Source organism: Schistocerca serialis, chromosome 11 (assembly GCF_023864345.2).
Source record: "Schistocerca serialis cubense isolate TAMUIC-IGC-003099 chromosome 11, iqSchSeri2.2, whole genome shotgun sequence".
Taxonomy (NCBI): Eukaryota; Metazoa; Arthropoda; class Insecta; order Orthoptera; family Acrididae; genus Schistocerca; species Schistocerca serialis.
This window is the reverse complement of record NC_064648.1, coordinates 42,022,103-42,299,602: the sequence shown is the minus strand read 5'-3', so window position 1 is coordinate 42,299,602 and position 277,500 is coordinate 42,022,103. Positions and strand designations below refer to the sequence as shown.

At 42.7% G+C, this 277,500-nt stretch overlaps 2 protein-coding genes across 9 annotated transcripts in view; one reads left to right on the top strand and one right to left on the bottom strand.

Annotated features, from left to right (window-relative positions):
- The window catches only part of LOC126427283 (zinc finger protein 492-like), a 95,772-nt gene extending 43,416 nt beyond the window's left edge, over nucleotides 1–52,356 (bottom strand). The window contains exons 1-4 of the mRNA XM_050089559.1: nucleotides 52,282–52,356; nucleotides 50,609–50,697; nucleotides 39,195–39,257; nucleotides 15,680–15,772 (exon numbers count right to left, since the gene is read on the bottom strand). Coding sequence (XP_049945516.1) covers nucleotides 15,680–15,772; nucleotides 39,195–39,257; nucleotides 50,609–50,680 — 228 coding nt within the window. The 5' untranslated portion in view covers nucleotides 50,681–50,697; nucleotides 52,282–52,356. The remainder of the gene's footprint in view (nucleotides 1–15,679; nucleotides 15,773–39,194; nucleotides 39,258–50,608; nucleotides 50,698–52,281) is intronic.
- Nucleotides 52,357–100,053: 47,697 nt separating this feature from the next.
- On the top strand, nucleotides 100,054–233,651 carry LOC126427281 (zinc finger protein 492-like). Of its 8 annotated transcripts, none has more exons than XM_050089551.1 (7): nucleotides 100,054–100,138; nucleotides 101,318–101,406; nucleotides 109,310–109,372; nucleotides 113,807–113,899; nucleotides 127,149–127,241; nucleotides 200,615–200,652; nucleotides 231,559–233,651. In XM_050089551.1, exons 2-7 carry the CDS (start codon nucleotides 101,335–101,337, stop codon nucleotides 233,057–233,059), a joined length of 1,860 nt encoding a protein of 619 aa, XP_049945508.1. In that variant the 5' UTR covers nucleotides 100,054–100,138; nucleotides 101,318–101,334; the 3' UTR covers nucleotides 233,060–233,651. The 8 variants fall into 8 exon arrangements, with proteins under 8 accessions (XP_049945508.1, XP_049945513.1, XP_049945509.1 ...); XM_050089556.1 differs by lacking the exon at nucleotides 231,559–233,651 and adding an exon at nucleotides 214,456–214,931; XM_050089552.1 differs by lacking the exon at nucleotides 109,310–109,372.
- Nucleotides 233,652–277,500: the final 43,849 nt, after the last annotated feature.

The following is a 277,500-nucleotide window of genomic DNA, read 5'->3' as shown; positions in this document are numbered from 1 at the left end:
AACTCTTACCAGATGAAGTAACTAATAATTCCAACAGCTAGGTAAGTTCCTTGTACTTTTGAGGGCATGTATTGTCAGTACCAGAGATTTCACCTCCCAAAGTTAAGCAAAGGCCAGCCATTTTGTTTTGCAGTTTTGAGCCATTCCAATATGTAAACAAGAGAGTAAAATATAATTTTCTGAACCTTATCTTTGTTTTTGCATCATGGTTTAGCTGTAGTATCTATTTTCCTGTCTGAGGAGGAAAAATGTAAATCATTTCCCACGTCTATCTTTTGAAAGTTACAAGTAGAGGTTACAACAATATGAAGACTGTCTTAACATTACATACCTAATGTACTTATCAGTATGACACTTCCTGTGTGCTGATTTCAACTGCATAGACCATGTTACAAAATACATTGTGTTTGGCTAGAGTGTTAGAGGCATTTTATTTTTAAATTCATCATGTATGGTGCCAGATATGGAACTGAAAATACTGATTAAGCTGTGATATCCAAAGAAGAATTTATCTTCAAGGATTCTTAGTACACAGAAAGTATGTTAGGAAGAAAATTTATATTTTTTGTTAGCTAACTTTAACCTAAACATTTTTTCAAAAAAATATGCTGTAAAGCAAAGAATTTATGGGGAATTATTTTGTGGATGAAACAATAAAAGTTTCATTTCGTGAATAACTTACATAGTAATACATCTGTATATGAATTTGTTTATTGTCTGTTGATTTGTTTAGGGCACTCAACTACTAAGGTCATTAGCACCCAGTCACAAATGTTGGTGCACTAATAGCATATAAAAATGCAAGGGGCAGCAACAGAAAGTACGTACAAAGACACAGATAAACAAAATAAAAATTAGATCTTTTTGGACAAGTCCGTCAATGTAATAAAACTAAGGACACGAGCAGCTGCTCGAGCGTCATCAGCTAGAAGTTCCTGTAAGATAGACGGCAGACCCAGGACAACACGAAAGTAAATAAAACGGGAACAGGACAATAAAATATGGTGCACCATCAATGAATGACCACAGGGGCACTGCGGGGCGGGTTCACCGGACAACAGGTAGCGGTGCCTAAAACGGCAATGCCCAATCCGCAACCTGGCCAAACTGACCACCTCTCGCAGGGAAGGGCTTGAGGAGGTCGTCCAAGCCGTCGGGATCAGTTTGATGGCCCTGAGCTTATTTTCATAGAGAGAGGACCAAGCCTCATGCCACAATGATGAAACGTGCTGACAAAGAACCCCGCTAACATCAGTTTGTGGGACACAAAAGAACACTGTTAGAGGCAAGAGGACAGCAGCCTTGGCTGCAGCATCAGCAGCTTCAGTCCTACGCACACCAATATGGCCAGGAATCTGGAAAAAAAAAGAGACACGAGCGCTGGTATCAGCTAGCAACTGGAGGGACCGTTTAATTCGTTGCACGAGATGGTGGTCCGAATATGGGCCATGGAGACACTGAATGGCACTCAAAGAATCAGAGCAGATGGCATAGGGAGAATGACGATGGCGGCGGATATACTGAACAGCCTGATAGAGAGCAAAAAGCTCATCTGTAAAGCTTGAACACTGGTCAAGGAGCCAGTATTGATAGGTATCACCACCAATGACAAACGCACATTCGATGCCCGCAGTAGTCTTGGAGCCATCTGTGTAAATGACATTAGCGAGCCTCGAACGAAGTTGAACAAACCTCAAGCGGTATATTGAATCCGCAGTCCTTCTCCTTTGGAAGCGAGCTGAGTTCAAGGTGAATGCGAACCTGAGCCTGGAGCAAAGGTGGCGTTGGGCTCTCACCCACTCTAAAAGTTGTAGGGAGGGTAAAATGAAGTTGCTGAAGCAGGCGATGAAAGCTAACTCCAGGAGGTAATATGGCTGACACATATAGCCCTTATTGGCGGTTGAGAGAGCCTTCTAAGAAGAAGAAATATGTCGGGTGGTTGGCCATAAACATCAGTTGGCAGGCATACTGACAAAGCAACATATAGCGCCAGTAGTTTAGCAGTAATTCGGCAGCTTCAGCATACAGCCTCTCAACAGGGCTGGTGTAGAATGCTCCAGTCGCCAGACATAGCCCCTGATGGTGGATAGAGTTTAGACGGCATGAGGTGGACGGCTGGGCAGAAGAGTAGACAAAGCTCCCGTAATCCAGCTTTGATCGGACAATGGACCAATGTAAGCAAAGCAAGACCATTCGATCTGCTCCCCATGACGTACCGCTGAGAACACTGAGGACATTTAGGGAACGGGTACAATGAGCAACCAAGTAAGAAACCTGGAGATCAGCAAAGTTTCCTGTGAAATGCAAGCCTTAAAAATTTTGTTGTCTCAAAGAATGGGAGAGCAACTGGACCGAGATGTATGGATGGTGGAAGAAACTGTAACACCAGAAGTTCATACAGACTGTTTTCTCACCAGAAAAACGGAAACCGTTAGCGACACTCCATGAATATAGACGGTCTAGACAACGCTGAAGACAGCGCTCATGAGACCTGTTCTCTGAGTGCTGCAGTAGATCGTAAAGTCGTCCATGAGAAGGGAGCCTGAAATGTCAGCTGGAAGGCAATTCATTATTGGATTGATCGCTATGGCAAAAAGGGCCACGCTCAAAACAGAACCCTGGGGCACCCCATTCTTCTAGCGAAAGGCATCTGACAAAACAGAACCCACATGTACCCTGAACATTCAATCCATTAAATATGGATTAATAAAAAGAGGGAGGCGACCACGAAGGCCCCAAGTGTGCATGGTGCGGAGAATGCCCGCCCTCCAACAGGTGTCTTAAGCCTTCTCCAAATTGAAGAACACAGACACCATCTGGTGCTTACGCAAAAAGTTGTTCATAATGAAGGTAAACAAAGTAACTAGGTGGTCACAAGCAGAGCGGTGCCTACGAAAGCCACATTAGAATTTGGTAACGAGGCATCGAGATTCAAGGAGCCAAACCAATTGAGAATTTACCATGTGCTCAATCATCTTGCAGACACAGCTGGTAAGGGAGATGGGGCAATAACTGGAAGGAAGGTGTTTGTCCTTTCCTGGTTTGGGTACGGGGACAACAATTGCTTCACGCCAGTGTGTGGGAACATGACCTTCAGTCCAGATGCAATTATAGGCGCGAAGAAGAAAGCCTTTACCTGTAGGAGAAAGGCTCTTCAGCATCCGAATATGGATACCATCAGGCCCCGGAGCAGAGGATTGGTACCAGACGAGTGCACTTTCGAGTTCCCGCACAGTGAAGGTGGCATTGTAACTTTCACGATTCAAAGACTAGAAAGAAGGTGGCCGTGCCTCCTCTGCTTGTTTTCGGGGGAGGAAGGCAGGGTGGTAATGGGCAGAGCTCGAAACCTCTGCGAAAAAGCGGCCGAAGACATTTGAGACATCCTCAGGATCCACAAGGACTTCATTCGCTACAGTCAGGGCAGAAATCGGGGAGTGGACCTTGGTGCCAGATAGCCTGCGCAGGCCACCCCAAACAACCGAAGGAGTAAAACTGTTGAAAACTTTTGAATGAGCTGGTGAAAGCCACCTAGCAAGCCTTTTTGCTTTCTTTGATAACACAACGACATTGTGCACGGAGTTGTTTGTAACTGATACAGTTCACCATTGCAGGGTGGCGTTGGAAGGTGTGTAAAGCACGTCGCCAAGCACAAATAGTGTCGTTGAATGCTGTAGTCCACCAGGGGACTGGTACTCGACATGGAGAAGAGGAAGTACGAGGGATGGAATGTTCAGCAGCAATGATAGTAACGTCCGTGAGGTATGCGACCTGACTATCGCAGCTGGATAAGTTTTGATGATGGAAGATTGCCAGGAATGTAAAAAGCCCCAGTCGGCTTTGGAGGTGTTCCAGCTAGTGGAACATGGAGAAGGAGTGTGATGCAGGAGATGGATTACGCAGGGGAAAAGGTCGCTCGAGTATGGGTCAGAAAGAGCATACCAGTCGAACTGACATGCAAGTTCGATAGTGGATATTGAGAGATTCAAGTGGGAATAGGTATGTGTTGCACCCGAAAGGAAGGTAGATGCACCGGTATTTAAGCAGATTAGATTGAGGTGGTTGAAAAGGTCTGCCAAGAGGCAGCCTCTTGGGCAGTATGCTGGAGAGCCCCAAGGGGGATGGTGGACATTAAAGTCTCCAATCAACAAAAATGGTGTACGAAGTGGAGCAATCAGTTGTATAATGTCTACCCTAGTAAAGGCAGACGATGATTGAGTGTAAACAGTACAAATGGAAAATGTGAAAGTGGGGAGAGTAATTCGGATGGCAACTGCCTGCAGATCGGTGTGCAATGTGATTGGATCATAGTAGACACCATACCGAACCAGCAATATGACCCCTCCATGAGCCGGAATACCTGCCACAGGGGGTAGGTCAAAACACGGAGATATAGTGTGCCAGATCAATACGATCACATGGGCATAACTTCGTTTCTTGGAGACCTACGACAAGCGGGCAGTGCATTCGAAGGAGCAATTTTAGTTCCTCTTGGTTGGACCGAATGCTGTGAATATTCCATTGAAAAAATGCCATCATGAAAACGAAAAGAAAAAAAAGAAACAAGAAAAGGTCACCTCGATGGCTGCTGAGGGCCTAGCTTCGAGGGAGCACTGCTGCTGCAATCGATAGGTGGTGAGTCATGGGCCATCAACTCAACAGTTGCATCTGCCACCTTCCTGAGCTGGTCAGGAGGGGCAGCTGCCTCCGCCAGTGAAAGGCCAGATGATCGGCTACCAGCAGTGCAGCCTGGTGAACCTGAAGACGGCCAGCGACGGCAACCGCTGGGTGGCGCAGTAGAAGAAATGCGCCTCGGCAGAGATGGAGAACTTTTTTCTATGAGCCATCTTTGAAGAATTACGTTTTGTCAAAAGAACGGTTGAGGCTGTGAAGTTTGTATACGCAAGAAAGGTCCGAGCATCTAATTTAGAGGTCCTTGTCTTAGCAGTAGCAGATGATGATGTTTGAGCCTTATGGTTGGCGGAAGGAAGAGGAGATGTAGATTGGGCGATCTTAGCAGTGGCCGATCTGACGACCGAATCGCTAAATGTTAGATCGCGTGTGTGTAGCTACCTCCCCGGTAGGCCGAGGAGAGGTGCGAACAGTACTGTATTTACCTGCCAGAAGCATAGTGGGCTTTCTGCCATTGAATAAGTTGTGAGCAGCCGAGGTTGACAACTCTTTCACTCGAATTTCCTCTATACTTTTCTCATCTTTGTAGACAGTGCAGTCGCAAGAGGAGGCAGCATCGTCGCCCATACAGTTAATGCAATGAGGGGATGGAGGTGGACAGTCACCCTCATGGGCAACCCTGCCACAGGTAACGCATTTAGCCACACTTTAAGAAGACTGTCGTGTATGGTTAAACCACTGACATTGGTAACACCTTGTAGGGCTGGGTACATACGGCCGAACAGAAATGATCTCATAACTCACTTTAATTCATGAAGGCAATTGCACATTGTCGAATGTCACGAATATGGTTCGGGTCGGTATGAGGTCCTTGTCGACCCTTTTCACGACCTGATGGACGGCCGTCACTCCCTGATCAGAGAGGAAAGACAGAATCTCCTCATCAGTTAGTCCGTCAAGTGACCTGGTATACACCACACCACGCGACAAATTCAAGGTGCGACGGGCCTCCACCTGTACAGGAAATGTGTGTAAGAGAGTGGCTCAAAGTAATTTTTGGGCCTGGAAGGCGCTCTCTGACTCCAACAGCAAGGTACTGTTGCACAACCGAGTAAAAGATTTCACTGGTCCTGCAATTGCATCTACATTCTTCTGAATGATGAAAGGGTTGACTGTTGAGAAATTGTGACAGATCTTGTGACAACAAGAAACTTCGGTGCTGGTGGTAGGATTTTCGGAACAGGAGTTTCATCTAGCTTTCTTTTTTGGGCAGAAGACAGGGAGGAGGAAGAAGAAGAAGAAGAAGAAGAAGAAGAAGAGAAATTCATTGCACATGAATCCCCCATGATTGCCAGCATCTCCGATGGTGCGCTCCTTCCCTGTGGGGGCCCTCTAAAAGAGGGCACTCCTGCCTTAGGTGATTGTTCATACCTCAGGTCACACCTCCCGAGAAACGGAAAGAGGGACCAATTGGCACGTTCGGAAGGTAACAGCTAAGGCTATCAACCCTCCCTGGGCCTGGCCTTTACAGAGGGTACGTGTGCGCCTGACGTGTCTGCCCAGGGCGGGGAATTACGCGTTACCCCATCACCGGCTACGTGTGCAAACGCTTGGGTCGGCCTTCAGACACGCACAGGGTGGAAAGAGAGAGGGATAGATGGATAGAAGAAAGAATCTCAAATGCCGAAGTGGAGAATATGACACTGAAAAGAAGACAAGGAGAATAGGGCAAGGAGAAAGAGGCAGAGAGAGAAGTAAGGGCATGAAAGCGAGGAGAAGAGTGAACACAGGGAAAGACCAATAGAGCAAGAAAGCGTGAGGATGGAGAAACAGAAAGGAAACAGGATCCTGGAGTTTTCAAACGTCCGTCTCTGGGCGAAGGCTCGATACATTACTCCCAAGAAGAGGGAATGTGAAGGGGAGGATACGGGGAGGGAAGGATTGGGGACGAGGAGGGATGAGGAAGGGGGGTAGGGCAGCCCAGAAAGGAAGGAGAACTGCACTAGCTTGGAGCCCCATGCTTGCCATGCACGTATCCACAAAAGAGTTGTGGGCCCCCTGTGGGATCTGTATATGAAGACTGGTGCATTGTTACACACTATTAATACTAGATTTCTGTTAAAGATAATGGATAGTAAATTTGAGAGAGTGAAAGGGTAGCTACATCCAGACAGCCCAACTCAGAAATACGCAGTAACTAACAAATTAATTGTTCCAGTGCAACAACTTCCATAATGTTTAAGCAAACATTAACACCACAAACTGAATAACAAGGTTTCATAAAAAGAGAAGCAAACAGTTGAATTTTTTTACAACAGATATGACAATCTGTTAAGCAGGTGACACATAGGGTACTAATTATCTAAAGATCCTGAAACTAAAATGCACAGAGTTTTTCAAAAACACAACATAGTATTTTCGGCTCAGGGAGCTTATAAGCAATTTTAGGCAGACACAGAACTGGAGCAAATAAAAATTACTTCCGTTCGTTACAAATTTGTTCGTTTTGAATACACCTGTATTTATGTATGTATGTAGGTATCATGCCAACTCTATCTGGTGAATGCTCCGAAAAGAGCATTTTTTCTTGAGGTAAGGAGTTACTGGAACATATGGTCTACTGTTAATTGATGTGTACTACGAACTCATGTATAAAGTGTAAAAACTGTAACTTCTAAACTTCACTCCACATTAAATAATGAAGTTGACTGACAAAGAAGTAAAATGGAAAAATGGATTTATGTTGACAGGCAACTAAAATATACAGACATTAATGGTACCATTGCTGATGTAAGGGTCAGAAATTGGTAAGCAAATTTTATATTTACTATTGCCCTGCTTCATTAAACACTCACAATCTGCTGAATTGGGGATATGTGCAAAATGGATCTCTCAAATCTGGAGATCTACAAACCGACTTCGTAGAAAATTTTTCTCTGTTTAATGAAGACAAAAGTGTTCATTCATCACATGAACAAGTACAGGCTTTGCCTGGATGCTGCAGAAACATTTTATCATGCCATCATGGCTAATGAGATCTAACACATGAAACAGTGTGTTACTGTGTTCTTATACAAATTAAAGGTGATGTAAAGAAGAAAATGTCATCTCTCAAAAAAGTTGACAATTTGTTGAGATGGCTATACTTTATTAGAAAACAAGTACATTATCCAATTTCTGTTTGAAAGTATTTGAAGTGGAAATGGATTGTTATTCTTTGCTGCATGACGTGGTAAAGTTGTCATGGATGCTATTGGTGGTACAATGAGAGGGGTGTGGAAGCAGATGAAACACAGAAAATGGTATACTGGCTGAGATACAGATTTTTATAAATGTGCACAAACTCAGATTCAAGTGAAAACCATGTTTTATGGTGCTGGAAGATGGTTTATGGACAAATGAGTGAGCACAACTTACATTCATGTCAAACTTTTTGCTCATATTCGAAACTACTATTATTTTTTACCATAAGGTATCATAATATTGTTGTCACAACAACCCTGAAGCTTGAAAAAAACCAAAAATCTTCTCGTAACTAAGGATGCAACACATCAAAGATGTGCTGGGTATTCAGAGGTGTAAAATAATTCTTGTAGGGATCAAATGCTGCAGATGAAGACCATTGCAACAGATGCTGGCAAGGGTGTGCATGTTTATCTGATAAATCCTGGATTGTCTGGCACTACAGAAATTTTAAATGAGAAAGGTATAAAACAATTTCTATGGCATCTCTGAAAATGCAGAAGCTATGGTAATGTTTTTGAAACCCATTCCAAAGGCTACAATTTATTCACACAATACAAAAGGGACAGCACTTTTTGTTAGAACTGAACAAATTTGAACATTAATAAATTAACCAAAGATTATTTTAAAAGCAACAGATTTTACTTATGTCTTTAGAATTGGGACCTACAACTGTGTTGCAAGATTCATCTTGCTTTTTTTATACGAAAATGTAACGTAACGAAAAATTGAGACCTATGTATTTAAATCTTATGATATACGTATAGTTTTACTTTGTTGGAGTATCAAAAACTGCATTATGAATGACACTATTTTTTGTGAGTTTTGTATAGAATCTGTGGTGTCCCAAATGCAATTAGTTTTTGACTTATCTTCAAGATTTCAAGTTTTTGATACAATTATTGGACGCCTAATATAACACAGTCCTTATGTATTTGTATCTGGCAGGAAGGGTGCAACTCAAATAATTTCTGATTTAAACACAATTTTAAAAAATTGTTTCAGGTGCTATCTTTAATTGCACACAGCCAACTGTGTTAACGCATTATCGATCATTTTGAAAAGGAAATGTTACTATAAAAATTAATGGAACTCACTTTTCATACGTGTGATTGCCCAAGAGGAAACTTGGATTCACTCTTTCCTCAGCTGAATTGTATTTTTGATTCAACTGACCTTTAATGAGTAAGTATACTGTTGTATTCCATTAAAAAATAATTTTATCTCTGTCCATTACAACTACCAGGCCTACTGATCATGCAACAAATTCAAATTATTTCCAATATCAATTGTTGGATATTTAGTGCTTCACTCATTTCTACAATGAAGTAAACAAATTTATTAACTAATTTACAGGTTCTGTCACTTCTTCATTGCATTTTCTTCATACGGAATTACTTTTAGAAGCTATGCTCATTTTTTGATAATATTTCAATGCACCCTTTGGGTTATTCATTAAAATTACTTAAACCGATACCTCAGAACAAGAGTAATTAGCTTTAATGTTGGATAACTGTCGCAACGCAGCTGAACCACACAGTACTCCAACATTCTGAGAAACAATGGTGCACAGATTGCATTAACCTCTCAACAGAGTCACATTTTAAGACAAGAAATTAAGAATGTTCTGACATTTACTCAGCCATAACCTCAATTGGGGATCAGAATTATTTTGAGAAAATATTAAATTTCTTATGAACTAGACAACTAAAGACAATGTAATTAATCACTGAAGACTCAGCACACATTCACCAAGTTAACTGTGTTGTAAACGGTATGTACAATACCAATCTGTGATAGCAACATCTGAACTCAGACATTGGGCTTAACAGACCAAGTATTATTTTGAACATTTTACATACTGGTGAGACAGAAATGAAAGAAAAAACAGTTTACCAGTAAAAGGAAAAAAAACGTTAGGCATATGTACCCATCTGCAGCAGGTATTTGTTTGGTATATGGTTCATGGCATTTTTCTAGAAGTTTAAGTGGATAACAGATACAAATAAGAGATAATCAATGAAATGTTCTCCTTCACTATTTACAGCAGTCTCCCAGCTGGGATGACTCATTCTGTAACTGTAGAAGTCACGTGGTTTTAAGGCAAAGAACTCAGTGAGCAAGGTTCAGAGGGCATTTTCATCTGAAAAGAGAGTTCTTTGAAGGTTGTTCAATAGATCACAGAAAAGGAGAAAATCTGAGGGTGCAGGATCGGTTGAATAAGGTGAGTGTGAAATTACTTCAAAACCCAACTCCTATGTACCATTTTTTGGTCAGCCTAACAGATGGCGGGCAGGTGTTATCCTGGAATAGTCTTCCTGGTTGTTGTTCATGTACTGCATCTGCAACACATCTCAGTTGTTGACAGTAAATGTCAGCAGTAATCAGTGGTTACATCTCAAGGACGCAATTCATAGTAAACCACACAGGTTGTACAACACTATCTTTTGTGGATGCTTTTTGTTGTTGCTTTCTTTGGGCTCAACCATTCCTTTCTTTTCCTTATTTTAGTACAAAGCCACCACTTCTGATCACCATAATGATATATGGCAAGAATGATTAGTGTTGTTCACAAGCAACTGATGGCAGGCAACCAAGGATGCACATATGGCCATCCATTTTTGTGATTTTGGTTTAGTGCATGTAGTATCTGTACACCCTATTTTTGAGCCTTCTCCACTGCACGTGAATGTCAGAAGGTCCTGAAATGATGACAGTTCATCGAATTTGCCAGTTCTCAAGAACAATAACAATGATCATTGTGAATTAATATATTTAAATGATCATCAAACTGTGAAGGTAAGTCACTAATGGCATAAAAAAAATCCCCTTAGAATGAAAAAACCATTTTCTTGCCAAGCTCTGTCCAGTGGCATTAAACATGAACAGGGCACAAATGCTTCTGGCTGCCTACAGTTTTGTTACCTCTCTATAGTGCCCAAACAGATGAATATATAAACAGTGCTATTTCTCCACTTGGCAATCCACTTTCTAGTGACCACAGTTCCACTCAGTATCTCCAAATGACAAAATGACAATATGTAAACTCAAACAGCAACAGTGAACTACAAATAAAAAATTGCAAATGATAAATAAACCCTCAGCAACTGAAATACCAACATGCAAAACGAAAGTGCTAAAAACTTATGCACCAGCCTAATATTTAGAAAAACTGAAAAAATATCAGGCCATGAAAACAATTTCTTAACAGCAGCCAAAAACACTAGGTAGAAAAAGTGACCATTGAAATTAGATCCATCAGACTCAGTCAGGAAGTGTATACTTCATCAGACATCAGTTTCATCAGATGAATGGTCAAATCCCAAGAATCATTTAGTGACAGAAGCAGGAAATCATCTTGTGATGATTGTAGCAACCTAATAACTAAAATACTGTGCTGACTTCACAACATGACAAATATGCAGTACGAGTGGAGAAAACTTACTGGCATCACACTGAAACCTTCATCTCCCTTTACTCAGTAAACAACACTGTTATGGTGTTAAAAGAATTACAGTTACAAGAACTGAATCTTAGCTTAGCAACAAAAAACTGTGTCCTAGTAACAAATGATACCTTGGGAGTAAAACTGATTACAAAATGGGGAAACAATTAATACGATGTCCCACAGGGTTCATCATTTGATGTATACTGAACTACATGAATGTTGTGCTAAAACCATTGGACGTGCCTCCAAAATCTGCAATGCTTGCTGATGACACGAGTACACTGATAACTGGCAAACACATCCATAATAGAAACAGCCAGGAGAATAATGGAACATGCTTGCAACTGGTGTACAGCAACAGAACCAAAATTCAAACTTTATACTTTCATAAACACACATCGTGCAGTTCCAAACAGATCCAAATGACACAGATACAAGGGACAGACACTGGATGAGGATCCATGCGTTAAGTTCTTGGGCATTCGAATCGGTAATAGATTAAGGAGGCACCAGCATGAGAATAAGTCAACCAAATAGCTCGTACTTTTCTGCCTTGCCATTAATGAATGTTCGTCCAGAGTGTCAACTTGCAGAAATGCTTCCTAGCATGCTTTCACTCAGTACTATCCAATGGGATAATCTTATAGGGCATGGCAGCTATGAACAAATTAGTATTTATCCAACACAATCTTGTAGTAGGAATGTGATATGAACACCTTGCATAAACCTCTTCACTGACCTAGGGAATCTTGCACCTTCATGTCACTACATAACTCTTGGTTTTTACATTAAGTAACTAATATTTTATTTATTTCTAGTTGGCTGTGCCAGAAGATAATTCAAAAAAGTGAAAAATCCAAAAGAAGCCATCGTAATTGCCTCTAGGTGAGTAACGCTGAGGGAATCGACAAGTTTACCAATTTGTTGACCCCATTTCAATATGAAATCCAAGCAGACACCAAGGAACTGTATGCAGTATGTTTCACTCGGAGTATGGCCAATAATGTCTAGTAATTCCAGTAGCAGGTCATTTCTGATTACTTTACATCTTATAAAATGAGTCTTCAAGTGATAAGACTTTAACTGGTAGCTGCGACATTAATAAGGGTAATGTGCTGTGCAATATGGGACAAGAAGTTTGTTGGTAGTGATCACGATTTATTATTCAACTTATGTAATGTGATTAACAGTTTAGTGATACCATCACTGAATTGAATCTGAGGAAAAGGGAGTTCTCTAACAAACAGAAGTAAGTTGACATTATAAGAAAACACACGAATGGACCCAAAACAGCAGAGATGGAAATTTATCGGAAACAATTTTTCATATGGTGCACCACTGCACATTGGAACCTGCACGAAAGAGCACTTCTTAACAGTAATCTGCCTGAGGTATTGATCAGCTATAATGGTCTGCCGACCTAACCTTGAAATTTGCTTCATCTCACAGTATGATATCTTTTTTTATTGGTGGGAGTTTGTGGAAGGCTCCACCTATGTGCTTCCTCTTCCAACAACTTTGAACTATGATGCTACATGGCAATAGCAGTGAGTTTCCTAAACTGACATGCTTGTAAATGCATGGGTCAAGTCTGAAGAAGTTGAAAAGAATTGATATTTGTGATCAGTAAATGATGAATCTGATCCTAAACACAGCTGTGAGAAGCACATTAATGTTGTATGTGCAGACACAAATTGTACACAATGGGAAAATCTTATAGTTCCTTTGTAAATAAAGGCTTTTCAGGAATGTATAGAAGTAAAAATCTGACCCCAATTCTATATCTTTATTTATGACAAAGTTATAGTCCTGTGAAATCTGATGATTTTGATCACCCTGAGGAACTGATCATACAGGTATAACTTCTTTCAGTAAAATATGATAACCTTAATTTGTCTTGATGGGTTGCATTTATTATTGAATGTTCCAGAATTTTTGTCATTAAATTTGCTTTCAACACTGTACCTCTGCTGGGGCTAGAGATGGGGTGTTAATCATATCCATTTGTTCACACTTCGATTTACACATTGCATTCTATAAATGATGTGGATGGATGTGGGATGAGCCAGGGTGCAGATCTGAAGGCAGAAGCTCCCACAGGAATACTGACAACTAGCTGCTAGTGACTAGTGCTAATCTACTCACACTGCTAATTATGGGAACTGCTAATAGATTATTTTGTATGTATTTATGTATGTATGTGTGTACGAACATGTACATTTACTACTAAAATATCACTGTTACTCCTACTACATTAGTCAGCTACTTACTTTACCTAGTATCTACATATACATCGATACACCGCTATCCACCGAATGGCGCGTGGCAAAGGGTACCCCATAACCCTGATGGTCATTTCCTTTCCCATTCCACTTGCAAATACGAGGGAAAAAGACTGTATGTGCCTCCATATCAGCCCTGATTTCACGAATTTTATCTTTATAGTCTTTATGTGCAATGTATGTTGGAAACAACAAAATCGATCAGCAGTCAGCTTCAAATGGCAGTTCTCTAAATTTTCTGAATAGCATTCCTCGAAAGAACGTCACCCCTCTGTCTGGGAATTCTCATTTGAGTTTCTGATGCATCTCTGTAACACTTGTGTGTTGTTTGAACCTACCAGTAACAGATGCAGCAGCCTGCCATTGAATTGCTTCTCCAACAAAGTATTACATTGCTATCTTGCTAGCTTGCTCTTGCTAACACAGAATCTTGTTGGCCAGCATCATTATTAAGCCCTAGCATTTTATGCTACTGAGACCACAAAGACTGCATGTCACTCTTGCTGACAGAGCTAATATGTTCACTGCACAGCTGCATGTGCTACTCAGGATCACTGTTATAGTCACACATCCCATTCATAGACTTGCTCATGTGTCCACCACTATTTAAGCGGAGTTACGTATTTGCAAAGTAACAAGTGGGGTACACATCAGTGATTTCAGTGCCAACCACATGACATGGATTTCCAGAACACACAACCAGCAACACACTGTTCTGCACACTTGCTGTGGGAGCAGCACTCCATGCAGTGGACATTATCCCTGAACCTCTGGCCCTTGTGCCATGGAGGCATCTTGTTTGACCTGTGATCTCTTGGGCTACATGCGGAGGCCTTTTGTATCTTTATGATTAGTGGTCACTAACTACAATCCAGCCACTTTTCCAACTACAGCTATGCTCTAGAACACCCTACAGTTTGTTCTTTTAGCCAAACTCCCCATATGCACATCCCTGACTTCTATGCATGACATTCTCATTTCTATGAAACCCTTCTTGTGGAACAACACTACTACTGTTTCACTTACTGTACTGTCTACTTGTGATGCAAATGCATCCCTTTAATTAGTTTAAAATGGCATAATATGAGGCTCTGTGACATTAAGTCTTTGCCTGTTAGCTGTGAATCAGCTACACTCCTTTACATACTCCCCAACTTGTCCATAGCATGATAGTTTGGTTCCTTGACCTGTATGTTTGTTTGAAGAAATCAACATTTCAGTGCATGAAGAATCCTTTGTAACTGCGGAAGTTTATGAACAATGAGATCAAGAATGAGCCAGTACCAAAATTTCTGCAATTGTGTGTTGAATACTCCCAGTCTGTCCAATTTCATTCCTGTGACATGTTTATCAATGTGAACATCTCTTTCCCTTAGCAAGGTCATAAAGCATATTTCAAAAAATTAGTATTTCTTCTTTAGATCTGTCAGGACTCAAATGGTGAGGCCACACATGGCTTCATCTATGTACAATCATTCACCAAAGCCATACACAGAGTTTTTCTACTATTGAAAATTTTGTAACTAATACAACAGGTACCACAGAAGCTGCCACAATATGTACAGGTTGTGGCCAAACTATTAGGGCTGATCTACAACACACCAATTTTATCTCTTTTTCAAAACACAAAAAAAACACAAAAAAAAAGAGTAACTATGATTCACATAAGAGATAAGAACAGCCAATGTTCTTTTGAATTGTATTTATCAGGAGTTACTGAAAGGAGGAATATTACTCTAATGACCTAGACTACTACAACTTACACTTCATCTAAATGTTAATGTTGTGACCATCACACACAGCCATTATACAGTATAGTTGATATCAACATGAGCTATGGAAAACAGGATTATACTCACCACCAGTCCCTTTCCACTTCTATTTAAAGCAGTCAGCATTTAACAGGTGATATGAAAGTCAAGTGCAAGAGTATAAGAACACTCTACAATTACGAACAGCAACAAGTTCCAGAAAACTGACAATCTGTGACAATTCCACTGAATGCATCTTTTACTCTACACACTTAAAAGACTTATTACTTAACTACAAACAATACATCTGAGATGTGAATACTTACAATATTCTCAGTTACATTCATTTCCAAATTTAATTCGGGATCCTCCTTGATAAAATCAGTGGGCCAAGATATTCCCAACGGATCTTTAACAGTCTGAAAGAAGAAAACAATCTGAATTATATCTGCTTGCTAACTTCTGTGTGTATGACACAGCTCTCAATATTCCTTTCTTATGACTATCATCCAACTTTGCAGTGATTTTTATCAATTGGGAAGAGTGAGTGTCTCAATGCATCCAAATCAGTTCTTATTGCACTGATTTTGTTATCAGCGATTGTGTAGTATTTATTTGGCATACTTTCACTTTCTATTCCTGTCACATAATCTACTCTGAAATCAGAGGCCCTATGGCCTGCTCTATAGAGTGGTCATACTCCCATATACAAACTTGATATGTGTGTGTGGCAACAATTAAAAAAACTCAGATAATATAGAGATGAAAATAATCTAGCTGTAAACCCATAAACAGCACTTTTTGGTCATTTATCAAATGAATATGGCATTCCACACATTATCATCAAAATTAACCAAATTTAATGCTATTTACACAGCTTCTTTCTCTGTCACCATGTATTTTCAGTGCCTGCTCTTTAGGAAACAATGCAAATTTATCTCATGTGTACTGGAGGAAAATCATAATGAATTACATACACCCAATGCAGGGTTTCAGTAATGATGTAAATACTACAGTGAATAGTGACTGGGAACTCTACAATATACCCATCACGTATCATAGTTCCCCATCATCTGTTACAGCACTGTGACACAGAGACATGTAACAAGATTAACAATTACTTCCAAGAGGAAGTCTTCCTTGCTCTGTTGACACCAAATACATACTTAAGGCATTCATTACATAGAACCATAATAAAAAAAGTTAATGCAAGGGTAATGGTTCATAAAGATTTGCTTGTAACAAGTGCTGTTAAAATACTATTGGTAATAACCTACAAATGACACATCTAACTAGAGTCAACTGGACAATCACAAACATTCTTGAAAATAGCTGGTACCATAGGTTACAATTTTACACTATCCATGATAATTTAGCTCTAATGCCCCATATTTGTGTCATGACATTCTTACAACACTTCCTCCACAATACAGTGCTTGTGTGAAAACTTACATTATGCTCAGACCCATCAGCATGTTGTTTCAGTTCGGGATCTTGCTTTACCCAAACACTAGGCCCTTCAGTCTTTTCCGTCTTTAATGTGTCTTAGAGAGAGAGAGAGAGAGAGACTTTTAAACAGATCTTGTGTAGAAGCTGTTATGGCCATAACAATTATATATATATATATATATATATATATATATATATATATATATATATATAATAGAGGGAAACATTCCACGTGGGAAAAATATATCTAAAAAGAAAGATGATCTGATACTACAGTGAATAGTGCGCGCGCACACACACACACACACACACACACACACACACACACACACACACACACACACAGACATATTTAAATATGTCTGCTTGTGTCTGTATATGTGTGGATGGATATGTGTGTGTGTGGGCGCGAGTGTATACCCGTCCTGTTTTCCCCAGAAGGTAAGTCTTTCCGCTCCCAGGATTGGAATGACTCCTTACCCTCTCCCTTAAAACCCACATCCTTTCGTCTTTCCCTCTCCTTCCCTCTTTCCTGATGAGGCAACAGTTTGTTGCGAAAGCTTGAATTTTGTGTGTATGTTTGTGTGTCTATCGACCTGCCAGCACTTTCATTTGGTAAGTCACATCATCTTTGTTTTTATATATATATATATATATATATATATATATATATATATATATATATATAATTAATTATTAGTGTTATGGCCATAACAGCTTCTACACAAGATCTGTTTAAAAGTCTCTCTCTCTCTCTCTCTCTCTCTCTCTCTCTCTCTCTCTCTCTCTCTCTCTAAGACACATTAAAGACGGAAAAGACTGAAGGGCCTAGTGAACTCCGCCAAAGCTGGTCCCAAGCCCAGTTGGAAAAGGAGGAGGGGGAGGAGTAACACCTCGTTAAAAAACCTTGGTTCACCTGGCCCGGGTGATAGTACCTCGTGAGGGTCCCTAGCCAGGGAAATGGTGAAGACCTCAACGGCAGTGAAGGCGGCGATGAAGATCATCAGAACAGCGGAACTGGCGGAAGAGTCAGGCTTTTATATAAAAGCACCAGACTGTAGCGTCTGTTCCCACAGTGGGCGGCTGCAAAAGGCGTCTGTCCCACATGTTAGTGGCGGCCTCACTTATAATTCTAAGCTAAATGCTTGAATTTTTATCATCGAAAGGATCAACTACCTTTCCCCAAACCAAACTTTAACCTAAGACATGATGGTAAATTTCAAAATGGAAACTACTCCAGGAAGTAACCAATCTTCCATCGCTATTCATGGCGGTGCAACTAGGCCTTTGGATTCTGGAGAGCCTAGAACATCACGTAAGGAAGAGTCGGAGCTTCCGAGTAATTCTTCAAAGATAAGACCCAAGAAAAAACATCTACTGGGGACTCTGAATATCAACACACTTATGAAAGTTGGAAAACAAACACCTAACGGACGCTCTCAATCAACGCAACATACTTATATTAGCTCTTCAAGAAACAAGGTATCTGGACGAAAATGCATTTGAATCAGGTGGATACAGGATCTACAAAGGAAAACCAGCCATTAAAAATTCCAATAATACGACTATATTAGGGACCGCATTTATGGTCAAACAGCAACTTACGGAATCAATAACTAATTTTAGCTTCCCATCAGAACGAATTTCATTACTGACGTTCAAGTCAGGCAATAAACGCTACACTATTATAAATGCACATGCACCTATTAACCAACATAACAGAACAAATGTTGACAAAGTGGAAGATTTCTGGGAAATGCTTGAACACGAAACATCCATATTACCAAAAGAACATATAAAAATTTTAGTGCGAGACTTTAATGCACAAGTTGGCAAAGAAATAAAATTTAAATCAGTAGTTGGAGATTATCCAGCACATGCAAGAACCAACAGAAATGGGGAAAGACATAGATTTTTGTAGACAGTTTAATCTAAAATTAATGTCGACATGTTTCAGGAAACTTGCAAGAAAGAAAAAGACGTGGGTATCACCTAATCCAAATCAAGGTGAATATCAGTTGGACCATGTGGCAATAATGACTCGCAACTACAAGGAAATCTTGGATGTCAGAGTGAGGAAGGGCCTAAACATAGACTCAGATCATTATCTGACAGAAATAAAGACCATGTTCCAACCAAACAAACCTAAACCAAAACCAAGAAGATTTCCAAGAGTAAACACTAAATTTCTCCTGCAAAAGCAGGACAAATTCTGTCTATACTAAACACAAGAAAAATGGATATAATTGGGAAGAAATTAAAGAAACAATGATAGAGTCAGTTAAAGAAATGGGACAGCCACGAAGAATACCAAAACACAGATGGTGAAATGAGCTGTGTGATGAAGCAATTGACAATCGACTAAAGGCGTGGAAAAAATGGAACAGCAATAAGAAACACGAATACTGGGAAGAGTTTAAGGAAGAAAGGAAAAAGACAGCAAAAATCTTCAGATCAATGAAAAGAAAATATGACAAAGACAGATTAGAAGAAATGGATTCTGATTTCAAAAGGAACAACACTAGAGACTTCTATAAGACTTTCAGAGAAGTTTTAACAGGATTCCAGTCACCAAGTTTACATTTTAAAGATAAAAATGGAAAAATGGTTTTAAGCAATAAAGAGAACTGCCAAATCTTAGCTGAATACTTTGAAAATCTATTAAATTGTGAGGAGCCTAATGACAGGTTACAATTTCAAAAACCACAACATGAAAATCCACCATCGGAACCACCTACAGTAGAAGAAATAGAAAAGATTATCAAAGCATTGAAGAATAACAAAGCACCAGGTGAGGATGGGATAGTGGCAGAAATGTGGAAACTAGGGGGCTTATCCAAATGTCAGAAAATTCACAAAGTAATTAAAGACATTTGGACAAAAGGAATCATACCCAGTGACTGGAAACAAGCATTGATCCGCCCTCTCCATAAAAAAGGAGATAAAACAGACACCAACAACTACAGGGGCATATCCTTGTTACCAGTGACATACAAAATACTTTCTAAAGCACTTTTAAATAGAATAGAGGAACAAGCAGGACCTAATATAGGAGATTATCAAGCAGGATTTAGAAAAGGTAGATCATGTGCAGAACAGATTCTTAATTTAAAAACAATTTTGAGAGTGAGAGCTATACAAAATAAAAATACAGTAGTTACTTTCGTAGGAAGGCCTACGACTCAGTTGACAGACAAACACTATTCCAGATACTTTATAAATCAGGGATAGATGAAAACACCAGAAGATTTGTTGAACAAACGCTCACAGATACAACATCAAGAATTAAGTTTCAAGGCGAAATTTCTGAACCATTCAAAATCAAAACAGGAGTTCGACAAGGTGACGGACTGTCCCCAATTCTCTTTAACTTGGTTTTAGATAAAGTAGTAAAAACATGGGAAAACACATTAAAAAACAGAGGCACAAAGGGTATAAGCATGGGCCAAGGAAAGAACAAATTTGAAGTAAAATGTTTAGCCTTTGCGGATGATATGGCATTGATAACTGAAAACCGAACAGACGCAACAGTTATGCTTGATATGTTACATGAGATTGCTGAAAAGACTGGGCTAAAAATATCCTACGAAAAAACCAAGTATATAGAACACAAACATAATACAGAAAAGTTTATGAAAACAAAGTATGGAAAAATTAAAAGAGTTGATAGATTCAAATACCTGGGGGAGTGGATCCAAGCCAATGGACTGGATAACACGACAAATAAAGAAAGAATAAAAAAGTTGGAATCTGCATATAAATTAACACAAAACTACTACAATAAGAAATCAATATCCATACAAGCAAAGATTAAACATTATAATTCAGTTATTAGGACACAAGCAACATATGGATCAGAGTGCCTAACATTGAATAAGAAAGGCGAATTAAGAGAACTAGAAAAAAAGAGAGAGAGAAATATTAAGAAAAATTTTAGGTCCTGAGAAAAACAAGGAAAACAGGTGGATTAAAAGGAGAAATGAAGACCTATACAAAAATACAGAAAAGATCACAGATACAATGAGGAAGAGACGGCTAAAATTTTATGGACATTTAAAAAGAATGGAAGAAACACGAATTACAAAGAAAATTTTTAATTACGTTAGTAAGCTGAAAAACACCGTAGGATGGATAGAAGCAGTAAAGAAAGACGCCAACAAAATAGGTGCTACAGAAGAAATAATACGTGACAGTAATAACTTTAGGCTACTTATAGAAAACGCAAACTATGAAGAAGATGCGCCAAAACCTCGACCCAAGAGAGTGTGGACAGATGAACAGAGACGAGCAGTTGGCGAGAAAATGAAGAAGTACTGGGAAGAATGGAAGAAAAAGAAACACAATAAGTCTTAAGTTGTATGTGGTCCATAGCTGGCCACATTCATAATTATATATATATATAATAGAGGGAAACATTCCACGTGCAAAAAATACATCTAAAAACAAAGGTGATGTGACTTATCAAACGAAAACGCTGGCAGGTCGATATACACACAAACTAACACAAACAAACACACAAAATTCAAGCTTTCGCAACAAACTGTTGCCTCGTCAGGAAAGAGGGAAGGAGAGGGAAAGACGAAAGGATGTGGGTTTTAAGGGAGAGGGTAAGGAGTCATTCCAATCCCGGGAGCAGAAAGACTTACCTTAGGGGGAAAAAAGGACGGGTATACACTCGCGCGCGCACACACACACATATCCATCCACACATATACAGACACACGCAGACATATTTAAAGACCACTTTAAATATGTCTGCTTTGTGTGTGTGTGTGTGTGTGTGTGTGTGTGTGTGTGTGTGTGTGTGTGTGTGTGTGTGTGTGTGTGTGTGTGTGTGTGTGTGTGCGCACGCGCGCGCGAGTGTATACCCGTCCTTTTTTCCCCCTAAGGTAAGTCTTTCCACTCCCGGGATTGGAATGACTCCTTACCCTCTCCCTTAAAACCCACATCCTTTCGTCTTTCCCTCTCCTTCCCTCTTTCCTGATGAGGCAACAGTTTGTTGCGAAAGCTTGAATTTTGTGTGTTTGTTTGTATTAGTTTGTGTGTCTATCGACCTGCCAGCACTTCGTTTGGTAAGTTACATCATCTTTGTTTTTATATATATATATATATATATATATATATATATATATATATATATATATATATATATATATATAAAAAGAAAGATGATGAAACTTACCAAAAGCGCTGGCAGGTCGATAGACACACAAACAAACACAAACATACACACAAAATTCTAGCTTTCGCAACCAATGGTTGCCTCGTCAGGAAAGAGGGAAGGAGAAGGAAAGACAAAAGGATATGGGTTTTAAGGGAGAGGGTAAGGAGTCATTCCAATCCCGGGAGCGGAAAGACTTACCTTAGGGGGAAAAAAGGACAGGTATACACTCGCACACACACACATATCCATCCACACATACACAGACACAAGCAGACATTTGTAAAGGCAAAGAGTTTGGGCAGAGATGTCAGTCGGGGCGGATGTACAGAGGCAAAGATGAAGTTGAAAGACAGGTGGGGTATGAGCGGCGGCAAATTGAAATTAGAAATTAGCGGAGATTGAGGCCTGGCGGATAGCGAGAAGAAAGGATATGCTGAAGGGCAAGTTCCCATCTCCGGAGTTCTGACAGGTTGGTGTTAGTGGGAAGTATCCAGATAACCCGGACGGTGTAACACTGTGCCAAGATGTGCTGGCCGTGCACCAAGGCATGTTTAGCCACAGGGTGATCCTCATTACCAACAAACACTGTCTGCCTGTGTCCATTCATGCGAATGGACAGTTTGTTGCTGGTCATTCCCACATAGAACGCTTCACAGTGTAGGCAGGTCAGTTGGTAAATCACGTGGGTGCTTTCACACGTGGCTCTGCCTTTGATCGTGTACACCTTCCGGGTTACAGGACTGGAATAGGTGGTGGTGGGAGGGTGCATGGGACAGGTTTTACACCGGGGGCGGTTACAGGGGTAGGAGCCAGAGGGTAGGGAAAGTGGTTTGGGGATTTCATAGGGATGAACTAAGAGGTTGCGAAGGTTAGGTGGACGGCGGAAAGACACTCTTGGTGGAGTGGGGAGGATTTCATGAAGGATGGATCTCATTTCAGGGCAGGATTTGAGGAAGTCGTATCCCTGCTGGAGAGCCACATTCAGAATCTGATCCAGTCCCGGAAAGTATCCTGTCACAAGTGGGGCACTTTTGGGGTTCTTCTGTGGAAGGTTCCGGGTTTGAGGAGATGAGGATGTGGCTCTGGTTATTTGCTTCTGTACCAGGTCGGGAGGGTAGTTACGGGATGCAAAAGCTGTTTTTAGGTTGTTGGTGTAATGGTTCAAGGATTCCGGACTGGAGCAGATTCGTTTGCCACGAAGACCTAGGCTGTAGGGAAGGGACCGTTTGATGTGGAATGGGTGGCAGCTGTCATAATGGAGGTACTGTTGCTTGTTGGTGGGTTTAATGTGGACGGACGTGTGAAGCTGGCCATTGGACAGGTGGAGGTCAACGTCAAGGAAAGTGGCATGGGATTTGGAGTAGGACCAGGTGAATCTGATGGAACCAAAGGAGTTGAGGTTGGAGAGGAAATTCTGGAGTTCTTCTTCACTGTGAGTCCAGATCACGAAAATGTCATCAATAAATCTGTACCAAACTTCGGGTTGGCAGGCCTGGGTAACCAGGAAGGCTTCCTCTAAGCGACCCATGAATAGGTTGGCATACGAGGGGGCCATCCTGGTACCCATGGCTGTTCCCTTTAATTGTTGGTATGTCTGGCCTTCAAAAGTGAAGAAGTTGTGGGTCAGGATGAAGCTGGCTAAGGTAATGAGGAAAGAGGTTTTAGGTAGGGCGGCAGGTGATCGGCGTGAAAGGAAGTGCTCCATCGCAGCGAGGCCCTGGATATGCGGAATATTTGTGTATAAGGAAGTGGCATCAATGGTTACTAGGATGGTTTCCGGGGGTAACAGACTGGGTAGGGATTCCAGGCGTTTGAGAAAGTGGTTGGTGTCTTTGATGAAGGATGGGAGACTGCATGTAATGGGTTGAAGGTGTTGATCTACGTAGGCAGAGATGCGTTCGGTGGGGGCTTGGTAACCAGCTACAATGGGACGGCCGGGATGATTGGGTTTGTGAATTTTGGGAAGAAGGTAGAAGGTAGGGGTGCGGGGTGTTGGTGGGGTCAGGAGGTTGATGGAGTCGGGTGAAAGGTTTTGTAGGGGGCCTAAGGTTCTGAGGATTCCTTGAAGCTCCGCCTGGACATCCGGAATGGGATTGCCTTGGCAAACTTTGTACGTAGTGTTGTCTGAAAGCTGACGCAGTCCCTCAGCCACATCCTCCCGGCGATCAAGTACCACAGTTGTGGAACCCTTGTCCGCCGGAAGAATGACGATGGATCGGTCAGCCTTCAGATCACGGATAGCCTGGGCTTCAGCAGTGGTGATGTTGGGAGTAGGATTAAGGTTTTTTAAGAATGATTGAGAGGCAAGGCTGGAAGTCAGAAATTCCTGGAAGGTTAGGAGAGGGTGATTTTGAGGAAGAGGAGGTGGGTCCCGCTGTGACGGAGGACGGAACTGTTCCAGGCATGGTTCAATTTGTATAGTGTCTTGGGGAGTTGGATCATTAGGAGTAGGATTAGGATCATTTTTCTTCGTGGCAAAGTGATATTTCCAGCAGAGAGTACGGGTGTAGGACAGTAAATCTTTGACGAGGGCTGTTTGGTTAAATCTGGGAGTGGGGCTGAAGGTGAGGCCTTTGGATAGGACAGAGGTTTCGGATTGGGAGAGAGGTTTGGAGGAAAGGTTAACAACTGAATTGGGGTGTTGTGGTTCCAGATTGCGTTGATTGGAATTTTGAGGTTTTGGAGGGAGTGGAGCTGGAAGTGGGAGATTGAGTAGATGGGAGAGACTGGGTTTGTGTGCAATGAGAGGAGGTTGAGGTTTGCTGGAAAGGTTGTGAAGGGTGAGTGAGTTGCCTTTCCGGAGGTGGGAAACCAGGAGATTGGATAGTTTTTTAAGGTGGAGGGTGGCATGCTGCTCTAATTTGCGGTTGGCCTGTAGGAGGATGCTCTGAACAACAGGTGTGGATGTGGGAGAGGAAAGATTGAGGATTTTTATAAAGGATAGGAGTTGATGGGCGTGTTGATTGGCTGAGTGGATGTGTAGGTGCGATGGAGCACTTCCTTTCACGCCGATCACCTGCCGCCCTACCTAAAACCTCTTTCCTCATTACCTTAGCCAGCTTCATCCTGACCCACAACTTCTTCACTTTTGAAGGCCAGACATACCAACAATTAAAGGGAACAGCCATGGGTACCAGGATGGCCCCCTCGTATGCCAACCTATTCATGGGTCGCTTAGAGGAAGCCTTCCTGGTTACCCAGGCCTGCCAACCCGAAGTTTGGTACAGATTTATTGATGACATTTTCGTGATCTGGACTCACAGTGAAGAAGAACTCCAGAATTTCCTCTCCAACCTCAACTCCTTTGGTTCCATCAGATTCACCTGGTCCTACTCCAAATCCCATGCCACTTTCCTTGACGTTGACCTCCACCTGTCCAATGGCCAGCTTCACACGTCCGTCCACATTAAACCCACCAACAAGCAACAGTACCTCCATTATGACAGCTGCCACCCATTCCACATCAAACGGTCCCTTCCCTACAGCCTAGGTCTTCGTGGCAAACGAATCTGCTCCAGTCCGGAATCCTTGAACCATTACACCAACAACCTAAAAACAGCTTTTGCATCCCGTAACTACCCTCCCGACCTGGTACAGAAGCAAATAACCAGAGCCACATCCTCATCTCCTCAAACCCGGAACCTTCCACAGAAGAACCCCAAAAGTGCCCCACTTGTGACAGGATACTTTCCGGGACTGGATCAGATTCTGAATGTGGCTCTCCAGCAGGGATACGACTTCCTCAAATCCTGCCCTGAAATGAGATCCATCCTTCATGAAATCCTCCCCACTCCACCAAGAGTGTCTTTCCGCCGTCCACCTAACCTTCGCAACCTCTTAGTTCATCCCTATGAAATCCCCAAACCACTTTCCCTACCCTCTGGCTCCTACCCCTGTAACCGCCCCCGGTGTAAAACCTGTCCCATGCACCCTCCCACCACCACCTATTCCAGTCCTGTAACCCGGAAGGTGTACACGATCAAAGGCAGAGCCACGTGTGAAAGCACCCACGTGATTTACCAACTGACCTGCCTACACTGTGAAGCGTTCTATGTGGGAATGACCAGCAACAAACTGTCCATTCGCATGAATGGACACAGGCAGACAGTGTTTGTTGGTAATGAGGATCACCCTGTGGCTAAACATGCCTTGGTGCACGGCCAGCACATCTTGGCACAGTGTTACACCGTCCGGGTTATCTGGATACTTCCCACTAACACCAACCTGTCAGAACTCCGGAGATGGGAACTTGCCCTTCAGCATATCCTTTCTTCTCGCTATCCGCCAGGCCTCAATCTCCGCTAATTTCTAATTTCAATTTGCCGCCGCTCATACCCCACCTGTCTTTCAACTTCATCTTTGCCTCTGTACATCCGCCCCGACTGACATCTCTGCCCAAACTCTTTGCCTTTACAAATGTCTGCTTGTGTCTGTGTATGTGTGGATGGATATGTGTGTGTGTGCGAGTGTATACCTGTCCTTTTTTCCCCCTAAGGTAAGTCTTTCCGCTCCCAGGATTGGAATGACTCCTTACCCTCTCCCTTAAAACCCATATCCTTTTGTCTTTCCTTCTCCTTCCCTCTTTCCTGACGAGGCAACCATTGGTTGCGAAAGCTAGAATTTTGTGTGTATGTTTGTGTTTGTTTGTGTGTCTATCGACCTGCCAGCGCTTTTGTTTGGTAAGTTTCATATATATATATATATATATATATATATATATATATATATATATATAGAAACAGGCAGTGAGAAAATGTGGTGCCACAATTCATATATTTGAAACCAAAGCTTTGTTTATTCTTGAAGGCAAGCACAACAGTGTGTGACTGACCCCAAAATATCAATCAAAATTATTTCTTACATACCAAGCAGCAACCAGCATAAGCTGTAACCATACATATTACAGAAGTGGATGTGTTTTCCGTCACGTCTTAACCACTGGTTCGACTTCAATGAAGCCAGGTACACATATTACTATCTAAACTAAAATACTAAGAAAGTAAGAACCAGCAACCTCCTATGGAGGTGGGCAGGATGATGTGACAAGAGGAAGGGAAGAACAACAGACAGAGAGGGAGATGGCAGGAACAGATGGACAGAGAAGCTAGCAGATGGACAGAGGCAGTCGGCTGATTGAAGGCACCAAACTACTAGATCTCTCCATCCCTACTTCCTCAAACAGGCAGGCAGGTCTACATGACTGTTGGTATTAGACAGCCTACCACAAACAATCCAGAGGAAGAAAACCCAAATGTCTATGAAAGGTCACAAACCAATATAAGGAACAAAAAGAAAAAAGGGAAACAGAGCACTAAAGGTAGGCAAGGTGCCCCATTTCGGGAGCAGCAAGAAGCACCACAGAGCAGGAGCAGAATGCAATGAGGGGACATACATCCCCAGGCCCGCCATTTACCAGAGGTACTTCACTCAGAAACTGCCTCGGAATGACTATCAATACGGACAGGGCAAGAGAAGTACAGAGACGAAAGATTAATGTGAGAGGAGGGAAGAAAACTAAAAGAGCAGGTAGGCTGAGAACCAGGCTGGTCCACCAAGCCCAGATAGCAGCAGCCTGGTCTCAGCAGAAGAGGCAACAGAGTGTTCTGGTTCTGCCAACCCCTCAATGAGCTGATAAGGTTCAGTTGCCCTCCCTTAAAGAGAGCGACATAAGCCTTCTTCATGAAATAAATGTAGAACTAAGTCAGCCACTGAGGCATCATCTCTTAACACCAGGGGTAGTGAGTTAAGGAGTTTAAGATTCTGCCACAGGGTGGCTAGGTTGAACAGCACAGCAAAATGTAGACCACTGTTGAACGAGATTGATGACAGTGAGGTGGCACTGGAGGAGGTGGCCATGAGTCAACCAGATACAGCTGATGTGGAGCCACCAAACGATGGTTGAATGCTTGTGAGACGCTTGCTTGGAGGACCTCCATAGATTCGTAGTCTCCTTATCACTGGTTGTCTGAATTCACAGTGATTAATTCTGTAATTCAGGTTCCTAAAACTTGGGTGTAATGCCGACCAGAGGTTGTTTCCAGAATACTAATTACCAGAGCCAGTTTACTGGTAGCCCATATGGGCAAGCTGTCAGCAAGTTCATTCTCAGAGATCCCAACATGACCCAGAGTCCAAACAAATATCACTAAGCATCCACATTGCTCAAGGGAATACTGGTTAGCAATGACTAAGGGATGCTGAGGGTAATACTGGTTGAAAGCTTTCAAACTGGTCAAGAGGCTGCTGCAGATGAAGGACCCACCAGTGGAGGGAAGAATATGCTCAAGAGCACAAGAGATGGCTACCAACACTACAGCTTCCAGCAAGGAAGGCAGTTCAGTATGACCCATGACAGTGTAAGCAAGCCCGTGATCAGCAACCATCAAGCAATCAGTATAGACTACTGCTGATCTCCGGGATGTACCAAGGATGGACAAAAATGGGTGGCAGAGGGCCTCAGGAGGGACCGTGTCTCTCAGACCTCATGATGGGTCAAGACAAAGCTGTGACCAATGGGTTCCCCACAGAGGTGTATGTGAGTGGGCCTAGAGGAGAGGTGGAGGAAGAAATAACTGGAGTTCGGAGGGGAGGGACAGTGTGTGGACTGCGATCAAAATCCCTGACCCGGGTCACCATTGTGGAAGATGGGTTTCCGTGTTTGGAAAGAGGGAACGATAGTTTCGATACTGAGGAGAGTTGCAAACATAGGTAGCATAAGTGAGAAGCTGTTGTTGGCACCTGATACACAATGAATGGACCCCAGCCTCCATGTGTTATCTGTCTACAGGACTACTTCAAAAGGCTCTTGTTGCAAATCAAACCCCACAGTGGTGAATCAGATCCTGTATCCACAATGATGACGATGATGATGCTGTGCCATATGCCAGACTCCCATAACAAAGACAGGGTTTTATTATGGATTTGTAAGGCTGCAGAAGCGTAGTGCACTCTGCACCCCTGCTGGTGTTACTCAGGTGACAAAGCGTACTGAGGTGCAGCAAGCACTTTCACCTACACTGCAAAAGATTCGGAATTCATGTCAACTAAGAATCAAAGACCAGTCCTAAAAAGCAGTAAGTTCCTGCCACATTGAGTAGTTTGTCATCAACATAAAGTTCTGGTTGTGGACGAACCATACAATGTTGACAGAAAAATGTAACCTGGGTCTTGGAAGCTGAATACCAAAAGCCACGGGTGAGTGCCCATGGCCACGTCTTTCGTATGGCGCCTTACAGTCTATATTCAGCCACATCCACACTAGAGGAGCAATAGTAAGAGGCAGAAATAGTCAGCATACAAGGAGGGTGATACTGATGACCTCACAGCTGGAAGTGACCATTGATGGCTTGTAGAAAGACAAGGACACTCAGTACAGGGCTCTGTAGAACTCCATTCTCTTGTATATGGAAAGTGTTGTGGGAAGCACCATCTAGAACCCAGAACATACACTGTGACAGGAGGTTCTAGATGAAAATTGGGAGTGGATTCAACACACCCCACCTGTGTAAGGTAGCAAGGATATGGTGTCACTGCCTTGTGTCATACAGCTTTTGCAGGTTGAAGAAGACAGCTGTAATGAACTGACACTGGGTACAAGCTGGTAGGCTGTCAGATTGCAGGCAAAACAGATTGTCAGTAGTGGAACAGCTTTGGCGAAAATCACATGGGTATGCAGCCAGACAACCCTGAGACTCAGGGAGCCACACAGCCACCAGCTCACTGTGCATTCAAGCAATTTATGGAAAACGTTGGTCAAACTTACTGGGAGATAACTGCCAATCTCTAGAGGTGCTAACCCAGTCTCAGCACTGTTACAATAATGCTTTTAATGGCTGTGATGGGAACTGGTCCTCGTTCCAGACCCAGTTACATATGGCAAGGATATGATGCTGACAATCCACTGATAGGTGCTTGATCATTTGGTTGTGGATGTGACCTCGCTCTGGAGCTGTATCAGGCCGGAGGGCTAGGACACTGATTAATTCCCATTCATTCAATGAATGGAGCTTCATACAGCTCCAGGTGGCATGTAGTAAAAGGTAATTGCCTTTGCTCCACCCATTGCTTGAGAACATGAGAGACAGGTTGATAATTCTCAGATGCTGAGACTCGAGCATATGAAGAGCAACATGTTCAGCCATGGTGTCTGGGTCAGTGAAGACAGATCAATTTCAAGGTAATGGCAGATACACCTACTAGTGTCTAGTACATGTAGGCATGTCTCATCTTAGGTCAAACCTGCAAAGGAAAGGTATGTGGTCCGATGACTGAAACATGCAGCTCCCAGCGTTCTTGTTTACATCATTTCATCAGGGGGCAGACCCAGGCATGAAGCCACTTGAAGTAAATAAGATGCTCCATCGATTTGTGTCACTTACGGTGCTGGAGAGCCTGCCTACTATTGCTAATGGCCTCTGCAATCTCTGATGACTGCCAAGGTACTCTTGTCAGAACAGGCCCAAGGAACAGGGGATTGCTAAATCACCTGTCAAATGAATGGCTGGAATTATATTCTGGACTGCCTTGTTGATGTCTCCAAGCAGCAGGGAGTCAAGGCCACATGAAAGGCAAAAGCACTCCAGTCAGCAATGTTGAGAGCCCATCTGGGCATGCATCCATGCTGAGGAAGGGACAGGAGGATTGTGGAATGGTTGATACCACACAGGTCAGTATGAACTCCCCAGTGGATGGATGGGAGAAGCCAAAAGCTGCAAATGGAAAGGTCAATGACAGAGAAAACTGTGTGCCATGCTGAAGTGTGTGGGGTATCAGTATTTAACAGGCAAAGTTAAAGTTGTGCCAGTAACTTTCAGAGGCCCTTACAACAACCAGTGATCATGGTTAAAACCCACATAGGGTTGTGTGTATCGAAATTGCCCAAGATTAGGAAAGATTGGGGGGGGGGGAGGGAGGGAGGGAGATAAACCAATGCAAATAGTATGTCATGAGATGCTTTATCATCAGGAGTGAGGTAAACACTGCAGACAGTACTGTACTGAAATGCACTTACCCGAACAGTCACAGCCTCCAAAGCTGTATCAAGGGGCTAAAGTTTGCTATACAGTGTATCCAGACCATATGTGCAAACTCTATTCAGAGTTCCATTGTGTGGAGCAAACTGGGGCCTCAGGGGTTGCTGGTATCTCTGCCTTGGCCACAGGAGTTGAACAGGTGGGATCTACTAGTGTGGGGGTTCACTGGAAGGTCCTCCTCCTCTAAGCACTTATCTTCTCCTTAGAGAATTTTGATGATGCCAAGGGCTTCTCTGAATCAGTTTCAGGTAAAGATGATGATCATAAAGCAGTGTGGCCAACAGCCTGTGTGTCCTTCAGCCACCTGTTGGTGTTCAGTCGTAGACCAGTGCAAACCAGGGACAGAAGTGTCCCCGAGGACCCCTTCCTGGTAAGAGAAGCCAGAAGCTCATTTGTCTCCGGGCTGGGAGGTGGGGACATATGTCCCTGGTGGACGGGAAGCTATCGACCCCAAAGCAGGTGTGGAGAAAGCAGCAAAAGGGGAGCCCCCAAACCATCAGGGGGGCAGTGATGGTTGAGTGGCCCTGAGGACCCACTACAGAAACAGTAACAGGAAGAAGTACCATTGGCAAAGGGGAAATGTTTTTGTAGTTGTAGCATATGACATTTAGTACATGCTGGGGGCAACTGCTTGCACATCCTTTTGGCATCTCTGACAGTAGGCTTGTCCTGAGTCCTGTATTCTTGTTCTTTCTTCACTCTCTAGAAAACAGTGTAATCTGGCGAGCTTTCTACAATGGACACAGATGGGGAGAGGCACGCGAGGCATTTGCAAGCGATACTCATCCACAGTCTCTACGGATGGAGTTAGTGCTGCAATGCAAAAGATGTGCCCAAACTCCAGACGTTTTAAGCACAACAAAGGGGGGAAGGGTAGGGGTGGGGGGTGAGAGACCTACCATTTCACATCCCATCTGAATACTGTCACCTTGACCTTTTCAGCCAATGAATCACCCTAAAAGACCCTTCTGCTTCTCTCCAGTGTCACAGTCACAGTACTGAAGTGGTGAATTATGGATCCTATGTAAGTGACAAATTTAATTATTTTACAATTGACTGTAATTGTGAATTTGTCTTTAGCCCATACAAATAAAAATAAATATAATTGTTTTGCTTGTACCACTAGCAATCCTGTAGAAGTCACAGAAAACAACTCACATATATGCCATATGGACATCCATGGTCGTTGTCCTAGGAACCTGAAACTAGAGAGAAATTATCAGTGTTAATGAACAGGCACAAGGAATGGCCTTTGATGTAAAAAGCAGTGACCACTTGTTTCATGTGCAGTAGAGTACAAATCCACAGCTGGTTTACTCTTCTTCACTTTTCCGAGTCAAATAGTGTAATGATGCAGTCACACTCTTGGTAGAATTATAGCTGTCAGTGAATATCTATGCACGCCACTCAAGTTAAGTTTACAGCAATTTCCCTCTTTTTACATCCATATTTGTTCTTCCACGATTTTCCTGATATCTCTTACTTGATGGGTGGACTTTCTCTGCATCCACCATGTCTAATATCACAAATTTATCCCTACAAAAGAATTACATAAAAAATGTAATTTTTGGACCACTCAACTGAAAGATTATCGTGGCATTTGTTGTAAAGGAAAAAAAGCTAATTGAGTGGTGCAATGTGTGTGGAACAAATACAGCACTTCTGCAGTAGCAATATTAGCAGGTGCATAAATATATTTGTGCTAATAATTTTCTTTTACTGTGCCTTTCTGTGTGGAAACCAATACTGTAAGCTTTTCTCTATCTGTATTTAGCTTTTGCTTGTTTGTGGGAATGTGAGAGCCCTTGTCCACATTTACTAATTTTGTCATTCATCTTGACCCTGCTGTAGCCACCACTGCCATATTATTTAGACAAGCACCTGTTGAAAACTTAGCTCAGGGGGGGAGGGGGTGGGGGACATCACCAGTGCGACTTATAAGTGGCCGAAAGGTCATTTGACATTCTGGCAGTGAATGTTCTCAAAACAACTGAGCCACATATATATGTGAGAAGCAGAGTTGCTGCCAGCTAGTCAGTTTGAAAGTTACAATCTTCGCAATAACTTGGAAGTGATAAAGTGAACAACTGCACTTTTGGCTATTACCACAGACATCAGTCAGTGTTGTGCTTAGTGATAGAAATATGGGGAGTGTGGCCGAGTGTGTTTTAGTGCTAAATGTACCCGTGTTGAATTTTTCAGTGCAAATGAAGTGTGTATTCAAGAATGACTGGTATCTAATTTTACCTACATCTTAACAATCTAATAAAATGGATCGGTATGTAATAAAGAAAAAAGTACAAACATCTGGTGATTCCAGTCACCATTCAGCTGCAAAAACACTGCCAGATGTAAAGGCAGTGCCAGCACTTCGTCAAAACTTCCACAACAAAGTTCATCGACCGATTTCTTTAATCCCATGGATATTGTCAATTATTTGGATATATTAGCATCAGGAAAAATTAGTGATGATATTAAACACAAGCTTCTCGCAGCTTCAAGGAAACCTGGAAAAGGATATATCTTTCCTACTTCTGAGCACAACAAGAGAGAGCAAGTTGAATGTAGACAAGTGCATGATAATCATTTTGAACAGTATCCTCGGCTGGTGTTCTCACAAGTTAGAAAAGGATTTCTTTGCATTAATTGTACAATTTTTGTGAATAATAAAATGGCTGGAGGAAAGAAATCTATTATCGCCAAGAAACTTGTGACTGAACCACTAACAAAGTTTGCGAAACTTACTGGTAAAGATGGTGACCTTAAGACACACTCAGCTTAAGTACCATGTTGAAGCATCAACATTTGCAAAATTATTTTTGGCAACACGAGGAACGCAAATTTGATGTCATAAATCAATTGTCAAGACAGAATGGAAAGCATTAGGGAAAACAGAGACCATCTTGTACCTATAATAAAAACAATCATATCTCATGGAAAGCAAAATATTCCCCTGTGGGGACAGAGATCGTGAGAGTCTATTATAAAATGATAATGATTGTGAAATTATAGTAAGTAACACGGGAAACTTTAGAGCTTTTCTAAGATTTAGAATTTACACTGGAGCGTTGCAACTAAAATATCACCTTGAGACCACTAAAACGAATGTCACTCACATACGTAAAACAACATGTAACGAACTTATTTCATGCTGTGAAACAGTGATGTTATCGGGATAACTGGAGGAAATCAAATATTATTGTTATTACAGCATAATCTTCGATGAGACTATAGACATAGCACACATCACCCAACTGAGTTTAGCTGCAAGATATGTTGATGGTGACGGCAAATTACATGAAAGATTTTTGAGTTTCATTGACATCAGTAAAGACAAGGATTTCAGTGGAAACATTGACGATGAACCTCAAGAGTGTCAAGATGAATGTAGTGTTATTGGTGAATTATTAGGTACTACAATTTTAAGAGGAATGGAAAGCCTTTCTCAGTCCCTGGAGAACCATGTGTGTATAGACTGTGATGGATGCTCAGTTAATATGTCAGAATTGAAAGGAGCTGTGGCTACAATAAAAAAGAAAGCTATCAACGTGCAAGTAGCACCGTTGTTGAAGTCATCAGCTCCACCTTGCTGTCTCCTGCAGTTATGAAGTTACAAGTGTGAGAAACTCACTTGGTACTATTGAAGAAGTAGTATCGGTCTTTACAGTGTCTAGCAAACGGTTCACAACCTTGAGGAGACACAACACTCACTCCAATCACATTGTCAAATGAGATACGTTGAGCAACATGATGCTGTTATTCAATTCGCAGCTAATCTCCAAACAGTTTGCGAAGTTCAAGAAATACAGTGTTGGAGGGATAGAACTACAGCTACCAAAACCAATATTTTCCTTTGAGCTCTTTCTAATTGCGAGTTTCTTATCACTCTGTTTACACTGCATGACATTATGCATATAACACATCCAGTCAGCAAAATCTTACAAGACCCTATCTTGGACGTCGCAATGGCAAAAGCAAAATTATATTCGACGTTCAAGGATTATGATGGCATGAGAGTTAATGCTGATAGCCACTTTGCTCGTACTGTTAAAGAGGTAAAGGCAGTTATGGAACAGTTACATGTGGAGATGAGTGTTCCTTGTCTTACAGGCAGACAAAGACACAGGCAAAACTGTGATCATAATGATGATGCTATGACATATTGGAAAAAAAACTTTTTATTACAACACTGGACCATGTTACGACTGACATGGAGAACGTTTTGATGAAGAAAATATTTATCATTTAGAATTCAACATACTTTTGCCTTCACAACTACTGAAACATGATGGTAATGATCTGGCACAGAAACTGAATCAGTGCTTAACTGAACTACCATTCTCTGAAGAAGAATCACACTGTTTAAAAAGAGACTAACGGGACAGATTCTTCAATGCAAGCAAACGAGCATAAATGCCCTTTATGACTGTGATTCTGTTATGCAAGCATTGTCTCTCTGTCCTAGATCTATCCTACTTTGCACACACTGTACAAAATATTTGCTTGTCTACCTGCATCTATCGCTACAGTAGAAAGAAGTTTTTCAACATGGCAGAGGTCGACAGTGATGAAGGATTGACTTAATGACTTATCTATGTTGGACACTCAGCCTCACACCGATTGTCCTACTGACAATGTAATTAACCAATTCGCTAGGAAGAATAGTTGCATAGAATTCGTCATTTAAGGATGAGAAACACAATTGCAACTTTTTTGTATCATAAGATGCCATTGTCTTGTATATGTGTATAATCAGTTTAAATAAGACTTTCTAAAACTTTTCATGTGACTTCGCAAAAAATAATCACAGTGAAAGTAAAGGTAGCTCAAGATATATTTAGTGCCCCCTCCTTGAGGTTTTTCTGTATCCACCACTGTTTCATGCGAGATCTGGTGTAAGTTCTATTGGCCAGCTCCAAACTATGGCTCATGTACAACAACAAAATCTATTGATTGGACTCAGAGGACATCCTAGGCTCACTTTTTGCTGTTGGCTGAAGAAGCAATGAACATTTCTTAGAGGTAAGCTATTACCTAATTTGGAGCAAAGTTTAAGACTCAGATCAGGCCTTTTATTAGTTTTGTAATCTCCACTACATATTCTGTGGAAAATGGTAGGGTCCTATGCAGCAGCAAGGAGTCTGTTTCGGAGATGTAATCTTATATAAAATTGTAATGTGTAGATTTGTGCAGTCTATTGAACAGTCTTCTTTTGTTTGTTTTGAATGGCCAGCAACTGCTTGTCTAAGAAGTTCAAACTGCAGTATGTGGCACCAGCAGAACACTGTAAGGGATGCACAATTACCTACTGAAACATAAGTATATTTTATTCACACCAGTAGAAGAAACGAGGTATTGGTATTGTCACTTAATGCTCCCAGTATGCATTGTTGCTGCCTTCAGATGCAGTGATGCTGCTGCACAATGAGTGAGTGTTGACTGAAATGGCACAATGAGAGGAGGAATATCACACTGGCTGAATGTTTGTCCCCATTTTTGTGGTTGACCCCAGGAAGCAGAATTATACCACCTCATAACAATTGGTTTTACCAAGAAATGATCATAAATATGGAATACCGGTATTACACATTTATGTCCACAATGCTGGCCAAAGGAGTGCAGTAAGGAAAACATGTTCGGATTGTTGGAACAGGATGTGATAATACATTGATATGTCCAAAAGAACGGACACCACATACATAATTAAGGTGATGTCAGTCAATGATCCTTTCAGTGTAGATGTACACCACAAACTCTTCGAGGGACCAGTGAGACACCATGTGTAATGAGGATCAGGAGCATGAGCACTGCATCAGTGATGAGTGAATAAGTTGAGAATTTGGGTCTGAGAGGAAGCATGCTAGAGTAATCCATGCGTATGTGATGACCACTGTATCTAGATGGCATAGTCGTCAGTGCATCTGCCTTGTCAGCATGATACTCTGGTTCAAATTCTGGTCCAGCACAAATTTTTAACCCTCCCCATTGATGTAAATTAATGCCCATAGACAACTAATGTCTCTACTTCCTTTGTCCCCTGAGTAATTGTGGCTGCAGGATCAAAATACTGTTTGTCCCCTTGGACATGTCCAAAAGAATACACAGCACATGCATATTTTATGTGTAATGATCAGATATGAATAAAAATTTATTTTCCATTGATAGTGACTCCTATCACTTTGCAATGTTATGCCTAAACATTGTACTGACCACATTGTCAATCTGTACAGTACCAATATTGTATTCTAACATTATGAATTTTTTTCCTACTCATCTACATTCAATTTAATATTTCTACAATTGCCATTCATCACACCCTGTTACTTGAGAGGTCTTTGTGCAATTCACATATCAGGGAACCTATTCCATATGCTCATACCTCCATTAACAATATGCAGTGGGGTACCGTGTCAAATGCTTTCTGGAAATGTAGGAATGTAGAATCCAGGTTGTTGCCCGTCATCCATGGTTCACAGTATATAATTTTACAAAAGACAAAGACGAGTATTGCACAAAATCCACGCTGATTTGTGAACAGAAACTTTTCTGTCTCAAAGAAATTAATTATATTCGAACTGAGGATACCTTCAGTAACTCTGGTGCAAATAAGTGTTATGATATTTGTCTGTAATTCTGCAGGTACATTCTTTTACTATTCTTATATACAGAAGCCACCTGAACTTTTCCCCAGCTGCCTGGGTCTTTGCACTAGGTGAGTGATTTGCAATAACTGCAAGCTAAGTAAGAGACCAATGCTGTACAGTATTCTCTGGACAAATGATTTGTAATTCCATGTGGACATGGCAACTATTTTGTTTCCAACTCTTCCAGTTGCTGCTCTATTCCAGGGATCCTATTACTATGTCCCCAGCACAGGAGTCTGTGTGACAGTCAAACAACCGTATGTTTTATGATCCTCCTGCACAAACTTTAAAATTCAGTATAGAGAGGGGTTCATAATTAGCTGCTTTCCTCCAAAGCCACACCACACTTGTCAATGACTGCCTGGATAGAAGTCTGACTCAGTGATTTTACATAGGATCAGAAATGTCTCGTGTTATCTGTAAAATCTGTTGCTCATGCATGATGGTGGTAGTTGTATGCTTCATGCATAGATCTTTTTACAGATGCACAAATTTCCATTAACTCTTGCCTGTCACCACTGTGCATAGATTTTGAACTGAGTGTACAACAGTCTGCTTCTGCAGCATTTTCAAATTTTGTTATTAAACCACAGTGAGTCTTTCCTGTCTGTAATCCAGTTACTCACCACATGCTTATTCAGTGTGTGATTTACAGTCCATTTAATGTTTGCCCATATTCCTCTATGTAAATCATGTTGGAAGTAAATGACATTCACTCATTGTCTACATGGGATGCTAACAACTACTTACCTGCTCTTTCTAGCAAATCTATTCTACTAGCCTTCTTGAAGGATTCATTAACTTCATTTAGCATTGTTGCTGCCCTGGTATGATCAATAACCCCTCTCAGCACTTGTACCATCTATAAGGACATGACTGTTCGTAGTTACAAGGTCTGAAGTACTTCAATTTTGTGTGGGCCGTTACACTAGCAGCTTATAACAGTTTTCAGAAAACTGTTGAAAAGTACTTCACAAGACTGCCTGTCCATACCACTTGCAATGTATGCACGGACATCTTTCTCTCTACTCAATAGGTTAGGGTCACCTGCTTTTTCTGCACTACTTTGTGTAGATTTTCCTTGAATGATTGTGTAAATGCCACAGCAGTATCATGTGGCGAATAAAAACATCCATTGCTGGGGTTCACATACATTGAACCATTAAGGGAACTACTCGTTAAAACAGAAAATCATAGCTTGACTCTTGGGACTTGGTACCAATTTTCATATAACTTTATCAATGCAATCTCATGCAATTTTTATTTGTGTTTATAATGTAAAGAAGCAATTCTACAAACTCACAAGCTAAACTACTTCACCTGCTCAAAGACGTTTAAATCCATTTGGGGTAGTGTGTAACAAAATATTCTGTTTTACCTGTTTCCTCATTTCCTACCTGGGGCATACTATAATACTGTAAGTGTTGTCATCTTTACCCTACAGTAAAAACAGGACTGCTAAAGTGAACACACACACAATTGATAACCATCTCATTTTCACCACAACTCAACAATGATTAATTCCACACAGTCACATAAATTCTAAGATTACCTCTTTATTCGCACTCTCCTCCAACTCTTCTTTCACATTCATGCTGAATGGGTAAACTGGGGCCTGTGGTAAAAATAAACAAACTGTAATGAGTACATTTAAGCAGTTACAGTCCTCCCACATTATATAAAATGTATCACATATATGAAGCCCAACTGCCATATTAATTAATAACTAAATAGTAGTTCTGGTTAAGTATTCTCTTTTGAGTTCGAAATTCTGGATGACGAGTTCACTATGGTATATTTCAATGGGAGGCAGCAAAAAATTTTAAGACTGATTAATGACAATGCCTTTGAAAATTCATTATGATCTTCAACTTCAGCCTTCTCTCTATGCTGTTTTCAATTACATTTTCTAAATTCATTATCTTCATATGTATATAACGATAGTGCAATCAAAAAAAAAAAAAAAAAAACACAGCTACTACCAGAAACAATAAAATGAATGTTGTTCATATCAAATGACAATACAGTGTACACCAATTGTGTGGGGGAGCAGGAACTGGACTGTCAAGTGCAACATCACTCATTACTTTTACAGTCAGAATAATAAAATGTCTAGAACAGTTTTGTTTCACTTAACACTCATTTGTGACAAAATTATTTTTAAAAAATGTGCACACATGCACACGCGCTACCTTGGCACACTACTTACTACTATTCTAACTTCATGAATTCCTTTTGGTGGGGCAACCACATTCCTAACAGTGCAAAAAAGAGAGCATAGGCTACAGGCTAAACCAGTCCCATTCAATGCATCTAAACTATGGGTTTTACTTGCTGATCTCAAAAGAAGACAAAGTTCTGGAAACATTGATGGAACAGCACCAACATATCAAGACTGAAAATCATTAAACTGATATCATTTGTTGATAATGTTAGATAATTAGCAACCAAAGAACAGTTTTTGATTGGAAATTACCTTACTGATAGAAACACAGTAGACCACTCTACTTTGAGAGAGTGTATCGATGAAATAATGAAGCAACATGGTGTATGCAAAGAGGGTACCTTGAAGAGATATGCTGGGCAGAAGATAGATAGAATACAGCCATGGCAGGGTACCTCTTTGCATTCCCACCCCACACCTGGTGTATGTCACTTCTTTTGGTTGGAGCTTGTGGCATCATGGGGCATGGTAGAGCTGCACTGGGTATGTAGACAGTATTTGCCATTCAGCCAAACATGACAGATTGGAGTGACTGGTAGCCCTTAAAAGTTGTTTCAGGTTAATAGCTGCAGGCACAGGAGTTACCAAAAGACAGAACATTGGTGTGGTCTTGGCTATCTGTATTTGCTGTTGGTTCTTCTCACTGGAAGACACATTATGCAAGGAGCTTTCTCATCTGAAAAACTGCCCGAATTGGGTTGTGTTGCACGACATTATACCTTGTGGCGTTGCCTTGGAAGGGGTTAGAGTAATGTCTAGCAACCAAACAAGTTTGTTATTTCTATTCAATTCCCCATGTTCAGCAGTGGATTCGATGATTTGGTAATCCTGAACACTGAAGTGTGACCATGTTAAGCCTTAGACCAAGTTTTTGATGAGAATCATCTGATGAATACATTGATCTGCATAAATACTGTGGTCATGTGATTGTATTAAGTGAGAATAACAGTAAAATTTAGATGCTCCCTAATCTGCCGCAGTTTTCTACTGCTGTGGCACACTGTTTTGGACCTGGACTCACGGTGTGTTCATCATACTGTGGCTGCTAACGTTGGTTGGTTGGTTGGTTTAAAACACAGAGAAAGGGACCAAACTACAAGATCATTGGTCCTAATAAAACAATGCCACAAGTGCAAGAATAAACTAGATGAGACATAACACAAAACAGAAAGAAAGAGAACACAACAAGAATGAAGGAAAGGCAATGAACACTAAAAGGAGCAAAAGAGGACAAGAGAACAACAGAGATGCTAGAAACAGAAGAGAGTAAAACATGAAAGCAGATTACAGTGGCTGGCCGACCACAAAAATAAAAAGGAAAAGCCTGCCACCCTGCAACACATTAAAACCTTCACCCTAAAAGCACTAGGGTGGAGGACACAGAGGGACAAAGGACAGGCACTAAAACTCAGATAGAATGATAAAACTCGCCCTCACAGATGAAACATAAACCCAAATCAGCCGATGAGGCACTGTCTGGCAACAAAAGATGAAATCACAGGGCAGCCAAAGAAGGACACAATAGAAGAATATGGGCCACTGTCAACCGGGCACCACACTGACACTGTGGCAGGTCTTCACGGCACAGGAGGGAGCCGTGGGTCACCCATGCATGGCCAATGCGGAGCCTGCAAGAGAACCAGAGTCCCTGCGGGATGCCCTCATCAAGGACTTCCACACTTTCTTGGTTCCATTAATGGCTCACAGTTTGTTGTGTGTACTGAGATTTTGCCATTCCATCTCCCAAAGCTGAGAAACCCTGCGGCGTAATAACGAACACAGGTCAGTTGCGGGGATGCCTGTCTCCAGAAAAGGTTTCCGTGTAGCCTGTTTGGCCAGTCTGTCAGCAAGTTCATTTCCTGGGATTCTGACGTGTCCAGGGGTACAGGCAAACACCACTGAACGACTGGACCATTCCAGGGCATAGACGGACTTCTGGATGGTAGCTACCAAAGAATGATGAGGGTAGCACTTGATGATAGCTTGTAGGCTGCTCAAGGAGTCAGTACATAAAAGAAAACTCCCCAGGGCATGAATGGAGATACTGAACTGCAAGAGAAATGGCCACCAGCTCTGCAGTGAATACACTGAAGACCTCAGGTAAGAAATCTGTTCAATATGGCCGCTGTGCACGTATGCAAAGCCAAAAGCGACCATCAGCCATCGAGTTGGCAGTCTAAACCACTTCAGAGCCCTGGAATACGTCAAGAATCGAGAGGAAGTGACAGCAGAGAGCCGCAAGGTTAATGGAGTCCGTAGGTCCATGTGAAAGGTCCAGGCGAAGCTGCAGCCAAGGCGTACACCATGGAGGCGTATGTGAATGGACCTGAAGTAGAAGTGGTAAAGGGAAGGACTCCAGTTTGGAGCAAAGGGTCCGCACATGAACTGCAATCATTAGCCCAGATCTGGGCCGCCTATGCGGGAGATGGACTGCCGTAGGTGGAACAAGGAGACGGTAATTCTGATGCTCAGGGTAACTACCAATTTGTGCTGCGTAACTGGCGAGCAGTTGTGCTCATCTGATCTGGAATGGAGGGACACCAGCCTCCATCAGTACGCTGGTCACCGGACTCATCCTAAAAATTCCTGTCACTAGTTGAACCCACAGTGGTGCACAGGGTCCTGAGGCAAATATAAATTGCTCTGTCTTCCAGGATAGCTATTCAGTTTTAACCTATGAGTTGAGTTATGCTTCTGTGTTGTCTTTAAGAGCCATCTGTTTCCAAATAATTATTTGTTCATTTATTAAAACATTTTCTGAGTTTTAGTTTGCGAAGGTGGAAAGTTTGAATCTAAAACCTATCAACTGGTGTGTATGTTGCACTAGCTGACTGAGCTCTGGCCATGACAACCTTGTGTCAGAATGTAGAATGTTTATGAAGTAGTCAGCCCCTCCATAAGCAAATACATACAATTCAGGTGCAATTGATCCATTGGGATCACTTGTGGGGTATTCCACAATGTAATCTCTATTCTGAGCAGGCTACATTAGTTCTGCAGTCACAGGGGCAGGTGCATGACTTGCAAAGTGGGGTCAGCCACCTTGATTTAGACAAATTAGGAGCAATAGGTGGTGAACAAGATTCTCCCACCAACAGATAACTGCTGGAAGTAGTAGTAGTAATGCTCCAGACACCTTTATGGACCAGAGGGGAATTCATTTGGGAAATTATCTTACCAAATAATGTTACTGCTTGAAACTATAATGGAACTTTCAATGTAGAATTTAAAGACAGGTGATATCCTGTGGATCATGGTCAAATCTATGTTTCATGCCGACACTTTGGCCATCTCCAATAATGTTGTTGTCCAGGCACTGTACCTCATGTTAAGCCGTGTTTTCAGTCTAATTTTACATGAAGTGCAACATCGAGGAAGTTGTGGAAATCAATTATCGGGCTGACATTGCAACCTGTTATTAAAAGGCTGCTCAAGCATAAACATTTATGGTTAGTGCAGTTTCCTCGTGAACCTTTACCTATGTACATGGATGAACGCATATGACCATTCCATCCTTGGAATTGCTAGCCACAGAGATACAAATACTCAACAATACATTAGAGAAAATGCAGCCACAGGACCATTCATGCATTACCTTCACTAATAAATGCACATCTTACTGAATTAGAGGCTTTGGTGTCCGCTATTGAAGCCAGAGTTTTGCAAGCCAGCAGTGATGTGGATTTGAGTGTCATTATCAGAATGGGGATTGAGATTCCAGGTAATTTAAAAGGGGACAACATGTAAGGAAGAAGCATAGGATGTGGATTGGATTGTTTGGGGAAGGAGACAGACAGCGAGGTCATTGGTCTTATCGGATTAGGAAATGATGGGGAAGGAAGTCTGCCATGCCCTTTCAAAGGAACCATCCCGGCACTGGCCTGGAGTGATATAGGGGAATCACCAAAAATCTACATCAGGATGGCCAGATGCAGGATTGAACCGTCGTCCTCCCAAATGCGAGTCCAGCATAGGATGTGTTTCCGGTGTAACATAGAGGGGCATTTCGCATCGCTATGTCCAGTTCCGTGGAAGGGGAGTCAAACAGCTGGCATCACAAGGAATGGAAGAGGCATGGCAGTGTTCTACTGCCAAAGTGCTCTCTCTGTGCCAAGTCCAAAACAGGGGAAGCCCTGCCTTACCTTTGGGTACAACTTAACCAGGAACCAGTGTGCACTCCCCTCAACTCTGGTAGTTCAGTTTCCTTTTTGAATTATCTGTGGTATTTGGAGTTCCACCATACCTGTGAATTGCCTTGTTTGCATCCGTCCTCCCAATGTTGAGCTCTCACTGGGCAGATGTTGCCTATGGTTGGCAAAACTGAGTATTTGAAAATTTTCTTGGCCTGTGAAGTGGACAGTAACTAAAAATCTTTCAGTGAACTTAATTTTGCAGTGTGTTTTTGTAAGTGGTAGTGGGTTGGTGTTAGACTGTCAAGCCAGGGTTGTTTATTTTAAATTTAAGCCAGCTGAAAAAGTTCACGTTGTGCTGCTGTCAGGTTGCCAAAGGAATTCATAGTGTGTTACCACAATGTTCACAATTTGAGCTCAGTCACCTTGGTCCAGTAGAGGTGAAGCTGGTACTGGAAGTTCTTGATTGTTTACCACAGATATTAACTAACAGATTGGATGTCACCAATGTAATCCAGTACAAGATTCACCTTAGAAATGACATTTCAGAGAGGCAAGATCTTTAGAGGCTTTCTCCATCAAAGATGAAATGTGTATGTGCTTTGATTAATAATATGTTGTTCAATGGGGTCATCAGGCCCTCAACCTATGCTTCTCCCATATTCTCAGTATCTATGGGCAGCAGCGGGGTGTTTCATACAGTTGTAGGTTATGTGGTTAATGAGAAGGTAGTTTTGGAATCTCTGCCACTTCTCAATCTGCATAATTCTTTTACTTGGTTTAGTCAGGCTCAGTATTTTACTGTCCTGCATCTCAATCTCACATATCAGACCATGTTAACAGATGATTCCAAGCATATTACTGCCTTCTGCACAGACTGGAACCTCTAAGATTTTAACAGGGTGCACTTTGGTTTGTCAATGGGGGTTGCCCATATGACTTGCCTTCTAGATTGTGTTATGGATGATTTCATGTTGAAGTGTGCCTATAATTACCTAGATGGCATGGTTATTTACAGTTCTAATCTGTCTGAACATCAACATCTTGAGGCAGTCCTGGTTTACCACAGGGAGGTGAGACACTGTGAAACCATCTCAAATCAAACTGGCACATACATTTCATTCTTGGAACATCCTAGTTCCACTGATTGCATTAGAATTGACAGGAGCATACTAGTGATTTGTGAAAACTTGCAGCTCCTAGAAATAAGAAAGTTGTGGCATGGTTCATGGGCATGACAATTTTTCGAAAGTTTGTACCCAATTTTACTAAATTAGTGAGATGCCTTAATGATTTAAGAAATTTCAAATGGGATGGAAGTCATCCGGAATCTTATGAAGCCATTAAGGTGGCACTTAGTAAACCACCAGTATCAGCCATACCCAATTTTGAGCTACTGTTCTCTCAGAGACACCCCTAATTCTTCTGGAGTAGAAAGTGGCAGCTGTCATCCCGCAGGGGCAGAATGGGAAGGGGTGTGTGGCAGGTTGATGCCCAATAGCCTATGGACCTTAAAACTTTCACCTGTGGAGATGAAATATTCTGTGTATGAATGGGAAGTCTTGGCGGTTCTGTTTGCCCTCGAGAAATTCACATTTTATTTTGAACATTGGGAATTTAGTTTACATACTGACAAGCTCTTAGTCAGGTCCTGGCTCATTCAAACTCTGAAAGGTGGCAGCCATCAAATACAGAGAGCGAAATTATATTTAAAATTTGTACAGAAACCAGATAGCAGTTATAAAAGTCGAGGGGTATGAAACAGAAACAGTGGTTGGGACCGGAGTGAGACAGGGTTTTAGCCTATACCTGGTGTTGTTCAATCTGTATATTGAGCAAGCAATAAAGGAAACAAAAGAAAAATTCTGAGTAGGAATTAAAATCCAGGGAGAAGAAATAAAAACTGACGATTACTGACAACATTGTAATTCAGTCAGAGACAGCCAAGGATCTGGAAGGGCAGTTTACCAGAATGGACAGTGCCTTCACAGCGGGATACAAGATGAACGTCAACAGAGGCAAAACAATGATAGTGTAATGCAGTCTAATTAAATCAGGCAATGACGACAGAATTAGATTAGAAAATAAGACACTTAAGGTAATAGATGAGATTTGCCATTTGGGGAGCAAAATAACTGGTGATGGTCGAAGTAGAGAGGATATAAAATGTAGACTGGCAATGGCAAGGAAAGTATTTCTGAAGAGACATTTGTTAACATCAAGTATGCAGTTAAGTGTCAGGAAATCTTTTCTGAAAGTATTTGAATGGAGTATATCCACGTATGGAAATGAAACATGGATGATAATTAGTTTAGACGAGAAGATAAAAGAAGCTTTTGAAACAAGGTGCTATTGAAGAATGCTGAAGATTAGATGGGTAATCATGTAACTAATGAGGAGACACTGAATAGAACTGGGGAGAAGATGGATTTGTGGCAGAACTTGACTAGAAGAAGGGATTGTTTCGTAGGCCACGTTCTGAGGCATCAAGAGATCATCGATTTAGTATTGGAGGGAAGGGTGGAAGGTAAAAATCGTTGAGAGATCAAGGCACAACTACACTAAACAGATTCAGGAGGATGTGGATTGCAGTAGTTACCCTGAGATGAAGAATCTTGCACAGGATAGGGCAGCACTGAGAGCTGCATCAATCCAGTCTCAGGACTGGAGATTGCAACAACAACAGAACGGGTGGATGTGCTTTGCAACCTGTTTACAATACTCCTTTTCTGACATTGTGCCTTGCACGAGCTCCACTAGAACCATGGGTGCCCACATGGACATTTCCCAGAGTATAATGCAGGCCCCACCAGTACAGGAGTCAAGGGCCTGCTCCCCTTGTGGGTGATGGAAATACACCCCACAAATACATGATGAAGGTATCAGTATTCATCAGACCATGCAGTACTCTGCCATTGTGCCAACATCCAGCACCAATAGTTACATGCCTGTTTCAGTTGTAGTTTTCGATGTGATGGTGTTAACACTGGCTCATTTGTGGATTATCAGCTGCAAAGTCTCATCATTAGGAGTGTTTGGAGCATTGTGCATTCAGCCACAGTTGTACTCTGCCCAGCATTAATGTCTGATGTTAGTTATGCCACAGTTTGCTTCATGTGTTGTTTTATCAGTCTTCCCAGTCTATGATGTCTACCATCTGTCACTAGGGGTACTTGCCCAACCACAATGTCTGGACATGGTTTCACCTTTGTTTTGCCATGTGTTGGATACAACTGCCACAGCACTCCTCAGACACCCAACAAGCTGTGCAGCTTTCAAAATTCTCATCCCAAGCCTTCAGGCCATCAAAATCTGCTGTTGGTCAAACTCTGATAGACCGAGTGCATTCCCTATTTTACTCCCAGACAGCATGCTCACTGATACTCCATGTACTGTGCATGTGTGACTAGGAGACAAGGTGAGGTGCTATTGCCTGGATGCGTTTACATTGATAGCAGATCAGTGGTCATAATGTTTTGGCTGATGTGTATATGGATTTAGTATTGTTACTTCCAAATGAGAGCTGGGCAATGTCAAGGGAACCATTCCACAACATTCGAGGCAACTGTCAAATGCATCAATTTATTACAAGGGCGTACCAGAAAAGGTCTGCAAAATTTTGATTCTGTTCTTAATATCAGTTGTCATGCATATTACTCTGTTGATGTTACCACTTTGCTGACAATATGCAGCACCCTCCTGCTGGAGAGTTCTGAACTGCAGTGTGTAACATGGGTCTGTGTTATTTAACCGTGTCAGCACGTGAGAAAAACCTCAGAACACAGAGCACAAATTAAAATAATTCATCCACACGTGGAGCACCCTCTCCTTCAGCACAACAATGCCAGACCATACACAATTTCTTTTGCACCAGCAACAGTCTGACACCTTTGATTTGTTATTATTGATCATCCTCCATAGTGAACCGATTTGAGGCAATGAATTTTCAACTGTTTCCAAAACCTAAAGAACACCTTCAAGGACTTCACTTTGATAGTGATGAATTGGTGTGAGCAGAGGTGAGAATGTGGGTCTGCCAACAAAGTCAAACATTCTACAGTGACGACACCAACAACCTGGTGTCTTATTGGGAGAAAGGTGTTCAGTGACACGGTGACTGTTTGAAATAAATATATAAACATGAAGAATAGAGATGTAAAATGTTTATAAAGTTTGTTTTAATTAAAATGCTTCGATAACTTTCAAATAAAAAATTTGAGCCATTACTTTCCAGCATGTCCTCATGCCCAAAATATACACCAACCAAAAATTAAGTTTTAATTAATTTGGCAAAGAAGGTGACTTTCATCTGATATGTCTACATGCATCGCTCAAAGTCATAGGGAAGTTCAGTCAAACTAACACTGCACACAATGTAAGAGAACACTTCTTGTATGTAAAAGTTACATTCTGGGCACCGTTTGGGTTTTTTGATAAACATTAGGCTGTGCTACTGGTTAATTTGTTACCACATCCTTTACTTGGCTTTCACATTTCTAGGCTTTGTCAGCTCACAGCCACACTGCCACCTTGCAACCTAGGCTAGGCCTTGAGCTGCACTATGGATCAGTCTCTCACCACAACCAATATTCCAAGGAAGAGGGGGTCTAGCACCACATTTTAACCTTGTAGCCTTTGAATAGTTATCAGGTTCAGGTCCAAGGCCAATGACTCTTCAAATTGCTTTTCATTCACATGATGTGTGTTGTGCATCCATATTCTGTATGCAAAACCATCACTACGTCAGGCGTCAAAGCCAAAGCTTGAACTATGTTGGGTCTAACCTCTCTTTTTGCAATTAATAAAGTTTAGTGTATTTACTTTCCTATCATTTCCTCATAGTGATGGTTTAGGATTACTGTTGTGATACTGCTTGTCAGATGAATTGCAAGCTGATCACATAGTTCGTAGAAACTATCACGAAGCACTCACATATTCAAATGCAAATGTTGCATTAATGTTATCACAGTACTTCTGCAGTTGCACCCAAGAGAGATGTTGAATCAGACGTTCAGCACAGACTGTACAAAGTTGTTTGCGTGATTGTATCAGGACCCTCATTTCTAGTTGGCAGAATAAAATTACTAGTGGCACCACGTGAATTTGTTTGCCTGCTGATAACTGAATACCCTACAAATGGCTGCGCTGCATCAGATTTTAAGTGACATGTATATGTAAGATTATTTACACCACTAATTGTAACATTCTGGCAGTTTCATAAACAAAACATGCAACAACTTGCAGCAAATGCAGAAAGTGGTTATGAACAAACCTGTCAATATTTAATGTGTAACCCCATGGCTTCATCAAAACTTTGCTGCCGACATACAAATTTGTTCTGCACCTACAAGCTGTGTAAATGTATGCTTCCATGTGATATTTGTCTGAAATTTAACATTACTGCTGACAGTCCTACTTACACGTTGTTCACATATTCAAAGTCAACACCTAATGTTAATAGTACTGCAAGTGTACTTCTCAGATTTGTGACCATGCGAATGTCACTTCAAAATTATTTACAAATAATTTTATATCATCAATAAAAAAATTACAATTCTCATTCCGTTCCATGGTACGCTGCAATAATGCGTTAACTGCACCCATACCATTTATAAATTTAATGGCACTGCTAACATTCACAATAGTCATAGTTATTTGTGAGTTGCACATTAACATTCTGATTTAAAAGAAGTGTATCAGAGCAGAATATACCCACTTTATGGCAACCAGTTTATCAGTATAGTTGGGTTGTGCATTAAAAAAGTTTTCCATGTTTACTGAACATTAAATAGAAAATCTTGCTCAATTCTATGTGAGGTTTAATATAAGGACTATGGGTCGACAGAAGCATCCGATCCAACGCGTCGGCTTTGACCCGTGACGTAAGGGTGTTGTCGTGTGTGACGTCATGACGGCGCGGAGTTCTGTTTGAGTGTGGCTGTCTCCAGTTCTGTTTTATCTTATCTTATTTACTTTTCTGATCTGTTCATTCTATCTCATGAGATTTTTTTTAAAATTTAAAAACACTTATTACTTATTTTAACTATCTGTTTCCTCGAATTTCTGTTTTAGTTTATTATATTTATCTTTCTGATCTGTTCGTTCTATCCCATGAGATATTTTTTTTTAAAAAAAGACAAAAAACACTAATCAGCTACTGAAGCATCTTTATCTTCTATGGGTTGCAGGGGTTACGACCCCTGGGGAGGTGGGTGGGTATTCATGCATGGCTGTCTTCACTTACACGTTGTAGCTACGCAAGGCGTCTAAATTTGTTTATATTTAGTTTGCCCCCCACCCAAAACACCCCATTTCCCGTGCTTGTCCCGTTAGTGTCATTAGGCTTCTTGTGGAAAGTGTGTGTGTTTGTTTTTGTTTCCGCCATATTTGTGACGTCATGGGTCAAAGCAGACGGGTGGGATCGGACACTTCCGTATTTCCAAGGACTATTTCAATGCACTGCGCAAAATGTAATTTCAGACAAAGTTCATCAGTTTTTTAGTAAACAATTACTCATGTTTACAGCAGTATGACATCAATTGTATGTATTCACACACCATACTGCACACAGAAGTTAATGAAACACTTATGAAATAAAAATAAGCCACTTACCATGAAACATAACTCAGCTTTTATTTCATCTGTTCCCTCTTTTTTTATCCACATTGTTGGCTCCTGGTCCATGACTTCAGTTCTACAGTCTGAAAAAGGAAAGTAATCATATAAGAACAGTTGTACTTGTTTTCTGTTGTTACCATGAAGTATAGCTCAATGGCAGTATTTTCACTCATCTATTGGATGCAGCAAATGGGTGACTACATGCAAATGGGTGACTACATAGGAAACAGATTTGAAGTAGCTGAAGAAAAGTGTGTTTAGTGATATAAACTAGCTTCCATTTCTCAGGTCATGAAGAGAAAAAAACAATCAATGTAACACGTACTGGAAACTGAGTATTTACAATTCCTACTGCTCCTTTGTAACACTGGCTTATGGACACTGCCCTATTGTAACAATTATGGAAGACGTATTTTTTGTGCATGCACTAACTTCAGCATTAAGAACAATCAAAGCAGTCAATAGATTCAATCAAAATTACTTAATAACACCAAATATTTCTTTATACATTTTGTTTGTTGCGTTAATTTCAGTCTTATGGGGACATGATGAAAATCTGGACATACTGATTGTTTATCAGTGAATATGCCTTTTCAACATAGATGTTACCTTGAAACTTTCTTCATCTGTATTTATTCACGAATGTATAATCCATTTACAGTAAATATCGTTTTAGCATCTTTACCTGCTATTAAAGAAAACCATATGCATGTACCATAGATTGCACACTGCAGTGTGAATGTTCTCATTCTTGATTACCATGAAGATTAAACATTGGTTAGTATTTTCTTACACAACTGATTTACTGAAACGACTTCTTACTAACTGTAATCTATTAAATTCTGATGACATGTAATGCTTTATGTTAGGCGAATTACAGTTAATTTGTATATCGTATTTCGCCAGTTCCAAAATAATGTTACAGTATTCTTATACAGAACTCCATTAAAACCCACACACTACAACAAATTGGTACTTACATACGATTAGACGAATACTAGAAACACGAATAATAAGTGAAAACTAACAAAGTGCCACAGAATTACAGCATTTCCTTTCATGCGAACATAATCAAACCATGAAATAATGTAACTGTGGAAACTCGAAACAAAAAATGCTTACGTTAGCCCTACAATCTGGAGCCGCTATATGTCTACATCACATCACAGTAAATTATCATCACAATCATTACTACAGCTAAGTAAGTCAACATAACCGTACTAACATTGCGAATGTTTGAACTTCCACGTTGTTTCGTCAGTCACAGACAAAATATTACTGGCAACACGTCACAATCTCAGCCGTTTCTTTTACGAAGGTACACGTAGCGATTTTACTGGACAGGCCAAAAACAACAAGCCTAATAACTCAGGTATTTGGCTGTTATGAACATAATCTGAAAAAGTACAACATTCACACACCGTCACCAAGCACGCTATAGGTGATGTGACCACAATTAAATACAGAATAAAATCTCATCCTGATGTACCCACTAAAAAATTGAAGACAGCTGCCTCAAACATAGCTGCCACAGCGTCATCACAAGATATTCGCGAACTATTATACTCCTCAAACTCAACGGTTATTGTGATAGAAATGAAGTACCGTGTTAACCTAGTTCCAAAACAATTCTCTTCATTTATTCTTGTTTGCAGTTCACAAATTACCTGGAGAATAGCACACAAATATTTCAGCAAAACCACGGGCACAAGGTTGCAGCTGACTACACAATACGCCACTGAAACCAGCTGAACCAAAGAGCTTGCAGGAAGACAAATCACTTTGCCGTGAGCTATGAGATAAGCAGTATGGAAAAGCTGGAAAGATAAAATGCGAAAATTAAATTCCATAGGATATTCTATCTCTTTAGTAAATCCTTATCACTATTTTAGTGCAACAACTAGATAACTTAAAATAGCTGTTATTGAAGAAATGCGTCTGGAAATTTCTTGGAATTTTACATCTTCACTGTACCGTATGCGAAGCACTGATCTGAACAGGGACATCAAATCGTTCTAATTTTCCTTTGTTACAGGCAGGACGGGCATGTACAAGGCGCTTGACAGTGAGATCTTGTTGATGTTTCTGTTTTCTTGTTACAGTTATGAGCCCTAAACTCTTTGTTAAAGTTTTCTTTAAATCGCATAACAAATGGACGCTGTTTTATGACATTCCAATCCGAAGTAGGAAGGAAGATTAGTTTTAGCGTCCCATCGACACCAAGGTCATTGAAACAGTGCACAAGCTCGGATTGTGTTAAGGATGGGAAGGAAATTGGCTGTGCCGTTTCAAATGAAACATCCCGGCTTTTGCTTGGAGCGATTTAGGGAAGTCACGGAAAACCTGAATCTCTGTTGTCAGATACTGGTTTGAACCATCGTTCTCCCAATTGCTAGCCCAGTGTGTTAACCACTACACAACCTCACTCGGTCTTAACCATCTGACTGGTTTCCTGTTCACATCTTCTTTTGTAACTGCAATGTAACAAATCACATGATACTGTCAGTTGATAATATTCTCACGGGTTGTTTCACGAACAATATAAGGTTTGTCACCCCCTTCTTCTTGCATTTTCAGCAATAGTATTTCAGTCAGCAGGCCAGTCCACTTTTACCAACTTCTTTAAAATTCTGTAGTGACTGCCAGATGCAATGAGGTACATTCCATTTCACCATGATGAATAAACATGAATTTAAATCAATGAATTCTAGGTTAGATTTTCCAGTGATGGGTTAATTCTAGGTTAGATATTTCCTGAATAGCAGACGAGAACATTGCAGCAACAAATTTGTTTAGATTCTGTCCTCCACAACAATCGTTGAAATGAGTTTTACCATTGCAGGTAGAGACTTCAACATCCATATAAACAGATTGCTATCTCACATCTTCCTCGTTTTCCCTGTATTTCCGAGTACATGAAACACTCTTCTTGTTTTGACTTGATGTCATTGTCTGAAAAATTTCAAAAAATTCAGTCGCTGCTTATAAAACAAACCATTGTTGATGGGATCAGTTGTTGTCAACAAAACGTGCTGGAAACAGAAGTTGCAGCTTACAGAAGTCCTATATAAGTTTTGGGCTCACTCCATGTCTTGTTTCTTCTCCTCTCGAGCCATGTATTTTTATAAAAGGTGAGCTTCATAATTAGTTGTAAGTACATCGTTATGGACCATAGCAGTACTCTAGGCCATGTATAGGCATCACTGATCTTTCTTTGGGATGACGAAAACAAAGACTACAATCCTCTGAAACTCTCTTTCTGTAAATATGGTATGTATGCACAGATTTGTACAGGGAGCAAATGAGTGTGATGTTAAGTGAGAATCTAAGGAATGTTTTTCCAGAGTGAAGGTACCAATACTGAGCCACTGAAAAATTTTCAGCTTGATTCCTCAAACCATCCCAAATTTTTGGTGAACTAAATTTCCTCAGATGATCGTTCTTCTGCCTTCCTCATTTGTGTTTTTGAATGCTCCTTTCTTCATCGCTGTAATCACAACACCTTAACAGATTCCAAGTTTATTCAGAAACATGGTCTTGCAGACTTGGATTCGTTCTGTTCCTCATAGCAACAGTTAAGTTCCTTTTTGAGTTCAATCATGGGCTAGCTTGCCTGAATTACTGCAAATAAAGCCTCTATTTCTCTCATACATCTCTAATTTGTAATATCTTTAAAAAATGTTCAGCCTTTCTGCATGGACAAACTTCTTATGACATTTACTTCTGCAGTTGTCTCAACATGAATCTTTCATGTAAGCTCCTGGAACATCGAGTTCCCTGGATGAAATGTAGCATTTTAGCAGTGGTACCCGATTTTGAAAACATTTATATCCCTATGTTATCAATGTTCATATATTTTTTATGGCGTTGCTTGTCCTTGAAAGTCACCTTCATTGGCTGTCTACAGTAGCTCTGAACTTTGTTACCCTCAGTTGGCTTTAATGGCTTCATATTAACATTTGCTCATTTTTGTGGCTCTTCATGTGATTCAACACCAGATGCTAGTTGATATTCCAAAATAGAAGGAGAGATGTCTGATGGGGAATATGAATCGTGATTGTTGTCATTGGCGAGGAAAGTGGCTGATATGAGTGGTTTCACACTCAGGAAACACAAAGAATCAAGGCTACTTACAGAAGAACACAAACATAATCTAGTATATTGAGTATTCTATATTTCAAACTTTCCCTACTCTTCAGCTTGAGAAAAAATTTAAAAAAATGTTTCCACTTTGCGTCTGTAGAAAATGAAGAAAACAGGAAAGAGAAATAAAGTGTTGAAATTTGATTTGAAAGCAACAGTATTTCAGAAGGATGTTGTTATACATACAAGCAAGAGACTGCAATTCTATAGAAGAAATACCATAATAATTTCCCTCTGGAACTCATAACTAACAAATTACTACTACCAGAGAGCTCTGAAACCAAACAAACGCACCTGATTTCTTTACTCTTTATGGCATAAACAGGACAAAACCATCAAAAATTGGGAAAATACTCACCAAACGTTGTTGCCAACATGAACAGTTTTACCATCACACACAGACAACATAAATATATCCCTGTTTGAAGTTTAGGTATTACAATAGCGTAATTCACGATACCTGCCTCCATCATGACAGTTATCGTATCATTTGCAGTCGCTGTTTGCAGCGTTACACTCCTGGGCAATTCAAAACAGTTAACTGTAGCAGAGAGATGCTCACTGATATAATATTTACATCATTATTGAAGTGAGTATTGTGATCTAACAGTAAATCCCGAGAGAGACGTAGCTGTAGCAGAGGGAAGACTAGTAGTGACGATTCAAAGGTGCAAAAGATCGAGACCTAGTTATTGTACTAATGTGATGATATTTTTAGCAGTAGTGAAGATTGGTTGAAATACTATGAATAACTGTACAGCAGCTAAAGACACTATGACCACACAAGTAAAAATAACCTTATTCAAAGCAGCCAGCAATATTTGAAAATCTCAATAGAAAAATATTTTAAAAAATAAGCGCAGTGGTGCATCGGAACCTGCTACTGCACTCCCATGAAAGTTCCAAGCAAAGAACTGTTTGCAGCGTTACACTCCTGGACAGAAGTCAGCACGGTCCCTGTTGTATTCAAGCCCATGCGATTTCAATGTTTCGTCGTCAATGTGATATTCCAAGCGTTACAGTAAACGTGCAGTAGTGCATCGGAAGAAAACACGTCACTACTAGAAAAGGTTGCAAGCAGAGACCGTTGGCAGCGTTACGCGTCTGGAGAGAAATCGACATGTTACCTGTTGTATTCAATCCCGATGCATTTTCAGTGTTTCATCGTCAATGTGGTGGTCCAATGGTTACGGTAAACGTGCAGTGGTGCAACGGAAACAATTACTGCACTCAAAGGAAAGGTTCCAACCAGCGACCGTTTGCAGTGTTACTCCTCTGGACAGAAGCCGACATGGTGGCTGTTGTATTCAATCCCGATGCAATTTTAGTGTTTCATCGTCAATGTGATATTCCAAGCGTTACGGTAAACGTGCAGTGGTGCGTCGGAAGAAAATATGACACTCCTCGGAAAGGTTCCAAGCAAAGGACGTTAGCACCGTTACTCGCCTGACAGAAGTCGGTATGGTGCATGTTGTATTCAATGCCGATGCAATAACTGTGCTTCACCGTCAATGTGATGGTCCAAGGGTTACAGTAAACCTGAAGTGGTGCAACGGAAACAACTACTGCGCTCTCAGGATAGAAAGTCTACCGTATCTTCCTTCGTCGTCGGCGTTGTCGTTGTTGCCGTGAGGCACCGTTATACCAAGTGGAAAGGCGCGTCGATCTGAGAGCATGAGCTATGGTAACCATAAGTCATTGACAACACACAACGGTCACGGTAGCACCTGATTCCAGAATAGCTACAGTAGTTAAGATCTACGAACTACCCCCTCTTGACCAGGTCCCCAAAACTTAACTCGTAACGAGATCCCTTCGAAGCAAATTGTTATAACGATCGTCTATAAAGGCTTCGTACAACGATAATAAATGTTACAGTTCATGGAATAACAACAGATACGACCAACTTGTCTTGTTTCTTCTGTTTTATTTAACGTAACTTTGTTCACAGTTTTATTTCGCATTCACCACTCATTCACACTCTGATGTGGAGTATATGCGAGTGCCTGAACGCTAACCCCCAAGTTCCATCGAAACCCTTTGATGAATAGTTTAGGTTGCTCGACACCAACAGTCAATAATAATGATACAGTTTTTCTCCTTATCATAAATTGGAGCCCACTCTCCGCGATATAATAATAATAATAATGTCTCAATACTGCGTCCCTCGTGGGATGCGTATAGATTTATCCCGGAATTGACCACACTTCGCTACCCGCGATTTCGTGCAACTAAATGTCCTTTTGTTACTCTGATCGTATACCGTAGTTATTTAAAACTCGCCCCTATATTTTTTCACAACGCACAATTAGCACTTCTTTACTTGTTTATTTCTAAGAGTAAACGAAAAAAATGACGCTGTATCATCGGCTTCGTCGATATAAAGCAAAACACCTTAATATGCCCAATTTTAGGATCGGCAACCTGACTCACTGATTTACTACATATTATTTCCAATAACGGTAAACAGGTATCGCCGTTATACTTTAATTGTATTCAAAAGCATGTTATTATTATTATGACCGACCAAATCGTAACAAATCGCGTGGCGTGCATTTTTAACGATAGCTTTACACTCGCCCAGCCTTTATTCATGCAATATTATATGTAAATATACAGACAGGACGGAAAGATCGATCTCTCTACCGTAACCAATACAGGCAAATACGCTATTCAAGTTCCGTTGCATCTATCTTGACTCGTATTGTTACAAAAAATTCCAAAGAGCGACCGATTGCAGCGTTGCTCACATAGAAGTCGGCATGGTGGCTGTTGTATTCAATCCCGATGCAATTTCTGTGTTTCATCGTCAATGTGATACTCCACGTGTCACGGTAAACTTGGAGTGGTGCAACGGAAGAAAATACGTCACTCCCACGAAAAGTTGCAAATCAGAGACCGTTGACAGGGTTACTCGCCTGGACAGAAGACTGCATGGTGCCTGTTGTAATCAATCCTGATTCACTTACAGTGTTTCATCGTCAATGTGAAGAACCAAGGGTGACAGAAAAGGTGCAGTGGTGCATCGGAAACTGTTGTTGCACTCACAGGAAAGGTTCCAAGCAGAGATCGTTTGCAAAGTTACTCGTCTGGACAGAACTCGGCATGGTGCCTGTTGTATTCAGTCCCGACGCACTTTCAGTGTTTCATCGTCAATGTGATATTCGAAGTGTTACGCTTAACGTGCAGTGGTGCAACGAAAGAAAGTACGTCACTCCTTCGAAAGGTTGCAATCAGAGACCGTTGACAGGGTTACTCGCCTGGACAGAAATCGACATGGTGCCTGTTGTAATCAATCCCGATGAAATTTCTGTATTTCATCGTCAATGTGCGGTTCCGAGGGTTACGGTAAAAGTGCAGTGGTGCATCGGAAGCTACCAATGCACTCCCAGGAAAGTTCCAATCAAAGAACGGTTTGCAGCGTTACTCACCTGGAATGAAGTCCTCATAGTGCCTGTTTTATTCAATCCCCATGCAATTTCTGTGTTTCGTCGTCAATATGAGGTTCAGTGGGTTACGCTAAACATGCAGTGGGGCATCGGAAACATCAACTGCACTCCCAGAAAAGTTCCACGCAAAAAACCGCTTCCATCTTAACACTCCTGGACAGAAGTCGACATGGTGCCTGTTGTATTCAATCCCGATGCAATTTCAATGTTTCGTCATCAATGTGATTTCGAAATGTTACGGTAAACGTGCAGTGGTGCATCGGAAGAAAATACATCACTCGTTCGAAAGGATGCAATCAGAGACCGTTGACAGGGTTACTCGCCTGGACAGAAATTGGCATGGTGCCTGTTGTATTCAATCCAGATGCAATTTCTGTGTTTCATCGTCAACGTAAGGTGTAAGGGCTACAGCAAACGTGCAGAAGTGCATCCCAATCATCTACTGGACTCCCAGCAAAAGTTCCAAGCGGAGACCGTTTGCACCGTTATTTGCCTGGACAGTAGTCGCAATGGAGCTTGTAGTTTTCAGTCCCAATCCAATTTCTGTGTTTCATCGTCACTGTGAATCTCCAAGGGTTACTATAAACACAGACTGTTTGCAGCCTTACTCGCCCTGACAGAAGTCGGCATGCTGCCTGATGTATTCAATACCGATGTAATTTCTGTACTTCATCGTCAATGTGATGGTCCAAGGGTAACAGTAACCCTGCAGTGGTGCAATGGAATTAACTAATGCACTCATAGGAGAGGGTCCAAGCAGCGACAGTTTGCAGCATTTCTTGCTTGGAGAGAAGTCGGCATGGTGCCAGTAGTATTCAATCCCGTTGCAATTTCAGTGTTTCATCGTCAATGTGACAGTATAATAGTTACTGTAAACGTGCAGTCCTGCATCGGAAGATACTACGTCTCTCCTAGCAAAGGTTCCAAGCAGAGTCGGCCTAACAGAGGTCGACATGGTACCTGTTATATTCAGTCCCGATGTAATTTCTGTGTGTCGTCGTCAATGTGAAGGTCCAAGGGTTACAGTACACGTGCAGTGATGCAATGGAAGCAACTACTGCACTCCCATTAAATGTTCTACGCAAAGTCTGTTTGCAACGATACTTGCCTGGACACAAGTTGTCACGTTGCTTAATGTTTACAATTCCGATGAACTTCCTGAGTTTCATCGCCAATGTGAAAGTCCAAGGGTTACATTATATGCGCAGTTGTAAATCGGAAACAGTTGTTTGACTCGCAGGAAAGGTGCCAAGCATTGATAATTTGCAGTGTTACTCTTGTGGATTGAATTCAGCATGCTGTTGAATTCAATCACGTTGCAATTTCAGTGTTTCATCGTCAGTGTGATAGTCCAAGTGTAAGTGTAAATGTGCAGTGGTGCATCGGAAGAAAATACGTCACTCCTAGGAAAGGTTCCAAGCAGACAACGCTGGCACCGTTACTCGCCCTGACAGAAGTCGGCATGGTACCTGTTGTATTCAACCCCGATGTAATTTCTGTGTTTCGTCGTCAATGTGAAGGTCCAAGGGTTACAGTATACACGCAGTGGTGTAATGGAAGCAACTACTGCGCTCCCTTTAAAGGTTCTAAGCAGAGTCCGTTTGCAACGTTACTCGCTTGAACTCAAATCATCACGGTGCCTGATGCTGACGAACGTCCTGAGTTTCATCGTCAATGTGAAGGTCCTAGGATTACAGTATACGTGCAGTGGTGCATCGGAAACAGTTGCTTGACTCCCAGGAAAGGTGTCAAGCATTGATCGTTTGCAGCATTACTCCCATGGATTCAATTCGGCATGCTGTTGTATTCAGTGGTTAACGATATGTTTCACCTGTTCCAGTCCAGAAAACTTGTTTGTGTACTATATTGGGGGAACTTTGCTGCCTGCAAAGGTCTTTGTGCGCTCTTCAGCATACAGGGCAAGGTGGAAGGGATGGCAGCTGTTGAAATACAGGTACTGTTGGTGTGGCTAGTGAGTTTGATGTTCACTGTGGTGTGGATGGAGACGTCAGAGAGGTGGAGGTCAACTTCGTGGAAGATGGCATATTGTGTAGAGGAGGACCAGGTGAAGCAGATAGAGGAAAGGGTGTTGCGGTTCTGAAGGAATGTGGATAGGTTGCGTTGGTCCTGGGTCCAGATCACGAAGATGCATCGTCAATGAAGCTTAACCAGACTAGGGGTTGGGCGATGGGTCATTGAATATTTGTGGAATGACTCCATAACTGTAATGTTCTAACAATTTGTATTCTAAGCATTTTTATAGTCATTGTATCTCAGTCTGGGAGTCATTCATTGACTTTCTGCAGTAAATTATAGGGTGACATTTGGGATTTCTCTGAAGAACCTAGAAAATTGCATACTTCTTGCAAAGCAGCATCAAACTTGATACCAAGAGAGTGGCCCCAGTTTCAAACAGAGGAGGGGTTTGACACTAATTTAGCATAGCAGTCTCGATGATAACAGCCTTTTGCAGCTGTTGAACACAAAACATTGGTAATATTTTCTGCAACTTTTCTACAAAAATCATAATCACATTTCTCTGCCTTCTCAGGCACTGTGTGTTTCAGAGTTAATTGTATCATTGCCAGCGATATCTTAGTGAAACTCTAACACCAGCCAGATGCATGTCCAAAGATGTTGCGAAGGAATCCCATCACAGCACTCCGTAGCAAGAGAGACATCAGGCACACATTGAAATCTTGTGGTAGCATCATGTTTACTGCAACAAATAAACTACAGTGGTGCTATATTTTTCTTTGGTCATCAGCCTACACAGTTATAGATATGAAATGACAGGGGAAACTTTTACATGAGATCCCCTTCCACCTACTCCCCCCCAAGCAAAATCACCTCCCAAAAGTCTAGAAATGGCACTCATCAGCCATACACCATGAAGTGAACTGTCAATAACATAATTTTTAGCATTTTTATGCAGCGACAGCAACTGATATTGTTAATATAAGAACATACAGCCTACAGTTGCTGGTTAACTTTAGCGTTTACGTAAGTTTCAACTTTAGTAATAACGTCTTCCTCAGAACAAAAATTTTTATTTAAATGTTTGCCTAAAACAAGCCATGCCCTAAGTCAACTTTATAAAACTTGATTCATAACCATAAGGTTTTGTCACTTCAATTAAACAAGCTGTAGCAAATTCACTTTAAGCCCATTGTATGGGCCTCGTCATGTGACTAGAGCCTCATCGTGTGACTAGAGCCCATACAATGGGCTTAAAGTGAATTTGCTACAGCTTGTTTATTAGAAGTGACAAAACCTTTTGGTTATGCATCAAGTTTCATAAAGTTGACTTAGGAGATGGCTTGCTTTAGGCAAACATTTAAATAATAATTTATGTTCTGAAGAAGACATTATTACTAATGTTGAAACCTAGGTAAACGATAAAGTTAACCTGCAACTGTAGGCTGTATATTCTTATATAACTGTCAATAACCATCTCTCAACCACATCATTTACATTTACAACAGCTATGGCTTAAGTTACACAATCGAGTCAGTGCCCCCAACTAGACATTTCCATTTCAATCACATAAATTTTGTCATTAATATTGTCTTGTTAAAAACACAGAAGCAGAGTCTCTATTAAAAAGATATTTTTCCCAAACATGTTTGCAGAAATAAGTAAATTATTGTTGATGGCCTCTCATAAAGAATTTACATCATTGTACTATGCACCTGATAAACAAACGAATTCACAGTCTAAGCCACAACCCATTTCATTTTCTGTATCTCTTTCATTGTAACATTACTGGAAACTTATTACCTATAGATATACTCTCACTGAAGAAGCAAATACAACTTAATTGACTTTGCTTTTGCCTAAATGTGCACAGGCACAGATAATTGTTGTGTGGAGAGCAGTTCTTGTACCAAGACATCAGATGACGGAAATTGGACTGATCTCTTCAATAACATATTGTTTCTCACTAGGAAGTGGCGCATCAACATGGAGATCTGTCTTGACAGTGATTCACACAGGGTGTATATGCAGAGGAGGATAAATTCCAGGATTATTCCCAAAGCTCCCAGTCAAAAACGCACTTTTTCCAGCATGAAAATACACTTTTTCCAAGGTTAAATTACACTTTTTCCATGATAAGCGACAGTGTAGCTTCCTTCAGAGCAGTAAAAACATCAATTCTTTGAATGGTAAAGGCTTTATACACCAGCATCGAACTTTCCTTCCCGAAACTTTAGGGGAATAAATAAAAAAAAAAGAAACGCGTTTTGAAAAGAGCTTTGATGTGCTGCACATACGCTGCATATTTTCGTATTACGAAAGTATAAATTCGAATTCCAGCAAACACAGCACATTAATTTCCGAAGCATTGAAATAGTAATCGCAGTGCGCTTTCGTAAGCCAATCATAGCTCATGTCACGTCATTTCGGCAGCCAATGACAGCAACCAGAGCATTGGATGCGTAATGTAGTCAGCCAATAGCAACATCACTGTTAAGTAGTGTAAATAACCAAATAGGAAAAGTTAATAGTTTAAATTAATGTACATCGTGTAGCTAGAAGAAAAGCTGAGCTTTCATGAATAATATTGATCTAGAAGAATAATAACCTACAAGAAAAGCTAAGCTTTCACATATAACATTGGTCTTTTTAGCGTTGTTACACTTTAAGATGTTGTTGTTGTTGTGGTCTTCAGTCCTGAGACTGGTTTGATGCAGCTCTCCATGCTACTCTATCCTGCGCAAGCTTCTTCATCTCCCAGTACCTACTGCAACCTACATCCTTCTGAATCAGCTTAGTGTATACATCTCTTGGTCTCCCTCTATGATTTTTACCCTCCACGCTGCCCTCCAATGCTAAATTTGTGATCCCTTGATGCCTCAAAACATGTCCTACCAACCGATCCCTTCTTCTAGTCAAGTTGTGCCACAAACTTCTCTTCTCCCCAATCCTATTCAATACCTCCTCATTAGTTACGTGATCTACCCACCTTATCTTCAGCATTCTTCTGTAGCACCACATTTCGAAAGCTTCTATTCTCTTCTTGTCCAAACTAGTTATCGTCCATGTTTCACTTCCATACATGGCTACACTCCATACAAATATTTTCAGAAACGACTTCCTGACACTTAAATCGATACTCGATGTTAACAAATTTCTCTTCTTCAGAAACGCTTTCCTTGCCATTGCCAGTCTACATTTTATATCCTCTCTACTTCGACCATCATCAGTTATTTTACTCCCTAAATAGCAAAATTCCTTTACTACTTTAAGTGTCTCATTTCCTAATCTAATTCCCTCAGCATCACCCGATTTAATTTACTACATTCCATTATCCTTGTTTTGCTTTTGTTGATGTTCATCTTATATCCTCCTTTCAAGACACTGTCCATTCCATTCAACTGCTCTCCCAAGTCCTTTGCTGTCTCTGACAGAATTACAATGTCATCGGCGAACCTCAAAATTTATGCTTCTTCTCCATGAATTTTAATACCTACTCCGAGTTTTTCTTTTGTTTCCTTTACTGCTTGCTCAATATACAGATTGAATAACATCGGGGACAGGCTGCAACCCTGTCTCACTCCTTTCCCAACCACTGCTTCCCTTTCATGCCCCTCGACTCTTACAACTGCCATCTGGTTTCTGTACAAATTGTAAATAGGCTTTCGCTCCCTGTATTTTACCCCTGCCACCTTCAGAATTTGAAAGAGAGTATTCCAGTCAACATTGTCAAAAGCTTTCTCTAAGTCTACAAATGTTAGAAACGTAGGTTTGCCTTTTCTTAATCTTTCTTCTAAGATAAGTCGTAAGGTTAGTATTGCCTCACGTGTTCCAACATTTCTACGGAATCCAAACTGATCTTCCCCGAGGTCCGCTTCTACCAGTTTTTTCATTCGTCTGTAAAGAATTCGCATTAGTATTTTGCAGCTGTGACTTATTAAACTGATAGTTCGGTAATTTTCACATCTGTCAACACCTGCTTTCTTTGGGATTGGAATTATTATATTCTTCTTGAAGTCTGTGGGTATTTCGCCTGTCTCATACATCTTGCTCACCAGATGGTAGAGTTTTGTCATGACTGGCTCTCCCAAGGCCATCAGTAGTTCTAATGGAATGTTGTCTATTCCCGGGGCCTTGTTTTGACTCAGGTCTTTCAGTGCTCTGTCAAATTCTTCACGCAGTATCTTATCTCCCATTTCGTCTTCATCTACATTCTCTTCCATTTCCATAATATTGTCCTCAAGTACATCGCCCTTGTATAAACCCTCTATATACTCCTTCCACCTTTGTGCCTTCCCTTCTTTGCTTAGAACTGGGTTGCCTTCTGAGCTCTTGATATTCATAAAAGTGGTTCTCTTCTCTCCAATGGCCTCTTTAATTTTCCTGTAGGCAGTATCTATCTTACCCCTAGTGAGACAAGCCTCTACATCCTTACATTTGTCCTCTAGCCATCCCTGCTTAGCCATTTTGCACTTCCTGTCGATGTCATTTTTGAGACGTTTGTATTCCTTTTTGCCTGCTTCATTTATTGCATTTTTATATTTTCTCCTTTCATCAATTAAATTCAATATTTCTTCTGTTACCCAAGGATTTCTATTAGCCCTCGTCTTTTTACCTACTTGATCGTCTGCTGCCTTCACTACTTCATCCCTCAGAGCTACCCATTCTTCTTCTACTGTATTTCTTTCCCCCATTCCTGTCAATTGTTCCCTTATGCTCTCCCTCAAACTCTCTACAACCTCTGGTTCTTTCAGTTTATCCAGATCCCATCTCCTTAAATTCCCAGCTTTTTGCAGTTTCTTCAGTTTCAATCTGCAGTTCATAACCAATAGATTGTGGTCAGAGTCCACATCTGCCCCTGGAAATGTCTTACAATTTAAAACCTGGTTCCTAAATCTCTGTCTTACCATTATATAATCTATCTGATACCTTTTAGTATCTCCAGGAATCTTCCAGGTATACAACCTTCTTTTATGATTCTTGAACCAAGTGTTAGCTATGATTATGTTATGCTCTGTGCAAAATTCTACAAGGCGGCTTCCTCTTTCATTTCGTCCCCCCAATCCATATTCACCTACTATGTTTCCTTCTCTCCTTTTTCCTACTGACGAATTCCAGTCACCGATGACTATTAAATTTTCGTCTCCCTTCACTACCTGAATAATTTCTTTTATCTCGTCATACATTTCATCAATTTCTTCATCATCTGCAGAGCTAGTTGGCATATAAACTTGTACTACTGTAGTAGGCATGGGCTTTGTGTCTATCTTGGCCACAATAATGCGTTCACTATGCTGTTTGTAGTAGCTTACTCGCACTCCTATTTTTTTATTCATTATTAAACCTACTCCTGCATTACCCCTATTTGATTTTGTATTTATTTTTTGCGTAAAAGGAAATTTCCGTGGAAAATAATACTTTTCAAAGAATCATTCGCAATATTTCGCCTCGACCTCTTCGACATGAGTTCGTTTCACCAGCTGCCAGAGACCGCTAGAAAACAGGCGTTACTGCAGGTGGGCAGCTACGATATCTTAGGAAGCCCATAGACAAATATGGCATTAAGAATTCTTACATGACGTCATAAGGAAAATAGGACATCGGAGGATACCTCAAGATCATGGGAATTTCGTAAACCGTACTAAAATGCGTAATTCGGCTTAAAGGACACATTCACTTGTCCAGATGTACAATGAAATGGGCCACAACCTGATATTAAGCTTTTCAGTGAACTTTTCAGGTTGCAATTTTTCTTGGAGTACCGACACCATACTGTCTCATGTTTGGTTCTTTATTATGGCATAATGCCGTATGTGACAGAAGATGAAAATGCGCACTTGAAATTCAGTGAGCAGTGATACTAACCAATAGTGTGGAATGACACATTTCGTTTCTCATAAATATACTGCAGCTGTGGAAAATATTAATAAAAGTCACATTTATTTAGAAAATCGACAAAAATAACTTTGTTGTTGTGTGAGGCCACTAATGCTTGACAGTAAAAAATGTGGAAATCAAATAAATTCAGAAAACTGAAACTAATAACATATTTTAACCTTCCATAATTATGTGAATGTATTTTAATTCAATTGATAGCTCCCAGCCTCAGAAATCTGTTTTGTCTTCATTTGACATAATAGCTTCAAACGAAGATAAAGTAGCAAAATCACTAAACGTAAACAAGGGTCACTATCCCCGTACCCATAATAACCCAAACTGCTCCGCACATGGGCGAATCTGTCCGCTTATGCGGGCAAAAACAATTTTTCTGGGTAGCATGACTGCTTTTTGCTACTGCTGCAGCCACACTTCCAGTAGCCAGAAGCGGAAGGTACTGCTCATATGAAACTCAACTGCCCATGCGCGAGAGCCCGCTGGCAACTGCTCAAAACGAACTTAATGAAACAGTTATGACGTCACACTCATTGGAAGTAGTTGGTTGTTACGAAATATTCTATTATGTTCGTCCTAAAGCCTTTGACACATTTTGCTTTAGGCAGGAACTTGTGTGTGCACTGTGTTTTGTTTTTGTAAATGGCGCATTTCCTTTGCAACTTAACTTTTATTTTGGTTTTATTCTGTCGTTTACGTTTTATTGCTGCTGTATTATTCTGAAGTAGTGGAATACATTAAAATTCTTTGTGAGAGAATCAGTTCTTACCCGTCATAATTACAAAAATTTAACTCAAGACTAAAACAATGAAAAATTCCCAGAATTCCAAAAAATTCCAGGGTTTTTCCAGGTTTTCTCCTGGATAAAAGAATTCCCAGGATTCTCCCGAATTTCCCGATTATCCTGGAGTGTATACACCATGTTCACAGTGCCAGCCGCTCCACCAACTGTTTATCTTCTGCAAGTCTTTCTGCACTTTGCTGCAGTCCTCCAGCTTCTCAGCCACCATACAAATAGTTTCAAATAGCTAATGAAGCTCCAGTTACACAGTATTTCATTCTTTTGCAGTTGCACGGAATTACCATTTTTTTACCTTGTTTGACATTTTTTCCCACCTTCACTTGCATTGTAAGGAAATAAAAAATCCTTCATTTTGGCAGAAACAGCTGTGTCACACATGCCAGCTGAATAAAATGAGGAAAGGAAATCAAATAAATTGAAATAAATAATAGCCATGAAATCAAACTTACTGTACTTCAATTGCCGTTAAAAAAATTTTTACATGAATTTTTAATTTGGGAATAATTCTCAAACATACTGATGAACAGAGACTCATGAATTTCAATTAGAAAGAAAAGTTGTACTAGGAAAATATTTTGTGTAGTGTAAGTCAACTTTTGGCAAATGAATCTGTCAATTTAATATGAGTTTCAAATTCATGCCCTGAACAGATTTCCTCTGAGTTATTTTCTTTACTAATCGCTCATTCAGTTTGAGGCAACATTAAGTTGGCAGCTACTCAGCCACAGATCTAATGGGAAAAGGCTCGAGCAATACTCTGTCCATCTTGATCGAGACCACATAGTAAGAGATAAGCTCCACTCTCAGCAAGTTATCCATTGCATGTACTGTCTGTTGGAAGAAACCTGATCGTCTGTCCTTATTTCTGGGGTCAATGGGACAAACATCTTCGCACAATGGAAAATCCATTACGTAATAATGACAATATTTTGAAAAGAGTAGTTGCTCCTCACCACATAGCGGACATGCTGGATGTATGTTGTCTAATGGTGACGAAGGCTTGTTTGGCTGAAAGCTTTGTTTAGCAATCTTTTTGCTGTGCCTAACTGTGATTCAGCATCTCCACTATATTATGACTAGCAACTATTGTTTCATAATATTGTCACACATTAATCTTCCTTTTTTATTGCTGTGAGATGACAAAGCAATCCAGGTACTGTTACGGGTACCACTGTTTTAAACCAAACCACTGCTTTTATTGTTATAACCAGTGCTTGATTTGTAATGGTATACCGTACCGATACCTCTGATATAAAACCATTAAAGTAATGTTTCAAGACATTAATTAAAAAAAGACTCCCTAGTAGGACACAGGTCTTCATTTTGATAAATCAAGCACTGGTCATAACAGTTGCTACTTTTGCTTGTTCTATTTTTCAAGATAATGTCATATCCAAAAGGTGAAAATTGAACATATCTAGAACAAATCGTTGTAAATTAGTGATCATTTTCATAGTCCATCATGTACTCTCACAGACTAATCAATCTGAAGTTACAGCCAGAGGATGGGTGATGTGGGGACAAGATCAAAGAAAAAAGTGAGCAAATGACAAATAAGAAGTTGTGTGTCATTGGCTGAATGTGTTACATCTCGCTCACTATACCACACTCTAAACAGATATACAGTGAACCTTTGATGAGGTTTCTAGGACAAGTGAATATTCAGTTTTTCTTCATCCCATTCACATTCAGATTGCTGGAAGCTATGCAGTCAACAGACTGCTTCAGTAACATCTGACTGCAAACCCAGAATTTCATGGAATATTTCCTCGCAATAAGAGAGAGATGGATGTCCAAGTCCCAGTTTTGCAGAAATTTACACATGTCACTAATAGGTATTACATGAATTTTATCGCTTACAGAATCAGCAGACACAGGCATTACTGGATGCCCTTGGACAGCTCGTCCAGGGTCAATGCGCAATGAAAAACGATGCGGCAGCCGCCTCTCCACCTCTAATGCAGCCACAACATGCAGTTGCACTGACCTTCAGATCTTTTGATGCTGGACTGGAAAGCTGGACGGAGTGGTCACGCCAATTTGGATTCCATCTCGCCGCCTACAGAATTCAAGGTAACGAGCGGCAGCCGTTTCTTTTGTCGTCCGTCGGAGTGCAAACCTACCATGTGATAGTCAAATTATTTCCCCAACGTGACGTAGCAACTCTGTCCTACGAAGAAATTTTGTCTGCATTAGATGCATATTTCAAACAATCAGTCAATGTAGTTGCGAAACGGTATACCTTCTTTCCTACAAAACGTATGGCTGGTCAGACTAATCGGGAGTGGGTTGCAACCTTGCAAGGCCTTAGTAGAGAGTGTGCTTTTGAGTGTCAGTGTGGACTCCCGTATTCAGATACTATGGTACGCGATGCAATTGCACAGAACGTTTCTGATGTTCGTATAAAGGAACAGATTTCGAAACTAGTGAATCCCTCACTTCAAAAAAGTGATGGATATATTGGATCGGCAGGACACACTTGACTTTGCTCAGGAATCATTTGACACTTCGCCAGCCGTGTGTCAGGTTAACTGGCCCGCCGGTCGAGCTGCATGGAGCAGTAAACAGCCCTCGCGGCCGGCCGCGCTACTGCCGCCAGGCTCTCAGTCACGTGTGCCGCGCAGGCAAGCAAATGCAGTGCTCAAATCATGCCCGCGGTGCGCTACTAAACATTCGCATGAGAATTGCCCGTCACGCCAAACCATTTGCTTTTACTGTAATAAAAAAGGACATGTTCAGAGTGTTTATCAGAAAAAGTTCAGATCGGAAACTCAAAACCAATTCAGGCCCTTCGCTTCGCGCCGGAACCGGAATCGAACCAAGGATACTCAGGTTCGCGAAACTTCGCCCATGGAAATTCATGTCGTTCATTCCACGCCACCCAGTGCCACTCTCTCTCACAGTGACTGTGTTCATCCCACAAATAGTGTGCGTCGACATCGCCGGAACTCCCCCCAAGTCGCAAGTGATTTTGTACCAGTGTCAGTTCACGTTGTGCGAGACTGTCGCTCGTGTCGTCAGCAGGACAATAAACTTTTTGTAGACTTGGACATTAACGGCAAAGTGATACCATTCCAGCTCCATACCGGAGCTGCACTTTCACTGATCAATTGAGACACTTACAAACTGCTGGGCACACCTCCATTGCATGCCGCAAATGTTAACTAGCTATTCAGGTCAAGAGATCCTTGTGTTAGGACAGTGCAACCTTCTTGCGACACACAAAGGACAAACAAAACTTGTGTCATTATATGTCCTTTGTTCTTCTTTTGCAGTGAACTTGTTTGGTTTCGATTCATTTCAGTTGTTTAACTTGTCTATAGTAAATCAGGTCCTATCAGTGAACCAGACTGTGCCTTCAGACAGTGTTTCTCGTCTATGTGAAGAATTTGCAGACCGCGGTTGCGCTAAGAACTATAAAGCATATTTAGAACTGAAAGTAAAAGCGCAACCGAAATTTTTCAGAGCACGCAATGTTCCCCACGCATTGCGTGATGAGGTCACAAAAACATTACACGATTTGGAATCACACCATGTAATTGAAAGTGTGCAGGCTTCTCTCTGGGTATCACCCTTAGTAATTTTGCCAAAACCTTAGGGACTGAGACTTTGTGTGGACTTCAAGGCAACTGTGAATCCACAACTAGTGATTGTAACTTTTCCTTTACTCTGCCTGGAAGATCTTTTTGACAAACTGTGCCGGGGCACATATTTTTCGACGTTGGACCTAGCAGATGCGTACTTGCAAATACCGGTGGACGAAGAATCCTAGCGCGTTTTGGTGGTTAACATGCATTTTGGTTTGTATCAATTCAAACAACTGCCATTCGGGTGTGCATCCGCCACTGCATTGTTTCAGCAATATCTACAAACTGTGTGTCGGTCCCTACTGCAGCAAACTATCTGGACGATATTGTGATCTCCAGAAAGACGGAAGAAGAACATTTAGCCAATCTCAGAACATTATTTCAGGTCTTGCGACAAAATGGTCTTCACTTACGGAAGGACAAATGTGTGTTTTTTGCTAGTGACTTGCCATACCTGGGACATGTACTCAATGCCCAAGGCATACATCCCAGTCCAACGCACCTCTGTGCCATACAAGACTTGCTTTAGCTGCAGAATTTGAAGCAGCTACAGAGTGTGCTGGGAAAAATCAACTCTTATCACCGATATGGGCCGCATGCCTCTTCCATTTCAGCTCCGCTTCATCACTTTCGCCATAAAGGCGTTCTGTTCGTCTGGACGATGGGATGCGAACACGCCTTTCTCCGGTGGAAATCGGTGTTGCTTTCCAATACTTGCCTTACGCCATTCGATCCCCGGAAGCCCCTTTTGTTGATGGTGGATGCATCGGATTTCGGGATCGGTGCTGTGCTTGCACACAAAGATGGCTCGCACGGTCGCCCTATTGCCTTTGCGTCCAAATTGCTCTCGTCTACGCAAAGAAAATATTCACAGATCGAGAAACAAGCATTGGCTCTCGTATTTGGTTTTACAAAGTTTCATTACTTCTTGTATGGTCGTCACTTTACCATAATCACAGACCACAAACCTTAGACATAGCTTTTTCATCCGAACAAGCCTTTACCTCCACGTACAGCGCAGAAATTCATTCGCTGGTCTATTTCCCTCTCACAGTACCGCTACGGTATCTTGTATCAGTCCACTGCTAAGCACGGAAACGCCGATTCGTTGTCCCGTTTGCATGTTGCTGAGGATACGGCATTCGATTTTTCCGAACTTGCTTGCATGTTCATTGATTCGGAAACCGATGACGTGGTCGAATCGTTTCCGATTGATTTTCGTCGTGTAGCCACAGCCACAATTGCCGACCCCGTCCTTGCTACCGTCCTGCATTTTGTTGCTATGCAATGGCCCTTGTCAAAGTCACCGATCAGGGACCCGTTGGTTCGCCGATTTTTTGCTCACAAGGAGAGACTTTTTGTTCGACGTGGTGTTTTGGTGTCGTGTTCTGATAATGATCAGTCCAGGGTCGTGGTCCCACGTTCGTTACAGTCCTCTGTCTTAAAGCTTCTCCACCAAGGACATCGGGGTATAGTGAGAACGAAACAACTTGCTGGTCAGCACGGTACTTGGTTCGGAATCAGTGCCGCGATTACGACCATGTGCTCTTCTTGCATGGTGTGTGCCGAACAACAATCAGCACCACCGCGGAAATTCTTAGCATGGCCAAAAGCCACTTTCCCTTGGCAACGCTTACACATCGATTTTTCTGGTCCATTCTGGAATGCTCGATGGTTGGTTGTGATAGATTCATTCAGTAATTTTCCTTTTGTTGTCCGGCTGCCTTCCACGACCTCATCTGCCATCATCCAAGCGATATCTGCTATCTTTTGCATTGAAGGTCTTCCACAGATAATTGTTTCCGACAATGGCCCACAATTCATGTCCACAGAATTTCAGTCATTCTGCAAGGCCAATGGTATTCAACATCTGACGTCCGCACCGTTTTCGCCACAGTCAAACGGTGCTGCTGAACGATTGGTCAGGACTTTCAAGTCACAGATATTGAAGTTGAAAGAGTCACATTCCCCTTGGTCCGAATGGCAGTGTGCGGGTGGCACAGCCTCGCCTGTTGTTAGGCTCCACACCTCGTCGCATACATCAACATGGGGTCCTCCCCACGGCGGGCGGAGGCCTTATGCCACAACCCTACGCTGATTTGCAGAGGAGGGATGTGGTGTCACCGCTGGACACCATACTTGCTAGGTGGTAGCTTTTAAATTGGCTGTGGTCCGTTAGTATATATCGGATTCGCGTGTCGCCACTATCAGTGATAGCAGACTGAGCGCCGCCACACCGCAGGTCTAGTCTAGAGAGACTCCCTAGCACTCGCCCCAGTTGTACAGCCGACTTTGTAGCGATGGTTCACTCTCTATATATGCTCTCATTTGCAGAGACGACAGTTTAGCATAGGCTTCAGCTATGTCATTTGCTACGACCTAGCAAGCCGTCATATTCAGTTACTATAAGTACTATCTTCAAGAATGTGTTCTGAACAGATAATATTGTGACTCATGTACCGTCAAGAGCAATGTTCATCATTAATGGATTAAAGCTAAGTATCAAACTAATTATGTCCACTTTCTGAATTCTCATTCCTTGTCATGTTCCAGACCTCATGTCAGTATAGTTCTTCCCTCCTCACGCCAGCCTGCGTGAGCTAAACCGCGTGCATTTCGGCCTCCACTCGTAATGCGGTGTTGGCAGTTCTGCTAACACAAAAAGTAACATGAATTTTTTATGTGGAGTACACAACTCTGTCGTCAATGAGGTGCTAATCAACCTCAAATAAAGTATCTAAGAGTAAAAACTTCTGCACTTGAACAAATATTAACTTGTCAAATGGTGAAGCATATAATCAGCTAATCCGATCACATATTGCATCAAATTTTAATTGGACAGCTGGAGATAGTTACACTACTGTTTAACGACAGTCGTTTTGTACGTGCATCTTCAAGGAATTTAGTATTATAACAGGACCTTCACAATATATACATCTACTAATGTGACTTGAACTATCACAATTTCCAAATACACTCCTGGAAATGGAAAAAAGAACACATTGACACCGGTGTGTCAGACCCACCATACTTGCTCCGGACACTGCGAGAGGGCTGTACAAGCAATGATCACACGCACGGCACAGCGGACACACCAGGAAACGCGGTGTTGGCCGTCGAATGGCGCTAGCTGCGCAGCATTTGTGCACCGCCGCCGTCAGTGTCAGCCAGTTTGCCGTGGCATACGGAGCTCCATCGCAGTCTTTAACACTGGTAGCATGCCGCGACAGCGTGGACGTGAACCGTATGTGCAGTTGACGGACTTTGAGCGAAGGCGTATAGTGGGCATGCGTGAGGCCGGGTGGACGTACCGCCGAATTGCTCAACACGTGGGGCGTGAGGTCTCCACAGTACATCGATGTTGTCGCCAGTGGTCGGCGGAAGGTGCACGTGCCCGTCGACCTGGGACCGGACCGCAGCGACGAACGGATGCACGCCAAGACCGTAGGATCCTACGCAGTGCCGTAGGGGACCGCACCGCCACTTCCCAGCAAATTAGGGACACTGTTGCTCCTGGGGTATCGGCGAGGACCATTCGCAACCGTCTCCATGAAGCTGGGCTACGGTCCCGCACACCGTTAGGCCGTCTTCCGCTCACGCCCCAACATCGTGCAGCCCGCCTCCAGTGGTGTCGCGACAGGCGTGAATGGAGGGACGAATGGAGACGTGTCGTCTTCAGCGATGAGAGTCGCTTCTGCCTTGGTGCCAATGATGGTCGTATGCGTGTTTGGCGCCGTGCAGGTGAGCGCCACAATCAGGACTGCATACGACCGAGGCACACAGGGCCAACACCCGGCATCATGGTGTGGGGAGCGATCTCCTACACTGGCCGTACACCACTGGTGATCGTCGAGGGGACACTGAATAGTGCACGGTACATCCAAACCATCATCGAACCCATCGTTCTACCATTCCTAGACCGGCAAGGGAACTTGCTGTTCCAACAGGACAATGCACGTCCGCATGTATCCTGTGCCACCCAACGTGCTCTAGAAGGTGTACGTCAACTACCCTGGCCAGCAAGATCTCCGGATCTGTCCCCCATTGAGCATGTTTGGGACTGGATGAAGCGTCGTCTCACGCGGTCTGCACGTCCAGCACGAACGCTGGTCCAACTGAAGCGCCAGGTGGAAATGGCATGGCAAGCCATTCCACAGGACTACATCCAGCATCTCTACGATCGTCTCCATGGGAGAATAGCAGCCTGCATTGCTGCGAAAGGTGGATATACACTGTACTAGTGCCGACATTGTGCATGCTCTGTTGCCTGTGTCTATGTGCCTGTGGTTCTGTCAGTGTGATCATGTGATGTATCTGACCCCAGGAATGTGTCAATAAAGTTTCCCCTTCCTGAGACAATGAGTTCACGGTGTTCTTATTTCAATTTCCAGGAGTGTAATAGTGATTTCTTGCATTCACTGGCAAAGATGACATCACTGCAAAACAAATATTCACCCAAAGTAAACCGCACAAAATCTTCAAATTTTAACACAAAAACTTACAAAACTTAAAACTATTTGTGTTGTAAATTTCGTGTGACCCGTATATCTTAAATGAGGACCACAAAACCAGTAACCCATACACAGCGCAAACTGAACACAATTTTCACTTGACCTACATAGCTACAACAGAGCCCTCAATATCAGGAACCCTTCATACAACTCTAAATCATGGTGTTGTAAATTTCACTTCACCCATGTAGCTCAAGCAAAGCCCTACATACCGCACTTTCACTTACTCTATCTAAAGCAAAGTCCACAGTACAACAAACCAAACCATGCTCACATGACTAATATCAGAAATGTATTCTAAGCAACGATGGTATATCTATACCCATGATACCTACCATTAACAATCCAACACAATTACCAAACACTAACAAGGAAATTCCGGAAACTCACGAAAACTTGATCATTACCAATTTCAGTAGACAAAACAACTTTTCTCATTGCAACAAGCTACTCATAAATATCTGCATCTTCTTCATAACTGAAGAAGAAAAATAATATTAAATCTCTAACCACAAGAAACACATGGCACTAATATTTCCAAACATAAAAATAACTCCATCAGCCACAATATACAGATTCGAAGTAACTTACCAGAAAGCCAGCAGAAATTCTCCTATAGCAATCTGAAACATTCACTTCATGTCAAACAACTCACTAACAAACATCCAGCGCCACCAAATAAGACAACACACAATCTACAAACAAAGAGACTCGAAAACAACAAGGCTCACCATGACATCACATATCACATCACAGTTACATCCTGGATCAGAGCGGATGGGTGTAGCATCAGCACCTGGCCTTGTGTGAATAACCTCACATTAGCATCAGTTAGTAAGTGGTGATGAGGCAATGACTGCCGACTGGCAAAAAACAGGACTAAGTTATCTAGAATGAAACGTAATTGCTGTTGGAACATTTGTTCAGAGTGTGTGTCTTTTTGGTACAGTCCAGAAAGGTCAGTACTGCCTGCTTTGCACTTAGAAATCTTTCTCACTGTACTGGTCCACAAACAGGACTGACAGCATACTTTTATTCTATCTTTCCTACAGCTTTTTCCTTTTAAGCAACGCAGTTAATATATAAGAATTGTCTCTTCTAACACAAATTCTAATACTTACATCCTAAACCATTTACTCCCTAATAGTACATACGATTAATAATAAGGAGTAAATAATATTATTTACGAATTTTCTGAATGTCAGCCGAGATATTCATATAAATCATTACCTGCTATTTCGGCATCTTGTTTTGCAAATGCAAATTTCCCGCAGTATCCCCAGTTTCGTGCATGCCTCTTCCCGTTTTTAGCGAGTTTCAACATTATGTACCTCAGTCACAAAAAAAAAAAAAAAAAAAAAATTAAACAACTCTAGTACTTAACAAGTCAACATGTTTAAACGAGACTTAACTCTGAATCAGCCTTCCTACAGTCATTTCAACAGTACCAAGTTTCATACAACACAGCTATGTACCTTTTCATGAGGTATGCAGCTATGAAACTAAATCGGCAGTTTATAAGGTTCATCAGTACAACACTACACTTGCAGCTTGAGTACATACGTCACAGTATTAAATAAATTCTATACATTTGTATTCTACCAGATAAATACGATATTCTAACCATAATCAGTTTAACCAACCAACTTACTTTACTCCTAGAATGTGAATGTATATTACGTTTCCTATTCTCCCTCCAACAATTTTGCATTCCTCCTTTCGTCCCCTAGAAAACAGAATAGCACAAAACCTATTGCTTAGTTACTATGAAAGTTCAGTGCAGGATCTACCGCCTGGACGAAGACAATAACAAATACAGATCTTTCTGTCCACTAAAAATTTCGTCTTCAAAGAAAATACTCACCACGCCTTCAACTAGATGTGGTAACTTCTGTGAACTTCGCCACTTCTCGTGTTTTGCTGTCGCTAAAGTGTTGTCTCGGAAGATGCAGTAGTTGGCGCAGTCCTTATATCCTTCCTAACAGTTATTTACTTGTAGTTCGGCAGGAGGCTGGTCCCCCGTACTTTACTGATAATCAACTGGCCAACTATCAATCACATCTTCATAGTTTCGCCATCTGTTCCTGCCAAATTTTCACCCACAATGTCACAATTTCGATTGGCTTCCGGTGGTGTAGTTGTGAGCTGGACAGTCAGCCCCCACACATCAAGCTGAACATACACAAAGAATTTCCCACTAATTTTTCAACCATGACTTCGCGATCACGTGACTGGATGTGGTGTTGCCAGGTCATGCTTTCCGCACTGTGATGGCGGTACTGTCGACTAGGTCAGTTTATCTCCAATGGCAAGGTGAACACACTTACAAGAAAAAATTTAGGAAGCATTTTTACCAGGACAACACCCTCAATGTATAAACTAAAGAAAAATCACCCTATGTCCTTCCACACCAACTCAGCACAGACTAAGTGTTTCCATCCATTTTTCCAGGTAAGGTAATAGCGGGGATATGATGGGTGTGTGGGGGTGAGACCGGAGAGGGAGAGGGGTGAAAAACCAGTGAAATCACTAATGATGTCATCAGGTGACCTTATCAGTTCGATATTGCCATATCTATGGTCGCCATTTCAAATAAATTTGGCAACAATGGAAAAATGGCTTTGTGTCCGTTTTGTTCCACTGATTACTTATACGTCTTCCTTGGGTTTCATGCTGAACAGTAGTGCCAATAGCAACAATGAAAAATTCTTTATGGGGCCAATACTGGAGGAGCTATCATTTGACAAGTTGTATGGAAGGATTTGCTGACTTCTGTCCATTTTTAACCACTTGAATCTCATTTCCCAAACCGATTAAGGTGCTGCATTGGTTAGCACACTAAATTCGCATTTGGGAGGATGACAGTTCAAAAGCATGTCCAGCCATCCTAATTTAGGTCTTCCTTGATTCCCCTAAATCACTTCGTGCAAATGCTGGGATGGTTCCTTTGAAGGGACATGGCCAACTTCCTTCCGCATCTTTCACTAATCCAATGAGACTGGTGACCTAGCTGTTTGGTTCCCTCCCACAAATCAACCAAACAATCATTTTGCAAATTGTTTATAAGAGCTTGAAATTGTGTGGTTCACTCAGATTGCATTCTACCATACTGATTATGTACTCCAACAAAATCACTCCAGTACAGAAAATGTTTTGAAAATCATTGTAGCCAATTTAAAAAGCGTAACCTGAAATCTCACGCTGGATGACGCCTTGTTGCCATATGATGTCCATGATGGTGCCGCTGCTTCTGATTCACCATGGAGATATGGCAGGAATTCGTAATTTTAGGACGTCACACATCGCTCAATTTCCTTGGGATGCAGTATTCCCATAATTGATCACCATGTTGACACCATTTCCATAAGTCAGTTACAGCTTTTATGTCTTCAACTGATGGTTTTCTTTGATATTTGTTATGATTATACAGTTATTGGGCCCATGAGGAACAGAAATACACGAAAACCGAGTTGTTAACCACCACTACCTTATTTTCATAAGAACGATAGCAACAACGCGCTCGCTACGCCGACCAATCATAACTGTGTGTGACAGCTTACCATAACTAAATATAGATTCATCAAGACTCCATTGTGAGCCAATAAAGGCATAAATTCGACGTCAGACCACACAGGTTGAGAACAGTTCTGCCTGAGTCAGCAACCAGAGACATGACACGGATACTGTGGGTGTGGAGGAACTCTGCACCCGACACATACTGCAACCGCAGTTTGTCAGCATTCTGAGGTAGCACCAAACATTAGTTATTTAGTTATTTAAAGACAGAGGATCATATTGCCTCATTAATGATTGATGCACATCAAACCATTGAATTATAAGGCAAGTAATGTTCTAAAGACATTTAATGGAGACACTACAGCTACCTATTTATAAAGTTTTCATTATTGAGAGCCTTTTGACTTGATTTAAAGGACTTGTACACAATCTGTCTGTAAACACTCTTCACGCATATCATCCTTTCAATTATGTTGAAAATGTTACAATCGACTTGCATAATATTGATTTTTAAGTGGTTTGTGTTGTGAGTGGAACAACTCCATATAGAGAATGTATGGCATATTCCTCAACACCGCCAAAAAGAGTACTGTTTAATCCCATCCTTTAGACTTTTTCGGCATTATTTTTTATCATTGATAGCATGTAGATGTTGAAAAGCACTCGGAAGAATTGGATAAAAGAGAAAAATTTTCATCTGGTCTTCACATATCCTAATTTTGTAAACACAGGCTAAAATTTGCCACTAAAAGTCGTTGCATTTTCTACCTTCTTTCCATGCCTTGGAAAGTAAACTGATCATAAAATACTCCTATAACTTGTGTGTTTAATCCATCTATCCAACAAAATTTGAAAGGCGGAATGTAATATAAGGTATAAATATGTTCAGTCCATATGTTGTACAGGCCTTCTTGGTTTAGATGAGGAACACAGTCTGTGAGAATATCAGAGTAGTGCAGATTTAATTACTTTAATGAAAAGTGGTAGTCAGTGGTGAATGTTAAAACAAAATATAAACGTGAACGTCAGGAAGATTCGCGTAAGCATCCACTGCCAGTGATAGGAAATGACGATAATTTCTTGTGTCTGAATAAGTTTTTCACCTAGCGAGTGAAAAACATCGCATGCGTCTACACAGTAAAATTTCCCTGTACTAACATCGTAACTACACTTACGATATTTGTTCCGCTACCCCAGGAAAAACATCGTAACATAACTAGCGATCATTATCATTGGTGAAAGAGCCCCTTAGCTGACTTACGATATTCTGAAGATTGCTATTGCTATTTAATTTTCGGCGCTAGGGATACGATAATTATACAGAGGAAAAGTACAGAGGCAACAATTCTGCCGAGCATCGTAACTCATTTTAGCCATTTTTGGACTTACGATGTTAATACTTGGAGCCGTCGCTATTGTCCTATAGTTGTAGGATTCAAATATTCGAAGCAAATCCGAATTTTTTCTTCTAGCTGTGAAGTATGGGAGTTGAGGAAGGGTAGTTGCCACATATCGAGCTCTAGACAACAGCTCAATCCAGTTTTGTGAATAACTGCATTTTGTAGAGAAGATATTTTCGCTGTTAACCTAGCACTAAAGAGGTGCTCCAGCCATTGTAGCCAACAGAACTATATGGATATGGTGGGTAACAATGACAGGATGGCAACCTATCACAGTAGCCTCCTGCCGATCTACAACCTAATAGCTAGAATGAGATTTTCACTCTGCAGCGGAGTGTGCGCTGATATGAAACTTCCCGGCAGATTAAAACTGTGTGCCGGACCGAGACTCGAACTCGGGACCTTTGCCTATCGCGGGCAAGTTCTCTACCAACTGAGTTACCCAAGCACGACTCACGCCCCGTCTTCACAGCTTTACTTCTGCCAGTACCTCGTCTCCTAACTTCCAAACTTTACAGAAGCTCACCTGGAAAACTTGCAGAACTAGCACTCGTGAAAGAAAGGATATTGCGGAGACATGGCTTAGTCACAGCCTGGGGGATGTTTCCAAAATGAGATTTTCGCTCTGCAGCGGAGTGTGCGCTGATATGAAACTTCCTGGCAGATTAAAAATGTGTGCCGGACCGAGACTCGAACTCGAACCTTTGCAAAGGTCCCGAGTTCGAGTCTCTGTCCGGAACAAAGTTTCAATCTGCCAGGAAGTTTCAATCGAATAGCTGCCGGGAGGAACGTGAGGAGGGGAAATAATTTTATAACAACATCATATTAGAAAAGCGATCCACAGTCCCAGTAAGCCTATAAATCGCTACCCGTATATAAAGGACTCCTGTAGCGACATCATTGGGGAAGGAAACATACTTATTATATTTACGAGTCGCAAGTCTTATTTTAGCTAACAGAAACATGGGAATTACATCGTACAAAATTTTTTATAAATGTAGTGCTCATTATCTTACTTGACCACAACATCTCAAGACTAGAAAGAAAACTGACAAATCACTTCAAGTGCAGTCCAGCGCTATCTGCCGAGCATATTGTGTAAATGAATAATTGGCCACTTGGGATAGCCTAAAGCCACGACTTCCTGTCTCTGATCTCTCTTGACCATTGCTGCCACTGGCTGTGACACAAGGCAAGACAAGCATGTGTGACATGGACTAACTGACATAGACTCCTTAATTTAAAAAATCCACTTTAATCAGTTTGAAATGGTTATATTGTTTTGTGAATACACTTTGAATTTCTCACGTGAATTGCAATAGAAACTGGACCATACATGTGTTTTCACATCGCTGAAGTATCGTTATTTGTTGTCAAAATCCTGTACAACACTATGGTATAGGTTACATTTCCTCTAAGCGTTTTGTAATCAGGAAGAAATATATGTTATCAGCTTAATATCTTGCATGTCCACCACCACAGGACTAGAACATTAAGTTCACTGTTGGTTCATGACAGAGTGATAAGAACATGCTCCACCTCTGTCACAGAACGCCTCCCCACTTTCGAACTATCTTAAAGTAAGCAAATGACTGTGTTACCTTTGAAGTCTTTCAAGACAGCAGCACAGAGGAGCTGTAAATATCAAATTTATACTACTATCACTTTATAAATTCGGTAATATAGCTGATTTTCATCTGATGAGCATCTCTCCCTGTGTAGGTGGGATATGGAAATCCCTTTAAAAGGTCTCACTGCAACACAAAAAACTCCTCATTAATCTCCGACTCTCGAATGACGTCTGTGGTACTCTTCCCTAGCTTTCATCAGTCTGGCAGCAGTCATTGATATCAAAATGGTTGTCTAACTCATTAAAATTCATTAAAATAATGATGAGAGAGCCTTTGCATGATGAGTAATTTCTTTTTCTTGCTGTCGGGGAACCGTTACAGACGCTTCTGTGACGTCTCTTGAGGCTCCTCACAGCCTAGGTAGTCATTTCCATGGATACCGAAATGGGTGCTAGCCGCTGCAGAGTAGCTGAAGACATGCAACGCTAACGCTTTCTGACTCTCAATTGCCTCGTCACGCTTGTGGAATTAAATCACATAGAATTATGTTATACTGCTTCCTAACTAATCCTGCGGAGACCTGAGGAGAGTAGGATGTTTCACTCTCTTCTCCACTTCATTGTCGCCTCCCCCTCCCCGCCCCTGCCCTGCCACTGGGTGGCATGTGAACAGCTGCCAATGCCACCACCAGGTCGCGAACCTCCGCCCTCATGTTAGGGCTCTAGCGCTCCCATCCAGCAACCACCACTCGCCATGCCAGGCAGCTGTCAATGATTCCACTCCTCAAACGTTTTCCTATCTTTCTCAGAAGGAGTGGTCGCTGGAATGTCTCTGGGGTAAATACCAGGATGCCGAACAGTATGCTCCCCTTCATCCCTTTTGCAAATCGAAACGTTCTGAGAAGTGTTTTCGATATATCCCTCAAAGGCTGACCCAGTGAACAGTAGTAAAATACCTGTCTATTGACCACAACATCCCAAATGTGTACAAGTCTGCAGATCTAAGTTTCCCTCAGAATACAGTCCTATAGAAGTGTTCGTATTGGTTCCTGCCAAATTAGTGGACAGATGCTCGAACAATTCAAATTGGAATCATTGGATGGAATATGATGTTCTTCTCAAGGAAACTATTGAGAATCAACATTTGAAGCTGACTGCAGAAGGATTCTACTCCTGATAAACTTTGTGTACTGACTACAAAGAGAAAGTATGAGAAATTAGCGCCCATACAGAGACATATAGATAGTCTTTTTCTCCCTCACTCTGTTTGTGGGTGGAATACGAAAGGAAATGACTAGTAGTGGTAGAGGGTTATTCACTGTGCAATGGCTTGTACGGTATGCGTAGAAATATAGATGTAAATTTAGTCTACCTATTAAGATGTCAGTTCATGCCTTTATAGGCACACAAAACTCAAGGGAGAATCTTATCTCTTACTTAGAGCGAAAACAAAGGATGAAATTTCCGCTGCTTATTGTCTCTCTGTAGAAACCTTCATATTAGCCCCCGATTTTCGCACTGAAATCACTTCACGATATGTATGTGAGAGATTATAATATGTTTGGCCACAATACTTAGAAGAAAACGTGTAGACCTTTCGGCTCTCCTTCCATCACAATATCGGTTACCCTTCCATATTCTCAGGAATCCTCCAGTCTTCGACTTATAGCATCTGAATCCACCTGATTTCGAGAGTAAGAGATTTCCCCCTCCAAGTTACAGACCCCTAATAATTGCCTCGAAATCTCAACAAGTTCCAATAGCACTGTTCCATTAGTTAGAAGTCTGTCTAGTCCTCCATCTGTCGCTGAGTTGGTAGAGAGCTATCAGAGTGAGAAAAATAGCACACTAACGTACAGGAAGAAATTCACAAGCATGCAGTGTGTACATGGACTTATAATGTCCCCAACTTTTACACGAAATTTACCGAAGTAATGTAAATACGCCTGACACCTCTGCATAATATAGCGATAATCATACAAAGATCATAATGTGTAATTACTATAAGTAGTTGTCAAACAAGCGCACCACTCTCTTTTATTTTTTGCTCTGCTCATTTGCTCTTTTCTTTTCGACATTGTATGTGCACTCTCGATTAGCTTGAATCGCGTTAAGCAATTAATTCTGCGGAATCGATGAACTGGTTGTAGCAAATCTTTCTTAGACTGTTACTTAATGATTTGCAACTAGAACTATTATTAGAAATCAGAATACAAATGGGTGCATTTAAATATCGCACATTTCAGTTAGAGGATCTTTTGTTTTAGATATTAGGCTGTGTCGGATAGTGTAAGTTGACTTTTATTTTCTTAAAATATACTGTTAAAGTTTAACCATATTTCATTTATAAACCTATCCTTCCCTTACAGATTCACAATTTTGTGTATTTTCTTAAATATGGAAGCTTTTCTTTTGGTTATTGTATTTCATGTGCCTTATTCTTTTGTTTGTGTAATGCGATAGATCCTACAATTATTTTAATATTACAAAGTCTGATAATCAGTTTAATACTAATTTCTGCAAGGATACTTATTTCAATTTACAGTTAGTAACAAATTTTACAAAAAGATTCGTTCTCCAAGCCAGAGTCATTGCTACTTTCGAAAATATTGCATTAACTTTTGAAAAAGTTCTGAATTAAGTTAGTCATTTAATGAAAGAGGCCCCAGTTTCTGTTAACATTGCCGCCACAGTTTTTCATTTTAATATAAAAATAGTTCACAACCTGAAATTGTCTTTCATATTGTGTACATAATTGTTACAGTTTCATGTTTGGAATTGTATGTATTGTCTATTCCATGTATGAAATACATATTTAAAGTCTGCAGTTGAGAAGCATCAGGAGAGTGAACCAAGAAAAGGAATAATAAAAGCAATAACACCATAAGAAGTCGTAACTGTAAGGTATGGAGAAACAGTGTTTATCAGGCTAGAAACACGACATTGTAATGTTGACAGCACAGTGTCTCCCTCTGCCGTTCTCTCTCTCTCTCTCTCTCTCTCTCTCTCTCTCTTTCTCTCTCTATTCCTCCTTATTTTTGTAATATTCAGCGGAGTAAGACTACGAACTATAAAAACTACATGAACGTAACCTGGTAGAGAACTCATCGACATTTTACTACATCTCTTTCTCCCGATATATCGGAAACAAATAGCATCAGCATTTAACATCGACCATATGTGGTGATCTCATTAAATATATATGTATTGGTCCACTGTAGCAGGCGACCAGTGATTGAAGTCGTTCCCATGCACCTGTGTACACAACTCATCTCCTTGCTGTAGCTCACTACAAGTTGCAGTGGGAATAGAGTCAGCATGCATAACTGTTTCCAGACTTTTGAGTTTCTGTCAACTGCCGCACTACACGAGTCTGCAGACACATTCTATGATGTATCGGTGTCAGACATTGAAATGTTTCCAGACTTCGAGTTTTCACTATATCCTTCACATGCTGCACTCATAGAGTCTCAAATAGTTACAAAACGACTATTACTATATTTTCAGCTATGTAGTTCGATTAAATTCATGCTCATCCCATCGGAAATGGATGCATGTAGGTCACTGGAAAGAGGGAAATTAGTATAATTTTTTTTGTAGATTGATGTATATTACATGTATAAAATCAAACCACAGCTGGTTATGTTAGCAATATGAGCATATGGCTATAGAAGAAATGTGGAGAAAATGACATAAAAACGGTAAAAAAGTAGGAAAATTGAGGGAAAGCACATGTAAACTCAGGGGGGATACGACAAAATGCGGGAAAATTGGGGGAAAAATGAGAGAGTACTTACATGGCTGTCAACTGCTGGCAAGTTCTTGTTCATGGGAATGAGTGTGTGACAGCAAAAGAGATATGAGAAAGAAATTGGAATGGAAGCATTGTGACACAGAGAAACAGTAGAATGTTTAATATGGATGACATAGAAATGTACAGTAACAGATTTATGTATGTCAGATCACAAGCCCTGGTGTGACCACAAACTTATCTGTAACCACCTATCTTATAGATTCTTATAAAATGTCTGGACATGTGTCTACGAAAATCTTTTACATGCTCTTTAGGTAATGAGTATTGTACTACCAGGTTTGGGGCTGCAATATTCAACTACTGAATGGATTGCATGTTTGACTCTGTGCAATACTGCTTAAGTGTTTTAAACTCTAACTAGCAGTATTTACAACGTGCTTATCTGTGTTTTCTACCAATCAGAACGTTATGAGGTTGGTAACATTTACCAGTACCTTATAGAACAGTTGCTGCATGGTTTTTTCAACGACATTATGCAGTATGTCTACTGAAGTGGTAGGAGTACCTACAAGTTGGCTTCTATCATGAATGATTTTCTATACAATTGTTCAGGGTGTGAGTTACAGTGCTACCTGCAATCGTTAACAGCAAACCTCTCCATACCACAGGCAAGAGAGAACTTCCAACGCATGTGTGACGAATCATGTCCACCAAAAAGATGGAAAACCTATTTCAGAATCCTCTTTTAGATGAACGAAGATGCACATTAAGTCTGCAATTAGCTGGTTCAATTTTGGACACGAATCAAGTCGCTGTTTCATTATTACTATGATTGTGAGTCACTGACAGTTTTTTTTTTTAGGCACTGCAGTCCCTGTGTACACATTTGCTTCACAGTTGTGTGTGTGTGTGTGTGTGTGTGTGTGTGTGTGTGTGTGTGTGTGTGTGTGTGTTTGTGTGTCTTAATATTTGTCAGAAGAGATAGTATTCTGTACATGGAGTTAGTGCAGCATGTCCACTAAACCGATGGAAAACCTATTTTGGATCTCTCCTTCAGATGAATGAAGATGCGTATGAAGTACATCATTTTCCAGTCACATTTTGGACATGAATCAAGTCATCAGTTTCATAACTACTTTGATTCTAAGTCACTGACATAGCTTTGTGAGATACTGCTCATCCTGTGTGCCCATTTGCATGTCAGTTGTCCTGTTCACAGAGTTAGAGCATCTTGGTGCATAATTTCACATGTCAGATACCGTTGCTATGCATTTGTCTATTTCCTTATACGATAGATTGTCCATTGCTGGCGATCATTTTATAGGGCTCATGTGAGAATAGTATACTTTCTTAACTGTAATCGGTTGTGAACAGTGGACGCTGTACACTCTGGAAAGCTATAGTGCGCACGTATCACAGAAATCTATGTTTTTATTTGCTGTATAAGGAAGTAGTTTTATCATCTTAATGTCTGTCAACATAGAAAGTGGAAGAGAAAACTTGCACGGTGGATGTATGTCTGATGTTGGACATATATGTCCTGCAGTAAAACATGGAGAGCATTGCATTCTGCACAAATAATATTTCAGAAAACCATATGGCCTTAACATTATAGCATGTTTAAGTGCAGAACTTTATAGCCTTATGAGTGTCTGTGTTTATGTTCTACAGACATTTTTCTCTTGCCAGTACCATCGTGATACTGTCTCCAAGCACTAGAAAAATAGGCCAGAATTTATATCACAACTGATTTACGTAAAATGTTTCAAACTCCATTCATCTGGAGCTCCATAATTCATAAACCACACATTTCTTGTTAACCGCCTGTTACATCAACATAGCACTCTCATATCTACTATACACCGATAGGAGGTGCTCAGCTCTTCGACATGCACACATCTGGAGAGATCTTGTGCTCTTGGATGGGTGCTGAGAGTAGGATTGATGTGGAACACTCTTCGTTGAGCAGCAGTTACATACTCAGCTCGAGTTGGCTGTGATCCTTCATGAGATGTGGGATGTACTGGATATAATACCCTCCTACTTGTGGTCAATTGTAAATTCAATCGGCGACTGTGTTGCAGAGATGATTGGTCAAAGTCAATGCAGGGAGCTCTTTCAATTTCCGACTTTGTCCTACAAATGCGAGAATACTTCGTGATTCCCATCCACATAGAGTAATATGGCAAATCGTAATTAAATCTTACCCAATTTGTGAAGTGTTTTGCCTAAGGAACGTAGTTTTCGCACCTTCTCTCCGCTGATGGTTATTTCCTACGCTAAGAAACAGTATTTGTGGCATGTGATGTAGGCAGTGTAAAAGGGTTCATGATATATCCATATTTACACGGCCCTCGCAGAGTAATGTTGGGGGTGGTTTTGCAATGATACAGAAATTGAGAGCCATGCTGCAAAGTCATTGGCTGACAACATAGCGGCAATGACGTGATGAGACATTTTGTTGGTTTCTACAACTCGTCAAGGGTGGTGGTTTGGACCCTACATAACTGGATAAAATGTGTTAAAATTGCGGAAAATGTGGTACAGTTGCGAAATTGATGGAGAATACGTAATCACTGTAGAAGATGAGACTAAATGTAGAGGTCGTCACATTTAGACAGCTATTTGGAAACATTGCACAACACCACAAACTCTTCCAGTTTCCATATATTGTAGTACCTTCCACATTTTTGTCAGTAAGAATCACCAACTCTGTCTCTTATTCCAACCACCCCATTTATTGTGGTAGCAGCATAATTTACATCATGCGATGTCTAGTTTTTTGTGTGAGAGCCAATGGATTAAAAACGTGTTAGTGTTGGATAAAACCTGACGTGGACCTCGAAGTTACGGTAGAAAAAGAACATGTATAGTTGTGTACAAAGCTTTAGTCATACATTGCTTCAATGTCTTACAGCAAAAAACAATGTATCAATTTGCATATGAAACAACAACACAAGAACCTTCTCGTTATGATTAGTAGTCTGTGGGCTCTGGCTTCCTCCAGTACAGACGACAAAACTTTATTCGGATCCGTGGAAACGAGTTCGATCGCTGGCCACCTGGTCCAGTGGACCAATACATGTATATTTAATGGGGTCACCACAAATGGTCGATGTCAACAAGCATATCGTATTTGTTTCTGATATGACAGGAGAGAGAGATACGGTAAAATGTTATCGAGTTCTCTACCAGGTGACGATCATGAAATAGTTTGTAGGTTTACTCCAATGAATCTTACACAAATAACGAGGACAGAGAAGGGGAGAGAGAGAGAGAGATAGATACACTGTGCCATCAAAACAAAAATCCAAACACCATTACACTGTCGTATATTTGATGTCATAATCATTAGAATACGATAAAGGAATTACTACATGTACGAGGAGATATGTGTAGACTGTTGAATTTCTTTGTGTGGTCCATGCATACACCACTTGGTTGTGAATTTCCTCCTGTACATTAGTGTGCAATCTTTTTCGTTGTGGTAGCTCACTGTCTAGTCAGTGATGGGTGCAGGGCTAGACAGCCTTCTAACAAAGGGGCATAGAGCTCTTGGAATATGATGAGATTACGAGACAAACAGCAGGTGTCTGTAACTTGGCGGAGGACATTTCTTATTTTCGAAATCAGGTGTATCCAAATCCTGTTACTGAAGACTGGGGGATTCGTGAGAATATGACAGGTATCTCGAGAAGTGGCTGCAATGAGAAAATTAGGGGCTAATACAAACATTTCCACAGAGAGACAATCAGGAGCACAAGTTCTGTCTTTGTTTTCTCGATAAATTAGAGACGACATTGTCTTTAATTTTTTTGTGTGTCTGTAAATGGATGAACTGACATCTTAATATGTATATTAAAATTACATACACATCTATATTCATACATCACAAACCATTGTACGGTGAGTGGCTAAGGATACCCTATACTGTTACTGCTCATTTCCTTACCTACTCCACTCACAAACAGAGTGAGGGAGAAAAACGTTGTCTACACGCCTCCATATGAGCGACTATTTTTTTGTCTTAGCTAATTGGTCTTTATGCAGAATGTATGTTGAAAGCAGTAGAATCCTTCTGCAGTCAGTTTCAGATGATTCTCAATAGTTTTTATTGGAAAGAACATCACATGCTCTCCATGGATTACCATTTCGAAAACACATAATCACATCTCAGAACGTTTTGGTTTGCAGAAGAGGAGAGGGAGAGCATATTGTTGATCATCCTGGTGTTTATACCAGTGACATTTAAGCTCCCGCTCCTTATGAGAAAGATAGGACAAATTTTTCAGGTGTATAGTCAGCTGCCTGGGTTGTTGGACAGGAGCAGTTGACTCCTGTTACAAAGGCAGGGTTTCACAACACAGTGGTGGGAGTGACAGCTGTTCACATGAAACCCAGTGGTGGTGATGGGGGTGGAGGCGATGTGGCGGTGGTGAGGGGAGTGAAACATTCTGCTGCACCCATACATTCACAGATCTCAGCAGGACTGGTTTGGGAGTGGCATACCAGAATTCTGAATGACTTACTTCCACCAGCGTCGAGAGACAGGCAATCGAGAGACAGACCATAGTTAGAGTTGGACATCTTCAACTATTTACTACGAAATATCCTACACATAGCATTTGCAACTTCCAAATATTCTCAATACTGCATTTAGTTTCAAATTGACATATATTTAAATTCTGGGTGAAAATTTTTTTGAACGAGAATATTGCCAAAATGGGGTCAAGCTTGCTCTACTTGAATTTCTTTAAAATCTGATAGATGCTTCCTGATAAAATGTTAAGCTGGAATAGCATACCTTAATGCACATTAAACTATGCAGGGGCTATGTCCTCTATTTTGTTCACAATATATTTTGTAACTTAGTAATTTTTGTAATATTTTTTCTATTGACATTTTCAAATACTGCTGGCTGCTTTGCATAAGGTCATTTTTACCAGTGTGGTGATTGTGTCTGTAGCTGCCGTACAGCTATTCATAGTATTTCAAGCAATCTTTGCAACTGCTAAAAAATATCAGCTAAGTATCTCTCACGATTTACTGTTAGATCACAATAATCACTTTAATAAATATGGAAAGTTTATATCAGTGAACATTTCTCTGCTAAAAATAGCTACAAATAGCTATCTTGAATTGCCCAGGTGTTCCTTAATAAGAACTGCAAATGATATGAGAATAGTAATGCCGGAGGCAGATACCTTGATCTACACAACTGTAGTACCTAAACTTCATACTGGGAAATACTAATGTTGTTGTGTGTGATGGTAACACTGTTTACATTGGCAACACTGTTTGGTGAGTATTTTTTCACAATTCTTTATGGTTTTGTCCTGTTTATGCCATGTTGTTGTTGTTGTTGTTGTTGTGGTATTCAGTCCTGAGACTGGTTTGATGCAGCTCTCCATGCTACTCTATCCTGTGCAAGCTTCTTCATCTCCCAGTATCTACTGCAACCTACATCCTTCTGAATCTGCTTAGTGTATTCATCTCTTGGTCTCCCTCTACGATTTTTACCCTCCACGCTGCCCTCCAATACTAAATTGGTGATCCCTTGATGCCTCAGAACATGTCCTACCAACCGATCCCTTCTTCTGGTCAAGTTGTGCCACAAACTTCTCTTCTCCCCAATCCTATTCAATACTTCCTCATTAGTTATGTGATCTACCCATCTAATTCTTCTGTAGCACCACATTTCGAAAGCTTCTATTCTCTTCTTGTGCAAACTATTTATCGTCCATGTTTCACTTCCATACATGGCTACACTCCATACAAATACTTTCAGAAATGACTTCCTGACACTTAAATCTATACTCGATGTTAACAAATTTCTCTTCTTCAGAAACGCTTCCCTTGCCATTGCCAGTCTACATTTTATATCCTCTCTACTTCGACATCATCAGTTATTTTGCTCCCCAAATAGCAAAACTCCTTTACTACTTTAAGTGTCTCATTTCCTAATCTAATTCCCTCAACATCACCCGACTTAATTAGACTACATTCCATTATTCTTGTTTTGCTCTTGTTGATGTTCATCTTATATCCTCCTTTCAAGACACTGTCCATTCCATTCAATTGCTCTTCCAAGTCCTTTGCTGTCTCTGACAGAATTACAATGTCATCGGCGAACCTCAAAGTTTTTATTTCTTCTCCATGAATTTTAATACCTACTCCGAACTTTTCTTTTGTTTCCTTTACTGCTTGCTCAATATACAGATTGAACAACATCGGGGAGAGGCTACAACCCTGTCTTACTCCCTTCCCAACCCCTGCTTCCCTTTCATGTCCCTCGACTCTTATAACTGCCATCTGGTCTGGTTTCTGTACAAATTGTAAATAGCCTTTCACTCCCTGTATTTTACCCCTGCCACCTTTAGAATTTGAAAAAGAGTATTCCAGTCAAAATTGTCTAAAGCTTTCTCTAAGTCTACAAATGCTAGAAACGTAGGTTTGCCTTTCCTTAATCTTTCTTCTAAGATAAGTTGTAAGGTCAGTATTGCCTCACGTGTTCCAGTGTTTCTAAGGAATCCAAACTGATCTTCCCCGAGGTTGGCTTCTACTAGTTTTTCCATTCGTCTGTAAATAATTCGTGTTAGTGTTTTGCTGCTGTGACTTATTAAACTGATAGTTCGGTAATTTTCACATCTGTCAATACCTGCTTTCTTTGGGATTGAAATTATTTTATTCTTCTTGAAGTCTGAGGGTATTTCGCCTGTTTCATACATCTTGCTCACCAGATGGTATAGTTTTGTCAGGACTGCCTCTCCCAAGGCCGTCAGTAGTTCCAATGGAATGTTGTCTAATCCGGGGGCCTTGTTCCGACTGAGGTCTTTCAGTGCTCTGTCAAACTCTTCACGCAGTATCGTATCTCCCATTTCATCTTCATCTACATCCTCTTCCATTTCCATAATATTGTCCTCAAGTACATCGCCCTTGTATAGACCCTCTATATACTCCTTCCACCTTTGTGCCTTCCCTTCTTTGCTTAGAACTGGGTTTCCGTCTGAGCTCTTTATATTCGTACAAGTGGCTCTCTTATCTCCAAAGGTCTCTTTAATTTTCCTGTAGGCAGTATCGATCTTACCCCTAGTGAGATAGGCCTCTACATCCTTACATTTCTCCTCTAGCCATCCCTGCTTAGCCATTTTGCACTTCCTGTCGATGTCATTTTTGAGACGTTTGTATTCCTTTTTGCCTCCTTCATTTACTGCATTTTTATATTTTCTCCTTTCATCAATTAAATTCAATATTTCTTCTGTTACCCAAGGATTTCTACTAGCCCTCGTCTTTTTACCTACTTGATCCTCTGCTGCCTTCGATACTTCATCCCTCAAAGCTGCCCATTCTTCTTCTACTGTATTTCTTTCCCCCATTCCTGTCAGTTGTTCCCTTATGCTCTCCCTGAAATTGTATACAACCTCTGGTTCTTTCAGTTTATCCAGATCCCATCACCTTAAATTCCCACCTTTTTGCAGTTTCTTCAGTTTTAATCTACAGGTCATAACCAGTAGATTGTGGTCACAGACCACATCTGCCTCTGGAAATGACTTACAATTTAAAACCTGGTTCCTAAATCTCTGTCTTACCATTATACACTCCTGGAAATGGAAAAAAGAACACATGACACCAGTGTGTCAGACCCACCATACTTGCTCCGGACACTGCGAGAGGTCTGTACAAGCAATGATCACACGCACGGCACAGCGGACACACCAGGAACCGCGGTGTTGGCCGTCGAATGGCGCTAGCTGCGCAGCATTTGTGCACCGCCGCCGTCAGTGTCAGCTCCATCGCAGTCTTTAACACTGGTAGCATGCCGCGACAGCGTGGACGTGAACCGTATGTGCAGTTGACGGACTTTGAGCGAGGGCGTATAGTGGGCACGCGGAAGGCCGGGTGGACGTACCGCCGAATTGCTCGACACGTGGGGCGTGAGGTCTCCACAGTACATCGATGTTGTCGCCAGTGGTCGGCGGAAGGTGCACGTGCCCGTCGACCTGGGACCGGACCGCAGCGACGCACGGATGCACGCCAAGACTGTAGGATCCTACGCAGTGGCGTAGGGGACCGCACCGCCACTTCCCAGCAAATTAGGGACACTGTTGCTCCTGGGGTATCGGCGAGGACCATTCGCAACCGTCTCCATGAAGCTGGGCTACGGTCCCGCACACCGTTAGGCCGTCTTCCGCTCACGCCCCAACATCGTGCAGCCTGCCTCCAGTGGTGTCGCGACAGGCGTGAATGGAGGGACGAATGGAGACGTGTCGTCTTCAGCGATGAGAGTCGCTTCTGCCTTGGTGCCAATGATGGTCGTATGCGTGTTTGGCGCCGTGCAGGTGAGCGCCACAATCAGGACTGCATACGACCGAGGCACACAGGGCCAACACCCGGCATCATGGTGTGGGGAGCGATCTCCTACACTGGCCGTACACCACTGGTGATCGTCGAGGGGACACTGAATAGTGCACGGTACATCCAAACCGTCATCGAACCCATCGTTCTACCATTCCTAGACCGGCATGGGAACTTGCTGTTCCAACAGGACAATGCACGTCCGCATGTATCCCGTGCCACCCAACGTGCTCTAGAAGGTGTAAGTCAACTACCCTGGCCAGCAAGATCTCCGGATCTGTCTCCCATTGAGCATGTTTGGGACTGGATGAAGCGTCGTCTCACGCGGTCTGCACGTCCAGCACGAACGCTGGTCCAACTGAGGCGCCAGGTGGAAATGGCATGGCAAGCCGTTCCACAGGACTACATCCAGCATCTCTACGATCGTCTCCATGGGAGAATAGCAGCCTGCATTGCTGCGAAAGGTGGATATACACTGTACTAGTACCGACATTGTGCATGCTCTGTTGCCTGTGTCTATGTGCCTGTGGTTCTGTCAGTGTGATCATGTGATGTATCTGACCCCAGGAATGTGTCAATAAAAGTTTCCCCTTCCTGGGACAATGAATTCACGGTGTTCTTATTTCAATTTCCAGGAGTGTATAATCTATCTGATATCTTTTAGTATATCCAGGGTTCTTCCATGTATACAACCTTCGTTCATGATTCTTAAACCAAGTGTTAGCTATGATTATGTTGTGCTCTGTGCAAAATTCTACCAGGCGGCTTCCTCTATCATTTCTTAGCCCCAATCCATATTCACCTACTATGTTTCCTTCTCTCCCTTTTCCTACACTCGAATTCCAGTCACCCATTATTATTAAATTTTCGTCTCCCTTCACAATCTGAATAATTTCTTTTATTTCATCATACATTTCTTCAATTTCTTCGTCATCTGCAGAGCTAGTTGGCATATAAACTTGTACTACTGTAGTAGGTGTGGGCTTCGTATCTATCTTGGCCACAATAATGCGTTCACTATGCTGTTTGTAGTAGCTTACCCGCATTCCTATTTTCCTATTCATTATTAAACGTACTCCTGCATTATCCCTATTTGATTTTGTGTTTATAACCCTGTAGTCACCTGACCAGAAGTCTTGTTCCTCCTGCCACCGAACTTCACTAATTCCCACTATATCTAACTTCAACCTATCCATTTCCCTTTTTAAATTTTGTAACCTACCTGCCCGATTGAGGGATCTGACATTCCACACTCCGATCTGTAGAACGCCAGTTTTCTTTCTCCTGATAATGACATCCTCTTGAGTAGAGTTTTCTCTTGAGTAGAGTTTTCTTTCTCCTGATAATGACATCCTCTTGAGTAGTCCCCGCCCGGAGATCCGAATGGGGGACTATTTTACCTCCGGAATATTTTACCCAAGAGGACGCCATCATCATTAACCATACAGTAAAGCTGAATCCCTCAGGAAAAATTACGGCTGTAGTTTCCCCTTGCTGTCAGCCGTTCGCAGTACCAGCACAGCAAGGCCGTTTTGGTTATTGTTACAAGGCCAGATCAGTCAATCATCCAGACTGTTGCCCTTGCAACTACTGAAAAGGCTGCTGCCCCTCTTCAGGAACCACACGTTTGTCTGGCCTCTCAACAGATACCCCTCCGTTGTGGTTGCACCTACGGTACGGCTATCTGTATCGCTGAGGCATGCAAGCCTCCCCACCAATGGCAAGGTTCATGGTTCATGGGGGGGGGGGGTTTATGCCATAAAGAGTGTAAAAACAGGGGCGTTTATTTGGTTTCAGAGCTCTCTTGTAGTCTTAATTTATTAGTTATGAGTTCCAGAGGGAAAATATGATGGGATTTGTTATATAGAATTTGCAATCTCTTGCTTGTATGTATGAGTGTCACTCCAAAATAAATGCACACTATTTTTTTAAAAATCCATCTTTTATTCTACATGTTTGAAAGTTTTAGGAACAATAATTTCATTTCTCCACATAATTTCCATCCCTCTCAACTGCCTTATGCCATCTTGGAACCAGCACCTGTATACCCGCACGGTAAAATTCTGGACCAACCTGTCGGAGCCACTGTTTGGCAGTGTGCACAAGGGAGTCATCATCTTCAAACCTTGTTCCACGAATAGAGTCTTTCAGTTTCCCAAAGAGATGATAGTCACATGGAGCCAGGTCAGGACTGTAAGCCGGGTGTTTCAGTGTTGTCCATTCGAGTTTTGTGATGGTTTCCCTGGTTTTTTGACTGACATGTGGTCGTGCATTGTCGTACAACAGCAAAACATCCTGCTATGGCCGATGTGGTTGAACACAACTCAGTCGAGCTTGAAGTTTCTTCAGTGTCATAACATATGCATCAGAATTTATGGTGGTTCCACTTGACATGATGTCCACAAGCAAGAGTACTTCGGGATCGAAAAACACCATAGCCATATTTTTTCCAGCAGAAGGTGTGGTTTTGAATTTTTTTTCTTCGGTGAATTTGCCTGATGCCACCCAATTGATTGCCTCTTCGTCTCTGGTGAAAAATGATGAATCCATGTTTCATCACCTGTCACAATTCTTCCAAGAAATTCATCTCCACCGTTCTCGTACTATTCCAAAAGTTCGCTGCATACCGTTTTTCTTCTTTCTTTGTGAGCCACGGTCAGCATCCTGGGAACACACCTGGCAGAAATCTTTTTTAACGCCAACACTTCCAGTATTCTGCAAACATCTCCTTCCCCTATCTTGACGTAGCGTTACAATTCGTTCACTGCGATGGGTTTGTCAGAAGTCACCAATTCGATAACTCTCTGCACATTGTCTGTAGTGTGTGCAGTACGAGGCCTGCCACTGCAAGGACAATCCTCAATACTGCCATGCCCGGTTTCATCACGTAACCTGCTTGCCCACCGACTAACTATACTGCGATCGACAGCAGCATCTTCTTACAACATTTTCAACCTTTTGTGGATGTTTCCCACTGTTTCGTGTTCACAGCACAGGAATTCTATGACAGCACGTTGCTTCTGACGAACGTCTAGTGTAGCAGCTATCTTGAAGATATGCTGTGACAGCGCCACTCATGGGAACAGGTTGAAGTAAATTTGAAAACAAGCGGGAAGGATGTATCCACACACTGTAAAACTTTCACTCAAGGAGAATGAAAACTGTATTTTTACAAAAATAGTGTGCATTTCTTTTGGAGTGATCCTTGTAAAACAATATTCTTCTGAAATAACGTAGCTTTGAAATCAAATTTCAACACTTTATTTCTCTTTCCTGTTTCACTTTATTTTTTATGGACGCAGAGTGGAAATATTTTTTTCAATTTTTGTCCAACTGAAGAGTAAGGAAAGTTTGAAATACAGAATACACGATATACTTCTATAAGTAGCCTTGATTCTTCATTTTTCCTGAGTGAGAAACCACTCATATGAGTCGCTTTATGTATACCTTCCTCACCAGTGACAACAATCATGATTCATGTTTGACATTGAATATCTCTCCTTCTAGATTAGATTAGATTAGATTAATACTTTTTCCATAGATCATGAATACGACACTTCGTAATGATGTGGAACATGTCAGGTTAATGAAAGATGTCTGTACAAGATATTACATTACACAAAATTTTGAATGACACTAATGTTTAAGTTGTTTTTTTCCCCCCCCTTAATTAATATCTAAAACTTCAGCCAATGAGTAGAAGGAGTTGTCATCTAGAAATTCTTTTAATTTATTTTTAAATGTTGGTTGGCTATCTGTCTGGCTTTTGATGCTGTTTGGTAGGTGACCAAAGACTTTTGTGACAGCATAATGTACCCCTTTCCATGCCAAAGTCAGATTTAACCCTGCGTAGCGAAGATCATCCTTTCTCATGGTGTTATAGCTATGCACACTGCTATTACTTTTGAACTGTGTTGGATTATTAACAACAAATTTCATAAGTGAATATATATACTGTGAGGTTACTGTGAGGATCCCTAGATCCTTAAATAGATATCTGCAGGATGACCGTGGGTGGGCTCCAGCAATTATTCTGATTACACGTTTTTGAGCAGTGAATACTTTTCTACTCAATGATGAATTACCCCAGAATATGATGCCATGCGAAAGCAGTGAATGGAAGTAGGCATAGTAAGCTAATTTACTATTTTGGAATATTAACAAACATCTGGTGATGGATCAGATGAAGAGCCACAAAAATGAGCAAATGTTAATTTGAAACTAATAAAGCCAACTGATGGTAACAAAGTTCAGAGCTATTGTAGACAGCCAATGAAGGTGACGTTACTGATGTGCGACCCCTTAAAGAACAGAATTTAGAGACATAGGAGAAACACTTTCAAGGACAAGCAATGCCATAAAAAAATATAAACATTGATAACACAGGGATATAAATGTTTTCAAAATCAGATACCAGTGCAAAGACTCCTACATTTCATCCTGGGAACTCCATGTTCCAGGAGCTTACATGAAAGATCCATGTTGAGGAGACAACTGCAGAAGTAAATGTCATAAGAAGTTTGTCCGTGCAGAAAGGCTGAACATTATTTAAAGATATTACAAATTAGAGATGTATGCGAGGAAAAAGGCTTTATTTCTAGTAATTCAGGCAATATCTTAAAAAAAAGTCTAACACAGGAGTGAACTGAAAAAGGAACTTCACTGTTACGTTCTACTTGCTGTGAAGAACAGAATGAATCGAAGTCTGCAAGGCCATGTTTCTGAATAAACTTGGAATCTGTTAAGGTGTTGTGGTTACAGTGATGAAGTAAAGAGCACTCGAAAACACAAGTAAAGAAAGCAGAAGAACCATCATCTAAGAAAATTTAGTTCTCCAGAAATTTGGAATGGGGTGAGGAATCAAGCTGAAAATTTTTCAGTGGCTCAGTCTTGCTACTTTCGCTCTACAAAAAAAAAATCCTTAGATTGTCACTTAACATCACACTCATGTGCTCCCTGTACAAATCTGTGCATACAGACCGTATTTACAGAAAAACAGTCTCAGAGGATTATAGTCTCTGTTTTCGTCATCCCAAAGAAAGATCAGTGATGCCTATACATGGCCTAGAGTACTGCTATGGTCAATAACGATGCACTTACAACTAATTATAAAGCTCACCTTTTATAAAAATACAGGGCTCGAGAGGAGAAGAAACAAGAGATGGAGTGAGCCCAAAACTTATATAGGACTTTTGTAAGCTGCAACTTCTGTCTCCAGCAAGTTTTGTTGACAACAACTGATTCCATCAACAATGGTTTGTTTTATAAGCAGCTACTGAATTTTTTAAAATTTTACAGACAATGACACAAAGTCAAAACAAGAAGAGAGTTTCTGTGCTCGGAAATACAGAGGAAATGAGGAAGATGTGAGATAGCAATCTGTTTGTATGGATGTTGAAGTCTCTACCTGCAATGGTAAAACTCATTTCAACGATTGTTGTGGAGGACAGAATCTAAACAAATTTGTTGCTGCAATGTTCTCGCCTGCTATTCAGGAAATATCTAACCTAGAATTAACCCATCACTGGAAAATCTAACCTAGAATTCATTGATTTAAATTCATGTTTATTCATCACGGTGAAATGGAATGTATCTCATTGCATCTGGCAGTCACTACAGAATTTTAAAGAAGTTGGTAAAAGTGGACTGGCCTGCTGACTGAAATACTATTGCTGAAAATGCAAGAAGAAGGTGGTGACAAACCTTATATTGTTCGTGAAACAACCCGTGAGAATATTATCAACTGACAGTATCATGTGATTTGCTACATTGCAGTTACAAAAGAAGATGTGAACAGGAAACCAGTCAGATGGTTAAGACCGAGTGAGGTAGTGTAGTGGTTAACACACTGGGCTAGCAATTGGGAGAACGATGGTTCAAACCAGTATCTGACAACAGAGATTCAGGTTTTCCGTGACTTCCCTAAATCGCTCCAAGCAAAAGCCGGGATGTTTCATTTGAAACGGCACGGCCAATTTCCTTCCCATCCTTAACACAATCCGAGCTTGTGCACTGTTTCAATGACCTTGGTGTCGATGGGACGCTAAAACTAATCTTCCTTCCTACTTCGGATTGGAATGTCATAAAACAGCGTCCATTTGTTATGCGATTTAAAGAAAACTTTAACAAAGAGTTTAGGGCTCATAACTGTAACAAGAAAACAGAAACATCAACAAGATCTCACTGTCAAGCGCCTTGTACATGCCCGTCCTGCCTGCAACAAAGGAAAATTAGAACGACTTGATGTCCCTGTTCAGATCAGTGCTTCGCATACGGTACAGTGAAGATGTAAAATTCCAAGAAATTTTCAAACGCATTTATCCAATAACACCTATTTTAAGTTATCTAGTTGTTGTCCTAAAATAGCGATAAGGGTTTACCAAAGGGATAGAATATCTTATGGAATTTAATTTACGCATTAAATCTTTCCAATTTTCTTATATTTCTTATCTCACAGCCCACGGCACAGTGCTTTGTCTTGGAGCAAGATCTTTGGTTTAGCTGGTTTCAGTGTGTAGTCAGCTGCAACTTTGTGGATTTGCGGAAATTTGTGTGTGACACTCTCCAGGTAATTTATAAGCGTTTATAAACTGTAAGCAGGAATAACTGAAGGAATGTGTTTCGGAAGTAGATTAACGTTGAACTTCATTTCCATCACAATAAGAGTTGCGTTTGATGAGTGAGTGTAATATTTCGCGAATGTCTTGTGACGATGCTGTGGTTGCTATGTTTGAGGCTGCTGTCTTTTTCTTTTAAAAATTTTAATGCTTACAGGAGGATGAGATTTTATTCTGTATTTAATTGTGTTCACATTACCTATAGTGTGCTTGGTAACTGTGTGTGAATTGTAATTTTTCATGTTATGTTCATAACAACCAAATACCTGAGTTGTTAGTGCTTGTTGTTTTGGGCCTGTCAGGAAAAATCGCTACCTGTATCTTCGTAAAAGAAACGGCTGAGATTGTGACGTGTTGTCAGGAGCAGTTTGTCTATACAGTGATCTCCGTCATGTACTTCGTGACTGACGAGAAAAGGCCGACAGTGAAGTTCAAGCATTCGCTATGTTACTACGGTTATGTTGACCTACTTAACTGTAATAATGATTGTGATGATAATTTGCTGTGATTTGATGTAGACGTAAAGCGGTTCCATATTTTAGAGCTAACGTAAGCATTTTTTCAAGTGCCCACAGTTTCATCATTTCGTAGTTTATGTTCACATGAAAGGAAATGCTGTAATTCTGTTGCATTTTGTTAGTGCCGTGCTTTGATGACTCGTGTCATTAGTATTCGCCTAATCATGTGTAAATAAGTTTGTTATAGTGTGTGGTTTTTAATGGTGTTCTGCATAAGAATAGTGTAACATTGTTTAGGAACTGGCGAAATATGAGGTACAGATTAACTATTATTTGTCTAACATAAAGCATTAGGTCCTACATGTTATCAGAACTTAATAGCTCATTCACCATAGCTACAGTTACTAGCAAGTCGTTCCAGTAAATCAGTTTTGTAAGAAAAAACTAACCAATGTTACATTATGATTGTTTTTTCTCTTCATGCCCTGAGAAATGGAAATGAGTTTATATCACTAAACACACTTTTCCTCAGCTACCTTGAATCTGTTTCCTGCGTAATCACCCATTAGATGCGTCCAATAGATGAATGAAAATACTGCCTTTGAGCTATACTTCATGGTAACAACGGAAAATGAGTACAACTGTTCTTATCCGATTGCTTTTCTTTTTCAGACTGTAGAACTGAAGTCATGGACCAGGAGCCAACTATGTGGATAAAAAATGAGGTAATGGATGAAGTACAAACTGAGTTACACTACATGGTAAGGGGCTTACTTGTATTTCTTGACAGTGTTTCATTAATTTCTGTGTGCAGCAGTATGGTGTGTAAGTACATGCAATTGATGCCATACTACTGGAAACATGAGTAATTCAATTTACTAAAAAACTGTTAATCTTTGTCTTAAATATGGCATTTTGCACAGTGCTTCGAAATAAGCCTTGTATTAAGCCTCACATAGAATTAAGAGTTTCAATTTAATGTTCAGTAAACATGGAAAACATATTTAATGCACAACACAATTATATGGATCAAGTGGTTGCCATTGAGTGAGTATATGCTGCTCTGGTAAGTTTCTTTAAAATGACAGTCTTAATGTGCGACTTAAGAATAATGATGACTATAGTGAATGTTAGTGCTGCCATTAAATTTAGAACTGGTATTGGTGCAGTTAATGCATTATTGTAGTGTATTGTGGTATGGAATGACAACTGTAATTTATTTATTGATGATGTAAAATAAGTTAACTGTAAACAATTTTGAAGTGACATTTTTTTGTTACTAATCTGAGAAGTACGTTTTGTAGTACTATTAAGATTAAAAGTTGACTTTAAATACGTGAACAAAGTGTAAGTAGAACTGCCAGCAGTAAAGTTAAATTACAAATATCACATGGAAGCATAAATTGTTACACAGCCTGTAGATGCAGAATAAATTTGTATGTTGGCAGCAAAGTTTTGATGAAGCCATGGAGTTACATATTAAATGCCCGGGTTCGATTCCCGGCGGGGTCGGGGATTTTCTCTGCCTCGTGATGGCTGGGTGTTGTGTGCTGTCCTTAGGTTAGTTAGGATTAAGTAGTTCTAAGTTCTAGGGGACTGATGACCATAGATATTAAGTCCCATAGTGCTCAGAGCCATTTGAACATATTAAATATTGACAGGTTTGTACATAACCACTTTCTCCATTTGCTGCACATTGTTACACATATTGTTTGTGAAACTGCCAGAATGTTAGTTACTGGTGTAAACAATCATATATATGTCACATAAATTCTGGTGCAGTGCAACCATTTGTAAGGTATTCAGCTATAAGCAGGCAACTAAATTCACTTGGTGCCACTAGTGTTTTTGTTCTGCCAACCAGAATTGTGAGTCCTGCTACAGTCAGGCAAACTACTTGTGTACTGTCTGTGCTAAACTATTCTGCTTCAACATCCATCTTGAGTACAACTACAGAAGTACTATGATAGCATTAATGCAGCATTTGCATTTGAATATATGTGAGTGCTTCATTATAGTTTGTACAAAATATGCCAACAGCTTGCAGTTCATTTGACAAGCTGTATCACAACAATAATCCTAAACTGTCTCTGTGAGGGAACTGTAGGAAAGTAAATACACTAAATTTTATTAAATACAGTAAAAGAGTGGTTAGACCCAACATAGTTCAGGCTTTGGCTTTGACACCTGATGTAATAATGGTTTGGCACACAGTATATGTATGCACAACACACATCATGTGAATGAAAATAAATTTGCGGAGTCATTGACCTTGGACCTGAACCTGAGAACTATTCAAAGGCTAAAAGGTTAAAATGTGGTGCTAGACTCCCCCCCCCCCCCTCCCCCCCTTGAAAAATTGGATGTGATGAGACTAATCCATAGTGCAGCTCAAGGCATAGCCTGGGTTGAAAGGTGGCAGTGCGGCTGTGAGCTGACAAAGACAAGAAATGTGAAAGCCAAGTAAAAGATGTGGTAACAGATTGACCAGTAGCACAGCCTAATGTTTACCAAAAAATCCAAATGGTGCCCAGAATGTATCTTTTATCCACAAGAAGTCTTGTCTTACATTGTGTGCTGTGTTAGTTGATGGACAGAACTTCCCTTTGACCTTTAAGGGATGCATGTAGACATACCAGTTGAAAGCCACCTTCTTTGCCAAAGTAATTAAAGCTTAAATTTTAATTGGTGAACATTTTGGCATGCGCGCATGTTGGAAAGTAATGGCACAAAATTTTCAGTTGAAAATAATTGCTGCATCAAAATTAAAACAAACTTTATTAACATTCTACAGTCACCAGGGCACTCAACACCTTTGTCCCAATGAGACACAAGGTTCTTGGTGTTGTCAGTGTAGAGTGTTTGACTTCGTTGGCAGACCCACAACCTCACCTCTGCTCACACCAATTCACCACTATCAAAGTGAAGGCCTTGAAGGTGTTCTTTAGGTTTTGGAAATTGTTGAAAATTCATTGGGTCAAACCGGGACACTATGGAGGATAATCAGTAATAATGAATCAAAGGTGTCATACCGTTGCAAGTGCAAAAAAGTTATGTATGGTCTGGCATTGTCATGATGTAGGAGAGGGTGTCCACACATAGCTGAAGTATTTGAGCTCTGTGTTCTGAGGGTTTTGTCACGTGCTTGTAAGGTTAAACAACACACACCCATGTTACACACTGCATTTCAGAACTCTCCAGCAGAAGGGTGCTGCATATTGCAACAGCAAAATGGCAACATCAACAGAGTAATATGCATGACAACTGATATTAAGAACAGAATCAAAATTTTGGAGACATCATTTTCTGGTTCACCCTTGTAATAAATTGATGCATTTGACAGTTGCCTTGAATGTTGCGGAATGGTTCCCTTGGCATTGCGCAGCACCCATTTGGAAGTCAAAATACTAACTCCATATACACATAAGCCAAAACATTATTAAACTTATATTTTGGTAATTTTCACACCTGTCGATACTTGTTTTCTTTTGGGATTGCAATTATTATATTCTTCTTGAAGTCTGAGGGTATTTCGCCTGTCCCGTACATCGTGCTCACCAGATAGCAAAGTTTTGTCAAGGCTGGCTCTCCCAAGGCTATCAGTAGTTTTAATGGATGTTGTCTACTCCCAGGGCCTTGATACAGCTTAGGTATTTCAGCACTCTGTCAAACTCTTCACACAGTATCATATCTCCCATTTCATCCTCATCTACGTTCTCTTCAATTTTCATAATTACGTCACCCTTATATAGACCCTCCATATACTTCTTTCACCTTTTTGCCTTCCCTTCCTGTGGTAATGCACTATGAATTCCTGTGACAACTTGATAGGAGCAAAACGTGAATTTTTCAGCTGGGTTGCATTTAAGATAAACAACCCTGCCTTGACAATCCAACACCAATCCACCACCACTTACAAAAACACACTCCAAAATTAAGTTCACTGAAAGATTTTTAATTACCATCCACTTCACAAACCAAGAAAATTTTCCAGCACTCAGTTTTGACTATCAGAGGCAACATGTGCCCCATGAGAGTTCAACATCGGGAGGACGGATGCAAACGAGGCAGTTCATAGGTATGGTGGAACACCAAATACCACAGATAATTGAAACGAGAAACTGAACTACCATAGTTGAGGAGGGTGCACAGTGGTTCCTGGTTAAGTTGTACCCAAAGGTAAGGCATGGGTTCCCCTACCTCAGACTTTGCACAGAGACAGCACATTGGCAGAAGAAAAGTACCATGCCTCTTCCATTCCTTGTGATGTCAGCCATTTGACTCCCCTTCCATGGAACCAGGCATTGCTATACAAAATGCCCACTTCCAGTACACCAGAAACACAACCTACAGTTGTTCCTTATGGGTGGTCCCCTTTTAAATTGCTTGGAATCTCAATCCCCATCCTGATAATGACACTTAAACCCCATCACTGCTGGTCTGCGAAACTCGGACTTCAATAGCGGACACCAAAGCTTCTAATTCAGTAAAAGATGTGCATTTACTAGCGAAGGTAATCCATGAACAGTCCTGTGGCTCCATTTTCTCTAATATATTGTTGAGTATTTGTATCTCTGTGGCTTTCAATTCCAAGGATGGAATGGAATGAAGAATCTGCACTAGCCAAAAATGTTGATGCTTGAGCAGCGTCTTAATATGAGGTGACAATGTGAGCCCAACAATTGATTTCCACAACTGCCTCGATGTTGCACTTCTGTGTAAAATTTGACTTAAAACACAGCTTAACACAGGGGGTACAAGGCCTGAACAACATTATTGGATATTGCCAACGCATTGATTTGAAACACAAATTTGACCATGATCCACAGGATGGATCTCACCTGTCTTTAAATTCTAAATGAAAGTTCCAATATAGCTTGAAGCAGTAAAATTATTTGGTAAGGTAATTTCCCAAATGAATTCCCCTCTTGACCTCAAAGGTGTCTATAGAATTCCTACTACTTCCAGCAGTTATCTGTTGGTGGGAGAATCTTGTTCACCACATATTGCTCCTCGTTTGTCTACATCAAGGCAGCTGGCACCACTCGGCAAGTCAGTCATCTGCCCCTGTAACTGCAGAGGTAATCTAACCTGCTCAGAATAGACTCTTCACTGTGGAATACCCAACAAGTGATTATCCCAATGGATAAACTGTGCCTGAATTGTATGTATTTGCTTATGGTGGGGCTGACTACTGTCTAAAAACTCTACATTCTGAAACTTCCTGGCAGATTAAAACTGTGTGCCCGACCGAGACTCGAACTCGGGACCTACATTCTGACACAAGGTTGCCATGGCCGGAGCTCAGTCAGCTAGTGCAACATATACCTCCCCAGTGCAGTTGGTACTAATCACCAAGGGGTTGTCCACACTGGCATGCAGAAAGTTCGGCAGCACTGCCCTGACATGGAAGCTGACACACTTTTAATTCGTAGGTTAACTGTTGCTTCTTTAATAAGGACAAACCGGGACAGTCATGGGACACCATGATCAGCAGTGGATACCTACGCGTGCACGCACACAGGCGCGCGCCCACACCCACACACCCACCCACACACACCTCATGGTAAATGACAGTATGAGGACCCCTTTCCCCTTTACTTCCTGGAAAATAATGATCCTCTGTTACCAACCAAACACGCAGCAGGAAAAGAGGAAATTAAGTGGAAGGACTGGAAAGATTGGGGTTCACATGAGTCACAATTGTTTATTAAGACATATTTATTTAAGGAAAATAACCAAAATCAGATACATTAGCAGGATTACAAAAACTCTGAACTTTCAAATTTAAGACATTACATACTGTAGTTTAGTGACAATGTAAATGAGGCAAGAATTAAAGACAAAAGCTGTGTCTGACACCAGTTCTTCGATTTTAGATTCAAATTTCCATCTTCACAAACTGCAACTCAGAAAATGCTTCAACAAATGAACAACTAATTATTTGGAAACAGATGGCTCTTTAAGACGACACAGAAGGATAACTCATCTCAAAAGCTAAAAATGAATAGCTATACTGGAAGGCAGAGGAATTTACAGCTGCCTCAGGACCACTAGAGAAAGGAAATTCTTAAAATACACCTCCTTGTGCATCTAGGTAATTGAATGAAGTAAACAGGTGCAATGATTTCTAGAACTCCGTCAGGCAGACAGAGCAAGTCTCTTTAAATCTTGCACCAATGAACAGTTAATTAACAAGAGAATGAGTGTGCACAGATTGATATAACTGGCTTCAGACACAGTCAAAATTATATTAAGGTATACTGTAGAAAATGCGTAAGTGATTCAGTAAATGACTGCATGCAGGGCAGCTCAAGAACGCCATTTAAAAAGAAAAACCAATGATTAGTACTCAGAACTAACTTGTAACAATAAATAAATAAAAGGTGAGAAAAGGTCACCCCATGACAACTTTGAAATAACAAACAGTTGGACAATTAAATCTAGTAAGCAGTAACTTGCCTGATATGAAATAAATTTCTTTCACTCTCCATCTCACAGATGGCCAGTGAATGAACTCACCAAAAACATTCAGAGCTCAGTAACACTTGACGGTTTAACACACTTTTTGCTTCTTCCAGCCCGTGAGCCTCAAATGTCTGGATGGCATCTGAATGACATGTGTGATACACGTAGAGCCGATAAGCATGTGGCCATTCTAACAGTGCTCGACGGCATGTAAAAGAAGGGCACTTGACCCAACAAACCCCCAAACATCAAAATGTACAAAATTTTAGTACAAATTTCAAACAGTAATTTACATAACTTAAGTGAAGGCAGCCCATGAGTAGCTGGATGTGGTGCATTCCATGAGGCTGACATACAGAGTCAATGTTAACAGCCACAGTATGGTGAGCATGCCCTGAGTCCAGGTCCAAAAGTGTGTGCTACAACATTAGAACACTGGAGCAGACTAAGGAGCATCTAAATTCCACTGTCATTCTCACTTAATGCAACCACATGACCACAGTAGTTGTGCAGATCAGTGGATTCATCAGATGATTCTCATAAAAAAAACTTGGTCTAGGGCTAAACATGGTCACACTTAAAACAGTGTTTGGGGTTGCCAAATCATCGAATCCACTGCTGAATGTGGGGAATTGGATAGCAATAACAAGCTTGCCTGGTTGCTAGACATTACCCTAACCCCTTCCAAGGCAACGCCACAAGGTATTAAGTCATGCAACACAACCCAATTCAGGCAGTTTTTCAGATGAGAAAGTTCCTTGCATAATGTGACTTCCACAGAGAACAGCAAACACAGATAGCCAATACCACACCAATGTACTGTCTTTCATTAACACCTGTGCCTGCAACTATTAACTCGACAGAACTTTTAAAGGGCTACCAGACACTCCATTCTGTCAATTTTGGCTGAATGCCAAATACTGTCTACGTACCCTGCATGGCTCTACCGTGCCCTATGGTGCCACAAGCTCCAAGCAAAAGAAGTGGCAAACACCAGGTGCGGGTTGGGAATTCAAAGCAGCAGCCCCCCATGGCTAAGATAGTAATAATATCATTATTTGCGCTAGTATATTAGTATTATTTTAGGCAGTTAATTAATACAAAGATCAATTAATAACATGATGTTGCTGTATTCTTTCTATCTTCTGCCCAGCATCTCTCTTCAAGGCATACTTTTTGCATACACCATGTTGCTTCATTATTTTGTCGATATGCTCTTTCTTAAAGTTAAGTGGTCTACTATGTTTTTATCAGTAAGGTGATTTCCAATCAAAAATTAATCTTTGGCTGCTAATTATCTAACATCCTCAACAGATACCAATATCAGTTTAATGATTTTCTTCCTATGCTATTATTGTTTCATTTGTTCTCATTCCAGCACTTACTTACATTACTGGTTTTTCTGTCAGGATATGCTGGTGCTGCTCCATGAATAATCTTTCCCGACTTTGTTTTCTTTTGAGACCAGCAAGTAAAACCCATAATTCGGATCCATAGAATAAGACTGGTTCAGCCTGTAGCCTACGCTCTTTTTTTGTACTGTCAGAAACATGCTAGTTCCACCAAAAGGAATTGATGAAATTAGAATAGTAGTAAGTAGTGTGCCAAGGTAGTGTGTGTGTATTTTTTTATAATTTTATCATAAATAAGCATTCAGTGCATCAAAGTTTTGATGATGTAACTGTTCTAGATATTTTAGGATTCTGATCATAAAAGTAGTATGAGTGATGTGGCACTTGATAGTCTAGTTTCTGCTCCCCCATACGCTTTGTGTAAACTGTATTGTCATTTGATATGAACAACATTGATTTTATGAACAAGTGATTTCATTGTTTCAGGTGGTAGCTGTGTTATTTTATTTGATTACACTACCATTATATGCATATGAAGATAAGAGCTAGAAAATATGATTGAAAACAATAGCATAGGGAGAAGGCTGAAGTTGAAGATCATAATGAATTTTCAAAGGCATTGTCATTAATCAGTCTTACAATTTTTAGCTGTCTCCCATTGAAATATACCATAGTGTGAACTCGTCACACAGACATTCGAACACAAAAGAACAATACTTAACCAGAACTTCTATTTAGTTATTAAGTAGTATGACAGTTGGGCTTTATGTTTCTGATACATTTATATAATATGGGAGGACTCTGACTGCTTAAATGTACTTATTATAGTTTATTTTTACCACAGGCCCAAGTTTACCCATGCATCATGAATGTAAAAGATGAGTTGGAGGAGAATGTGAATAAAGAGGTAATTTTAAAATTTATATGGCTGCATGGAATTAATCATTGCCGAGTTGTGGTGAAAACAAAGATAGTTATCAATTGTGTGTGTAGTCACTTCAGCAGTCCTGTTTTTACTTTAGGGTAAGGATGACAGTGTTACAATATTACAGTATGCTCCAGGTTGGAAACGAGGAAAGAGGTAAAAAGAATATTTTGTTACACTTTGCCCATATGGATTTAAACATTATCTTTAAGCAGATGAACTAGTTTAGCTTGTGAATTGGTAGAATTGCTTCTTTATATTATAAGCGCAAATAAGAATTAAATGAGATTGCATTGACAAAGTTATATGGTAATTGGTATCAAGATTGAAGCCATGATTTCCTGTTTTAATGGGCAGTTCCCTTAATAGTTCCTTGTATGTGTACTCCAGCACTGGGTGTTTTTATTTGCCAGGTGATACTGCTGCCACAGTCACAGAATGATTCAAAGGAAGTCTACACAAAGTAATGCAGAAAAAGCAGGCGATCGTAACGTACTGAGTAGAGACTAAGATGTCTGTGCATACATTGCAGCTGGTATGGACAGGCAATCCTGTGAAGTACTTCTGAACAGTTTTCTGAAAGCTGTCATAAGCTGCTAGTTTAACAGCCCACACAAAATTGAAATATTCTAGACCTTGTAACTATAAACAGGCTTGTCCTTACAGATGGTATCAGGACAGAGATGGGTTAGTGATCAACAATGGTAAATGAAGTTAATTAATCCTTCTAGAAGGCTAGAAGAATAGATTTGCTAGAAAGAACAGGTAAGTTATTGTTAGCATCCCATTTAGACAATGAGTGAATGTCATTTATTTCCAATATCGTTTACGTAGAGGAATATGGGCAAACATTAAATGGACTGAATAAGTATGTGGTGAGTAACTGGATTACAGACAGAAAAGACCCACTGTGGTTTAATAACAAAATTTGAAAATGCTGAGGAGGCAGACTGTTGTACAGTCAGTTCAAAAAAGTATTCACAGTGGGGACAGGCAAGAGTTAATGGAAATTCAAGTGTATGTAAAAAAATCTGTGTGTGAAGCATTCAACTACCACCATCATACATGAGCAACACATTTTACAGAGAACACTAAACATTTCTGGTTCTACATAAAATCACTGAGTCAGACCTCTATCCAGGCAGTCATTGACCAGTCGGTGGCTTTGGAGGAAAGCAGATGAGGATCACTAACCCCTCTCTGTACTGGGTTGTAAAGTCTGTGCAGGAAGATCATACAAACATGTTGTTTCACTGCCACACAGACTCCTGTATTGGACACACAGTAATAGAGTAGAGAAGCAACTTGAAGAATTGAAAACAAAATAGTTGGCATATCCAAATGGAGTCACAAATCATTTGTCCAGAGATTACTCTACAGCATTGACCTCTTACTTAGCTTGCATTTATTGCTAGTGTCTCGCCTAGTGCAAAGACCGAGGCAGCTGGGAAAAAGTTCAGGTGGCTTCTGTATATAAGAATGGTAAAAGAACGTACCTGGAGAATTACAGACCAATGTCATAAAGCTTATTGGCTCCAGAGCTCGTGAACAAATCCTCAGTTCAGATATATTTAATTTCTTGGTGACAGATCAGTTTCTATGCACAAATCAGCATGGATTTTGTGCAGTAATTATCTTGGTCTTCTGTCAAATTATATACTGTGAACCATGGATGACGAGCTGCAGGCTAGATTCCACATTCCTGCATTTCCGGAAAGCGTTTGACACACTGCCCCACTGCATTCTATTAATGGAGCTATGAGCATATGGAATAGGTTCTGCAATACGTGAAAGGTGCAAAGACCTCTCAAGTAACAGAGGCCAGTACTTTGACCTCAACAGAGAGTGTTTCTCAGAGACAAGAGTATCATCAATAGTGCCACAGGGATGTTTTATAAGATACATGTGAAATGATCTGATGAGCAGCATTCTGTGTTTGTCTGCTGATGGCATTATGTGTGGGAAAGGGTCATCACTGAGTGGCAAGGATACAACATGACTTCGACAAAGTTTTTATTTGGTGTGATGAATGGCAGGAATAGAAATATTCAAGTGAATGCAGATGAGTAGGAAAAACAATCCCATAATGTTAGAATACTATGTTGGTACTGTACAGATTGACAGTCTGCTCAATAAAATGTTTAGGCATAACATTGCAAAGTGATAAGAAATGGAACAAGCACATAAGGATATTAGGATGGTGAATGATCAGCTTCTTTTGTATTGGGAAAACCTGTGGTTCATGGTGTTGTTGTACAAGGTGCCATCCACCATTCACTGCAGACGTAGATGCACAGCAGCCAGAAAGAAGCTAATAGAGTTGCACATTCCATGTTGTTGTTGTGGTCTTCAGTCCTGAGACTGGTTTGATGCAGCTCTCCATGCTACTCTATCCTGTGCAAGCTTCTTCATCTCCCAGTACCTACTGCAACCTACATCCTTCTGAATCTGCTTAGTGTATTGATTTCTTGGTCTCCCTCTACGATTTTTACCCTCCACGCTGCCCTCCAATGCTAAATTTGTGATCCCTTGATGCATACATTCCATATGGAATACATTCTCATGCCTTTTAAGTTTGGAAAGCCCCTTTGTAAGGCAAATAAACTGTTGACTGGAGAATGTGACCAAGCCAAGGTTCGGTCATCTGCTTGTGACATGAAACGAGTATATGACAGGCAAGTAAACATAAATTTAAACTAGAGGTAAAGCTGTCATCAAAAAACAATTGAGTTCTCTACCACACTCAGTCCTGACTACCATATGCTGTTGCCCTCATTCCACCTCCGAACTGGTTTACTCAAATACTTACAACCTACTTACTGTTCACCCGCAAACTCACTGACCACCCCCCACCAGCACTCTCGCTGACCCCCCCCACCCGCACTCTCGCTGACCCCCCCCCGACCCGCACTCTCGCTGACCCCCCCCCGACCCGCACTCTCGCTGACCCCCCCCCGACCCGCACTCTCGCTGACCCCCCCCCACCCGCACTCTCGCTGACCCCCCCCCCCACCCGCACTCTCGCTGACCCCCCCCCCCACCCGCACTCTCGCTGACCCCCCCCCCACCCGCACTCTCGCTGACCCCCCCCCCCACCCGCACTCTCGCTGATCCCCCCCACCCGCACTCTCGCTGATCCCCCCCCACCCGCACTCTCGCTGATCCCCCCCCACCCGCACTCTCGCTGATCCCCCCCCACCCGCACTCTCGCTGACCCCCCCCACCCGCACTCTCGCTGACCCCCCCCACCCGCACTCTCGCTGACCCCCCCCCCACCCGCACTCTCGCTGACCCCCCCCACCCGCACTCTCGCTGACCCCCCCCACCCGCACTCTCGCTGACCCCCCCCACCCGCACTCTCGCTGACCCCCCCCACCCGCACTCTCGCTGACCCCCCCCACCCGCACTCTCGCTGACCCCCCCCACCCGCACTCTCGCTGACCCCCCCCACCCGCACTCTCGCTGACCCCCCCCACCCGCACTCTCGCTGACCCCCCCCACCCGCACTCTCGCTGACCCCCCCCACCCGCACTCTCGCTGACCCCCCCCACCCGCACTCTCGCTGACCCCCCCCACCCGCACTCTCGCTGACCCCCCCCCACCCGCACTCTCGCTGACCCCCCCCCACCCGCACTCTCGCTGACCCCCCCCCACCCGCACTCTCGCTGACCCCCCCCCCACCCGCACTCTCGCTGACCCCCCCCCACCCGCACTCTCGCTGACCCCCCCCACCCGCACTCTCGCTGACCCCCCCCACCCGCACTCTCGCTGACCCCCCCCACCCGCACTCTCGCTGACCCCCCCCACCCGCACTCTCGCTGACCCCCCCCACCCGCACTCTCGCTGACCCCCCCCACCCGCACTCTCGCTGACCCCCCCCACCCGCACTCTCGCTGACCCCCCCCACCCGCACTCTCGCTGACCCCCCCCACCCGCACTCTCGCTGACCCCCCCCACCCGCACTCTCGCTGACCCCCCCCACCCGCACTCTCGCTGACCCCCCCCACCCGCACTCTCGCTGACCCCCCCCCCCACCCGCACTCTCGCTGACCCCCCCCCACCCGCACTCTCGCTGACCCCCCCCCCACACACCCGCACTCTCGCTGACCCCCCCCCCACACACCCGCACTCTCGCTGACCCCCCCCCCCCCACCCGCACTCTCGCTGACCCCCCCCCCCCACCCGCACTCTCGCTGACCCCCCCCCCCCCCCCCCACCCGCACTCTCGCTGACCCCCCCCCCCACCCGCACTCTCGCTGACCCCCCCGCCCCCCTCACCCGCACGCTCGCCGGCACCCGCCCCCTCGCTGGCACCCCCACTCACTGTATTCCTGCTTCTGTACTCTTCTGTATGAGATATCTATGTAGGAACAAGACACAGAGGCCTTGACTTGATTACTTCATGCTTTTTTTCAGTTTCTTGAAGACCCATTAAAGGCCGACGGCCATAGTGTTTGGGTAAAGCAAGATCCCGAAATGAAACAACATGCTGATGGATCAGAGCATAATGTAAGTTTTCACACAAGCACGCTACTGTGCAGGTAGTGTAGTAAGTATGTCATGACACAAATATGAGGCATTCAATCTAAATTATCAAAGATGGTGTAAATCTGTAACCTATGGTACCAGCTACTTTCAAGAATGTATGTTGTCTTCCGGTTGACTCTAGCTAGATGTGTTAATTGTAGGTTATTACCAATAGTATTTTAACTGCACTTGTAATAAGCATATCTTTACAAACCATTATCCTTGCATTAATTTTTATTATGATTCTATGTAATGAATGCCTAAAGTGCACATTTAGTGTCAACGGAGCAAGGAAGACTTCCTCCTGGAAGTATTGCTTAATCTTGTTACATGTGTCTGTGTCACAGTGCTGTAACAGATGATGTGGAACTATATGTGGTGGGTATATATTCTAGAGTTCCCAGTCACTATTGACTGTAGTATTTACATCATTACTGAAATCCTGCATTGGCTGTATGTAATTCCTTATGATTTTCCTCAAGTACACATGAAATAAATTTGCATTTTTTACTAATGAGCAGGCACTGAAAATACATGGTGACAGAGAAAGAATCTGTGTAAATAGCATTAAATGTGGTTAACTTTGATAATGTGTGGAATGCCATAGTCATTTGATTAATCTCCAAAAAGTCCTCTTGTTTATGGGTTTACAGCAGGAAGATTATTTGCGTCCCTATATTATCCGAGTTGAATTTTGAAATGTTTCCATACACATGTATAAAGTTTGTATATGGGAGTACGACCACCCGATAGTGCCAGCGCACACGGGTCCCTGAGCTATTGCAGCTTCCTTTCCCTTCCTTTGAAGGCTGCATTACTATCCCTGTTCCTCTTCCTAATCCCCTTGCTCCTTTGTCCCTACCCCCTCTTTTTCCTCTTAGTGGACTTGTTTATGTCGACTTAGCTGTCCTCCTGGCTGTGTTTTGGTCTGTGCTATTGTTTAGTTTGCTGTTTCTGTCTCCTTTTTGGCGTTTTTGGTCCCCTTGAGGTTTGACCTCCATTTCCAAAATTTGTCCGTTCAGTGTGAGGCATTTGGGGATGAACTCACTACCTAGCTTCCATGGTGCAGGTTCCTCTTGAAATATGGCATCCCGGCTAAGACACAAGTGAAAATATGATCACTATTTTTTATTTACTTAAATTTGCCATATTTCGTGACAGTGTATATATATATATATATATATATATATAAAAACAAAGATGAGGTGACTTACCGAACAAAAGTGCTGGCAGGTCGATAGATACACAAACATACACACAAAATTCAAGCTTTCGCAACAAACTGTTGCCTCATCAGGAAAGAGGGAAGGAGAGGGGAAGACGAAAGGAAGTGGGTTTTAAGGGAGAGGGTAAGGAGTCATTCCAGTCCTGGGAGCGGAAAGACTTACCTTAGGGGGAAAAAAGGACAGGTATACACTAGCACACACGCACATATCCATCCACACATACAGACACAAGCAGACATATATATTTTACTATGATTTTTTTTATTTTGTTTTTTTTCCTTATGATATTCTTCTTTTAGTACAGCTAAAGATACATCAGTATTATCTAAATTTTTGGTTTTGAAACTTATACCTTTGCATGCATGCCTTCACCCACAGGGAAGACTTAGCTTCCAAAAATTAGAAAAATTCAGAAATGCTCACTATGAAGACTTTTTTTGTAAAAAAAGTAAAAAAAATCTCTCTCTCATTCTTTGTTACATCAGTGTTTGTTTATCAGTTTCAATTAACATCTGCAATTAACATCTGACTTCAAATTATTAATTTATACATGCAAATATACACACTTGGTTGTACTGGTAGTTTTGTTCTAACAAGTAAATTCCAGTGGAGGACTTTTGTTTTAGATGATAATAGGTTATTTAAATTTTGAAATTATGATTTCTGTTGATATATTTTTACTCCACCATCTTTTTTCGAAACCACTACTAGAGGATTATTATTTGCACTGATACTCCTTTCTATTATATTACATCCTTCCATCTTTTTCAGCTCTTCCTCAACAGCAGGTCTTTTTGATATTGCAATATTGTATGGTTTTATGAAAAATGGTTCATGAGGTTTTACCTGAAGCTCACACTGATAACCCTTTACCCTACCAGGTATGTCACTGAAAACATCACTGTATTCCCACAGCAGATTTTCTAACTGTTGTTTTTGCTCCCCAGATAAATTTAGTGTCTCTGAAATTTTCAAGTTTACTAAATTCCCAAATTCAACTTCATCAGTATCAAATCTATGAGTTTCAATATTCTCCAATCTATTTTCTTTTAGTAAATTGATACTGTCAAAATTTCCATTACTCTGATCACCAAGTGTGTTCACAAAATTTGTCTGAATGTATTCCCTTTCACTAGTTTCTATCAAAAGTTTTCTTCCAACCCAATCAAATGCTGTATTTACTTTTACTATCCAATTCATACCCAAAAGAAAATCCTCATTAAATTCCTCAATTACAAAACATCCATGTGTGAACAACTTGCCTTCGATTAAAAATGTCACTAAAGCCTGGCTTTTTACCAATTTACTGCTCTTCCCAGTAGCTCCTTTTATCTTTACCCCAACAACTGGCATTTCAACATAATCTTTCCCCACTTTCAATTTCTTGCTTAACCTTTCACATATTCGCAAGATCTCACTTCCTGTATCAATTAAACATTTACCAATCCATGACCCAATTTGAACTTTTATATAAGGACTGCAAAATTGATCACTTTTCTCAGAACCTGTATCCTCATGTAATAAATCACTTTCAATTTCCCCAAACCTATACTTATCAGAATCATATGGTATATCATTACATGTATTATTTGTCACAGTTACAAAATTTGCGCAAGATACAAAATTGTCATTAGTACTCTCTATTATCTCAAATAGCCAAGAATTTTCATCCAAATCACATTGTATACTATTGAAGTACTTATCCTTCAACTTTTCAAAAATAAAATATCTCATCTTTTTCCACCACTCGGGACATACAGTTTTACATACATTAATAAGCATCTTTCTAAAGTTCTTGTCAAAAGAAATAGTTTCACTGTTCAGCCATACATTCATAAGAAATGTGTGTGTATCATTAGTATCTGTAAAAGTTTCACTTAGGTTAGAAGTTATACATGTGTCATCGTTATTTGTGTAGTCAGATTCTTTACCAACAACATCAAAATTCACACTTTCACATACATCCAGCTTGTGATCCTTATTCATCCTGGTAACATCCCTGGGAATTTCTATAATATTCTCACTATTTAATCCATTTTCAACCATGTGTATACCCAAGTCCCTATTTAAACTAATGAAATACCTTTCCTCAACATCATCATCAATACCATTACCATCATTATTAACTTTATCAACAACATCATTATCATTACACATATTCAGGTCATACACATTCAAATTATCCCCCAAAATATTATTTCCCCTTTCTAAAGTTACCAGATCCCTTTCACCAACATTTTCATTCTCACAGCATGCATTCTCTCTTTCATTCACACACATCTCTGAACTACTACAGATTACATCATCTGACAAAGTGTTGTTGTTTTCTGCCCAAGTGTAAAACTCTGTTAAATTAAATGAATCACAATTACTTTTATCTACTGTATGTTCTTGTGTACTGAAAATTTTATCTTTATCAATATTATTTTCCTCTTGAAATTTTTTCAATAAGTAACAACTAATAACCTCATGTGATAGCTTAGGTTTGGAACAGTCATGTTTGGGTTTATGATAGTCACATCCATTGGTCCTTTCATCATGCTCACCTTCTGCCTCAACCTTGCGGACCTTCAAGGGGGCGTCTACTCGTTTTTTATTTCCGGTTCCTGTTTGAACTGCTGATTGTGGTTCTGCCAATGTCTCTGATCAACATTTCTGATCCCATTCCTATGCCAAACATTACCTGATTGTTGGTAGTTTCTATTGTACTGACCTCTATCAAAATTTCTGTGATTTTGATCCCTAAAGTGTTCCCTATTTTGTTGATTATTAACGCAAAAATGTTGTTCTTGTTTTGGATAAAAATTATGGTCCTTCTTTTCAAAATTGTTATATCCCCCTGAATTTTGACTGACGCCATGATAATTGTTTTGTTCTCTTTTTTGAAAGTTGTCATTTCCCCAATTTTGACCATTACCTTTCTGAGTAAACCCACTGTGTGTTCGTGTTGTTACCCTATCCAACTTTTCAATATAATTGAGAAACTGCTCTACATTACTATCAGGACAATGAACTAAACTCAACTGCATTGCTGATGGCAATCTTCTCTTCAAGGTATCAATTTTGATCAAGTCATCCAAAGGTTTTGTTAAATGAATAAGTTTTTGAAGTTCACTTTTGCAAAATTGTTTCATGTTCCCATCTGATTCTCTATAGTTTCGCCCATTTAAAAATTCATTTTTGATTCTAGTTTGTTTAAGATCATCACAAAATTTTTCCAGAAATTTTGATTCAAATTCTGAAAAGGTCATCCCAAAGTTACAATCCGGTTTGCCCAAGTCAAAGCTTCCCCTTCCAAGAATTTTTTCACAAATTTAATTTTTATTTCATCTGGTGAGTGAGATAAAAAACAATCCTTACAATATTGCATAAAATCAATGGGATGTAAGGGTCCATCTACCGAAAAGTGCTTCACTGGAATATTAGATACAAGATTACATGCGTTGACATTGTAATTTTTGCTTTGAAATTCAATGTCAAAACTTTCAATTTTTTCGCTAAGTTGTTTGACAGATTTTTGTTTTCTAAATCATAGCATTCTACTTTTTCTTCTAGAGTAACCAAACGATTGTCAGTTTTTTGTTCTACATTTTTTACTAAGACTTTTGTATTCTCATCCAAATTAATTTCCCCTTTTATCTCATTAAAATCAATTAAATTTCTTTCCCTATCTACCAGTAACTCATTTTTTACAGTATTAATTTCACCGCTCAATTTAACATCAATTTCATTTACTTTTGCTTCCACAGATTCAATTTTTTCCTCAACACTGCCAACTCTGTTCGAAAGCTCACCCACTTGGGTATTGACTGCTTGGACTTGCAACAAAATGTTATCAATTTTTTCATCCCAGTAAGTCTTATTGTCGTCAACTGATTGTTTAATTTCTTTCGTGAAATTTAGAAGAAAACTTTTTAAATCAAATTGATCGGTTCTTTCTGTTTCATTTGACCTGTCCTGATGTTCGAAGTCTATTAAATTACTACTTTCTACTTTAGGCACAATACTCTCGAAAATCTCATAAGTCATTGTGAAGAACAAAAATTTATACACAACAATACAAAACAAGATAAAAATATTGTTTTAACAAAATACTAGGGTTTCGTGACTTATCTGGAACACTCTTCTACTGTTGCAAAACCACATTTTCCATCCATGTGATTGTTGACCAAAATTCTTGAAGTATTTTCTTCTGTCGAAAATTATATTTTTTGCCGAAACTTTTCTTCTCCAAAACTTTTACTTCCCGATGAACACAAACACTGTAACACACATTCTGAAGAAACTGGTATTAACACACAAAAATTTTCTTCCTTGTAGCACTGTTGAAGATCTCGTGAACACAATATTCCGGCTACAATCCCCAGTTGAAAAATGGCATCCCGGCTAAGACACAAGTTGAAAATATGATCACTATTTTTTATTTACTTAAATTTGCCATATTTCGTGACAGTACCTTTTCCGTTAGACGTTTGCAAGGCGATATTAGTCTTGGCTTCAGTTGTCTAAGTATGATTCCACAATGCATCTATGTCAGCTGCAGAAGTGACGTGGTTCAACATGTTTCTCTCATTTTGGTGTTTCAAATACAGTTTCTTCAAATGTAGTTTCCTCTTTTTTAATTAATACAAAAATAATAGTAACATAATTCAAAATTATTTATGACTGCGACCTTCACATTGTTCTTCCGTCAACACGCACCAAGAGTTAGCTGCCGACTGACTATAGTCAAAGACGACTCCAACGTCAAAGATATTTTACACAATTCACAAGTTTCCACTTGTAATCAGTCTCTTTGCTATTCTTCGATACATTTTCTAATAGTAATCAATATGCTTTTACTCTCAAAAACAGAAGTAAATTAACATATAATAAGACAAATTATAATAAATTCTGACAAAAATATAAGAAAACATTTAAAATTCGGTATCGACAAGTACGGTAAAAAAAATAACATCTCCCAGATCCATTACACTCTCCCCCTTCCCTTTCAGTTTGCACCATGGCCCCCATCCTGCTAGGTCACCAGCACGGTAGCCACTTGGCTGAGCCCCTGAAACAACAGGGATCAAACTGCTAGTACCTGAGGTGTTAATGCCTCGTGTATGCCCAGGAGTCAATGCTCATCGTTTTGGGGCACCAGAACTCCCGGCAATGGCCGCCGTGCCAGATGGCCCTTGCTGTGGCTGGGTGCTGCTCACGGGGCGAGCCCCTGATCAGAGTGGGTGGTACTAGGGTGGACACCTTGCACATGAAGTGACAAAAGCTTCACCATCCTGGCCATTCTGTGGCCATGTCTAAGAGTGGTAGTAGATGTAACACTCTTTCCTCTGATCCTTCGCCTTCCCCTCCCTGTCCACTCCCTCGGAGGAGGGGCAAGCTTACTGGCTTAGGTTGAAACCTTTCCCTCGGTATTTGGTTTGTACCAAGATGGGTGGCAGTAGTTTTGCCACAACCAAGCCTTTGTTTTTCATGGAGATGATTGAAGATGAGTATGGCGATGTTGAATTGATGAGTAAAATGCAGTCTGGTGCTTTGCACATAAAGACATCTTCTGCTGCCCAAACCGATGCCCTGCGCACTTGTGACCATCTCGGTGATGTCCCAGTCTCCATCATGCCCCACCAATCTTTGAACTCAGCACAGGGCATTATTTTCGAGAGAGTTGTTCTTCTGCAAACTGACAAGGAGCTCCGTGCTAAAACCTTGAGCGGTGAGGGGTTCATTTTATCGGCTTTGTGCAGTGAGACCCTGCAAACAATCGTATCGCTGCGGTGCCTTTATCCTGGCCTTCGAGGAGGATGTCCTCCTAGAGAAGGCCAAGGTAATGGTGTATCGGTGTGATGTCAAACCTTATATTCCACTACCGATGAGATGTTTTAAATGCTTAAGATTTGGACACGTCTTCCTGCTGCACCACTGCTCCCCTCTGTGGTGACTGTGGGCGCCCCCTCCATGAGGAGAGTGCTTGCACCCCCCCCCCCCCCAACGTGTGTAAGTTGTAATGGACAGCATTCTCCGCGCTTGCCTACATGCCTGGTGTTTGTGAAAGAAAGGAGTATTCAAGAGTACAAAACATTAGATTGCGTCACCTACACTGAGGCTCATCAAAAATATGACCGGCTCCATCGCATGTCTATGACCTCTACTTTCACTTGAATTATGTGCATTCCCCGTCCTACCCCCTCCTCTTCCCAGCCCCACCCCATTTGCCCCATGCCTTCAGCCTCCCCCCATTCCTCCCCCCCATTCCTCCCCCCATTCCTCCCCCCCATTCCTCCCCCCCCATTCCTCCCCCCCATTCCTCCCCCCCATTCCTCCCCCCCCATTCCTCCCCCCCCATTCCTCCCCCCCCATTCCTCCCCCCCCCCCATTCCTCCCCCCCCATTCCTCCCCCCCCATTCCTCCCCCCCCATTCCTCCCCCCCATTCCTCCCCCCCATTCCTCCCCCCCATTCCTCCCCCCCATTCCTCCCCCCCCATTCCTCCCCCCCCATTCCTCCCCCCCCATTCCTCCCCCCCCATTCCTCCCCCCCATTCCCCCCCCATTCCTCCCCCCCATTCCTCCCCCCCCCATTCCTCCCCCCCATTCCTCCCCCCCATTCCTCCCCCCCATTCCTCCCCCCCATTCCTCCCCCCATTCCTCCCCCCCATTCCTCCCCCCCCATTCCTCCCCCCATTCTCCTCCCCCCCATTCCTCCCCCCCATTCCTCCCCCCATTCCTCCCCCCCCCATTCCTCCCCCCCCCATTCCTCCCCCCCATTCCTCCCCCCCATTCCTCCCCCCCCATTCCTCCCCTCCCCCCCATTCCTCCCCCCCCATTCCTCCCCCCCCATTCCTCCCCCCCCATTCCTCCCCCCCATTCCTCCCCCCCATTCCTCCCCCCCATTCCTCCCCCCCCCATTCCTCCCCCCCCATTCCTCCCCCCCCATTCCTCCCCCCCCCATTCCTCCCCCCCCATTCCTCCCCCCCATTCCTCCCCCCCATTCCTCCCCCCCATTCCTCCCCCCCATTCCTCCCCCCCATTCCTCCCCCCCATTCCTCCCCCCCCATTCCTCCGCCCCCATTCCTCCGCCCCCATTCCTCCGCCCCCATTCCTCCGCCCCCATTCCTCCGCCCCCATTCCTCCGCCCCCATTCCTCCGCCCCCATTCCTCCGCCCCCATTCCTCCGCCCCCCCATTCCTCCGCCCCCCCATTCCTCCGCCCCCCCCATTCCTCCGCCCCCCCATTCCTCCGCCCCCCCCATTCCTCCGCCCCCCCCCATTCCTCCGCCCCCCCCATTCCTCCGCCCCCCCCCCATTCCTCCGCCCCCCCATTCCTCCGCCCCCCCATTCCTCCGCCCCCATTCCTCCGCCCCCCATTCATCCGCCCCCCATTCCTCCCCCCCCCCCATTCCTCCCCCCCCCCATTCCTCCCCCCCCCATTCCTCCCCCCCCATTCCTCCCCCCCCCCATTCCTCCCCCCCCCCATTCCTCCCCCCCATTCCTCCCCCCCCATTCCTCCCCCCCCATTCCTCCCCCCCCATTCCTCCCCCCCCATTCCTCCCCCCCCCCCCCATTCCTCCCCCCCCCCATTCCTCCTCCCCCCCATTCCTCCCCGTGTAATTCTGTGCCTGCCCTTCTCTTCCTTCCCAAGAGAAGAAGAAGAAATGCAGGAACAAGGGCAAGGCCCTTCTGGTACCCCCTGAGGTGCGGCCTTCCCCTCCTACAGTCAATGAACCAACTGAGTCTGACCCCACCTATATGGGTGTTACCACATCCTTATCAGTGATGGATAGTGACTCAGTGGCATGACTACCTCCGGTCCAATCGCTTCCACTGTGGACTCTGGCTTGAGGAACCTCCAGTGGAATTGTAATGGATACTTGCGTCACCTTCCAGAGTTGCAGCCCCTTCTTTCCTTCTACTCTGCCGCTTGTAGTGCACTCTAGGAGACCCATTTTGTCAATTCTTACTCACCGACCCTTTGTGGGTTTCACACTTAGTCTGAACCGAATTGGCCCCTTGTGGGCCTCTGGTGGTTTTTGCACCTTAGTCTGCAAGGACATTGTTAGTAAATGGGTTCCTCTCCATACCACTCTGGAAGCCATTGCTGTTAGTGCCCATCTGGCCACTCCAATCACAATCTGTGATCTTTATCTCTCACCTGACAGGCCGCCCACATCCCATACCCTCACCACCCTTCAACAACTCCCTTCTCACTTCCTTTTATTAGTGGCTTCAATGCCCACAACCCTCTTTGGAGTAGTCATGCGACTACTGCCCTGGGCAAAATAGTTGAAGCTGGCAGAGCTTGACCTGTTTACTAAACACAGGTGCTCCCACACACTTCAGTGTGGTGCACAGCACTTTGTCAACCATTGACCTCTCCATCTGCAGTCCTGGCCTTCTTCCCTACATTGAGCTGGGCATCCATGATGACTTATGTGACAGTGACGATTACCCTATTGTTTTGACCTTCCTTCAGTGTCTCTCACTCCGTCACCCTCCCAGGTGGGCCCTATCTAAGGCTGATTGGGGTACCTCTTCCTCTGCTCCCATCCCCCCAATATTGCCACACGACAGTGTTGATGAATCTACTCAGACTTTGACTGCCTCCATCCTTTCAGCAGCTGTTTCATCAATCCCTTCTTCAGGTTTCCCCTGCCAGGAGATGGTCCCTTGGTGGTCTCCGGAAATTGCTGCAGCCATAAAAGACCACCACCGTGCTCTTAAACACTTTAAGCAGCACCCTTCTACTGCTCTTCTTCTGGTCTTTAAACGATTCTGCACCAGGGCCCACTACCTAATCAAATTTCAGGAACTGATTTGCTGGGAATGATATGTAGCTGACATTGGACCCCACACCCCCTCTTCACAAGTCTTGGCGAAACTCCAGCGAATTTTTGACCACCGTCCTCCCACTGGGGTTGCGGGAATTTCTGAACATGGTGTTGTTACCGATCTGGACTTTGTGGCTGAAAATTTCGCTTGACACTTTGCTCAAACCTCAGCGTCAGCTCAGTATCCACCCACAATCCTTCTTCTGAAAGAGTGTTCAGAAAGACTGCCTTTGTCTTTTGTTACTCGCTGCTCAGAACCATATAATGCCCCATTTAGCAAGTGGGAATTTGCCAATGCCCTCACCCTTTGTCGTGACACAGCTCCTGGACCAGATCGGACACACAACCATATGCTCCAACACTTATTGGTGGCTGGCCACCATCGTATATTGACCCTCTAAACCGTCTATGGGGTGAGGGATTATTTCCTACCCAGTGGCAGGAAAGTATTGTTCCAGTGTTGGAGCCAGGGAAGCCGCCTCTTCAGTTGGATAGCTGCTGTCCAATTAGCCCTACTAACACCCTCTGCAAGCTCCTTGAGCCCATGGTGAGTTGGCGGCTGTTTTGGATCCTTGAATCCTGTGACCTTTTGTCATCGACTCGGTGATTTTCGTTGCGGCTGGTCTATGATGGATAACTTGGTGCACCTAGAGTCTGCTAACTGGTCGGCTTTTGCCCATCAGCAACACTTCCTTGCAGTCTCTTTGATCTGCATAAGGCCTATGACACCACCTGGCACCACCACATCCTCACCACTCTTCACGAATGGGGCCTTCGTGGCGCTCTGTCCGTTTTTATCTGTAATTCTCTTTCTTATCGCTCTTTTCGGGTCCAGGTTGGCTCCTCCTACAGCTCTCCCCATCGGTAAGAAAATGGGGTTCCAGAGGGTTCCATGCTGAGCATCCGTCTCTCTCTCATAGCCATTAATGGTCTAGTGACAGCTGTTGGGCCAACAGTGTCCCCCCCTCTTTGTATGCTGACGATTTTTGTATCTACCTCGCCTCCTCCATAATGGGTGCTGCAGACCGCCGTCTACAGGGGGCAATCTGTCGGGCCCACTCATGGGATCTCTCCCATGGCTTTCAGTTTTCGGCAGCCAAGACTTGTCATGCATTTGTGCCATTGCTGTACAGTCTATCCCCATCCGGAACTGTTCCTCGATGGCCAGCCCCTCACGGTGGTGGACACTCATCACTTCTTGGGTCTGATCTTCGATGCCCGGTTGACATGACTCCCTCACGTTTGCCAGCTGAAGAGGACATGCTAGTCCCATCTCAATGTTCTTAGGTGTCTGTGCAATACCACCTGGGGTGCAGACTGCTCTGCTCTCTTGGGATTGTATCAAGCATTGGTCCAGTCTCGTTTAGACTATGGAAGTCCTGTCTATGGTTCTGCGTCGCCTTTGACACTGCAGATATTAGACCCCATCCACCGCTGTGGGTTCTGACTTGCGACTGGTGCCTTGTGGACTAGCCCTGTATGTAGACTTTTCGCAGAGGCAGGGATTCCACCACTGTGAGTTTTGTGCTAGCAACAGCTGATATCTCATGCACTCTGCATTTGCTGCATCCCAAAGCACCCTAATTATGGTCTCCTTTATCAAGAAATGGAGATCACCCTGCCACAGCGGCCATCACGATGTGGACTTACCATGACTGTCCGCATTCAGTCGCTCCTTTCTGAGCTCCAGCACTTGCCTTTACCACCTGTCTTCTCCGCTCACACACATACCCCTCCATGGTGCGTCTCTCGGCCACAACTCTGTCATGATCTCTCAATCGATTCAAAGGATTCTGTCCCTCTGATGGCTCTTCACCACCAGTTCTCCTGTCTCCTCAGTTCCTTTCAGGGTTCAGAAGTGATCTATACTGATGGCTCCATGGTCGCCAGCTGCACTGTTTTTGATTGCACCTATGCGCAATGCACGGAACTTCACTCCTTCCCAGATGGCTGTAGTGTTTTTACTGCAGAATTGGTAGCCATCTTGTGCACACTGGCGCATATCTGCTCCTGCTCAGGACTATACTTCACTATCTGTAGTGACTCATTGAGCGGTTTGCACACAATTGGCCACTGCTTCCCTCGCCACCCATTGGTCATCGCTATCCAGGACTCCCTTTCTCTCCTCGCTCAATGTGGATGCTCAGTGGTTTTCATTTAGACCGCAGGCCATGTTGGAATTCCTGGCAATGAACTTGATGATCGACTGGCTAAATTAGCTACTACCAGGCTCACTCTCGCTATTGGCATTCCAGAAAGAGACCTTTGCTCGGCATTATGTAGTCAGGTTTTGGGCCTTTGGGGTGCAGAATGGAGCACTCTTTCTTCGCCAAACAAGCTCAGGGCAATTAAGGATTCTGCAACTCCATGGCGGTCCTCCTCTCGTAAGGTGTCTGTCGTCGTCTGCCGGCTCTGCATCGGCCATACATTTTTGACTCACGGCTATCTCCTCCATTGTGAGGACCCCCCCCCCCCCCTCTGTCGTCGTGGATCGATGTTGACTGTGGCTCACATCTTATTGGACTGCCCCAACTTCGTCACCCTACGGCAGACTTTTAGCTTTCCATATTTGCTACCCCTGGTGTTGGCAGATCTCATTTGAAGTTTTATTCACGATGGGGTTTTTATTGCTTTATTTAAGGGAGGGGCCTTCAACCTTATTGGTGAGTGGAGGGGATGGCAGGCTTTCATGCTCCCCCCCTTCATCCCGACTGGATTGGCTTCAACTGGGCTTGGTGGTTCACCTCAGCCCTTTACCTTCCCAGTCCTTTCCTCATGGGGTCTGTTATGCCCTGAGCATATCTCTTGTCTCCTATGCTTCTTCCTTCGTGTCCCTGTCGTTAGTCACTTTCTTTCCCTCACTTCGTCTTCTGCCTTTTTCCTTCCTTCCCTGTCAATAGCTTATCATTTTATGGATGTTGTAATTCCCTCTTTTAATGTGGGATTTTATTGGTTTTAGTTAATCTCAGGTCGGAGGGACTGACGACCGCATAGTTTGGTCCCTTCTCCAACCAACCAAAATCAGACATTAGAACTGACGTGGATGCATTCTAATACTCACTTTTGCCAATTGATAAGAATCTATGCAAAGTTGGATGATATACATGAGAAAGGAATATTGAGAACTGTGTCATACACAGAATGTTAGCAAGTGGTTGTAATTCAGATTGTTTTCTTCTTTCAGACTGTTAAAGATCCATTGGGAGTATCTTGGTCCACTGATTTTATCAAGGAGGATCCTGAACTAAATTTGGAAATGGATGTAACTGAGAATATTGTAAGTATTTACATGTCTAACTTATTGCATGTAGTCAAGTAATAAGTCTTTTATTAATTGTGCAGAGCAAAGGATGCACTGCAGTGGAATTGTCACAGATTGTCTGGAACTTGTTGCTGTTCATAATTGTAGAGTATTCTTGTACTCCTGCATTTGACTTTCATATCACCTGTAACATGCTGACTGTTTTAAATAGAAGTGGAAGGGGACTAGTGGCTGGTATAATCCTGTTTTCTGTAGCCCTTGTTGATACCAACTATATTGTATAATGGCTGTGTGTGATGGGTACACTAAATTCACATTTATTTTAAGTGTAGGTCATTTGAAAATATTCCTCCTTTTGATAACTTCTGATCAATACAATTCAAAAGAACATTGGCTATTGTTATCTTTTGTGTGTATCGTAGTTATTCTTGAGTTTGTCCTAAAATTTTTTTAGGTTTGGAAAAAAGAGAGATAAAATTGGTGTGTTGTAGATCAGCCATGATACTTTGGCCACAACCTGTTCATATTGTGACAGCTTCTCTGGTGCCTTTTTTATTAGTTATAAAATTTTCAGTAATAGAATAACTCTGTATATGGCTTTTGATGAATGATTGTACATAGATGAAGCCTCAGGCATGAAATGTTGGCTTCTTCAACACAGAAATGTGTGCTGATTATACAAGCATACAGGTGAAGGAACCAAACAATCATGCTAGGGACAACTCACATTATGTAAAGGAGTGTAGCTGATTCACAGCTAACAGGCCAAGACTTAATGTCACAGAGACTCATGTTATGCCATTTTAAACAAATGAAAGGGATGCATTGGTGTCGCAAGTAGACAGGACAGTAAGTGAAACAGTAGTGATGTTGTTCCACAAGTAGGGTTTTACAGAAATGAGAATGCCATGCATAGTAGACAGGGATGTGCAAATGAGACATTTGGCTAGAACAACGAACTGTACAGTGTCCTAGGGCATATCTGTTGTTGCCAAAGTAGCTGGCCTTGGTATGCAGCGCAAGAGATCACAGGTCATACAAGACACATCCATGGCAGTGGGGCCAAAGGTGCAGATAGTGTCCACTGCATTGAAAACTGCTCCCAATGCAAGTGCACAGAACAGTGTGTTGCTGGATGTGTGGCCTGGAAAACCGTGTCATGTGGTTGGCACTGAAATCACTGATATGTACCTCACTTGTTACTTTGAAAATACGTAACTTAGATTAAATAGTGGTAGACACCTGAGCAAATCTACGAATAGGATGTGTGACATAAGTGATCCTGAGTAGCACATGCAGTTGTGAAGTGAACATCATAGCTCTCAGCTAGAGTGACATGCAGTCTTTGTGGTCTCGGAAGCATAAAATGCTAGGGCTTAATAATGATGATGAAAAATAAGGCTGACAATTTATATACTGGCACATGACTAGCAAGATTCTGTATTAATTGTGGAATTGGGAATTGGGAATTTTATTAGGTAACTGCATGAGAAGCTAGAGCAAGCTACCAAGATAGCAAACTAATACTTCGTTGGAGAAGCAATTCAGTGGCAGGCTGCTACATCTGTTACTGGTATGTTCAAACAACACACAGGTGTTACGGAGATGCTTCAGGAACTCAAATGAGAATTCCCAGAGGGAAAGTAATGTTCTTTCAAGGAACGCTATTGAGAAAATTTAGGGAACAGCCATTTGAAGCCGACTGCTGAACAATTTTTTTTATTTCCAACATACATTGCACATACGGACTATGAAGATAAAATTTGGGAAATCAGGGCTGATATGGAGGCACACATAGTCTTTTTCCCTTATATTTGCAAGTGGAATGGGAAAGGAAATGACCAGCAGGGCTATGGGGTACTATTCACCACACACCATTAGGTGGATAGCAGAGTATCCGTGTATTTGGAGATGCTAGGTAAAATAAGTAGCTGACTAATGTACCATGAACAACAGTGATATTGTTCATAGTAGTAAATGTACATATACATACATACAAAGTAATCTGTTAGCAGTTCCCATAATTAGTGTGGCATTAGCACTAGTCACAAGCAGCTGGTTGTCAGTAAACTTCAGAGGTAATTCTTGTGGGAGCTTCTGCCTTCAGATTTGCAGCCTGGCTCATCCCACATCCATCCACATCTTCATTTATGGAGTGCAATGTGTAAAACAAAGAATGAACGAATGAATTATGTTCACGACCAATCTCTAGCCAGAGCAGAGGTTATGGTGTAGAAAACAAAGTTAATTTATTGAAAACAATTCTGAAACATTCAGTAATAGATTAAACTCTTAAAGACAAATCATGATTATCATATTTTGCTGAAAGAAGTTATACCTGTATAAGCAATTCCTCAGGATCTTTAAAATCATCAGATTTCACAAGGCTATAACTTTGTCATAAATAAAAGTACAGAATTATGGTCAGATTTTTACTTCTATACATGCCTTCAAAGCCTTTATTTTCCCATTGCTTACAGTTTATAAGTTCTCACATACAACATTAAGGTGTTTTTCACAGCTGTATTTAGGATCACATTCGTCATTTACTGATCACAAATAACAAAATTCTTTTCAACACATTTAAGCATCCAGGTGATAGGCTGGATCCATGCAGCTTCCACCCCCCTATTTGCTGGTTGGGAACTTCAATGCCCACCACCCGCTTTGGGGATCTCCACATCCTTGTCCACGTGGCTCACTATTGCTAGACGTCTTCCACCAAGCGGATTTAGTCTGCCTCAACACTGGGGTCCCCACATTTCTGTCTGCCTCCACGGAAAATTTATCCCATTTGGACCTTGCGGTCGGTACTGTTCCGCTAGCTCGGCGCTTCGAATGGTTCGCCCTTGATGATACACACTCGAGTGACCACTTTCCATGTGTTCTTCGACTGCAGCCTCAACTGCCATATATGCGCTCGCGACGCTGGAAGTTTGCCCAAGCCGATTGGACACTTTTTTCGTCTCTAGCGACATTCGATGACCGTCGCTTTCCCAGCGTCGACGATGAGGTCACACATTTTACCGACGTTATTCTCACAGCTGCGGAACGTTCAATACCACGCACCTCCGAATTGCCCCGGCGCCCTCCAGTCCCTTGGTGGAACGAGGCATGCCGTGACGCAATACGTGAGCGGCGACGTGCTCTTCGCATTTTCCGTCACCATCCAACTTTGGCCAACTGTATCCGATATAAGCAGCTCCGTGCGCGATGCCGTCGCGTCATCCGCGATAGCAAGAAGGCAAGCTGGAAATTCTTTACTAGCTCATTTAACAACTTCACTCCCTCCTCGGAAGTTTGGAGTCGGCTTCGACGGTTCTCAGGCGCGTCTAGTTTCTCCCCGGTCTCTGGGCTCACTGTCGCGCATGATACCTTAGTGGACCCCGTCGCAATTTCTAACTCATCGGGTCAGCACTTTGCTGAGATTTCGAGCTCTTCAAATTACCCGCCGGCGTTTCTCCCGAAGAAACGTGCAGCGGAAGTGCGACATCTTGTTTTCTCCTCTCAAAATCGCGAAAGCTACAATACTGTTTTCTCCATGCGCGAACTCCAACATGCACTCTCTTCTTCTCGCTCCTCCGCCCCAGGACCGGATGGTATCCATGTCCAAATGTTGCTGCATTTATCAACCCATAGCCTGCGTTACCTCCTTCGCCTTTATAATCGAATTTGGACCGACAGTACCTTTCCCAGGCGATGGCGGGAAGCTATTGTCGTTCCCGTTCCGAAACCTGGAAAGGACAAACATCTCCCCTCTACCCCCCAGGGGATCCACAACTCTTTTGTGGATACGTGCGTAGCGAGCACGGGGCCCCGAGCTAATGTGGCCTTCCTTCCTTTCTGGGCTGCATACCTTCCCCTTCCGCATCCTTCCCCATCCCCTGTCTTCACCCCCCCCCCCCCCCCCCTCACCTCTTGCTCTTTCCTTCACTTTCTCCCCCTCTGGGAGTATGGTTTGCGCCTACGTCCGGAGACGGACGCTTGTAAATGTACCGCATTCTTCTTCTTCCTTGCCTGTATGTCTTCTTCCTTCCTTTGTCCATCTCCTTTCCTTACCTCTTCTCTTTACCCTTTTCTCCGCTGCGGCGTTTGAGACCCCCTCTTCTTTCCTTTCCCTTTCTCTTTCTTCCTCCCTGTGCGTGTCTGAAGGCCGACCCACGCACTTCCATGCGTAGCCGGTGACGGGGTAACGCGTAATTCCCCGCCCCGGGTAGACAGGTAGGACACGTACGTACCCCCTGGTAAAGGCCAGGCCCAGGGAGGGGTGATTACCCGAGCTGATACCTTCCGAAAGTGCCGATTGGTCCCTCCGTCCGTATGTCGGGAGGTGTGACCTGAGGTGTGAACAATCACCTAAGGCGGGTGTGCCCTCGGTGAGGGCCCCCACAAGGGAGGAGCGCGCCATCGGAGACGCCGGTAATCATGGGGGATTCTTCCGCAATGGTTTCCTCACCTTCCACTATGTCTGCTCACAAACGTAAGTTTACTGAGTCTCAGCCACAGACGGTTCTTCCATCGTTGCCACAGTTCCTTGTTGTTTCTCGGTCTGACGAAGGTCACGACTTTTCCACGGTCAACCCTTTCATTATTCAGAAAGGTGTCGACGCAATTGCGGGTCCTGTAAAGTCTTGTTCCAGATTACGGAATGGTACCCTGTTGTTAGAAACACACAGTGCCCTCCAGGCTCAAAAATTGCTGCGTACTTCTCTGCTCCACACCTTCCCTGTCCGGGTGGAACCGCACCGTACCTTAAATTCCTCGCGTGGAGTCGTTTATACACGCTCCCTCGATGGATTGTCTGACGAAGAAATTCAGCACTACCTGTCTGACCAGGGCGTCACCGCTGTTCATCGGGTTATGAAAAGGGTTGACTCGAACATCATTCCAACCCGCACTGTCTTCTTGACTTTTGACAAAGTTCAACTCCCATCAAAAATCAAAGCAGGCTATGAGATAATTTCCGTTCGCCCTTATGTCCCAAACCCTACGCGTTGCTATCGATGTCAGCGGTTTAATCACACCAGCCAGTCCTGTTCCAATCCGGCCAAATGTGTTACGTGTGGCAGGGATGCCCATGAGGGTGCTTGTCCACCTCCATCCCCTCGCTGCATCAACTGTATGGGTGACCACGCTGCTTCCTCTCGAGATTGCCCTGTTTTTAAGGACGAAAAGCTGATCCAGGAAATAAGAGTGAAGGAAAAGGTGTCGACCTTTGCTGCTCGAAAGTTACTCGCCAGTCGACAGCCCACCGTGCCTCAGAAAGGAAAATACAACGCTGTCCTTGCTTCTTCTCGGCCAACAAAGGAGGCGGCCACGCAGACTTGCGACCTCACATTTAGTACCACGGTCGTCAGATCGGCCAGCGCAAAGATCGCCCGTTCAACCTCACCTCTTTCGCCTGCCCACTCTATGGCTCACCCTTCGTCGGGTTCTGCTAAATCTCGAGCCCAAAAGTCAGACGCCAAGTCTACAAAAAAAGAGCATTCTCGTGAAGAGTTTTTACGTACTGCAACTTCACAACCATCGGTTCCTCCTTCATCTAAACATACCTCCAAGAAGGCTACGAAGAAACACAGTTCCTCTCCTTCTCCGCCAAGGCGTGTCCCATCTACAGCACCACCTGGCGGAAATCGCCCTCGGCCATCTTCTGTGTCGCCGAGGCGCACTGTTGGTGGCCGGTCAACTGGCCGATCGTTGGTGGCAGGAGCTGCTCCTGACCAACCTATGGATCAGGATCTTCTGCCTTCGACTGAATGCCATTCCATGCTGTCGGTCGCGAGCTCTGAGCAGTCGTTGAGTTGACAGCACCCTTGGTGCCGTTCCTCCATTTTCTGTTCACCCTATGTCCATTATCCACTGGAATATCCGTGGCATTCGCGCCAATCGGGAGGAATTGTCGATCCTCTTACGATCCTACTCGCCGGTCATCTTCTGTCTTCAGGAAACAAAGCTGCGTCCCCATGACCGCTTTGTTCTCCCTCATTTTCAGTCCGTCCGATATGACCTCCCCTCAGTTGAAGGCACTCCAGCCCATGGAGGACTCATGATTCTGCTCCATGATACTCTCCATTATCACCCAATCCCCTTACACACTTCCTTCCAAGCTGTCGCCGTCCGTCTTTCCCTTTCTGGATACACGTTCTCTCTTTGTACGGTATACATTCCATCGTCTACACCAATGGCACGAGCTGATCTCCTTCATCTTCTTGATCAGCTTCCACCCCCCTATTTGCTGGTTGGGGACTTCAATGCCCACCACCCGCTTTGGGGATCTCCACATCCTTGTCCACGTGGCTCACTATTGCTAGACGTCTTCCACCAAGCGGATCTAGTCTGCCTCAACACTGGGGTCCCTACATTTTTGTCTGCCTCCACGGCAAATTTATCCCATTTGGACCTTGCGGTCGGTACTGTTCCGCTAGCTCGGCACTTCGAATGGTTCGCCCTTGATGATACACACTCGAGTGACCACTTTCCATGTGTTCTTCGACTGCAGCCTCAACTGCCATATATGCGCTCGCGACGCTGGAAGTTTGCCCAAGCCGATTGGACACTTTTTTCGTCTCTAGCGACATTCGATGACCGTCGCTTTCCCAGCGTCGACGATGAGGTCACACATTTTACCGACGTTATTCTCACAGCTGCGGAACGTTCAATACCACGCACCTCCGAATTGCCCCGGCGCCCTCCAGTTCCCTGGTGGAACGAGGCCTGCCGTGACGCAATACGTGAGCGGCGACGTGCTCTTCGCATTTTCCGTCACCATCCAACTTTGGCCAACTGTATCCGATATAAGCAGCTCCGTGCGCGATGCCGTCGCGTCATCCGCGATAGCAAGAAGGCAAGCTGGAAATTCTTTACTAGCTCATTTAACAACTTCACTCCCTCCTCGGAAGTTTGGAGTCGGCTTCGACGGTTCTCAGGCGCGCCTAGTTTCTCCCCGGTCTCTGGGCTCACTGTCGCGCATGATACCTTAGTGGACCCCGTCGCAATTTCTAACTCATTGGGTCAGCACTTTGCTGAGATTTCGAGCTCTTCAAATTACCCGCCGGCGTTTCTCCCGAAGAAACGTGCAGCAGAAGTGCGGCATCTTGCTTTCTCCTCTCAAAATCGCGAAAGCTGCAATACTGTTTTCTCCATGCGCGAACTCCAACATGCACTCTCTACTTCTCGCTCCTCTGCCCCAGGACCGGATGGTATCCATGTCCAAATGTTGCTGCATTTATCAACCCATAGCCTGCGTCACCTCCTTCGCCTTTATAATCGAATTTGGACCGACAGTACCTTTCCCAGGCGATGGCGGGAAGCTATTGTCGTTCCCGTTCCGAAACCTGGAAAGGACAAACATCTCCCCTCTAGCTATCGCCCCATTTCTCTCACGAGTAGTGTCTGTAAGGTTTTGGAGCGTATGGTGAATTACCGTTTAGCTTGGTGGCTGGAGTCCCGCAGTCTTTTAACACCTGCCCAATGCGGATTCCGAAAGCATCGTTCTGCTGTTGACCATCTTGTTGCTCTCTCCACTTATATCATGAACAATTTTCTCCGGAAACGCCAAACGGTAGCAATATTTTTTGATCTGGAGAGAGCGTACGATACCTGTTGGAGGACAGGCATCCTCCGTACACTGTTCTCTTGGGGCTTTAGAGGCCGGCTGCCCCTTTTTCTTCGCGAATTTATGGCAGAGCGCACATTTAGGGTGCGGGTGAACACTACTCTCTCCCGTACTTTCTCCCAAGAAAACGGGGTACCCTAGGGCTCCGTGCTGAGTGTTGTACTGTTTGCCATCGCCATTAATCCAATTATGGATTGTCTCCTTCCTGATGTCTCGGGCTCCCTCTTTGTGGACGATTTTGCGATCTACTACAGCTCTCAACGGACCAGCCTTCTTGAAAGACGTCTTCAAGGATGTCTCGATCGCCTCCACTCGTGGAGCATCGAAACCGGCTTCCGTTTCTCACCCAGTAAGACCGTTTGTGTTAATTTTTGGCGACGTAAGGAGTTTCTTCCGCCCTCCTTACATCTAGGCCCTGTCAACCTTCCGTTTTCCGACGTCGCTAAATTCTTGGGTCTTATGTTTGACAGAAAACTGTGCTGGTCCTCCCACGTTTCCTATCTTTCGGCTCGCTGTCTGCGTTCCCTTAACACCCTCCGTGTCCTGAATGGTACCTCTTGGGGAGCGGACCGAGTGGTCCTTCTCCGCCTCTATCGCGCCTTAGTGCGCTCGAAATTGGATTATGGAAGCATAGTCTACTCCTCTGCTCGGCCGTCTATTCTTCGGCGACTCGACTCTATCCACCACCGTGGATTACGTTTAGTGTCTGGAGCTTTTTACACCAGCCCTGTGGAAAGCCTTTATGCTGAGACTGCTGAACCTCCGCTGTCCAATCGGCGGGCAGTCCTTCTGAGTCGTTATGCTAGCCATCTGTCTTCCATGCCTGCTAATCCAGCCCATAACCTTTTTTTCGACGCCTCCTTTGATGTCTGGTATTCAGGCCGCTCCTCCTCCCTACTACCCCCGGGAGTCCGCTTCCGTCAACTGCTCCATTCTCTTTCCTTCCGCTTTCCTAAAACCTTCTTGACAACTTGGGGTACAGCACCGCCTTGGCACCGTCCCCGGATCGACTTGCTCAGAGACCTATGTCAATTTCCCAAGGATGTTACCCCTACACTTGTTTACCGTCGGGCATTTGCTGCTCTATGTGCACAAATGACGGAAGCCACATTTATTTACACCGATGGCTCGAAAACATTGTTAGGTGTAGGGAGTGCCTATATTGTTGGCGACACCCCAAATCACTTTCGGCTTCCCGACCAGTGTTCGGTTTATACTGCGGAGCTTTACGCTGTTCTCCAGGCTGTCCACTACATCCGCCGCCATCAGCGGATACAGTACGTAATCTGCTCCGATTCTCTCAGCTCTCTCCTAAGTCTCCAAGCTCTTTACCCTGTGCACCCTCTGGTCCACCGGATTCAGGACTGTCTGCGCTTGCTCCACCTGGGGGGCGTCTCAGTGGCGTTCCTCTGGCTCCCGGGACACGCTGGTATCTGTGGAAATGAGGCGGCCGATATAGCGGCCAAGGCTGCAGTCTCTCTTCCTCGGCCAGCTCTTCAGTCTCTTCCGTTTATCGATCTACGGAGCGGTTTATGTCGCCAAGTCACTCATTTATGGCATGCGCATTGGTCAACACTTCCCCACAATAAATTGCGGGAAGTGAAAGCCCTTCCTTGCGCTTGGACCTCTTCCTCCCGAACGCGTCGTCGGGAGGAGGTAATTTTAGCTCGACTCCGGATAGGGCACTGTCTTTTTAGTCATCGACATCTTTTAAGCGGTGATCCTCCCCCACTCTGTCCCCACTGCTCTCAGCTGTGGACGGTCAGACACCTTTTAATTGAATGCCCCTATTTTAATCCGTTACGCTCCCGTCTACAGCTATCGCCTGATCTATCGTCGATTTTAGCAGATGACACGCGCTCAGCTGACCGCGTTCTACAGTTTATTAGTGACAGTGAAATGACGTCAGTCATTTGAAGCTTTTTTTTGGGGGACAACCAACCCCTTTCTATAGTGGACTTTTAAGCATTCCTTCTGCCTTTAGTTTCTCAAATTTTCTGACTTTGTTTCCATTGCTGCTGATTTTAAATTTCGTTTTTTTCCTGTTTTCTATGTCACGGGCTGGGCGCTAATGACCATAGAAGTTTTGCGCCCTAAAACCACAAACAAAAAAAAAAAAAAATGGATCCATGCATTTGCAAGCACGTCAGTTTAGGAAACACTGCTGTTGCCGTGTAGCATCACAGTTCATCCAAAGTTGTTGGTAGATGATGCACATAGGTGGAGCCTTTCACAAACTCCTACCAATAAAAAAGATACCATACTGTGAGATGAAGCAAATTTAAAGGTCAGGTCTGCAGCCCCTTAGAGCTAATAAATCCCTCAGGCAGCTTACTGTTCAGAAGAGCTGTTTTGTGCAGGTTCCAATGCAGTGGTACACCATCGGTATGAACAATTACATTTCTGATAATTTTCAATCTCTTCTGTTTTTGGTCCATCTATGTGTTTTCTAATATCATCCACTTCCTTCAGTTTGTTAAAGAATTCCCTACTCTTCAGATTCAGTTCAGTGTTAATCTCATTACATTACATAAGTTGAATAATAAATCATGATCACTACCAACAAACGTCCTGTCCCATAACGCACAGCACATTACCCTTATTAATGCTGCAGCTACCAGTTCAAGTCATCCCTTGAAGACTCATTTTATAAGATGTAAAGCAATCAAAAATGACCTGCTACTGGAAGTAGACATTACTGGTCACACACTAAATGAAACATACTGTGTACAATTCCTTGGTGTCTGCTTGGATTTCAATTGAAATGGGGTCAACAAATTGGTAAACTTGTCAGGTTGAGGCCCTCAGTATTACTCACCCAGAGACAGTTATGATGGCTTCTTTTGGATTTTTCATTTGTTTTTGGAATTATCTTCTGGGACAGCCAACTGGAAATAAAATATTTATAGTTTATTTAATGTAAAAACCAATAGGGAGTTCCATTGTGACATGTAGGTGCAAGATTCCCTAGGTCAGTGAAGAGCTTTATGCAAAGTGTCAACATCACATCACATTCCTGCTACAACGTTGTATCAGATAAATACTAATTTGCTCATAGCTGCTATGCCCTATAAGATTATCCTATAAGATTATCCTATAAGATTATCCTATAAGATTATCCTATAAGATTATCCTATAAGATTATCCTATAAGATTATCCTACAAGATTATCCTATAGGATAGTACTGAGTGAAAGCATGCTAGGAAGCATTTCTGCCAGTTGACACTGGAGGAAGATCCATTAATTGCAAGGCAGAGAGATATGAACGTTTTGGTTAACTAATTCTCATGCTGGTGCCTCCTTAACTTACTATCAATCTGAATGCCCAAGAACTTAAGGCATGGATTCTCATCCAGTGTCTGTCATTGATATCTATTATCTGTAAGTAATTTTGATTTGTTCGGAATTGCATGATGTGCAGTTTTGTAAGTATAAAGTTTGAATTTTTGTTCTGTTGCCTGTAAACCAGTTGCAAGCATGTTCAATTATTCTCCTGGCTGTTACTAGTATGAACATGTTTGCTGGTTATCAGTGTACTTGTCACTGGTAAGCATTGCAGATTTTGAAGGCCTCTCCAATGGTTTTAGCACAACATTTATGTAGGTCAGGATAAATCAAATACTGAACCCCGTGGGACATCATGTGTATTGTTTCCTGATCTTTTATTCAGTTTTCCTCCCAAGGTATCATTTATTACTATGACCCAGTTTTTTGTTGCTAAGCTAAGATTCAGTTCTTGTAAGTGTAATTATTTTAACACAATGACACTACATTTTCCCGAGTAAAGGGAGATCAAGGTTGTAACGAGATCAGTTTTCTCCACTTCTACTGCATATTTCAGTCATGCTGTAAAGTCAACACAATATTTTAGTAATCAGATTGTTATGATCATAACAAGAGGAGTTCCTGTTTCTGTCACCAGATGATTCTTGTGACTGATTTGACCATTCATCTGATGAAACTAATGTCTGGTCAAGTATACACTTCCTGACTGAGTCTGATGTATCTAATTTCAATAGTCGTCGTCGTCGTCCCCCCCCCCCCCCCCCCCCAGTATTTTCAGCTACTGTTAAGAAATTATTGTTTTCATGGCCTGATAATATCTCAGTTTTTCCTAAATATTAGGCTGGTGCATAACTTGATAGCACTTTCATTTTGCGTGTTGGTATTCCAGTTGCTGAGGGTTTATTTATCAATTGTCATTTTTTATTTGTAGTTCGTTATTGCTCTTTGAGTTTCCATATATTTGAGTTTACATATTGTCATTTTGTCATTTGGAGATACTGAGTGGAACTGTGGTCCCTGGAAAGTGGAGTACCAAGTGGAGAAATAGGAGCACTGTTGACATATTCATCTGTGTGGGTTCTATAGAGGGGTAACAGCAGTGGAGGCAGCCGGAAACATTTGTGCCCCATTTGTGTTCAATGTCATTGGACAGAGCTTGACAAGAATAAGGTTTTGTCATTCTATGGAGAAGTGTTTTGCCATTAGTGACACCTTCGGCATTTGATAAAAATCATTTAAAAGCCATTAATTCACAATGATCCATGCCATTGTACCTGAGAACTGGCAAATTTGATGGGTTGTGATCATTTCATGACCTTCTGACATTTGTGTTTAGTGGGGAAGGCTCAAAAATAGGTTTTACAAATACCACATGCTCTAAACCAAAAAACAAAAATGAATGGCCATATGTGCACCCTTGCGTGCCTGTCATCAGTTGCTTGTAAACAACGCTAATCATTCCTGCCCTGTATCATTATGCTGATAAGAAATGGTGGCTTTGAGCTAAAATAAGGAAAAGAAAGGAAAGGTTGAGCCCAAATGAAGCAGCAACAAAAAGCATCCACAAAAGACAATGTTGTACCTCCTGTGTGGTGTACTTCGAATTGCATCCTTGAGATGTAACCACTGATTACTGTTGACATTTACTGTCAACAACTGAGATGTGTTGCAGATGCAGTACATGAACATCGATCAGGAAGACACTGCTCCAGGATAAGGCTGCCCGCAAGCTGCTAGACTGACAAACAGTACACAGGAGTTGGGTTTTGAAATCATTGCACACCCACCTTATTCAACTGATCTTGCACCCTCAGATTTTCTCCTTTTCTGCTCTCTATTGAACAACCTCAAGGAACTTCCTTTCCAGATGAAAATGCACTGTCAACCTTGCTCAATGAGTTCTTCACCTTAAAACCACGTGGCTTCTACAGTTACAGAATAAAAGTCGTTCCAGCATTGGGAGACTGCTGTAAATAGTGAAGGAGAACATTTCATTGATTATTTAAGTCTTTCTTATTTGTACCTATTATCTATTAAACTTACAGAAAAATGCCAGGATCCATATTCCAAACAAATACTTGCTGCAAATACGTACATATGCCTAAAGTTTTTAAATTTTACTGGTAAACTGTGTTTGCTTTCATCTCCGTCTAACCAGTATGTATAATGTTCAAAATAATACTTGGTCTGTTAAGCCCAGTGTCTGAGTACAGACGTTGCAAACACAGATGGTATTGTACATATCGTTCCCAATGTAATTATCTCAGTGCATATGTGCTAAGTGTTCAGTGATGAGTCATATTGTCTTTTGTTGTCAACTTCGTAAAGAATTTACTAATTTCTCAAAATATTTCTGATCTTCAAGTGAGGTTATGGCCGAGTATGTCAGAAGATATTTAATTTCTAGTCACAAAAGGATGTGGCTCTGTTGAGAGGTTAATGTAATCTGTGCACCATTGATTCTTAGAACATTTGTGTACTGATGTGTGGCTCAGCTGTGTTGTTGACAGTTGTCCAACATAAAAGATAATTACTCTTATTGTGAGTTATCAGTTTGGATAATTTTAATGAGAACCCAAGGGTGCATTGAAATATTATCAAAAAATGAGCATAGCTTCGAAAAGTAATTGTGTATGAAGAAAATGCAGTGAAGAATTGACAGAACTTGTAAATTAGTTAATAAATTTGTTTACTTCATTGTAGAAATGAGTGAAGCACTAAATATCCACCAATTTATGTTGGAAATAAATTGAATTTGTTGTATGATCAGTAGTCCTGGTAGTTGTAGTGGATAGATATAATTACTTTTTAATGGAATACAACAGTATACTTACTGATTAAAGGTCAATTAACTCAAAAGTACAATTCAGCTGAGGAAAGTGAGATTCCTAGTTTCCTCTTGGGCAATCACATGAATGAAAAGTGAATTTCATTAATTGTTATAGTAACACTTCATTTTCTAAATGATTGATAACGTATTCACACAATTGGCTGTGTGGAATTAAAGATAGCTCCTGAAAGAAGTTTTTAAAATTATGTTTAAATCATAAATAATTTGAATTGCACTCTTCCTTTAAAATAAACACATAAGGAATGTGTTAAATTAAGCATGCAATAATTGTATCTAAACCTTAACGATAAAAGTCAAAAACTAATTGCATTTGGGACTCCATAGATTCTACACACATCCACCCACGCGCGCGCGTGCCCACACACACACACATGATTTATGTATAGTTTTAGTTTTTTTGGAGCATCAAAAATTTGATTATGAATGACACTGTGTGCGTGCGTGCGCGTGCGCGCGCGCACACACACACACACACACACACACACACACACACACACACACACACACAGTGTCATTCATAATCAAATTTTTGATGCTCCAAAAAACTAAAACTATACACAAATCATATTATTTAAATACATAAGGCTTTGTTTTCCATTATATTACATTTTCTTATCAAAAAACAAGATTGATCTGGCAACACAGTCACAGGTCTGAATTCTTAAGACATAAGTAGTATCTGTTGCTTTTTAAATAATAATTGGTTAATTTATTAATGTTCAAATTTGTTCAGTTGTAACAAAAACTGCTGTCACTTTTGTATCTGTGAAAAAATTGTAGCCTTGGGAATGGGGTTCAAAAACATTACCATAGCTTCTGCATTTTCAGAGTTGCTATAGAAATTGTTTTATACCTCTTTCATTTCAAATTTCAACAGTAACAAACAATCCAGGATTTATCAGATAAACATGCACATACTTGCCAGCATCTGTTACAATTGTCTTCACCTGCAGCATTTGATCCCTGCAAGAATCATTTTACACTTCTGAACACCCAGCACATCTTCGATGGGTTGCATCCTCAGATATGGGAAGGTTTGGTATTTTCAAGCTTCAGGATTGTTCTGACAACAATATTATGATAGCTTAAGGTAAAAAGTAATATTAGTTTTCAATATGAGCAAAATGTTTGACCTGAATGTAAGTTACGCTCACTCAGTTGTCCACAAACCATATTCCAATACCATAAAACATTGTTTTTTACTTGAATCTGAGTTTATGCACATTTATAAAAATCTGTAGCTCAACCAGCATACCATTTTCTGTATTTCATCTGGTTACACACTACTCCTCTCATTGTACCACCAATAGCATCCATGACAACTTTACCATGTGCTGCAGCAAAGAATAACACAGTCGATTTCCACTTCAAATACTTACGAACACAAAGTATATAATGTGTACTCATTTTCAAATACCCATCTCTGTAAATTGTAAACTTTTTTGAGACATCAGATCTTCCAAATCCTCTTTACATCAGCTGTTGTTTATACGACAACACAGCAGCAGAAACTGTTTCTTGTGTTAGGTCTCATTGGTGATGGTGGCATGATAAAATATTCCTGCAGCATCCAGGTGCAACTTGTTAAGACTGTGCTTGTTCATGCGATGAATTGACTTTTGCCTTCATTAATCAGAGAAACATTATCTACAAAGTCTGTCTGTAGATTTCCAGATTTGAGGGATCCATTTTGCACATACCCCCAATTCAGCAGATAGTGAGTTTCTAATGAAGCAGTGAAATATTAAATACAAAATTTGCTCATCAATTTCTGACACTACATCAGCAATGGTACCATTAACATCTGCATATTTTAGTTGCCTGTCAACATCAATCCATTTTTTTCCCTTTTACTACTTTGTCAGTCAACTTCATTATTTAATGTGGAGTGAAGTTCAGAAGTTACAGTTTTTACACTATATACATGAGTTTGTAGTACTCATGAATTAACAATGGACTACGTGTTCCAGTAACTCCTTATCTTATGAAAAAAATGCTCTTTTCATTGTCATTCTTCAGTGCATTCACCAGATAGTTGGCATACACACATTGGGGTGCATTCAAAACCAACAACATGTGTAATGAAAGAAAGTATTTGTTTTATTTGCCCCATTTCCGTGTCTGCCTAAAATTGCTTATAACCTCCCTAAGCTGAAAATACTATGTAGTGTTTTTGCAAAACTCTGTGCATCTTAGTCTTTGGATCTTTAAATAACATAGTATCCCATCTGTCAGCTGCTTGACAGATTGTCATCCCTGCTGTAAAAAAAAAAAAAAAAAAAAAAAAAAAAAAAAACTGTTGGCTTCTATTTTTCTCAAATCTTGTTATTCAGTTTGTGTTGTTAATATTTGCTTAAACACTCTGGAAGTTGTTGCACTGGAACAATTAATTTGTTTGTTATTGCATATTTCCAAGTTGGGCTGTCTGGATGTAGCTATTCTGATCATTCCACTGTTTTTCCTTAAGTTTATGGGATTAGTATGAACCTAAATAGGGTTCTGAAGATAACACTCCAGTGACATGAGTCATTGTGCATTTACTGTCTTTGTATATACTTTTCACAACTCTTTCTTCCACTTTTCCTGTACTTTAAATCTAGACATTTGCTAAGTTGTCTCTTTCCTTTCTTCTGAAGTGTTGTGATATTTTCTTGCCTTTTTCTCTACATTGAACTAAATGTAATTGATTTGCTTATAGTTTTGCAAAATTCCTCTCTCTCTCTCTCTCTCTCTCTCTCTCTCTCTCTCTCTCTCTCTCTCTCTCTCTCTCTCTCTCTCTCTCCAATTTATTATCCATTATGTTTAACAGAAAGCTAGTATTAATAATGTGTAACAATGCACCAGACTTCATATACAGATGTATTACTGTGTTAATTATTCTTCAAATTATACTTTCATTGTTTCATCCACAACAGAATTCCCCCATAAATTCTTTGCTTTACACAACATTTAAAAAAAAAAAAGTTTAGGTTAATGTTAACTAACACAATGTAAACTTACTTCTTGACCTACCATCTGTGTACTAAGAAGCCCTGATGTTAAATTCTTCTTTGGATATCACAACTTAATCAGTATTTTTAGTTGCATATCTGGCAGCAAACATGATGAATTTAAACTTAAAATGCCACTAACACTGTAGCCAAACAAAATGTACTTTTCAACATGGTCTATGCAGTTCAAATCAGCACACAGGAAGTGTCGTACTGATAAGTATGTCAGGTATGTAATGTGAAGACAAAGATTCTTCATGTCATTGTAACCTCTCCTCCTGGCTTTTAAAAAATAGAAGTGGGAAATTATTTACATTTTCCTCCTCAGACAGGAAAATGGATACTACAGATATACCCTGTTGCAAAAGCAAAGATAAGGTTCAGAAAATTATATTCTACTCTCATGCTCACATTTTGGAATGTCTCAAATCTACAAATTGGTCAGACAAAATGGCTGACCTTCACTTAACTTCAGAAGGTGAAATAGCTAGTACTGACAATACAGGCACACAAAAGTACAAGAAACTTCCCTAGCTTTTGGAATTATTAGTTCCTTCATCTGGAAAGAGTTAGTAATAGATACAGGAAGGTTAGGAAAGAAGGGCAGGTCACTGAGACCTAAAGAGTGTTACCCACAAGTAAACATCAATTTGACCTTATATTTTAGAGAGAGCAAAAGCATACCATATTTCATGGAGTACAACACTTTTCCCTTTAAAAAATTTCCTACAATTTTCAGGTGTGTCTTATATTTAAAATCAATGTAAAAATGTACAATGTTTGATTTCAAATTCCTGCCAGACTTAAAAAAAGTCATATATTCAATACTGTGGGGAACCCACCTCTATCTGGCAACACTGGATTCAACTGGCAGCAGCAGTGGACTGATGCAATGAACATGAGTTGTGGAACTTCACAAGCTTGCTAACACTGTCCCCCTCCTGCCCTGCCATCACAAACCCAGAGCACTGTCTAGCCTATGATGTGTCACTGCAGTCTACAGTGCCAGTGAACTTGAACTGAAAGTGATTTGTGTTATCGGTAACACAAAAGTATTTTCTTTACTAGTTGGTTGTGACGACAGTTCACCGAGACTGAAACTGTATCCCAAAGTCCAGAGCAGAGTTGACCACATGTTACTTCAGAAGAGAGGACTGTTATTTGGCTGTACGGTCCCAAGAGACCACCTTAGTACTGCACGGCTACTGGCATATGAGCTCACAGCATCTGCTGGACATGTTGTATAAAGGTAAACTGTGTGCAGATGGCTTTGGCAGTGGCCTTTATTGTTGGAGACCAGCTGTATGTCTACTGTTGACACATCTTCACAGAAGGCAATGTCTAGAGTGAGCAGGTAGCTTGCTTGTGACTCAGGGCAGGTTGCCCAATCTTGTGTTCGAATGGTGGATCCTATGCTGCATTCCAGGATGTCATTGTGGGTGTCACAGGCGTGTGGCATAGGCTGTGATAATGGGACAAGAATCATGTAGTATATGAACCGCTGAGTGCTTCTATGCTCCACATTGTACGTTTAGGGTTTAAGGCATGTATTATAAATACTACTCTGGTAGCAAGTGATGAAAAGCTTCCATCTTTTATGGTCGATTCACTGCATTGACCTTCTTTTTATCAAGACTCTGTCCCTCAGATTGACCAAACAATACTAGCCATTGCATCAGAATTACTGGCGACCAGTATTTCCGGCCATATTTCGCCTCTTTAAGTATCATTCTAGCAATTTGTTTCCTTAACCCTTTCACTGAATCTTACACATTTCCATAGGACCCCTTGCCCTGCACCTTAACTCAAACACCATGGAACTAATTTCATTACTATGCTTCTTGCACAGTTTTTTCTAACACTCTACTCCCCACATAAAAGCGAAAATAAATCGATTATATTTCATACTATATCACTGTGCTTTCTGCTGTTTTTATGCTTGGGTTATCCAACCCAGTGGAATCTGAACTATGACTGGGTCCAAACTGGGTCATGTTCTTTGTCTTTTATGTACCAGAACAACACCAGGCTCAGCAGAGCAAGTGCTGCTGTGGTGGTTGGTATGACAATAGTCATTGTTGTCTCTTTCTGGTGCTGATTTTCACAATATGAATTTACATGCTGCAATATGGTTTCCAGGGAGATAGGTCGCTCCATTAGTTCTGACCCTAGAGTTTGATTTAAGCTGGTTAGGTTGGTAGCAGGTGGCACTTCCATGGGCTCCTCTGGCCAGTACAAATGCAGCTGGGAAATATTCAAGTGAGTTATCCCTGCAGTCGTGGTGGACAGGCAGAAAGAAGGTCCCATTATGCTGCACACTGTTCCATTTAATAAGAAAGCATTCACCGTTCATTCTACCCTTGTTGCTGATGTACCCCTCCACTTCTTGAAACAACTAGCCGCTACTACCACCTTGTCAAAGCTAGGGTACAACCCATGTGCCTTGACCTACTTAAAGTAAAAGTCTGGCTGGACCACTTCTTTATTGCATGGTCTTTCCTCCTTTGTCCCATTAGCAATTTCACTGCTCATTAATCCTGCCTCACTCTTATTACCATATTCAGACAGAGTGTGGTTTTCTCTCTGTGGCATTTTTGTAACTTTGCTTCCTCCATTTCTACATATCTTCTTCTGTCTTTTGCAGTTACTCATACAAATTTCTTCAGTATTCTCCACTTGATGAGTTATACACGAACTATGGACCACTCATGATGTGCTTGTTTCCCTGTTACTGTTATAGAAATGGAAACTTTCCTTCGATCAGTTCCAACTGATGTTGTTGCTACTCCAAATTATAGGGCAAGTATCTGTGCTCAGGTTCTGAAACCAACCTCAACTCCAGTGATAGATCTTTCTGTACTTTACTTAGACCCTTTAAATACTGCTCTTCTTGCAACAAATTTACCTCTAGCTGAAACACTATCTTCTACGGACTGCAACTATTGTAATAACTACTTTCCTATCTACGACTTCTACTTGGGTTTGTAGTTCCCTGATATTCTCAGTAATATGTAAAACTGCTGCTGTTCTACTTCAGCAATCTGTGTTTCCATGATGCTTCTCAGTTTTGTGCATAAGTTCAAAATCAAATTCTCTGTCTTGCAGCCCATCGTGTCAACCTATTGGGAAGGATTCTATAACCCTAACAACCATTTTAATGCCACATGATCTGTTATTACTCTGAATGTTTTACCGTACAGATAAAATTTGAAATATGTGAATCAATATACAAGGTTAACATCCCATTCTCCTTTGTGGAATAATTTCATTCTGCAGAATTCGGTTGCCTGGAGTGTATGCTACTGGATGTTCTACACATTCCACCTCTTCTAATAAGACAGCCTGGTGCATGGTTCTATGCATAACATAATAAAACAAATTCTCTATAAAAATCTGGAACTGCCACAATTGGACTTGATGTTAAAGCTTCTTTTAACTGCTCAAAAGCATGCTAGTACTGTTGTGACTACACAAATTTAGTACCCTTCCTTCAACAATTGCGTAACCTTCTGGCAATATCCGCACATCCTTTTATCAATCAGTGGTAATAGTTCACAAGTTCAGAATGATTGCAACTCTTCGACAGATTATGGTACAGGAAATTCACATACACTCCAATTAACCTTGGGTCTGTCTTAACTCCATCTTGTGATATGTCCTAGGTATTCTACCTATTCCATAGCAAAATCACACTTTTCTGTACTCAGTGTGAACTTCATTGCTTTTAACCTTGGGAATGATTACTGTAATCACTGCATAGGCTATTTGATATCATTTCCATAGATGATTATGTCATCAAGATACACAGCATTGGCATGGTTTCAGAAGTCTGAATATTGCATCTAACAATCTCTTAAATGTTACAGGTGCATTTTTTAATGAAGATGGCATGCTTCTGATTTGGTAGAGTTTCCAGTGTGCCAGAAATGCTGTTTTGTCAGTCCTGTGGTGCAGGCTCTATCTGGTGACAACCACTCCTCAAATCCATTTTAAAAAATATTACCATAACTCTAAATGATCCATAGTTTCTGTGGTGTTTGGGAAAGGGTAGGCACCCATCATAGTTTTCACATTTAGGTGTCTGTAATCAAACCAAAATCTTTATTTTTGGCACAACTATTCCTGCCTACCATTGACTATTGTATTCTTCAATTATTCCATCTTTCAGCTGTTGTTCTATTAATAACTCAAAAATTGGGTGAGAGTTGATAGCTATTTTGTATGGTTTGTGGTAGACTGATGATTGATTTTGTTTTGGAATGCAGTGTTGTGTAATTTGTGTATATGCTAACGCTCCTTTTGGAAAAAATAAATGATTGATTTCCAAAAGTAGTTTTTTCATCTGTTCCATATTGCTTCTCTCTAGGTGTTTCACCTTTGCTTCTCATACAGTTTCAGTGATATCTGGCAATTCTACATGGCTGACACCCCACATACCCCATTCTTTTTCCTCCAAGATATTCATGTTAGCAATTAACAACTGGTTGGTTAATCACATGCCCTCTGTGCTGAAATGGTACATAGAAACAGGTATCTGCATGATATGTCTGTTAAATAAACAACCCACCTGATCTAATGGTTCCAACACACACACAATTCCTACCGGCAAGCTAGACTCAACACTGACCCAAAGTAATTTCCCAGTACCCTTAGATACATAATCATGCGAAACAAGTCTTAGTATGGCTGTTCATGGTTTAATTGGTTCATCTTTGGCAACAGAATCTCCTTGCCACCTTTCTACCATGACTTAACCTGACTTAAGCATTTTTCTGCTACGTTCCACCCTACGTAGCTGGAAGTTGATTATGGCACAATACTTATAAAAGAAATCTAATCTAAGAATCATGTTGTAGTCCTCAACTGTGTGTGGCACAATCTCTAATTATTGTTTAAATTAAGCCATATCCAGATTAGTGCCTATGTCCACCGTCCTAATGGTGTGACATCTTTATTCCTACTCCATGCAGTCTGTACTGTGGTGGGTCCAATTATTACATTTCACCAGAACACTACTGGAGACTGAAACACGCTCCCCTGTGTCCAATATCATCGTGGAATGCTTTTTTTTTTCTACTATTCTTATTGCATACATTTCTTATTGCATCCGCTTCTGCATACAGTTTTGTGGCATCTAGTCGCACTGGGAATCACCATAGGTGGACCAGGGGTCCCAACTAGATTTTAATACCTTATTCCTCACTGCTTCTCTACTTTTGAAACTCTTAAGTCTTATTACTTTTTTCACATCACTCTGAGGCTGGCGACACTTCATCTTTACATGGCCTGTTTGTCCAAACATGAAATACCTTATATTAGCTGCAAACACAATCTGTCAAACGCCCTGTCCACACACGTTTTGACATTTCTGCATGCAGCTCTCTTAAAAAAGCAACGAAGACCCTCTGCTCTGCTCCTTGTGAAATATTGTTGTTGACTTGAGCATTCTGTCCCAATGCTCGAGTTGTTGTTGTTGTTGTTGTTGTTGTTGTGGTATTCAGTCCTGAGACTGGTTTGATGCAGCTCTCCATGCTACTCAATCCTGTGCAAGCTTCTTCATCTCCCAGTACCTACTGCAACCTACATCCTTCTGAATCTGCTTAGTATATTCATCTCTTGGTCTCCCTCTACGATTTGTACCCTCCACGCTGCCCTCCAATACTAAATTGGTGATCCCTTGATGCCTCAGAACATGTCCTACCAACCGATCCCTTCTTCTGGTCAAGTTGTGCCACAGACTTCTCTTCTCCCCAATCCTATTCAATACTTCCTCATTAGTTATGTGATCTACCCATCTAATCTTTAGCATTCTTATGTAGCACCACATTTCAAAAGCTTCTATTCTCTTCTTGTCCAAACTATTTATCGTCCATGTTTCACTTCCATACATGGCTACACTCCATACAAATACTTTCAGAAACGACTTCCTGACACTTAAATCTATACTCGATGTTAACAAATTTCTCTTCTTCAGAAAGGTTTTCCTTGCCATTGCTGGTCTACATTTTATATCCTCTCTACTTCGATCATCATCAGTTATTTTGCTCCCCAAATAGCAAAACTCCTTTACTACTTTAAGTGTCTCATTTCCTAATCTAATTCCCTCAGCATCACCCGACTTAATTCGACTACATTCCATTATCCTCGTTTTGCTTTTGTTGATGTTCATCTTATATCCTCCTTTCAAGACACTATCCATTCCATTCAACTGCTCTTCCAAGTCCTTTGCTGTCTCTGACAGAATTACAATGTCATCGGCGAACCTCAAAGTTTTTATTTCTTCTCCATGGATTTTAATACCTACTCCAAACTTTTCTTTTGTTTCCTTTACTGCTTGCTCAATATACAGATTGAACAACATCGGGGAGAGGCTACAACCCTGTCTCACTCCCTTCCCAACCCCTGCTTCCCTTTCATGCCCCTCGACTCTTATAACTGCCATCTGGTTTCTGTACGAATTGTAAATAGCGTTTCGCTCCCTGTATTTTACCCCTGCCACCTTTAGAATTTGAAAGAGTATTCCAGTCAACATTGTCAAAAGCTTTCTCTAAGTCTACAAATGCTAGAAACGTAGGTTTGCCTTTCCTTAATCTTTCTTCTAAGATAAGTTGTAAGGTCAGTATTGCCTCACGTGTTCCAGTGTTTCTATGGAATCCAATCTGATCTTCCCCGAGGTTGGCTTCTACTAGTTTTTCCATTCGTCTGTAAAGAATTCGTGTTAGTATTTTGCAGCTGTGACTTATTAAACTGATAGTTCAGTAATTTTCACATCTGTCAACACCTGCTTTCTTTGGGATTATAATTATTATAGTCTTCTTGAAGTCTGAGGGAATTTCGCCTGTCTCATACATCTTGCTTACCAGGTGGTAGAGTTTTGTCAGGAATGGCTCTCCCAAGGCTGTCAGTAGTTCTAATGGAATGTTGTCTACTCCCAGGGCCTTGTTTCAACTTAGGTCTTTCAGTGCCCTGTCAAACTCTTCATGCAGTATCATATCCCCCATTTCGTCTTCATCTACCTCCTCTTCCATTTCCATAATATTGTCCTCAAGAACATCGCCCTTGTGTAGACCCTCTATATACTCCTTCCACTCCCCCTGCGGGTTCGGGGGTACGAATAGGCCCGCGGTATTCCTGCCTGTCGTAAGAGGCGACTAAAAGGAGTCTCAAACATTTCGGCCTTCTGTGATGGTCCCCTCTTGGGTTTGACCTATTTTTTTCCAAATTTCCGTTGTCAGTGCGTGCCATTTGGGGAAGGACACCTTACGTGGTGTTTTTCTATTGGTCCATCTTGCTCCGCCATCTTGCATGTTACCTATTGTCGTGTGGGGGGGGGACTACGCCCAACATCTTCTGGGTTGTCTCCTTCTCGCCTTGTGCGCACTCTTCTTCTTAGCGCCTACGACAAATGTGGACCCTTTCAACACCTAAAATCCAGCACGGTAGCCAGTCCGTTGTGGTGGGGTCGTCATGTACCCTCTTGGTGGTAGCCCCCTGACCAGGCAGGGATCGCACTACAGATGCCAGAGCTGTTTCCTCCCCATGCATGCCATGGAGTATGTGCCCATCTAGTCTGGGGCACGGGGACTCCGGGCAACGGGATATCGGCCAGGTACCCGATGCTTTGGCTGGGTGGCGCCCTTGGGTAGAGCACTCGTTCGGAGTAGGTGGCATCTGGGCGGATGTGGCGCAATGAAGCGCAATAAATCACACCAAGCTGGTGGTCGCACGGCCACCAGCGTCTCTAAGCGAGGTAGAGTCGACTTCGATGCTGCGCAATATGACCCTCAGACGTTCCCCTCGTTGGCTGCGCCATGGGAGGGACGCTGATCTAATGCCAAGCGGGAGCCTTACGTACCGCAATACCTTGTCTGCAGCAGGACTGATGGTGACTCCTTTCTTCCGACGAAGCCTATGTTTTTTGTGGAACACCTGGAGGATAAGTTTGGGGAAGTGGCGGGGTTGTCAAAAATGAAGAATGGGTCCATCCTCCTCAAGACGTCGTCCCCAGCCCAGTCACGAGCGTTGCTCTTGTGTGATAAGCTGGGTGACGTCCCTGTTACCGTCACTCCCCACAGTAGCTTAAATAGGGTCCAGGGGATTATTTACCATCGTGACCTCTTGTTGCAATCCGATGACGAGCTGAGAGCCGACTTGGAACGACGTGGTGTGCATTTTGTCCGTCGTGTCCATCGAGGACCCAAGACAAACAGGGTGGCCACCGATGCCTTTATCTTGGCCTTCGAGGGTGATGTCTTGCCCGAGAAGGTCAAGGTGATGGTTTACCGTTGCGACGTCAAGCCATACGTGCCTCCCCCGATGCGGTGCTTCCAGTGCTGGAAGTTTAGGCATATGTCCTCCCGTTGCCCATCCAGCGCTACATGTCAAGATTGCGGACGCCCCTCTCATCCTGATTCTCCATGTGCGCCTCCGCCTGTATGTGTCAACTGTGGGGAGCACCACTCTCCATGCTCGCCGGATTGCCCCGTTCTTCATAAGGAGCGGAAGATAATGGAATTTAAGACCCTGGACCGGCTTACTTATCGAGAGGCTAAACAGAAATATGAAAGGTTGTATCCAGCTTCCATTCGAACATCTTATGCTGCAGCCACGTTACCGTCGCCCACGCGAGCGACGGTTGTCGCTTCATCTGTGCCGCCTTCAGTGGGCCCTCGGGGCCATGTATCTCTGTCTGCCCCCCTCGTGCCTGGGGGCAAGCCTTCCTCTGTTGCCCCCTTAGCAGTTGGGGGCAAACCCTCTTCTGTCGTTCCCCCCACGCTTACTTCGGGAGTGACATCTGCTCCACAACCGGGAGGCTCGATTCCTCCCCCTCCTTCTCCACCGGCGTTGCCTCCGCCGGTTCCTCTCTCGCGGAAGGGGTCCCTCGGGGCTCTCCCTTCCTCCGTTTCTTCTCCTTCCCAGCCAGATGTCAGCCAGTGGCTGAAGGTTCCGCCACCTGCTGGTCGTAGGGCTTCTGCGTCGTCGTCAGCCTCCGACGCTCCTTCAGAGAAGCTCTCCCAGCCCTCTCACCCTAAGGGCCGACATGAGAAGAAGGAACGGTATGTGTCCAAGAAGAAGGACGTTCCGGTGGTTTCAGCACCGCCTGCTGTACATAGTCCTGGCTCCGGGGATGAGGTGGAGAACCTCGCCTCTGCCGCGGATCTCGCCCTCACGGAACCCTTGGGGGCCTCTCCTATGGACTCAGCTTACTCACCCCCGGTGGCGGCGGTTGGCTCTGAAGCGCTGTCTGCCTCTTAGTCGCATCCACGCCCTCCCAGTCCCTTCCTGCTTCCATTCTCCAATGGAACTGCAGCGGTTATTTCCGCCACCTGCCTGAGCTCCGGATGCTTCTGAGTGATTCCCCTGTTCTCTGCATTGCTCTGCAGGAAACTTGGTTTCCTGCACTGCGGACCCCCGCCCTTCGCGGTTATCGGGGATACTATAAGAACCGTGCTGCCTGTCAACGAGCGTCAGGTGGGGTTTGCCTCTTTGTTCACCACTCTGTCTGTAGCTCGCCAGTACCCCTTCAGACGCCTTTAGAGGCAGTTGCTGCCAGGGTTGAGCTCTCGCCGGCTATTACTATTTGCTCTGTTTACATTCCTCCGGATGGGGAGCTCCCCCGACATGTCTTGGCTACGCTGCTGGCTCAACTCCCACCACCATTGCTGCTGGGCGATTTCAATGCCCACAACCCTCTCTGGGGTGGGACTGTCTCTGATGACCGCGGTCGGGCCGTGGAGCATTTGTTGGCTCAGCTCGACCTTCGCCTCTTGAACACCAGTGCTCCCACGCATTTCAGTGTTGCCCATGGCTCGTTCTCGGCCATCGATCTCTCTCTTTGCAGCCCCGTACTTGTCCCATCCCTCCACTGGAGGGTGCACCCTGACCTGTGCGGTAGTGACCATTTTCCCATCTATTTGTCACTACCCCAGTGTCGTTCTTCTGGGCGCCTGCTCCGTTGGGCTCTCCACAGGGCAGATTGGCCGGCTTTTACTTCTGCTGCAGCCATTGAGTCTCCCCCACAGGGTGACGTTGACGAGGTGGTCCGTGTTTTAACCACGTCCATCATTTCAGCGGCCGAGGCTGCCATCCCCCGATCTGGCCTCCCTCGGAGGAAGGCTGTACCCTGGTGGTCGCCGGAGATTGCTGAGGCTATTCGCGACCGTCGGCGGGCTCTCCAGCGTCATAGGCGGCACCCGTCTCTCGAGACCCTCATAGCCTTTAAGAGGCTCCGTGCCTTGGCCCGTCGTTTTATTGCACGGCGTAAGCAGGAGTGCTGGGAGAGGTATGTCTCATCCTTGGGCTCCCATGTCTCCCCCTCACTCGTGTGGTCCCGGATCCGGCGGATTTATGGATACCAGACCCCTATGGGTGTCCCTGGGCTCTCCTTGGACGGCGCTGTCTGCACGGACGCTGCCGACATTGCTGAACGGCTTGCCGCGCACTTTGCTCAGAGCTCTGCGACTGCATCTTATCCCCCCGCCTTTCGCTCTCTAAAGGAACGAGCCGAGCGGACGCCATTCTCATTCCACACGCGTCGTTCTGAAACATACAATGCTCCTTTCAGCGAGAGGGAATTCCTCGCTGCCCTCGCCGATTGCCCTGATACAGCACCAGGCCCAGACTGCATCCACGCGCAGATGCTGAAGCATCTCTCCAGGGACTGCCAGAGACACATTCTCGCGCTATTTAATCGCATTTGGAGCAAAGGCGTGTTCCCGTCGCAATGGCGAGAGGGTGTTATTGTCCCCATCTTGAAGCCCGGTGCGGACCCACTGGCGGTGGACAGCTATCGTCCCATTACCCTTACCAACGTTTTGTGCAAATTGCTCGAACGTATGGTGGGGCGGCGTTTGTGTTGGGTCCTTGAGTCGCGCGGTCTCCTCGCTCCGTCCCAGGGTGGCTTCCATCGGGGCCGGTCTGCAGTGGACAATTTGGTGCGGCTGGAATCTGCTGTCCGTACGGCCTTTGCCCGACGTCAGCACCTCGTTGCTGTATTTTTCGATCTGCGGAAGGCGTATGCATCCTCGCCACGTTGCATGAGTGGGGTCTTCGTGGTCGGCTCCCGGCTTTTCTTCAAAGCTTTTTATTGCGCCGCTCTTTCCGGGTGCAAGTCGGTGCCACCTCTAGTTCATCTTATATACAGGAAAATGGGGTCCCGCAGGGCTGTGTTGAGCGTCTCCTTATTTCTAGTGGCCATTAATGGTCTGACTGCAGCAGTGGGGTCGTCGGTGTCTCCTTCTTTGTATGCCGACGACTTCTGCATCTCATTTAGCTCCACGACTACGGGAGTCGCCGACCGCAGGCTGCAAGTCGCCATTCGCAAGGCAGCATCATGGGCTCTGACTCATGGTTTTCAGTTCTATGCACCCAAGACTCGAGTTATGCACTTCTGCAGGCGTCGGACGGTCCACCCTCATCCTGAACTTTACCTCGACGGCCACCTACTTGCAGTGGTGGACACTTGCCGCTTCTTAGGTCTCATGTTTGATACCCGGCTCACCTGGGTTCCTCATATTACTCAGCTGAAGCAAAAGTGCTGGCGGCACCTCAACGCCCTCCGCTGCCTCAGCCACACATCTTGGGGTGCGGATCGCTGCACGCTGTTGTGATTGTACAGAGCCCTTGTGCAGTCCAGGCTTGATTATGGGAGCCTGGCCTATGGGTCTGCCTCACCCTCAGTGTTGAAGTTGTTGGACCCCATCCATCACTGTGGGGTTCGGCTTGCAACTGGCGCATTTCGTACGACCCCGTGGATAGTCTACTGGTCGAGGCCGGGGTTCCCCCGCTGCGGATTCGCCGCCGTCGACTGCTCGCCGACTATGCTGTCCACGTTCATTGCTCGCCAGGCCATCCCAATCATCGCCTGCTTTCCCCTGTCACGGTCCTCCATCTGCCCGAACGGCGACCTCGGTCTGGGCTTTCCATAGCTCTCCGCGTCCAGTCCCTACTGTCCGAACTGGGGTCATTCCCTCTTCTGCCTCCCTTCCGGGTCCGTGCACCTACGCCTCCCTGGTGTTTGCCCCGGCCGGCCGTCCGTCTGGACTTGGCACAGGGACCCAAGGACTGGGTTCCGCCTGTGGCCCTCCATCGCCGTTTTCTTGCGCTCCTCGCCTCATTTCCGGGCTGTGAGCGTGTCTACACTGATGGTTCCCTGGTTGATGGTCGCACTGCCTACGCTTTTGCTCACGCTGCCCATGTTGAACAGCGCTCCTTGCCAGCTGGCTGTAGTGTTTTTACTGCAGAGCTGGTGGCCATCTTTCGCGGTCTTGAGCATATGCGTTCCTGCTCAGGTGCGTCCATCGTCTGGTGTCCTCTATTCGGGAGTCTGTTTCCACCATTACCCACTCTGGTCGTTCGGTGGTTTTTGTTTGGACGCCAGGTCACGTTGGCATCCCGGGGAATGAACATGTTGACAGGCTGGCCAAAGGGGCGATGGATGCCCCAGCTTTGGAGATCGGCCTTACGGCTCGCGACCAGCAGCTGGTGTTGCGCCGTAAGGTGCTTGGGATGTGGGCTGCTGAGTGGCGTGGCATGACAGCCCCGAATAAACTGCGGGCTGTCAAGGAGACGACCGCTGTGTGGCATTCCTCCCTGCGGGCTTCTCGCAGGGACTCGGTGGTCCTGTGTCGGCTGCGCATCGGCCATACGTACCTGACGCACGGCCATCTGTTGCGTCGGGAGGATACCCCCCTGTGTCGGTGTGGGTCCCGGCTGACGGTCGGCCACATTTTGCTGGAGTGTCGGAGTGTCCTCGATTGCGCACACTCCGGCAATTCCCCCTGCGGGTACGGGGATTAGAATAGGCCCGCGGTATTCCTGCCTGTCGTAAGAGGCGACTAAAAGGAGTCCCTCCCCCTCACGGGGGTAGTTCGCGCCTGCGTCCGGAGACGGACGGTTCCACGACCTATCATCGTGGTCCTTTTGGTTTTTTCACTTCCCGTTTCTTCCTTCCTTTTGTTGGTTCCTTTCTTTGCTCTTCTCCACCTCACTGTCTTCCTTACTCTTTCCCTTGCCTTCTCCTTGCCTTCTCATTGCCTTTTTCTCCTTGCCTTCTCATTGCCTTTTTCTCCTTGCCTTCTCATTGCCTTCTTCCCCTTGCTTTCTCATTGCCTTCTTCCCCTTGCTTTCTCATTGCCTTCTTCTCCTTGCCTTCTCTGGTCTCCGCCTCGGCGTTTGAGACAGCCTGTCCTCTTTCTCCCTCTCTCTCTTCTTTTTCCTCTTCTTCCTTCCTCCCTGTGCATGCCTGAAGGCCGACCCACGCGTTCTCACGCGTAGCCGGTGACGGGGTAACGCGTAATTCCCCGCCCTGGGTAGACATGTAAGGCACGCGCGTACCCCCTGGTAAAGGCCAGGCCCGGGGAGGGGTGATGGCCTGAGCTGATACCTTCTGACCATGCTGATTGGTCCCTCCGTCTGTTTCTCGGGAGGTGTGACCTGAGGTGTAAACATTCACCTAAGGCGGGAGCGCCCTCTGAGAGGGTCCCCACAAGGAAGGAGCGCGCCATCGGAGACGCTGGCAATCATGGGGGATTCCTCCGCAATGGATTCTACTCCATCTCTTTCGACTTCGACCCAAAAACGGAAACGTGACCAGCCAACAGTGACAAAAGTACTACCGCCTGCCTCACAGTTCCTCGTAGTTTCTCGAACTGAGGACGGAAAGGATTTTTCCTCTGTCAACCCTTTCGTTATTCAGAAGGGCGTAGATGCCATAGCCGGATCTGTCAAATCCTGTACCAGGTTGCGTAACGGCACCTTATTACTAGAAACTGAGAGTGCCTTTCAGGCACAAAAACTGCTTCGGGCCATCCTCCTGTACACGTTCCCTGTCCGGGTGGAGGCCCACCGAACTTTGAATTCGTCTCGTGGTGTGGTCTATACTGGCTCCCTCGACGGATTGACTGACGAGGAGCTTCAATCATTCCTCACTGAGCAGGGCGTGACGGCTGTCCATAGGGTCATGAAAAAGGTCAACAATGACCTTGTACCGACCCGGACAATTTTCTTGACCTTCGATAGTGTTAAGCTGCCATCGCGCATCAAGGCGGGCTACGAGGTTATTTCTGTTCGCCCCTATATCCCGACACCTACGCGCTGCTACCAGTGTCAGCGTTTCAATCACACTCGACAGTCTTGTTCCAATGCGGCTAAATGTGTCACCTGTGGCAGGGATGCCCATGAGGGTGACTGTCCACCTCCGTCTCCTCGTTGTGTGAACTGTCAGGGTGACCATGCCGCATCCTCCCGCGACTGTCCTGTCTCTAAGGAAGAACGCTGTATCCAGGAAATTCGGGTCAAAGAGAAAGTGTCCACCTCGGCTGCTCGCAAGCTATTGGCTAGTAGGAAGCCCACGCTGCTCCCAGCGGGGAAATACAGTACTGTCCTCGCCTCTCCTCGGACTACCCGGGAGGTAGCAACCCAGACATGCGATCTGACCTTCAGCACCACCGTCGTCCGTTCGGCCAGTGCTAAGATCGCGCAGTCGACGTCTCCTCTTCCTCCCATCACCCCACAGACACGAGCACCTTCCTCAGCTTCTGCTAAGACGAAGACACCGAAGTCAGATGCACGGGCCTTCAAGAAGGAACCATCCCGTGCAGACTTCCTCCGTACCTCGACCTCCCAGCCTTCGACCGGTACTTCCACTACACGTCCTTCCAAAAAGGCGCATAGGAAGCACAGTTCTCCTTCCCCGCCACGGCGCATTTCTTCTCTTGCGCCACCCAGCGGCTGCCGCCCCAGGCCGTCATCCGTTTCGCCTGGCCGCACCGCTGGTCGCCGTACATCTGGCCGTTCACCGGCGGAGGAAGCTCCCCCTCCCGGCCATCCTCCCGAGATGGCCGATGACCCTATAGACCCAATGGACGATGACTGTCCGCCTACTGATAGCGGCGGCAGTGCTCGCTCGAAGCCAGGCCCTAAGCGGCCTTCGAGGTGACCACTTCTCTCATCTTTCTTTTCTTACGATGGCACTTATTCACTGGAATATTCGCAGCATTCGCTCCAACCGAGAGGACTTGAAGTTGCTGCTCCGCTTGCACCGTCCGCTTGTCGTAGCCCTCCAGGAAACGAAGCTACGCCCATGCGATCAAATTGCCTTGGCACACTACACCTCTGTGCGTTTTGACCTACCCCCTGTGGTAGGTATCCCAGCTCATGGAGGGGTTATGTTGCTGGTCCGGGATGATATTTACTACGATCCCATCACGTTGCACACCGGCCTGCAGGCAGTTGCCATCCGCATTACTCTCCCCACTTTTACGTTTTCCTTTTGTACCGTTTACACTCCATCGTCATCTGCCGTTACCAGGGCAGACGTGATGCAACTTATTGCTCAGCTACCTGCACCATTTTTGTTAACTGGAGACTTCAATGCCCACCATCCCCTTTGGGGCTCTCCAGCATCCTGCCCGAGGGGCTCCTTGTTAGCAGACCTTTTCAACCAGCTCGATCTTGTCTGCCTCAATACTGGCGCCCCTACTTTTCTTTCGGACACATCTCACACCTATTCCCATTTAGACCTCTCTATATGTACTCCCCAACTTGCACGCCGGTTTGAGTGGTATGCACTTTCTGATACATACTCGAGCGACCACTTCCCGTGTGTTATCCATCTCCTGCAGCTTACCCCCTCTCCGTGCTTCTCTAATTGGACCATCTCCAAGGCAGACTGGGGGCTCTTCTCTTCCAGGGCGACCTTTCAGGATCAAACCTTTCCAAGCTGCGATCGTCAGGTCGCACACCTCACGGAAGTCATTCTCGCTGCTGCTGAATATTCCATCCCTCACCCTCCTTCTTCTCCACGTCGCATACCGGTCCCCTGGTGGACCGCAGCATGTAGAGACGCTTTACGTGCTCGTCGACGTGCTTTACGCACATTTAAACGCCACTCTACAGTGGCGAATTGTATCAATTATAAACGATTACGTGCTCAGTGTCGTCGTATTATCAAAGAAAGCAAGAAAGCCAGCTGGGCTGCTTTCACAAGCACCTTCAACAGTTTTACTCCTTCTTCTGTTGTCTGGGGTAGCCTGCGCCGGCTATCTGGCACTAAGGTCCACTCACCAGTTTCTGGCTTGAAGGTCGCGAATGACGTCCTTGTGGCCCCTGAGGCTGTCTCCAATGCCTTCGGCCGCTTTTTCGCAGAGGTTTCGAGCTCCGCTCATTACCACCCTGCCTTCCTCCCCCGCAAACAGGCAGAGGAGGCTAGGCCACCTAACTTCCGCTCCTCGAATTGTGAAAGTTATAATGCCCCATTCACCATGCGGGAACTCGAAAACGCACTTGGCCGATCACGGTCCTCTGCTCCAGGGCCAGATTCTATTCATATTCAGATGCTGAAGAACCTTTCTCCTGCGGGTAAAGGTTTTCTTCTTCGTACATACAATCGCATCTGGATTGAGGGACATGTTCCCGCATGCTGGCGCGAGTCTATTGTTGTCCCGATTCCTAAGCCGGGGAAGGACAAGCACTTGCCTTCCAGTTATCGACCTATCTCGCTTACCAGCTGTGTCTGTAAAGTGATGGAGCGAATGGTTAACTCTCGCTTGGTTTGGCTGCTCGAGTCTCGACGCCTACTTACCAATGTACAATGTGGATTTCGTAGGCGCCGCTCTGCTGTTGACCATCTGGTTACCTTGTCGACCTTCATTATGAATAACTTCTTGCGGAAACGCCCGACCGCGGCTGTGTTCTTTGATTTGGAGAAGGCTTACGACACCTGTTGGAAGGCGGGCATCCTCCGCACCATGCATACATGGGGCCTTCGCGGTCGCCTCCCTCTTTTTATTCGTTCCTTTTTAATGGATCGACAGTTCAGGGTACGTGTGGGTTCTGTCCTGTCCGACACCTTTCGCCAGGAGAATGGGGTGCCACAGGGCTCAGTTTTGAGCGTCGCTCTCTTCGCCATCGTGATCAATCCAATAATGGATTGCCTCCCAGCTGATGTATCAGGCTCCCTTTTCGTGGACGATTTTACCATCTATTGCAGCGCACAGTGTACACGTGTCCTGGAGCGCTGTCTTCAGCGTTCTCTTGACCGTCTTTACTCCTGGAGTGTTGCCAATGGCTTCCGTTTTTCTGCCGAGAAGACGGTCTGTATTAACTTCTGGCGATACAAAGAGTTTCTCCCACCGTCCTTAAGACTCGGTCCCGTTGCTCTCCCAATCGTGGAGACAACCAAATTTTTAGGCCTTACATTTGACAGGAAACTTAGCTGGTCTCCACATGTGTCATATTTGGCCGCCTGTTGTACCCGTTCTTTAAATGTCCTCCGTGTTCTCAGTGGTCTGTCGTGGGGAGCGGATCGAACCGTCCTACTTTGTCTATATCGGTCGATCGTCCGCTCCAAGCTGGATTATGGGAGCTTCGTATACTCCTCTGCACGGCCATCCATCTTACGCCGCCTCAACTCCATACAACATCGGGGTTTACGACTTGCGATCGGAGCATTTTATACCAGTCCCGTAGAGAGTCTTCATGCTGAGGCTGGCGAATTGCCACTCACCTACCGGCGCGATGTACTGCTTTGTCGGTATGCCTGTCGGCTATTGTCAATGCCCGACCATCCGTCTTATCGTTCCTTTTTTGACGACTCTCTTGACCGTCAATACGGGTTGTATGTCTCTGCCCTGCTACCCCCTGGCGTTCGCTTTCGTCGCCTCCTTCAACACCTTACTTTTTCCCTCCCTGCAACCTTTCAAGTGGGCGAGAGCCGCACGCCACCTTGGCTCCAGGCTCAGGTCCGCGTTCACCTTGACCTCAGCTCGCTCCCAAAAGAGGTCACCACCGGTTCGGTCTACCACTCCCGTTTTTTGGAACTTCGTTCGAAGTTCATCGACATGACTTTCATTTATACAGATGGCTCTAAGACCAATGACGGGGTCGGGTGTTCCTTTATTGTCGAGGCAAAAAGTTTCAAATACCGGCTCCATGGCCATTGTTCGGTCTTCACAGCTGAGCTCTTTGCCCTCTACCAGGCTGTTCTTTACATCTGCCGCCACCGACATTCTGCTTATGTCATCTGCTCAGATTCCCTGAGCGCCATCCAGAGCCTCAGTGATCCGTACCCGGTTCACCCTTTCGTACACCGGATCCAACGCTCTCTTCAGCAGCTGGTGGACGTCGGTTCTCCAGTGAGCTTTATGTGGGTTCCGGGCCATGTCGGTATCCCTGGGAACGAAGCTGCAGATGCCGCGGCCAAGGCTGCGGTCCTCCAGCCTCGAACAGCTTCTTGTTGCGTCCCTTCGTCCTATTTTAGCAGGGTGATTTGTCGGCGCATCTTATCTCTGTGGCATGCCGATTGGGCTGCACTTACCGACAACAAGCTTCGGGCCTTAAAACCTCTTCCCGTGGCTTGGACGTCCTCCTCACGCCCTTCTCGGCGGGAGGAGGTCGTTTTAGCCCGGTTAAGAATTGGACACTGCCGGTTCAGCCATCGCCATCTGCTGACGGCTGCGCCGGCGCCGTTCTGCCCATGTGGGCACTTGCTGACGGTTAGACACATTTTAATGTCCTGTCCAGATCTTAACACACTGCGCCTCGATCTTAACCTGCCAAATACTTTCGATGCCATTTTAGCGGATGACCCACGAGCAGCTGCTCGTGTTCTTCGTTTTATCAATTTGACACACCTCGCTAAGGACATTTGATGATGCTGTTTTTTAATCCTATGCCTGTCAGTCTGTCTTTTATTGTGTTTTCCCTTTTAGTTGTTGTGGTCAACTTGTGCCTCACGGTGCATTCTTAGAGTAGTCAGGGCGCTAATGACCATTGAAGTTGTGCGCCCTAAAACCACAAAAAAAAAAAAAAAAAAAAAAACACTCCGGCAATCTTTTAATCTCCCGGGCACTTTGGCTTTGGTTTTATCCGACGATGCCTCCATGGCTGATGACGTTTTAAATTTTATCCGTGGTAGTCCGTTTTATGGTTCGATTTAGGGAGGTCCTGCACCTTTCCCTTTCTGTGTCTTTTGTCCTTGTGTCTGTTGCTGTTCTGGTGTGCCGTGAGATGGTTGACTCTTTCCCTTTTTTGTTCTCGTGGTCAGTCAACCAGTCTCCGGCCATCTTCCTTTCTTCTGTTTCTTTCTGTCTGGTGTTCCTCCGTCCTGTTCTTGTCTGTAGTGTTTGTTGCTGCATTTGTGTTCTTTTAGCGCCTGGGGGGACGTCTCCTCCCCCTTTGGTTTTTACCTGCTCAGTAGATTTTCGGCTCGCCTGATTTTGGAATGGGGGACTGATGACCTTCGCTGTTTAGTCCCCCTTAAACATCCCAACCACCACCACCTACTCCTTCCACCTTTCTGCTTTGCCTTCTTTGCTTAGAACTGGGTTTCCATCTGAGTTCTTGATATTCATGCAAGTGGTTCTCTTTTCTCCAAAGGTCTGTTTAATTTTCCTGTAGGCAGTATATATCTTACCCCTCGTGAGATAAGCCTCTACATCCTTACATTTGTCCTCTAGCCATCCATGCTTAGCCATTTTGCACTTCCTGTCGATCTCATTTTTGAGACGTTTGTATTCCTTTTTGCCTGCTTCACTTACTGTATTTTTGTATTTTTTCTCCTTTCATCAATTAAATTCAGTATCTCTTCTCTTACCCAAGGATTTCTACTAGCCGTTGTCTTTTTACTTACTTGATCATCTGCTGCCTTCACCATTTCATTCCTCAAAGCTACCCATTCTTCTTCTACTGTATTTCTTTCTCCCATTCCTGTCAATTGTTCCCTTTTGCTCGCCCTGAAACTCTGTACAACCTCTGGTTATTTCAGTTTATCCAGGTCCCATCTCCTTAAATTCCCACCGTTTTGCGGTTTCTTCAGTTTTAATCAACAGTTCATAACCAATAGATTGTGGTCACAGTCCACATCTGCCCCTGGAAATGTCTTACAATTTAAAATCTAGTTCCTAAGTCTCTGTCTTACCATTATGTAATCTATATGAAACCTTATAGTATCTCCAGGGTTCTTCCATGTATACAACCTTCTTTCATGATTCTTAAACCAAGTGTTAGCTATGATTATGTTATGCTCTGTGCAAAATTCTACCAGGCGGCTTCTCTTTCATTTCTTAGCCCCAATCCATATTCACCTACTACGTTTCCTTCTCTCCCTTTTCCTACTGTCGAATTCCAGTCACCCGTGACTATTAAATTTTCGTCTCCCTTCACTATCTGAATAATTTCTTTTATTTCATCATACATTTCTTCAATTTCTTCGTCATTTGCAGAGCTAGTTGTCATATAAACTTGTACTACTGTAGTAGGTGTGGGCTTCGTATCTATCTTGGCCACAATAATGCGTTCAGTATGCTGTTTGTAGTAGCTTACCCACATACCTATTTTGCTATTCATTATTAAACCTGCTCCTGCATTACCCCTATTTGATTTTGTATTTATAACCCTGTGGTCACCAGACCAAAAGTCTTGTTCCTCCTGCCACCGAACTTCACTAATTCTCACTATATGTAACTTTAACCTATCCATGTCAATTTTTAATTTTCTAACCTACCTGCCCGATTAAGGGATCTGACATTCCACATCCCAATTCGTAGAATGCCAGTTTTCTTTCTCCTGATAACGTCCTCTTCAGTATTCCCCACCCAGAGATCCGAATGGGAGACTATTTTACCTCCAGAATATTTTACCCAAGAGGACACCATCATCATTTAATCGTACAGTAAAGCTGCATGTCCTCGGGAAAAATTATGGCTGTAGTTTCCCCTTGCTTTAAGCCATTCGCAGCAAGGCTGTTTTGGTTAGTGTTACAGGGCCAGATCAGTGAATCATCCAGACTGTTGCCCCTGCAACTATTGAAAAGGCTGGTGCCCCTCTTCAGGAACCACATGTTTGTCTGGCCTCTCAAGAGATACCCCCCCCCCCCCCCCCCCATTGTGGTTGCACCTACAGTACGGCTATCTGTATCGTTGAGGCACGGAAGACTCCCCACCAACAGCAAGGTCCGTGGTTCATGGAGGATGTCAGAGCTCCTGTATACCCTAAATACGTTTTTACTTCCCCCTGTTAGTCTCTTTTGTAACTGTCAATAATACTTCATTAGACTAATCTTGCATCTGAGCCAGATACCGAAGGTGAAGACCTGCTCATTGTTAGTTGCTTTACCAGAACAAGTAGCAGTTAAACTTTTGTCTGACGAGTTTACGCTCTGTTTAACACTTGTGATACTGTCAACCCACAAAGTTCATTATTTTCTGCTGGTAATTGTTCTACGTTTTCTAACAATATGCATACTGCTTCTGGTTATGGCACACCAGGTGTCTCTGGTTCTGTTGAAGCTTTGTCCTTGACAACACTCACTTTGAGAACTAACATTCACATGACAGGAAGACAAAATACATTAACTTAATTCTTACATGTAATTATGAGCCATAATGACTGCCAGCACTGCCTAAACATATGGCCCAAATGATGACATGTCACATTTTTCTAGAAGTGATGTCATACATGGCACTGGGTGACACTTGAGGTTACACAGTGCACATCTAACAGTCACTGACTGATCATGCTGTCCATTACCTTTAAGGGTAGAAAACTCCACTGGGACTCTATTTGCAATAAAATCTACTTTATAAAATTCACAGCTGTCAGATGTCTTTTCCATGACAAAAATATAAGAATTTTATTTTTTTTAATTTTTGATTTACTGTAACATAGGGTGTGGGTTCAAACATTGTTCTATGAAGGAGATTGCAAAGTTCTGACATCAGTGTTGCATGACCCTTGGATTGTCACACGTGGAGAGTGAAATGAGAGGTCAGGGTGACTGCAGATATGTTTAATTGCTTTCTTTTTTCCAGCCCTCAGCCGTAACACATCAGGAATACCTTGGTGGAGGCTTCCAGTTGCCTCTCATGTGAAACAGTAGATTTCTGGCACTGCTGACAGTGCAAGGAGCAAGGCTAAATATGAGGTCACTCAATGCTGCTGTCAGCGACAGTGGTGAAACGACAGTGGTGCAGCTGATGATGACTGTGAACTTTCTCCAGTGAGCAGCCAGCTCCCTCGTGCCTCACGGCAGGCTACCTTGTCTAATGGCAAACCCCATACTGCATTCTAGGATGTCACTCTGGGTGTCATAGGTTTGAGGGTGTTGTTGGCTCTGATATTGAGACAATCATTTAGTACATGAATGGTGGGATGTTGATACGTTCCAGACTATGTATGTTGAGGGCTTCAGGCAAATATTGTAAACTCTTCTGTGGTGGCAGGTAAGGAAAGGCTCCTGACCTTCTGCTAATGTTCTGCACCATTGGCTGTTGCTATACCACGCCCAAGTGACTCAGCTTCGCAACATCAGACGGTTGTGTTTTGCTGTGCAGCATGTAATATTCCCACCCATCTGCGGCTGACTCTGTTTTGGCTCACTTCTGTTCTGTTGTATTTTCTCACCTAATTCAGTTAACATGCTTCAGATGAAACCCAAAAAGGATTCACACCAGAGAGAGCACTGAAATGATTTACATTCAAACAAGTGTGTCAGTGGAAAAAAGTTGTGCCCTAGAGTAAAAGAAGACATTATGGTCAGATCTTTCAAGAAATGTAGCATAATTAATGCTCTGGCGGGCAGTGAAGACTATCTCTTATATGACAAATACAGTGGTCATGAACGAGAAGTTCAGTTTTGATATTCAGGGTCCTTTACGTCAGTTCGGTTGTATACACTAAGAATTTTTTTTAGCCGGGTTTTGCAGTCTAATACTGAAAATTGTAAACATGTTAATTTTTAAAAAAATGGTTAAAAGTGAAAGTGTGCCTTATAGCCCGTAGCATCTTACAGTCTGTAAAATATACTGAGGGTCTCACTGAAGCCTTCATCGATCATAATTATCCTCCCAATCTTGTACCAAAACAAATCTCTCACCTTATCTTTCCAGTCTCCCATTGTCTGGCCACCAGGAGTAACTGAATTACATACTCCACCAGGGTTACGACTACCTCTCATTGTGCCCTGAAGTGACAAATGTTCTGCCCACTATCCTTCCCAAAACTCCCACAGTGGTATTCCACCATCCACCTAACCTACACAACCTACACAATCTACTCGTCTATCCCTACACAACCCCTGCTCCATTCATGGCTCATACCGCTGTAATAGAACTAGATGCAAGACCTGTCTCATACCTCACCTATCCCATCTAAGGCAGGGCTACCTGTGAAGCCAGTCATGTGATCTAAAAGCTAAGCTTCAACCACTGTGCTGCATTCTATGTGGACATGGCAACCAACTAGCCATCTGTCTGCATGGATGGCCACCGAAAAAAGTGGGCCATGTGTTTGCTGAGCATGCTTTAACTCATTCACAGTCTGTGCCATATGGATCCTTCCCACTAACACCAGCTTTTGTGAATTGTGCAGGTGGTAACTTTCCCTACATTCACATAACCCTCCTGGCCTTAACCTTTGTTACTCATTGTCCTCACCCTTCCAGCCTCCTGTTCCATTCCAGCACCAGACTGACTTCATTCCATCATTGCACTCAGTCTTTTTACTTCCCTCCTTTCCTGGTAGCCCCCTCCCCATCTCTCCCCTTCCCATCATCTAACCGCCTGATAGCATGTAGCTGCCATACCCTCTTTCCACCTCATCCTTGCATGCTCCCCAGCAGCACTACCCTACTATCCCTCCCAACCCCAGCCTCCTCGTTAGCCCTGCCTAGTTGCCACTCCCATCATGCAATGGTGCTGCTGCTCACAGTGTGGCTACAGTTGCCTGAGACTGCAGTCGTGTGTGTGTGTGTGTGTGTGTGTGTGTGTGTGTGTGTGATTTATTTTTGATTAAGGGCTTATGGGCCAAAAGTTTTATTTGTGACAGTCTTTTTTTGTTCCCATCTGCAACTTAGCATCTCTGCGATATGGTGAGTGTCAACTTTGCTTCCCACTTCTGGTCCATGGGTTAGAATAGGCTCGAGGTATCCCTGCCTGTTGTAAGAGGTGACTAAAAGGAGTCTCACTTTTCAGTCCTACAAGTTCAGGTCTAATTTTATGGTTTGACCTGCCACTTTCCAAATTCTACAGAAGTGCGGGCCATATGGGGAAGGACGCCTTACGTCGTGCATAGTTATCCATAGTGCCCTTAGATTCAGTTTTGTGAGCCTCTTGTCTTGGCTTTGCATCTCCACCTGCAATTCAACTATTTGGATGAGGACACTTTTCGGAATGTCATCTTCTTCCGTTTTCTCCTGTACTCTTTCGCCCCCATGACAGTATTGGAGTTCTCTGCATCCAATCTCCATCATGGTAACCATTCTGTTGTGGTGAGGCCATCATGTACCCATTTGGTGGTAGTCCTCTGACAACACAGGGATCGCACTGCTGATGCCCGAGCTGTAAACCGACTCCCGGCAACAGCCATCATGCCAGGTGGCCTTTTCAGTGGCTGGGTGGCGCCTGGGAGGTGGGGGGGGAAGAGCCCATGTTCTGAGTGGGTGGCATCAGGGCAGATGACTCACAATGAAGTGGACTAAATCATATCTTGCTGGTGACTGTATGGCGCCAGCAGTCTCTAAGAAGGGCAAGATCGAGTACAGTGCTGACAGATATGATCGTAAATCGTCTCTCTCTGTTGCTACACCATGGGAGGAATGTAGAGCCACAGAAAGAAGAGAACCTATATTCGCCTCTGTATTTAGCGTGTAGCAGAATGGACAGGGACTCTTTTCTACCAATGAAGACTCAATTGTTTTGTTGAACACCATGAGGATGTTTGGGGAAGTGACAGCACTGTCCAAGATGAGTAGTGCTGCGGTCTCGATTCAGACAGCATCCTCAGCCCAATCCCAGGCATTACTCACTTGTAACCAGCTGGGTGATACTCCTGTTTCTCCCCCCAGGGGGTCCACAACTCTTTTGTGGACACGTGCGTAGCGAGCACGGGACCCCGAGCTAATGTGGCCCTCCTTCCTTTCCGGGCTGCATACCTTCCCTTTCCGGATCCTTCCCTGTCCTCCATCTTCGCCCCCCCCCTCACCTCTGGCTCTTTCCTTCCCTTTCTCCCCCTCTGGGGAGTATGGTTTGTGCCTACGTCCGGAGACAGACACTTGTAAATGTACCGCACTCTTCGCCTTCCTTGCTTGTATGTCTTCATCTTTCTTCGTCCTTCTCTTTTCCTTACCTCTTCTCTTTACCTCTTCTCTTTACCCTTTTCTCCGCTGCGGCGTTTGAGACCTCTCTTCTTTCCTTTCCCTGTCTCTTTCTTCCTCCCTGTGCGTGTCTGAAGGCCGACCCACGCACTTCCATGCGTAGCCCGTGACGGGGTAACGCGTAATTCCCTGCCCCAGGTAGACAGGTAGGACACGTACATACCCCCTGGTAACGGCCAGGCCCAGGGAGAGGTGATTACCCGAGCTGATAACTTCCGAAAGTGCCGATTGGTCCCTCCATCCGTTTGTCGGGAGGTGTGACCTGAGGTGTGAACAATCACCTAAGGCGGGTGTGCCCTCGGTGAGGGCCCACACAAGGGAGGAGCGCGCCATCGGAGACGCCGGTAATCATGGGGGATTCTTCCGCAATGGTTTCCTCACCTTCCACTATGTCTGCTCACAAACGTAAGTTCACTGAGTCTCAGCCACAGACGGTTCTTCCATCGTTGCCACAGTTCCTTGTTGTTTCTCGGTCTGACGAAGGTCACGAGTTTTCCACGGTCAACCCTTTCATTATTCAGAAAGGTGTCAACGCAGTTGCGGGTCCTGTAAAGTCTTGTTCCAGATTACGGAATGGCACCCTGTTGTTGGAAACACACAGTGCCCTCCAGGCTCAAAAATTGCTGCGTACTTCTCTGCTCCACACCTTCCCTGTCCGGGTGGAACCGCACCGTACCTTAAATTCCTCGCGTGGAGTCGTTTATACACGCTCCCTTGATGGATTGTCTGACGAAGAAATTCAGCACTACCTGTCTGACCAGGGCGTCACAGCCGTTCATCGGGTTATGAAAAGGGTTGACTCGAACATCATTCCAACCCCCACTGTCTTCTTGACATTTGACAAAGTTCAACCCCCATCAAAAATCAAAGCAGGCTATGAGATAATTTCCGTTCGCCCTTATGTCCCAAACCCTATGCGTTGCTATCGATGTCAGCGGTTCAATCACACCAGCCAGTCCTGTTCCAATCCGGCCAAATGTGTTACGTGTTTCAAGGATGCCCATGAGGGTGCTTGTCCACCTCCATCCCCTCGCTGCATCAACTGTATGGGTGACCACGCTGCTTCCTCTCGAGATTGCCCCGTTTTTAAGGACGAAAAACTTATCCAGGAAATAAGAGTGAAGGAAAAGGTGTCGACCTTTGCGGCTCGAAAGTTACTCGCCAGTCGACAGCCCACTGTGCCTCAGAAAGGAAAATACAGCTCTGTCCTTGGTTCTCCTCGGCCAACAAAGGAGGCGGCCACGCAGACTTGCGACCTCACCTTTAGTACCACGGTCGTCAGATCGGCCAGCGCAAAGATCGCCCGTTCAACCTCACCACTTTCGCCTGCCCACTCTATGGCTCACCCTTCGTCGGGTTCTGCTAAATCTCGAGCCCAAAAGTAAGACGCCAAGTCTTCGAAAAAAGAGCATTCTCGTGAAGAGTTTTTACGTACCGCAACTTCACAACCATCGGTTCCTCCTTCATCTAAACATCACACTTCCAAGAAGGCTACGAAGAAACGCAGTTCCTCTCCTTCTCCGCCAAGGCGTGTCCCATCTACAGCACCACCTGGCGGAAATCGCCCTCGGCAGTCTTCTGTGTCGCCGGGGCGCACTGCTGGTGGCCGGTCAACTGGCCGATCGTTGGTGGCTGGAGCTGCTCCTGACCAACCTATGGATCAGGATCTTCTGCCTTCGACTGAATGCCATTCCATGCTGTCGGTCGCAAGCTCTGAGCAGTCGTTGAGTTGACAGCACCCTTGGTCACGTTCCTCCATTTTCTGTTCACCCTATGTCCATTATCCACTGGAATATCCGCGGCATTCGAGCCAATCGGGATGAATTGTCGATCCTCTTACGATCCTACTCGCCGGTCATCTTCTGTCTTCAGGAAACAAAGCTGCGTCCCCATGACCGCTTTGTTCTCCCTCATTTTCAGTCCGTCCGATACGACCTCCCCTCTGTTGAAGGCACTCCAGCCCATGGAGGACTCATGATTCTGCTCCACGATACCCTCCATTATCACCAAATCCCCTTAAACAGTTCCTTCCAAGCTGTCGCCGTCCGTCTTTCCCTTTCTGGATACACGTTCTCTCTTTGTACGGTATACATTCCATCGTCCACACCAATGGCACGAGCTGATCTCCTTCATCTTCTTGGTCAGCTTCCACCCCCCCTATTTGCTGGTTGGGGACTTCAATGCCCACCACCCGCTTTGGGGATCTCCACATCCTTGTCCACGTGGCTCACTATTGCTAGACGTCTTCCACCAAGCGGATCTAGTCTGCCTCAACACTGGGGTCCCCACATTTTTGTCTGCCTCCACGACAAATTTATCTCATTTGGACCTTGCGGTCGGTACTGTTCCGCTAGCTCGGCGCTTCGAATGGTTCGCCCTTGATGATACATACTCGAGTGACCACTTTCCATGTGTCCTTCGACTGCAGCCTCAACTGCCATATATGCGCTCGCGACGCTGGAAGTTTGCCCAAGCCGATTGGACACTTTTTTCGTCTCTAGCGACATTCGATGACCGTCGCTTTCCCAGCGTCGACGATGAGGTCACACATATTACCTACGTTATTCTCACAGCTGCGGAACGTTCAATACCATGCACCTCCGAATTGCCCCGGCGCCCCCCAGTTCCTTGGTGGAACGAGGCATGCCGTGACGCAATACGTGAGCGGCGACGTGCTCTTCGCATTTTCCGTCACGATCCAACTTTGGCAAACTGTATCCGATATAAGCAGCTCTGTGCGCGATGCCGTCGCGTCATCCGCGATAGCAAGAAGGCAAGCTGGAAATTCTTTATTAGCTCATTTAACACCTTCACTCCCTCCTCGGAAGTTTGGAGTCGGCTTCGTCGGTTCTCAGGCGCGCCTAGTTTCTCCCCGGTCTCTGGGCTCACTGTCGCGCATGATACCTTAGTGGACCCCGTCGCAATTTCTAACTCATTGGGTCAGCACTTTGCTGAGATTTCGAGCTCTTCAAATTACCCGCCAGCGTTTCTCCTGAAGCAACGTGCAGCGGAAGTGCGACATCTTGCTTTCTCCTCTCAAAATCACGAAAGCTACAATACTGTTTTCTCCATGCGGGAACTCCAACATGCCCTCTCTTCTTCTCGCTCCTCCGCCCCAGGACCGGATGGTATCCATGTCCAAATGTTGCTGCATTTATCAACCCATAGCCTGCGTTACCTCCTTCGCCTTTACAATCGAATTTGGACCGACAGTACCTTTCCCAGGCGATGGCGGGAAGCTATTGTCGTTCCCGTTCCGAAACCTGGAAAGGACAAACATCTCCCCTCTAGCTATCGCCCCATTTCTCTCACGAGTAGTGGCTGTAAGGTTTTGGAGCGTATGGTGAATTACCGTTTAGCTTGGTGGCTGGAATCCCGCAGTCTTTTAACACCAGCCCAATGCGGATTCCGAAAGCATCGTTCTGCCGTTGACCATCTTGTTGCTCTCTCCACTTATATCATGAACAATTTTCTCCGGAAACGCCAAACGGTAGCAATATTTTTTGATCTGGAGAGAGCATACGATACCTGTTGGAGGACAGGCATCCTCCGCACACTGTTCTTTTGGGGCTTTCGAGGCCGGCTGCCCCTTTTTCTTCGCGAATTTATGGCAGAGCGCACATTTAGGGTCCGGGTGAACACTACTCTCTCCCGTACTTTCTCCCAAGAAAACGGGGTACCCCAGGGCTCCGTGCTGAGTGTTGTACTGTTTGCCATTAATCCAATTATGGATTGTGTCCTTCCTGATGTCTCGGGCTCCATATTTGTGGACGATTTTGCGATCTACTACAGCTCTCAATGGACCAGCCTGCTTGAACGACGTCTTCAAGGATGTCTCGATCGCCTCCACTCGTGGAGCATCGAAACCGGCTTCCGTATCTCACCCAGTAAGACCGTTTGTGGCGACGTAAGGCGTTTCTTCCGCCCTCCTTACATCTGGGTCCTGTCAACCTTCCGTTTTCCGACGTCGCTAAATTCTTGGGTCTTATGTTTGACAGAAAACTGTGCTGGTCCTCCCACGTTTCCTATCTTTCGGCTCGCTGTCTGCGTTCCCTTAACACCCTCCGTGTCCTGAATGGTACCTCCTGGGGAGTGGACCGAGTGGTCCTTCTCCGCCTCTATCGCGCCTTAGTGCGCTCGAAATTGGATTATGGGAGCATAGTCTACTCCTCTGCTCGGCCGTCTATTCTTCGGCGTCTCGACTCTATCCACCACCGTGGATTACGTTTAGTGTCTGGAGCTTTTTACAGCAGCCCTGTGGAAAGCCTTTATGTTGAGACTGCTGAACCTCCGCTGTCCAATCGGCGGGCAGTCCTTCTGAGTCGTTATGCTAGCCATCTGTCTTCCATGCCTGCTAATCCAGCCCATGACCTTTTTTTCGACACCTCCTTTGATGTCGGGTACGCAGGCTGCTCCTCCTCCCTACTACCCCCGGGAGTCCGCTTCCGTCAACTGCTCCATTCTCTCTCCTTCCGCTTTCCTAAAACCTTCTTGACAACTTGGGGTACAGCACCGCCTTGGCTCCGTCCCCGGATCGACTTGCTCAGAGACCTATGTCAATTTCCCAAGGATGGTACCCCTACACTTGTCTACCGTCGGGCATTTGCTGCTCTATGTGCACAAATGACGGAAGCCACATTTATTTACACCGACTGCTCGAAAACATCGTTACGTGTAGGGAGTGCCTATATTGTTGGCGACACCCCAAATCACTTTCGGCTTCCCGACCAGTGTTCGGTTTATACTGCGGAGCTTTACGCTGTTCTCCAGGCTGTCCACTACATCCACCGCCATCAGCTGATACAGTACGTAATCTGCTCAGATTCTCTCAGCTCTCTCCTAAGTCTCCAAGCTCTTTACCCTGTGCACCCTCTGGTCCACCGGATTCAGGACTGTCTGCGCTTGCTCCACCTGGGGGGCGTCTCAGTGGCGTTCCTCTGGCTCCCGGAACACGCTGGTATCTGTGGGAATGAGGCGGCCGATATATCGGGCAAGGCTGCAGTCTCTCTTCCTCGGCCAGCTATTCAGTCTCTTCCGTTTACCGATCTACGGAGCGGTTTATGTCGCCAAGTTGCTCATTTATGGCGTGCGCATTGGTCAACACTTCCCCATAATAAATTGCGGGAAGTGAAAGCCCTTCCTTGCGCTTGGACCTCTTCCTCCCGAACGCGTCGTCGGGAGGAGGTAATTTTAGCTAGACTCCGGATAGGGCACTGTCTTTTTAGCCATCGACATCTTTTAAGTGGTGATCCTCCCCCACTCTGTCCCCACTGCTCTCAGCTGTGGACGGTCAGACACCTTTTAATTGAATGCCCCTATTTTAATCCGTTACGCTCCCGTCTACAGCTATCGCCTGATGTATCGTTGATTTTAGCAGATGACACGCGCTCAGCTGACCGCGTTCTACAGTTTATTAGTGACAGTGAAATGACGTTAGTCATTTGATTTTTTTTTTTTGGGGGGACAACCAACCCCTTTCTATAGTGGATTTTTAAGCATTCCTTCTGCCTTTAGTTTCTCAAATTTTATGACTTTGTTCCCCTTGCTGCTGATTTTAAATTTCGTTTTTATCCTGTTTCCTACGTCACGGGCTGAGCACTAATGACCATAGAAGTTTTGCGCCCTAAAACCACAAAAAAAAAACTCCTGTTTCTGTCGCTCCCCATAAAAGCCTCAACATGGTCCAAGGGATTATTTTCCATCACGACCTCTTCTTGCAGTCCTATGACAAGCTCTGTGACCATCTAAAATGGTGGAGTGTTCATTTCATGTAGCGCATTTACAGGGGACCCAAAGACAACAGGGTCACTACCGGTGCTTTCATCTTGGCCTTTGAGACTGATTCATTGCCTGTGAAAAGGTCAAGGTCATAATTTACCACTGTGATGTTACACCATACGTCCCTCCCCTTATGCGGTGCTCTAAGTGCTGGAAATGTGGGCACATGTCTTCCCGCAGCACTTCTAACGCTACATGTCAAGACTGCAGATGTCCACCGCATCCAGATACTCCCTGTGTGCCTCCTCCCACTTGTATCAACTGTGAAGAGCTGCACTCCCTCAGCTCACCAGACTGCACAGTACTCCAACAGGAGCAGAAAATCATAGAGTACAAGACCTGGACCGATTGACTTACCAAGCGGCTAAACATTAATTTGAACGATTACACTCCATTCGGTTGATGTCCACATATGCTGCAGCTACATTACCATCACCATCACAAGTATCTACTTTGGGAGCAAGGATCACCCAAACGCAGGGGACATTGGTCCCCTCCTTACAGCCGGAGAAGCAAACAGCCTTGTTCAGCTCATCTCGTGCGAAAGAGGTCCCTTGGGACCCTCTCTCCCAAGGTCTCCACTAATGCCACAGTGAACACTAACCAGTGGCTATAGGGGCCAAAAGCTGCTGGACAAACAGCTTCACAGTCTCCCTCCATGCCTGAAGCTACTTCAGAGAAGTCCTCCCAGCAAGCCCCTAAAGAGAAGTGAGAGGGCAAACAAACAAAGTAGTCTGCTAAGAAAAAGAACCCTCCAGTGGCCTCAACACCACCACCACTACCTACCAATTCTGCACCTGCGGATGAGGTGGAAATCTCAGCATCTTCTGAGGACCTGGATCTCACTGACGCCTCATCCACAATACGAATGGATACAAATACTCAATTGGTAGTAGCAGGTGACCCTGAGGCATAACCTGCCTCCTTGTATGCTTAATGGCTTCCTAGCCTCACAATAAGGTCGCCCTCCTGCGGAACATGTGTGGTTTTTCCCATCACCTGGCTGAGGTATGGCAATTGTTTAGCTTTACACCTGCTTTCTGCACTGCCCTACAGGAAACGAGGGTCTTGGCAATGCGGACCCCTGCCCTTCGTGGCTATAGGGGTTATTAAAAGAACAGCAGTGACAATAATAGTGTCAGGTGGAGTTCGTGTCTGTGTCCTAAGTACAGTATATAGTGAACCTGGGCCCCTTCAAACCACTCTTGAAGCTGTGGCTGTCAGGATAAGGACAAAGCAGGAAATAACTGTCTGCATCGTATATCTTCCTCCAGATAGTGCAGTAACCCAGAACACATTGGATGCACTGATATTAACTCCCTAAACTTTTCCTATTTCTGGGAGAGTTTAACATCCATAACCCCTTGTGGGGTGGCACTGTGCTTACTGGCCGAGGTAGAGATGTCGAAACTTCACTGTTTCATTTTGACCTCTGCCTCTTTAAATACTGGGGGCGCCCCATATGTTTCAGTGTGGCTCACGGAACTTACACGGCTATTGATTTATCCCCCTGAATCCCAGGACTTCTCTCATTTGTCCACTGGAGAGCCCACGATAACTGGTGTGGTAGTGACCACTTTCCCATCTTCCTGTCACTCTCCCAGCACCATTCCCTTGGATGTCTACCAAGATGGTATTCAAACAAGGCAGACTGGGAAGCTTTCACCTCTGCTGTCACCACTGGAAGTCCCCCCACATGGTACCATTGATGTGGTAGTTCAGCAGGTCACTAGAACGATCGTTTCTTTAGGGTGCCCCCCGGCTTCGGAAATCGCTGAGGCCATTAAAGAGCGTCGGCGAGCTCTACAGCAACATAAGCAGCACCTTTACCTAGAGCAGCTAATAGCTTTTAAAGGACTAGTGCCCGCATTTGCCAGCTTGTAAGAAGACTGAAGCAGGCGTGTTGAGAGAAGTACGTCTCGACCATTGGGTGCCACATGTCACCTTCCCAAGTTTGGACAAAGATCAGACGTGTTTGTGGATACCACACCCCAACAGGTGTTACTGGCATTAACATCAATGGCGTGTTAGCTAGTGATGCAATGAAAATTGCCGAGCACTTTGCTGAGCACTATGGTTGGGCCTCCATGTCAGAGAATTATCCCTCAGCATTTTGCACCCTCAAACGGCAGATGGAAAGGAAAGCCCTCTAGTTCAGTGAAGGTCTCATTGAACCCTATAGTGCTCCATTTACAGACTGGGAGCTCCTCAGCGGGCTTGCACATTACCCTGACACAGCTCCTGGGCCTGATAGGATCCACAGTCAGATGATCAAACATCTCGTTCGACTACAAGTGACATCTCCTTATCTTCAACTGGATGTGGTGCGACTGCGTCTTTCCATCGCAGTAGTGGGAGAGCACCATTATTCCAGTGCTCAAAAGCTATCGGCCCATCCACCTCAACGTTCTTTGTAAGGTGTTAAAACATATGGTAAGTTGTTGATTGTGTTGAGTCCTGGAGTCACGTGGCCTACTTCCCCCATGCCAGGGCAGTTCTCGCCAGGGTCACTCTACCATTGATAATCTAGTTTCCCTCGAGGCATCCATCTGAACAGCCTTTTCCAGACGCCAGCATGGGGTTGCCGTCTGTTCTGATTTACGAAAAGCTTAAGACACAACCTGGCAACATCATATCCTTGCCACATTATGAGTGTTGTCTCCGGGGCCCGTTCCAGATTTTTATCCAAAATTGCCTATCGCTGCGTACTTTCCGTGTCAAAGGTGGTGCCTCCCAGATTCCCCCATATCTGGGAGAATGAGGTCCTGCAGGGCTCTATATTGAGTGTATCTCTATTTTTAGTGGCCATTAACAGTCTTGCAGCAGCTGTCAGGTCATCGGTCTGACCTTCTCTGTATGCAGATGACTTCTGCATCTCATACTGCTTCCTAGTACTGGTGTTTCTGAGCAGCGCCTACAGGGAACCATTCACAAGGCATAGTAATGGGCTCTAGCCCCCGGCTTCCAGTTTTCAGCTGCAAAGTCATGTGTCACGCACTTCTGTCTGAATCATACTGTTCATCCAGAACCAGAACTGCACCTTAATGACAATCCACTCGCTGTAATGGAGATGTATCGAATCTTATGACTAGATTTCGACGCCCGATTGACATGGCTTCCTCATCTTCGTCATCTTCGTCAGCTGAAGCGGAATGCCCTCCACTGCCTGAGCAACATCCAGCTGGGGTGCAGATCACTCTACGCTGCTGCAGCTCTACAGAGCCCTCATTCAATCCCACCTTGACTGTAGGAATCTGGTTTATTGTTTGGCGGTGCCCTCAGCATTATGTTTACTCGACCCAGTGCACCACTGTGGTGTTAGCCTGGCAACAGGTGGTTTCAGGACGAGTCCAGTGACCAGGCCAGAGTCACTCCATTGAAGGTTAGGCGTGCACAGCTGCTCGCCAGTTCCATTGCATACATCATAGTTGTCTTGAACATCCGAATTACTGTCTGCTTTTCCCGTGCACGGCACTTCATCTCCTGCATCGGGGGCTGAGGTCAGGGCTTCAGATTGCGGTTCACATACGATCTCTTCTGTCTGAAGTTGAGCCCTTGCTTTTACCACCTGTGGTGAAGGTCCTTTCACGTACAGCTCCATGGTGCACCCCAAAGCTGAATCTTCACCTGCACCTCTCACAGGCCCTTAAGGACTCAGTTAACCTTGCAGCTCTCTGCTGCCACTTCCTTTTGATTCTTGACATGTACCGGGACCATGAGGTGGTTTGCACTGACAGCTCGATTGGTGATTGTCATGTTGGCTTTTTGTGTGTTCATAGAGGACATATTGAACAGTACTACTTGCCAGATGGCTGCAGTGTTTTGACTGCAGAACTGGCGTCCACTTCTCGTGGTCTTGAGTGCATGCACTCATGCCCTAGCGAGTCGTTTCTTTTCTGTACTGACTCCTTGAGCAGCCTACAAACTATCAACTAGTACTACCCCCACCATCGTTTGGTAGTGACCATCCAGGAGTCCATCTGTGCCCTGGAAGATTATAGTCATTCTGTGTTGTTTGTGTGTACCCCAGACCACGTCGGAATTCCAGGAAATGAAGTTTCTGACAAGCTGGCCAAACAGGCTACGTGGAAACCACTTTCGGAGATCGGCATCCCTGTAACTGCCCTTCGATCATTATTATGCCATAAGGTTTATCAGGCTTGGGAGACTGAATGACATAATCATAGTATGCACAACAAACTGCTTCCCCTTAAGGAGACTACGAATGTGTGGAAGACCTCCATGCGAGCCTCTCGCAGGGACTCTGTGGGTTCTCTGCTGGCTCCGCACTTGCCATACATGCCTAACACATGGCTCGCTCCTCTGTTGCGAGGACCCACCTCGGTTTCACTGTGGCTCACATGTGACTGTCATCCACATCTTGCTGGACTGCTCACTTTTAGCCACTCCAGCAGACTTTTAACCTTCCCAGCACCATACCCTCAGTATTTGTGAACAATTCTTCAACAGCAGATTTAGTTTTACGTTTTATTCGTGAGGGGAGTTCTATCGTACCATCTAGGGGTGAGCATTTAGCATTCTCTCTGAGGTCGCTACCCTCCCTCCATTGTAACTCTGTTGTACTTTCTTTGCATTTGTTTGTCTTCGTGGTTGTCTTTTCCCTACATATGTTCATCTTGCCTTGTCTTTTTGGGGTGGACATATTAATGTGTTGTAGAGCGGCTGGCTCATCCTCTTTTATTATTTTGATCAGCCAGCCCACACCATATTCAATATGGTTTTAATACCTTCTTCTACTTTCCTTTGTGGTGTATGTTTTCCCCATTTTTTGTTCATTCCATTCATTTTCTTTTTAGGTGTGGTGCTGAGTGTTTTTGTACCTTGAGCTTTGCTTCTGTCAGGAAAAAGGGATTGATGACCCTGTAGTTTGGTGCCTTTGTGCCCAAAACCAATCAGCCAATCATCTTTGCTCTTCATAATATTGTTACATTCCATCCAGGAATTTCCATTACTTCAGTCTATAAAGTATGATACTTGCAAGACATCAATGCTCTAGTTGATCCGACATTGAAATTTGGCCTGTAATTCTAATACTTTGCAGTTATGACCAACTGAAGGTACAGCTTTTAAAGATGCATATGCACAAGTCATCTGTTACTCCACCCCACTGGAGCCACATAATGCCTGAGCAACAAGTACTACACTGTTGAGTGGGTAAAGTGTTTGTGAAATACTGTTTTGGTGTTGCTTTTATGTTTCATTCATTGTGTAAAAGTGTGTGGTTTCTACCATGTAACTGGAGAGAGATCTCTTTACTTCAAATACTCGTACGTTCCAATTCACAGATATGGTGTAAATGAATGAAGGTCATGTTGTAGTAGTATAGCTCTGCACTGTTCTTAACATAATTGGCATGATCAGAATTATTATGAAATTATGTTACCTATATTTGATCTACATTTTGAAGTTGGCTAGGTTACTTATTGTCATTTTGCGGTGTGTATATGTAGCTCCAGAATATGGACACAGTAATACTGTTAAAATACAGGGTATACATAAAGTCCAGGAACACTTTCAATTATTTATTGCACAAGAACTAAACATTGTACAGATATCATACATATTGCATTTTGAAAAGAAACTCTGAAAGTCTTTCTTATAAACACTCAATATGCGAACCACGAGTGACCCAGCAGACATCAATATGCTAATCGAATTCTTGCCATATCCATCCCAGCATGTCTCTCATATGTGCTCCATATTCACTTCACTCACACTAGGATGTCCTCTTCTCTTTGCGGGGCACAAGCAACCAGTCGTAACGAATTGTTGTCAGTGGTAAATGGGCTTCCTTGTTGGTGGCTTCTTACTGTACTTGGTTGTAAAATTTGTTGAACAGCTGTAGCAAACTTGTTTTTGTCAAACTCCAACACGCAGAAAACTCGCTCAGCACCTCAACTTGTCATGTTTGCAACTAGTGCCAACTATCGGCAAATTACCAAACAATAGCTGTGGTGGTATAAATCAAAAATACATTTTGGGGTTTCTCTTTAAAATGACATATGTATGATATCTGTAAAATGTTTGGTTCTTATGCAATAAATAATGGAAAATTTTCCCAGACTTTATGTACTCCCTGTAATACACTACTGTATCTAAAAAGTAACACATTCAGAAGCAGTGGTCTGCACCATGCCACGTTAAGAGGACTATAGAACAGCATAAACATAATATGTGATTTAAATGGCAGAGAGGTTGTGTGCACATAGGCCCAGTATTGCCATTTTTTGTGTGATAGGACAGGTCAGTGTTACACAGCACACAGTGCAGATATGTCATATGAAATAGCAACATGTAATTAAGTGCCACTATTCTTTGCCACTTCCACAAGTTGGAATATTGGCGTGTGTGTGGGGGGGGGGGGGGGGGCTGCAGAATTATTGGTCATTCTGTCATGTTTTGGCTCACACAAGGAAAGCAGCATTAACAGTTGCAGCAGATGCGGAACCAGTGGAGACAGGGTACTGGAGGACACGATGTGACCACAGTTTGATATGACCACCATCTTGTCTGCTTGCAAGATGTTACAAGAATTGCATAGTGTAGCAAGGTGACGCTTATAGCAAATGCAAATAATGCACAGAAAAAGAAAATTAACTTACGGTAATTGGCAGGATATTAAGAGAAAGAGGCTTCATGGTGGTGGATTGTAACATAAATCACAAAAGGAAAGGTAGTTCCAGCGCAACAGCCACAAACGCAAGTGAGTGGAATAATGCTGGATTGGTTTGATTGGTTTTGTAAAAGGACATATGTTTATGGAATAATATGTGTCCTGAACAGCAGCATGTATGCCCTGTAGAGTACATGGCTCTAACAACATACCGTATGTGCATCTTCTGACAGTATTACAGTAAAAGTAAGTAACATGGATGAAAATAACTACATTTCTTTCGTTATTATTGATGAAAAAGTAGAATACACACTGCTACTTATTAAATGACAATGTGGGGTATGATACTTCAGTTGAATATTGGGTGGTAATATTGACAGCATGATACAGGATCATGTACGCAATACTGAATTGTGTTCAAAAGGAGGATTCTAGGAGATTTAAGTATGTAAATTAAGTTAAAGCTGTACAAAGATTACCATGCCTTCATGTACAATGAAAAGTCAGTTTACTTGATAAACTCCATGCAAATAGGTGTACGAGGCAGAAAAAAAAGGAAAGTAAGACAGACAGTACTTCATGGAAACAAGCTACATTCAGATATGCAGTCAAAGTAAGGGTGTCAAAAACATTGCTTGACATATTTTGTGTAATCCAGCAATGAAAACTCTCTCTTCAACATCAACTGGAAAGTGGAGTGACCACTCCTGAAGATGATTGAGGAAAATATTTCTGTAGGCCACATGCCGTATCAAATGATGACAGGTCTCTGATTCGGGAACTCAGTTTGAGTTTCTCAAAGTAGGAATAAATCTCCGAAAGAATGTCTGTACCACACTCTCAATCTGTTCAGAATGTATCGATTCTTTATGGTCACAGATTCAGATGAAATACAAATGCACAGCATAGAATTTAAGTCAGTTGTGTCGTGCAAAAGCAGAAAGAACATACAAACTGTTGAACACAATACAGAAATGGCTACAAAGGAACAACAATATATATGTTACATGTGTGGACCTAAAACAGGTTCTACTTTGTCATACATTGCCACATTCCATGGTATTCTGCCATAGACAGCTGCCATCATATAATTCCATAGTTCATGACATTGGTACTTACGTAATACAGTAAATTTAGGGGATGGATCTGATGCAAGGTGTGGTTCAGCCAAAATAGTTTCCTGTCTCAAAGTTTGCAATGCTTGAAGTATGGAACACAAACTAATTATATGGTCTGACCACCATGTTGGGCTGAACAATAACTGGAGAGTTTTAGCACTACATTTCTATCTGGTCAACTGAAAGTACTGTGGAGAAATACATAAAGTTTTTATGTTAGTCATAGTTTCCTACCTTGTGACAGGAACTTCACAATGATTGAAAAGAGAAAGTGTCAAATGTTATGGCTCCTTTAGAATGGAAGCATGTCATAGCTTAGGCCTCTGTAGAATCTTCAAAACTGACCATTCAGGGGATGATTGAAGTCCTCAAGGGCTTAGGATCTGTTGAGCTGGTTATCAAAACACCATCTGCTTTGAAAATTACTGGTGTGCTCTGGTTGAAGTTATGCAGTGACGATCCGTGAGGCATAAGCATACTTCACCCATGTGAAAGACATTTTATTGTAAAACATGCTGGTGAACACAAATTAAAAATTGTTAAATTATTGATTGATATTTGTTATCTTCAGTTTGTGTGCCAGTAGGGTCACTGATGGTGATATCAGTCCAGTCTTCTGATTTTTGGTTGCTCTACAATTGGGTACTGAAACTTGTAAGAGAAGAAAAGTGTTCTATTGCCCACAACAAAATACATGGAATCAAAATGCAGGCATTTTATGAAAATTCAGTATGCCAACTGAGTGTAATGTGCCAGTTTTGGGTCTCAACTTGATAACAAACTAATGTTCTGTTACTTTTTAAGACCAAATTAATAAGTTTACAGTAAATGTTAGTTTGTATCTTGTTACAGTTTCCTTATTTAAAACTTTCAGATTCTAGGCAACCTTATCATTACAACAGAATACAGAGTGATCTGCAGTAATGCTGTAAATCAGTTGCTATACACTGTTTTTTCCCATTTTAATAGTTCTGTATTTTCTAAAACCTATCCTTAGCACAATTTTAAAAAGCACAACCAACTATTTTCAACAGTCTGCATCTGCAAACGACACATATCTGCTATTACATTATTATTAACAGTTTTTGTCGATTTGCTAAAAACTCGAAAATGTACCATACAACATTATTCCTGCACATGCTTAATTTTGCTATGATTATGTGCATATATCAGGTGACACTAATTGAGAATATGATTGATTGGCGCCTTCTTCCAATCACCAGGAAGTTTTCATGGCCTCAGAGATGTTTAATAAGCTGCTGTTAGAGAAGGAACAAGTTACTGTATTACAAGTGATACTGTATAGCCATCTCATATGGTCCAGGTGCCTTTTTTCTATTAAGTGGTTGCACAGTAGAAAGTCAGCAGTTATTGATCATCTCAAAATCTGTCATTTTGATTTTGATGCTGGTACTGAAAGGAAGAACCCCGTTACAATATTGCGTGATGAAATAAATTTGGATGAGCAAATGTAATATTTTGGCCTTATGTTGGTTATCTTCAGTTTGTGTGCCAGTAGGGTCACTGACAGTGATATCAGTCCAGCTACTGACACTCTGAGCTGATTGCTTACTGTGAAAATTCAATCAAGATGCGTAATGTTAATGTTTTGAAATTGGTCCTATGATGTATTGAGTTTCAGGTTAGTGAACAAATCTGATGCGGAATGTACCTCTACAGTCCCATGCATGGGTCAACACCATACATCACTGAGTATCTACCCTGTTAAAACCACCAGCTGTCTACACTAGATTTTGTCAGTCAAGCAACATCTAAAAGTATTAAGTATATATTGCAATAAGTAATGTATACTTAAACAAGTTGTTTAAACTGAATTTAAAGGTAGTGAAAACTAAATAAGTAAAAGTAAAGCCAGTGGCAGGGTTAAGTTGAATGGTGTATACTGTCAATGTAAGACACAAAAATATAAATGACCATACTTAAAATCATTAAAATTGAATTACATAGGTTCACATTGCAAGGTTGAACACTTCAGATTGAAGGTCAGTGCAGTTCAGCTATGTGAATAATTAAGAATATTTGACAGATCTCCCAGTTACATAAGCTACTGTGAAATCAGAACCAAAATCTAAGTTCCAACTATGTGTTAATATAAGTTCATCTTTGATGCTGTATAACTGTCTATCACACTTAAGCATAAAACAAAACTATCAGTTGCACAAAGTGAAAGTTTGCCAGTCACACAAAACAGTTGAATGTAATGAGAAGCTGCAAAAATCCTCACGTTTTGCTCAAAATCCTATCATCCATACAATTTTACAGAGTTGAAATGGCACAACTGGTTGGCTGCCCAGAGACTTCCATTGAGCTACTGTCAAATCCTACCCACACACAACAGTAACTGTTCACTGGCCCAAACTATGTGAGAAACAAACATATATTACCAAAGACCGAGGCACAGCAGTACTGCTTATTTAAAACGTCAAGAAACTTTACAATACTAGTCATCTGCAAAGCATCTTACAAAAGTAAATTAAAATGACAATGATGGAAAGTACATTGTTTTTATTGAAGCTAAACTACTTCAAATAACCACTTCCCCATGCTGGCCACTTTAGAAGCTTACCAAACATTCTAAGATAAATATTACATTTAATATAAGTGAAAACATGATAAACTGCCATCACATGCAACTGTTAAAATAAGCATGTCAGATGAGATCATAATTTCCTGCTCATTTACATGGTGCTTTAGGTTACTATGTAGCACATACCAAGTTTGAATTACAATCATTGAACTGGACCCATCTTGATCACACTGCATAATAGTTAATTTGTCAAAAAAATATCTAAATTCAGATTCACTAAGAATGATTGATTTGATTTTGGCAGGGAGGCTAAAACAGCTTTGGTCTAACCTGGAACTGCCTGCACTGAAACAGTTTACTGTGTGGTATTGTTCGTTGTATATCTAGTAAAGCCAACCAGTGCCCTTGGATATTGCAAGGAGTCCCTTTACCAGTTCTTTGTTAGACACAATTTCTTCACTTCTAGTTGTGCCAAAAATTCTGTCTCTCTCGCTCTCCAATGCCGTGCATTCAAAGATTAGGTGTGATACAGTTTCTTCACTCTCATCACAGATGATACATTTAGGGTCTTTTCCATTATACCCGTTGTATATAGGTATTTTTTGAAATTCCCATGGCTGGTCATCAGTCCAACCAAGAGTTTAATCTCTTGGCTGTTCAGGCCTAGGATTACAGAGCTTCTTTTAAAACTGGTCATACCAGGGCCAAGGATATGAGATCAATCACACACATCAACCAGGTAAATCACCGGAGAAAGCTTTCCGTCAATTTGTTGGGAGGGCGGAGAAAGCCCTTTGCTTTCAAGAAAGAGCCCACTCCATCTTCCTGGACATTGAGGGAGCTTTTTGTAAGGCAACCGTTGATTCCATGGTTAGGGCAGCAGAGATGCATGGCCTAGTTACCACTATATGTAGGTGGACTAAGGCCATGCTTAGTAGAAGGAGGGTAGAGGCCACCATGTTGAATGAAGAGATTGTAAGTAACACCACTAGAGGTTGTCCACAAGGAGGAATTTTATCCACATTGTGGAATGTAGTGGTGAACAAACTCATTGATGAACTAGATTCCAGACAATGATTTTGTGAAGGATATGCAGATGACCTTGTCATAGTAATACTTGGCAAATTTACAGACACAGTTAGGAATATGGCACAAGGTGCACTGCACATTGTGCAAGACCAGTGCATTAAATAGAACCTAAGGGTTAATCCTAAGAAGACTGTTGTGGTACCAATCACGAAGAAGCGTATCCAACACTGAAGTTGGAATCTAAAGCTTTACGATGAAACTCAACATGTGAAGAAGCGGATAGTGAAAGATCTAGGGGATACCCTTAGATGAGAAACTAACATGGACCCCTTACATTAACCCTTAACTACAGTCGCGCTACTTTTCATACCCCTCTTTCTAGGAACGCTATTGACCTTGAAGAGCTGGGTGGCAGTAGCTTCCTTATTCTCAGTCTGCTGCTTGTTGCCACGGCAGTCATTGTTGCAATTGCTGTGTTTGCTTTTGTTTCATCGAAACGACGTCCATGGGACCGCACAACTGTGTTAGTGTAGGTCCGTGACTGACTGAACATTTTTCCTTTTCGTTGCTGTTGTTTTGTTATTTGCATCTGTGTCGGTGACAATAACTTTGGAACTATGTCAGGTAACCCTGGTCCTTCGTTTGTGCGAACAGACGATCCAAATTTTGAAGAAAAACTTTCAAGAATTATTGATGAAGTGGGGAGTGATGTATCCGATTTTGACTTTTCTAATGTGGAGGATGGTGATTTTATACATAGTGAACGTGATTCGGAATCCAGTGTGTCTGGCGAGAGTGAAAATGACAAGGAAACGTCTGAAGGAGAATGAGATAGTGATGGAGATGAGGAACGTGCTAAGAAATGCTTCTATGGTGGAAATAGGTTCAAGTGCTCGGCACTAGAACCAAACAGTCATGTCAGAATTCCAGCTCATAATATATTGAAGATACCAGCACTTCGACACGAACTCAGAGGACAATCAGAGATCGACCCATTGACTGCTTGGAGCTATATTTTCAGTGATGATATGGTGAAAGAAATACTCACATGGACAAATGAGAAACTTGAAAAAATTCGTGGAAAATAAACGAATACGGAGAGAACAGAAGTCAGACCTTGTACAACGTCTGAAACGAAGAGTTTCATCGGCCTTCTTATATACACTTCAGTACTCAAATTGAATAACTAAGACATACGTTCTCTTTTGTATTGATGGGACTGTCTGTGCTATTTTCCATGTCACTATGTCATCAGCAAGATTTGCTGCAATTATCAACTGCCTGAGATTTGATGCCCAGATGACAGGGAGTTACGTAAGGTTGGTGATCCAGCAGCTGCTATAACAAACATTCTACTTAAATTCAACGAAAATTCACAGCGATCCTATATTTTTGTGGCTAATGCTACAGCTGATGAAATGCTAATCAGTTTCAGAGGACACTGTAAATTCAAAATGTATATTCCATCTAAACTGGCAAAGTATGGCCTGAAGCTTCAATGCGTAGCTGACTCCAGGACTAACTACATCTTCAGCACCCATCTCTACTGTGGAAAAGGTACTGATGGAGCAGGACTTTCTCCAGACGAGAAGAAATACGCCATTATCACTCAGGCTGTCCTCAGACTGTGCAAGCCAATACCACATACTAACCGAAACAACACTGCTGATAACTGGTATGTGTCAATCGAACTTGCAGATGTGCTACAGAAAAATGATTTGACCACAGTGGGAACAATGCGGAAGAACCGAAAGGAAATTCCTGCGTCTTTCTTGCCTTCCTGTAGACATGAAGTTGGAACAACGTTGTATGGATTTACCAAACACATCACGCTCATTTTGCATGTGCCTAAGAAAGGAAGAGCAGTAATTCTTATGTCAACAATGCATCACTCCATAGAAGATCATGTGGAAAGTAAAAAACCTTTAATAATAGCCCACTATAACAAAGGGTGCTGTTGATACTGTAGACAAAAAGTGTGCCAAATATTGTTAGTCGCCGCACACAACGTTGGACCATGGCCGTGTTTTTCCATATTCTTGACATGAGTGTTGTCAGAGCATATGTTGCTCATCAGTCATTCAAGGTAAGAACTGTGCTTACCAGGATGAACTTCATGAAAGCCCTAGCGAAAGAACTGATCGAACATTCACTGCACGAAAGGATAGTGAATAGATGCCTCCCACGAGAATTGAGATTTTCTATCATTCTAGTTCTAGGAACTGAAGTACATCTCCATGAAGAGCTGGAAAAGGAGGACAAACTACCTAGGGATGGAAGGAAGATATGCCGCATTTGTCCACAAAAAAAAGAAGGGAAAGACAAGTTACTTGTGTCGCAAGTGCAAGGTCCCAATTTGTTTGGAATGCTCTTGTAAGGTGTGTCTGCAGTGCATGTAAGGTGGTGCGTAATGTGGCCACTTTGAGTAGTGCAGATTTTTTTCTGTTTCATTTGCTGTCAAGAATACTCATTAAATTTAACACTGATGGTACTTGATCAACATTAACCTGCAACAACCAAGTTTCAAGTAACGAACTACTTTTAGATATTTGGATATTTGTCAATCACTGTAAATTTCAATGAGAATTTAGAGTGCAATATGAATAGGTCTTTTTCACAGCATCGAAACAATATTTTGTTCATAAGTTACCATTTATGTGTAACTGAAGAATAAATATGTAGTACTAAATTCAAAAAGTAGCTCTATATTGGTGATTTTTTACGTATTTTTCCTGCCTTCTGAACGCAGTCCACGGGACTGCACGACTGTAGTTGCGTGAGAAGTACTCAAGACTGTGATTAGGGGTTAAGAGCATCTGCTCCAGGGCAAAAGGTACTCTAGTGAATACCAGAAGGACTTGTGGCAAAAAAACTAGGGCCTAAGACCCTGAGGTATGCATTGGATATACAGTACGGTGGTTAGACTTAGGATCTCCTATGAGGCCATAGTGTCATAGGAGAAGGTAGAACAGCAGGTTGCAGCTAAGAAGCTTGCTAAGGTGCAGAGACTGGCCTGCTTCACCATAACAGGCAGAATTAGTAGCACGCCAACTGCTGGCATGGAAGCCATGCTGGAAATGCCTCCCCTACACCTTTGGGTGTGACTTCAATCTCTTGGCTGTTCAAGCCCAGGATTACAGAGCTTCTTTTAAAACACGGCTTTGGCATCATTACCTTACCATGTTTTTGGTTATCGACCTTGGGCCAGTATTCTATGTGCTGTCTTCTAAGCCAGTTCTGTAGTTCTAGTTTGAGCATAGCCTTAGTGATTGTCAGGACAGGTTCCAGTCCAATGAATGGAGTCTCTGCCCCCAATGTGTCGGCTTGTACTTTGCCACTGATCCCTGAGTGGCCAAGGACCAATATTGGTTTTACCCAATTGCTTCCCCCTAGCTCCACCAGAGCCCTGTGACATTCTACAATAATTTTAGATCTTGTTGCAGGAGTTTGCTAATGATTTAAGGTCTGCCTGGCTGTCTGAGTAGATGCAGATGCTACAGTCCTTCTAGCACCTATGTATATTCTCCTCTACACACACCCTGATAGCAGTAATTTCAGCTTGGAATACCAAGGCCAGTTGTCCTAGAGAGACGATGCCCTCCAGTCTTCACTGAATCCCATACACCATGGCCCCAGCACTTTGGTCTGATTTTGACCAATCAGTGAACCAGACAATGTCGCCAGTATGGCGTCAAACTGTTTTTTCTCACTGTTCCCAACTTCAAATTATTATATTGTCAAACTTGTTGAAGCAGTTGGGAGTTGTTATATAGTTGGCCGGCATTTCCCCAGCCATTCCTATATTTGCCTCACTCACTATATTAGTGTCTGAGTCTGGATATCCCAATGAGATCCAGTTTTGAGTCTGTATGCACCAGCTGCTGCCCAAAGGTTTAGTGGAGGCATGCCCAGCATGGCTTCCACCCCAGTGGTTGGTGTGCTACTAATTCTGCCTCTTATGGTGAAGCAGGCCAGGCTCAGCGCCTTAGCAAGCTTCTTAGCTGCAACCTGCTGTTCTACCTTCTTCCAGGACACTGAGGCCCCATGGGAGATTCTAAGTCTAACCACCGTGCTGTATATCCAGTGCATACCTCAGGGTCTTAGGCCCTAGTTTTTTTTGCCACAAGTCCTTTTGGTACTCACTAGAGTACCTTTCGCCCTGGAGCAGATGCTCTTAATGTGAGGAGTCCATGTTAGTTTCTCATCTAAGGGTACCCCCTAGATCTTTCACTATCCCCTTCACAGATAGAGTTTTATCGAAAAGCTTTAGATTCCAACTTCAGTGTTGGATATGTTTCTTCATGATTGGTACCACAACAGTCTTCGTAGCATTAACCCTTAGGTTCTATTTAATGCACTGGTCTTGCACAACGTGCAGCGCACCTTGTGCCATATTCCTAACTGTGTCAGTAAATGTGCCAAGTATTACTATGACAAGGTCATCTGTGTATCCTACACAAAATCATTGCCTGGAATCTAGTTTCTCAATGAGTTTGTTCACCACCAGCTTCCACAATAAAGTGGACAAAACTCCTCCTTGTGGACAATCTCTAGTGGTTACTTACAATCTCTTCATTCAACATGGTGGCCTCTACCCTCCTTCTACTAAGCATGGCCTTAGTCCACCTACATATAGTGGTAACTAGGCCATGCATCTCTGCTGCCCTAACCATGGAATCAACAGTTGTCCTACAAAAAGTTCCCTCAATGTCCAGGAAGATGGAATGGGCTCTTCCTTGAAAGCAAAGGGCTTTCTCCACCCTCCCAACAAATTGACGGGAAGCTTTCTCTGGTGATTTACCTGGTTGATGTGTGTGTTGGTTTGAATATAGATGAGCCGTAGTTAGCCTCCTCTCCCCAACATGTACATTAACCAGACTGACTGATCTCATATCCTTGGCCCTGGTATGATCAGATTACCCTGGCTTTGAAATAAAGACAACTATCACTGCCCTCAGGCATTGGGAATGACTCTCGCTGCTAGGCTGACCCTGAATAACCTGCACAGCACTCTTACAAGATTCTCTCCTGCTCGTTTCAAGAGAGCTGGAGGAAGTCCATCTGGGCCAGGTGACTTGACCAGTTAGAATGTTCCCACTGCCCATTGGATTTTACTGAAATCGACACATGCCTTGGCCAGTCGCAGTCCTCTCTTTAAGTGGCTGAGAAGCATTGTCTTTCAGGGGTTGCATTCTGGCCTATGTTATCCGCCAGAGCATATTGAGGAAAATGAGTTTTGAGGAGAAATTCCAGTGTCTCACATGCTGTTTTTGTATTTTCCCCATCCTCCTTCCTCAACGTACCTTCTGGATTACTTGGTACCCTAGTGAGGAGTTTGTGAAGCCTGGCTTGAGTTAAGCACCTCCCCGTGCTTGTCACTTTAAAACCTTATGAAATATTCTAAGATAAATATTAGTGAAAACATGATAAACTGCCATCATGCAACTGTTAAGATAAGTAAACACAAAGGAGTATTTTTATGCAAACAAGTGCGTTTATCAGGTTAGATCATAATTTCCTGTTTATTTACATGGTGATTTATGCTACTATGTAGCACATACCAAGTTTGAATTACAACCAATTGAACTGGACATATCTTGATCACACTGCATAATAGTTAATTTTTCAAAAACGTGCCAACACATACTGACCAAGGATAAAGGTAAGGGTGTAGTGTAAGTTTTAGTCAAATTTTAGATACCCTGGATACAGTTGAGTTCCAGATAAACTGTACAGTTTGATGTGTGGTTTGTGCTTGTGGCAGTTTTGGCTTACCAATAGTAAAATTCAGTGTTATTGTAATCAGTGTTTATAAAAATTAATTAAAGAAAAACTATACAGTGCTATATTTAACTCCTGAAGTTCAGATGCACAGTTTGATATAATACCGTTGAATTCAGTTTTAGTGTTTTTCTATATAATACTTGTGCATAATGTTCTATAGCCGGAAAGTGACAAATTAGCGGTTGGCTATGCATTTAATTTTTTGAGAGATCATTCAGAAGAGGTAGAATATTTGACATGTTGAATCCTTTGCTTATTGCTGTTCGTCACTTACTTTGGCTGCATTCATCTTTTGTTTGTCAATGGGTTGATGAGTATGTTTAAATGTGTGACAAATTCTACTTGCCATCATAGCATTGACCTTGGAACTGCCCGAAACTTCCTCAAAGATACTACTGCAAAAGTTGTATGAATGTGAATTTAAATACTGCCTCACAGTTGTCGACTCTCTCTCACAGGAAAGTATTCCCAATGGATAGCCGGTTAATGGTATTTCTCTTGGCTTGGGAGGAACATAGTTCACCAGAGCAAAATATTAAATGTATATCTGTTTGTGTTTCAATCAATCCTGTACATTTGATGATACTCACATTATTATCTCACTTGTAGTATTTGAAAGGTTGAATGCATGAAAAATTTTAAGTTACCTTAATTATTTGTTCAAATTAATTTCCAGTGGTACTTACAGAGACTTGATACCATACATTACAGATTATAAAACTCATTTGTTTGTTCAAAAAAGTGCCTTCAAAGTTGAGGTGTGTTATACTCGAATTTAATATAACAAGTCCAGGGTTGGTGTCAAAATTCCTGGTTGCCTTAAAATTTGCCACATATTCAATACTGCAGGAAATCTATTTCTATCTAGCAACTTTGGATTCAATTGCACCAATGCATCGAACATGAGTTAATGGGATTCACAAGATTGCTAACAATGTCTCCCTCATGCCCCACAATCACAAACCAAGAGCACTGTCTAGCCTGTGATGTGTCATTGCAGTCTACAATGCCAGCGAGCTTGAATTGAAAGTGATTTGTGTTATTGGTAACAGAAGAATATTTTCTTTAGTAGCTAGCTTCACAATGGAAAAAATAAAAGGTACTCATATGATGTAGGCTATAAATAGAAAGTAAAAGCATATGCAGAACAATGTGGAAACACAGCAGCCAAGCAGCATTCCAGTCCTCCAGCAACAGAAAAAAAAAAATTTGCTATTGGCAGGCTAGTAAAGAAGAACAGAAAAACATGAGGAAGGCCAAATGTGCAAATACGGGATTGAATACAAAATGGCGAAAACTAGAAGATGATGTACTGAAATGGATTCAAGCACACCATCCAAATGGTATTCGAATTACTACAAAAATGTCTCGAATACATGCTTGTAAGCTAGTGCTACAGTGGAACTTAACAGATACTAAGTGTGAAAATGTTTGGTGCTACAGGTTTATAAAGTGTCATGGACGTAGCATGTGAACCAAGAGCAAAACATCTCATAAAATTCCACAAGAGTATGAAGAGAGTATTACCTTTCCATCACATTATTATATAACATTGAAAGAAAACCAGTGTGGAACTAAGTTAAATAGTGCATAAAGACTTGATGTGCCAAGTAACAAAATTGTTGCCATGAAAAGTGCTAAAACGGTAACTATTAAAACACTACACCGTTGTTCTTTCGTGTTGTGTTGATGGCACTAAACTTAATCCAGTGATCATTTTCAAGTGCTAAAAAACGTCAAAACATTGTGGAATACTGGCAGGTGTTGTTCATGTATGTGACAAGGGTTGGATGGATGAGGCTGGTATGAAATTGTGGATTAACAGAAGCAAAGGAAAGTCACTTCGTTGAAGATGAGTTCTCTTCTTGTGCTAGATCACTTCAGTAGTCATTTGTAAAATTCTGTGAAAGAGAAATGGAGACAATTAAATCCAAAGCTTGTTGTTATTGCAGGAGGACTTACTTCACAATTGCAACTTCTTGAAGTCTTGACAAATACACTACACTGAAAAGCCAAATAAGCTGGTACACCTGTGTAATATCATGTAGAGCCCCAGTGAGCATGCAGAAGTGCTGCAACACAACATGGCATTTACTCAGCTAATGTCTGAAGTACTGCAGGGGAAGAATTGACACCAAGAATCTTGCAGGGCTGACCATAAATCAGAAAGAGTATGAGGGACTGGAGATCTTTTCTGAAGAGCATGTCGTGAGACATCCCAGTTTTGTTCAGTAATGTTAATGCCAGGGGAATTTGGTGGCCAGCAGAAGTGTTTCTCAGCAGAGTGTTCATGGAGCCACTCTATGGCAATTCTACTGGTATTGCCCAAGTCTGTCGGATTGTACAATGGACATTAATGGCTGCAGGTGATCAGACAGGATACTTATGTACGTGTGACCTGTGAGTCATATCCAAATGTATCAGGTGTCCCATATCACTCCAGCACACGCCCCACATCGTTACAGAGCCTCTACCATCTTGAACAGTTCCCTGCTGACAAGAAGGGTCCATAGATTCACGAGGCTATCTCCATACCTTTACACATCCATCTGCTCAATACAATTTGAAATGACTCATCTGACCAGGCAACATGTTTGAAGTCTCAACAGTCCAATGCTGGTGTTGACAGGCCAAGTTGAGGTGTAATGCTTTGTGTCGTGCAGTAATCAAGGGTGAACGAGTGGGCCTTCGGCTCCAAAAGCCCATATCAGTGATGTTTTGTTGAATGGTTTGCACGCTGATACTTTTTGATGGCCCAGTATTCAAACCTGCAGCAATTTGTGGAAGGATTGCACATCCATCACGCTGAGTGATTCTCTTCATTTCTTGGTAGTCCCGTTCTTGCAGTATCCTTCTCTGGCCACAGCAATGTCAGAAATTTTATATTTTAATGGATTCCTGATACTCACTGTACACTCATGAAATCGCCATACAGGAGTATCCCCACTTCATAGTTATCTCAGAAATGCTGTCCCATCGCTCATGCACTGGCTAAAACGTCACATTCAGACTCAATTAAATCTTAATTACCTGCCATTGTTGAAGCAGTAACTGATAAAACAGCTGTGCCAGACACTTCTTGTTTTATATAGGCATTGCAGACTGCAGTGTCATATCCTGCTTGTTGACATACCTCTATCTTTGAATACGCATGCTTATACCAGTTTCTATGGCATTTCAGTGTATTTAAATTGTATATGGAAGAGGATTGGAACAAATGGATGATGGATTGAGCCCAACATGAATTCATGACAAAGGGAGTTTTAAAATGATCTACAAACAAACAAGTGTGTCCATCAATAAAGCAGTTGCGATGTAGGGTGAGAGAAAATATCATTGTTAAAACTTTTAGATACTCGTAATGGTAGTGAAGACCATCTTATATATAGACAACAATGATGCTGAGGAAAGTTGAGATAATGAATGTCAGTGATCTTACAAGGTCATTTTGGTTTTATAAACTAAGAAATTTTTAGGCTGACTTTGCAATCTAATAAAAAAATGGTAAAAATGTACTTTCCTTAAAAAGTACTCTGCCACTGTTCTTTACTATCTCCTTCTTTCATCTTACCATGGATCTTAATACAGTCCTATTACAGTAGCACTCAAAAATGTTTTATAGAAAGCATTAGTTACAATTACATAAACATAAGTGTGTAATACAAAAAATTGCCATTGGGTAATTGAAGAATATGAAATTGTAATCTATTTATTACAAGTCTGCATATCTATTTGCTTGAGGTATGAGAGACAATTGTCAGAGCACGTGTTTCCATAAGTGCTGATGTGATAAGAAATACCACTCCAGCCATGGTAAGAAGATCGCAGCACTGCATTGATACCAATTGTCATTACTTCGAACACCTTCTGTAAATGGATGTTCAAGCCACCTTTTTGACCTTCATTGACCTTCAAAGATGTTAGTGTTAAACATCATTGGATTCATCTCCATAGCTGCTATCAGAAAATAAGTATCAAACTGCAGCATCCCATTTCAAAAGCAAAGTTGATCTTTATATATCTGAAGCAACAATTGACCAATTTCATACTGTGGCCCCTGTTGTACCATGCAACTTTTGTCCCACAAACCTCTCAACTCCTATCATACTTTAAGAGTTACTCTTGGTGGCAATAGTTAGTGACTCACCCTATGTACTCCACACCATCAGAAAAAAAATGTTAAATTTGTTTTTGTCACTCCATAAAACCTTAAATCCGTCTTTGGCATTCCAAGTTCAGGGTTTCCTTGGAAAGTCTATCCTGTCCTTAGTTTTTGAATTTATGAGCTGGTTTATTTCATTTGTCATGTAAATCGCCTGTTACTAAGTGACTTTTTATGGTAGACGTGCGTGAGCTCAGTCCATTATGTTGCTTCAGATCATCCCTGATTTGTTAAGGTGTTTCTCTTGGAGCTGCAGCTGATTGCCTACAAATCATTCTGTCCTTAGCACAAACCATTTCAGATGAGAATAGCTCGAGGTGTACCGAGACCTTCTCATTTGAAATACATAGAAATAGGCCATTATCAGCCAACGTGCTACTGAGACTATATTATACTTCCAAATACAGCATTTTCTTTCGCTGCACTCATTGTATTACATATTCTTTTCATTTATTTTTCTTTGACATGTGCATTATATAAATTACATTCTCATCAACTAGGTAGTAACAAATTATATGGAACCACTTTAAGAGCAGTTCTAGACACTTCAGTCCGGAACCTCACGACTCCTACAGTCGCAGGTTTGAATCCTGCCTTGGGCATGGATGTGTGTGATGTCCTTAGGTTGGTTAGGTTTAAGTAGTTCTAGGGGACTGATGACCTCAGATGTTAAGTTCCATAGTGCTCAGAGCCATTTTAACCATTTTAACAATTGTTAAGCATTGCATTCGCTGTAACCTAAGAGAAATCTTTATATATTTTCTTCATATTATTTTTTAAAAAAAGCATAGCAACTGTATACCAATAAGATTGTAACAGTGAGAAGTCTTTGCTGGTAGATTCAGAAGCGTGTGACCCACCTTAAATTTCAAGGTGTTGGGTTACTCTGTACTGTTAATGAAATAAAACAAATCAATGTCCTTCATCCTCGCTCTTCATAAAGGATGATCGGACCTTAGGTTATTGGTTACTGTTACTTGCTGTTCATACCATTGACTTTGCACACTTGTTAGTTGTTGCGATATGCCATACTCTGTAGCAGGGCTAGACTGTTACCTCCCAGTCTTGAAGACATGCCAAATAGTTTGTTTCACATCAAGCAAGTGTTCCATTTTGTTATACTTCTAGTTCTCTACAAGTAAACATTCACTGAGTGAATACCTGAGTTATAGTGGTTAATGAATACCATACCATCAAGGCAAGTTACATACTTTTGTGCTAAAAGGATATATACTTACATTGTTGTATGATTTTGCTTATTTACTAGATATGTAAAACAACAGCAGCATGAAGCGCTTGATGGAGTGACACTTACATGCATTGCTCTTCTGTGACTGCATGCAAGCAGTACTGACAGCATAACAATGCAACTGAAAAATACTTCTGAACATTGCTGTAGCCTAACAAAACACTCCAAATACTGTTACCTGCATATTTGCAGAGACTTTTTGACCTCCTTGCTGTAGTTCATTTGCAGTACATACAGCACCACTATGCTGTACTGCGAAGGTATTACAAATGAGAAAAAAGTTTCTTTGTTCTGCTCAGTTACAGGCCAGCTAAGGTTTTACATTTCTTTATGCTACTCCGTCATCTGTACATGTATTTCTCTCCACTCACTTGATGTCTAGTTTCCATCTTGTCTTTTTGGAACTATTTTGTTGTGGAGAATTTATCAACTCAATTCTGTTTCTGTATTTGCTTTGGTTTTCAATTTCTTGCTTATTTATACAAGTTTCTTGTAGGTCTTTGTGCACTTCTGTAAGCCAATGGGTTTTTTAATAAAAAAAGATTCAGTACTGCTGCGCAGTTTTTCTTTTCAGTATGCTAAGACTCGTTACCCTTCTTTGCCAAATTTTGGCCCCAGTTATTTCCCTACATATTTATGTATACTTGTCTGTTGTTTCTGAATTAAAATGTTTGTAATGGTGTTCTGTTTCCTGATATCTTTTCTTTTTTCCTAATTTTCACTATCATTTGTTAAATCTGAAATCAGTGTTGATGATGCAGATGTGTATTCTGGCCAAATGACTGCCTTGCGATTCAGAGGTTCTGCAATTTTGGAGAATGAATTTTTACTATGAACGTCTTCTGTTTACTGTAATGCAAAGACCATCTTTCATAGTCATCCTCTTGTGGCTCCATTTTCTCCACCATTTGGCTATATGACTTATCATAGATCCTTAAATTTGTCTTCCCCTGATACTCCCATACTCAGTATTTGAGTGGGATTTTGCAGCATTGCTGTTCCCCATTACTGCTTCTTATCAGAGGAGATTAGTAGTTTTTATTTCTATGTTTTGTACTTTCTCTACACCATCAATATTGCTAAATTATCTACAAAAGTATAACAGACAATTTTGACATCCATTTTCTAACCAAGTAGTATTCAACTTCTGGTATTACGTTCTGACAAGTGCTCCATCTATTCAATGTTCATTTTTCTAGTATGGTCTGAAAGAAGAATGGAGTTAGTCCATTGCCTTGGCTAAAGTCTGTTCTTATATCAAATGAAGCTGAAGTTCTTTTAAAAGGACTCATGTTGTCTTCTGCATGTCAGATTTTTTAAGAATTTTGAATAAAAGCAGTCGTGCTTTATAATCATAAGCCTTCTAAAATTTTACAAATGTGTTCCAATAGTATTTTGCCACTTTAGTCCTTCATAAATCTGCCCATCACAGGACCTTTCCTGTCATAAGCCATCCCTGATATATCTTGTATTTTAGAATTTCTGCTGTTGTTTTCTCCTTGAACTTTTCATGGAATTTCTTTGAATCTTCTGCGAATATGATTATCAGTTATTCTAGGCCAGAAACCACTTTTATTAATCAGTGGTAATGGTCAATTTCAACAGGTATCTATGTCTGACTATGAAATTTATCAAGGTCTTGGAATTGTGCTTTGTTATTGGCATATAAGCTATGCGATATTCTCAAATCATATTAGTGTTGATTGCATATCTTTTTAGTGATTTAGTGATATATATGTGGGGTGGGGGGGATGGTTATCTGCCAACAATTTAGCTAACTGTCTTTTTCTTACCATTTATCCTTTTTTCTTACATCCAGTCAGGCAGACATTTATAAATGAAAACATTTTATCCCTGGACTGTTATGGTACATATTTATTCAAAATTAATTTGGCAGCTGTACGATTCTCAAGTGGTAAGTCAGTGTGATGTCTGAAACCTTTATAATTCCTTTTGAGGTAGTACTTTCCTTGTATTAACCGTGTTTGCAAATTCCATAGTCATTACAAGACTGGAGTCTTCATAATCTGTATGTCCAGACAATGTTAGTACTTAATGTACTAATTTCTGTCAGTCATATCATACTGCACATCTTTATATCCACTCCCCAATGACTAGGCATGACATGTAATAACTTCGACATAGTTCATAGTAAGCTGTCACCTGAGAATGGCTTAAGTCAAAATTCCAGTTGTGAATAAATACATTTAATAGCAGTTTGGGCATAAAATGTTATTCCATTGTGCACCAGTCTGAGGATAAAAATTTAATAAAGTTCTTACATTTTCCTCTGGCACTTCATCAGATGCTTCTCAACATTGTTCTCACGACTGTTTTGCTTTCTGCATTGTTCTGGTTAACGTGATTTATTGGTGCATGTGCATCAATTATTGTGTACCTCTCATCTAAATATTGGATTATTGCAGGGAGAGAGTCTGTCTGGAGGCAATGGAAAAATTTGTTACTGATTGCAACATAGATTTGACGTTTATGAATGCAGAGCCTAGTTCTGGGATAGTTTCGCGAATTTCTTCCCTGTGTTCTCTGTAAAAATCTACAGTTCTCTGAATGTGGTATTTCTTCATCTGTGAGTGTACTGTTTTGTAATACCAATTTTGTTATGCATTTACAGTGTCTGAAAGTATTTTGAGTTTGCCAATATTTAATAATGTTTGTATATTTAGTGGTCCAGGTCTGTATGTAGTTCTGAATGTGAACTTAAGGTTGGTTTTAGAAGTCGCTCCTCACTTCTGCAAGTTAATCTGAGCTGCCCAGAGCACAAAGGCCCAAATGTGTCATTTATGATAATCGATTCTTCTGTCAGTGAATGGCAGTTTTCATATTAAAAAAAGTAAACGAACATTTTACACAAGGTGTAAGTGCATGGAAGGTTAAAGATGTTTTTGGTCACTTTTCTTTGTGAAGTGTCTAGTAGGAAGTATGGCTACAACCAAATTACTAGCTTGTGTAGTTATTTACAGTACTGAAGACAAAGTGAGAAAATGGAAAGTGAATTCTTACTAATATTCTGTTTCATTAACTGCAACAGTTTATCATGGCCTCTTTAATGATATTTTCAAGCTTCACTTACAGCGTTTGGTGGACCAATCACATGTTGGTGGGTGTCAATAGAAATTTATTTATTTACTGTCCCATCAGTTGTAAATCACTGGCCATTTCTTGAAATATTTCAGGTAGAAGCCTCAACAAGATATGCATCTGATAGTGCAAGGTAAGTTTTCATAATTCACTGCAGAACTTTTTGAGAAATATTAATTTTCATTTATTGTGAGAGTACTTCAGATATGAAATGCACTACTGTAATTATTCAGAATTACCAATAAGCACAAACATTACAAGGCAGTATGGTCAGTAATGCTGTTCTGTGCAACAACCATTATGTGACTGTTCCTAGATAAATAGAGCACATGTCTAATATCTGTACAGGAAGACAAAAGTTCAGGTGGTATATCAGCAGCTATATTGTGTTTAATCCAGAACATCAGTTGAAAATCACTGAAATTCAACAAATTATTCTTGATAGCCACAAGCTAATCTCATACTGCAGTAGAACAAGAAAGGGTGAGTGGCTATAAATCAAAAAATTGGAGCTGATTCCCAGCTTTTCAGATCAATGAATATAGTGTTGGAGAACTCTTTCAATGCTGTGCCACAGTGGTGCTCAGGAAACACACAAGCTTGTAGTGGTGACAGTTTACGGGCCATGATCAAGAAGAATTGTGAGTAGCTGGTGCCAGTTTCAGTAAGGTTGTGAAGACTTAACTGGTAAATCCTCATTCTCTTTGTTCCTCCATCATCCTGGTGTGATCCTGAAGGCTGGCTCATTCATTACACACATTACAGGTGACAAGGTAATGTATAATTCCTAGCTCTGGGTCAACAGTAGGGTTCACACATACCCTCTCATACAGGCCAGGCCCAGAGAGTGGTGACTGTTACTTTCCCAAATGCCAGTTGGTCCCTCTGTCAGGAGTTCGGGAGCTGTGAACAGTCATTTACGGTGGGTGAATCCCACTCTGAGGGGGCACCCAATTGGAAGGAGCATGCCAGAGGAGATGTTGGCAATCATGGGGATTTTTTGCAGTGGCTCAATCAATGTCTTTGGGTGTGTCCACTAAACATAAACAGAATGAGGCTAAAGATTTCAAGGCCGTCCCAGCTGCACATCAGTTCCTCATGGTATCATGTACCAGAGGTGGTCAGTCCTTTGCTATGGTTAATGCATGCATTATTCTGAAAGGTGTTGTTGCAGTTGCAGGCCCTGTGAAATTTTGTCATTTATGTAATACAACTTCTGAAGATGTATTGTGATTTTCAAGCCCAACAACTGCTTACAGCAGCACTCCTCCAGAGTTAGCCTGTTTGTGTTGAGGACTATCATTCACTGAAGTCTTCACATGGTGTTCTTTGCATTCTGATGCTAGATGGCCTCACCGAGGGAGAAATCCACACTTCCCTATAATCATGACATCACTATGGCCCATTGAGTAATGAAAAAGATGGATGCAAACTTAAAGCCCACATGCACTCTTTTTCTACCATTTGCTCAAGTAGTGTTTGCCTCAAAGATTAAGGCAGGCTATGAAGTCATCACGGTCCAACGATACATAACAAACAAAATGAGTTCAACATTATAATAAAACACATCCTGTCAAAACATGACCAAATGTGACATCTTGGGTTGTCGGGTGTTCTGCCCGATATCAGCGTCGTACTTGCATGATATTTCGGTCACGTAGCTCAAGACCTTCATCAGGTGTGACCTAAGACTGCTGTACAGGACTTGTTCAGTCATACACTGACATCCACGTATTTCCTGTACAGAAACCAATATTACGAGCAAACTGAAGGTGTAGCTATGGGCAGCCCACTGTCCCCTGTGGTTGCCAACATGTTTATGGAGAGTTTTGAGGAGAGGGCATTGGAGACAGCCACATTTAAACCAACATGCTTCTTTAGGTATGTGGATGACACCTTCGTGATCTGGCCACATGGGATGGACAGGCTCAATGAGTTTCTTGAACATCTTAACTCATGCCACCCTAATATCAAGTTCACCATGGAACTGGAGAAGAATGGCCAGCTGTCATTGCTGGCTGTACTAGTCCAGAGGAAAGCAGATGGATCAATTGGCCACAGTGTGTACCGAAAACCTACACACACTGATTTATATCTGCAGGCCACCAGTTGTCACCACCCTGCACAGAAGAATGGGGTTCTGAAGACTTTAGTCCACAGAGCATGTGCCCTATCAGACCAAGAGAATTTACCCATAGAGATAGAATGTCTCAAAACAGTTTTCTCCAAGAATGGATACATGGACAGACAAATTGAGAGGGCACTCCGACCAGCCACTATACCACAGGTTCCTGAAGAAGACCAAGATGAAGCAAGGAAGGTGGCATATCTGCCCTATGCTGGCTCTATTTCTGCCAGAATCAGTAGGATCCTGCGTAAACACAATATCAAGTGTGTTTTCTGTCCATCCAACAAGATCGGGGGATTGCTGGGGAGTGTCAAAGACGACCTGGGGTTACGAAAACCAGGGATTTACAATATACCTTGTCAATGTGGCATGTCCTACATTGGCCAGACGACAAGAACTGTGGAGATCAGGTGCAAAGAACATCAGAGGCACACTAGATTAAGACAGGTGACTAAGTCGGCCATTGCTGAACACTGTCTAGAACTAGATCATGCCATGAAGTATGAGGATACCAAGATTCTAGCACAAACACCCAGATTTTGGGACAGTGTTACAAGAGAATCGATTGAGATTAAAATGGCTGACGATCTTATGAATCGTGACACAGGGTACCAGCTAAGCAGAGCCTGGGATCGGGCTCTGGAATTGTTAAAGGAGCAACGGGGCCAGCTGCAACACTACACAAACAGAAGAACCAGAGACATGGAGATGGTAAACGAGCCCCTGATGGACTGCCAGGAGCACCAGACCGAAGATGGAACATCCAGAAGTGGGACTGGTGGGCGCGGACCGCAGAGGGAACATCCAGAGCCACAGCAGACGAAAAACGGGGCGGCAACGCTCCAATAGGTCGTGGTGAGCGGGCGCGGACCGCAGGGGGAACGCCTGGTACCCCAGACCGTAGATGAAACCCCCAGGAGCGGGTTTGGTGGGCGCGGACCGCAGAGGGAACACCTAGAACCGCAGCGGACGGAAAACAGAGCAGCAACGCTCCAGCAGGTCACAGGGAATGGGCGCGGACCACAGAGGAAGCGCCTGCAGCCGTTGGTGGAGGGGGAGGGCCATAGGCATAAATACTGGACCAGGTCCACTCGAGGAGCAGTCTCAGGTCGCACCTGATGAAGGTCTCGAGCTACGTGATCGAAATATCGTGCAAGTACGACGCTGATATCCGGCAGAACACCCGACAACCCAAGATGTCATTAGATCGCCGGGAAAGCCTGAAAAGTTACATGGCCAAATGTGTTACTCTTGGCAGAGATACTCACGAGGGCAGCTGTTTGCATCCTCTCTGCTGTATCAGTTGTAATCCCATGAATGTCCCATGTGTCTTAATGAGTGAGCCATCCAGGAGATCTGAGTGAAGGACATCAAACTCCACCTTGTCACTCGCAGTTGTTTGCTATTCAAGATCCTTGCATTTTACCATCTGGCATTTACAATATCATTTTTGCTATGCCATGCATAATGGAGAATATGCCCACCCAGACTTGCAACTTCAAGTTCAGTATTGCAGTAGTGAAATCACTCAGGTCACAGCAGCATCCCCTTCTCCTCCTGCAGCTGCACAACAAGCCTTCAGATCCTTGCCCCTGATGGCGAAATCACCTGCTACACAACTATCAGGCTGGAAGGACAAAAGCAGTACTCCTGCAAATACTTTCTACAGCTAAAAATGTAGTCTCATCTGCCAACTAGAAAGTTCTAAGAAATCAAACAAAAACGAACGGTTTTCTCTTTCCCTGACATAAAAATCCCCTTCAGTGCTATTGGCACATATACCCTCACCTGGCTGACCTCCATTTTGCTGGTGCCCACTGCCTACCTACCGATTTTCTGCTATGGAATTCACAGGCTGACCCAAGGTGAATGACAAAATGTTTGTAGATCTCATGGAACAGGATTCTCCAGCCTCTACCCCTGTAGCAGTGAATTTTTGAAGGCTGGTACTCAGCAACCACCAAGGTGACTAACCTTCATTTGTTCCCTCCTCCCCAATCCCCATTATGACTCTTCTCCAATGGAACATTTGTGGTACTAGATCCAACAAGGAGGAATTACAGCTGCTCTTGGAATTGCAGTGTTCGCTTGTTTTCTGCTTCCAAGAAAAAAATTGTCCTCACAACCCCTTTGACCTCTCATGTTTCGTTCCGGCCCTGTGTGACCTTTCCCCAAAGGACTCATTCCACCTCATGGAGCCATGCTGGCTATCCATCTCATTTAAAATGCGACTGCTAGCTGTTGCAGTCTGCTTTTTCCTCCTTCATTTCACCTTTTCCCTTTGTAACATCTACACCCCTCTGTTATTTGCTGTTACCAAGTCAGACTTACTCCAGCTCATTGGTCAGCTCCTTCACTCCTTTTTGCTGCTTGGTGACTTCAGTTCCCACCATCTGCTTTGAGGCTCCCAGAGAACCTGTCCAAGAGGTTACCTCTTAGCTGACCTTCTGAATCATCCCTCTTAGCACTGGAGCACCCATGTTTCTTTCAGATTCCATGCACATTTATTACCATTTGGACCTCTCGTTCTGCACTGTCCAGCTCACCCATCATCTTGAATGGCCCGCTCCCTCTGACACATACTCAAGTGATCTCTGTGTGCTATCCATTTTCCGACTTCTACCCCACCTGAGTGCAAACCCAGTTGGCAGGTTTCTGAGGCCGACTGGAGGCTTTACTCCTCCCTCACGACCTTCACATAGCTGTGATGATCAAGTAAAGCATCTTCCGAACGTTATCCTTTCATTGCAGAACGTTCCGTACCATGCACTTCAAGTTTACTGTAGCATGTCCTGGTCCCTGGTGGACTGAGACGTGCAGGAATGTGATTCGCTTGTGGAGATGTGCTCTCCACATTTTGAACCATCATCCTGATACATCTGTTTGTATGGTTTGGCTTTGTCACACACATTTATCTGAGTATCATTGTCTTTGCTATCCCCATTAACCATATTATGGATTCTCCCACCAGCCATCTCACCTTCCTTTTCGTCAAGGATTTTACGATCTGTTGCAGTTCTACATCAACTTGTCTTCTTGAGCAGCGTCTTCAGCGTCGTTCCTATCGTCTTTTCTCGTGAAGCTTGGGCAGTGGCTTTCACTTTCCACTGCCAAAACCTTTTGTATGAATATTTATCTGTGAAATGAGTTTCTTACACCATCCTACATCTTGCGCCTTTTGTTCTTCCATTCGCTGAAACTAGAAAATTCCTGAGGCTCATGTCTGATACGAAACTTCCTTGGCCGTCCCATGCATTCTTACTTGGCTCTACATAGTACCTAGTTCCTCAGTGTCTTACATCTCCTAAGTGGTACTTCCAGGTGAGTTGATCAGACCACCCTGCTCCGTTTTCTTTATCCCATGTCCATTCATATCTAGACTGTGGGTGTTTAGTTTATTCCTCTGCACCTCTGTCCATCATATGGTGTCTTAACACACTCCGCCACCACGGAATACGTTTTGCCACTGGTGGCTTTTTCACTAGCCCAGTTGAGTGTCTGTGCAGAGGATGCTGAACTACTGGTCATACTGGCATGATGTCCCCCTCAGTGGATAAGCATGTTGTATCTCTCTCACGTGTGGACACTCATCCTATTTCCTCATATTTGAGGACTCCCTTGCCTGCCAGTACGGGACACGCCATTCTTCTATTACCTCCCGGAGTACACTTTTGGCTGTTGCTTCGGCAGCCTAACTTCACGGTACCTGCCACATTCCTGATGGTTGTGAACCCTTCGCCACCTTGGCTTCATGTAGCAGTCCATGTTCATTGTGGACTTCATTTTCTTCACTTTTATAAGCAGGACCCACTGTAGGAAAAAATGCATAAATAGTATGCACTAATCTGTCATCAAGGTACAAAATTCGTTGCAATATTATGCTCTACACGAATTGTACTGACTGACAGTATGGCCACCAGATGATAACTCAAAAATTTTATCACTATTATACACCATCACTTGACCCTTTGAGAAACGTAGTAGCCATCCTATTGAATGTTTGTGACTGAAGTCCGCAATGTGTTTCGTTTTTAACTCTGATTTAAACACATTAACGTTTACATGTACCTCAAATCCTTCAACAAAACATTTCAAGTATACATATGAATTGACAATGTCGCAAGAGCCAGGAGGTATTGCCACAACTTCCCCATTCCCTAGACGCAATTTATTATTAATTCAGTGACGTTAGCTATGCTTTTGTGTGTTTCCAGACCAGTCGATTCTGTACATCACTAATCCCTGCTCATCTATTGGAGGAAAGTAGTTTGCTTTCAGTTTATACCAATTATCATTAGAGTGTACGTAATTACATTGCAGCCTCAAATGATGTGGAGACTTGCATACTGCTTGTTTTCATGCAATTTTCTGGAAAAATATCATGCAGAAATATCCTCAGAGGTATGAACTGAAGTTATGGTAGTGTCGAACATTGTACAACAGCTGGTTCCTATTCGTAAAGTGACAACACAATCTTTCAGGTGGCCTTAAATCACAAAGAGCTCCATACCCTGAACAACATCTAAATTGACAGTTCCACGTTTCTTGGGTTTCCACACTGTCTCAGGCAATGTATCGTACATAAACACGCTGTAAGATATCGCGATTTTAAATTTTCTGATGAGTTTAAGCGGATCTATGTTTTTAATCCTTCTTTCCAGTACCACTGCTGTGGGCTTTTTCTTAAATGTACAACCCAAGCTATTTCCTGTATTGTAAATATAAGCCTTTACCTAAAGCAATGGCCTCCATGGTCATATTATGCCTTTTAGCTGCTTGTAATTACTTTTCGCATTTAATGCTTGAAATATATCAGATCTCCTAGCTAATGAAACCAGTGGCTGACAGCTCAGCAAATGGAGGTATCATAAGCAGAATTGTTCCACCAGATGTCTCTGGTATTGGTAGCAACCTACGCGTATTAACACATCGTTTGCTTCATTCTTTCTGCATCTAGGCTCCTTTTTCCGCTGTCACGAATTTTTTAAACATCACATAGGTTCTTCTTGTTTAGTATGCAATGAGCTGCATTCAGTATTGCTTGAAGGTTAGTCCAGTACCCAATTTAAGTTCGAGCAAACATGCCTTATCAACCACATATGCAGACATAGGTTGTCCTACATGAATATCCATCTCTTGACATACCTGCGCAACCTCACCAATGAATATTTGGTCTGCAATATGGTGATCTTTGCTTGTAGTGTAGGCGATCGTGTGCTCTTTGCGTACATTGTCCAAAGCATCAAAGCCCTTAACACCATAAGCTAGGTGCTATTTCAATTTTGCTCCAACTCCGCAGAAATTGTATCCAGAGACACAAACTTCTGATCGCAGCTTCTCGAGAATACCACCACCAACTTTTACACGTTTACTAGCACTCATATCACACTACTGCATGGTTTGAGCTTTGCTTTTCGTATAACATAGCAAAATGCGAGTGTTCACCCAGCTGTAGACCTTTGATGAGAAACTAAGCCACTTCGTCAATGCCCTGCTCCCTCAACATCTTGCAATGATATGTGGCTGTAAGTTCAGACATTTGCACGTACGTTGAAGATTAAATTGCTTCCACATTCGGTTTCTAATTGTCCAGTTCAACCATTTGGCAATACTAGTTTCCAAATGAGAGAATGTTGAATAGTGATTTATCCCACATTGTTCCGGTTCTGCTTTGAAATGCCTGTCGTAAAATTCACTTCCATCATATGCCTCAAGTCTGTTGGGCAGTCGTTTTAGTCCTGTGTGCAACAATTATTCGGAAACCTCTGTGCCTGTGACCGTGTGTGACTGTGAGAATGTAGTTGAAACCATTATTTGATTGTAAGTAATCTAGCGTGTCTGAGAGATCAGCCTGCCATGCATAATCCATTCCTCGTATTATCAGATATATTCTGCATGCAGGTCTGTAAAGCTCGTGAACAACTCTCTCCACAATTACTCGACGATGCATATTTTTTTAAGCTCAGGTAAGATCGATAATATTTTGTTCAAGCAATCTGCATTCTCTTCCCCAACTGAAGCTGTAAACAGTCGTAATCGAGCTATGATTTCATTCAGTTACCATAATTTATATACTTCAGAGATAGATTGTTTAGTCTCTCTTGCTGAACTTCGACTTTTACCTACACTATGTGGAGCTGCTACTGCTGCTTTAGTTACAGTCCTGTATTTGTCGCTCTATGAGACATCCATTCATCCTTCTGGGGTTTTACATGCGTTGGTCATGCTTAATATTCGACCACATGTTTTTATAGTTTCAGGGTATATTTTTAACATTCGGCATTTTTAAAATTATTAACTGTAACAGCCTAGGCAATCTTCCAAATTCCTTGTTAACAATTCTTATTGCCTTCCTGGTTAAACATATTGAGTGCTTATCTAACAAATATGGTTTTGCCCTGATGACCCCATATGTTCTGTCTTAACTCAGCATGCCTCCTCCTCTTATTTCTGCTTCTCTCCATAGTCCATGACAACTCTTTCAGCCTGTCATTTACTGGCTTAAATATTACTGAGAGATAATGGTCTCGTTGCAGTTGACCTAACTTTTACCAAAGTAGCTTTGGTCAAATTGCCAGTTTTTATCTTTACACTTTCTCGTCAACATGTTGCTGTAAACTAAGCCAGTGCTGGCCGTTGTGGCCGAGCGGTTCTAGGTGCTTCAGTCTGGAACCATGCGACCTCTACAGTCGCAGGTTAGAATCCTGCCTCGGGCATGAATGTTTGTGATGCCCTTAGGTTGGTTAGGTTTAAGTAGTTCTATGTTCTAGGGGACTGATGACCTCAGATGTTGAGTCCCATAGGGCTCAGAACCATTTGAACCATTTTTGAACTAAGCCATTTTTGAGACAGTTTACAACTTAAGTTTACTTTGAGACAATTGGTGGTGATGGGCATGAAGTGCCTTAGCTATCACATCGATATTTCACACATACATTGGATTTATACTTACTCCTTTAATTTTCTCGTTGACACACAGTTCATATTACAACACCTCAACATTCATAGGCACCTCTCTTAACAAGACCTTCAGTTCCATTAATTTAGTGTTGATTGCCTCCATTTTTTGTCAAACGAACGTGCTTTGCGTCCTCTTAATGAAAGTGCAACACATCTGCAAATTTGTACATAATGTACAATATATTGACACATGCGAGTTTATGTGCATTGCCTTTTTGAAGATCTTGTTCAAGTTCTGTTTGTATTGACTCTGATTCATTTTACTAGTTTTATCTGTAACCAGCAAGCTATGCTGAGAGTTAATCCAGCAATCCTTACATATAACGAATTCATTGAGTGACCTGTCAGTTCCTACATGTGCTTCGAAAATATGCTTTAATTCAGTTTGCCTGTTCGAAAGTTACAAGGTTGGTGCATTCCAGACCAACAGCTTTTGGATGCTTAAGTATGTCTCACTGAAATAAAATATATTGACTTGCATGTGGCGAGCAAAGCAGAAATATCTGCACATACCCTGATTTCCCACAGAGATGTTGCCAAATAAGAATGTGCTGTTTTGTTTTACTTTTTCAGGTGGTGGAATATCACTGCCTGTTAGTCCCTTAATTCCGTGCAGAATCTCCTGCAGTAGCTGATATTTTAACTGAAACAGTATTTTTGAAAAATATATACATGCTCTAAGTGGACTCCCACAGGATGCGTCAACTGTGTAAAAATTTGATTATTTTCCGCAGCATGAAGCCCCAATAACCAAAGCATTTCTAATATCAGGAAGTAATGATCCATTCATCTCGTTCTTCTGATTTATACATTCATCGTTGCAGGGCTAGTCATTTAAAGACCCTTGGGGTGAGACTGTTTCGTCCACTTGGTTATGGTGGTAACTGTTTATTTACGTTGAAATAGAGGGGTTTTATAAACTCTTACTTACAGCTGGGCATACAAACAAACTTAAATAAGATCGTAATTCAGTGCCCACATCTGGTAATGTTGAATCATAAATTTACACTTACCTCAATGCACAGAATGCAAATGTTAAAAATCAGCTCCTGTAGATCTGTGCTCCCTCTGTTAAATATTTTAACTATACCGACCGAATCCCCTACAGAGATGGTATGATCACTTTGTAACATCAGGGGAGAGCAAACTTTTCTGTGGAACAAGGCTGAAATCTGCGTTGACACACTGCATGGTCAATGTCATTCATCCAAGGAGAATATCTTTGTGGTTGTTGTTGTTGTCTTCAGCCCAGAGAGTGGTTTGATGCAGCTCTCCATGCTACTCTATCATGTGCAAGCTTCATCATTTACAAGTAACGACTGCAACCTAAATCCTTCTGAATCTGCTTAGTGTACTCATCTCTTGGTCTCCCTCTACGATTTTTTCCCTCCATGCTGCCTTCCAGTACTAAATTGGTGATCCCTTGATGCTCCAGAATATGTCCCACCAACCGATCCCTTCTCCTAGACAAGTTGTGCCACATTCCTTTTCTCCCCAATTCTAATCAGTACCTCCTCATAAGTTACATGATCTACCCATTTAATCTACAACCTTCTACTGTAGCACCACATTTCGAAAGCTTCTATTCTTTTCTTGTCCTAACTATTTATCGTCCATGTTTCACAACCATACATAGCTAAACCCCATACAAATACCCCAATAAAAAAATATTTTAACAAGATTGCCATCAAGACTGTTTTAAATTTTAATTTCAACCCTCAGAATCACCTGATTTAATTAGACTACATTCCATTATCCTCGTTTTGCTTTTGTTGTTCATCTTATAGCCTCCTTTCAAGACACTGTGTGTTCCTTTCAACTGCTCTTCTAGGTTCTTTGCTGTCTCTGACAGAATTACAGTCTCGTCAGCAAACCTCAAAGTTTTTATTTCTTCACCATAGATTTTAATTCCTATTCCAAATTTTTCTTTAGTTTCCTTTACTGCTTGCTGTGGGGATAGGCTACAACCCTGTCTCACTCCCTTCCCAGCCACTGCTTCCCTTTCATACCCCTCGACTCTTATTACTAGCATCTGCTTTCTGTACAAATTGTAAATGGCATTTTGCTCCCTGTATTTGACCCCTGCCACCTTCAGAATTTGAAAGATAGTATTCCAGTCAACATTGTCAAAAGCTTTCTGTAAGTGTACAAATGCCTTTCCTTACTGTATCTTTGAAGATAAGTCGTAGGGTCAGTATTGCTTCACGTGTTCCAACATATTAACGGAATCCAAATTCATTTTCCCCAAGGTCGGCATCCACCAGTTTTTCCATTGGTCTGTAAGGAATTCGTGTTCGTGTTTTGCAGCTGTGACTTTTTAAACTGATGGTTTGGTAATTTTCACACATGCCAGAAACACTTGCTTTCATTGAGATTGGAACTGTAATATTCTTCTTGAAGTGTTTTGAGGGTATTTCGCCTGTCTCATACATCTTGCTCACCAGATGGTATAGTTTTGTCAGCGCTGGATCTCCCAAGGCTATCAGTAGTTCTAATGGAATGTTGTCTACTCCTGGGGCCTTGTTCCGACTTACATCTGTCAGTGTTCAGTCAAACTCTTCACGCAGTATCATATCTCCCATTTCATCTTCATCTGCATCCACTTTCATTTCCATAATATTGTACTCAGGTACATCGCCCTTATATAGACCCTCTGTATATTCCTTCCACCTTTCTGCTTTCCCTTCTTTGCTTAGAACTCGGTTTCCATCTGAGCTCTTGATATTCATACAAGTGGTTTTCTTTTCTCCAAAGATCTCTTTAATTTTCCTGTAGGCAGTATCTATCTTACCCCCTAGTGATATATGCATCTACATTTTTATATTTGTCTTTTAGCCATCCCTGCTTAGCCATTTTGCACTTCCTGTCGATCTCATTTTTGAGGCATTTGTATTCCTTCTTGCCTGCTTCATTTACTACATTTTTATATTTTCACCTTTCATCAGTTAAGTTCAGTATCTCTTCTGTTACCCAAAGATTTCTACTAGCCCTCGCCTCTTTACCTACTTCATCCTCCGCTGCCTTCACTATTTTATTCCTCAAAGCTACCCATTCTTCTTCTACTGTATTTCTTTCCCCCATTCCTGTCAATTGTTCCCTTATGCTCTCCCTGAAACTCTGTAGAACCTCTGGTTCTTTCAGTTTATCCAGGTCCCATCTGCTTAAATTCCCATCTTTTTGCAGTTTCTTCAGTTTTAATCAACAGTTCATAACCAATAGATTGTGGTCAGAGTCCACATCTGCCCCTGGAAATGTCTTACAATTTAAAATCTAGTTCCTAAATCTCTGTCGTACCATTATGTAATCTATCTGAAACCTTCTAGTATCTCCAGGGTTCTTCCATGTATACAACCTTCTTTCATAATTCTTGAACCAAGTGTTAGCTATGATTAAGTTATGCTCTCTGCAAAATTCTACCGGTGGCTTCCTCTTTCATTTCTTAGCCCCAATCCATATTCACCTACTACATTTTCTTCTCTTCGTTTTCCTACTATTGAATTCCAGTCCCCCACGCCTATTTAATTTTCGTCTCCCTTCATTACCTGAATAATTTCTTTTATCTCTTATTGCATTCCTTCAATCTCTTCATCTGTGAAGCAAGTTAGCATATAAACTTGTACTACTGTGGTAGGTGTGGGCTTCGTGTTTATTTTGGCTAAAACAATGTGTTCACTGTGCTGTTTGTAGTAAGTTACCCATGATGCTACTTTTTTTTATTCATTATTAAACCTACTCCTGCATTACCCCTATTTGACTTTGTATTTATAACCGTGTATTCGCCTGACCCAAAGCCTTGTTCCTCATGCCACCGAACTTCACTAATTCCCACTATATCTAGTTTTAACCTATCCATTTCCCTTTTTGAATTACCTAACGTACCTGCACAACATGGCACACTTCTATATGTAGAACGCCAGTCTTGTTTCTCCTGATGACAACGTCCTCCTGAGTAGTCTCCGCCCAGAGATCTGAATGGGGGACTATTTTACCCAAGAGGACGCCATCATCATTTAACCATACAGTAAAGCTGCATGCCCTAAAGAAAAATTACAACTGTAGTTCCCCCTTGCTTTCAGCCGTTCACAGTACCAGCATAGCAATGCCATTTTGGTTAATGTTACAAGTCAATCATTCAGACTGCAATTACTGAAAAGCCTGCTGCCCTTCTTCAGGAACCACACGTTTGTCTGACCTCTCAACAGATAACTCTCCATTGTGGTTGCACCTGTGGTATGGCTATCTGTATCGCTGAGGCACACAAGCCTCCCCACCAACGGCAAGGTCCATGGTCCATTGGGGGGGGGGGGGAGATATTACTTTGTCATCACTAAATTGATGGTTATCAAGTAATACCACTTATTAGAACTCCCTTTTCGATATTACACTGACACTAACATGCTTACACCCACTGGTATTCAAACAGTAGGTTTGATTGAACAGCATTATCTTGACACCAGATGCCTGCTGCTACAACGACTTCACCTTTCCTGCAAGGAAAGCACATAGTGTTAGTTAGAAGCTTATTTGCTCATTTTCTCTGTTCATCAGCGTCAGCATTAATACTTAAACTGGCTCGTAACAGGGACTTCTGATGCATGACTTAACGTCCTTATCCTTTGATGTTTGTCACAAGAGAGCAAATTATTTATCAATTGCTGTAAGTATATTTTCGTGACATCTACTATCATTATAGTTATAATTGTAATGTTGTTGTTGTTGTTATTTAGCTTCAAATCCTGTATTTTGTGCACGTTTGTGTATTTATCAGGCACATTTATACGCTTTAGTAACTGTGTAGTGCATAGAACCACTGTCTGCATTGAATCATTCGTTTTGTGTTACTTGCAGAACTTAGATCGCCCAATCCAGTGGTAGCTCTCATAGTAGCAGCAGTAGCACATCAGAGTAGTGTGGGCTGACACGTTTTCATAAGAAGCGACTTATTTTAAATTTTGTCAGTGTTCCTTACCTTCAGCTCCTATATTTCGTAATGTCTGTGTATTTACCACGCCAACTCTGGTATGACAGATACAGTAATTGCTGTGTTCAGATGTGAATCAAGTTGGTGATTCTTCGCTCACAGCTCCAGGCAGTGTTATCCACCAAATGGTCCACTGCTGCAGTCATCTTGGGTACTGCCCACACTGAGATTGACCTCTCACTTGTGGTTGAGTCATTCAAGTGTGTGGGTGGCAGTGGAAGAATTTCCATGTTGCTGATCGAAGAGCCTGCTCAGTTCATCTGATGAACAGATTTGGGAGCTCTCTATGGCTGATGGAATCCATGAGCCAGATGAAGTCGCGTGCCATGTTCGAAAGGAAGCCTGTCAGTGTGCAAGACTGAGCATTCACAGAGGGTAGTATTACTGGTACTTGGAATCTCCGATGTTAGGTGTGTAATGGCGCCATTTAGAGATAAGACTGCGTAGGAGGGGAAGGAATCCAATGTGCATACTGGGTGGAGTCTTTACAGATTAGAAATGTGTGCTTCTGAATGCCATGAAAACCGTGGCATAGCCAGCTGTAAGTGGTGACTCACGTTGGTGGTAACAATACAGATTGCGTTCCATGAGGATTGCGACCAGTGTCTTTGTAACACAACGGTAGCCCACAGTGTGTTCTAACCTGCTAGGCTAAGTGGATGGGGGTGTTATTTTTAAACGCTCTTTGTCTCATTCGGCTGCAAGCTGCCGGAGAGTCAGGACGTGCATTTCTGTCAACCCCGTTTTGAGTTTATGTAACGTGGCACAATGGATCATTCTGTAGAGGAACGGTACGCTATCAGATTTTGCGTTAAACTTAGGAAGTCCGCCACCAAAACGTTTCCATTGCTTCAGCATACCTTTGGGAATGATTGTTTGTCCAAATCGCAACTTTTCCAATGGCACAGCTCGTTCATGGAGGGCCGAGAGGAGATCATCGACGAACCTCGCAGTGGATGGACATCAACCGCGTGAGTCGACGAAAATGCGACGCGTGTGCGCGATTGTTTAAACTCTGACAGACAGCTGAACCTTCAATTGATAGCACAAACTTTAAACATGTCAAAAACAACCTTTTTCCGTAATGTGACCGAAGATATGAACATAAGAGAGATGTGTGCCAAACTTGTCCCAAAAGTGTTGACCGAAGAACACAAGCAAGGTGCCGAGAAATGTTGGAAATTTGCGAAAATTATCCTCAATTTTTAAAATCAGTTATCACTGGTGATGACTCGTGGATTTTTGAGTACGACCCTGAGACAAAAAGGCAGAGTTCAGAGTGGCACACCCCATCATCGCCCCATCCCAAGAAGGCACGCATGAGCAAGTCCAGGATCAAAACCATGCTCATTGCCTTCTTGGACGTCAGAGGCATTGTCCACCACAAATTCGTACCTACCGGAACTACAGTGAACTCAGCTTTCTACTTGGAAGTGCTCAAAAGACTGAAAAGGAGGGTGTCTCACTGCCAAAGCGACAGCAAGGATAAGTGGAAAGTTCACCACGGCAATGCACAGTCACAGTGCCTTCATTGTAAAAGACTTCCTTGCCAGGACCAAGACCCCATTGGTTCCCCAACCTCTCTACAGTCCTGACCTGCCTCCTGCTGACTTTTTTGGTTTCCTTGGTTAAAAGGAGTCATGAAAGGAAAACATTGGGACACGATTGAAAGCATCAAGGCGCATGTTACATCAGCTCTATGGAAACACCGCCTCCAGAAGTGTATTGACGCAAGAGGGTGCTGTTTTGAAAATTTTTTATTTGTACGAATATATTCAATAAATGATTTTTTATGAATTTGGTGGCATTTCTTATGAAACGCAACTTACATGTGCCACATTGCGTTGGAATAGGTTCTGCCTGGTTTCAGCGCCTATCTAATATAGACTGCCATTCTTGTCTGAGAGATGAAGGTGGAGCTCACCACCATGGGCTGAACTGAAAGTGGTTATTTCGTACAGAGTGGAGTGAAGGTCTGAATCAGAGTCCCAGACAGTTCTGCAACTGTGTAGGTTGCAGATTCCTCGACTAGCGCCAAAAGGTGGTGGATTTACAGGTTCTGCTAAATGGGTCAGGAGTCAACTACACAAAGGAAGCAGTTCCACGAGTATAGGAGACCGGGCTTTTTATAGATGAGAGGGTCTCAGGTAAGTGCAGAAAGGGCTTCAGTTTCAAAGGCTGAAAGTAGAACACCCAAAGAGGGTAGATACAACCACAATAACTATTGTAGTTGTAAATTGTGATAGCTGCATTATAAAAGGAACAGAGCTCAAAGCGGTAACAGAAAGCACTGAATCTCAAATCCTTGTAGGTATTGAAATAACTTCAGCTGAAATTTTCCAAGAGACCTAACCATGTTCACAAATAATGGATGAAATACAGTTGGTGTAATGTTCATTGCTGTTCGAAGTAGTTTACCTTGTAAAGAAACTTAAGTAGATATTCCTGTGAGGTAGTACAGATAGCAATCAATTAAGAGTTCCAGGCTGAGAGGCTATAGTCTATCTGTAATTCGTTGCTAACTGCGGGCAACATCTTCGGAGGTGAGTCAACGATGGCTGCCAGGCCACGGATTACCCGTTTATATAGAGGACACCAACATAAGTCACGTGGGGCCGATTCTAAGTCTATCTCTGACTAACGTCATTATTCTCGATTTAATGTAATAGATCGTGACATCGTTGTTGCAAAGTTGACTGCCATACCCTGTCTAACTTTAAGCCGTCCTCTTTTGTGCTGAAATCATTGTGGTGTTCCTGAATCTCCGTAGCTTCCCTATACATATGTGCATAATAATCGATGTCCTGGCTAGCACGCTTTTCTCATTAAATTTTATTTCATGGTCTGCATCTTTAAATCATGTTCTGCTATAGCTGATTTTTCGGTATATTCCAGTCGACACTTCCTTTTGTGTTCGGTTTAGCGGGTATTGACACTTCTTATCGTTGTTCCAATATAAACCTTCACGCATCCACACGGGATTTAATACACCTCAGGACTTGCTAAGAGGTGTAGTGCATCTTTCGCCGATCTTGAACACTCACTAATCTTGGTCACTAAAATTCTTCCGGGCTTGAGGCCGCATTGTCAACTATAAAATTCCGACGTTTCGGCGACTGTTGCAAGACACCTTCCTCAGACACCCTGAGGTAGGCATCTTGCAACAGCCGCTGAAACGTCGGGATTTTATAGTTTACAACGCGGCCTCAACCCCAGAAGAATTTATTGACTGTGACAAGGGCCGTTGAAGCCTACGTTTACACTCACTAATCTTGTTTGTGGGTATAAAGATTGTTATAACTCGAAACTTTGCCAGAACTTTCCCAATACTGTCCGTAATATTGCAAATAAATGCAAGAAAAGCTCTTCCAGCTGACAGTTGTTCTTGCTGAATGTTGTCACACACTTTTCTTCTGGGATGAAGTGCTCGATCTATCTCGTTGTCAGCATATCCATTTTTCTTAACAATCGTTCGCAAATGATTTAGATCATCTTGCAAGTAAACTGGCTGACAGATATTATTAGCTGTGTCCACGAGTGTTTTAATGACGCCTCTCTTCTGTCTGGGATGATGGTTCGAATCCTTATGGAGGTAATGGTTGGTGTGTGTGTGTGTGTGTGTGTGTGTGTGTGTGTGTGTGTGTTTCTCTTTTATACAATTTATGCCCTAGACTCCAATCTGCCCTTTTAATTACTGATACATCAAAAAAATTTAGTTATCTATTTCTCTCTTTCTCCGTAGTAAATTGTATTTTTGGATTAATACCATCCAGATACACCGTGAAACCATACAGTTCCTGTTCACTGTGATTCCATACAGTTCCTGTTCACTGTGATTCCGTACCACAAAATTCTCATCCACATACCAATACCACTTTAAAGGTCTTTTACTGCCAGACTGCAGCACCTGCTGTTCAAAAAAATCCATGAAAAGATTAGCAACAGCTGGACTCAGAGGCTGCCTGTGGCCACACATTCTGTTCGTTCGTGAAACTTACTGTCATACTGGAAATCAGTCATGGACGGGCAATGTTGGGAACTCCACAGCCTGGCAGCCAACTGTTGACTCACCTCGGAAGTTGTTGCCTGCAGTTGGCAACGAAATGTCAGAAAGTAGTAGGTTTACAGATCGACCACGGCCTCTCAGCCCAGAATTTTTAAGTAAAGAAGACACTGACTGTGAAAGCCTACACGTTATGATGAGTACGGGCGAGGCTTATACCTAGCAACTGGAATAAATTAATAAGTTCCCTTTACCGACGCCAGTGGTAGGCATAAAACGTCGTCCGAAACTGTACTGAATGGCGTCTATGAAAATGATTTTGAACAATGAGTCCAGTAGCGCACTCAGAGTGCAAATGATTGCGAAAACATACTAGACACCTTAATAGCACTGGCCAAACAGGGAGCATAACAGATACAGGGATTAGTGACAATGTTGTTGAGCCATGAAGAGTTCACAAGAGTGAATACTGTAACATCGAAACTCACCAAAATAAACGCAAAATTCATGCCCTTGAAAAAGCGGATAAAAATTCGCTTGACACATTCTGAAGAGACAGTATCCACTCCTTCCGGTAAGACTTTCCAAGCATATACCAGATGCGGTTTAAAGTCAAATAAGTAATAACTGAGATATGTGTCAAATTAATAAGAGGTGGTACTGACACGAAACAAAAGTTTCACAGAAGCTCGAAATTTAGCGCAAACTTCAATGAGAGAGGCTTTTAATAGTTTCCAGAACGACACTGCCTCGAAATCTAGTAGAAAACCCAAACAAATTCTGGTTATATGTAAAGTATACAATTGACAAGGTGCATTAATACCTTCAGTACGCGATATCAATGGTAAAGATATGGACGACAATGCTACTTAAGCGAGTTACTGAACTGTTTTCCTAAATCCCTTCACAAGAAAAACAAAGTACGTATTCCAGAATTCTAATCAAGAATAACTGCCTGTAACTTCAGGCGTTGGTATCCTAAATGCAGTGGAGCAGCTTAAGAAAGGCAATCCCTCTGGTCCAGATTGTACACCATTCAGGTTCCTTTTAGAATATGCTGATGCAATAGCTCCATACCTAAGTCATATACAACTCAACTGCAGAAAGATCGGTACACGAAGACAGGAAGTTGCACAAATTACTCCAGAACCCAAGAAAGGAAATGGGAGTAATCCGACGAAATGCAGACCCATTCCACTAACATCGCTTTGCAGTAGGATACGGGAAAATATAATCTGTTTGAATATTTTGAATTACCTGGAAGACATCATTTGTTGGCAAATAGCCAACACGTATTCGGAAAACATAATTCTTGTGAAACACAAGAAGCTCTTTATTCTCACAGAGTAATAACTCATATGGACAGATGACATTAGATTAATTCCATATTTTTTGATTTTCAGAAGGCTTTCGACTCAATTCCTCAGAAGTGACTTCGGATTACATTGTGTGCCCCTGGAGTATCATCCTAGTTGTGCACAGATTCGTGATTTTGTACGCGAAAGGTCACAGTTCGTAATAACTAACAGAAAGTCATTGAAGTAATATCTGACGTTTCCCAAGTGAGTGTTATAGGCCCTCTCTTGTCCCTGATGTACATACACGATGTAGGAGACATCTGAGCAGCTCTCTTAGATTTTTTTACAGATTAGGCGGTCGTTTACGTTATTGTAAAGTCGTCAGATGATCAAAACGGATTGTGAAGTGATAAAGATATTTGTATGATGTGAAAAACAGCAATTGACTGTAAATAATGAAAAGTATGAAGTCAACCACATAAGTACTGAAATGAATGTGCTAACTTTCGTTCACACGATAACTAATACAAACCTAAACGCTGTGAACTCAACTAAATACATAGGAATTCCATTACGAATAAATTAAGTCGTAGTATTCATATTCATAATGCTCTGGAGAAAGCAAACCGAAGACTTACTTCTTGGGAGACCACATAGAAAACGTAACAGGTCTACTAAAGAAACGGCTCACACTATGCTTGTCTGTCCTCTTGTGGAGTATTGCAGTCTTTTGTGGGACTTCAAAGAAGGGCAACTCGTTTCGTATTATCACGAAATAAGGGAGAGTGTGCTACAGATATGACAAATAAATTGGTATGGTGGTAATTAAAGAAAAGGCGTTTTTCGCTATGGAAAGAATTTTTGGTGAAATTTCAAACACGGATTTTGTCGTCAGTATAACATTTCATTGGTGCCAATCTATGGATGGAGAAATTATCATCATAGTAAAGTATGAGAAATCAGAGCTCCCATGGAAACATGTAATTGTTCGTATTCCCTGCATGCAGTGAGAGTGGAATAGTAGACAAGTAGATTAAAAATGAAGGTTCGATTACCCTCTGCTAGGCCCGTAATTGTGAATTGCAGAGTTATCATGTTATATAGATCATTGTCATCTTGTCTCAGAGCCGGTTGCTCTTCACATACTTACTAACCGTATTCCCATTACATTTCCTGGAATATCATGACTACAGAAAATTGCTTCAATATCTTCATCATCAGCAATTCCATTACATCTTACCATGGACAGAAAGAAAATTAAGGGAATACAGAAAATCGATTGCTCAGCAGTGCAAATTTTTTGGTTCTAATACTTAGTCTCCCCCTCCCCCTCGAACGTTCCCGACTCCCCCTCGCCCCCGAGCGTGCCCGACTCCCCCTCGCCCCCGAGCGTGCCCGACTCCCCCTCGCCCCCGAGCGCTTGCACGTCTGCCCCTCGCCCCCGAGCGCTTGCACGTCTGCCCCTCGCCCCCGAGCGCTTGCACGTCTGCCCCTCGCCCCCGAGCGCTTGCACGTCTGCCCCTCGCCCCCGAGCGCTTGCACGTCTGCCCCTCGCCCCCGAGCGCTTGCACGTCTGCCCCTCGCCCCCGAGCGCTTGCACGTCTGCACCTCGCCCCCCCAGCGCTTGCACGTCTGCACCTCACCCCCCCCAGCGCTTGCACGTCTGCCCCTCGCCCCCCCCAGCGCTTGCACGTCTGCCCCTCGCCCCCCCCCCAGCGCTTGCACGTCTGCCCCTCGCCCCCCCAGCGCTTGCACGTCTGCCCCTCGCCCCCCCCCCCCAGCGCTTGCACGTCTGCCCCTCGCCCCCCCCCCCCCAGCGCTTGCACGTCTGCCCCTCGCCCCCCCCCCCCAGCGCTTGCACGTCTGCCCCTCGCCCCCCCAGCGCTTGCACGTCTGCCCCTCGCCCCCCCAGCGCTTGCACGTCTGCCCCTCGCCCCCCCAGCGCTTGCACGTCTGCCCCTCGCCCCCCCCAGCGCTTGCACGTCTGCCCCTCGCCCCCCCAGCGCTTGAACGTCTGCCCCTCGCCCCCCCCCAGCGCTTGCACGTCTGCCCCTCGCCCCCCCCCCCCAGCGCTTGCACGTCTGCCCCTCGCCCCCCCCAGCGCTTGCACGTCTGCCCCTCGCCCCCCCCAGCGCTTGCACGTCTGCCCCTCGCCCCCCCCAGCGCTTGCACGTCTGCCCCTCGCCCCCCCAGCGCTTGCACGTCTGCCCCTCGCCCCCCCCCCCAGCGCTTGCACGTCTGCCCCTCGCCCCCCCTCCCCCAGCGCTTGCACGTCTGCCCCTCGCCCCCCCCCCCCCCAGCGCTTGCACGTCTGCCACTCGCCCCCCCCAGCACTTGCACGTCTGCCCCTCGCCCCCCCCAGCGCTTGCACGTCTGCCCCTCGCCCCCCCCAGCGCTTGCACGTCTGCCCCTCGCCCCCCCCCCCAGCGCTTGCACGTCTGCCCCTCGCCCCCCCCCCAGCGCTTGCACGTCTGCCCCTCGCCCCCCCCCCCAGCGCTTGCACGTCTGCCCCTCGCCCCCCCCCCCCCAGCGCTTGCACGTCTGCCCCTCGCCCCCCCCCCCAGCGCTTGCACGTCTGCCCCTCGCCCCCCCCCCAGCGCTTGCACGTCTGCCCCTCGCCCCCCCCCCCAGCGCTTGCACGTCTGCCCCTCGCCCCCCCCCCCCAGCGCTTGCACGTCTGCCCCTCGCCCCCCCCCCAGCGCTTGCACGTCTGCCCTTCGCCCCCCCCCCAGCGCTTGCACGTCTGCCCCTCGCCCCCCCCCCCAGCGCTTGCACGTCTGCCCCTCGCCCCCCCCCCCCAGCGCTTGCACGTCTGCCCCTCGCCCCCCCCCCAGCGCTTGCACGTCTGCCCCTCGCCCCCCCCCCAGCGCTTGCACATCTGCCCCTCACCCCCCCCAGCGCTTGCACGTCTGCCCCTCGCCCCCCCCCCCCAGCGCTTGCACGTCTGCCCCTCGCCCCCCCCCCAGCGCTTGCACGTCTGCAACTCGCCCCCCCCCAGCGCTTGCACGTCTGCCCCTCGCCCCCCCCCCCCCAGCGCTTGCACGTCTGCCCCTCGCCCCCCCCCCCCCAGCGCTTGCACGTCTGCCCCTCCCTCCAAAATAGTGCATCAATTTAACTGTTGTAAAGCTAGCAACAGAATGGGATGAGATCTACAGGGAAGCTGCTGCTAATTTCAAATTTAATGTGCAAATAATTTTCCAAAGGAAACAACAAATTGTAATCGTAATTGTCAGAAACAATCTAAAAAGCTGTGACTAATTAAAGAGATAATATGTTGTATACAGAAAATCGAAATTTATTTTACAGCCAGAAGGAGTAATTATCCAGTAAGAGCCAAACATTACAAAAACGGTTGCACTGTATTTTGAAAAGTTACTAAAAAGCCAAGAAGTGTGTGCACCATGTCTCGGATTAGCACCTCTGATGATAAAATTAAAACAATTTGGGATATTGCTAGAAAGGAAACGCGACAGTGGAAATCACAGAAAGATTTTATTACAAGGTTGTACGTGGAAGAAGGTATACCTATGCAATTTGATAAAATTGAAATTCAACCCACCTCTCGAACTGAAATTAGGAAAATAATAAATTCACTCAATGTAAAAGCTCGCATGGATTTGATGGCACTTCCAACAGAGTACTAAAGGCCTGTTGCGAGCAGGACCTGCACAAACGGTTTAAATCATATTTAAGTGGAAGAATGCAGAAGGTTGAAATTAACAGTAGAGATAGTGTGCTAAAGTTAGCAGTTCTTGTAACATTAGTAATTTTCACCTTACAAACATTAGTATACGCTCAATGGTAAACGCCTATCAAACAATTGTAATGGAAAAGAAATCAACCGTCGCATAGCAGTGGCAAAATCTATTATTCTTTATCTTTGCCGCTATCATGCGGCGGTCGTAAATCTCTAAGTACACTTATCGATTAATGACATAAAAAAAGAATTCTGTTATTTCAAGACAAATGAGGGATTGAGCGATTCACCTTTTACTGTTTCTATTCCATGAAAGGTGGGCTTGCTGTGTTCTGCAATCGGTATTTTAAAATTTGTCTAAAATAATCTGTAAATGTCCTAATTGTCTTTTCAATCAGAGAACATGTAGTTTTATGTAATTAATTACGAACAGGGCCCATCGAGAAGACATTAATATCAAGTATTGCCTGTTATGTGCAAAGCTTTTGTTATACGCACCAGCCATTGTAACTTAATATTAAAAGGTACATAGCATTGAAAACGTGTGCTTATATAGCCAAATCACCCATAAGTTTCTCCATCTCCTCATTACTTGAATGTTAATCATTTTTTATCAGTTTATCTCCAGAACCTACAATCATGCTGATGGACCCAACACAGCATTGAGGGCAGGGAGGAACAGTACCATTCGCCTATCATTTCTGAATCCTTTTCTTTATTGTGTAGTATTGGTTTTCTTTTAAAGTCAGTAAATCTTTTGGTCTCTTAGTGTCGATCTAGGTATGACTGCATCGTGGTCAGGAAAACGAGTTGATGTGGTAATGTTGCTCTCTCTCTCTCTCTCTCTCTCTCTCTCTCTCTCTCTCTCTCTCTCTCTCTGTCTCTGTCTCTGTCTCTCTCTCTCTTTCTCTCTCTAATATACACACACACACACACACACACACACACACACACACACACACACACACACACACACACACACACACACACACACACTACATCCTCTGAGGAGGTATGAAGAATCGTGTCCCACAGTGTTCAAGTTTGTTCCCCATATTTTTCTTAATATATGTTAATGACCTGGCACTCTACATTCATGAAGCTGCAAAGCTAGTTCTTTTTCTGATGCTGCAGTAATCACACCAAAGAAATATGAATTAGCTGAGGAAACTGTGAATTATGTCTTTCAGGAAATTGATTGTCTGCAGATGGTTTTGAGAAAACACAGTGTACACTGTTCTGTGCAGTAAATGGCAGAATACCATTGATAAGTATAGATTTTGATCAGAAATCTGTTGCTAAGCAAAATATTCGAAATTTCTGGGTGTTTGCATTGATAAGAAATTAATTTGAAGAAGCACATCGTGAGCTTATGAAACATGTCAGTTCAGCATCTTACACTATTAGGGTAATTGCAAATTTGGTGACAAACATATCAGTAAATTAGCTTACAATGCATATTTCCATTCACTGCTTTCATATAGCATTAAGTTTTAGGGTGACATCATGTAGAGAGAAAATATTCATTGCACAAAAGCCTGTAATCAGAATAATAGTCGGGAAGCACTGAAGATCACCTTGCAGACACTTATTTAAGGAACTAGGGAGGTTTGCAGTACCTTCACAATACATACATTCACTTACGAAATTTGTTATTAATGACGAATCACAGTTCAAAGATAATAGCAAAGACCAGTGGCTAAAACTGACTTTGGCACAGAGAGAGATGAACTGTGCTGCCAGAAAAATCGTTGTTCGTCTATCAGGTAGCATTAACAGTCTGACAGATAGCCAACCAGCTTCTAAAAACAAATCAAAAGTATTTATGAATGAGGACATCGTCTACTCAGTAGATAAATTTTTAAATATGAAATAGTAATTGTAAAAAAAAAACATTGTGTAAAGAAACCTAATGTTAAACTCACAAGTTCCACATTGCAAAGAGTCATATTCAGGATCTGTAGAACATGTATTAATGAGGTGTAATATCGTGAAACCAGGCAAGGACTGTACATTACTCTACAGTTACCATAATTTGTATCTTACCAGCTGTAAACAAAATCATGTTGAAAGTTTGGTCAGCATGTGGTTTACCTGTGTCAAAGAATCCAAGAAAGTACTGATTGACTTTCTGCCTGGGTTCAAAAGGTATCACTCTATTATGTACACTATGATTGCCAGAATGCACTGACACCTGTGTGTCAATGTTACATTTGAGCAGTGTGTGATAAATTAAGTTTGTAATGGTCTTATTAGTTGTGTTGAGAGAACCCTCAAGTAGATAGTCAGCACTTGCCATCTGTAGATCATGAAAGTTTCAGTCTTCTGAGAAATATCTAAAAGGGATTCGCTAGACCTCTATGCTGTGTAACTTGACCTGTCTGACAGCAGGTGTATAAGAAATGTACCCACATGGGTACCAGACAGGCAAATATTTTTTGAAGACAGAGTACACAAATCAGTAGGATATTTTTTATTACATATTAACCTGCCGACTTGGAAATTCGGATGAAAAGCCATTTCATTGTTTTATTCTTAAATTACAATCTGTAATTCATTGAAACAATGTGTAACATCCTGAGCAGTTAATACTACTAACCGATAAAGTGATTATCTGCTAACATTTTGATCAATCACAAAGTAAATATTTTTAATCAGACATTTAGAGTAAATGGTTCTAAAGTGTGTTTACATGGATGATATACACTCTTCAGTAAACAAAGCTCACCAAAAGTGGAAAGCTTCAATCAGTGGTCCGTTAAATTTTCTTTTGACCACAAATTGTTTCCATGAAAGAATGAGAGAGTGAAGGAGTGATACTGTGTGTCAAGGATGATGAACATTAACAGTGATTTCAGCTTAATTTGCATTATGGCAAAGGAAGTGATAACCTCACTTTCAACTTGGTCAGAAACCCACACCAACATATGTAATAGAATTACAATCTTTATTTCAGTTCTTTGGAAGCTACTGTGATGTAATTGTTGGAATTCGTGTTCATACTTTCGTCATACGAAAATATATAGTGAACATGTTGCCACACATCAAAGATCTTTCATAAATGCTTTGATTTTTGCTAGGATGAGATTCCTAAACTGCCAGAAAGTTCTATAGAAGCTTATAAACCCATAACCATTCAAGGGATTGATGAGGTTTACAGCTCATAGGGGAACGATATCTTTCAAGATGGAAAAATGTACTTCTACCCACTAAAACGTTTTTCATCCTGGAAGGCGCGTTTCTAAATGGGTAATCTGGGAATTTTTTTTCTGGACATACACCAAGTTAAGAAGGTTTAAGGCTTCCATATGAAATGAAGTGCCTACTGAGAAGAGACGCGTTGCATGGGTGGTACAGTTGTTTTATCAGAACAGCAGCACTGCATTGCAAGAATATCATTGACACAAATGGCTGAGAAGAGCCCCATGTCAATAAATATGGTGAAGAATACAATCGAGAAATTTGAAGAAATAGGTGAATTGAGTGGTGCAGCAGATTCCCATAGCAGTCGTTGAAGTTGCTTTTAGCTGACCATGCAGCAGATGCCTCAAATTCTGCATTAAGTGTTAGAGTTGTCACAGGATCTCTCTCTCTCTCTCTCTCTCTCTCTCTCTCTCTCTCTCTCTCTCTCTCTCTCTCTCTCTCTCTCTCACACACACACACACACACACACACACACACACACACACACACTCTCACTCACACACTCTCATACACTGCCTCTTACTGTGCCTCCCCCAGTCAACAGTTCAAAAGATTTTGTGGAACATTTCACACTAATATCTCTATAAGAATTTGCTGCTAAAGAAGCGCCAGGATAGGCCACAACGCTGTGACTTTGCCTTTATTTTTGGCATGCATGGAAAAGTGTGACTTTTGGCTGGGGAGTATTCTTTGGAAGTATAAGGCATATTTTACTGTGCATGGGCTATGAATGCACAGAACTGTCACATATGGGGTTGTCCTCCCAAATCTTGTGCAGGTACTGCACTCAGCTTATGCGACAGTGTGCTGTGGTTTCACAAGCCACTTCATTCTGAGTCACTGTTCCTTGTAGGTGACATGTCAAGCACCTCTTAGGTGTACAGTGACATCTGAGCTTTATAAGGAACTTGTTATGTAACGTGATTCAAGCATTTCAAGACCACAAGTGTCTGCACCATTATTTTGATGTGAGATGGGGTAGCATGATATGTCAGTTGTCGAGTTAACTATTGGTTTCATGAAATCTTCGGTATCACCCTCATTATATCTAGGCAGTTTAAAGATATGTGGCATTAGAGATCCCCCGATCTAAGTTCATGCAACATGTGCATGTTGGGATATGTGAAAGATTTATTGGGGATGTATCCAGATATTCCTGATTAGAAAGATGTCATATGATGACAATCAATCTGATTACACAGGATATGCTGTAGGCAACTGTTAACCATGTCATGTCATGTTGCAGAGTCAGTAGACCATTTTGAACACGTAACTTCTGATCATATCCTAATAAATGTACCAGAACCACCATTATCATCGCTCTGGTCGTTTCTCCTCTTTTCCTGCATTACAATGTTACAGCATCCTACAAAGTATAGAGCACACACTGCAGCACCCAAACATCAGTTTAATTATAATCACTTAAAACACCTCGGATCGACTTCTTGTTATGAAAACAGGATGCTGTTCAATTTTCCCCTAAATAAATTCATAATAAAGTTGCTATGACGTCTTGCAGAGATACCACACTCGTTCTATGATTGCTACTCTGCAGAGGTTTTTATCAACAGTTTGTGTTTATTGTTGTTATTACAGTTTATAGTTATTGTGTCTTTTGTTAGTGTCTTTTACAATATGAAGTGTGTGCCACGTCTCTCATCATTAAAACCTGCCTGAATAGACTTGTTATTCTCCATGAGTTCTGTCTGCAGCTCATGGTCTAGTAGCTAGCATTGCTGCTTCTGGATCATGGGGTCCCTTGTTCGATTCGTGGCCAGGTTAGGGACTTTCTCTGCCTGGTGACTGGGTGTTTGTGTTGTCCTCCTCCTCCTCCTCCTCCTCCTCCTCCTCCTCCTCCTCCTCCTCATCATCATCATCATCATCATCATCATCATCATCATTTGTGACATTGGCTACAATGGACTGCGTAAAAAAATAGACTGTAAACTTGGTGATACAAATTCACAATAGGGCCTTGGTGGTGGTGGTGGTGGTGGTGGTGGTGGTGGTGGTGATAGCAGAGGACATAGTCATATCACCATGATTACTTCTTCTATGGGAGGGGAAACGCTTTCAAATGGAGAAATGCACACCCCAAGCAATGTTTGTGCTATACAATATAACATTGCTTTGCAGATTCCTGCCCTGTTACGCAGTGGTAATGCGATGGGTAGAAATCGAGACACTGAACAACTAATCAGGTGTACTTTTACCTTGAGGAATTTTAGATGGGATTCAACAGTGTTGAAACAATCTTGATAATATAAAAATGTTCAAATCAACATACCTTCTTTGCACAATATCGACGTTTCTGAGATAAAAGCTTTAATAGGGTTGCTTGTATTAACAGCAGTCTCCAACCCTGGCATCAAATGCATTGACAATATTTCCTTGGTAGATGGAACCAGATGTTATATTTTCATGGCAATGTAACAAACGACCCACCAGGGTAGCCAAGAGCACTAATGTACTGCTTCCTGGATTCGGGTAGGCACAGCGACCCTGGATCGAATCCGCACAGCAGATTAACGATGAAGGGCCGGTGTGCCAGCCAGCCTGGAAGTGGTTTTTAGACGGTTTTCCTCATCCTGATAGGTGAATACCAGGCTGATCCCAACGTTTCACCTCAGTTACACAGCTCGCAGACATACACACTTTCCCATGAATTACACTGGACGCAGACAGTTGGGGTATATAAAATGGCGTGGGTGGGGGGGGGGGGGGGGCTTTGGGAGTCGTGACCCCATTGTAATACTAAACTATATACGCATTGGCATGTCACAACCAGCCTCGGGCGAAAGACCGAGTAAAGGTGAAGTCCCATTAATTCCCCGACCCGACTAGTTGTTGGATAGAGGGTCCCTATATGGATATATAGAATGTAAGAAACGGTTTTTGTTCGTGATGACAGCTCTTTGGTTTGAGAATCAAGAGAACAAAGGAAGGAATAAAGTAGAGTGCCAAAATTTCTAACAAATGAGGTGTGAGCCATCAGCACTGTTACTGTCCAGACTGTAGTATGTGTGTTGATATCACTGCATGAACAGTTTATGAATGTGCCTGCCACAAAAAATGTTGTGCAGTAAATATTAAGGATATGACACAAGTACCCAGTACCTACACAATGGTTACATGGAGGTGTCTAAAACAATTGATAAATAATTAACGTCAAAATTTATTTATTGTTGAACTTTTCCACAAATTCTCTTTCTTATCCTGGTGTGTTTATGGTTCACTGGCAATAGCATAAAATTTTAATTGTACGTATTATATCTAGTACTTTGAGAAAAAGAAAGCTATTTGTTTGAAACCTTACTTGCATATTTTATGATTTCTTTCTTAATTATTAATGTTCAGTTACTTTACTTCCATATGTATGAAAATACATGTCGTAACTAATTGAGTTTAAAAAAAGTTAAAATATCTAGTGATACAGTTGTCAATTTCTAGAATCTAACACACACCATGATACCAGTTATGTTAAAAAAAATCGTGTGATCTTAATTAAGAGTTTAAAAACACTCGAAATTTACCAGATACCATGCCACACAAAACTATATCCCCAACAAAACGCAAAAAAGTCAAAAGTTGCAGAACAAAAGATAACACTGGAGTAAGCACACCTTCAGTAGTTCGTGCTCTTTCATGTCCAACATGATGCACATACTGGTGACCTGAAAGGCATCACAGTTCTGTTCTGTGGGAAAGGGTTTAACTTCAGGTGGAATAATGCGACCCAGATACTACAGGGGTAGCTCATGCATCAGCTGTCACCACTGCCACACAATATGTGGTGTCAGCTAGCAGTGTCTAATGGGTGATGTGATGAGGTGGCCATATATATGTGTGCCCTTCACTCAATGGTGTTCTGCAATGCCAGATAACCAGATGTTAGGAAGATGTAAAAATTTTCAATAAGGCTCACTGCAAATATACTGGAAAATTTACAACTATTTCCATCTTTTCAGACAGTATTTCCATTTCCATTTGTACAAGGCTTCATACAAATTGCAGTGCCAAAAACAGTGTCTTAGATTAAAACCATCTGCAAGTGTGTCATTCACATTCATTCATCAGTATGCAATTTTTTCCCTTGATTGATGTGACATTCATTCTTGTTCATGAACCATCATTATCCACCTGATTAACATCCATTCTAGATACTTAATAAAATGTTGAAGCTTGCACTAGTTCTTGACTCATTGGGAATCATACAAAAAAAAAATCTGTTAACTAAGTGAAATAAATTTATCATTTCCAAAGCTGAAAGTGTTTGCAAAACAAAAAAAGGCACTTACAGAGCTAAGATCATGGAAGAAGAACATTTAAAATTATTTCTCTAATTAAATCTTAAATACCTTGAACGTAAGAATTTTGAATTGAAATATGTAACTGGTAGTTTTTTTGATACATTTAATAAATTGGTGTAAACTGTTTACTTGTAGCACTGTATTTTGAAAAGATTGTAACACATGAAAGTGAATTATTATAACTCTCACCTAAAAATTTCAAATGAAACCAGCAGTGTCTCAGATTCATCATTATTGAATTTCCTGTGGTTAATTTTGTTTTAAACCACTTTTACCTCATCTGTTCTTTTCTTCTGGTGGAATATTGTAATTTTAAATCATTAACAGTTACTTAATGTGCAATTTCTTATGCATTTTTATGACTTGTGGCCTATAGTACTGGATTTATGGACACTCAAATATTGTTTCTTTGTTGTATATATATATCAACATTTAACATTCTTGTCCTCACTCTTCAGATTGATTCAGAGTACTGGTGGGAGCTGTGGCATATCATGTGAAGAAATTTGTCACCAGGGACTGGTCCAGGATGAGTCGGTGATAGACATGGAGAAGTCAACACATGAGTTTGGTACAGAAAATGTGATTATTGATAAGGAATGCTCAGTTGCCACCCAACATGACTGTAGTAAGAGGGAAAAGGAATTACATCTGTATAGCTGTGATTTCTGCCAACAGAACTTTCCTTCAAAATACAGACTCATAATGCATGTGTTTATGCACATTGATGGCACACAACCACCTTTGTATGTTTGTAAGTGGTGTGGTGAGGTATTTCACAGTAAGGTTGGTTTGAAAAAACATTTGAGAATGAGAGAGAATTATCATGTCTTAACTGCTGGCCACCATGAAAAATATGGCTATAATGATGAGCATCAAAGCATTATCTTCTTGGATAGTGAGCCAGAAGTTTCTGTAACAGAACACGTTGAACAGTCTTCATATAAGGAAACTTGTAAAACTTCAAAGAAGGCCTCTAATGACATGTGTAACACACACATGACAAATGATGTAGAGAAAACAAGTGGTTATGGAATTTTATGTACAGCTGTTAATGTCAGTGCCCAGGCTGATCTACATATTGCAAACAGAACCGACAAATGTGGTATTTGTGGCAAATGGTTTGCTAGGTCAGGTGATCTGAAGACACAAGCATTAATTCACACTGAAAAGAAATCTCACAAATGTGAGATTTGTGGGAAATCTTTTACTATGTTAGGCGATCTCAAGAAGCATTTGTTAATTCACACTGGAAATAAACCTCACAAATGTGAGATTTGTGGAAAATGTTTTGCTAGATCAGATTGTCTCAAGACTCATGTATTAATTCACACTGGAAAGAAACCTTACAAATGTGAGATTTGTGGAAAATGTTTTGCTACATTAGGTTGTCTCAAGACTCATGTATTAATTCACGCTGGAAAGAAACCTCACAAATGTGAGATTTGTGGAAAATGTTTTACTACATCAGGTTATCTCAAGACTCACGTATTAATTCACACTGGAAAGAAACCTCACAAATGTGAGATTTGTGGAAAATGTTTTGCTACATCAGGTTATCTCAAGACTCATGATTTAATTCACACTGGAAAGAGACCTCACAAATGTGTGATTTGTGACAAATCGTTTGGCCAGTCAAGTACTCTTATGACTCACTCGTTAATTCACACTGGAAAGAAACCTCACAAATGTGAGATTTGTGGAAAATCTTTTGCTACATCAGGTTATCTCAAGACTCATGTATTAATTCACACTGGAAAGAAACCTCACAAATGTCAGATTTGTAGGAAATCTTTTGCTAGGTCAGGCGATCTGAAGACACACATATTAACTCACACTGGAAGGAAACCTCACGAATGTGTGAAATGTGGGAAATCTTTTGCTAGGTCAGGGACTCTCAAGAGGCATGTATTAATTCACACTGGAAAGAAACCTCACAACAGTGAGATTTGTGGGTAATTTGTTGCTACGTCAAACTATCTCAACACATGACACTAATTCACACTGGAAAGAAACCTCACAAATGTGTGATTTGTGGGAAATCCTTTGCTAGGTCAGGCACTCTCAAGAGGCTTGGACTAATTCACACTGGAAAGGAACTTCACAAATGTGAGATTTGTGGGAAATCTTTTGCTGAGTCAGGCGATCTCAAGAAACAGTCATTCATACATACCTACAAAAAGCCTCACAAATGTGATATTTGTGGCAAATCATTTGCTAGATCAGGTGATCTCAAGATACATGCAGTAGTCCATATGGGAAGGGGACCTCACAAATGTGATATCTGTGACAAACGTTTCACTCAGTTGGGGACTTTTAGGACATATGCATTACTTCACATCAGAAAGTAGCTACAAGTAATTGTTAGTTCATGCAAATAGATTTTCCTTGTTGGTGCCCTCAAGGCCTATAAAATAATGAATGTAGTAGAGGGACAATAAATTGTAATACCTGTGAAATAAAATTAAACTGTGGTAGAATTGTGAAAAAAGTGCAATAATGTATAGTATATTGTGGTAACAGATAATGTGACATAAAAATCCCTATCTTTGGCTTGAGATGTCAAGAAATTGTATTACTGAATACTCCAGACACATGAATGAAATGTGTTTTTGTCATTAACACTGCTGCTTTTTCCTATCGATCTTGAGACCAAGAAGATTGTGAATTGTGATAAATCCTTACCTTTCTCAATAGCTGTAATTACCACGCAATATTCAGTATAAGGCCTAGGAAATGTGATGACCTGCTGCTTAGTAGTCCAAACATAGTCATTATGTAGTACTTGTAACTCTGCATTTGAGAAAGTTACAGCAATAGTATATTCATGGCACTTCCTTCACTGAGGAACACTGGAGAATCATGATTATGGCAATTATTTTACTCAGGTATTTTTCCTCAAAAGATTTGCTATATATGTCATCAACCCATTAGCGCTGGAATTAATATTTTCGTGAGTTTTTTAATTGCATTATTATGTATGTAAAAGGCATAAATTACACAACAGAGTTGTTTTGACGAAATTCATTACCACCATTAGCGAGATATTTGATGTTGCCGCTAGGCACTTTCACTGCCTAATTTTATATGAATTACAACTTCAACTAAAATGAGTAGGTTATTGAAATTTCGTATTACATATACAAGTTTTGTGCAAATTTATTATTCAGTCTTCATCATACAACTGATACTTTATAACACAGTACAATTAATAATCCAACTCTGAACTCAGCATTATTTTACATGAAATGGAATAAAACAGTCAATACACTTTGAACACATTGTTCTCACAATAGATTTACAGACCTTGTGTGCACACCTTTTCTTCTTCTTTGCTTCTGTGTGCTGGACGAGGTGGTCAGTCGTATCAAACCTAATTGAATCTGATACGCAGCTGTCGGAATATGCCCTTGATGCAGATGGTCTCCCGGCTCCTTTTGGTAAAGCTTGGTGTCTTTGCAAGTACACTGTTACTACATCTCTCTTGAAATGAAGCTGAGAAATGGTTTGGTTTCTTGCTTTATTATACAAAATCCAACTGTTTTGTATGGCGACATCTAACATCCATGTAAAGAGACACCAGTACCATTTCTTGCTTCTTATTGCAATGCGATAGCATGCTAGATTCTGATCCATCTGATCAGTACCTCCCATATATGTATTATATTTGGCTACCAGTTTTGGTCTGGGATTCATTATATTTCGCTTTTTTAGTTGTGAGAATCTCTTGACTTGGCCGACTTCTTGTGCACCACATGAAGAAGAGATCATTGTGACAACTGAGTTGTCCAGCCACTGCACATACAATAATCCATCACTCTTCTCTATTGCTGTCTCAAAATACCCCCAATATTTCTTGGAAAATAGTTTTTTGTTTCCCAGTACACATTTCTTAGAAGTCTGTTTTCTCTGATGGTACCGATGGCAGAGTATCCACAGTACTTGGGAAATGAAAATAGAGATGCAGACTTGCCAAACAACTGCTCATAGACTGCTTTACTCTTAGGACCTTTTCCCTGATACAGTTCATAATTCACCACAAATCCATCTTTAGTATTTAGGCTCCATATTTTATAGCCGAATCTAATTGGCTTACCACGAATGAACTGTTTGCATCCATGGTGGCCGTAGTACTTCACCATACATTCGTCATATGACAGGTGTTCTTCAGGTACAAAATTCTCAATGCAGCAATTCTTCAACGCCTCCATAACTGGACGAATTTTCCATGCCTTGTCATTTTCATCGATCTTAGTGTTATCTGCACAGTGCAGAAATCTGCATATTTGTAGAAATCTGTCTCTCCTCATAGACTGTAACACAGCCAAGTTTTTCATGTCATTTTTCGAGTCCCAATAATTTCTTTTAGAAGGTAACTAATATACAAGGTAACTGATATACTAATATACAAAATGGAGATGAAGCACCATATTTCGTCTGCTGTAATTTTTGGGCCCTGACAATTGAGAAATAGTGCATAAAGCTTTGTTTCTTTCACTAAATGCTCAATAAATTCCTGGCCAATGAAAATTCAAATATGTCAATGATCGACATGTTTTCATACCTTGAGTAGTCAGGTTTTGGAAATGTAGAGGTAATTTGACTGTCAAAGTCAGCTCCTTTCTCCCACTGCCTACCACACTTATCTTTTCCAGAAACCCAGTTCACGATATTGTCCTATAATAAGGTAGATCTTACCTCAGATACAGATGGCTCTGGTATATTTGGACGTTGTGTAGCTGTTTCAGGTACAATTGGATCTTGTGCAGTACACATTGATGGTGCTGGCGGATTACAGTGCTCATAATCAACACCAATCATTTCGTTATTTGGCATCCTTATTTCAGCATTAGCTCGTAGTTGATGAGAGGACAGGTTGTCTAATAATCTGTAAAAATAATAAATGACATACAAATAATAATAAAGTCGGCATCAGTATACAAACAATTACGGACCAGTGATAGGCATACTTATCCACCAACATGTTCATCTCCTGAATCTTCATCTGTGTCTACATTCGGATCTGGGGGCTCAACAAACACATCACCTTCAATATCGTCATTATAAAGAATCTCCAGCGCCTCAGCAAGCGAGAAAAAAAATAGAGAAAATTCGTCCTTTTACTGAGTACAAACATCCAGCGTTGCCATATGGCAACACCGACGTTCAAACGGACTAAATGAGCGTAATTTATTTCACAGCAAGCAGTAACCTCCAAAGAATATATATTTGAGTATTTAAAGCAAAACCATACTAAAAAACCAAATTATATATCGTAAGTTACTGTGTAAAACTTACTTACTCGAACTTATACTCCATTTTTCTTCGTCATTCAGCAAACAACGACTTCCAACACTGCTTACGCCGCAGAATTTAAATGTATTGTTAAAACTGTTGCATTGTAGTTATCTTTACAGTCTTGTGGAACGGGATCCAGTGCTGCCAATACTCTCGCTTCATTGATGTCGTGGAATCAACGATTTTAAAAAGTGTTACAATCGTTGCCACATGGCAATGCACGGCATTAATGGGTTAATAGTGTGTATATTTATGTTCTGTTAGTAATAATCCTGCATTAGTAAACGTAGCAAAAGATATAGCATCTTGCTTAATAGCATGTTTGTCCACCTGTGGAACACAATACAATGACAATTCTCCATGATATGGATTTGACATGTCTTTTACACATTTACGGATGTATGTTGCACCAGTTGTATTCCACACGTTCAGATCAGCTAAATGGAGTGGTCCAAACGTCAGTGTTAGTTACCATGCTACTCAGACCACTGTGGAGTCGTTATGCACATGTGACATGGACAGTTACCCTGCTGAAAGATGCCTTCACCATGGGAGAGCACATCAGGAATGAACAAATCTATCAGTTGCAATATAGGTCAAATAGTCTGCAACTGCCATGATGCTTTCGATTACTACCAGATGTCCCAAAGGAGCCCAAGTGACTGTCGCATAGCGTAATTGGCCCTCCATCTGGTGCCATTCACCTAAATGATAGCATATCTGGATGTGACAACTGACCTAGCGTAATAGGAAATGTCACCCATCCTGACAGTTGACATTTGCATTGACCTTCATTCCAGCATCAATGATCCCTTGCCCACTGCAGTTGCAATTGAACGTTTTGGTGTATCGGTATGGAAACATACAGTGACCATATGTTGTGGAGCCCCATGTTCGAAAACGTACATTGAATTGTGTATTCAAAAACATGTATGGCTGCTGCATTATTGTTTTCTGTCATTAGATATGCCACATATTACCGCATGTCCAGCTTTACAGAGCAGGCAAGCGTCTGGCCGCTGTGATTGGTGATGAAGTATAGATGTATTACACCTTTTCATAAGGTTATGGATGTATCATCTTTCAGCCACTTTCCACAGATGTTCACAAAAGTAGCATAGATCCAGCCAACCAGCTTCACCACTTTTGAGGTGCTAGTTCCCAACTGCAATGCCATTGTAATTTGCCCTTTGCTAAAGTCACTTACAGCATTGGATTCATATGCTTGCAACCCATCTAATTGGTGGAACAATTTCTTGTTAATCTCTGGTCTGCTTATATACCTGTAATCTGCTTATTACATCATGTGTGTACAACATGTGGCATTCAGTTTCCTGATGGGCAGTGTTCGTGGCATTTTTGTTCATCAGTTCATCTTCATATCAATGGGTCAGATGCGAAAATGTGTAATCTAACAAATTCATTGTGCCTGGTTGCCTTTACACCAGTGCACAATTGCTATATTTTCTGTGAATTTTTTTTGTTTCAGAAAGCTTTGTACATGATTCAGAGATAATGGAGATAAGTGTTATGCACCAAACTTCTTAATTATTTGTTCTGTGTTTAATACTGTGTAATTTCTCTAAAAGTGAAATAGGTAAACGAACATTAGATATTACAATTCGATTCCATATACTTTTATACACAATAACAACACTTGGGAGAGCTCAGAACGTCTGTACTAAATATTTCTTGTGTTATATTCAAATATGTTTCCATTGTGGATATTTTTCTTACTTTGTGTAAATAAATGACGTTTTTGGAAATCTGTATTTATGCTTCATTTTTAATTTCAGAACGATTGTTTTTGTTTTTGATTTCCTATCTATTTGTTATTGGTGAAAGTGGTTTAGTATGTCCCATCATACATGTAGGAATTGGAGATAGTTGTGATTAAGGGATTGGCACTGTTCTGTTTTGCTACACTTTAGCTATGACACTTTGTAGTGATGTGATTACATTTTATTCCATCTTTCTCATGATAGGACAGCTACAATTGCTGTATAGATTATTCATAATAGCAACATCCACATACATTCATATTAAATATTATTTTTAATAAAACGAAAGAAAACCAGGGTGTCTGGCCAATAGCCTTATAGTCAGTTGAATCTGAAATTATACTTCTAAGTGTGGCAGCTATACACATTGTGAATCTCTAAGTAAAACAGTAAAATTTGTAGTAACATGTTAAAAAAGGTACACAATATGTACTGAATATCTATATGTGTTAGCTAAAGATGGGTCATATAGCGTTTCTCTGGTACACAAGATGTAAGCAGAAAATAAACATATTCAGTGGTTGTGTGGAAAACCACCCAAAGAACTGAGTCTACATAAACACAGTAGATACCAATAAATTAAAAGAGTGTAACTGCACCTAATAAAATCATAACCTAAGCTAATGACGACAGAATAAACTGTTGTACAAGAAGTGTCAAGTACAAGTCAATTGTAGGATGTGGATCCAGGAGTACATGGAAATCGAGCATATTGTTTAAAAAAACAACAATGTAGAGTGCTTTGAAACAATTGACTGGTGTTTACATCAGAACTTTACCTCTAAGGCCACTAACAGACTGAGGGGCATAGTGCTGGGGAATGGGATGGAAGGGCACCTCTGATGACACTGAAAGCTGGTTGCCAAGAGTGAGCCAAATTGATCCCAGCAATGCTTTATGGCCCCATGTGACCATTAACAGTTGTCTAGTTGGTTGCTGGATGGTTTTCTAGAAGCTATTCCTCACTAGCGGTGCTTCTCAGAAGTGTCACCCCATTAGCATTCTCACTGTCAGGATGGTATGAATGTGAACAAGGCATATACAGCGGTAACTGCCGAGTCACAGCTCTGCAGTAAAATTTCATAAAGTGTTTCCCACTCAGTCTGTCAGTCTACCATGGACACTTCACTCCCCTCCATAGCATCAGGCTAATTATTTCAAAATTACTAAAGTAGTAGTTTAATGTTTGAAAATGCTCCTTTGGACAGGTGGCTCTTGCTAAGGGATGCAAGGTTCTAATAGGGGAAACAAAGAATTCCCAAAATGTAGTGAAAAAAGTGGACAGGAATAGAAAACTCAAAAGCATTTAAGAAGTTAAAGATAATAGTACAATAATTTAGAGTTTGAATCGGCCGATTTTGGTTATTGAAGAAATATATGCAGCCAACTGAGATAGTGAACTGGTAAAGTGGTGTGGTAGTGCAGAGGCAACAAGTGTTCCGACCATGTACTGAGCCAGCTGGGAGAGGATCAGGGCTGTCAAGATGCATCAGCTGGGCAGTGGCTAGGCTGCTGCAGTGGTGATGCCTATGGGTGGTGATGGAAATTGTGGCCAGGAGTGACAGCATTGGGGCCACCAAGTGTTGTTACCAGTTGTGAAGGTCTAGCCTTGCAGATCACGAAAGACTGTAAAACCGCATCAAAGGGGTGCATCAGCAAAGGCTAGCTGGGTATTTCAATACAAAGAGAGGTTTAGCTCAATAATATTGATAAGATTCATTACCTTTCCTATAATCTTTGCAGTTTGCAGTATAAAAGTTAAAATTACAGGGTTATTGAAAGATTAACACAATCACTGTTTTATTAAATCTTATTTCATGTTCTTAATTGTTGATTGTTAAATCCTATGTCATTGGTTTGGTCCTTAACTATGTGGAATGTAGTGGTCTCCCATGTTACAAAATACGCAAAATGATAAAATTATACAATGGAAACAAACTAATACATATTAGCATCCCATCTCCTAATGCTTAGTCATAAACGAGAGTCGTGACTGAATTGCGCCAGGATCCAAAATCCATTGGAGTATAAAATTACCCAACAGCTGCTGCTTGTGCGCCACTGGTTTCGCTGATCTGAATAGTTCTAATTATCCTTGATTACTTATGGTCCATATAACCATTCTGAGGACAACTAAAGTGACTGGAAGAGAGATGACACCAGGGCAACCACTCTATGTAGGTATTCCAACTTACTCCACTCAGTGATGTGTGCAATGCTGTGGTCAATTGTAAACAGCGATTTTCTGAAGCTAGTATTCGTCAATGGTTTGCAGAAGGCGAGTCTTTGATTTTTTTGGTAGTGTAGGCAGGCTGTTGGTTGGGTGCCAGCACAAAAGCTGTTTCAGTCAAATCAGCAGAAAAAGTTCAAAGCTGTTGTGTGTGCAAGTTAAATGAGCAGATAACCTAATGGTGGGTGTGATACATCATAATAAGAACGTTGAATAAAAGTCTACCAATAGAGAAACTCGATAAGTCTGAAGTGTAGATGCATGGTCACAGCAGAGAACTGCTACTATAGTTGACTGTGCTACCACATACAGTAATATGTTCCCAGTGAGCATAAATAAAGATTTTTGCACTGCAAAAATAGTGCGAGAGCAAGGGAATTCCTTAGTTTTCTCTAAAAGCAGTGCAATTTCACAATTAATGACACTGGTGAGCTACCCAAGTACGACTAACGCCCCACCCTCACAGCGTTAATTCCCTCAGTACCTCGCCTCCTACCTTCCAAACTTCACAGAAAGCTCTCCTGCGAACCTTGCAGAACTAGCACTCCTGGAAGAAAGGATATTTCGGAGACATGGCTTAGCCACAGCTTGGGGGATGTTTCTAGAATGAAATTTTCACTCTACAGCGGAGGGTGCGCTGATATGAAACTTCCTGGCAGATCAAAACTGTGTGCCAGACGGAGACTCGTGCTTGGGTAACTCAGTTGGTAGAGCACTTCCCCGCGAAAAGCAAAGGTCCCGAGTTCGAGTCCCGGTCCAACACACAGTTTTAATCTGCCAGGAAGTTTTACAACAAGGTTGATTCCTACGTGGAGTAGATGATTTGCATATGTACTGATGCATAAAAAAGTTTATTAGTTATGGTGTACAGGAAGGTTTCAGCTGGCATTAAGTTAGGGCTAAGTCTCTGTTGCAGTCTTGGCTGAATGGTAGTGTGCAGGGTGTTAACATGCAACTGTTGCGTGGGTGTTATACAACAAGATCTCTAAGGCTTTGGTTACTTCCAAAGTTGCAGTCAGTTTGCACAGTTCCCTGTGTACAACAATTAAGTCACACTGGATCGCGTTTTTAAATTCCTAATATTGCATTATTAGCACAGTGGCTATATTATGGATTTGTCAGTTGGTAGCCAAAAGGTCGTCTTCCGTGTGATTGAGCTGCACATGCCAGCATACTAGGATATCACGATACTGCATAACAAAGAACGAAGCTCGCTGGCGAGCTTTATCACAGCGATCAGAATCAGTCTGATCATGGGTACCAAATTTGTTTTCAGCATAGCTGCACTTCCATTAAAGCAAACTTGCATAACATTGTGGATTCGTACTGTGACTGGTTGTTCACGGGATGAACAGTGTCTGTAATGCAGTGAATGAGAATTAAATCAGTGTGAAAAGACAGACATGGTAGTACACATTGTCTGGTCGTTTCTGCTTGCATGCTGCAAGAGTTACCACTCATGTAGAGGCAATTTCAACACGGTACCAAGGTTCGATGGCTTCAAGTCAAGATGATTGATCAGCAGTATTTATAGTGTGTTCACAGGTGCTAGTTGTCTTGGAACTTTGCACAAGTTTAAAAGTTTATTATTGTTTCAAAAAATTATGATGATTTATGTTGAGTATGGCTGAATGTTGAGAGGACAGAATTCATAACCAATTGTTTTTGACATGCTCTTAGAAAGAACAGATGACGTTATAGCTTGGCATGTTGCAGGACTAGGTCAGCAGTTGGCTAATGTGTATGATTTACTGTAGTTGTGCTAATTCTTCACTTTGTTGGGAAACCAAATGTGAGTTTCTTTCCCATTTTTCTGACAATCTAACGAGAATGAAACCGCATTTTGGAAGTGTCCATTATGTAAACTGGCATTAATATGGAAATGTTAGATTTAGGACAAGGATGTCAAAATGGGAGCCAGTAGACCTACCCAGTAGTGATAACTTCCTTGGTGAGCTATGGGAAAGAATAGAGGGCTTAGCTGTTAGGAAAATGGCCAAAGCAGCATCAATTATCTGTAACGAAATTAAAGTTGAGAGTATTGGTTACATTTATAATTATAATGTATTAAAATATAACAGATGGTGCCATAAGGATGGGAGGTGAACTAGGAAGGGAACCATGATCAACTGTTCAAACTCATGATGTCTCAAGCAAACTTGTACGTTGTGCACAACGCAGGGGAGCCTATGTAATGAACTGGAAACAGGCGTTCACAATATTCAGTTTTTGAAAATGATTGTAGTCTTGTGACTGTTGAGGGACCTAACCGGTCCATGCCAGTCTTAATTAAATTAGGTGATAAAAACAGATGGCAGAACATGACAGTATGAAGTGAAAAACAGAAATACATTAACAGGAAAGGAGGTGACATCATGCACTAGAATTACTGCAACTGACATTTAATCATAAAGGGAAGCAAAAGGAAGGGCAGGAGCTTGTTGCTAGATGAATCAGACGTTTTTCGTCACCCCATCAGCCTATCAATGTGTAATGAACTTACGAGTGGTAGGAATCGAAGTGAGTGTGCTGCTGCCATAGCCATAGAATTTTGATCTGCTTGCTATAAGAGTATGACAAAGCTAAAGGTGGTAAAGGAATGTGAAATGAGCTGAAACGCTTATAGATACATGAGGTAAATAAATGAGTTAAAAGAGGCACAGCATTTAAAGTTTTTTTCTGTGATGCAGTGCTGACAAGTACTACATTAACTTTGTAGGTGTGTAAGGAGCTGTGGTGTATCCAACTGCATAACTATTTATAGTGTACTACATGTGATTGTATAATGTGGTACATATCAGCAGAAATGAAAGGGTCAGAAAGTAACTTGTATCAGTAATCTATTCATATCCAGATACACTGCTCTTTTGGTTAGTGAAAGATGGGGAAGCACAGAACAGTTGAACAGATTGCACGAAGCATTCTAAATCTTTCCGTAAACGGAATGGTGCTCATCAGATGAGTTTGCGTTCATCTCATCAAAATAGCAGAGCCTAACTGGCAAGTGAAACACATCACTGGAGGGACAAGTACACAAAATTGTGGGTTAGTGAGTATTTAATTAGAGTATGAGCGTAAGTGATAACATTGGTGGTGGACACATTGGGAAAAGACTTCATTATTCATATTTCTTCTTGAAGGAGTGAGCAAGGCTAAAATTCGTGTGGTGTCATGTGCATCAGCTAGAAACTGCTCGATAAATGTGATTCTGTGCTGCTGAATGCCATATTTAATTCAATGGAGGATGTAGATAATGGCTGAGGTCCCCTTTTGCACAATGGTGACGAGTAATGTAGGACAAGTGTTCATAAGCATCAAATGGATGCTCCAGTATTATTATAAAAATGTACTAAACAGATAGATATCCAAGGGCAGATAAGTGTTCAAACTGCAAAGTGTCAGTGGTTAGAGAAACATTATGAATAAAAATAACACCATAGTGTAGGAATTAGAGATAGTTACCTTAGCTTGTGGTCTCGTGGTAGCATTCTTGGTTCCCGAGCACGGGGTCCCGGGTTCGATTCCCGGCGGGGTCCGGAATTTTTCCTGCCTCGAGATGACTGGGTGTTGTAGTGTCGTATTCATCATCATCATTCATCCCCATTACGGTCGGAGGAAGGCAATGGCAAACCACCTCCACTACGACCTTGCCTAGTAAGGCAGTGCGGGTCTCCCGCGTCGCTCCCCTACGCTCTGTAAAGAAGTACGGGACTCATCATCACCTACTCAGGGAACACTCTGTAAGTGTCTAAGAGCGAAAGTTGTGTTTCATAGGTATTTGTGTTGTGTGTGAGTGGAGCCGATACAACCCTAATTGGTGTACTGTAGTTCTCAGTGAGCAAGTGGGGCACACATGTTTTTGTATGACAGCAAGATGGCAGATGGTAGAACGGACTATAGTACAAAAAGGAATCAGAAGTAAGTGTTATGACCAGACCAGGGTCTCTTTGATCGCTAATCGCAGCGTGTTAGGAGGACGCCCCTGGAGGAATCCGAAGGCCAAGCAACGTCCTTCTATCTCATTAGCGTGGGGTGGATGTTGAAGACACTAACTGCCTATCTAGCGACTCCCATTGGTTCCTTTCATGCACAAATTGCTAAGTCGTTAATGATATGAAATAAACAGTAGGGCTGTACATCGAACAAGGCATATCATATTTGTCACATTATATTATTGTTTAATGGTCTTACATCCTCATGTCAAATGTAAGTGGTTGTAAAGAAAGACAGTGTAAGAGATAGTAGTACTACTATCTTTCAGATTAGGATGCACACTGGAAGCAGTTCTAAACTTGTTGGAATCACCTTTGTCCAATTGACACGTACCATATGAATATCTTAAAAGAATAATCAAGGTTCCAGATCATTCTCTTATGGAGTGGTAAGTCCAAAATTAACAAGGCTACATCTAATTTCCGAAACACATGAATGGAGTGACGATATTCCCATTGCCAAGATATATGAGCCAAGATGATGTGAATAAATCACAGGTAGACGGGGGCCAAGATGGAGTGGTTAGCGATTTTCCTGTCACTGGTCCAACACTTACTGTTTGACAACTGATGTGCCAATCATTCCTACAGGAAATAACACTGGCTCCTTGCTTAACTGACCAATTGAGAGACGGCACATACCATGCAGTAAATCTCTGGAGAATAGCTAAAGCGGACACTGCAACAAAGCAGCAGTGATAACTCTGTTGTATTGGATGGAAAATAGTGAAACAGAACTGGTACTATGGTACTATGAGAGTGACATGGTCAAGATGAGCTCAGACTAGTCCCTTCTCAGCGGAAGAAGAAGAGCAGAACAGATTCAGGAAAATGGTGGTAGGGACAGGAATAACAGGGAAGGGTTAAGAAACTAACTGCAATGATATGTGATTACAGGATTTCTCCAGCAGTACAGGATCACTGTTCGTCACGCATTAGCAGTAGTGTAAGAAACCATGTCATTGAGAAGTTGTCCCTATAACTCTTTGTTTATTGAATATGAGAACCAATGACACTACATACATTTTTTAGCACATAGCCAGATTAAAAGAGGCTAGCATAATCTTCATTATCACATGCCAGCACCATAGGATTGTCTAACGACAAAATGGTACAACTAGGGATCTATGCATACATTCATTCATATCTGTGGGGTTGTATCAAAATTATGTCCACTTGGACATTAACCATATGTAATACAGGTAACTACCACCAGGTCTTGTGGGAACAACTTCTTTTAATGATGCCTACACATTTGAATAGTGGCAGATGCAGTAGAACCGCAACTACAGTTAAGAAATAGCACTATATTACCTGGCCAGAGTATAGGCAATATAGTTAATGATACCAAAAGTGGATGGAGAGATAACATGCAACAATGTAGTGAATGTAGTAAGTAAGTTTTCCCAGGAGGCTATCAAGTCACAATCACTGGGTAACCCATAAAAGAAAGAAATAAAATAATTATTGTATAAGAATATGCGGACTGACTGATCAGAGTATTTCAAGGTAATCTATCACATACTAGTGTAACAAACCAGCTTACTGGTTGTGGCTAGTTTCAGGGGACAGCGACTGTCATGTCATCATTTCTGTCACACATGAAATACAGTAAACAAAATACAGAAAAAGTAACGCAAAGCATAAAAAGAGGTACTCATTAAAATATTTAAAGTGAAATGTAAATGACCATCTATAAATGGCGTGCTTTCAGATTAACTGTCGCAGTGTCAAGAGCAGTTAGCCCATCACTGTGTAATGACAACAATCAATGCATCTACCTTTGTTTGCAGAACCGTAAGTAAATCTTATTCATCCATATGACAGTGAAGGTGCTACTGTTGTTCGAAAATAATTTGTCGCTTAACTTCATATAGAACTGGACGTAATTAAACATTACCTTTCACAAACCATTGCTGGGAAAATACATTTGACACCTTCTGTGTCTGTAGTTTCTTTCAAGTATCACTGTTTGGTAATGGAGTTAAGTCATTTGTGATACAGCAGTAGTATATAATTCAACTTATCTATGCTTTCGTTCTCCTGAGGTACCATTGATACCCAATATTTTTGTCATGCTGGATCTATGGTATCGACATGTAGGAGTGTCTTCTGACAATGGATTTACCTGTGATGTTCAGGATTTCACATCTGAAATCTATTGTGAATTAGGTGGGAAATCGAAGAAAGTGTAGTTTTTAAAGGCATTATACATTTCCTATTGTGGCATATGGCAAAATTCGTAACCATAAATCGATTGTTTCATCAGATCAGATCAATCTTCGTGAAGTACGATACATTCCACCACGAATCACAAAGACCAGGACTTATTTTTGTTTTGTTATTATTTACGTACAAAAAATATGGATCATCTAACGTGCAAAGGTGCAACCAAACAGTAACATATGCTACACTATATGCATGTTTTGGCCAGACTACTAGTAAAGTGTTGCAGTGTGAGTTATTCTTTGTTTATAAAAGGCTAACACAACTCCCAGATAATATTGTTTTATACGTTATAACTTCCCACTAGTGTTTAGTACGAGAGTCTTGGGTAATTTCAAATATCTGTGGTTTGCAGATTTTAGGCGAGTGTGTCAAGTACATGATCTCTGTAGGTTACTCATTGCATGAATTGGTCTTTAGTGTTAACTCCAGACACTTCATGTAGAGGTCCTCTGATTGTTGCAAATTTGGTTCTAAACTGTTTTATAAATGAATGCACTTATCTCTTGTCTCTTTATGTATTTAATTAAGAAGTTTACTTGCCTATTGTGGACAAGAGAACTATGAATTCTAAAGTAAAGTGGAAATAGCATGACATATGATAATAAGTGAAATTTCGTGTATGTGTTTTTCGTACGAAACTCGGCAAAAGAAAAGTATGTATTGCTATAAAGAAACCATTCGATTAATAGCAGCTACTGGAAAGACACTTCGTTACATAATGTCTCCAATTATCTATTTCACTTCAACGCTGCTTATGAGCTGGTTCAGTGAAACATCCTTCAACCTCAAAACTGTAATTCTCATCTTATAAAAATGTAGTACTGATTAAACCTCGTTTGCAATAGTGTAAATTCGTTCGTAAAAAGTTCACTTCACATGACGTAAAATCTTTAGTGCATATAACGGAAAACAGTTATTTCATGTATCACTACAGTGCGTTTCTCACTTAAAGGAACGTCTAAGGCTTTACTGAGTAACATAGTAACCTCCTGATGATGTTGAATAGTAGCTCCTCACATTCTCTTTTACTGCTACATTATTATTACCAAATAACTGATCTCTCTAAACTCTTGTCCACTGTATAAGCAATTACTTCTGGTCACATTTTAATCATTTACATTATCACTGCTCTCGTTACTTTGCTGTTAATATGCAGTAACTTATAAAACAGCAAGGCACACTCCAGTTTTAGAAAGCAATTCTTGCAACTTCTTGCATAAAAAACTGCAAATGAAAGAGGGCAAACTAGCCTCAACTGGAGACTGGTTCTACAGTCTAGCACAATTCGTTTGCACCAGTCAGTCAAAATAACTGACTGAACGAAAGAATTATTGCTCTCAACCACATCAATAAAATACATTTCTTCCCATAGCGAAATCACTCCTACACAGAATAAAATACCACATGAAACTTGTTCAAACAACCAATACCTCAATCCCATGACCTCAAGGCATAGGGGTATTTATTTCTCAAGGCATACTGAGGATATGCTGACAGCAACTTGTCCTTTTCTTCCTGCATTTCTGCATGATAGTACATGTGCCTTCTCATAAATTATTTTGAGGTGGACTAAGTGACACTGCAGAGGGTGGCAGAGCTTGACCATGGTACAGCTGTAACCAGTCAGGATGTACTACCACTGTAACCACTGTATGGTCAGACAATAAATATCTGCACTAACAGAAATCACTCTTATGATGGAATAAGGGGTTTTATATTGAGGCATGAATACCTCACTCCTCCCGGTCTTAATCATGGGGTTACGAATCAAAAGTAATTCTCCAGGTTTATACTCAGAAAGCACAGCTCCTTTGTTACTTCGTTCATCATGTTTCTGGGTAGCTTATATTTATTTTGCTTTATCTGCTTCCAGATAGCCTTGAGGTGACAACTTTTGCCAGATCGACGACAGATGGGAGTTTATCATGTTCAAATGGGGAGCTCATACGGCGTCCATATACTTCGTGATAGGATGTATACCCAGTTGATTCATGTATATGACTATTTTACGCAGAAGTTACATAGACGACCTACCTGTCCCAGTCACTGTGTGGTTTATGTAGTAAGACAAAATCCGAACTGTTGTTTGATGAACATATTGGAGGTGGCTGTTAGCTTTTGGGTGAAAAGGTGTGTTTCTCTATTTTTTGGTTCTTAGAAATTTGTCCGCTTGTAAAAACAGGGTGTACAAGAAATTAGTCCTTTGTTCACTCAAAATATCATCAGGACTTCCGAATGATAAAACTTAACTATTGACAAAGGCACTTTTTTACTGTTCCTGTAGTCATATCGGCGCACTTATACTAAAATTAGATATCTAGGAAAAGATCAGTGATAGATAGGATATATTTATTATTTTATGTCGTCTGTGACAACGGTCTGACAATGTCTGAGGTAACATTCTGAAACGGGTTTGTAACGTCTTAGCGTCTAGAAGTGTTTGCAAGACAGTTTTAGTTCATGGTGGGACTGACCCCTGACCACAAGGCAAGCAGTTTTGTATGTGTTTCTGAACATCAGTCTGTCTATCTTCCCATCAATACCGTGTGTCTATTCTGGCATTCATGGGTTTTCGTCCATTATGACATGCCTGCAAACTGTCATGATACTGAGATAGTGTACATGCTTGCAACTCTTTCTGCAATTATGACTCTGTTGCTCAGGGGGATTTATATGGCATAGAAATAATCAACTGTGACAAAATGTGGAAGACAATTGTACCAGTGACGTACATCTCTCAATTCTTCTATTAAAACATTGTCAGTCTGAATCATTTTGACCATATGGCTTAGTGCATCAGCATTCAGGTGTGAACAGCATTGTTTGTGGCATACGTCATAATCCTATTTTGACAGTTTTAATGTCCAACGAGTCAAATGACTACTCGGGTCCTTTAAACTGAACCTCTACAAAAGAGCAGTATTATCAGGTACTACAGTGAATTTTCTTCTTTACACACAACATCCGAAATAGTTGACTCCCACTTTAAGTTCTAGCAATTATACATGACAACGAACAGCACTAGTAGCATATTCGAGGTGTCTGTTCAAAGGATATAAGGCTTCTCAGAATCAGTATATTAATAATGTGAACGTGTCAAATCATATTTAAGTTTCCTCATAGCCAATTCAAATCCTTCTGTCCGCTCAAACACTGCACCTTACTTTAACAACTTATTTAATCGTTTGGCTGTCATACTGTAAACCTTTACCAAAGACGATAATAATTAGTGAGGCCAAGAAACGTTGTATCTCCTTAACGTTAGTGGGCCTGGAAGAGTCTCAACTGCTTTGGTGAGCTGTGGATCTGTCTTAACCTCATCTGAACTGATATAATATGTCCCAGGTACTTAGCCTTTGACTGTGCAGAAAAATACTTTAAATTCCAATGTGTACGCTGTAACCTTGATAAAACGTACCTTAATCTCACCAAATGTTCCTCAGTACTCCTTGAAAATATGATATTATCCAAATACACTAAAGACATTGTAGGCTTCAGTCATCTCAGTAACAAGTCAGCGAGTCTTTGGAAAGTGACAGGCGCATTTCTAAGGCTGAAAGGCATGTGTTAAAACTCATACAAACGTCATGGAACCACAAATGCGATTTTTAGGTATTCTGGTGCAATCGGAATTTGGTGGTAATTAGAACACACGAAAGGTAGTAAAATAGCTACAGTTTCCCAGTCTGTCTAATGTTTCGTCGATATGGGGTAGAGGGTAGGTATCAGTGGTAGTTACCTTGGTACGTTAATGCATAGGTGATAGGCTTTCTCTCTGCTGATTGCCTTTTTGGGTACCACAACGATAGGGACCTAGCAGGGGCTCACAGAGAATTGATCTATCCCTGCAGCCAGTGGTTGTTGTGTAACATCCTGAACAATGGATTGTAGATAAAATAGGAATCTGTCCAGTTCCGAGCCTGTCCAGTTTCTAAGCAATTGGCGTAATTTCTTAAGTTTGAATTTCGTGTTGTACAACGTCAGTGACTGACATATACTGCTGTTCCTCGAACAACCAAGCGTATTCCTTTAATATCGAGTAGAAAAGATTACACTTACACTGGCAAATGTGTTAACTTCTCATAGGCCTGATTTTCAAGTAAGGTCGCTACTGTGCAAATTGTCTTTCTGTCAGCTGTTTCTTGCTCTTACACTTTAACTTATTTTCACACTGAAATTCTTCCTCTACAACTTCCTGACCACTAATAAGTATTGTTTCACGTGTAATCTGTAGATCTCCTTACCGAAAGTCATCAATAAATACTGGAGCACAAAACTTATTTACCAGTGTCTCTATTTTATTTACACCTCTTCTCACATGAATCAACGACCTGTGGAGAACGTTATTCATAGCGAGTGTATCAACGACAAAGTCCAATATAGACAGCATTTGGATTGTGAAGTTTGTCCTGTGCCACCGCTGACTGTTACCAGTTGTGCAAGTTTCAAATGCCCATGTATGTGGTTCTGTTGGAGGTTGTGGAAGAGGCCTCATTCCACAAATTCCTAGAGATTGAGGGTTGTGAGTTCCACCGAAATAGTTCCCTCACCAAATGGAACAATATGCGTCCCTAAATCTACCACCACCCAGTACCGGTGTAGGAAATCATTCTCTAGAATGACACAGAAATCCCTTCTGCGTCTTCTCCAAACTTGCTTTACAAAACCATAATTCTTACCATGCGTCTGCAGGTTTACAAAACATATACCTGTGGGCAGTATTACTTCTCTTAATTCACTAATGTTACAGCACAACGATTTAAGTGCACTCTTATCATTAAGAGAAACAAATAATGCTCTAATTTGAGCCCCTGCATCTACTGACACTTTGGCAGCTCTTCCTCTGATATTGGCCTCTAAAATTATGTTAGTCACCTTATTTCACTTCTGTCTTGGGCTGGATACATTGCCCACCTTACGTGGAGGATGGGTGGTGGGGCGTGATCCCTTACCATTTCCCCAACATGTACTCACATTTTGTCTGTTATCACGTGGAGAATTCAGCTAATGAAGATTCTGTCTCTGATCTTTTGGGCAGGCAGTGCTTGCATTTCAGCGTTTGGAATTCGTGTCATTTACAAAAACGATGCACAGCTTTTTGCTTTTCGACCTTGCAAAAAAGTGCCAGTCTTACTGCCTCATGTAGTGAAGTAGGTGAGGCCACCTTTACTTCATTGCATATCTGCAGATTTATTCCACGTATGAAGACGTCAGTTGTTCTGGCTGTAGCTACCTCAATTAACACGTCATTGCGTGTGGTATACCACCCTTACGCATATGTGCCACCTGACACAGCTCGTATTTGATCAGCAAAATCTTCATTCATCTTGTGCCTTAAAATGGATAAATGATCTGTGGTAGCTGACTTCTCATTTGTCGGGATAGTGGCGAGCGATGTGCTTGCTCAGATGCAGCGTCGGTGGAAGAGCAACAAATTAACTATAGTTGTTCATAAAACCACATACATACTTCTGAAGGGAAGGCTTTCTCTTAGTAGAAATCCTTCCCTGAGGCTTGACGGTATACCTGCAAAATACAGCACTGCTAGTAGATATTTATGGTTTCTTCAAGTCGAGGAAAGAAACTGTCAAGAACACTAAAAATCTGTTACTAAAAAAATGGCTCTGAGCACTATGGGACTCAACATCTGAGGTCATCAGTCCCCTAGAACTTAGGACTACTTAAACCTAACTAACCTAAGGACATCACACACATCCATGCCCGAGGGAGGATTCGAACCTGCGACCGTAGCGGTCGCGCGGTTCCAGACTGAAGCGCCTAGAACCGCTTGGCAACACCGGCCAGCTCTGTTACTCAGAAAGCGGCCGAAATTATGCATAATATTGCCTGTGCTGACTATAAATTACCATTTCATGTGGTGTGGTTATAACACGAAGCTAACTTCGACACCATTATGGACTTCATCGTATTGACATATTGTCTTAGACTAGGGAGCAACAAAACCATACTGCTACGAATTCAGTGGAGCATACTTCTGCAGCTCACTGTGCCTTTCGCACTACACCTGTAGAGGGTTTGTTGGTGATAATCGGGATATGTCTGATGGGTATCGTGGTATGTTACAGGGCAGTGCTGTTTTGGTGAGGGTGTGAGCAATATGATCTTGTGTATGAGATCAGAGGAATGCATATTACTGATAAAAGACATTTATGAGCCTGGAAGTTAGATGAATAGCAGTCTTATTCGAACGCTAGGAGCACTACAAGGAGTGTTTAACGCATATTGTTAAGCACCAGGAACAGATTCAAACTGAACGACGAGGTATGGTGCACGAGGTCGAGGGCACTGTCCATATCCCAAACATCTGCACCATGTCGGATGTGGTAACACACGAATCTGTGAATGTGGAGAGGAAGGTTATGGTGATCATGTCGTTCTCAGATGTCCCCTTTTTCAGGTATAGACGGCGTCGCCATGGGGAGCCCTTTGACGCCTGTGGTAGCTAATCTCTTTATGGAGGACTTTGAGGAGAAAGCACTTGAGTCTGCTGTTTTAAAGCCTACGGTATTCTGGCGGTACGTAGATGATACTTTTGCTGTATGGCCTCATGGCAGACAGGAACTGGAGAAATTCCTTCACCACTTAAACTCATTACATGAGAACATCAAATTTACGATGGAGATTGAAAAAGAGGGCACTTTACCATTTCTAGACGTGCTAGTACGCCGTAAAAAGGATGGGTCATTAGGACATTCTGTGTTCAGGAAAGCGACTCACACAGATCTGTATCTCCAGGCGTCAAGCTGCCATCACCCAGCACAAACAGCCGGTGTTCTCAGTACCTTAATACATCGAGCGCATATAATATCGGATGATGAAAACCTCCACGCAGAATTAGAACACTTGGAGAAGGTTTTCATAGAGAATGGCTACACTTCTCGCCAAATAAGGAAGGCCATGCGCAACTATCATAACAAGAAGCAACGCACTGAGGACGCAGATGATGACTTTAAATCAACTGCGTTCCTTCCATACGCGGGGAATGTGTCGTCGAAAATAGGCCGATTACTGAAGAAAAATAAAATCAAGGTTATCTTCCGTCCACCAGCAAAGAACCGGGCCCTGGTTGGATCCGTTAAAGGCGATTTACAACTGAAGAAGGCAGGCGTCTACAAAATTCCCTGTGAATGTGGCGCTGCATATATTGGCCAGACGACAAGAACTGTCCATGAACGATGTATAGAACATGAAAGATACACCCGTCTGCGGCAACCGTCAAAATCGGCAGTAGCAGAGCACTGTATTTCTTTGGGACATTCAATGGAATACAATGTAACAAAAATTTTATCCCCGGTTTCCGGTTTTTGGGATTCCGTAATCAAGGAATCAGTGGAAATACGTCTTGCCAATAATCTTATAAATCGTGACAACGGCTTTCAGCTGGATAAAAATTGGAATCCTGTTATTAAAATTATACAATCACAGCGGAATCGACAGTGTCATTCGATACTCAATGACTAGATGAACCTTTATTTCCACCACCGAGGGCAGCACGTACAACTCGGCTATGCTGCGCATGTCAACACCTGACGCATGCGCTGTAGGATGCCAGTACATTTCACATGCGCGAGATTTGGCATAAATACCGCGACTGCACCTGGGCTCTTCAGTAGTTGTGTACTCACCTGATGATGGACGGACGTCTCTGGGCCGAAATATCGTGGCAGAATGTCGACGGGATCCGGCTGCATACCCGGAAATTATTAGAACAAAAAAAAATGATGTTCTACATATCGGAGCAAGGAATGTCAGATCCCTTAACTGGACAGGTAGGTAAGAAAATTTAAAAAGGGAAATGGATAGGTTAAAGTTAGATATAGTGGGATTTAGTGAAGTTTGGTCGCAGGAGGAACAGGACTTCTGATCAGATGAATACAGGGCTATAAATACAAAATCAAATAGGGGTAATGCAGGAGTAGGTTTAATAATGAATAAAAAATAGGAGCGTGGGTAAGATACTACAAACAGCATAGTGAACACAATATTGTAGCAAAGATAGACACAAAGCCCATGCCTACCACAATAGTACAAATTTATTTGACGAAGAGATTGATAAAATGTATGATCAGATTAAAGAAATTATTCAGACAATGCCGATGACTAAAATTTAATAGTCATGGGTGACTGGCATTCGATAGTACGAAAAGGAATAGAAGGAAAAGTAGTAGGTAAATATGGAATGGGGTAAGGAATGAAAGATGAAGTTATCTGGTAGAACTTTGCACAGAGCATAACTTAATCATAGCTAACACGTGGTTCAAGAATCAAGAAAGGAGGTAGTAAACATGGAAGAGTCCTGGAGACATTGGAATGTTTCAGATGTCTTAGATAATGGTAAGTCAGAGATTTAGGAACCAGGTTTTAAGCTGTAAGACATTTCCAGGGGCAGATGTGAACTCTGTCCACAATCTGTTGGTTATGAACTGTATATTGAAACTGAAGAAACTGCAAAAAGGTGGGAATTTAAGGAGGCAGGACCTAGATAAACTGAAAGAACCAAAGGTTGTAGAGAGTTTCAGAGAGAAAATTAAGGAACGATTGATAAGAACAGGGGAAAGAAACACAGGAGTAGCTTTGAGAGCTGAAATAGTGAAGGCAGCAGACGATCAAGTAGGTAAAAAGACAAGGGCTGCTAGAAATCCTTGGGTAACACGAAGAAATATTGAATTTAATTGATGAAAGGAGAATATAAAAAGGCAGTAAATGAAGCAGCCAAAAACTAATACAAACGTCTCAAAAATGAGATCGACAGGAAGTGCAAATTAGCTAAGCAGGGATGGCTAGAGGACAAATGTAAGGATGTAGAGGCATATCACTAGGGGTAAGATAGATACTGCCTACAGGAAAATTAAAGATATCTTTGGAGAAATGAGAAACACTTGTATGAATATCAAGAGCTCAGGTGGAATCCCAGTTCTAAGCAAAGAAGTGAAAGCAGAAAGGTGGAAGGGGTATATATAGGATCTATACAAGGGCGATGTAGGGCTACTTGAGAACAATATTATGGAAATAGAAGAGGACATAGATGAAGATGAAGTGGGAGATACGATACTGCTTGAAGAGTTTGACAGACCACTGAAAGACCTAAGTCGAAACAAGGGCCCAGGAGTAGACAACATTCCATAAATACTGATGGCCTTGGGAGAGCAAGCCCTGACAAAACTCTACCATCTGGTAAGCAAGATGTATGAGACAGGTGAAATACCCACAGACATCAAGAAGAATATAATAATTCCAATCCCAAAGAAATCATGTGTTGACACATGTGAAAATTACCGAATCTCAAGTTTAATAAGTCACGGCTACAAAATACTAAGGAATTGTGATTGTATGCTTTCCCGGCGTATACAGCTGGCGAAGAGTTCTCGGGCTTCCAGCCGGGTGGCGGTGTCTTCAAACTGCGACGTTTCGACGGGTGACATACTCATCATCTTCTGGCGAAATGCCGAGACTTTGCGGATGCCGGTCCCTTTATACCTGCGGTGTGCCCCCCACCACCTGGCCGCGGGAGGCTGGGTCCAGAGGAGCCGGCGGCCGAGGTGGAGGGGGAAGCGGGTGCGCCGTTCGTGTCTCCGTCAGAGCATTCTGGTCGCGTCTCGTGAGCTGGACGGTTCTTGTTGCGTTCCTGGCGTATTGCGGCTAATGCTGGATTCCAGGCCGCGCTCAGTTGATAGCCTTCATCCCTGTTCACAAGATTCTCGTGGACCCGTATTTCTATTGATTCTTTAATGACGCTATCCCAATAGCTCCCGGCTCGGCACAGCACCCTGGTGTTTTCGAAGTCAAAGGTGTGGTTTTCATTGATGCTATGTTCAGCTATAGCAGATTTCTCTATCTGTCCAAGTCGAACATGCTTGATGTGTTCCTCGCATCTTTTAGAGATGCGGATGGCACGCTGGGCCATTCAGTATACAGAAAAAAGACGCACACAGACCTGTACCTCCATGCAACCAGCTGCCACCATCTGGCGCAACGCCAGTCAGTACTGACCACCTTGGTACATAGGGCGCACGTCATTTGTGACAAAGAAAGCCTCTCAGACGAATTACACCACCTAAGAGAGGTATTTCGGAAAAACGGGTACAGTGAAACACAGATTGGCAGGGCCTTCAAGAGGAGACAGGCTGACAAATTTCAGGAAGAGGAAGAGGAAGTTAACAAGAGACTCGCCTTTCTTCCATATTTGGGGCCCACATCAGCCAAAATCGGGAGGCTATTAAGAAAATCTAACATAAATACCGTCTTCCGACCACCGCCGAAGACGAAAGAGCTGCTGGGCTCAGCTAAAGACCCACTCAAACTAAACACACCTGGTATATACAACATTGCCTGCGAATGTGGTGTGCAGTACATTGGTCAAACGCAGCGCTGCATCTCTAAAAGGTGCGAGGAACACATCAGGCATGTTCGACTTGGACAGATAGAGAAATCTGCTATAGCTGAACATAGCATCAAAGAAAACCACACCTTTGACTTCGAAAACACCAGGGTGCTGTGCCGAGCCGGGAGCTATTGGGATAGCGTCATTAAAGAATCAATAGAAATACGGGTCCACGAGAATCCTGTGAACAGGGACGAAGGCTATCAACTGAGCGCGGCCTGGAATCCAGCATTAGCCGCAATACGCCAGGAACGCAACAAGAACCGTCCAGCTCACGAGACGCGACCAGAATGCTCTGACGGAGACACGAACGGCGCACCCGCTTCCCCCTCCACCTCGGCCGCCGGCTCCTCTGGACCCAGCCTCCCGCGGCCAGGTGGTGGGGGGCACACCGCAGGTATAAAATGGACCGGCATCCGCAAAGTCTCGGCACTTCGCCAGAAGATGATGAGTATGTCACTCGTCGAAACGTCGCAGTTTGAAGACACCGCCACCCGGCTGGAAGCCCGAGAACTCTTCGCCTACTAAGGAATTCCTTACAGACGAATGGAAAAAATGGTAGAAGCCGATCCCGGGGAAGATCAGTTTGGATTCCGCAGGAATGTTGGCACACGTGAGGCAATAATGACCCTACAACTTATCTTAGAAGATAGATGCAGGTAAGGCAAACCTACGTTATTAGCGTTTGTAGACTTAGAGAAAGCTTTTTTCAATGTTGACTGGAATATTCTCTTTCACATTCTAAAGGTGGCAGGCGTCAAATACAGGGAGTGACAGGATATTTACAATTTAAACAGAAACCAGATGGCAGTTATTAGGGTCAAGGGGCATGAAAGGGAAGCACCGGTTGGTACGGGAGTGAGACAGGGTTGTAGCCTATCCCTGATGTTATTCAATCTATACACTGAGCAAGAAGTAAAGGAAACAAAAGAAAAATTCGGATTAGGAATTAATATCTGTGGAGAAGAAGTAAAAACTTTGAGGTTTGCCGACGACATTATAATTCTCTCAGAGTCAGCATTGTAGTTGGAAGAGCAGTTCAACAGAATGGACAGTGTCTTGAAAGGAGTATATAAGATGAACGTCAACAAAAGCAAGACAAGGATAATGGAATTTATTCGAATTAAATCGGGCGATGCTGAGGGAATTATATTAGGAAACTCGACACTTAAAGTAGTAGATGAGTTTTGCTATTTGGGGAGCAAAATAACTGATGATGGTCGAAGTAGAGAGGATATAAAATGTAGACTGACAATGGCAAGGAAAGCGTTTCTGGAGAAGAGAAATTTGTTAACATTGAGTATAGATATGTATCAGGAAGTCGTTTTTGATAGTATCAGTATGTAGCCAATTTAGTATTGGAGGGCAGCGTGGAGGGTAAACATCGTAGAAGGAGACCAAGAGATGAAAACACTAAGCAAATTCAGAAGGATGTAGGTTACACTAGGTACTGGGAGATGAAGAAGCTTGCACAGGGCACACGATGGAGTAGCATGGAGAGCTGTATCAAACCAGTCTCTGGACTGAAGACCACACCAACAACAATAACAACAACAACACACCACCACCAACAACAACAACTACACACCAGCACCACCACCACCACCAACAACAACAACAACAACAAAACACCAACAACAACAACACACCAACAACAACAACACACCACACACACACGGATATATTTATATATACTATGACGATTGTAGAAAAACTTAATGACCAACTTCAAGTATACGTAAGATAGAGACACAAGTTATGAAGGAGAACACTAGCCAAATTTGAGTTAATTGTGCTACTTGTTTAGGAAAAGTCAGAGTAGCAAATACTCTGGTAAATTTATGAGTAGTAGGATCTTAGGACTTGAACGATGTAGGTGGGCATAGTATATACTAACAGGTGGAGTATAGATAGACATAGTCTCTACTAAGAGTTGGTTTATATCTAAAGATAGTGTCTATTAAGAGTGTAGGAGTTGAAAAGTAGAGGAGGACTCCTCTAGAGGATTGGATGAAGTATCAAGAAGGATATGTGAAGTGCATAACATATTTATAATTTTTCCTGAAAATATTTAATTATAGTGTACATAAGCATTTGCGTAGGATATAGGGCAGTCATACCTACATAAAGATAGAACGACCTGTGGCCTGAAGAATAGGGATGTTTTAAAAAGGGGCATACCTACCAGAACGGAAGGAGGAAGTGCACTCATAGAGTCAGCCCACGTGTAAGGTATAGATACTGATGCTAGGGAAGTCACAACATTTAATAGGAATTATTCTGGTGAGTGAATTCTATGCACTTCTCGTATTATTATGTTTTATGTGAGTTTACAAGTGTCGAAAAGAACACTGTGATTTGTCTAGAGTTCCTTCAGACTACAAACTATTGTAAATAATGAAACTAGTACGTGCTAAAGAAAAAATAGTACAAAGAATTGGAATAAAGGATGAAATACTCAAGTGTCCATGACACCTGGAGTTTATGATTGGAAACCATAAATGTTGTCTGCAAGATTCCTAGATATGAAAGCATTGGCTCCAACATTAGGTGTAATGCTCAAGTTGTTATTATCAAAGTAGAATGAGAAAAAAAAGAAGAGCTAAGTATTAAGTAAAAGGCTGTCCACCATTATTAAAAGAAATATAATGTGTACTGGTTAAAATGTGAACTTCAATTATGTTGCATATTAAAGTACATAATGATTAAGTATAAAATATCGCGGGTTCGAGCTGAGGTGAGGGATATGTAGTGCTTCGAGAATTTCGGTGTAAATTCTAGAAACACTCAACTTTCACAGTCTCGCATACACGATATTTTAGATGTGAGTGAGAGAAATGAACCCTATTTACTGCGCACTACCTGTGTGTGCAGGTTTGAATGAACCCTATTTACTGCGCACTACCTGTGTGTGCAGGTTTGAAGTTCAACGTAAGAAGACTGTAGACGCGTCGGTCGAACGGGAAACTCAGAAATTGGCAGCTATGATGAAAGAACAAGGAGTAATTATGTATTACTCTGTGCTATTTTAGTGATTATGATTATGTTCTGGCGTAACAAGACAGCTACGCCACACTGAAGTAGCCGAAAGGCACGCGTAATCTCACGTTGACTAAACAGAGGTCTGAAACAGGATACGTAATGAATGGTAGCAAGAAAAGTACGTAGCTGCTATAATACTTAACTTTTAATCCTTCATTCGAATACAGCATTCCTTGATGATACAAGTGAGACTCTATCTTAAAATGGTTAATGGCGCCTTGCTAGGTCGTAGCCATGAACTTAGCTGAAGGCTATTCTAACTATCTCTCGGCAAATGAGAGAAAGGCTTCGTCATTGTAGTCGCTAGCAAAGTCGTCGTACAACTGGGGCGAGTGCTCGTCCGTATCTCGAGACCTGCCTTGTGGTGGCGCTCGGTCTGCGATCACACAGTGGCGACACGCGGGTCCGACATGTACTAAATGGACCGCGGCCGATTTAAGCTACCACCTAGCAAGTGTGGTGTCTGGCGGTGACACCACATTCCTCCCCCGCAAATCGGCGAACGGTCGTGTTATAAGGCTTCCGCCCGCCGTGGGGAGGACCCCATGTTGACGTATGCGATGAGGTGGGGAGCCTAACAACAGGCGAGGCTGTGCCACCCGCACCCGGCCATTCGGTCCGAGGGGCTAGGAAACGCCTGAAAACCCAGTCCAGGGTGCACGTCAACATGTGGTTTATGCGCCCGTAAAGAGACAGGAGGGGCCGAAGGGTCGACCTCCATTGCGTCGGGGTATCCGACGCGCGATGACGTCATGTGGTCCGGAGCGGGCAAGAGTTCCATGGCGGAGGACAGCTGGTCACGGGAAGCGATCGGCGGCGCGTGACCCAGGGAGGCGCTTGGCGGCTGCAGCGAAGCGTCCACTGCGGGCGGCGCCGGCTGGAGGACAGGCGGCGGCGGCGGAGGCGGCAGTGGCGCGTCGCCATGGGGCAAAATGGAAGGCATCGTCGGTAACACCTGGGGATGAGGCGAGCCAGTAGATGGGTCCCCAGGGCGCTGACCGGACGGCACCGTCGCTGAAAACAGACGGGGAGCGGCAGAACCCGTGCGACGACAGAGGCGCAGCTGATTGAGATGCCGACGCACCTCACCAGAGGCCCCCAAAACCAAATACATCGCGCGGCCGAGGCAGCGAAGAATACGCCCTGCGAGCCAACGCCGTGAACCTCGATAGTTGCGATAGAATACAACGTCGCCTGGAGCAAAAACAGAAGTCTGCCGCTGCATAGGAACCTGATGCGGCGGGTGCAGCAAAGACATCAAGGTTCGATGAGGACGACTGTGGAGCAACTCAGCCGGCGAGCGACCATCTCGGGGCTGAGAGCGATACGAGGACAAAAAGAGCAACAACGCGTCCTCCCGAGAATGCGACTCTTTCAACTTCAACATCTGTGACTTGAAAGTCCGGACCAATCGTTCAGTGGCACCGTTTGACTGAGGCGAAAACGGCGCGGATGTCAGATGTTGAATACCATTGGCCTGGCAGAATGACTGAAATTCTGCGGACATGAATTGTGGGCCATTGTCGGAAACAATAGTCTGTGGAAGACCTTCAATGCAAAAGATAGCAGACAACGCTTGGATGGTGGCAGTTGACGTCGTGGAAGACATCCGGACAACAAAAGGAAAATTACTGAAGGCATCTACCAAAACCAACCATCGAGCACTCCAGAATGGACCAGCAAAATCTATGTGCAAGCGTTGCCAAGGGGAAGTGGCTTTTGGCCATGCAAAGACTTTCCGCGGCGGCACGGATTGTTGTTCGGCACACGCCATGCAAGAAGAACACATATTCGTTATCGCAGCATCGATTCCAAACCAAGTACAGTGCTGACGAGCAAGTTGTTTCGTTCACACTATACCCCAATGACCTTGGTGAAGAAGCCGTAAAACAGAGGACTGTAACCAACGTGGGACCACGACTCTGGACTGATCATTATCAGAACGCAACAACAAGACACCACGTCGAACAAAAAGTCTCTCCTTGTGAGCAAAAAATCGGCGAACCAACGGATTCTCGATCCGAGACTTTGACAAAGGCCATTGCGTAGCAACAAAACGCAAAACGGTAGCAAGGACAGGGTCAGCAGCTGTGGCTGTAGCTACACGACGAAAATCAATAGGAAACGATTCGACCACTTCATCGGTTTCAGAATCAATGAACATGCAAGCAAGTTCGGAAGAATCGAATGCTTTATCCTCAGCAACAGGCAAACGGGACAACGCATCGGCGTTTCCGTGCTTAGCAGTGGACCGATACAAGATATCGTAGCGGTACTGCGAGAGGAAAATAGACCAGCGAATGAATTTCTGCGCTGTACGCGGAGGTACAGGCTTGTTCGGATGAAAAAGCGACGTCAAAGGTTTGTGGTCTGTGATGATGGTAAAGTGACGACCATACAAGAAATCATGGAACTTAGTAACACCAAACACGAGAGCCAAAGCTTCTTTCTCTATCTGTGAATAATTAATTTCTTTGCGCAGACGAGAGCAATTTTGACGCAAAGGCAATAGGACGATCATGCGAGCCAACTTTGTGCGCAAGCACAGCACCGATCCCGAAATCCGATGCATCTACCATCAACAAAAGGGGTTTCTGGGGATCGAATGGCGTAAGGCAAGTATTAGAAAGCAACGCCGATTTCAACTGGCGAAAGGCGCGTTCCCATTCCGTCGTCCAGACGAACGGAACACCCTTACGGCGTAAGCTATGAAGCGGAGCTGAAATGGAAGAGGCATTGCGCAGAAAGCGATGATAATAGTTAATTTTACCCAACACACTCTGTAGCTGCTTCACATTCTGTGGAGAAGGCAAATCTTGTATGGCACGGAGGTGCTCTGGACACGGATGTATGCCTTGGGCATTGATGACATGTCCCAGGTATGGTAAGTCACGAGCAAAAAACACACATTTGTCCTTCGGCAAGCGAAGACCATTTTGTCGCAATATCTGAAATAATGTTCGTAGGTGTGCTAAATGCTCGTCTGCTGTCTTTCCGGAGATCACAATATGGTCCAGATAGTTCGCAGCAGTAGGGACCGACGCACAAACAGGTTGTAAATATTGCTGAAACAATGCAGGGGCGGATGCACACCCGAATGGCAGTCTTTTGAATCGGTACAAACCAAGATGCGTGTTAACCACCAAGACGCGCTGGGATTCGGCGTCCACTGGGATTTGCAAGAACGCATCTGCTAGGTCCAACTTCGAAAAGTATTTACCCGGGCACAGTTTATCAAAAAGATCTTCCGGGTGGGGTAAGGGAAAAGTTGCAATCACGAGTTGTGGATTCACTGTTGCCTTGAAGTCCACACAAAGTCTCAGTTTTCCGGAAGTTTTTGGCAAAATTACTAAGGATGAGGCCCAGAGAGAAGCTTGCACACGTTCAATTACACCTTGTGATTCTAAATCGTGTAATGTTCTTGCGACCTCATCACGCAATGCGTGAGGAACATTGCGGGCTCTGAAAAAGTTCGGTTGCGCGTTGACTTTCAGTTCCAAATGTGCTTCATAGTTTTTAGCGCAACCCAGGCCCGGTGCAAAAATGTCTGCAAATTCTTCACATAGCCGAGAAACACTGTCTGAAGGCACAGTCTGATTCACTGATAGGACCTGATTTACTATAGACATGTTATACAATTGAAATAAATCTAAACCAAACAAGTTCACTGCAGTAGAAGAACGAAGAACGTAAAATGACACAAGTTTTGTTTGTCCCTTGTATGTTGCAAGAAGGCTGCACTGTCCTAACACAGGAATTTTCTGTCCTGAATATGTAGTTAGCTTAACATTTGCGGAATGCAACGGAGGTTTGCCCAGTTGTTTGTACGTGTCGTGATTGAGCAAGGAAACTGCAGCTCCGGTATCGAGCTGGAATGGTATGACCTTGCCATTAAAGTCCAAATCTACAAAAAGTTTATTGTCCTGCTGGCGACAAGAGCGACTGTCTCGTGCAATTTGAACTGATACAGGTACAGCATCACTTGCTAATTGACGTGATTTCCGGCGACGTGTTAGAGAAAGTGGCACTGGACGAAGTGGAATTAACTACATGAATGTCCATGGGTGAAGGTTCACGAGCCTGAGTGGCCTTGGTTCGATTCCGGCGCGAAGCAAAGGGCCTGGAATGGTTGTGATTGTCTGATCTGAGCTTTTTCTGGCAAACACTTTGAACATGTCCTTTCTTATTACAGAAAAAGCAAATAGCTTGGCGTGACGGACAATGTTCACGCGAATGTCGAGTTGCACACCGCGGGCGTGATTTCACTACATTTGTGTGCTGGTGCGGCACACCTGGTTTAGAGCGTGGCGGCAGCTGCGTGGACATGCGCGAGGGCAGTTTACCGGGCCGCGCAGCGCGCCTGGCGGGCCAGTTAATGTTACACACGGCCGGCGAAGTCGCAAATGATTCCTGAGCAAAGTCAAGCATGTCTTGCCTATCCAATATGTCTATCACTTGTTGAAGGGATGGATTAACTAGTTTCAAAATCTGTTCCCGTATGCGAACATCAGAAACGTTCTGTGCTATTGCATCACGTACCATTGTATCTGAATAAGGGAGTCCACATTCACACTCAAAAGCACAATATCTTGTAAGGCCTTGCAATGTTGCAACCCACTCCCTATTAGTTTGACCGGCTGTACGTTTTGTACGAAAGAAAATATACCTTTTTGCAACTACATTAACTGTTTCTTTGAAATAGGCATCCAATGCCGACAAAATTTCTTCGTAGGACAGAGTTGCTACGTCGCGTCGGGAAAATAATTTCACTATCACACGGTACGTTTGCACCCCTACACATGACAATAAATGAGGCTGCCGCTCGTTACGTTGAATTCTGTAGGCGGCGAGATGAAATCCAAACTGGCGGGACCACTCGGTCCATGTTTCTTGCGCCTAGTCAAAACTGCAAAACGGCGGTGCAACTGCATGTTGTGGCTGCGGTAGCGGTGAAGCGGCGGCTGCCGCATCGTGTTGCAGTGCGCGTTGACCCTGGACGAGCTGTCCAAGGGCATCCAATAACTCCTGCGTCTGCTGATTCTGAAAGCGATAAAATTCGGACAGTACATCTGGCGAAGCCATGACACAAGTAAATGTAAGCAATTAGAAAGAACAAGACCCTTTCCGTTGACTCGTCACCAACTGTTGTGGCGTAACAAGACAGCTACGCCACACTGAAGTAGCCGAAAGGCACGCGTAATCTCACGTTGGCTAAACAGAGGTCTGAAACGGGATACGTAATGAATGGTAGCAAGAAAAGTACGTAGCTGCTATAATACTTAACTTTTAATCCTTCATTTGAATACAGCATTCCTTGATGATACAAGTGAGACTCTATCTTAAAATGGTTAATGGCGCCTTGCTAGGTCGTAGCCATGAACTTAGCTGAAGGCTATTCTAACTATCTCTCGGCAAATGAGAGAAAGGCTTCGTCATTGTAGTCGCTAGCAAAGTCGTCGTACAACTGGGGCGAGTGCTCGTCCGTATCTCGAGACCTGCCTTGTGGTGGCGCTCGGTCTGCGATCACACAGTGGCAACATGCGGGTCCGACATGTACTAAATGAACCGCGGCCGATTTAAGCTACCACCTAGCAAGTGTGGTGTCTGGCGGTGACACCACAGATTATTGTAAAAGAAAAATGAACAACTGAATTAAGACTTTCAAGTAACTTCATGTATTGGACTTGAGAGAAACAAGACGTGTTCATAATTGCTGGTGTTTATTAAGCCAACTATATTGTAAAAGTGTTCTAATCAGATCTGACGCTATGCAAGTCAGTTGACTAGCACGAGTTTAAATATTGATGTCGAAAAATAGGGAATTTGTTCTTTGTGGAAAGTGAAATATACCATGACTGAATCAAAAGTATTCTGCGAGTACCTAATTATTTCAAGAGTAGAGAGTCAGTCTGATAAATTCCTATAACCAGCATTATTCTTCGAGGAAGAAGAAGCTTTCAGAGATCGATGTAGCCAGCTATCCAGAGAAGAAGATAGGCTGCGCAAGTCAACTGATGTGAGCGAGGTGTGAATTTTGGATTCAATCCGACTTCACATCGCTTCTTGTAGTCAAAAGTGTTAGAAGTGGTAGTACGAGGACACTTTTGATGCCAATTGATATCAAATTAATTTTTCAAATTAATTAAATTGATCCTTTCCCTGATGACATCATGGGTTTTCCATAGCTAGTGTGTGTCCCCTTCCCCCAACAACCTTCTGGAAAATCCCTGCCCCTCCCCTCCCTTTACCTAGAAATGGTGAAAATTCAAATTTTGATGGGAAATTTAAAATTTCGAGGTAAATTCGAATTTGGCAGTAAATTCAAATGCTAATTACAATGAATTACAGAGGACATAATAATAATTAATAATATATTATTTATAGAAATTTAATTTGCATATCATTTTGGAATACTAACAGAGTCTAAGACTTCACAATCCAAGATGGCTGACCTAGATCGCTTGTGCAGTCTAATGGCCCTATTCCTATTGGTTGAAAATTCAAACATTGGCAAGCAAATCCGCATTTTTTCTTCTGGCTATGAAGTACGTGAGTTGAGGAGGGGCAGTTGCCACTGTTCCAGCTCTAGACAATAGCTCTATCCAGTTCTGTGAATAACTGCAGAATGTCGGAAGATATTTTCGCTGTTAACCCAGCACCAGAGAGTTGCTCCAGCCATTCTAGCTAATAACCCTATATGGGAAGGGTGGGTAACAATGATAGGATAGCAACCTATCACAGTAGCCTTCTGCCAATCTACAAGCGAATACATGCTGGGAGAAACATAAGCATGGGTAATGACATTATAACAGCGACATAATATTAGAACAGCGACCCACTGTCCCAGTGAGCCTATATATATATATATATATATATATATATATATATATATATATATATATATATATATATATATATATATCGTATTTAAATTCCCCATCGGGGTGGGCTGGCAGCAGCATATGCACTGCTCTTCAGCCAAAAGACATAGAACATACAATAGAAGACATTTGAATGTAACATAAACGAGAAAATATGGTGTGCATAGATACAAAAAAGGGGGGAACATTATGGAACACAATAGAAAAAAGCGGGCAACTGTAAAATGGAGTTAAAAACCTTAAAAAAGTAGTGCACACAAAACCACACACTGGGACAATTAAAAGAACACAAGGCGAAGTATGACCGGAGCATAAAAGTATCAATGGATGGTGAAGCACATAACAATCAATGACAGTAACACTATGTTTAAGTCCAACACACCTCTCGAAGCACAGGAGAACAGCACCAAACAACACAGATGTAGCACACTGACTATGATGAGAAAAATGGAGGATCTGCCAGGTACATGGAGGTGAGGGAGGAGGAAAGCAGAGAGGGAGGGGAAAAGGGGGGAGATGGGCGGGGGGCATGCTGAAGAGGGCCAGGAAGGGAAGGATGTGGGAAGTAAGGAGTTGAGGATAGGGTGTAGGGACTCAGGGGGGGAGGGAAGGAAGAAAATCCACTCTGGGAGAAGGAGGGGGGAACAAGGCCAGGTTACAGTTGGAAGGAAGGGTATATGCCACGGTGAAGTTCAACATCTGGGAGGGGGAGGTGCTGGCAATTTACCTCATGAAGTGATGGAGGGTGTAGAGGTGGAGAGAGGGAGGGATACAGTGATAGAGACTTGCCAACGGGTGGGTGGTGTAGAGGAAGGAGGAAAGCAGAGGGTGGGGAGATGAAGCGTGCAGACAGTGTAAAGGATGCAGAGATGTTAGAGGAAAAGTAGGAGGTAGGGGAAGGGGATGAGGTCGTACAGGAGGCATGTGAGTGAAGGAAGGCAGATGTGGAAGGCAAGACGGGGCTCATGGCGTTCGAGGATTTGGAGGGCCTTGTATAAGCGGGTGGCTACCAAGATCCAGGCAACGCTGGCATAACAGATGATATGACAGATGAGGGATTTGTAGGTGTTGAGGATGGTGGAAGGATGCAATCCCCATGTCCGGCAAGACAGGAGTTTCACGAGGTGGATGTGGAAATGGGCTTTCTGCTGGATGGTCAGGAGGTGAGGGGTCAAGTTGAGGTGATGGTCGAGGATGAGGCCAAGGTATCTCAGGGGGGGAGTGAGCTGGATGGGATGACCACAAAGGGTGAGACAGAAATCGTGGAGACGGAAGGACTGTTTGGTGCAGGCAGTGATGATTGCCTGGGTTTTGGAAGGACTGAGATGAAGGAACCTCTGGTTACAGCTAGTGGTGAACTGGTCAAGGTGGGTTTGGAGGGTGCATTGGTACCGTTGAAGGGTAGGATGGAGAGCCAGGAAGGTGATGTCATCAGCATATTGGAGAAGGTGGACAGGTGGGGGTGGCTTGGCCATATCAGCCATGTACAAGAGATAGAGCAGAGGGGAGAGGACAGAGCCCTGGGGGACACCTGCAGTAGGATAAAAGAGACAGGAGTTGGTGTTGTGGGGGGTGACATAAGAAGGACGTCGTGAGAGGAAGGAAGCGACGAGACGGACAAAACTGATAGGCAGGTCTTAGGTTTGGACTTTAAAGGGGAGACCATGATGGCATACATGATCATAGGCACTGTGGAGGCCGAGGGGAACAAAAATGGCGGAGCGACGGGAGTTAAGGTGGAGAGAGAGAAGGTGAACGAGGTTAAGGATTGGTCTTCAGCAGAGAAGGAGGGTCCGAAGTTACACTGGGTAAGGGGGAGGGACTGGTTTTCATTAAGGTGCTGATGAATACGACAGGAGAGGATGAGTTCAAAGACCTTACTGAAGACAGAGGTGAGGCAGATGGGACGATAGGAAGAGGCGACAAAAGGTGGTTTGTTGGAGGATGACACTACACAGATTGGCAAGGACAGTCAGGAACGAAAAGGGGCTTTCTCTAAGGTGGTGGTAGGTGACGCAGTCGTGACCAGAGGCCATGTTGTGTTTGGACTGGAGGATAAGTTTAATGTCTTGTGCTGTGATGGGAGTGTTTATGTCGGAGGGGGGCAACTGCCCCAAGTGCTGGAGACTAGGAGCAAGTGGAGCGACCGAGGTATCGGCAAGTTCCATGACGGTGGGGAAAAGAGAATAATCAAACTGGGGATCATCAGGGATGGCGAGACCTCGGAAAGATGGAAAGCGAAGTGGTTGGCCTTACTGAGGTTGTCGGGAAGGGGGCGTTCGTTATGGAGAAGGAGGTAATGGGGTGCAGAATGGGAAACAGTAAGGTGATGGAAGGTAGACCAGTACTTGGAGGAGTTGATAGTGAGGCTGGCGTTGAATCATGTACAGGTCTGGCGCCAGTCTCGGCGTTTCTTTGCTGTAATAAGGTTTTGTACATGAGCCTATAAATCACTGCACGTCTATAAAGGACTCCTATGGCGATATCATTTAACCTATTTACGAGTCGCAAGTCTTATCTTAGCCAACAGAAACATGGGAAATACATTGTACAAAATTTTTATGACTGTAATGCTCATTACCTTGTAAGGTTCCGTGGTTTTGTTGTTCTTGCTTGCTTATTCTAGAATTGAGAACACTGTGTGCGGTGATATGACAAGTTTAATGTCGCAATATTTCTCACCACATTACAGCTTTTCACACAGTTTTCAGCTCACCAACATAAAAACAGCGCAATGGATAACACATATTGCCAACATCAAAAAGTGAAATATGTTTACACACAACAATGTTAAATATTAACTCTCTGAAAGAACATTAATCTTAAGATCAATATTATGAAGATTATTTGGAAGTTTCTTTACATTAATCCTAAGCGCAATAATATGAAAGTTTAATTGGACGTTTCTTTACAAAATTGCTCCTACATATACGTTATGATGTTGGTCAGCACTACGAAAATCCTCCGATTCCGGTTCAAAGTTCGGAACTATTTAGGATGACAAGCAAGTCTACGGTGGATGGTTCGTCAAGTGACAAATTTGAGCGCAAGATTACCCAAGGCCGCTCGAGTTTACAGTGGACGCAAGATGGTGAACCAACAAAGTTTACACCTCTGTATTTACCTTAAGCTGCGATGTGCTGCTGTCTGCATGGCCGCTCTATCCCACTGCAATTCCTACAAAAGTAATCTGGCCTTTGCTGAACTTTTCAGCAGAAACTTTCCCTATGTATCTCGTTATGCTAGAAAACATGTACTCAGCCCTAGTTTTATTATGTGACGATATACACGCTCATGGTTGGAGCACTGTGCATATTATAGTGCCCTCTCAGGTCTCGCAAGAACGCTTAACTAATTTGGCTGGTTCGTTTCTCCACAGTTGGAGCTAAATCTTGCTACAGCTAATTGTAGCTGGAGTTCAGCCGCTGGGAAGGCAGTGTCCACACCAATTTCTTCTCTGCGTCGTATGGAGCGTTAAGTGTTCCGTTCTGCACTTGACACCAGTTCAGACAAAGAGTCTCTCTTGTGTTACTCGTGGCAAAACTGCATCCTTCCACTTGGGTTCCTTTTTCACGTCACGGCTTTTTTCGACCAATAAGAGCGTTCCTCTCATGTTGTAGAAACACCCTCTACCAATCGCAACGTCCCTTCTATCAAACTGCGTCGAAACTTCAGTAGTTTTCTCCTTCGTAGTGAGTGTCCGCGAATCGGACGTTTTGTGCCCGTTCCAGACGCCTGAAGTACATTGACCTTTCCACGTGTTGCACTCGCTGGACGAAAATACGTCACTTGCTTTTGTTCGTATCCTATTGGAATTTCGAAACGCCGTTTTCTGAAGCTTCTTCTCTGCTCTTGTAGCGATGCCCTCGCTACAGGCGGCCCTCCAGCTTGAATCACCTGGGCCGGGGTCGCTGTCCTCCTTTCTGCCACCCCTTTAAAGTGGTTGCCGGCGTAACTCCCACAGCACGGCTTCGCTACGCCGTCGTGGAGCTGGCTTTTCAAAACTGAAAGCCACCCGACTCGCGTTCCCTGTTCTACCTTCCTCTCAAAGACATGCATTGTGTAGGAATGATGTGTTAATTACCGTCGATTGACTGTCATCCCTTTTTGCATTACATATTGATAGGCAAATGTTCTCATAACTGTCGATTTACGTTAGGTATCATCTTCACCTTCTCATTGCGATTTGTAAAGGTCTCATGTAAGGTGCGAATCTGACGATTTATTCTACCACCTTACAAACGTACTTGAGCATAGCACCTCAAGACGAAAAGAAAACTGACAAGTCACCCCCAGTGTAGTTCAGCGCTATCTACCGTGCATTTGTGTAACTGAATTGGGCCTTAAGCCACGTCTTCCTGTCGCTGACCCGTGGTGACCATTCCTACCACTGCTGTGACACAATGCAAGGCAAGCATGTGTGACATGGACTAACTGACGTAGACTCCTTAGTTAAAAAAAAAATCCACTTTACCCAGTCTCAAATGGGGATATTGTGTCAATACACCTTGAATTTCTCATGTGAATTGTAGATAGAAACTGGACCATACACGTGTTTTCAAATCTCTTATTTGTTGCGAAAATCCTGTACAACATTATGGCACAGTTTTCGTTTCCGCTAAGCGTTTTCTAATCAGGTAGAAAAATATGTTATTATCAGCTTAATATCTGCCATGTCCACCACCAGAGGACTAGAACATTAAGTTCACTGTTGGTTCATGACAGAGTGATAAGAGTATGCCCTACTACTGTCACAGGATGATACTACTGTCACTTTACAAATTCGGTAATATAGCTAATTTTATTATAATGACCATATCTGCCTGTGTAGGTGAGATATTGAAATTCCGTTAAAAGGTCTCGCTGCGACACAAAAAAACCCTCATTACAACTTCAACTCTCGAATGAGATCTTTAGTACTCTCCCCTCGCATTCACCATCCGGGCGTCAGTCATTGATATCAAATTGATGGACTAATTAATTAAAGTGGTGGTGAGAGTGCCTTTGCATGGTGAGTAATTTCTTTTTCTTGCAGTCGGGGAACCGTTACAGAAGCTTCTGTGACTTCTTGGAGGCTCGCCACAGCCTAGGTAGTCATTTCCACGGATACCAAAATCCGTGCTAACTGCCGTAAAATAGCTAAAGACATCCAACGCCAACGCTTTCTGACCCTCAATTGCCTCGTCACGCTTGTAGAAGTAAGTCACTTAGAATTCTGGTATACTGATTTCGAACTAATCCTGCTGAGACCTGGGGAGAGTAGGATGTTTCACTCTCTTCTCCACCTCTGTGTCGCCTCAGCCCCCACCCCCTCCACCACCCTGCCACTGGGTAACATGTGAACAGCTGCCAATGCCATCACCAGGTCGCGAACCCCTGCCCTCGTGTCAGGGCTCTACCCCTCCCATCCAACAACAACCACTCACCATGCCAGGCAGCTGTCAATGAATCCACCCCTCAAAAGTGCTCCTATCATTCTCAGAAGGTCACTTCAATGTCACTGGGGATGCTGAACAGTATGCTCCCCTTCATCCCTTCTGCAAATCGAAACGATGTAAGACGTGTTTTCGGAATATCCCGGAAAGAAAGACCCAGTGAACAGTATTAAAATACCTGTCTACTGACCGCAACATCTCAAATGTGTACGAGTCTGCGGACCTAGGTTTCCCTCAGAATAGAATCCTATAGAAGTCTTCGTATTGGTTCCTGCCAAATTAGTGGGGAGATGCTTCAAGAACTCAAATGGGAATCCTTGAATGGCATATGATGTTCTTCTCAAGGAAACTATTGAGAACCAACATATGATGAATCTGACTGCAGAAGGATTATGCCGCCGCCAACATACATTTTGTGAACGGACTACAAAGAGAAGGTACAAGAAATAAGCGCTCATACAGAGGCATATAGACAGTCTTTGTCTGCCTCGCTCTGTTTGCGAGTGGAATAGGAAAGGAAATGACTAGTAGTGGTAGAGTTTATCCTTAGCCATTCACCTTGTAGGGTATGTGTAGAGATATAGATGTAAATTTAGTCTACCTATTAAGATGTCAGTTCATGCACTTATAGGCACACAAAACTCAAGGAAGAATCTTGTCTCTTACTTAGCGATAAAACAAAAGATGGAACTTCCGCTGCTGATTGTCTCTCTGTAGAAACATTCGTATTAACCCCTGATTTTCGCACTGACATCACTTCACGAGATATATATGAGAGATTATAAGATGTCTGGCCACAATAGTTTGAAGAAAAGTGTAGAGCTCACCTTTCGACTCTCCTTCCATCACTATATCGCTTACCCTGCCATATTCTCAGGAATCCTCCAATCTATGATGTATGGCGCCTGAATCCACCTTATTTCGAGAGTGAGAGATTTATCCAGCCAAGTTACAGACCCCTAATAATTACCTCAAAATATCAACAAGTTCCAACACCACTGTTCCATTTGTTAGACGTCTGTCTAGTCCTCCGCCTATCGCTGACTAAGTAGAGAGCTATCACAATGAGCAAAATAGCACAATAACGCACAGGAAGAAATTCACAACCATGCAGAGTATACATGGACTTGTAACGTCCCCAACTTTTGCACGAAGTTTATCGAAGTAATTTAAACACGCCTGAGGCCTCTGGATAATGTATAATTAGTATAAATAGTTGTCAAACAAGGGCATCACTCTCTTTACTTTCTGACTCTGCTCTTTTGCTCTTTTTTTTTGCCGTTGTGTTTGTCTCTCTCGATTAGCTTGTTTCGCGCTAAGCAATTAATTCTGCGGATTCGATGAATTGGTCGTAGTAGAGCTTTCTTAGACTGTTACTCAATTATTAGCAATTGGAACGATTATAAATCGGAATACCAAGTGCGTGAGTTTAAATATCGCACGTTTCATGTAGAGGATCTTCTGTTCTAAATATTAGGCTGTGTCGAGTAGTGTAAGTTGATTTCTATTTTCTTAGAATATACTGTTAAAGTTTAACCATATTTCATTTATAAACCTGTCCTTCGTTTACACACTCACAATTTGGTGCTTTATAATAAATACAGTAGCATTTATTTTTATTATTATAGTTTGCGTGCGACACTTCATACGTCATAGTCTTTTGTTTGTGAAATACGATAGATCTGCAATCTGCATATGAAGTCCGATAATCAGTTTAATACCTATTTATGCAAGGAAACATATTTCAATTCACGGTCAGTAACAAAGTTTACCAAAAGATTTGCTCTCCAAGCCTAATCTGTGTGCCATTGCTACTTTCAGAAGACATTGCATTAACTTTTGTAAAAGTTCTTAATTAAGTTAGTCGTTTAATCAAAGAGGCCCCAGTTTCTTTTAACGTTGCCCCCATTGCTTTTCATTTTATTATAAAAATAGTTCACAGCCCGAAATTGTCTGTCATTTTATTTGCAAGTAAAATAATTAAATCCCAATTAACAGGCAGTGATGAATTGACGACCTCAGACGAGGACTGCCAAGGAGTAAATAATAAATGAATTTTTATTGTGTATATAATTGTTACAGTTTCATGTTTGTCTTTATATGTACATCCTGTTCCATGTATGCAACACATAACTAATGTCTGCAATTGAGAAACATCAAGAGAGTGAACCAAGAAAAAGAATAATAAAAACAAAAACACAATAGGAAGTTGCGACTGTAAGGTATGGAAAAACAGTTCAAGGTTAAATTTTATACTTCGTGTTAGAAAATAGATGGGTCTGAACTGCTTTCCTGTGTGAATTTATAAAATTATTTCGTGTGACTTTTAGATATTTAGCTACGAAAATTTCGTGCCACAAGATGGCAGAATTTATTAGTGGATTTGCGTAATGGCTATGCGTGGTTAGATTGTTTAGCTTCGTTGATAATTATCACATCTGACAGTGATTTTCCAATGTAGAATATGTGTTTGTAGGAAAGTGTATTTTTGCGTTTACGATTTTGGTCTTTATAACTCACGGATACAGAGAAAGTAGGAAAGGACCCGACAGTTGAGGTAGAGGTGAATGCACACGATTGGAATTAAATACCGAACATCGGCTACTTTCGGAAGTTGAACCAGAGCCTACAAGAGCTGCCACAAGCAAAACTGATATGCCGGCACACTTGGAAGCCAAAACTAAGTTACCAACTCCTGTATCTTGTCCTTTTGCCGAATTGTATAAGTGACTAACAGATCTTATACAGCAAAGTTTCTAACAACTTGCAAAAAAAAAAAACCGTGCAAATGAATGAAAATTTCATACATGTTGCACGAGAGCAGACAGTAAAAATTAGTACGCTTATTCAGGACAAACTGAACGACGATTTTAAGCAATTCCGAAATCAACAGAAGAAACAAATAAGTGGCCAAATTCAATACCAGGTTAGTGTTGATTTCGAACGCATAGAGGAAACGTTAAGTGGAGATTTTCGGCAGCTAGGCGAAGAGCAGTCTGTTGAAATAAGAAAAATAAATTCGAAGATAGAAACTGTTACTGATAACTTTGCTGAGTTACAAATTGCATGTAAAGACATATCCCAGTTAGTAAGGCAGATGAACTCGGAAGTGAGGGAACTAAAAGAAATGCAGTCTGATTTGCAAAGTATTGCAGAACAGACTGTGTTGCCAAATGACCAGCGGAATGAAGAGCTTGTTACTTGGCTTCATGACAAAGACAAGCAGGTTACCGAGTGCTTGACAGCATGAAGTGAAGGAAATAGCGACTTTGTGAACTGGTTGCATCAGAAGGATTAACATATTAACAAAGCACTTAGGACCAAATTACACACCGTAACTCAAAATTCTAGTGCTGCAGTGTTATCTCAGCACATCAAGAGGAATATTTGTGTAAAAACAGAATTAGAACAAACAGAAGCTATGCTAAAACGTGTTCTTCCTGAGTGGAAGCATTACGTGGAAAAACACGTAGGCAAATTTAACTGTGAGTTGTCAATCATGCCCAGTAATGCAGGCAGAAACCCAGCAGCAGCGGCAACAAGCAATCCGCATATGTATTTACTGTCTCCACAGTAGTATATGTTGTGCAGAGAAACACCATACAATACTTACACGAATGGAGGATAATCATCGTGTAATATGGGGGAGGCAAATGCTTTGACAAACGTCTTGTTGCCTGAGAGTTTGCTCAAGCATCGTCAATTTCAGATGTACAGAGTGTGTGACGTCATACGCGCGTGACTGCGTGTGAGATCGCTCTCTAAGTTTTCATCTATTTTTAGGTTGCAGATATATATTTTAACGATTTTTGTGTTAATATTTACTATATAAGTGACTTATTAGTGGTTTCTTCATTCACCTTTGCCTTTCTTGTGTTGTGACCTGATATTTGTGAGTGTTTCGTATCGAGCAACTTAACCTCTTACCCGTGTTTACATTCCGCACTGACCAGTTGCAGCTGTAGCGGCGCATCGAAAGCTAAGTACTAATTAATTGTTTGTGTATAGTAGTTTATTTAGGAACTTTAGTAGTCTTCAGCCGGTGTTCTTGGTGTTTTCCGGTGAAATAACTTCAGAAGAAATTTTTGCGAACTGCTTTCAGTTTCGTTACTCTCATTAGACGTTTGATTTTCTTTCTGTGTTAGTATTTCGTTATATTCTCATTTGTTGTTGATTAATACTGTCAATAATAGTAGTTACCTTCCTTGTGGAGCAAGTTTGTGATTATTGTAGTCAGTTTTTAACATCTTCTTATTGTAGTAGCGGAACTTAGGTAAAGTTGTTTTCTTGTTTCAATAACTGTAAAATTTTACCATGAGTGAGAAGTGTGGGCTTTACCGTTGTTTCGTGAGTAGTGGATTGCGGTGTGAAACTTGTTCGAAGTATTTTCACTGGGGGGAATGCAGTGGGGAAGCCAGTGGGCATTCTGGTGAGATTCTCTCCTGGAACTGCAGGTTATGTAGCAAGAGTAAGTTGATAGAGGAGCAGGAGCGTAAGATCTGTACCCTTCAGGTGCAGTTGAAAAACGCACAGGAGGAGCTAGATAGGATGAGGAGGGAGAAGGGGGTTGGGGAATGGGAGCTGGCTGTTGGCAAGAGATCTGCTAGGAGAAGGAGATTTTCAGATAGTTTTACTATTGGTGTTTGTAATAGATTTGACCAACTGTCAGAGTCTAGTGGAGAGGAATCTCTAGTAGCTGTAGATGTAGGAAGTATGCAGCAGACCTCAGCAGTTACGGTGGCTAGGACAGTTGCAAAGTCTAAGAGAAAGAAGAAGGTGCTGCTGTTAGGTAGTTCTCACGGTAGAGGTGTAGGCCAGCAGTTGCAGGAAGTTTTGGGGAGTGAGTACCAGGTCACCAGCATTGTGAAGCCTAATGCAGGATTGGCTCAGGTGACTTTTAACATAGGGGGTTATGTAGGGATTTTACAAAAGAGGATCAGGTAGTGATTGTGGGTGGGGCTGGTAATAGTATTGATAGGGATGGGGAGTATGACATAGATGGTGACCTGGAAAAGATAGCCACTCAGACTGGCAACACGAATGTGCATTTCGTGGAACTGTTTCAGCATCACGATCGGCCTCATCTTAATACAGCCGTCAGGCGTAATAA

Bases quoted from the DNA above. Each gene is read 5' to 3' on its own strand.
- LOC126427281 (XM_050089551.1), top strand. From the start codon at position 101,335: ATGGACCAGGAGCCAACTATGTGGATAAAAAATGAGGTAATGGATGAA. The intron at 101,407-109,309 runs GTAAGGGGCTTA...TTTTTACCACAG, and splicing joins AAACTGAGTTACACTACATG to GCCCAAGTTTACCCATGCAT. The intron at 200,653-231,558 runs GTAAGTTTTCAT...CTCACTCTTCAG, and splicing joins TATGCATCTGATAGTGCAAG to ATTGATTCAGAGTACTGGTG.